The sequence below is a fragment of the Neoarius graeffei genome, chromosome 5, assembly GCF_027579695.1.
Source record: "Neoarius graeffei isolate fNeoGra1 chromosome 5, fNeoGra1.pri, whole genome shotgun sequence".
Classification (NCBI taxonomy): Eukaryota; Metazoa; Chordata; class Actinopteri; order Siluriformes; family Ariidae; genus Neoarius; species Neoarius graeffei.
In genome coordinates, this window is record NC_083573.1 from 29,400,649 (window position 1) to 29,674,224 (window position 273,576).

General features: G+C 42.5%; 3 protein-coding genes and 1 pseudogene across 6 annotated transcripts; 3 read left to right on the plus strand and 1 right to left on the minus strand.

Moving 5' to 3' along the window:
* The first annotated feature begins 390 nt into the window (after window positions 1-390).
* LOC132886230 (zinc finger BED domain-containing protein 5-like) lies at window positions 391-1,685 on the plus strand (annotated as a pseudogene).
* Window positions 1,686-26,859: 25,174 nt separating this feature from the next.
* she (Src homology 2 domain containing E) lies at window positions 26,860-58,807 on the minus strand. Its single transcript, XM_060921479.1, has 6 exons — window positions 57,563-58,807; window positions 54,232-54,358; window positions 51,387-51,605; window positions 50,230-50,419; window positions 36,468-36,587; window positions 26,860-28,168 (listed from the first exon to the last, which is right to left on the minus strand). The coding sequence occupies exons 1-6, from the start codon at window positions 58,052-58,054 to the stop codon at window positions 27,985-27,987; spliced, it is 1,332 nt and encodes a 443-aa protein (XP_060777462.1). The 5' UTR covers window positions 58,055-58,807; the 3' UTR covers window positions 26,860-27,984.
* A 37,983-nt stretch (window positions 58,808-96,790) lies between these two features.
* Window positions 96,791-210,455, plus strand: LOC132886613 (cingulin). Of its 2 annotated transcripts, none has more exons than XM_060921480.1 (21): window positions 96,791-96,934; window positions 134,056-134,307; window positions 140,268-140,871; window positions 148,565-148,668; window positions 148,922-148,991; window positions 154,633-154,748; window positions 154,861-154,993; window positions 165,586-165,798; window positions 166,118-166,266; window positions 182,174-182,294; window positions 182,560-182,772; window positions 182,860-183,081; window positions 183,187-183,435; window positions 193,657-193,827; window positions 195,939-196,100; window positions 198,676-198,765; window positions 198,860-198,943; window positions 199,850-199,968; window positions 200,433-200,541; window positions 200,781-200,944; window positions 208,339-210,455. In XM_060921480.1, the coding sequence occupies exons 2-21, from the start codon at window positions 134,057-134,059 to the stop codon at window positions 208,478-208,480; spliced, it is 3,486 nt and encodes a 1,161-aa protein (XP_060777463.1). In that variant the 5' UTR covers window positions 96,791-96,934; window position 134,056; the 3' UTR covers window positions 208,481-210,455. The 2 variants fall into 2 exon arrangements, with proteins under 2 accessions (XP_060777463.1, XP_060777464.1); XM_060921481.1 differs by having other exon boundaries at window positions 96,791-96,930.
* A 35,499-nt stretch (window positions 210,456-245,954) lies between these two features.
* Window positions 245,955-266,584, plus strand: tuft1a (tuftelin 1a). 3 transcript variants are annotated; one of them, XM_060921484.1, is made up of 13 exons: window positions 245,955-246,115; window positions 258,552-258,617; window positions 259,677-259,775; window positions 259,976-260,062; window positions 260,163-260,231; window positions 260,326-260,406; window positions 261,174-261,266; window positions 262,325-262,435; window positions 264,027-264,250; window positions 264,644-264,749; window positions 264,838-264,921; window positions 265,016-265,110; window positions 265,194-266,583. In XM_060921484.1, exons 1-13 carry the CDS (start codon window positions 246,059-246,061, stop codon window positions 265,264-265,266), a joined length of 1,245 nt encoding a protein of 414 aa, XP_060777467.1. In that variant the 5' UTR covers window positions 245,955-246,058; the 3' UTR covers window positions 265,267-266,583. The 3 variants fall into 3 exon arrangements, with proteins under 3 accessions (XP_060777467.1, XP_060777466.1, XP_060777468.1); XM_060921483.1 differs by lacking the exon at window positions 245,955-246,115 and adding an exon at window positions 255,977-256,106 and having other exon boundaries at window positions 265,194-266,584; XM_060921485.1 differs by lacking the exons at window positions 245,955-246,115; window positions 261,174-261,266 and adding an exon at window positions 255,983-256,106 and having other exon boundaries at window positions 265,194-266,582.
* Window positions 266,585-273,576: the final 6,992 nt, after the last annotated feature.

Sequence of the window (273,576 nt, forward strand, 5' to 3'; positions counted from 1 at the left end):
TTTAGTCTATAATTTGGAAAATGGAACAGTCTTGACAACCCAACTTCAATATGTCTTAAACATTCCAATCCAAAGAAAACAGTCTTATGAATTTGGACCAGCAATTCAAGCATCTCCCATAATCCCATTTCAGTTTTACCTTTCAGCATCAATCTAACATAACTTGGTTTAAAATTTGGTCTCCCAGTGAAGCTGGTTTGGCATTGACTAGGAGACCAAATCTGGCCACTGGGAGACCATTTGGTCTCCCAGTAACTATGTTAAAAAATGCTCTGACAGCAATCATCAGCAAAATGCTGGGCCCACAAGCAGCAAACGAAATAGCAAAGGTCCCGCTGTCAGACTGTACAATTGGAAGGCGAATCGAAGACATGTCTGCGAATATTGAAGATGTGTTTTTTGAAAAAAATCAAGGCAAGTGGACATTTTTCCTTGCAAACTGATGAATCAACAGACATAAGTGGGCATGTGCAGCTCTTGGCAAATGTTCGGTTTGTAGATGGGACCATATTAAAGAGAATTTTTTATTTTGCAAACCAATGCCTAACAAAACAACCGGAGAGGAGATTTATCGTGTGACAACCGAGTATCTTGAAAAGGGAGGATTAAGTTGGAAGAACTGTATCAGTATCTGCACGGATGGAGCGGCTGCCATGACAGGCAGTGCCAGGGGCTTCACCAGTAGGGTCAAAGCGCAAAACCCGGATGTGCAAACGACCCACTGCTTCCTTCACAGGGAGGCACTCGTTGCAAAGACGCTGCCCAGAGAACTTTCAGACGTACTGGACAGAGTGGTGGACACCATTAATTTCATCAAGGCACGGCCCTTAAAGAGCCGCCTGTTTTCCATTTTTTGTGAGGAAATGGGAGCAGAGCATCATAGCTTGCTGCTACACACGGCCTTCCGCTGGCTTTCACGTGGGAAGGATTTGGTCCGAGTGTACGAGTTAAGAGAAGAACTCAGAATTTTCCTGATAGGAGAGAAATTTGCACACGCGGAGCAGCTTGCAGATGAGCGATGGTGCGCAAAACTCGCGTACTTGGTTGACATCTTTAGGCATCTCAATGAACTGAACACTAAAATGCAAGGCAAAAAAGAAAACCTGCTCACCTCAACTGACAAACTGCGTGGCTTCAGATCAAAGCTCACACTCTGGCGTTCATTTGTGGAACAAGGCAGGCTTAAAATGTTTCCCTTGTGCAGTGAGCATTCAAACAGCAGCACACTTTCTGACCTCATTACTCAGCATCTTAAAACTCTTGATGAGAGATTTAGTCACTATTTTCCATCTGAGTCTTATGCACAGTTTGACTGGGTCCGTGACCCTTGGAGTTCAAGTGCACTGGAAAGCTCAAAAGACATGTCACTGCCAGTACAGGAGCAACTGGCAGAGATCAGAGAAGATCGCACATTAAAAATAAAATTTCAAGACATGGCTTTGGATGGGTTTTGGATATCATTGGAGAAAGAGTATCCAATAGCTTCAAGCAGCGCCATTGCTATTCTATTACCATTCTCCACAACATATTTGTGTGAAGTGAGCTTTTCGACCCTGACTTGCATCAAGAATAAGTACAGGGAGCGACTGAGGGCTGTGGACCAGGAGCTCCGTGTTTGCCTCTCATCCATTCCTGCCAGAATAGATCGTTTGTGTGCATCATCCCAGGCTCAAGTCTCCCATTGATTGTAAGTCACACCGCCTCCTCTCTCTCTCTCTCTCTCTCTCTCTCTCTCTCTCAATAACCACTTATGGTGTGTGTATGTATGTGTGTGGGGGGGGAGGGAGAGGGGGATGCAGTGTAGTTTTTGAGTATATTTTATATGGGGGTGCCTTGAGGATTTGCACACTTCTGAAGGGTGCCGTGACTGAAAAAAGGTTGAGAAACGCTGATGTGGCAGCGGGGGTGTGGTCTAGCATCGGTCTGTGACAGGAGGGCGGAGTCGGGGAAGTTAAGTGGCAGAATCACTACACCTGTTGTTAATTGATGTGTTTGTGTGTCTTTCCAGTGACCGCGCCCTTCTTAAGGAGAGAGAGTGAGAGCAGAGGGACTCTCTCCACAACCAGACGGCTGATGTGTGTACGTGTGTCTGAGTGTGTGTTTGCAACTGAAAAGTGCAAATAAAAGAGAGTTTTGTTAAAACAGTTCTGTCCTGCCGTCCTTCTGTGCTCCACCCACCTACATGGACTGCTACAGTGGTGCCAAAACCCGGGACTCGAGCACAGAAGACAACAGCCCCATGGAGTCCTCCACCTTCGCCGACCTGATCCACACCCTCGCCATGGCCCAACAGAGCCAGCACCAGGCGCTGCTCGCCCTCCAAAAGGAGCAAGAACAACGGTTCGAGGCCCTGGTGCTGGCGCAACAGGAAGATCGTCGGGCGTTCCGGCACCTCCTCGCGTCGGCGGGGTCCACCATCTCCACCGCCGCGGGCCCTTCCCCCCTCACCCTCACGAAGATGGGCCCACAGGACGACCCCAAGGCATTCTTCACGCTCTTTGAGCAGGTAGCAGAGACCTCGGGGTGGCCGGTGGAACAGCGCGCGGCGCGCCTCCTCCCCCTGCTAACGGGAGAGGCGCAGCTGGCCGCGCTACAGCTCCCCGCCGACCGCCGGCTGGCCTACGCAGACCTTTGCCGGGCCGTCCTCCAGCGGGTGGGACGCACCCCGGAGCAACAACATCAGCGTTTCTGCGCTCTGCGCTTGGAGGAAGTCGGCCGGCCGTTCGCGTTTGGCCAGCAACTCCGGGACGCCTACTGGCAGTGGTTGAGGGCCGACAGCTGCGACGCCGAGGGACTCATCGACCAGGTGGTACTGGAACAGTTCGTCGCGCGTCTACCAGCAGGAACCGCAGAGTGGGTCCAGTGCCACCGCCCGGCGTCGCTGGATCAGGCAATTGAGCTGGCGGAGGATCATCTGGCGGCTGTCCCGATGGCAGGACAGCAGACGACCTCTTCTCTTCTCTCCTCTCTCTCTCTCTCCCCCCCTCCTGTGTCTTCTCCTCACCCCATTCCCCCACCGCGGAGACTGGGGCCGGCGCCACCTCAGCCGGCCCGCCGCACCCACAGTGCCCTTCCGTGTCTCCCTTCTGTGTCTGTCTCTCCCCCCCCTCAGGTGAGTGAGCCCCAGAGCACTAGTGCAGAGAGGAAGCCCGGGCCGGTTTGCTGGTGCTGCGGGGAACCGGGCCACCTCCAACAGCAGTGCTCGATAATGGAGGTGGGCGCAGTGGTTCGGATCCCCAACACGCCAGGAGCCGCCCTCGATTGGGCCGGAGCGTATCGCATACTGGTGAGTATCCAAGGGGATACATATCAGGCATTGGTGGATTCTGGCTGTAATCAGACCTCAATCCACCAAAACCTGGTGCAAGACAAGGCATTGGGGGGAGCACAATTGGTGAAGGTGTTGTGTGTGCACGGGGATGTTCACAACTACCCTTTAGTGTCGGTCCACATTTTTTTCAGAGGGGAAAAATTTATAGTGAAGGCGGCGGTTAATCCTCGCCTTACCCACTCTTTAATTTTGGGGACTGATTGGCCGGGATTTCGGGATTTAATGACACACTTAGTCAAGAGTGGGTCCTGCCATTTGACAGGGGGAGGTCCCGGTGTCGCTTTGGCGGGAGCAGCTGTCACAGAGCCGTCTACGTCATCTCCGCGCCAGAGTGAGGAGCCGCCGGCTCCTCCTCTCTCTATTGGGGAATCCCTCGCGGATTTCCATTAGAGCAGTGGCGAGACGAGACTCTGCGGCATGCTTTTGACCAAGTGAGAGTAATCGATGGCCAAACACTCCAGCTGAAGCGAGTCACGCAGCTTTTAATTCCGAAGAGCCACCAGGAATTGGTATTCCAGGTGGCTCACTTTAGTCCCATGGCTGGACACTTAGGGCAGGATAAAACACTAGCCCGAATAATGGCCTGATTCTATTTGCCGGGAATTCGCGGCGATATCCGTAGGTGGTGTACGGCATGCCGCGAATGCCAGTTAGTAAATCCAGCGGCCATTCCAAAAGCGCCTTTGCGCCCTCTACCATTAATCGAGACCCCGTTCGAAAGAATTGGGCTGGATCTCGTCGGGCCATTAGATCGGTCAACACGAGGGTACCGCTTTATATTAGTTCTAGTGGACTATGCAACGCGATACCCGGAAGCAGTGCCTCTTCGCAATATCTCAGCATGCAGTATTGCAGAGGCACTCTTCCGCATCATCTCCCGAGTTGGAATCCCGAAAGAGATTCTGACTGATCAAGACACCTCGTTTATGTCACGAACACTGAATGAACTGTATGGGTTATTAGGTATTAAGCTGATCCGCACCAGCGTGTATCACCCACAAACGGACGGCTTAGTGGAACGGTTTAATCGCACCCTTAAAAACATAATTAAGAAATTTGTAAGTGAGGACGCGCGTAACTGGGATAAATGGCTCGAACCCTTGCTCTTTGCAGTGCGAGAGGTCCCCCAAGCCTCCATGGGGTTCTCCCCGTTTGAATTATTATATGGGCGTAAGCCGCGCGGCATTTTAGACGTGCTGCGAGAAAATTGGGAGGAGGGACCTTCACCAAGCAAAAATGAAATTCAATATGTTATTGACCTGCGCGCAAAACTCCACACACTCACACAACTAACCCAGGAGAATTTGCGGCAGGCCCAAGAACGGCAAACCTGCCTGTACGACAAGGGTACACGCCTTAGAGAGTTTGCACCGGGAGAGAAAGTACTCGTACTGTTGCCCACATCAAGCTAGATCCCGAAGCCGCCGCCAGGCGCCGCTAAAACCGCCATTTAGAATTTGAGCCGCCGCCAGCCAATAATTTTGTAAGCCAATTTGAGCCGCTATCTAATAAAATTTGGCTGAGCCACTAAGAATTGTGTACATCAAATAATGGGTTTATCCACATCATGAGCTACAAGAAAAGTGACACAAACATGATCAGCTGTACACACTAGTAGTAACACAATAGAGACGTATAGGCATACACTGTAGAAATTTAGAACTGATATCACAGCACAGAGAGCCACCACAAGCTTGCCGTTGTGACTACCTGTCTGGCTTCCTGCCCCTCACACCGTTACCACGATACACTGGGGAACCCGGGAACCCACCCAGAGCATCAATCGACTCCGATATCGACGAGATGGCTGCATTCTTTGCCGCTGCTGAGGGAAAGTGTAAAGGTATTTTTTTTTGTTTGTTTGTTTGTTTGTTTCACATACTTCGAGATTGATTAAAAAAAAAGTACTCCACCACTCTACTTTCATCATAGTAAGATAGCTGCCAGTCCTTCACTGGTCATTGCTAGTGAGAGTAGATAGCTAGATGCCTTCCTCGAACAATCCAGATTAGCTTATCATTAGCATTGAACTACAATCTTGCTAGATTTATATTTACAATGAAGTAAGAGACCAGGGGACCTGTGGTAATTTGCTATTTATTCCCCCATTTGTTTGATCCATTTGCCCGGATATATGCCACACAGTGACGTCCAGTATCAGCCATTTGTAGCCATAAACATTTTGGTGGCTGCAGCAGCCATTAAGGTTTTGGCTGAGTCAGCTAGCCAGCCAATAATTTCATCAGCCAGCCATTATCCTGAAAACAAACGGCTTCGGGGTCTACATCAAGCTCTAAATTAGTCGCCAAGTGGCAAGGACCCTTTGAGGTCACACGGCGAGTCGGGGACGTCGACTATGAGGTGAAGCGAACGGACAGGGGTGGGGCACTACAGATTTACCACCTCAACCTACTCAAACTCTGGAACGAGGAGGTCCCCGTGGCGTTGGTGTCGGTGGTTCCGGAGAAGGCGGAGCTGGGGCCGGAGGTTCAAAAAGGAACATTGGCATCACGTCCCTCTCCGGTCCCCTGTGGAGACCACCTCTTCCCGACCCAACTCGCGGAGGTTGCCCAGTTGCAGACCGAGTTTTCGGACGTGTTCTCACCCCTGCCCGGCCGCACTAACCTCACAGAGCACCACATTGAGACGCCCCCAGGGGTGGTAGTGCGTAGCCGCCCTTACAGGTTACCCGAACACAAGAAAAAGGTGGTTCGGGAAGAACTCGAGGCCATGCTCGAAATGGGCATCGTCGAGGAGTCCCATAGTGACTGGAGCAGCCCGGTGGTCTTGGTACCCAAGGCCGACGGGTCGGTCCGGTTCTGTGTGGACTATAGAAAAGTCAATGCGGTGTCTAAATTCGATGCGTACCCAATGCCTCGTATTGATGAGTTGCTCGATCGGCTAGGCACGGCTCATTTTTACTCGACACTGGATTTAACAAAGGGTTATTGGCAGATCCCCTTGACTCCATTATCCCGTGAAAAAACGGCCTTTTCCACACCGTTCAGCTTACACCAATTCATCACACTTCCTTTTGGGCTGTTTGGGGCGCCCGCTACGTTTCAGCGGCTGATGGACAGGGTCCTCCGCCCCCACGCCACCTATGCGGCCGCGTACTTAGACGATATCATTATTTATAGTAATGACTGGCCGTGGCACCTACAACACCTGAGGGCCGTCCTTAGGTCGCTGAGGCAGGCGGGTCTCACGGCCAACCCGAAGAAGTGTGCGATTGGGCGGGTGGAAGTACGGTATCTGGGCTTCCACTTGGGCAACGGGCAGGTGCGTCCCCAAATTAACAAGACTGCAGCGATTGCAGCCTGCCCGAGGCCCAAGACCAAAAAGGGGGTGAGACAGTTCCTGGGGCTGGCTGGCTATTATCGTAGGTTTATACCTAATTATTCGGACGTCACCAGCCCGCTGACTGATCTCACTAAAAAGGGGGCACCAGATCCGGTCCAGTGGACGGAGCAATGCCAGCGGGCTTTTTCTAAGGTTAAGGCTGCACTGTGTGGGGGGCCACTTTTACACTCCCCTGACTTTTCTCTCCCCTTTTTGTTGCAGACGGATGCGTCGGACAGAGGGCTGGGGGCCGTTTTGTCCCAGCAGGTGGAGGGGGAGGATCGCCCCGTCTTGTACATTAGTCGCAAGCTGTCGGTGCGTGAGGGGCACTACAGTACCATTGAGAAGGAGTGCCTGGCGATCAAGTGGGTGGTCCTCGCCCTCCGGTACTACCTGCTGGGACGCCCTTTCACCCTCTGTTCGGACCACGTGCCCCTCCAGTGGCTCCACCGCATGATGGATGCCAATGCGCAGATCACCCGTTGGTATCTGGCACTCCAACCCTTTAACTTCAAGGTGATCCACAGGCCGGGGGCGCAGATGGTCGTGGCGGACTTCCTCTCCCATCGGGGGGGGGGAGTCGGCTGCGGGCCGGACGGCTGCCCGGCCTGAGTCGGGCGGTGGGGGTATGTGGCATCGGGGGCGTGGTCTAGCATCGGTCTGTGACAGGAGGGCGGAGTCGGGGAAGTTAAGTGGCAGAATCACTACACCTGTTGTTAATTGATGTGTTTGTGTGTCTTCCCAGTGACCGCGCCCTTCTTAAGGAGAGAGAGTGAGAGCAGAGGGACTCTCTCCACAACCAGACGGCTGATGTGTGTGCGTGTGTCTGAGTGTGTGTTTGCAACTGAAAAGTGCAAATAAAAGAGAGTTTTGTTAAAACAGTTCTGTCCTGCCGTCCTTCTGTGCTCCACCCACCTACATGGACTGCTACAGCTGATTTATACACTCAATACTTGGTTGGTGTTTGATTTGCCTGGGATTGAACCCAGGTGGGAGTTCTACCCCTGTGCCACAAGGTGGTGTGATAGACTCTGATACAGAGACAAGGTTATACTGTTCAAGGGTTTTTTGTTTTGTTTTTTTAAATCCCCCCTGGCATATAATGTGGGGGGATATAGCTATCGCTCCGTCCATCCATCTGTAAACATTTTAGTTTCTGGAGCATGACTCAAACTATTAGGAATTTTTCCACGAAACCTGACAGTTAAGTGGCTGGAGGAGTTGTGCCTTTTGGCATTTTGGGATTTCTGTGCTTTTTACTTTTTCTGTATTTTCATGGCAACCAATTAAACTGAGGAGAATTGAGTGGGGTTTCATGTGGGGGCCATGTCATCTTCTGATGACTTGTTTTTTTTCACTTGAAAAGTAGGGCAGAAGTATCCAAACAGCAAGTAGGCAATCCAAGTAAATGGTCAATATCCAGTATCAGTCAGAATCAGCATTCAATCCAAAAGTAGCAGGCAAAAACAAAATCCAAGATAGGCAGGCAAGGATCAACAGGATTACATTCGAGAGAAAACTCAGACCATAACCTCACAAATAGGCTTCGTCACTGGGTTTGCACAAGCATGTCAACTCAAGATGGCGCGAATAACTCAGGAAAACAGGGGTCTTAAATAGGCACATTAACAACACTCAGTGTCTGTGTCTATGTGTCAGCCCTGTGATGACCTGGCGACTTGTCCAGGGTGTACCCCGCCTTTCGCCCATAGTCAGCTGGGATAGGCTCCAGCTTGCCTGCGATCCTGTAGAACAGGATAAAGCGGCGACAGATAATGAAATGAGAATGAGATGAGATGAGATAATGAGATGAGATGAGAACAACACTCAGGTGAAAAAATACATGAAACAAAAGACACTGAGGACCCCACATGGCCAAAAACGGAATAGCAGTCACAAAAGTCATGACAGTTGGGGCTCCTTTCCCACAAATTACTGCATCAATGCGGCATAGCATGGAGGTGATCAGTGTGTGGCACTGCTGAGGTGTTATTGAAGCTCAGGTTGCTTTGATAGCATCCTTCAGCTTGTCTGTATTTTTGGGTTGGGTGTTCCTCATCTTCCTCTTGACAATAGCCCATAGATTCTCTATGGGGTTCAGGTCAGGTGAGTTGGTTGGCCAAACACAGTAATATCATGGTCAGCAAAATACTTGGTAGTAGTTTTGGCACTGTGGGCAGGTGCTGAGTCTTGCTGAAAAAGGAAATCAGCATCTCCATAAAGCTCGTCTGTGAAGGTTCACAATCATCCAGGTCATCATAAACCGTAGGTGCTAAAGAAGGCAACTGGACTTGCTTGAAATTCTTGAAGATGTTTCACCTCTCATCCGAAAGGCTTCTTCAGTTCTGTCTGACTAGTGGGGAGTTCCAGATATTTATCCTCTAGTGCAGGGGTTCTCAACCTTTTTCAAGCTGCCCCCCCCCCAAAGCTGGTTCATTGCAGTTGGGGCCCCCCTCCTCCTGGCGCCACCCCCCCTTACCGGCCCCACCCCCACTACACCACCTTGCATAGATAGATAGATAGATAGATAGATAGATAGATAGATAGACTATTATTTTTAGGCCCACACTATTATTATTATTATTATTATTATTATTATTATTATTATTATTATTATCAGTAGCAGTAGGTAGGCCTATCATCATTACTAGGCTATTGTTATAACTGGAAGTAGCATCAGACTTCTAATGTGAGCTTGCAGGCATTATTATTATTACTATTATTATTATGAGTAGTGGTAGGCCTATTATCATTACTAGGCTATAGCTATATAATTATGAGGTTACATGTTTTGCTGTTATTATTATTATTATTATTATTATTATTATTATTATTATTATTATTATCAGTAGGCCTATTATCATTACTAGGCTATTGCTATAACTGGGAATTGGCACCAGACCTCTGATATGAATTTATGCTTTATTATTGTTATTATTACTAGGCCTAATAATAGGCATATCATCTGCATGTTTTACAGAAGCTTGCAGGTAGGTGATGTTAATGTGAGACCTGAGCCTGCTTTGCCTTGCAAAGATCCTCAATTCTTGGTGCAATGTCTGATAAACATAGCCTCAAATCATCCTCGATTTGTGCATGATTGCGGTATTTTGTTTTGAGTGCAGTCATTTTTGAGAATCCTGCCTCACACAAATATGTGGACGCGAAAGGGAGGAGAGTCTTCAAGGCGACGTCACAGAGTTGAGGGTATTCCTGCATCAATGCTGCCCAGAATGACGAAAGAGCACAGGAGGTAAAAAGTTCTTTCAGCCTACTGTCACTCTTCAGCTCAATAAGCTGTTCCTGTATATCAGTTGACAGCTCGTTTGCTGTGCACACAAATGGATCTCGAACCCACGCAAAAGAGTGATAATCCTCTTTAAAGTATGTCACAAATTCTTTTCTCATTGCAGACAGGTGCTCAGACGCTGATTGAAATAGAGAGGAGAAATCGTGTGATGTGCCTGCATCAGTGATAAAGTCTGCAAGGCTGAGGAACACGTCGCAGTTCCCTCGACTGATGCGGCCATGCCAGAGGTCAATTTTTTGTGTGAAGGCGTCCACTCTGTCTGCGAGGAGCAAAATATGAGTTTCGTGGCCTTGCAGAGACAGGTTGAGGCCATTCAAATGGTCAAATATATCGACCAAATAGGACAGAGACGCAAGCCACATAGTGTCATCCAGATGCTTCTCCAGATCTGATTTGATTTCTGTCAAAAAACACTTCACCTCCTCTCGCAGCTCATACAACTGCTGCAACACTCACCCCCTAGAGCCAGCGAACTTCAGTATGCAGAAGCAGCTGTTCGTGCCCTGACCCCATCTCCTGGCAGAGGACCCCAAACAAGCGAGAGTTTAGCAGCCGTGATTTGATTAGATTTGTCATTTTCACGGATTGGTTCAGCACGGAGTCATAGAGAACCGGCATTTTTTTAGCAGCTAATGCTTCGCGATGGACCATACAATGTGTCCATTTCACAAGTGGAGCTACTTGCTGAACACGAGCAACTAGGCCACACTCGCGGCCCGTCATTGACCGTGCACCATCCGTGCATAGGCCAACGCATCGGTCCCAAGCCAAACCATTTTCACGGATAAAAATATCAAGGACATTGAAGATGGCTTCTTCTGTAGTGTGTGACTGAAGAGGCCGGCAAAACAGGACATCCTCCTCAATCGTCTGGTCATGCAGATACCTGACAGGCGAGGAGCTGTGCCTGCCCAGCAATATCAGTGGATTCGTCCAGCTGCAGCGCATAGTAAGGACTCTGTTTTATGAACTCTATGAGTTGCTCTCTGATGTCATTAGACATGTCTGAAATCCTCCGAGTGACTGTGTCATTGGACAGTGATAATGCACCGAGTTTGGCTGCTGCACTATCTCCTATCATTATTCTGCACATGTCTTGTGCGGCCAGCAAAATGAGAGTCTCGGCAATTGTATGCGGTTTACCCAGTTTAGCTATTCTTTTGGCCACTACATATGATGCCTCGAAACACTGTTTAGACACAAGTGCTGTGCACTGAAATGGCTGCCTGTTGCTGATGGAGGCCATCAAGCTTTCTTAAGATTCTGCTGGTTTATCTTTAATAGCAGCATGTTTTGTTTCGAGGTGCCTTTTAAGTTTGCAGGGCTTCATGCTGTCATTTGCTAGCACCTCGGCACACACGACACACTGAAGTCTCAGATCAGTCATGACTGTAAATCCAAACTGCAGGTATGCTTCATCGTACCTTCGAAGCTTTTTTGCAGCTGGTGGTGCATCGGTTGACTTGTTGGTCCTCACTAGAAATCTCTCCATTTTTGTTAATTATAATTTTGATGTGCGGCTATGTTAAGAGACAAGTATCGGGGACTAATCAGACAGGACTTATGCACGTTCTTTAATGCAAGTGTTTAACAATTTTGCAGGCAATACCAATTTTATTTGAAGACTTAAGATTGTAGTCCTGAGTGAGTGAGTGAGTGAGTGAGTGAGTGAGTGAGTGAGTGAGTGAGTGAGTGAGTGATTGTCTTAGTCGCGTGTGTCATATGTGTTGCAACACGGTGAAAAAGGCAGAGGCTTACCCTATTAACTAAGTGCACGCTTAGCAGTTAAAAAATAGCTAGGGCTGAGATTGGGATAGTCTTTAAAAAGACTTTTTGTGGTATTAGTCTTTAAAAAGACTGTTTGGGTTTGAAGTAAAGGCCTAAAGTAGATTGATATCAACACTGATAACAGATAGACTAGCGAGAGCTGGCACAAGCAAATTTGGCAAGAGACTAGACTAGAGTGAATGAAGCTCAAAGCGTGTGCAGATGCTTATATAGTAGGCTAGCCTAGCAGTTACGTGACATTGCGTCACAGGCTCAAAATACTACCCCCTGTATTGGTAAATTTGAAATGAAACTGTGTGGTTGATTTGTTTCTGTGTTATAGTAGTCCAACCACTTGTATTTTCAACATGGGAATTTTTGTGATTTTTTTAAATTATTTTTTTTCCTGATTTATTTCCTCTCATCCTAGCCTACTCCCCCCCCCCCCCCCCCACCCCCGGGAGAGTGTCCATGCCCCCCCAGGGGGGCGGGCCCCACAGGTTGAGAACCACTGCTCTAGTGGACCAAAAGCAAACCTAAGGAGAGTGTTGAGGTCACATGGGTCATTGACACTCCCAGAAAACTGAATACAGTGGTGCTTGAAAGTTTGTGAACCCTTTAGAATTTTCTATATTTCTGCATAAATATGACCTAAAACATCATCAGATTTTCACACAAGTCCTAAAAGTAGATAAAGAGAACCCAGTTAAACAAATGAGACAAAAATATTATACTTGGTCATTTATTTATTGAGGAAAATGATCCAATATTACATATCTGTGAGTGGCAAAAGTATGTGAACCTCTAGAATTTGCAGTTAGTTTGAAGGTGAAATTAGAGTCAGGTGTTTTCAATCAATGGGATGACAATCAGGTGTGAGTGGGCACCCTGTCTTATTTAAAGAACAGGGATCTATCAAAGTCTGATATTCACAACACATGTTTGTGGAAGTATATCATGGCACAAACAAAGGAGATTACTGAGGACCTCAGACAAAGCGTTGTTGATGCTCATCAGGCTGGAAAAGGTTACAAAACCATCTCTAAAGAGTTTGGATTCCATCAATCCACAGTCAGACAGATTGTGTACAAATGGAGGAAGTTCAAGACCATTGTTACACTCCCCAGGACTAGTCAACCAACAAAGATCATTCCAAGAGCAAGGTGTGTAATAGTCAGCGAGGTCACAAAGGACCCCAGGGTAACTTCTAAGCAACTGAAGGCCCCTCTCACACTGGCTAATGTTAATGTTCATGAGTCCACCATCAGGAGAACACTGAACAACAATGGTGTGCATGGCAGGGTTGCAAGGAGAAAGCCACTGCTCTCCAAAAAGAACATTGCTTTTCGTCTGCAGTTTGCTAAAGATCACGTGGACAAGCCAGAAAGCTATTGGAAAAATGTTTTGTGGACGGATGAAACCAAAAGAGAACTTTTTGTTTTAAATGAGAAGCGTTATGTTTGGAGAAAGGAAAACACTGCATTCCAGCATAAGAACCTTATTCCATCTGTGAAACTTGGTGGTGGTAGTAACATGGTTTGGGCCTGTTTTGCTGCATCTGGGCCAGGACGGCTTGCCGTCATTGATGGAACAATGAATTCTGAATTATACCTGCGAATTCTAAAGGAAAATGTCAGGACATCTGTCCATGAACTGAATCTCAAAAGAAGGTGGGTCATGCAGTAAGACAACGACCCTAAGCACACAAGTCGTTCGACCAAAGAATGGTTAAAGAGGAATTAATGTTTTGGAAAGACCAAGTCAAAGTCCTGACCTTAATCCAATTTAAATGTTGTGGAAGGACCTGAAGCGAGCAGTTCATCAGACCCTCCAGGATTTCGAGATGTTGCGATTTGCAACATCAACGCAAATTCAACCAATCCCCGCAAATTCAGGGCGGTGTTGCAATTATATCCAATCACTGCAACTTTCCCGCAAATTTGACCAATCGTTGGTGTCGTCTTGAGGTGACGTCAACAAATTACCTTCCACCTTACTTCCGTGTATACGTTCAAGAGAAGCAGCATGTGCGAGTCAGTCTTTATATAGGCTTAAATTCTGTTACTGAAAGTGTTATGTTTACAGTGAAGGACTGCGTGCACTTTACATTATTTTTTTACTTAATACAAGAAATTAATGGATGCCAACATTTTTGCCAAAATGGTATTTTATTTTCCATTGTTTAGGCAGCTTCAACATCATACTGGGAGATTCTGTTCAAATTGTTTTTTTTCTTCTATGAAGCCTGAGCCATTTATTTTATTAGTTTATAATTATTGTTTAATTTATTCTTCAGGAGAGACTGCCTGCACACAGTACTAGTATTAATAGGTTTTTTTTCTTACATGAAAGCTGAGGCATTTATATTATATTTTAAGGTAACTTCATGTTGTGCTGTGAGGTTCTATGCACCTTTAACTTTTGAACCAACAGGTGCATTTGGCGGGCGGCACGGTGGTGGAGTGGTTAGCACTGTCGCCTCACAGCAAGAAGGTCCGGGTTCAAGCCCTGTAGCCGGCGAGGGCCTTTCTGTGTGGAGTTTGCATGTTCTCCCCGTGTCCACGTGTGTTTCCTCCGGGTGCTCCGGTTTCCTCCACAGTCCAAAGACATGCAGGTTAGGTTAACTGGTGACTCTAAATTGACCATAGGTGTGAATGTGAGTGTGAATGGTTGTCTGTGTCTATGTGTCAGCCCTGTGATGACCTGGCGACTTGTCCAGGGTGTACCCCGCCTTTCGTCCGTAGTCAGCTGGGATAGGCTCCAGCTTGCCTGCAAGCCTGTAGAACAGGATAAAGCGGCTAGAGATAATGAGATGAGATGAGATGAGATGAGATGAGATGAGATGAGATGAGATGAGATGAGATGAGATGAGGTGCATTTGGATAAGTAAAGCATTTTTGTAGTCCTGGTAATCTTTTATATTGGTAAAGTTGTTTATAGGACTATTTCTCAGTGTCTTTGTTTTTTTAAGCAATATTTTTTCAGTAATAACTTAATAATTAACATATCACTCAATTTTAATCACAAAAAGAGAAAATCGCGACAATTTCTTACAACTTTCACTTCCTCCCGCAATGTAATCGCAACAAAAACCTAAAAAACACCGCAGCTTTCATCGCAATTTTTTGGAAACCCCCCGGCAACATCAGACATTTTAGCCCGCAACAATCACAAAAAAGGCCAGCGAAATCCTGGGGGGACTGCTTCATGTGAGGAAACCCAGCAACATTCCAGAGTTGAAGCTGTTCTGTACGGGGGAATGGGCTAAAATTCCTCTAAGCTGGTGTGCAGAACTGATCAACAGTTACCGGAAATGTTTAGTTGCAGTTATTGCTGCACAAGGGGGTCACACCAGATACTGAAAGCAAAGGTTCACATACTTTTGCCACTCACAAACATGAATATTGGATCATTTTCCTCAATAAATAAATGACCAAGTATAATATTTTTGTTTAATTTGTTTAATTGGGTTCTCTTTATCTACTTTTAGGACTTGTGTGAAAATCTGATGATGTTTTAGGTCAGCGTTTCTCAACCTTTTTTCTCAACCACGGCACCCTTCAGAAGTATGCAAATTCTCAAGGCACCCCCATATAAAATATACTCAAAACTGCATCCCCCTCCCCCCCCACACACATACATACACACACCATAAGTGGTTATTGAGAGAGAGAGAGAGAGAGAGAGAGAGAGAGAGAGGAGGCGGTGTGACTTACAATCAATGGGAGACCTGAGCCTGGGATGATGCACACAAACGATCTATTCTGGCAGGAATGGATGAGAGGCAAACACGGAGCTCCTGGTCCACAGCCCTCAGTCGCTCCCTGTACTTATTCTTGATGCAAGTCAGGGTCGAAAAGCTCACTTCACACAAATATGTTGTGGAGAATGGTAATAGAATAGCAATGGCGCTGCTTGAAGCTATTGGATACTCTTTCTCCAATGATATCCAAAACCCATCCAAAGCCATGTCTTGAAATTTCATTTTTAATGTGCGATCTTCTCTGATCTCTGCCAGTTGCTCCTGTACTGGCAGTGACATGTCTTTTGAGCTTTCCAGTGCACTTGAACTCCAAGGGTCACGGACCCAGTCAAACTGTGCATAAGACTCGGATGGAAAATAGTGACTAAATCTCTCATCAAGAGTTTTAAGATGCTGAGTAATGAGGTCAGAAAGTGTGCTGCTGTTTGAATGCTCACTGCACAAGGGAAACATTTCAAGCCTGCCTTGTTCCACAAATAAACGCCAGAGTGTGAGCTTTGATCTGAAGCCATGCAGTCTGTCAGTTGAGGTGAGCAGGTTTTCTTTTTTGCCTTGCATTTTAGTGTTCAGTTCATTGAGATGCCTAAAGATGTCAACCAAGTACGCGAGTTTTGCGCACCATTGCTCATCTGCAAGCTGCTCCACGTGTGCAGATTTCTCTCCTATCAGGAAAATTCTGAGTTCTTCTCTTAACTCGTACACTCGGACCAAATCCTTCCCACGTGAAAGCCAGTGGACGGCCATGTGTAGCAGCAAGCTATGATGCTCTGCTCCCATTTCCTCACAAAAAATGGAAAACAGGTAGCTCTTTAAGGGCCGCGCCTTGATGAAATTAATGGTGTCCACCACTCTGTCCAGTACGTCTGAAAGTTCTCTGGGCAGCGTCTTTGCAACGAGTGCCTCCCTGTGAAGGAAGCAGTGGGTCGTTCGCACATCCGGGTTTTGCAGCCGCTCCATCCGTGCAGATACTGATACAGTTCTTCCAACTTAATCCTCCCTTTTCAAGATACTCGGTTGTCACACGATAAATCTCCTCTCCGGTCGTTTTGTTAGGCATTGGTTTGCAAAATAAAAAAATTCTCTTTAATATGGTCCCATCTACGAACCGAACATTTGCCAAGAGCTGCGCATGCCCACTTATGTCTGTTGATTCATCAATTTGCAAGGAAAAATGTCCACTTGCCTTGATTTTTTCAAAAACCATGTCTTCAATATCCACAGACATGTCGTCGATTCGCCTTCCAATTGTACAGTCTGACAGCGGGACCTTTGCTATTTCGTTTGCTGCTTGTGGGCCCAGCATTTTGCTGATGATTGCTGTCAGAGCATTTTTTAACATAGTTACTGGGAGCCAGATTTGGTTTCCTAGTCAATGCCAAACCAGCTTCACTGGGAGACCAAATTTTCAACCAAGTTATGTTAGATTGATGCTGAAAGGTAAAACTGAAATGGGATTATGGGAGATGCTTGAATTGCTGGTCCAAATTCACAAGACTGTTTTCTTTGGATTGGAATGTTTAAGACATATTGAAGTTGGGTTGTCAAGACTGTTCCATTTTCCAAATTATAGACTAAATATACAGTTATTTGATACTATGTTTCACACTGAGCAATAAAATTGAAGATTTTCTTATTTCTTATTTTTCACTGTTTCTTAAAATGCATAATATTATGAAAGTTGATAAAACAATAACTTAAACTCATAGTGTAATTTTAGTATTTTACCATACTTATGATGAAGTTATTGTAACTTGGCACTGCATTAACTATGTTGATATTATGCTGGGGCGGCACGGTGGTGTAGTGGTTAGCGCTGTCGCCTCACAGCAAGAAGGTCCGGGTTCGAGCCCGGTGGCCGATAAGGGCCTTTCTGTGCTGAGTTTGCCTGTTGTCCGCGTGGGTTTCCTCCGGGTGCTCCGGTTTCCCCCACAGTCCAAAGACATGCAGGTTAGGTTAACTGGTGACTCTAAATTGACCGTAGGTGTGAATGTGAGTGTGAATGGTTGTCTGTGTCTATGTGTCAGCCCTGTGATGACCTGGCGACTTGCCCAGGGTGTACCCCGCCTTTCGCCCGTAGTCAGCTGGGATAGGCTCCAGCTTGCCTGCGACCCTGTAGAACAGGATAAAGCAGCTAGAGATAATGAGATGAGATGAGATATTATGCTGGCTGAAATGAGGATTCGTAATGCGGCAATTTGCATCACAGAATATGTCGCAGCGGTGCAGCCGCATGGACTCTGGGGCCTGTGATTGTATTGCCCAGACCAGTTGGTCTCCTAGTGGAAAAAAATGCTTAAAAAATGCTCTGCTGTGCATGCTGGCAATATGACTGTCTTGGTAATCGTGTGTGACTTCTTAGCCTTAGCTACGATCTCGGCCACAAGATAGCTAGCCTCCAGTGCTTTTTCCGACACTTTTGCACACTTCATCATTATTTGCTCTTGTCGGCTGTGTTGACATTTCATACGGACAAAATACTCCACATCCTTGCAAGCTAGTGACGGATGATTTGTTGTCAGGTGTCTTTTAAGTTTGCTCGGAACCATCGCCTGGTTTGACAATTTCATACCACATACTAGGCACAAAGGGAGAGGGCATGATGGATCTCCGGTACAGATGAAACCGTATTTCAAGTAATTGCCATCGTACTGTCTTTTTTTTGTCTTACTGCTGGCATCCCCTACCTTCGCTAAAGAGCTGCCACTGGATGATGAAGTTAGCTCAGATTCAGAGTCAACGTTATCTGATTCTGGAGTCTTTCTTTTCAAAAACCGATCCATGCTTGTTCTTTACTCTTCATGACATGCAACACCCTCATAATGCTTTGCGCGGCAATGGAAAAAAAACACCTGCAGGCTAATTATTACGCAGTCATGCTGACCATACGCTGACCCCGGCAGTGACGTTGTGACATGGGGAAGGGGGCCATGAGACAAATTTTGATGATGCATGAGGCAGCAATGATCTGCATTAGTGTAACTATCGTTTTTTTGAATTTTAATTCATTTTATTTATTTCAATGTTAGAATATATCATTTTTTGGCAGCACCCCTAACGAAGCCAGACGGCACCCTCGTTGAGAAAGCCTGGTATAAATTAACATACTTTTCAGAAGTTGCATATTTCTGTATTGTAAATCCTTTTTTGATTGATCTTAGGAAATATTATAATTTAAGATAATGGATTTCTGATTTTCATGAGCTATAAGCCATAATCATCACAATTTAAAAAGGCTTGAAATATTTGCCTTTAATGACTATAGAATATATGAAAGTTTACCTTTTTTAAATTAAGTTATGAAAAAATGAACTTTTTCACAATATTTTAGTTGTTTGAGATGCGCCTGTAGTTCAGTGACATTTTCAGCCCTTACATGACACAGATTTCCTGTAGTTTACATTAGGCCTGTGATATCCTGTGGCCTAATTAATTTAATTCTTGTTTTTCTTATAAATGTGAAGATATTTATTGGAGATGCAGTGATGTGATATATTGTCCAAATTTTTGAGAGATTATTTCATGATTGCCAGATGGATATTATATAAACATTCTGTGAAAAAATAAATATCCACAAGGCAGGTAGATTAAAAACATGAAATCTGCTTTATTATTAATGCAATAATCCAGTATGTGTGTGGATAAGGCTGAAATATATTTTGGAGCCAGTGGCTTGCATCCAACCAAAGTAGTAACAAGTGTTAACCATCAAATATTTTACATACTTGCTATTCATATTTTTTCTTGTTGAGTTTGTTGTGTGTTTTCCTTTACAGACCATAAACAACTACACTAAAAGCCTTCTGGAAAACATTAATAACAAGAAGAAGAAAAAAGTAAAGTATGTTGTAATGCAGTGACTCTGCTGTCCATATTACTGGTGAATGAAGTGTTCTATTACTATATTTAAAATCTCTTGTGTTTTAGGGAGATGGAACCATTGAACGCATAGAACATAAGAGTTTGCTGGGGGGAAAGACCACATTGTGATTCTTCTTGAAAGATGTATGTTCTAAAATTTTGGACAGCTGTTTTTATTAGGTCACTGAAAAAGTGTGATATTGTATATTATACATACAGGACATGTTTTCAATGAAAAAAACATTCTATTAATTTCTAGCAGGTTTCATTCATTTGGTTCGATAGCATATCGCTTATCCTATGTGTATTATGTCACTCTACCCAATAGAGAACAAGTGTTGAATATGGTTTATGATATTGCATGTTGTCAAGACAACACAATGTCACACATTGGAGTGTGAATATCCAATGAGAGTTTTCTGCTGTGCTTGCACACAATCATTTCTCTGTTCACCGGAAAAGAGAAAGGCTATCAAAACTTCATTAGATAGTCTTCACGCATATTTACAAGAGAAAAAAACATACCAACGGACATCGAAAAACTGGAAAAAAAGACACCTCAGAGATGTAAAACTTCCATGCTAGAAAGCGACTGTGACAATTTGTAAACAAACATGGCTGCCAGTTTTGCTTCGTTAAATACTGAAGATTTTGAGAGAATTTTGTCTGCCAGGTGTGTGTCATTGTCAATGTTGATTTTAAAAGTAACTCAGTAAGTTACTGTGGAGGTCAGAGCGGGTGGGTGGAGCACAGAAGTACGGTAGGCCAGAACTGAGTTCCAAAAACTCTTTTATTTGCACTTTACAGTCGCAAACATACACTCTCCCAGCCACATGCATATACACACACATCAGTCATCTGGTTCGGGAGAGAGCTCACTTCCTCTGCTCTCTCTCTCCTTATATAGGGTATGGTTGCTGGGAAGACACACAAACACAGGTTAATTCACATCAGGTGTAGTGATTCTGCCACTTACTTTCCCTGACTCCGCCCTCCGGTCACAGACCGATGCTTGACCACGCCCCCACTGCCACATACCCCCACCGCCCAACTCAGGCCGGGCAGCCGTCCGGCCTGCAGCCGACTCCCCCCCCCCCTTGACGGGAGAGGAAGTCCGCCATGACCATCTGCGCCCCCGGCCTGTGGACCACCTTGAAGTTAAAGGGTTGGAGTGCCAGATACCAATGGGTGATCCGCACATTGGCATCCTTCATGCGGTGGAGCCACTGAAGGGGCGCGTGGTTTGAACAGAGGGTGAAAGGGTGTCTCAGCAAGTAGTAATGGAGGGCGAGGACCGCCCACTTGATGGCCAGGCACTCCTTCTCTATGGTGCTGTAGCACCCCTCATGCACCGACAGCTTCCGTCTTATGTACAGCACTGGGCGATCCTCCCCCTCCACCTCCTGGGACAAAACAGCCCCCTGTCTGACGCGTCCGTCTGCAATATAAAAGGGAGAGAAAAGTCAGGGGAGTGTAACAGTGGCCCCCCACACAGTGCAGCCTTTACCTCAGAAAAAGCCCGCTGGCATTGCCCCGTCCACTGGACCGGATCTGGTGCCCCCTTTTTAGTGAGATCAGTCAGTGGGCTGGTGACGTCCGAATAATTAGGTATAAACCTACGATAATAGCCAGCCAGCCCCAGGAACTGTCTCACCCCCTTTTTGGTCTTGGGCCCTGGGCAGGCCGCAATCGCTGCCGTCTTGTTAATTTGGGGACACACCTGCCCATTGCCCAAGTGGAAGCCCAGATATTGTACTTCCACCTGCCCAATCGCACACTTCTTCGGGTTGGCTGTGAGACCCGCCCGCCTCGGCGACCTAAGGACGGCCCTCAGGTGTTGTAGGTGCCGCGGCCAGTCATTACTATAAATATTGATGTCGTCAAGGTACGCGGCCACATAGATGGCGTGGGGGTGGAGGACCCTATCCATCAGCCGCTGAAACATAGCGGGCGCCCCAAACAGCCCAAAAGGAAGTGTGACAAACTGGTGTAAGCCGAACAGTGTAGAAAAGGCCGTTTTTTCTCGGGATAATGGAGTCAAGGGGATCTGCCAATAACCCTTCTTCAAATCCAGTGTCGAGTAAAAGCGAGCGGTGCCTAGTCGATAGAGCAACTCATCAATACGAGGTATTGGGTACGCGTCAAATTTAGACACCGTGTTGACTTTTCTGTAGTCTGCACAGAACCGGACCGACCCGTCGGCCTTGGGTACCAAGACCACCGGGCTGCTCCAGTCGCCGTGGGACTCCTCGACGATGCCCATTTCGAGCATGGCCTCGAGTTCTTCCCGAACCACTCATTCTTGTGTTCGGGTAGCCTGTAAGGGCGGCTACGCACTACCACCCCCGGGGGCGTCTCAATGTGGTGCTCTATGAGGTCGGTGCGGCTGGGCAGGGGCAATAACACATCCGAAAATTCGGTCTGCAACTGGGCAACCTCCGCGAGTTGGGTCGGGGAGAGGTGGTCTCCACAGGGGACCAGAGAGGTACGCAATGCCAATGCTCCCTTTTGAACCTCCGGCCCCAGCTCCACCTTCTCTGGAACCACTGACACCAACGTCACGGGGACCTCCTCGTTCCAGAGTTTGAGCAGATTGAGGTAGTAAATCTGTAGCGCCCCACCCCTGTCCATTCGCCTCACCTCGTAGTCGACGTCCCTGACTCGCCGTGTGACCTCAAAGGGTCCTTGCCACTTGGCGACCAATTTGGAGCTTGATGTGGGCAACAGTACGAGTACTTTACCTCCCAGTGCGAACTCCCTAAGGCGCGTACCCTTGTCGTACAGGCGGGTTTGCCGTTCTTGGGCCTGCCACAAATTCTCCTGGGTTAGGTGCGTGAGTGTGTGCAGTTTTGCGCACAGGTCAATAATGTATTGAATTTCATTTTTACTTGGTGAAGGTCCCTCCTCCCAATTTTCTCGCAGCACGTCTAAAATGCTGCACGGCTTACACCCATATAACAATTCGAACGGGGAGAACCCCATGGAGGCTTGTGGGACCTCTCGCACTGCAAACAACAAGGGTTCGAGCCATTTATCCCAATTATGTGTGTCCTCGCTTACGAATTTCCTAATTATATTTTTGAGGGTGCGATTGAATCGTTCGACTAAACCGTCCATTTGTGGGTGATAAACGCTGGTGCGGATCGGCTTAATACCTAATAACCCATAAAGTTCATTCAGTGTTCGTGACATAAACGAGGTGCCTTGATCAGTCAGAATCTCTTTGGGGATTCCAACTCGGGAGATAATGTGGAAGAGCGCTTCCTCAATACTGCGTGCTGAGATATTGCGAAGAGGCACTGCTTCCGGGTATCGCGTTGCATAGTCCACTAGAACTAATATAAAGCGGTACCCTCATGTTGACCGATCTAATAGCCCGACGAGATCCATCCCAATCCTTTCGAACGGGGTCTCGATTAATGGGAGAGGGCGCAAAGGCGCTTTTGGAATGGCCGCTGGATTTACTAACTGGCATTCGCGACACACCGTACACCACCTATGGACATTGCCGCGAATCCCTGGCCAATAGAACTGGGCCATTATTCGGGCTAGTGTTTTATCCTGCCCTAAGTGTCCAACCATGGGATTAAAGTGAGCCGCCTGGAATACCAATTCCCGGCGGCTTTTTGGAATCAAGAGCTGTGTGATTTGTTCTTTGGTCTGAGTGTCCTGCGTCACTCGGTATAATCTATCCTTCATAATAGAAAACTAGGGGAAGGATGGGGTGGCGTTTGGCTGGAGCGTTTGACCATCGATTACTCTCACTTGGTCAAACGCATGCCGCAGAGTCTCGTCTCATGATTGCTCTAATGGAAAATCCGTGAGGGATTCCCCGAGAGAGGGAGGAGGAGCCGGCAGCTCCTCACTCTGATGTGGAGATGACGTAGATGGCTCTGTGACAGCTGCTCCCGCCAATGCGACACCAGGACCTCCCCCTGCTGAACTACGGCAGGACCCACTCTTTACTAAATGACTCATTAACTCCCCGAATCCCGGCCAATCAGTCCCCAAAATTATCGAGTGGGTGAGGCGAGGATTAACCGCCGCCTTTACTCTAAATTTTTCCCCTCTGAAAAAAATGTGGACCGACACTAAAGGGTAGCTGTGAACATCCCCGTGTACACACAACACCTTCACCCCCTGTGCTCCCCCCAATGCCTCGTCTTGCACCAGGCTTTGGTGAATTGAGGTCCGATTACAGCCAGAGTCCACCAATGGCTGATATGTATTCCCTTGGATACTCACCGGTATGTGATACGCTCCGGCCTGATCGAGGGCGGCTCCTGGCACATCAGAGATCTGGACCACCGCACCCACCTCCTTTGCCGAGCATTGATGCTGGAGGTGCCCCGGCTCCCCGCAGCACCAGCAAACCGGCCCAGGCTTTCTCTCTGCACCGGTACTCTGGGGCTCACTCACCTGAGGGGGGGGGAGAGACAGACACGGAAGCGGGAAATGGGAGGACACCGCGGATGTGGCAGACCAGCTGTGAGGGAGCCGGCCCCCGCCTCCACGGTGGGGGAACGGGGTGAGGACGAGACACAGAAGGGGAGGGGGAGAGAGAGAGAGAGGAGAGAAGCGAAGAGGGGATCTGTGATCCTGCTGCGGGAAAAGCCGCCAAATGATCCTCCACCAACTCGATGGCCTGATCCAGCAACGCCGGGCGATGGCACTGGACCCACTCCGCCGTTTCTTTGGGAAGTTGCGCGATGAACTGCTCCAGTGCCACCAGGTCAACGACTCCCTCGGCGTCGCGGTTGTCAGCCCTCAGCCACCTTCTGCAGGCATTCCGGAGTTGCTGGCCAAAATGCGAACGGGAGGCCAACCTCCTCTAGGCACAGAGCGCAGAAGCGCTGACGATGTTGTTCGGGGGTGCGCCCCACACGCTGGAGGACGGCCCGGTGCAGGTCCGCATAGACCAGCCGGCTGTCGGCGGGGAGCTGTAGCGCGGCCAGCTGTGCCTCGTCGCGCGCTGTTCCACCGGCCACCCCAAGGCCTCTGCTGCTTGTTCAAATAGCGTGAAGAAGGCCTCGGGGTCGTCGTGCAGGCCCATCTTCGTTAGGGTGAGGTGGAGTCGGCCCGCAACAGTGGAGATGGTGGACCCCGCTGACGCGAGGAGGTGCCGGAACACCTGACGATCTTCCTGTTGCGCCAGCACCAGGGCCTCGAACCATTGTTCTTGCTCCTTTCGGAGGGCGAGCAGCGCCTGGTGCTGGCTCTGTTGGGCCATGGTGAGGGCGTGGATCAGGTCTGCGAAGGGGAAGGACTCCATGGGGCTGTTCTCCTTTGTGCTCGGCTCCTGGGTTTCAGCACCACTGTAGAGGTCAGAGCGGGTGGGTGGAGCACAGAAGTACGGCAGGCCAGAACTGAGTTCCAAAAACTCTTTTATTTGCACTTTACAGTTGCAAATGTACACTCTCCCAGCTACACGCGTATACACACACATCAGTCATCTGGTTCGGGAGAGAGCTCACTTCCTCTGCTCGCTCTCTCCTTATATAGGGCATGGTTGCTGGGAAGACACACAAACACAGGTTAATTCACATCAGGTGTAGTGATTCTGCCACTTACCTTCCCTGACTCCGCCCTCCGGTCACAGACCAACGCTTGACCACGCCCCCACTGCCACAGTTACATAGGGAAATGAATACTTAAGTATGAGTGAAAAATACTGTATCAAGTATGCGTGGAAGAAGAGTCTGGAGACAGAAATCGTAGTTTCTCAGTCGTTAATCTGTGCTACTTGCTCTCGATAGTAGTGATTTGACTGCTTTATTAGCATTTGCTAACAGTACTGATGAATGCTACATTGGCTGGAAGGTGACTTCACTGCCACACTGACAGCACTAACTTGTGGGTAAGCTAGTGTTGGCCTTCGAGAATGCTGATATGCAGAGAGTGTGTATGTATCACAATATTGCCTGGCTTTTTTTTCCATGGTGTAGCAGATATATTCCATTCAGCTAGCGTGATATAGAACTCGTATTAGACCCTTTCAGTATCATGCTAGCTGAATGGAATATATCTAATACCACTCAAAGCTAGACAATATTATTTACTTATTCTATCCATATTCACTGGATATGAGCAATTGCACACTCCAATTGGCTACTCTACTACTAGGCTATCAGCTCATATACTGTGAGTAGAGAAAAACAAAATGGCAGAGAATTTTGCTGAACCAACCAAGGACAAAATAAAAACTACTCAAAAACAAAACCCCAAAAAATACAAAAAAAGCAACAAAATATGGAATGAAAGTATTTAATTGTAAGAGCGGATCTTTTTTATTTTTCAAGAATTATTATTAGAGCATTTCCCACAAATTGCTACTGTAATTTCACCAGTTTGTTTACATTCTTCATCTTTCAGCATAATTTTTTTAGACTGGTTCAAAAGCTCAAAGAAATTTGAAAATTACATAACTGAAATGTCCAAAGAAGAATTAAATAAATATCTAAAACTATTCTATACCTCAGCACAACAGCAAAACAACACTTTCTACAAAAAACAAAACAAAACACTAAAATCACTTTGTGCAGCCATCGATAGGTTTTTAAGCAGTCTGCTTAAGCGGAAATGATTTCGTGGGACGTTTTGTATAAAGTTTTTATTTAGCGAATTTGCAATAAATAAAAATGCTGTGTTTCTCAAAATCCAGTGACTGTGGATAGAATAAAACAATTATTCCACTCAATCTAGTCGTACATGGCTCATAGCCAACTCAGCTATCAGCTCATGTATGATTTAATTTTGTAGAATAATTGTTAATTATAATTATTGGAATTAAATGGAACCTATCCTCTTTTGCATGACGCTGAATAGCATAATTATAAATCACTTCAGTATGCAGGTGTAGAAAAACAGATACATAGTATTACATGGGTGGACAGGATATTTAGCGTGATCTGTTCAGTGTATGAATAGGAGTTGTGGGAGGAGCACAGGACAGTTATTATGATTACAGCAGCAGCTCTTACACCCAAATCCACACAATGCAATTAAGAACCCTTCAGATCTACCTACGAGAAAAGCTATTAACAAAAGGATAGATTAAATAAATAGGTTGTCAGCCTGGAATTAACCATTACGACCATGTCTGATTCCTGAACACTAGTTGTAAGTAATTTGGTTCCATAACCGTGGGCTGTAAAAGGTTTTGCCCCTGCTGTAGTCTTTTCTTTCTTCCAGGCAGATGCAATGCCTCATAATAGACCAAAATCTTGCTTAGGTATTTTCTAGTCAGGTACCTGTGGTCCACAAACTGCTGTTCCTTCTTCCAGTGTTGAAATCCTGAATATAACCAGCATTTAGATGCATTAAGATTCAGCTACATTTTAAAACACTGTACTGTGACATTCTTTATTCTTAACACTTAACTTACAGATGAAGTAGAATTTCTAGGCTTGCCTGAAGTCTGTGTGTGAGGGAGTGATTCAGCCTTATATGACACAATATACAGGCTTATTAAATCAAGTTCATGTACACTTAAAATCACAATTTCTTTATTTGAGGCTTTGTATGATTTACATGGTACAAAGGTACAATTCTTTAAAACTTGGAATTGCATTTTCACTTTTTGGGCACTTTTCCATTTTCAAATTTCAAAATAAATGCTTAAAAATAAACTTGTATCTCAAATGCATATTTTGTGTGTGAAACTATTCAGAGCAATGCACTCACCAGTAGCAGCCACAGGTCCTTTACCACTTATCAAACAACTCCCAACCAACAGAAAACTTTATCAAGGGCATACAAGAATGTGGGCCAATCACTTAATTCATTGATCAGCTGAAGTCAGCCAATTTGATTGTCATGCAGCTGTCAATACTTTAAGAGAGCTTTTAATTATGAGACATAAAAGACAACAATAAAGATACAGCAAATGAGCAACACAAGATTTGGCTCTTATATACACAGTCATCAAGGTAAGTAGCCTAACAGACAAATGGTAGCCTGATGGATTGCTTGCTTGCTTGCTTGATTGATTGATTGATTTGGCAACACTGTTCTCTCCAGAACAGACTCCATCTTGTTGCAGTGTGTGATTTGAGTCATCGGGGAGATAATAAGCATCTCAGATGTGTCATTAGTGTTGCTTCTGCCTCCAGAGTGTCATTAGAACAGAGGCACATTTAGTAGAGTGATGATTAGAAGCCTAACACGTTCACAGACTCCAGAACACACCAGAGAAAGGAGACAAGTAGGGTGTGAAGGAAACAAAAGCTACAATGCGGTGTCTAAACTTTAGCACTTGTGAAGTATTATTTCCCTTTTGGGTCATTAGAGGTTAGTACATGACTAATGACTTTGGTTTAATTTGGGAAAATAAAATTGGGAACACAGTACAGAATACTGAAACACACCCATTCAAAAAAAAAAAAACCCAATCACACAAAAACACGTTTACAGGGAGGAAGGATGAGTGTGTATTAGGTTGGGATTACGGTAGTGGAATCCATGCAGTGGACGGCTGGTGCATACTTATGTGGAGTCATTTTTAGTTACGTGTCCAGTGTTGAAGTAAGCTGCTGTGTAGGATTTTCCAATGTGCGTCTGCAGGGAGATGATGTGCTCGGCTGTAGTGAGATGTGGGATTGTGTTGGTAGGTGATCAGTGTGTACGGGGTACAGGGTGCTGCAGGGTCATGTGCTCAGCTCCAGTGAAGGGCAGACGCTGGGTGCAGTAGTGGTGCACCACTTCTGGGATGCTGGGAAACACACAGCTACTCTGGTCCAGTGTGTAACCACACTCTTTGGTCTGTGCTACAATAATATGCACACAACCCTGGCTGGTTCTGTAGATAAAGAGAGAGAGAGAGATGAAGTAGGCAGATTTTATATCACCTATATCAGCTTTTTCAAGGATGCTGAGTCACTTCACTTTTTAATATCTAACACACACACACACACACACACACACACACACACACACACACACACACACACACACAAACACAAATTTGTGACAAATTAAAGGAAAATCACTGGAAATCAATAGAAAATTCTTCTGACTAGTCACTGAAACATTTCTATCCTAATGGGAGTCTCTTCATCCACATGGTTGGGTCTGAATAGTTTAATGGATCAAAATATGATAAATTATTAAACAGATAGGACACTCTGTCAGTGGAATAAAAACATTTATTCTATTCCCTTCTAGCGGGTTTCATTTATTTGGTTGGATAGCATGCAATATTGTTATCATATCACTTATCCTACGTGTGTAACACCACTGTACCCAATAGAGAATGAGCGTGCAATGTTGATACGATATTGCATGTTGTCAAGACAACACAACGTCACACGTTGAAGTGTGAATATCCAATGAAAAAATTTTCTGCTGCATAGGCACACAAACATTTCTGTGTTCTCCGGGAAAGAGAAAGATGCATTGAACACCCAAAAGGCAACCAAAGCTTCATTAGATATTCTTCATGCATATTTACAAGAGAAAAACATACCAACGGACATCGAAAAACTGAAAAAGAGACACATCGGAGGCATAAAACTTCCACGCTAGCGAGCGACTATGACAATTTGTAAACAAACATGGCCGCCAGGTTTGCTTCGTTAAATATGGAAGATTTTGAGAGAATTTTGTCTGCCAGGTTGCTCCGTTGTGTGCAGTTGTTGATTTTGATTTTAAAACTAAGTAAATTACACAGGGAAATGAATACTTAAGTATGCATCCATCCATTATCTGTAGCCGCTTATCCTGTGCAGGGTTGCGGGTAAGCTGGAGCCTATCCCAACTGACTATGGGCGAGAGGCAGGGTACACCCTGGACAAGTCACCAAATCATTGCAGGGCTGACAGAATACTTAAGTATTAGTGAAAAATACTGTGGTGAGTGTATGTGGAAGAAGAGTCTGGAGACAGAAATCTTAGTTTCTTGGTTGTTAGCCTGTGCTACTTGTTCTCGATAGCACTCACTCACACTACTGATGAATGCTACACTGGCTGGAAGGTGACTGCACTGCCGCGCCGACAGCACCGAGTGGCGGGTAAGCTAGTGTTGGCCTTCAAGAATGCTGATGTGTTGATATGCTAATATGAAGAGTGTGTCTGTATAATAATAATAATAATAATAATACATTTTATTTATAAGCACCTTTCAAGGTACCCAATGACACTGAACAGTAAAAAACAAACAATAAAAAGCAAAACAATAGAATAACAACAATAATAAAATAATAAGAACTCAATAATAATGTTATTAAAAATCAAAGAGAAAAGGCCAAGCTAAAGAGATGTGTTTTTAGCTTTTTTTTTGAAAGAGGACAGTGTTGAGCATTGGCGCAACGCTAGTGGCAGGGCATTCCACAGCTTAGGGCCATTTACACTGAAAGCCCTGTCACCCATAGAGCAGAGCCAAGAGTAAGGGACTGCTAATAGGTGGACATCTGTGGAGCGAAGATTTAGAGGTAGCTGATATGGAGTTAGGAGATTTGATAAATAGGGAGGGGCCAGGTTATGTAGGGATTTGTAGACAAGTAAGATAATTTTGTACTGGATGCGGTATTTAACTGGGAGCCAGTGCAGGTTGTATAGAATAGGAGTGATATGATCCCAGGGCCTGGTGTGAGTGAGTACCCTAGCAGCTGAGTTTTGGACATATTGCAGCCTATTTAGTCACTTGGCTGGGATGCCATCGAGCAGGGCATTGGAGTAGTCCAGTCTTGAGGTGACAAAAGCATGTATAAGCATTTCAGCTGCAGATGAAGTTAAAGAAGGACGGAGTTTAGAGAGACTTTTCAGGTGAAAAAAAGCTGTTTTAGTAATACTTTTAATGTGTGAGTCAAAAGAGAGAGTAGAGTCCAGAATAACACCCAGATTTCTTACTTCAACAGTAGTGAAGGTGAAATAACCAGGAATAGATAGCTGTGAGTGCTCCAGTTTTTTCAAGATAGAAGGGGTGGAAATGAGGATGGCTTCTGTTTTGTCTTGATTTAATTTAAGAAAGTTCTGCACCATCCAGTTGTTAACTGCATTTAGATAGTTGACAAGATTGGACGGAGGGAGTGGGTAAGAGGGTTTGGTTTGAATGTAAATTTGGGTGTCATCTGCATAACAGTGAAAGTTGAGCCCATAATGCTGTATTATGTGGCCAAGAAGGAGGATGTATATTACAAATAATAAGGGTCCCAGGACAGAGCCCTGAGGGACACCATGAAGGAGGGGTGATTTAGGGGATCTAAAGTCTCCAATTGACACAAACTGTTCTCTCATGGTAAGATAAGATTTGAACCAGGCTAAAGAAGAACCAGTGATGCCAAGCAGAGTTTCTAAGTGGCTCAATAAAAGATTGTGACATACAGTGTCAAAAGCTGCTGTAAGGTTGAGGAGAACAAGTATACTGACATGGCCAGTGTCAGCAGCTAACAGCAAATCATTGACAACCTTGACCAGGGCAGTCTCGGTGCTGTGCATGGCTCTAAACCCAGACTGAAACTTCTCCCAAAGATTATATTGGGTTAAATGCTCTTGGAGCTGATTGGCAACAATACGCTCTAGGACTTTTGCAATGAAGGGAAGATTGGAAATGGGGCGATAATTTTTAAAATCATCAATAGCTGCTCCAGGTTTTTTCAAGACAGGAGTGATAGCTGCTGTTTTGAGAGCCTGAGGGACTAATCCACTTGAAAGGGACGAGTTTATTATCTTAACCAGCAGGGGACAGATAACTGGCAGGCAAATCTTGACTATATTAATGTGGCAGCAGGGGCGTGGTCAAGCATCGGTCTGTGATCGGAGGGCGGAGTCAGAGAAGGTAAGTGGCATAATCACTGCACCTGACATTAATTAATGTGTTTGTGTGTCTTCCCCAGTGACCGTGCCCTATTTAAGGAGAGACAGCGAGAGCAGAGGGAGCTCTCTCCCCAACCAGACGACTTATGTGTGTGCATGTGTCTGAGTGTGTGAGAGAGTGAAATAGAAGCTGAAAAGCAAAATAAAAGAGTTTTTGTGAACCCAATTCTGGCCTGCCGTCCTTCTGTGCTCCACCCACCTACACAAACTGTCACAGTGGTGCTGAAACCCGGGACGAGCACAGAAGAGAACAGCCCCATGGAGTCCTCCCCCTTCGCAGACCTGATCCACGCCCTCACCATGGCCCAACAGAGCCAGCACCAGGCGCTGCTCGCCCTCCGAAAGGAGCAAGAACAACGGTTCGAGGCCCTGGTGCTGGCACAACAGGAAGATCGTCGGGCGTTCTGGCACCTCCTCGCATCGGCGGGGTCCACCATCTCCACCGCCGCGGGCCCTTTCCCCCTCACCCTCACGAAGATGGGCCTGCAGGACGACCCCGAGGCCTTCCTCATGCTCTTTGAGCAGGTAGCAGAGACCTCGGGGTGGCTGGTGGAACAGCACGCGGCGTGCCTCCTCGCCCTGCTAACGGGAGAGGCGCAGCTGGCCGCACTACAGCTCCCCGCTGACCACCGGCTGGCCTATGCAGACCTTCACCGGGCCGTCCTCCAGCGGGTGGGGCGCACCCCCGAGCAACAACGTCAGTGCTTCTGCGCTTTGCGCTTGGAGGAAGTCGGCCGGCCATTCGCGTTTGGCCAGCAACTCCGGGACGTCTGCTGGCAGTGGTTGAGGGCTGACAACCGCGACGCTGAGGGACTCATCGACCAGGTGGTATTGGAGCAGTTCATCGCCCGTTTACCAGCAGGAACCGCAGAGTGGGTCCAGTGCCACCGCCCGGCGTCGCTGGATCAGGCAATCGAGCTGGCGGAGCACCATTTGGCGGCTGTCCCGACGGCAGGACAGCAGACAACCTCTTCTCTTCTCTCCTCTCCCTCTCTCTCTCTCTCCCCTCCTCCTGTGTCTCCTCCTCTCCCCATTCCCCCACTGTGGAGGCGGGGGCCGGTGCCACCCCAGCTGGCCCGCCACACCCGTGGTGCCCTCCCGTTTCTCCCTTCTGTGTCTGTCTCTCCCCCCCCCCCCCCCCCTCAGGTGAGTGAGCCCCAGAGCACTAGTGCAGAGAGGAAGCCCAGGCCGGTTTGCTGGTGCTGCGGGGAGCTGGGCCACCTCCAACAGCAGTGCTCGGTAATGGAGGTGGGCGCGGTGGTTCGGATCCCCGACACGCCAGGAGCCGCCCTCGATCGGGCCGGAGCGTATCGCATACCGGTGAGTGTCCAAGAGGATACATACCGTATCAGGCGTTGGTGGATCCTGGCTGTAATCAGACCTCAATCCACCAAAGCCTGGTGCAAGACAAGGCATTGGGGGGAGCACAATTGGTGAAGGTGTTGTGTGTACATGGGGATGTTCACAGCTACCCTTTAGTGTCGGTCCACATTTTTTTCAGAGGGGAAAAATTTAGAGTAAAGGCGGCGGTTAATCCTTGCCTCACCCACTCGATAATTTTGGGGACTGATTGGCCGGGATATGGGGAGTTAATGAGTCATTTGGTAAAGAGTGGGTCCTGCCATAGTTCAGCAGGGGGAGGTCCTGGTGTCGCATTGGCGGGAGCAGCTGTCATAGAGCCATCTATGTCATCTCCGCATCAGAGTGAAGAGCCGCCGGCTCCTCCTCCCTCTCTCGGGGAATGCCTCGCGGATTTTCCATTACAGCAATCGCGAGACGAGACTCTGCGGCATGCGTTTGACCAAGTGAGAGTAATCGATGGTCAAACGCTCCAGCCAAACGCCACCCCGTCCTTCCCCTAGTTTTCTATTATGAAGGATAGATTATACCGAGTGATGCAGGACACTCAGACCAAAGAACAAATCACACAGTTGTTGATTCCAAAAAGCCGCCGGGAATTGGTATTCCAGGCGGCTCACTTTAACCCCATGGCTGGACACTTAGGGCAGGATAAAACACTAGCCCGAATAATGGCCCAGTTCTATTGGCCAGGGATTCGTGGCGATGTCCATAGGTGGTGTACGGCGTGCCGCGAATGCCAGTTAGTAAATCCAGCGGCCATTCCAAAAGTGCCTTTGCGCCTTCTCCCATTAATCGAGACCCCGTTCGAAAGGATTGGGATGGATCTCGTCGGGCCATTAGATCGGTCAACACGAGGGTACCGCTTTATATTAGTTCTGGTGGACTATGCAACGCGATACCTGGAAGCAGTGCCTCTTCGCAATATCTCAGCACGCAGTATTGCGGAAGCGCTCTTCCACATTATCTCCCGAGTTGGAATCCCCAAAGAGATTCTGACTGATCAAGGCACCTCGTTTATGTCATGAACACTGAATGAACTTTATGGGTTATTAGGTATTAAGCCGATCCGCACCAGCGTTTATCACCCACAAACGGACGGTTTAGTCGAACGATTCAATCGCACCCTCAAAAATATAATTAGGAAATTCGTAAGCGAGGACACACATAATTGGGATAAATGTCTCGAACCCTTGTTGTTTGCAGTGCGAGAGGTCCCACAAGCCTCCACGGGGTTCTCCCCGTTCGAATTGTTATATGGGCGTAAGCCATGCGGCATTTTAGATGTGCTGTGAGAAAATCGGGAGGAGGGACCTTCACCAAGTAAAAATGAAATTCAATACGTTATTGACCTGCGCGCAAAACTCCACACACTCACACACCTAACCCAGGAGAATTTGCAGCAGGCCCAAGAACGGCAAACCCGCCTGTACGACAAGGGTACGCGCCTTAGGGAGTTCGCACCGGGAGGTAAAGTACTCGTACTGTTGCCCACATCAAGCTCCAAATTGGTCGCCAAGTGGCAAGGACCCTTTGAGGTCACACGGCGAGTCGGGGACGTCGACTACGAGGTGAGGCGAACGGACAGGGGTGGGGCGCTACAGATTTACCACCTCAATCTGCTCAAACTCTGGAACGAGGAGGTCCCCGTGGCATTGGTGTCAGTGGTTCCGGAGAAGGTGGAGCTGGGGCCGGAGGTTCAAAAGGGAGCATTGGCATCACGTACCTCTCCGGTCCCCTGTGGCGACCACCTCTCCCCGACCCAACTCACGGAGGTTGCCCAGTTGCAGACCGAATTTTCGGATGTGTTCTTGCACCTGCCCGGCCGCACCGACCTCATAGAGCACCACATTGAGACGCCCCCGGGGGTGGTAGTGCGTAGCCGCCCTTACAGGCTACCCGAACACAAGAAAGAGTGGTTCGGGAAGAACTCGAGGCCATGCTCGAAATGGGCATCGTCGAGGAGTCCCACAGCGACTGGAGCAGCCCGGTGGTCTTGGTAACCAAGGCCGACGGGTCGGTCCGGTTCTGTGCAAACTATAGAAAAGTCAACGCGGTGTCTAAATTCGACACGTACCCAATACCTCGTATTGATGAGTTGCTCGATCGGCTAGGCACGGCTCGTTTTTACTCGACACTGGATTTAACAAAGGGTTATTGGCAGATCCCCTTGACTCCATTATCCAGAGAAAAAAACGGCCTTTTCCACACCGTTCGGCTTACACCAATTTGTCACATTTCCTTTTGGGCTGTTTGAGGCGCCCGCCACGTTTCAGCGGCTGATGGATAGGGTCCTCTGCCCCCAAGCCACCTATGCGGCCGCCTACCTCGACGACATTATTATCTATAGTAATGACTGGCCGAGGCACCTTGAACATCTGAGGGCCATCCTTAGGTCGCTGAGGCGAGCAGGTCTCACAGCCAACCTGAAGAAGTGTGTGATTGGGCGGGTGGAAGTACAATATCTGGGCTTTCACTTGGGCAACGGGCAGGTGCATCCCCAAATTAACAAGACAGCAGCAATTGCGGCCTGTCCAAGGCCCAAGACCAAAAAGGGGGTGAGACAGTTCCTGGGGCTGGCTGGCTATTATCGTAGGTTTATACCTAATTATTCGGATGTCACCAGCCCGCTGACTGATCTCACTAAAAAGGGGGCACCAGATCTGGTCCAGTGGACGGAGCAATGCCAGCGGGCTTTTTCTGAAGTAAAGGCTGCACTGTGTGGGGGGCCACTTTTTCACTCCCCTGACTTTTCTCTCCCCTTTATGTTACAGACGGATGCATCGGACAGAGGGCTGGGGGCTGTTTTGTCCCAGGAGGTGGAGGGGGAGGATCGCCCAGTGCTGTATATCAGTCGGAAGCTGTCGGTGCGTGAGGGACGCTACAGCACCATTGAGAAAGAGTGCCTGGCGATCAAGTGGGCGGTCCTCGCCCTCCGTTACTACCTGCTGGGACGCCCTTTCACCCTCTGTTTGGGCCACGCGCCCCTCCAGTGGCTCCACCGCATGAAGGATGCCAACGCGTGGATCACCCGTTGGTATCTGGCACTCCAACCCTTTAACTTCAAGGTGATCCACAGGCCGGGGGTGCAGATGGTCGTGGCGGACTTCCTCTCCCATCGGGGGGGAGTCGGCTGCAGGCCGGACAGCCGCCCGGCCTGAGTCGGGCGGTGGGGGTATGTGGCAGCGGGGGCGTGGTCAAGCATCGGTCTGTGACCGGAGGGCGGAGTCAGGGAAGGTAAGTGGCAGAATCACTGCACCTGACGTTAATTAATGTGTTTGTGTGTCTTCCCCAGTGACCGCGCCCTATTTAAGGAGAGAGAGCGAGAGCAGAGGGAGCTCTCTCCCCAACCAGACGACTGATGTGTGTGCGTGTGTCTGAGTGTGTGAGAGAGTGAAATAGAAGCTGAAAAGCAAAATAAAAGAGTTTTTGTGAACCCAGTTCTGGCCTGCCATCCTTCTGTGTGCCACCCACCTACACGAACTGTCACAATTAATAATAATATTGGCTGGCTTTTTTGTGGTATATCAGATATATCCTGTTCAGCTAGCATGATACTGAACTCGTCTTCAACTCGTTCAATATCATTTTAGCTGAATGGAATATATCTGATATACGACTCAAAGCCAGCCAATATTATTTAATCATACGCTGTGGCCAGAGTCACCAAATCACATCCTGATTGAACAACTATGGGAGACTTTAGGACATAGAATTAGACAGCGCACTCTATCATCATCATGAAAGCACCAACTGAGGGAATATGTTTTGAAAGAATGCTGTTCATCTCTCCAGTACAGTCCCACAGACTTGTAAAATCTATGCCAAAGTGCATTGTTTTGGCATTTTGTTTGGTATAACACCTTAGTAAGCCAAATTGTATGAGTTTTCCCTTAATTTGTCATGGTTCTGTATATAGAGCCTTACTTGAGGGCAATAGAGTATTTGCTGGTGGCTGATTCGCTGTCTCGCACCAGGAAGCTGGCTTCCTTACAGTTCTGCAGCTGAGCCTCAGCCTCTTGACGACTGATGCTGCCATGATACCAGCTAGAGAGAGAGAGAGAGAGATTATATAACAAAATCAAACCCATTAGGAATTTCTCTACCATGCAGAAATGAGATGAGAGAAGAAATAAAAATCAATCAAGTGAACATGATTTTAAATTTTCATCCTAAAATTCAACCCTACTATATGTCTATCATATTTTCAAGGTTTACCCCTGATACTGTGTTAGTTGCAAGTAGACCTTTTATCATGCAACCATCCAGACTAAATTATTCCTCCCAAACAACTGACGTACTAAATTGTACGATATCGACTGTGGTGTACCTGCCACAAATATGTCTAAATCTTCACTCATCATGAAAATGATTCATATACAAAATGATCGAGTGAGGAGCAGTCTACTAGCAGGATGAGATTTTTTTGTAATTGGTGCATTCGCACAATTTTTTTTATTGGATCTCTCTGAAACAAGTAATTCAGTCATGGTCTTAACCTCTTTGGACACAAGGAAAAATGCTATAGAACTTCATGTGTACAATTGTACACATTATGTCCGAAGGGGTTAATCTACCATAGATCAGTGGTTCTCAGTCACTGGGCTGCAGTCCATTAGTGGGCCACAAATTTTTTTTTTCAAGTTGAAGTTCATTTTCTACTCGTAGTAGGGTACAATTGCTGGGCCACATCTGACGTGGCATCCACCTCATTAAGCTATGGTCACACTCCAGTTCGCAATGCTTTGTTATGGGTTATCAATGAAAATGAGGCATTTTGGTGTCAATATACACGTGAGCTAAAAGTTGTGGTTACACAGTAGGTGAACACTTGACTATCACGTCTTTGCACCCTTGAGCCTGGCGCAGCTCAAGCGGCCGTGCACGCTCACGGAGCACGGTGTGTATGTCCTTGGGACCCAGTAGTTATGGGAAACGCCGATACTGAATTGAGCGCAAATCAGCAGATACAGAAGCTGTTTTCACAGAGGCTTTGCGAAGTATTATCGTTATCACGTTTGTTTCTAGTCATGTTTATAACACTGTTTAAATACTCTGCTTTATGATTCTGCTTTCTGTTTTGCTTTTGGAAATATCACACCTGCTAATAAACATTCCTCCTACACTCAGATCCATCTACCATCTTGTACTATCTTGTAGTGTTTTGATCCCCAGATCTTTAACTCAGCCACATCTAAAAAGTTGTACGATTCCATGCTTTTCCAGGTTTTCATCTGTGTCTGTGTAGAATGATGTCTGCAGAAGCAGGTAGTTTGAGATATCAGGGACAATAAGTTCTTGTGTTAATGGACCAGACTCCACTTTTGAATCATTAATCCCTTTTGACTGAGAATGACCCACATGCATGGGTTTATGTTGGCTTCTGGCACATCCATACAGTTTCAAATACAATACCTACAATTAAAAACAGTTTGTTTTTATTGCATTTATTTAATTCCTGGGCTCCCATCTGTAACAGGGAGTGATGTCGCATCCTATTAATACAGTGGTGCTTGAAAGTTTGTGAACCCTTTAGAATTTTCTATATTTCTGCATAAATATGACCTAAAACATCATCAGATTTTCACACAAGTCCTAAAAGTAGATAAAGAGAGCCCACTTAAACAAATGAGACAAAAATATTATACTTGGGCATTTATTTATTGAGGAAAATGATCCAATATTACATATCTGTGAATGGCAAAAGAATGTGAACCTCTAGGATTAGCAGTTAATTTGAAGGTAAAATTAGAGTCAGGTGTTTTCAATCAGTGGGATGACAATCAGGTGTGAGTGGGCACCCTGTTTTATTTAAAAAACAGGGATCTATCAAAGTCTGATCTTCACAACACATGTTTGTGGAAGTGCATCATGGCACGAACAAAGGAGATTTCTGAGGACCTCAGAAAAAGCGTTGTTGATGCTCATCAGCCTGGAAAAGGTTACAAAACCATCTCTAAAGAGTTTGGACTCCACCAATCCACAGTCAGACAGATTGTGTACAAATGGGGGAAGTTCAAGACCATTGTTACCAGTGGCGGCTGGTAGTCTTTCAAACAGGGGAGGCTGGTCGGTTACGATATTTCCAGATTTTAAAAGAAAAAAGAAAAAACACATCAATTTTGCCCATACTCTTGCCTCCGATCTGGCTGATTGTTGGCAGAGTCACAAACTGTGAAATAACAGGTTCTTTTGGCCCATTAGCCTACTGTCCAATATACAATACATGATGGTGGTGTTGGGGGGGTATATTTTAACATTGTATATTTTAAAATTGTGGCATGTGGCATGGTGTTTAAAAATTGATCATTATTGAAAGCAGCTCTTTGTCAGGAACCTCAGCAATAACAGCAGAGTGTTCTGGAATAGGCACAAGCACTGACCTTGGGGAGCCAAACATAGAGCTGGGTGCCACACATTTCATTCAATGACACTTTCCCTATATTTTACTTATTTTGACTGAGAAATGTTTTATTGACAATTTTGATAACCCTTCACTTTTAATCCAGGTCTGTAGTGTGAAATGTTCTCGGCTGTGTTTTTGTTTAAAAATGTTTTCCAAATTGTAGCTGTGTTTATTCATCTCATCTCATTATCTCTAGCCGCTTTATCCTTCTACAGGGTCGCAGGCAAGCTGGAGCCTATCCCAGCTGACTACGGGCGAAAGGCGGGGGTACACCCTGGACAAGTCACCAGGTCATCACAGGGCTGACACATAGACACAGACAACCATTCACACTCACACCTACGGTCAATTTAGAGTCACCAGTTAACCTAACCTGCATGTCTTTGGATTGTGGGGGAAACCGGAGCACCCGGAGGAAACCCACGCGGACACGGGGAGAACATGCAAACTCCACACAGAAAGGCCCTCGCCAGCCCCGGGGCTCGAACCCAGGACCTTCTTGCTGTGAGGCGACAGCGCTAACCACTACACCACCGTGCCGCCCGTGTTTATTCATATCCAGAGAAATATATATTCCAATATAATATACTCAGCATAAACATTTTAAATAGATTCTATATTTTTGGTCCATCCATGACATATTACTAAAGTAGCCTATTTACTGTTGTTGATGTGGGTCACTTGCTGTTAGCCAATTCACTTTCTCATACCAGGAGAGCTGAAAGGAACGAGTATTATTCCCTACCTTTTTCACCAAGTCAATTTGAGGCGTTGGTCTACCCTGCTCTTTAATTTTAATTTTTTCCTCGAAAGGAAGGCTGGCAAATGGCTTCGCCAAAATTAAATCAGCAATGCTTGGCATCCTTGCGCAGCTTTCTTGCTAGCTGACTAGCCCCCTCAAGTTCAAGTTCAGTCACTCAAATAAATGAAATTTCTGGAACTAAGATAGCAAACTTGACAACACTATATTTACACTTTATTTACAATGAAAATATATACAAACTAAAAAAGCTGATACAAACCGTATGTAATGAATGAAATCGAAATGTAAGCTGATCTCTTACAATACACCACAGCACTTGCGAATCTGCATGGGACTGAACTGAGATTCACCGCTGCCTGTCTATTTGAAACAAGCTGTCAATCAAAGAAAATATCCGGCCGCTTTCACCAATCACCAGTCTCGTCGCGGAAACTGCCATGTCCCTCCCACTGTGAGGCTGGGAGTCCAGTGGGTGGGCGTTTTCACAGTATTTGTCCAATAACCGTCTTGCATTTTGAGATTGAAAAGCGCATAGCTCCCAAATGCCATTGAAGTCCACTGAGGCTGGGAGTCTGTGGGGCGGGCGTTTTCGCAGTATTTGTCCAATAATCATCTTGCATTTTGAGATTGAAAAGCGCATAGCTCCCAAATGCCATTGAAGTCCACTGAGGCTGGGCTGCATTGCGCTGTCACGAGGGGGAAAAACTCACGCACACATTAGGTGAACTGGGGAAAGTTATAACGGAATGATTTCACACTGTAGTTGGGTTGAGCACATATATTTCTATGATTCTGGATCTGAAATAGCAATGTTATAAGGTTGGCTATAACATAAGCCTAGCGCAATTCATCCTACATGATGTTCGTCATTTTTAGAGGAGGCTGAGCCTCCCTCGCTGTCTTAGAGCAATCACCCGTGATTGTTACCCTTCCCAGGAGTGGTCGACCAACAAAGATCACTCCAAGAGCAAGGCGTGTAATAGTCAGTAAGGTCACAAAGGACCTCAGGGTAACTTCTAAGCAACTGAAGGCCTCTCTCACATTGGCTAATGTTAACATGTAAACATGATGGTGGTAGTATCATGGTTTGGGCCTGTTTTGCTGCATCTGAGCTAGGACGGTTTGCCATCATTGCTGGAACAATTAATTCTGAATTATACCAGCGAATTCGAAAGGAAAATGCCAGGATATCTGTCTATGAACTGAATCTCAAGAGAAGGTGGGTCATGCAGCAAGACAACGTGTCATGCTCCGCCCCGGACATCCACTCCAGAGATTATGGATCTCTCACGCCAGCGCCGATCCGGATCCGGGACAGGAATTCCTTCTCCCCTGAACTCACGTCCTGGTTTTCACTGCTGTGTATAAATAAGCAGTTCTCAGACTCTGTTTTTGCCAGAGCATCTCGTTTGTTTTCCCTAGCCGTTTCTGTGCCTTAATGCTTTTTCATGTTTTTTTCTCTCCAGTGTTTTTCCCTTGTTCATGGTTTTTTGCACTAGCTTTTTCTCATTTATGGCTTTTTGCACTAGCATTTTTTTTTCTTGTTCATGTTTTTTTGCACTAGTGTTTTTCTTGTCCTTGTCTGCCTCATTTGTTTTGTCAAGTTTTTGTCTCCTTTTTTACATGGACTATTTTTGCTACTTTTTCCCTGGATTAAAACCACCTCATTTATTGGATTACTGTCTGAGTCGTGTTCTGCTTTTGGATCCTATTTCACCACACCTCCACCACCCCTAACAGTACATTCTGGCCAACATGGATCCAGCAGAACTGACCCATCTGAAAACAGCTATACAGCAGCAAGGGACTCTCCTAGGGACCCACCAACAAGACCTACAACAAATTACCCAGAACCTCGCCACCCTGTCCAATGCACTCAACCTTCACACCACACAGATGCAGCGCTGTCAAGCCATGCCTACCCCTGCTCAGCCATCTCCTACTTCAGTTCCTGCCACCGCCTTTCTCCACAAACCGAGATTTCCAGCACCTCAGCCCTACAATGGAGAACCAGGTACTTGCAGATCATTTTTGTCTCAATGTTCATTGATCCTAGAACTGCAACCTCTGGCCTTCCCCACAGAATGCTCTCGGGTAGCATATACAATAACGCTCCTCACCGGCAAGGCCAGAGAGTGGGGAACAGCGGTCTGGGATGCCAGTGCACCCTTTTGTTCCAGTTTCAAGGATTTGTCCGAGGAGATGAGGCAAACTTTTGACTGCTCTCTGTCCGGCCAGGAGGCAGCCAGAGAGCTTATGGAGCTGTGGCAGGGGTCCCGGTCTACCTCGGATTACGCCATCGAGTTCCGGACGTTGGCGGCTTCGTGTGGTTGGAATGAGAATGCCCAGATTGACGTGTTCCTGCACGGCTTGTCCAACGCCATCAAGGATGAATTGGTATCGCAGGAACTGCTGTCAGACCGCTACAGCCTCATGAACCTTGCCAACCGCATCGATGCTTGGATCTAGCAATGGAGGACAGAGAAGAACCACCCCAGATTCACCTCCTCTCCACCTCCCGACGCGTCCGTTGAACCCATGCAGGTAGACCGGGTTTGGGTGTCAGCGGAGGAACAACATCGCCAGTGGAGCACGGGGGCCTGCTTCTACTGCGGTCAGCTGGGACACATCTGTCAAGCTTGCCCACTAAAATGATGAGCCCACCAGTGAATCAAGGGGCCCTGGTGGACAATGCTTGGAACCAGTCCCCCGCTAATCGTCTGTTACTTCCTGTCATCATTATCCATGACAACCAGCATCACCACCTCCAGGTCCTCGTCGACTCAGGGGCAGACAGGAACCTGATCTGCTCCGCCACTGCCAAGCATCTGGGAATCCCGCTACTTGCTCTTGACGTCCCTCTCACTGTCCTGACACTCAATGGTACTGGCTTGACCAACATCACCCATCTTACCACCCCACTCACCCTAAGGATTTCTGGTAAGCACTCAGAAACCATCCAGCTTCATGTCATGAACAACCCCCACGTACCCATCATCCTAGGATTACCATGGTTAATGCAGCACAACCCCTACCTTAAGTGGGCTGACAACACCATCCTAGGCTGGAGCCAATCCTGCCTAGCTTTCTGTCTGAACTCTGCTCTGCCTCCCGCCAAACCACCGCAGCCTTCAGCCAGCGAGTTCCCCGACCTCTCTCACGTGCCTTTGGAATATCTGGATCTCAAACTTTTTTTCAGCAAGACCCGAGCAGTGTCCCTCCCTCCTCACAGACCCTATGACTGTGGAATCAATCTCCTACCCGGGACAGCGCTACCCAAAAGACGACTCTACTCTCTCTCTTCCGTCAAAAGGCAAGCCATGGAGAAGTACATCTCTGAATCTTTGGCAGCTGGGATCATCTGTCCTTCCTCTTCCCCAGCAGGGGCGGGATTCTTTTTCGTGGAAAAGAAGGACAAGTCACTCCGCCCCTGCATTGACTATCGGGGTCTCAACGCCATCACAGTCAAGAACCGCTACCCACTACCACTCATAACCATGGCCTTTGAACTACTCCAGGGAGCCAAGGTATTCACCAAGCTAGATCTATGCAATGCATACCATCTCGTCAGGATCAGGGAGGGGGATGAGTGGAAGACGGCATTTTACACTACCAGTGGTCACTACGAGTACCTCATGGTTCCTTTCGGCCTGACCAACGTGCCCGCAGTCTTCCAGGCACTCATTAACGACATCTTAAGGGACTTCCTAAACATCTTCGTTTTCACATACCTGGATGACATCCTGATCTTTTCCCGCTCCCTGGAGGAACATCGGGGTCACGTCCGGCAGGTCCTCCAGCGCCTGCTAGAGAACAAGTTGTTCATCAAGGCAGAAAAGAGCGAATTTCACCAGAGCTCTGTCTTGTTTCTGGGATTCATCATCTCCCCAGCAAGGATCCAGATGGACCCCCTCAAGCTCGAGACAGTTGCCGATTGGCCCACCCCATCTTCGAGACGAGAGCTCCAGTGCTTCCTAGGATTCGCCAACTTTGACAGGTGCTTCATTCACAACTTCAGCACAGTGGCAAGTACTCTTTCAGCTCTGACCTCAACCAAGACCCAATTCAAGTGGGGGGAGGAAGCAGAGAAAGCCTTTTCTATGCTTAAGCACAGGTTTACCACAGCACCCATTCTCACCATACCCGATCCTACCAGGCAGTTTATTGTCAAGGTCGACGCTTCAGAGTCAGGGGTCGGAGCTACAGTATACTTTCCCAGAGGGCCAGTGATGACAAGGTCCACCCCATGCTCCTTCTCCCGCTGGCTATCCCCAGCCAAACGGAATTACAACATCGGCGACCAAGAACTACTGGCTGTTAAACTAGCCTTGGAGGAGTGGAGGCACTGGCTCGAGGGGTCGGAGCTCCCCTTCCTAGTCTGGACCAACCATAAGAATCTGGAGTACCTCAAGTCCACCAAACGCCTTAATTCCCATCAAGCCCATTGGTCTCTCTTCTTCTCCCGGTTCAACTTCACGCTTTCCTACCACCTAAGCTCCAAGAACAACAAACCCAATGCCCTGTCCAGGATGTTCTCTTCCCACCAAGAGGAGTCCAAGCTGCCCGATACCATCCTTCCTCCACGCTGCCTGGTGGGAGCCGCCATTCTAGAGGTTGAGACGCTCATGCAGAAAGCCCTGGAGCAGGACCCTGGTGAAGGTAACCCGAACAACATTCCTCCTAACCATCTGTTTGTTCCCTGTCATGTGCGAACCCAGGTGCTGCAGTGGGGTCACAGCTCCAAGCTGGCCTGTCATCCGGGAGCCACCCAAACCCTGGCACTCATCCAGCAGTGCTTTTGGTGGCCATCCATCAAGGAGGATGTCCAGGAGTTTGTGGCAGCCTGCGACACATGCTCCCGGAACAAGACAACCAGTCGACCCCCTGCCAGCTTGCTAAGACCCCTCCCGACTCCACATCGACCTTGGTCTCACATCGCCCTAGACTACGTCACAGGACTCCCCAACTCAAGTGGCAACACATGCATCCTCACTGTCATTGACCGTTTCTCCAAGGCCATCCATTTCATTCCTCTGCCTAAGCTCCCCTCAGCCAAAGAAACCACAGAATTACTCGTCCACCATGTTTTCCACCTACATGGACTACCCACTGACATAGTTTCTGACCGGGGTCCTCAGTTCACTGCACAGTTCTGGAGGGCTTTCTGCAAACTCATCAGGGCCACCTGTAGTCTCACCTTAGGCTTCCACCCACGGACCAACAGCCAGGCAGAACGGGTGAACCAGGCTTTGGAGGTTGCACTCAGGTGCATGATGTCCAGGGATGCCAGTTCTTGGAGTAAGTACCTACCCTGGATTGAGTATGCTCATAACACTCTTCCTTCATCTGCCACAGGTCTCTCACCCTTCCAGTGCTCCCTAGGTTACCAACCACCACTCTTCCCCAACCAAGAGGAGGAGGTCACTGTACCCTCAGCCCAGATCTTCATACGCTGCTGCAGGAGGACGTGGGCATTGGCCCAGAGAAGACTCATTCACTCCACCCTCACATCCAAGAGGCAGGCCGACAAACACCGCTCTAAGGCGCCCACTTACCAGGTGGGGCAATGAGTCATGCTCTCCACATGCCATCTGCCACTCAGAACCGTCTCCCGCAAGCTGGCTACCAGGTACCTAGGACCCTTCCTCATCAAAAAGGTAATCAACCCATGTTCCTTCAGACTGGCATTACCACTCACCATGCGACACATCCACCCCACGTTCCACATGTCACAGCTTAATCCTCTGGTCTCTAGTTCTTTGCTCTCACCCTCCAAACCCCCTCCTCCCCCCAGCATCATTGATGGCAGTGAGGCCTACACAGTCAAGAAACTGCTGAAGGTGCAGCGGCGAGGCAGAGGACTCCAGTATCTGGTGGACTGGGAAGGTTACAGTCCCGGGGAGAGAAGTTGGGTTCCCACCAGGTTCATCTTGGACCCAACCCTCATCTCTGACTTCCACCGGCAACACCTCGACGCTCTTCCTAAAGCGCCTGGAGGCGCTTATTGAAGGGGGAGTACTGTCATGCTCCGCCCCGGACATCCACTCCGGAGATTATGGATCTCTCACGCCAGCACCGATCCGGATCTGGGACAAGAGTTTCTTCTCCCCTGAACTCACTTCCTGGTTTTCACTGCTGGGTATAAATAGGCCATTCTCAGACTCTGTTTTTGCCAGAACATCTCGTTTGTTTTCCCTAGCCGTTTCTGTGCCTTAATGCTTTTTCATGGTTTTTTTCTCTCCAGTGTTGTTCCCTTGTTCATGTTTTTTTGCACCAGCTTTTTCTCATTTATGACTTTTTGCACTAGCGTTTTTTTTTCTTGTTCATGTTTTTTGCACTAGTGTTTTTCTTGTCCTTGTCTGCCTCATTTGTTTTGTCAAGTTTTTGTCTCCTTTTTTAAATGGACTATTTTTGTTACTTTTTCCCTGGATTAAAACCACCACATTTATTGGATTACTCTGAGTCGTGTTCTGCTTTTGGATCCTATTTCACCACACCTCCACCACCCTTAACACAACGACCCTAAGTACACAAGTTGTTCTACCAAAGAATGGTTAAAGAAGAATAAAGTTAATGTTTTGGAATGGCCAAGTCAAAGTCCTGACCTTAATCCAATCGAAATGTTGTGGAAGGACCTGAAGCAAGCAGTTCATGTGAGGAATCCCACCAACATCTCAGAGTTGAACCTGTTCTGTATGGAGGAATGGGCTAAAATTCCTCCAAGCCAGTGTGCAGGACTGATCAACAGTTACTGGAAATGTTTAGTTGCAGTTATTGCTGCACAAGGGGGTCACACCAGATACTGAAAGCAAAGGTTCACATACTTTTGCCACTCATAAACATGTAATATTGGATCATTTTCCTCAATAAATAAATGACCAAGTAGAATATTTTTGTCTCATTTGTTTAACTGGGTTCTCTTTATCTACTTTTAGGACTTGTGTGAAAATCTGATGAAGTTTTAGGTCATATTTATGCAGAAATATAGAAAATTCGAAAGGGTTCACAAACTTTTGAACACCACTGTAACTCCAGACTCAAGCAGAAGTTTCAGAAATCAGAAGTTTTGTGAGAGTTATGCATGTGGGGATGGAGTTTGTTGAAAACAGATTGGATTGTCTATTGTACCTGAGGTACAATTTTGCTTGTAAACAGTAGTAACACAACCTATACGTATCGTAAAATAAATAAAAGACATCCATCCATTATCTGTAGCCACTTATCCTGTTCTACAAGGTTGTAGGCAAGCTGGAGCCTATCCCAGCTGACTATGGGTGAGAGGCGGGGTACACCCTGGACAAGTCGCCAGGTCATCGCAGGGCTGACACAGAGACAAACAACCATTCACACTCACATTCACACCTATGGTCAATTTAGAGCCACCAATTAGCCTAACCTGCATATCTTTGGACTGTGGGGGAAACTGGAGCACCCGGAGGAAACCCACGCAGAGATGGGGAGAACATGCAAACTCCACACAGAAAGGCCCTCGCCGGCCGCGGGGCTCGAACACAGGACCTTCTTGCTGTGAGGCAGCAGTGCTAACCACTACACCACCATGCTGCCCCAAATAAAATACATAAATACGTATAATAAATATACAGTAGATGTCATGATAATAAAAGTTGCAGTGGGCTGATCAACAGTTACCGGAAATGTTTAGTTGCAGTTATTGCTGCACAAGGGGGTCACACCAGATACTGAAAGCAAAGTTTCACATACTTTTGCCACTCACAAACATGTAATATTGGATCATTTTCCTCAATAAATAAATGACCAATTAGAATATTTTTGTCTCATTTTTTAAACTGGGTTCTCTTTATCTACTTTTAGGATTTGTGTGAAAATCTGATGATGTTTTAGGTCATATTTATGCAAAAATATGGAAAATTCTAAAGGGTTCACAAACTTTCAAGCACTGCTGTACACTTTACAATAGATTATTAGATTCTAATAGAATAGATGAGTCAAAATAATTGGGGATCTTTTTTAATGGGCCCCGATTCGTTACAAGTATGAATAGGTGGGTCTCAAAGCAGAAAAGGTTGAGAACCCCTGATCTAGACAACCTGTCAAATAGAGCTAATTAATTTGCACTTTCAACAAAATAACAAAATTCTATTATTTTTAGGTGTGTAAAGCTGATGTTTCCGCAAAACTCAATACAATTTTGAATCTTAAGGCAATGATTTGAAATTTGAAGGTACCACCGAACCACCAACTGTTCGATATTTGACAATAGCACTGAGTCTGCTTCAATACAATTTGATTTATTAGCCTCTGATCAATAGATGACCAACTTTTCCTCAGAATCTAAGATAAGCCTACTGTTAATTTATGAATAGTAATGATAAAGAAGGACTTTTATCATAATTATCAGAGTTACTGGCAAATCATTTTGATTGACTGTTACATTATTATTACACATCACTTATATTATTAAAATATATGAATTATTTTGTATGCACCGGGGCGGCATGGTGGTGTAGTGGTTAGTGCTGTCGCCTCACAGCAAGAAGGTCCGGGTTCGAGCCCCGTGGCCGGCGAGGGCCTTTCTGTGCAGAGTTTGCATGTTCTCCCCGTGTCCGCATGGGTTTCCTCCGGGTGCTCCGGTTTCCCCCACAGTCCAAAGACATGCAGGTTAGGTTAACTGGCGACTCTAAATTGACCGTGAGTGTGAATGTGAGTGTGAATGGTTGTCTGTGTCTATGTTTCAACCCTGTGATGACCTGGCGACTTGTCCAGGGTGTACCCCGCCTTTCGCCCGTAGTCAGCTGGGATAGGCTCCAGCTTGCCTGTGACCCTGTAGAAGGATAAAGCGGCTAGAAATAATGAGATGAGATGAGATTTTGTATGCACCAGTTGTCTGTCCTTTTTAAAGAAAAATTTATCTCTGGTCTCAGTTCATTTCAGTTGCTGCCTTTAAAACTGACACATTGATCCAAATCGTCTGATCATCACACTCCGAATTCATTTACAGAGGTCACACTGTGCATATGCTGTTGTTAGGGAGAATGTTTTACAAATTTACTCATGAAAATGTTAAATGGTAAACTGCACTGGTACTGGGATCCTAAATCCATAAAACCATATCAAGGACAAAATTGAACATCACACATACAATAAACAGGTAAAGCGTAGCAGTCAAAAGTTTGGACACCCCTACTTATTCATAGGTTTTTCTGTATTTTGACTATTTTCTACATTGTAGAACAATACTGAAGACTTCAAAACTATTAAATAACACGTGAAACATATATGGAATTATATGGTAAACAAAAAAGTGGTAAACAAAACTAAATATCTCATCTCATCATCTCTAGCCGCTTTATCCTGTTCTACAGGGTCACAGGCAAGCTGGAGCCTATCCCAGCTGACTACGGGCGAGAGGCGGGGTACACTCTGGGCAAGTCACCAGGTCATCACAGGGCTGACACATAGACACAGACAACCATTCACACTCACATTCACACCTACGGTCAATTTAGAGTCACCAGTTAACCTAACCTGCGTGTCTTTGGACTGTGGGGGAAACCAGAGCACCCAGAGGAAACCCACGCGGACACGGAGAGAACATGCAAACTCCGCACAGAAAGGCCCTCGCCGGCCACGGGGCTCGAACCCGGACCTTCTTGCTGTGAGGTGACAGCGCTAACCACTACACCACCGTGCCGCCCAAAACTAAATATGTTTCATATTTTAGATTCTTCAAAGTAGCCACCATTTACCTTGATGACGCTTTGCACGCAATTGGTATTATCTTAACCAGCTTCATGTGGTAGTCACCCGGAATGCTTTTCAATTAGCAGGTGCCTCGTCAAAAGTTAATTAGTGCAATTTATTGCCTTCTTAATGTGTCTGAGATCCAGTAGTAAATAATACAAATACAGTAAATAGCCCTATTCTACAACTGTAGTGATCCATATTATATCAAAGACCGGTCAGCTTAAGCCTGGCGCACACAGGCGATTTTTCATCGCTTGGTTATGCGACTTTTTGATGCAAGTGAAAAATCGCTTCGTGTGCGATTATTTGCGACGGCGATTTTTTGTTGCTTGCGACAGATCGCAGGTATCAAACAATCTTGATATTCTGTGACAAAAAATCACCAGTCGCTGACTTGTTGCAGAGATATCGCCGCGTGCGCGTGTCTTTGCTATAACAAAGCGATCACCTCCAAAGGCTAAGCCAATCCCTGCCCGCAAAGTAGTTATGTGATTTCCACATGACTTGCATCCCCCTCCCCAAATCGCCCATTGGTCGCAGATAATGCGCACACGAGAGGAAACTTGCGTCCAAAAATCGCAATACGCTTGCGACGGAAAATCGCCCGTATGCGCCGGGCTTAAGACATGAAGTGACTTTTAATTAATAAAAATAAAGAAAAAACACTGAATTAGAAGGCATGTCCAAATTTTTGACTGGTACTGTACATGATGTGATAGTCAGTAGAAGTAAGCCATGTAAAAGCCTGTTTGTTTCACTTTGTGCTATTCCATACTTAAAGAGTAAACACACACCTCTGTAGCTCGAGGGGCACGGTGGGGTCCACTTTAGGGCTCTCAGAGTCCGGGCTAGCTTTCGGGGATGAGGGAGGGGACAGGCGCAGTGATTTGGGTGTCCAACTCTTCACAGAGCGCAGAGTCTGCTGTTTAACACCGCTGGGAGCAGTGTCCTCTTTACCCACCCTCTCCACTCCGTCAAACTGAGCTAGTGAGTGAAGATGCATTGGAACAATGAAGCTGTTCATTCTATGACACTTTCTCAGTGGGCAACCAGATTAGCACTTGATATAGATTTTATAATATCATAAACTATATAAGCAGGTTAAATCTTATATTGTGATCAAAACACATCACATACAAATCTTTCCATATTTAATAAGAATAACAATCCAAATCCATATTATCCACATTAAAGTGCCTTAATTCATCTTCATGTTCTGTTCACTGCTCAGCTGTAGGTTGGATAAGGCTTTTGATTCGCAACGTGAATATAATAGAGTTGTAAAAGATGAAAGTGTTATTCAGTTTTTTAAAGATTTAAAATGAGTTATTTTCATCTGAATTAAATAAAGCAACTGTAAAATGCATTGTAAATGCTGGTTATGAATTGATGTTCATCTCATTCATCTGATAAAGTGATTCAGTAATCGCTTTATCCTGGTCATTGTTGCTCTGGATCCAGAGCATATCCTGGGAACACTGGCCGGATATGCCATGAATGGGACACCAGTCCATCTCACGCACACACATACACACACACTTACTCACACTGAGAGGCATTTTAGACTTTCCTGTGCAACCTAAGAACCTGGAGGAAATCCATAGACCGGGAGAACATGCATAGAAAATCTGCACAAACAGTAACCTGAGCTCAGAATCGAACCAAGAACCCTGGAGCTGTAAGGTATCAGCATTATCTGCTACCCAGCTTCATTTCAGTGATTTTGAATATAATCAATGTTTAGTGAAACAGACACAACATCCTTCAGCTTGCTTGTCAATCTTCCTGATGGAGGTCCTGAGACAAGACTAAAATTATGTTTGTTTTATAATTTCATTCATGAAATTATGTTCCATTTTGTTTCATTTATTTTTTTTAATCATGTTCAGTATAATTTTAAAACGAGCACTTTGGACTAGAGCAGAACATGAGGGTGAAATGCTATACTTACCTGACAGTGCTCGAACGATCTGTTCCTTCTTCCACTCCCAGGGAAGCTCGTACTCTGCAGGTGGTCTGGGGTCAGACTCAGGCCGGGTCAAGGGGATGCCCTCCAGAACCTCCTCATATGGTACGTCATAGATCTGTGTGGATCCAGACCCTTCTCCTTCTCCTCCCTTCAACACCACACACACTTTCAGAAGGTCCTTGGACCCACGGCGGCGAATCTCTGTGAGAACAAACACTGATCTTTCACACACTTACACTGAACAGGGTTATAAGATGATTCAGTCTCCTATAATTAAACAAACTCCAGTCTGGGCCAGAGTGATTTTTGCACTGGATGAATTTTTAACCTGTTTACTATGTCAGAGGAGCAGTATAACACTGAATATTAGATGTTGCAATTTACAAATGAATTGATTTCATTTATGGGCCATATTTTTGCATAATATTTTCATCATGTAGCATCAAATGATACTGTAGAAGGATTGGGGATATACAAACATTCAGGCATTCAAATACTTAATTTTTAAGCTCAGGATAAAAGCAAAATTCTTCCCAAATGTCATTAAATCACCAAGCAAAGTCTAACACCCATTTCGCAAGAAGCAACTAAGTTGGTTCATTAATTTATCCTAGCAGATGATCTTGTTGTAATGTTCACGTTGGTGTTTCTCAAGCTAAACAATAATAAAAGTATTATGTAATATCTAAGATAAGTGACACTGAATATGTTAATCCAAAGAAGATGGAAAATGGAGTGTCAGTTTTACTGGAGGGTGATATTTGTCCTATTTACAATGCATTTCTTTGCATCACAACTTTGATCAAGCCCTGGTTACAAAAATCTTCACTTCGCTTATTAATAAATAAAATTCAAATCTTTCACTGTGTTCACTTCCAGCTTACAGAGAATATACACTGACATATAACTGGTGCATTAAAGCAGCTTTTTGTTGTTGTTCTTCATCTTCTTCTTGTTTGTTTTGTTTTATAGCCAGGCATCCCTTTTACCTCTAAAATAAAAAAGTTAAAAGTTAAAGTCCTTCCCGCACCATGTGGCACATCAGGTGGTGCCGATCTCCGTAGCCCTCAGCCTCTCGCCTATTACATAGCTAGGGTTACAGTGGGGGGCTAGTCCTCTGGTAACCACGAGAGTTTAACTCCCCACTCGCATCTGTATTGCAGCATGCCTTGCCAGATGGTAGTAGGTACCATTTTTATGCTGGTCTTTGGTATGACCCGACCGTGAATAGAACTCCCAATCGAGAAGCAGACACGCTACCACTAGGCCACTAGCCAGTACCGCTAAAATAAAGACAGATTTATTTTATAATCCTAACTCACATTCTAGGCTCATCACTTTCTTCAACTTGTTCTTGATTCTAAGATTCCTGTTCTTGGCTGCAGGAGTGGAACCCAATGTGGTCTTCTGCTGTTGCATGCTGAGATGCTTTTCTGCTCACTACGGTTGTAAAGAGTTGCTTTGAGTTACTAGATCCTTCCTGGCAGCTCGAACCAATCTGGCCTGAGTTTCCCAAAAGCATCGCAGCACAAAGATCATCATTAAATGTAGAGTGAGCAGCACAATGAACACTCTCCTAGTTAAGATGCTCTTAACATTAAGATGCTTTTGGGAAACCCATCCCTGACCATTTTCCTCTGACCTCTCTTATCAACAAGGCGTTTGTTTCCACCCAAAGAACTGTTGCTCATTCAGTGTTTTTTTTGTTTTGTTTTTTGCACCATTCTGTGTAAACTCTAGAGACTGTTGTGTGTGAAAACCCCAGGAGATCAGCAGTTTCTGAAATGCTCAAACCAGCCCATCTGGCTCAAACCAACACCCACAGTGGCCACAGTGAAAGTCACAGAGAGAGATCACAATTTTTCCCATTCTGATGGTTTGAAGTGAACATTAACTGAAGCGCTTGATTTGTATCTGCATGATTTTATCCATTGTGCTGCTGTCAAGGGATTGGCTGATTAGATAACTGCATAAAACAGCAGGTGTATGGGTGCTCCTAATAAAGTGGCCAGTGAGTGTACAGGATACAGTACTAATATCGCTCTAATTAGTTTTACATAATACTTTCAATAACTTTCAAGAAAGTGTCTTGCCACTCGGAGTCACTTTTAACTGTCTGCTAATAGTAAGTCTAGTTAACCGCACTTATCTGAGATGCTTTATCAATTAATCTCTTAGTTCTACATACTTTACTTGATAAAGCCTCCTGAATGAGTGAGGAAACATTTTCAAGTTTTAAAAAAAAAAAAAAGTCCACTTGCCTGCAGCACACAATGTATGTATTGTGGGTTTAATGGGGGAACAGTAACAAATGCACAGTGCTCCATCTTTCAAGCTGTGTTAGTCCGCTGTCACTTTGTGTCTGGCCTATTGTGTGAGAAAACAATGGCAGTACCAGGGGAAGGACGGCCCTGGCTTGCGATTGGCTCAGTTAGCAGACCCACTTCCTGAGTTCTAGGAAGTCACTGTTGGGAGTGCAGGGGGGGCTTTCTCACACAGTCAAGCACACTGGGGAGGACAACAGGGGTCAACTTCCTGCCCAGAGAATGGGGCAAAGGAAACACGGACAGGAAACAGGAAGCAGAAAGAGGAAACTGCACCCATTGTCCCTGCACAACACCATCACCGTAGCAACCACCCAAAAGGAGAGACCGACGTTTACAAGAGGGTGCTGTGATTTTTAAATCCCTGAAAATCTGCCTGCAGTCCTTCAGTCATCAAGAAGGGGAAAGTATGCGAAAGGGGATTAAAGTAAGAGGAAGAAAATGGAAAGATATAAGCAAAAAAAAGAGAAGCAATGTAGATAAAAAAGCGAAAGACAGAGGACCTGTGATAATGAGTTGGGCATCATAAGGCTCCATATATCCATCATTCTCTCCTTCTCTTTCAGCTTCTCTCTGCTCTCTTGTTTTCTCAGCATCAAAAGGATCAGCATAGTCCTCCAAGATAATCAGCTGTTTAGAGGGAAAGAAAGGTGCTGACATGAGTTTCTTCGGTTCACACAGTCAGTTAGCCCTCTTTTTCACATTAACTTAGGAGTTTTAGAAATATACACATGAAACATCTGGAATCTTTAGAAAAAACAATTCAGATCTATGTTTTCTAAAAAAAAATCTATGTACAATTTACATCATGTCCTCTATATTGCTCAAACTGTGCTACTGCTGTTTAAACTGTTTGTAACAAAAAAAAAACGTTTTTCAAGGTTAAATGAATGTGCTAAATTTAATAATTTTCTGAGTGACTTTTTTTTTCTTTTGTAAGATTCCTAATGCCTTTATTTCATAGGGAGTTTCCATATTCACTTAAAAATAATGCAACCTCAGACAGACAAATTGTTTGCAGTGACTGTTGTGTAATAATAAGAATATGCACCACAGCAAATCCAGTAAGTGGACACCCACTAAAAGCACTTTTAAAACCACCTTTGAACTTCAAGATATTGTGTCTCTTCTCTTGTCCAGTTCAGCACTCGACTCCCCCCCCCCGTCCAAAGATACACATACACCACCAACGCCCCTGGACCTTTTTATCCTGACTTCACGAGAGTCTCATTTCTGTGGTATTATGTTCAAAGGGTAGCTGGAGGGCCAATATATCTATGGGAGAGGTTACAGCCTGTGTGTCAAGTGACATAATTCTTCAAACACTACCTTCACTGGGGATGGAAAGAAAAGACACATTGTATTGTGTATGCATTATATTCTTTCTCTAGAATTGTGTGTGTGTGTGTGTGTGTGTGTGTGTGTGTGTGTGTGTGTATGTTTGAAAATGACATTGGAAAGAAAAAGAAAGAAAGGTGACAGGGTCTAAACTCTTTGTGTGTGTGTGTGTGTGTGTGTGTGTGTGTGTGTGTGTGTGTGTGTAGGATGACTGAATAGAGACAGGAAAGGTTTGTGCTCATTGTGCTTGCTCTCCTGCTACTCTACTTGGGCTGATTGTAATGCAAGCACAGAGTGAATAGGGGATAGGAAAGGAGAAGGGCCACACCAGAGAGAGAGAGAGAGAGAGAGAGAGAGAGTGTGTGGAGTAAAGGTGGGGGGAGAGGTGATATGCTTAGAAACAAAGGGAGATGGAAGAGAGATATCAATCTTGCTTTTCATAACAAAATCGTTTTCTTTAGTTCCCACAGACGTCAGAGTCAAGGCATACCATGGGCTCAAGTCTCAATCCATTTGACTCAAGGCAAACTTGATAATACACAGTTTCAGAGTTAGAAAGCTGTTGGGAGATAAAGCTAGCATAAATTCAGGGGGGAAAATTAAGGCATGTTTGGGGGTTTTTCCCCTCCTAAGACAAAAGCAACATCCAAAATGATGGTTTTCTATAGGAATCATGTTGCTTCTAGGCAACACAATGAACACAATCAGCACTGAACACTAAGAAATTTTTCATGGGAATAAATATCTACCTTTTCTGTCTGTAGTCAGATTCTTGAACTGATACACTAATGAATTAAGTGTTACTTTGTGGATTAATATACAAAACAGTGGCATTTATTTCAATTGGACATGAATAAGCTAACAGGCTAAAAGAGTTCATTCACTCCTGAGGTAATGAATCTACTGGTAGTGTGTAGCTCCTGGTTAACACCTGACCAGGTTAATAAGGGTCTAATACACAGGAAAAATGACTGAGCAGTTGTTGTTGTTGTTTTTCTTCCAGAGTTAAAAGTTTAGTATTTTCCTCAAAAATAGTTAATTTTGCTCTATTTTGAGTTTAGAGAGTAAACTTTGGAGTTGGAGTGGGAGCAAAATTACAGAGTAATTGTGTAACAGAGTTGATTGTGTACTCTGAACTGAGTAACATAGTACAAGAGTTTATTTCAAGCAAAATACCACCACAAAGAGTCAAATATTAACACTGAATTGAGGAGAATTGTCTGTGGAAAAACAGCTCTATTAAAAGAGTAACATTTACTCTTTTTACAGAGGGACCAAATGTTATCTGGTGTAGGGTAACATTTTCTTCAATTTCCGTAAATTCTACTCAGGCCAATTTCCAGTGTAGCGTGTAGCTACCTACTGGTTAACAGGTTAATAAGGGTCTAATATACAGGGAAAACGACTGAGCAGTTGTTGTTGTTTTTGTTGTTTTTCCAGAGTTAAAAGTTTCGTATTTTCCTCAAAAATAGTTAAATTTGCTCTATTTTGAGTTTAGAGAGTAAACTTTGGAGTTGGAGTGGGAGCAAAATTACAGAGTAATTGTGTAACAGAGTTGATTGTGTACTCTGAACTGAGTAACATAATACAAAAGTTCATTTCAAGCAAAATACCACCACAAAGAGTCAAATATTAACACTGAATTGAGGAGAATTGTCTGTGGAAAAACAGCTCTATCAAAAGAGTGCTCTTTAGAGAGGGACCAAATGTTATCTAGTGTAGAGTAACATTTTCTTCTTTCCTAAGGCAAATTTCCTGTGTAGTGTGTGTAGCGTGTATAGTGTGTAGTGTGTGTAGTGTGTATAGTACACTACCGTTCAAAAGTTTGGGGTCACCCAGACAATTTTGTGTTTTCCATGAAAAGTCACACTTTTATTTACCACCATAAGTTGTAAAATGAATAGAAAATATAGTCAAGACATTTTTCTGGCCATTTTGAGCATTTAATCGACCCCACAAATGTGATGCTCCAGAAACTCAATCTGTTCAAAGGAAGGTCAGTTTTATAGCTTCTCTAAAGAGCTCAACTGTTTTCAGCTGTGCTAACATGATTGTACAAGGGTTTTCTAATCCTCCATTAGCCTTCTGAGGCAATGAGCAAACACATTGTACCATTAGAACACTGGAGTGAGAGTTGCTGGAAATGGGCCTCTATACACCTATGGAGATATTGCACCAAAAACCAGACATTTGCAGCTAGAATAGTCATTTACCACATTAGCAATGTATAGAGTGGATTTCTGATTAGTTTAAAGTGATCTTCATTGAAAAGAACAGTGCTTTTCTTTCAAAAATAAGGACATTTCAGAGTGACCCCAAACTTTTGAACGGTAGTGTAGTGTGTATAGTGTGTAGTGTGTATAGTGTGTGTAGTGTGTATAGACTTACTGGTGAACACCTGACCAGGTTAATAAGGGTCTAAGAGTATCTGATTTCGCTTGTACAGTGGAATCTCTTTTTGATTTATTGATATAGTAAACAGGGATGTTTGCCCACCGTTTCGGTTTTAACAGGTGTTTTTCCGCGCTCCGGGTCGCTCCCGGTTCCTTCAGCCGCAGCACTGATGTACTTCTTCTCCTGCCATTTGTCCTGTTTGTCCACTTTGATCATGCGGCTCATGTAGGCGTCGGCGATGGCGCTGGTCCTCAGAGTGCGGTGATCTTCAAAGCCCTCCATCTTGACGTTCTTCTTGCTTTTCCCAGGTATCAGGATCTCCCAGATCTTCGCATCCTTGCCCGAGCCTGGACTCGAGTGGTTTCGGCCAAGCTCGACGGCCGAGTTTTTGCGATTCCTCCCGGAGAGGAGTGAACCCACCCCGCCTGCGCTCTCCGAGTTTTTCCGCGGACTCGCTTTGGCTCCGGTTCCGCCGCTCACCGCTGCTCTGGGTCGAGTCTGAGAGCCGGATTCAGACGCAGAGCGAAGTCGGTCCGAGCCTGTTTTCAGAGTTGGGAAATCTTTAAACCACCTAGCCATGATAAAAAGCTTCATAGGCTACACAGTGCCTCTCTCCATACAACACAAAGACAAGACGCGCAGCAACTTTCAGCAAACTTTCCTCGAACCTCCGTGCACTTTCTGTTCCACCGCTCGGACCCTCAGCGCGCTCTCAACCAATGATCACCGCTCGGACCCTCACCGCTCGGACCCTCACCGCTCGGACCCTCACCGCTCGGACCCTCAGCGCGCTCTCAACCAATGCTCACCGCTCGAACCCTCACCGCGCTCTCAACCAATGATCACCGCTCGGACCCTCACCGTTCGGACCTTCACCGCGCTCTCAACCAATGATCACCGCTCGGACCCTCACCGCTCGGACCTTCACCGCGCTCTCAACCAATGATCACCGCTCGGATTCTTTGCTTATTGTTTTCTATTGTGAGTGAGTGGGGGGAAAAAATTGAAAATCGCTTGAAATTTTTGTTTTGTCGGGGAATATTTCCAGATATTTAAAGTCTTTTAGGACATAATCCTAATTGTACGTATTATTATTATAATTATCCCATTCGTTGACTTTTCTAAAGCATCTTCTCTTCTTCTTCTTTTTTTTACATTTCACCGCATTTTTTTTTTATTTCTCCCCCTCACATTTGAGTACAACCCTGGAATTATTCCCGCAAAATAAAAAGGAGCCTCTGGAGGACATAAACGCGGAAAAATTGGAAGGTTTTCTTCGCCAGAGATCCCATTCCCGGTGTGTCCGACCTGAGCGCAGCCAGCGCAGAGTGAGCAGGGGGAGTGTGTGAGTGTGCGGGAGCGCGCGTGTGAGTGTGTCAAGGGGGTGGTGGCTCCTGAGCTACTCACCGGCCACTTTAATAGAAACTTGTTCTTGATTCTAAGCTCCCTGTTCTTGTCTGACAGGACTGGAACCCAATGTGGTCTTCTGCTGTTGCATGCTGAGATGCTTTTCTGCTCACCACGGTTGTAAAGAGTTGCTTTGAGTTACTAGATCCTTCCTGGCAGCTCGAACCAATCTGGCCTGAGTTTCCCAAAAGCATCGCAGCACAAAGATCATCGTTAAATGCAGCACAATGAACATTCTCTCCTAGTTAAGATGCTCTTAGCATTAAGATGTTTTTGGGAAACCCACCCCTGACCATTTTCCTCTGACCTCTCTTATCAACAAGGCATTTGTTTCCACGCACAGAACTGTTGCTCATTCAGTGTTTTTTTTTTTGTCTTTCGCACCATTCTGTGTAAACTCTAGAGACTGTTGTGTGTGAAAGCCCCAGGAGATCAGCAATTTCTGAAATGCTCAAACCAGCCCATCTGGCTCAAACCAACACCCACAGTGGCCACAGTGAAAGTCACAGAGAGAGATCACAATTTTTCCCATTCTGATGGTTTGAAGTGAACATTAACTGAAGCGCTTGATTTGTATCTGCATGATTTTATCCATTGTGCTGCTGTCAAGGGATTGGCTGATTAGATAACTGCATAAAACAGCAGGTGTATGGGTGCTCCTAATAAAGTGGCCAGTGAGTGTACAGGATACAGTATTAATATTGCTCTAATTAGTTTTACATAATACTTTCAATAACTGTCAAGAATGATGAGATGCTTTTCTGCTCACCACGGTTGTAAAGAGTTGCTATGAATTGCTATATCCTTCCTGGCAGTTCAAAGCAATCTGGCCATTTTCCTCTGACCTTTATTATCCATCCACTGAATAGGCAGCCAGCAGATGGAATGACCCAGCTCTAAAAGTGGTGTTTCGCCAAGGTCTTTATCCGGAAATTCTCAGTGAACTGGCATGGAGAGATGAGCGACTACAACCCCGATTCCAAAAAAGTTGGGACAAAGTACAAATTGTAAATAAAAACAGAATGCAATAATTTACAAATCTCAAAAACTGATATTGCATTCACAATAGAACATAGACAACATATCAAATGTTGAAAGTGAGACATTTTGAAATTTCATGCCGAATATTGGCTCATTTGAAATTTCATGACAGCAACACATCTCAAAAAAGTTGGGACAGGGGCAATAAGAGGCTGGAAAAGTTAAAGGTACAAAAAAGGAACAGCTGGAGGACCAAATTGCAACTCATTAGGTCAATTGGCAATAGGTCATTAACATGACTGGGTATAAAAAGAGCATCTTGGAGTGGCAGCGGCTCTCAGAAGTAAAGATGGGAAGAGGATCACCAATCCCCCTAATTCTGCGTCGACAAATAGTGGAGCAATATCAGAAAGGAGTTCAACAGTGTAAAATTGCAAAGAGTTTGAACATATCATCATCTACAGTGCACAATATCATCAAAAGATTCAGAGAATCTGGAAGAATCTCTGTGCGTAAGGGTCAAGGCCGGAAAACCATACTGGGTGCCCGTGATCTTCGGGCCCTTAGACGGCACTGCATCACATACAGGCATGCTTCTGTATTGGAAATCACAAAATGGGCTCAGGAAGATTTCCAGAGAACATTATCTGTGAACACAATTCACCATGCCATCCGCCGTTGCCAGCTAAAACTCGATAGTTCAAAGAAGAAGCCGTATCTAAACATGATCCAGAAGCGCAGACGTCTTCTCTGGGCCAAGGCTCATTTAAAATGGACTGTGGCAAAGTGGAAAACTGTTCTGTGGTCAGACGAATCAAAATTTGAAGTTCTTTATGGAAATCAGGGACGCCGTGTCATTCGGACTAAAGAGGAGAAGGAGACCCAAGTTGTTATCAGCGCTCAGTTCAGAAGCCTGCATCTCTGATGGTATGGGGTTGCATTAGTGCGTGTGGCATGGGCAGCTTACACATCTGGAAAGACACCATCAATGCTGAAAGGTATATCCAGATTCTAGAGCAACATATACTCCCATCCAGACGATGTCTCTTTCAGGGAACACCTTGCATTTTCCAACATGGCAATGCCAAACCACATACTGCATCAATTACAGCATCATGGCAGCATAGAAGAAGGGTCTGGGTACTGAACTGGCCAGCCTGCAGTCCAGATCTTTCACCCATAGAAAACATCATAAAATGGAAGATATGACAAAAAAGACCTAAGACAGTTGAGCAACTAGAATCCTACATTAGACAAGAATGGGTTAACATTCCTATCCCTAAACTTGAGCAACTTGTCTCCTCAGTCCCCAGACGTTTACAGACTGTTGTAAAGAGAAAAGGGGATGTCTCACAGTGGTAAACATGGCCTTGTCCCAACTTTTTTGAGATGTGTTGTTGTCTCATCTCATCATCTCTAGCTGCTTTATCCTTCTACAGGGTCACAGGCAAGCTGGAGCCTATCCCAGCTGACTACGGGCGAAAGGTGGGGTACACCCTGGACAAGTCGCCAGGTCATCACAGGGCTGACACATAGACACAGACAACCATTCACACTCACAGTCAATTTAGAGTCACCAGTTAACCTAACCTGCATGTCTTTGGACTGTGGGGGAAACCGGAGCACCCGGAGGAAACCCACACGGACACGGGGAGAACATGCAAACTCCACACAGAAAGGCCCTCGCCGGCCCCGGGGCTCGAACCCAGGACCTTCTTGCTGTGAGGCGACAGCGCTAACCACTACACCACCATGCCGCCCCTGTGTTGTTGTCATGAAATTTAAAATCACCTAATTTTTCTCTTTAAATGATACATTTTCTCAGTTTAAACATTTGATATGTCATCTATGTTCTATTCTAAATAAAATACGGAATTTTGAAACTTCCACCTCATTGCATTCTGTTTTTATTTACAATTTGTACTTTGTCCCAACTTTTTTGGAATCGGGGTTATAACTTTGGACTCCCTCATTGACCTAGCAATACGGTTGGATCATTTACTTACCAACTGGCCCTCTCTCAAGGAGAACTCCAAACCAGTCCAGCCCTCTGAGGATGCCATGCACACCTATGGAGGTTTCTCACACCTGTCTGAAACATTCCGAACATGAAAGAAGGAGGAGAGAGTGTCTCTGCTTCTACTGCGGGAGTTCGGAGCATCATATCAACCAGTGTTCCATCGGTCTGTCTCGCACCAGCCCAGTTGAAGCCCCAGCTCACGTAGTGAGTCCAGTAAGAAGATTTAATGCGCAGTCATTTAAAGTACCTGGTATCCTCCACACATTCTGTCTGCCTTTGTCAACTCAGGGGTGGAGGGAAATTTAATCAACAAACAAGCAGAAGTTTGAACTGCCTACAACCCCTCTGCAGAGCCCACTCAGCATCAGGACCATCGATGGAGGACCAGTAGGTGATGGTTTCATCACCACTCAGTGTTTTTTGTTTTTCGCACCAACTCTAGAGACTGTTGTGTGTGAAAACCCCAGGAGATCAGCAGTTTCTGAAATACTCAAACCAGTCCATCTGGCTCAAACCAACACCCATGCCACAGTGAAAGTCACATCCATCCATCCATTATCTGTAGCAGCTTATCATGTTCTACAGGGTCACGGGCAAGCTGGAGCCTATCCCAGCTGACTATGGGAGAGAGGTGGGGTACACCCTGGGAAAGTCGCCAGGTTATCGCAGGGCTGACACAGAGACAAACAACCATCCACACTCACATTCACACCTATGGTCAATTTAGAGCCACCAATTAACCTAACCTGTATGTCTTTGGACTGTGGGGGAAACCGGAGCACCCGGAGGAAACCCACGCAGACACGGGGAGAACATGCAAACTCTACACAGAAAGGCTCTCATCATATACCACTGTACCATGTGAAAGTCAAAGAGATCACAATTTTTCCCACTCTGATGTTTGAAGTGAACATTAAGTGAAGCTCTTGATTTGTATCTGCATGATTCTATGCATTGTGTGGCTGATTAGATAACTGCATAAAACAGCAAGTGTATGCGTGTTTCTAATAAAGTGGCCGGTGAGTGTACATGACTCGTTGAACATTCCATTCCAAACTGAATCCCCATTTGCTGTTATAATAACCCCCATTCTTCTGGGAACAGTTTCCACTAGATTTTGGAACATGGATGTGGAGATTTGTCCATTCAGTTACAAGAGTGAGGTCAGGCACACATATTCATCACAAAGGTGTTCAATAGGGTTGAGGTCAGGGCTCTGTTCAAACCAATAGAGTTCCCCTGGGCAAACCATGAACATGGAACATGGAGCTTGTAACACAGTGGTGTTGTCATGCTGGACTAGGTTTGGGCCCATTAGTTCCAGTGAAGCGGAATTGTAATGTTACGGCATGCAAAAACATGCTATACAATTAAGTGCAACTTTGTGGCAACAGTTCAGAGAAGACCCACATATGGCAGCACAATGGCACATAGGGCAGCACGGTGGTGTAGTGGTTAGCACTGTCATCTCACAGCAAGAAGGTTCTGGGTTTGAGCTCAGCAGCTGATGGGGGCCTTTCTGTGCGGAGTTTGCATGTTCTCCCCGTGTCTGCATGGGTTTCCTCCGGGTGCTCCGGTTTCCCCCACAGTCCAAAGACATGCAGTTAGGTTAACATGGGCTAGCCTTGGGCTGAAGTGCCCAAGAGTGGCGGCGCGCATGTACGCAATGGCTTTGCTCTCCTATAATGAACTAAATTTCACTGTACATTTGTGCAGTGACAATAAAGGCATTCTAATTCTAATCATATGGGTGTAATGGGGAGGTGTCCACATACTTTTGGCCATATTGTGTATGATACCTCATAAGTTAACTACACCTCAGTACAAAATTTGTCATAGCAACTTCATTTATCAAACTCTTTATATAAGCAGAAATAGAATCATTTATTATGTAGGCTATCGCAACTCCTTGGGAATACAAGGGCTTTGCAAGTGGAACTCTGAGACTGGAATTCTGCTGGTGTTAAAAAGTGCGGGAAAGCATTTTTATGCACACATACAGGGGATGATTTATCCTCTATAGCTACTGTTTACAATATGAGGATTTGTTTGATCTACTTGGAGATTTTAAAGGGCCTAGAACACAAAAGCCTGTTAAATAAGTTTAATTAAACTTATACTTGCACTGAATAATCAATTAAATGTTAACGAGTTTATAAACTTGATCATTCATTTGCTCACTTACTATCTCATCATCTCTAGCCGCTTTATCCTGTTCTTCAGGGTCGCAGGCAAGCTGGAGCCTATCCCAGCTGACTACGGGCGAAAGGCGGGGTACACCCTGGACAAGTCACCAGGTCATCACAGGGCTGACACATAGACACAGACAACCATTCACACCTACGGTCAATTTAGAGTCACCAGTCAACCTAACCTGCATGTCTTTGGACTGTGGGGGAAACCGGAGCACCCGGAGGAAACCCACGCGGACAGAACATGCAAACTTCACACAGAAAGGCCCTCGCCGGCCACGGGGTTCAAACCCGGACCTTCTTGCTGTGAGGCAACAGCGCTAACCACTGCACCACCGTGCCGCTGCTCACTTACTATGCGAATTAAAATTGAAAATTTTATTAAAATTGAAATGCAGGAATTTTAGAAAAGTCTAAAAATATGTCATTTACAGGAGTTGCACAAAATAACAGATTTTTGTAGCTCAGGAGGAGTGGATTCATAAAGTCCCCTTTACTTGTTGCACACTATCGTGTTGTGGATTTAATTTTGAACGGATATACTTGTCATTTTTACCCATTAAGCAATATTTAATCACCTATAATGATGAAGTGAAAACATGGTTTTAAATTTTTTCAAAAATGAATTAAAAAATAAAAATAAACCTTAAAATCTCTTATTCATAAAAGTTCAGACTCTTTATTCAATACTTTGTAGAAGCCCCTTTTGGCAACAATTACAGCTACAAGTCTTCATGGATATGTCTCTACTCGCTTTGCACACCTGAACTTGAGCAGTTTAATTCCATTCTTAATGGCAGATCCTCTCAAGCTCCATCAGATTGGATAGTGAGCGTCTGTGAACTTCAGGTCTCTCCATAGATGTTCGATGGGGTTTAAAGCTGAAGTCAGTAGGATTAAGAGGATATCTTGAAAATTTGAATGAGTACAACCAGGTCCAAGTCCAAGTCCAGGTCCCTCCCCCTCCTTCTCCACTGTGCTCCAGCCCCACCTCCAAAGCCCCTCCCCATAGAGCAGGCTGCCTTGCGGGCAGGCTAGCAACCATGGCAACTGAAGATGTTTGACGACAGAAACTTTTTTTGTATTTTTTTTTTTGTATTTAGAGGTTTATTCCGAACAGTAAAGAAGATATAAATAAAAAATAAAAAAAATAAAAGTAAAAAATGCAATCATCAAAACATCTTCATAAACAAACAGAATAGCGTAGCCACAAGGCAATAACATAATAATATTCAGAAAGGATTAGGAAGAAGTAAATAACTTATCAAATCCTAACCCTCTGTACCACCGTTAATCAAACGTCACTTTCCACCATAATAAACTATATATACAAAAGAAAACAAAATCAACAAAGAAAAGAAAACATACCAACATACCAAGAATACCAACATGGTATAATATCGACCAAATCAAATCATATATACAGATACTTATGTTATGCATATATACACACATACAATACATATATACAGTACATACATATACACAAACCTACAGTATAACTATAAACATCCATACGTGCAGACACCCATATCATAATTATGCATATTATGCTTATATATTATATACAATTATGCATATATATATATATATATATATATATATATATATATATATATATATATATATATATATATATATATATAAACTTTCATGAATAGAATTAAAAGTGAACCACTTATGAGAACATTTAGCTGTGAGAGCATAGATACACATAAATATAGTTGTGCTTGAAAGTTTGTGAACCCTTTAGAATATCTATCTATATATCTATCTATAGATAGATAGATAGATAGATAGATAGATAGATCGGCATGGTGGTGTAGTAGTTAGCGCTGTCGCGTCACAGCAAGAAGGTCCTGGGTTCAAGCCCAGTGGCAGATGAGGGCCTTTCTGTGTGGTGTTTGCATGTTCTCCCTATGTCTGCATGGGTTTCCTCTGGGTGCTCCGGTTTCCCCCACAGTCCAAAGACATGCAGGTTAGGCTAATTGGTGGCTCTAAGTTGACCGTAGGTGTGAATGGCTATTTGTCTCTATGTGGACGACCTGGCGACTTGTCCAGGGTGTACCCCACATCTCGCCCATAGTCAGCTGGGATAGGCTCCAGCTTGCCTGTGACCCTGTAGAACAGGATAAGCGGCTACAGATAATGTGTGTGTGTGTGTGTGTGTGTGTGTGTGTGTGTGTGTGTATAGATAGATAGAGAGAGAGAGAGAGAGAGAGAATATTACAGGGTTGTGCAAAGATATGAAGTTTATCTTGGTGAATATATTCATGAGTGAGCAAAGCGAACAAGTGATATATTTTTCAACTCAAGAAGATAAACTTCATATCCTTGCACCACCGTGTAATGTTCTTTATATTATATGGACATATTCTCACACACACAAAAAATATGCAAGTTAATCAAAAGAATATGAATTTTTAACTGGTTCCATTTTGACAACGCACATCCAGTCAGCGGGAAAACACTGGGAGTGACATCATCGGAGTGAAATATTGGGAATGATTATACATACAGTACAGGACACTTTTTCCATGGAATAATAACATGTATTCTATTCCCTTCTATCAGGTTTCATTCATTTGGTTTGATAGCATGCAATATTGTTAGCATATTGCTTACCCTACATGTATTATGTCACTCTGCCCAATAGAGAATGAGCGTTCAATATGGTTTATGATATTGCATCTTGTCAAGACAACATGACATCACACGTCAGAGCTGATGCGAATATCCAGTGAGAGAGTTTTTTGCTGCATATGTGCAGAAGCATTTCTTTGTTTGCTGGAAAAGAGAAAGCTGCGTTGAACACCCAAAAGGCTACTTAATTAGATATTCTTTATGAATATTTACAAGCAGTGGCAAACCATTACTATTCGAGCTGGGACTTCAGCTCAGCCAAAACTTAGCCAGACACACCAAATAAACAATAGGGTAAAGGATTTTGCAAGGGATTAGCGGTAGACTGCCAGGCAGCTCCATTGTGTGTAGTTGTTTTGTCTTCAACTCGTTCAATATCATGCTAGCTGAATGGTATATATCTCATATACAACTCAAAGCTAGCCAATATTATGTAAATATGTCACTCAGATCCAAGATGTATTTCATATGAAAAATGTGAGTTTTTTAGCATAAGATAAACTTCATATCTTCAAGCCAACGTGTGGTTTTCTTTTTATTATATAGACACAATCACAAAAGTACACAAAGTTATCAAAACAATTCATCAAATTCCTCACGAGTGACATAGAGATTTATGTCACGGTTTTTGTTCTCCATGTCCTGGATGTAGTTTGTCTGAAAAATATGAGTGGCATATTTTCCCGTAAAACACTCATGCGCACACACATGTATATATCTACAGTTAGGCCCAGAAATATTTGGACAGATCTTCATGATTTGGGCTCTGCATGCCACCACATTGGATTTGAAATGAAACAACTACAACAGAATTGAAGTGCAGACTTTAAGGTTTAATTCAAGGGGTTGAACAAAAATATATGATTAAACATGTAGGAACTGTAGCTATTTTTATACAAACGCTCCTCATTTCAGGGGCTCAAAAGTAATTGGACAAATAAACATAACCCTAAGTAAAATGTTACTTTTCAATATTTTGTTGAGAATCCTTTGCAGGCAATGACTCCCTAAAGTCTGGAACCCATGGACATCACCAAAAGCTGGGTTTCCTCCTTTGTGATGCTTTGCCAGGCCTTTACTGCATCTGTCTTCAGTTGTTGCTTGTTTGTGGGTCTTTCTGCCTTAAATTTTGCCTTGAGCAAGTGAAATGCATGCTCGATTGGGTTGAGATCTGGTGATTGACTCGGCCATTGCAGAATATTCCACTTCATTGCTTTAAAAAACTCCTGGGTTGCTTTTGCAGTATGTTTTGGATCATTGTCCATCTGTACTGTGAAGCTAGCCTGGGCCCGCCCATCCTAAGCGTGACGCAACACGAGGGCCTGTTCAGAGCTTAGTCTGGCCAGGCAGGCTATCTACAGCATTTCCAAGCTCCCGAAAAATCGGGAACCAATCAACTTTGAGCATCTCCAACGGCCCTGGGTAGAGGCGTGTTCAAGGCAGTGATGTAGTAGAACTGCGACCGGAAGCCATAGATTGTTTACAGAATCTATGCCGGAAGCGCTTTATTCACATCACGAACATGGAGCAGCGGCAAGCCTTTAACACAGTGGTAGATGCTGTATTGAAAGCATTCAACAGGAAGTTCTCATTGAAAACGGAGCAAAGAGCAGCCCTGGAGGTATTTATCTTCTTCCACATCACATCATCTTCACCACAACACTTGTGGTGAGAGTTGCTTCAACGGCAGTGATTGCCCAACTTAAAAGTCATCCCCACCACACACACGCACTCAAGCAGTTTCCGTCGCATCACATACGTCAGAGGAAAGAGTGATATGATTGGTTTAAGCTTCGTCACAGCCTTTTCTGGCTTCGACCAGTAGCAAACTGAGGCATTTCAGGGAGGCGGGTCAACCACGGGCTCTGGGAAATGGTTTGGCTTAATAGCTTGGCCAGACCAAATGCTCGGAGAGCTTTGAAGTCGCGTTAGCCAGGCTACTGTGAAGCGCCTTCCAATCAACTTTGCTGCATTTGACTGAATCTGAACAGAAAGCATATCCCTATACACTTCAGAATTCATCCGGCTGCTTCTGTCTTTTGTCACATCATCAATAAACACAAGTGACCCAGTGCTATTGGAAGCCATGCATGCTCATGCCATCACACTGCCTCCACCATGTTTTACAGAAGATGTGGTGTGCTTTGGATCATGAGCTGTTCCAATTCTTCTCCAAACTTTCTTCTTCCCATCATTCTGGTACAGGTTGATCTTAGTCTCATCTGTCCAAAGAATGCTGTTCCAGAACTGGGCTGGCTTCTTCAGGTGGTTTTTGGCAAAGTCAATTCTGGCCTTTCTATTTTTGAGGCTGATTAATGGTTTGCACCTTGTGGTGAATCCTTTGTATTTACTCTCATGAAGTCTTCTCTTTATGGTAGACTTAGATACTGATACACCTACTTCCTGGAGAGTGTTCTTCATTTGAGTGGATGTTGTGAAGGGGTTTTTCTTCACCATGGAAAGGATTCTGCAATCATCCACCACTGTTGTCTTCCGTGGACGTCCAGGCCTTTTTGAGTTCCCAAGCTCACCAGTGCACTCTTTTTTTTCTCAGAATGTACCAAAATGTTGATTTGGCCACTCCTAACATTTCTGCTATCTCTCTGATGGATTTCTTCTTTTTTTTTCAGCCTCAGGATGGTCTGTTTCACCTCCACGGAGAGCTCCTTTGACTGCATGTTTTGTGTTCACAGCAACAGCTTCCAAATGCAAACGTCACACCTGGAATCAACTCCAGACCTTTTAACTGCTTAATTGATGACATGTTAATGAGGGAAGAGCCCATGCAGCCTTGTTTTTTTTTTTTTTGCAGCCTTCTGAGTCAATTGTCCAATTACTTTTGGTCCCTTGAAAAAGAGGCAGCTACATATTAAAGAGCTGTAATTCCTAAACCCTTGCTCCAAATTGGATGTGAATACTCTCAAATTACAGCTGAGAGTCTGCACTTTAAGCCCATATTGATTATATAATTGTATCCTGAATTGAGGTATTTCACCCACTTGACCAAGTCACGTGATGCCGCCATTTTGGACGGCGCGCTTAAGTCCTTCAGTGCAAGGCGGTATGAGAGGGTGGAGACCTTTGCGCATTTTAACAAGAAAGTAAGCTGTGATTCGTGTTAAATTGGATCTGTCTTTTATCACAAACACTACCCAGCCTTGGTATAGAGCCAAGGTTGTCGACAGAAGTCAACAATTTGATGAAGGATGACCCCAGCAGTTTGAAACGGTACAAGGTAGGCTATGTTCACAACACTTTCTTGTTACTCGGGGGATCCGAGATCCCCTGAAACAGACATGAGATCCCTTGAAAACATGATTTGGGAAATGTTGGGGGGTCTCTAAAATATTGGCAAAATGATGTTTATTGACATAGCAGTCGTGCGTAATGGGAAGCATTTGCATATCCGAAGTGTTGTGTTTACTTGACAACGACTGCTGCTGCCAGGTTGGTTGTTGAGTAGCCTGACTGTTTTTTTTTTCTTTGCGTGTGGTATCATTGTTGACGCGAGGTTGTTTTTTGAACATGCCAATGCGGACACGATTTCCCCTGATGAGTTATGACTTCAGACGCGATGCGTGTGTGGAGGTGTGGAGTCCGCGTGATATGTGCGTAAGAGAGGCTTCTCATGTGTTTGGAGATCCGCGCTCTTTTTATTTTCTTTTTTTCTTTCTTTCTTTCTTTTTATGTAATTTCCCTGTTTATTTCTGTCCCGTTTCTTTCTAGCCTCTGTTATTGCGTTTTATGTCTGATGTCACTTTATCTCCTTGTTTTGTAATGACTTGATACTTTCAATATAAAAAAAAAAGATCCGCGCTCTGAGACAAGCGCAAGCACCCCCCCCCCCCCCCCCCCCCCAAGGGAAAAAAAAGGGACCCCCCGAAAATATCAGCATAGTTCGAACAGGGTAAACAGAGAAAACAGGAAAAATTAAATGATTTATTTTAGGGGGCTCATTCGTCTCTTCACAGCTGCAATCCATTTGGCCCTCTTGTCTGGGTCAGTAGGAAACTGGTAAAAGGAGCGTCCTGCACGCTGTCCCTGTCTGTTGTGTCAGCCCACAGCACAACAAGCAAACACCATAGTTATTTATAGAGTGCTTACTGACAAATTAATCGATTCTAGGTGTCTGTAACACGTTTTTTTTCAAGCTGGTTCTCCCTCTCTGTCTGCAGCATTAGTATGTAGCTTGCCGTTCAAGATGGCGGACACCGGGGCATCACGTGACCCTGTGACGTCAGGTGAAATACCTCAATATATTTTCGTAAACAGCTAAAATAACAAAACTTGTGTCACTGTCCAAATATTTTTGGGCCTAACTCTGTATATATATATATATATATATATATATATATATATATAAAGTAGAGTAAAAAGTCTCTGTCAGCCAACAACCAGTCTGTCCAAAAGGATCCAAAGGATACCACGGGTCCCAGCAGTGTAGATATAGATCATGTAGAATAGAAACATTTCACTCTGACACCCAACTTTTGAACATTATTAAAAATGTATTCTCAACAAACGTTTTGGCCTTCGGCCTTCTTCAGTGTCGTAAAAAACTACATAGTGCTATGGCTTGGTCTTATATATACAAAATTGTGAATTCTATACACTTAAAAATAAAAGACAAACTATGTAGTTTTTTACGACACTGAAGAAGGCCGAAGGCTGAAACGTTTGTCGAGAATTAATTTTTAATAATGTTCAAAAGTTGGGTGTCAGAGTGAAATGTTTCTATTCTACATTATCTATCTATCTATCTATCTATCTATCTATCTATCTATCTATCTATCTATCTATCTATCTATCTATCTATCTATCTGAGACCTAAACATCATCAGATTTTCACAAAAGTCCTAAAAGTAGATACAAGAACCAAATTAAACATATGAGACAAAAAAAATATTATACTTGGTCATTTATGTATGGAGGAAAATGATCCAATATTATATATCTGTGAGTGGCAAAAGTATGTGAACCTCTAGTATTATCAATTAATTTGAAAGATCACTCCAAGCACAAGGTGTGTAATAGTCCTCGGAGTTACAAAAGAACCCAGGGTAAAGCCCTCTCTCACAATGGCTAATGTAAATGTTCATGAGTCCATAATCAGGAGAACACTGAACAACAATGGTGTGCATGGCAAGTTTACAAGGGGAAAGCTACTGCTCTCCAAAATAAACATTGCAGCCCGACTATAGTTTGCTAAAGATCACATGGACAACCCAGAATGCTATTGGAAAAGTTTTGTGGATGGATGAGATAAAATATAACTTTTTGGTTTAAATGAGAAGCAGGCGGCACGGCACGGCACGGCACGGCATGGCTTTGCCTCGAAATGGCGTTTAACACTGGATGTTCGACACACAACACTTTCAAAACACAATGTGCACACAGCAGGGTCCCTCTGAAAAACAAATCCATATTCTTTGGTCCACGAGGAGAGGAAAGCCCGAACTGTCGGCTTCTTTGCCATCTTAGCGCAACTGCTGCATCAAGTGGGCCCATCTAGTGAGAAATATGGGGAGGGGGCAGTGTTGCCAGATTGGGTGGTTTTAAGTGCATTTTGGCGGGTTTTAAACACGTCAGCAGTATCTGGCAACACTGGAGGGGGGCTATATTGTTGTGTAGTCATGCTAAAAGAGCAGGCTCGCCATGCAACAGCCAATGACAGTTCAAGATGACGTTTGAACATTTTTAATGTGTTGAATAATTAGGTTTGTGTATCATCAGCCACTGGAAATTCCTCGGCATGCCAGTTGTGGCACGCGTGCCTAGGGTTGCCGACCCCTGTTCTAGATTATCCTTCAGAGTTGTTGAACATATTGAATTGCATTTGCACATTGCTACAAACCTCTTGCAAATGGAATCTCTCTCTGTCTCTAAGTCTCAGCTGTTACAGAAGACTTCACCTTCAATTTTGGATCCAGCAGATGTGCAGGAGCTGCATACAGAGGTAGCATTCATACAAAGGTCAGTTATTGGGAGCTCCTGCACAGCAACTTCCTCAGATCACTACAGCTATAGAGGGAGCTTTCTGCCAGGAGACAGAGAGAGGATTTAGCTGCTTTATGCAGAGCGGACCTGAATACTTCAAGTCTATTTTGTTACTGGTAAGTCACTAGGCTAGAGTGTTGTAGAACATTTTTTTAAATGTTTACTGAATAAAAACATCCTTAATTTTATCAAATATTCTCTACTCTATATTTCATTTCTTTCTTTTGTTTTAATTTTCCTCCCATCCCTCTTTGGATTTTAAATATAGTTTTTCCCCATGTCCAAATAATGAGGTAGGGTGGCATTTAGAAACCCATAGCCTACTGCTGACTTTCTTTATCAATGCTGCATCAAATTAATTTTGGTTATGTTTTTCTGTTTCTATGTACAGGTCTGCGCCGCAGGAGGAATAGGCCACAATTATAAATAAATCATAAAATGTTTCTAAGAACTTGTTCAAGTGTGTTCTGTTCCTTATAAATGTTAAAAGTTATGCCTCATTAGATAGCTTGACAAACATTAGGAGAGGTGCATTGTTGCATGCATTTTTATATCCTGTTGTACATTAAACAGGACGTAGCCTACGCACATTGATATAAATTAAGTTTCACTTTCATGGTTGAAGTATGCATGTGTGTGTTCATCCGAGGCAAGAGCCCCGATGCTTTATTGTTAGCTAGTTTAATTTAGCCTGTTTTGCTTAATTTGTAGCCTTCCTGTTGTACATAAAACAGGAAGTAAAGTTGGATGAATTATCGCCGAAAATTCAACTATAAATCGACCGAAATACGTAGTTGAATAAAGGGTGAAAGGGGGTCTATTCTCTGTCGACCACCAGCCACTTTTCAACGTCGTTTCAACGGAAACTCGTATGAGCAAAGCGGTGTTGAATCAACGTCGGTGATCGACGGTGATTCGACGGCGTATAGGTCGAAGAACATGCCGATGATTCCACGTCGAATCAACGACCCTCTGCTATCTGGGACTAATCTGAATTGCCAGCACAATGTTCCATCTGAAAGTCAGTGCCACTAACTGAGTTTCTAATGACAAACCAGAAGTCAACTCTCAAAAACCCTTGTAGTCTCATCTCATCTCATTATCTCTAGCTGCTTTATCCTGTTCTACAGGGTCGCAGGCAAGCTGGAGCCTATCCCAGCTGACTACGGGTGAAAGGCGGGGTACACCCTGGACAAGTCGCCAGGTCATCACAGGGCTGACACATAGACACAGACAACCATTCACACTCACATTCACACCTACGGTCAATTTAGAGTCACCAGTTAACCTAACCTGCATGTCTTTGGACTGTGGGGGAAACCGGAGCACCCAGAGGAAACCCACGCGGACACGGGGAGAACATGCAAACTCCGCACAGAAAGGCCCTCGCCGGCTGCGGGGCTCGAACCTGGACCTTCTTGCTGTGAGGCGACAGCGCTAACCACTACACCACCGTGCCGCCCACAACCCTTGTAGTGAAACTGAAAAATTTGATGGATCCCCAGGTAAATGCAAATAACTTTTACTGCAATGCACCATCCTGTTCTCAAGCTTGCCTACTCTCTGTTCAATGAGCATTGAAAGGACATCATTAGTGCTATCACTGCACTATCACCATTTACCACATATGACCTTTCCTCACTGAATGTCCCGGAGAGTACCTTTTGTTAACGGCACAAGTGAGACACTTAGTTTTCACACTTTTGCTACAGAAAGCAGATGGAATAAAGTGACCTTGTGAACTGCTTTTTGTGAGGGGCACACAGAATCACTCCAGTCAGAGCTGACATGCAAAGGCAACCAACTCTCCCTCAACCAATTAATTCAGCTCACCATTCACACTGACAAGTTCCATCAAGCCAGGTGGCCCAGAACTAGCTCCAATATACCACCCACAGTGTATCACCACTGACTGAAGAGTAGAAGGCGAGGCATGGAAGTAGATCAAGCAAAGATATTTGAGATGCAAAAATCCAACCAAAGAAGAGAAGGCTACTGTCTCTGTACTGCATTGTGGAAAGAAGGGACATTTTTGAGCTATAATTCAAGACCTCTTACCACCATTTCAATCCAGGTGAGCACTTCTGTTCCCTATCAATCACCAGGTTACAAGCAATGGAGGAATGGGCGTAAGGTTACATTCACCCATCCACCTTTCCAGAGGGATCAGCATTTTTCTTTGTGGAGAAAAATAACAGTAGACAAGACCACACACTAATTATAAAGGCCTCAAAGCTGTCAGAGTGAAGTAATGGTCTTATTTGGTATTCTAGAACAGGCAAATGAGACATGCATTTTCACAAAACCCTAACTAGGTAGTGCTTATCTTGTCAGGATCTAAAAGAAGTTGAATGAAATCTAATGAAAATGAATGAAAGTTCATTACCATGGCTGGTAACTATGAATATGAACTATGAATACCTAGTGATGCCATATGGACTAGTCAGTAACCCCTAAGTATTCCGACTGTTTGCAAACGAAGACCTTTGAGAGAGGGTGGCATGGTGGTGTAGTGGTTAGCACTGTCGCCTCACAACAAGAAGGTTCTAGGTTTGAGCCCAGCGGCCGACGGGGCCCTTTCTGTGTGGAATTTGTATGTTCTCCCCATGTGCTCTGGTCCCCCCCACCCAGAGTCCAAAGACATGCAGGTTAGGTTAATTGGAGGTTCTAAATTGACTGTAGATGTGATTGTGAATGGTTTTGTGTCTCTATATGTCAGCCCTGTGATGATCTGGTGACTTGTCCAGGGTGTACCCCACCTCTCGCCCATAGTCAGCTGGGATAGGCTCCAGCTTGCCCACGACCCTGCACAGGATAAGCGGTTACGGATAACAGATAATGGATGGATGGACCTTTGAGAGATGCTGAATCACTTTTTTCTTGTGTATATTGCTGATGTATTTATCAATTTTGTGGCTACTGTCTCACATAGAGGCTGTAGCCACTATGTCATCGTGTTGTAAGAATGTAAGAATGAGTGTAACAATCACACACTGTGCATGCGCATACGCATACACACGTTCCGATTAAAATGGCCAATGAGTGTACACTGAGTGCAGAATTATTAGGCAAGTGAGTATTTTGACCACAACATCCTTTTAATGCATGTTGTCCCACTCCAAGCTGTTTAGGCTTGAAAGCCTACTACCAATTAAGTATATCAGGTGCTGTGCATCTGTGTAATGAGAGGGGGTGTGGTCTAATGACATCAACACCCTATATCAGGTGTGCATAATTATTAGGCAACCTCTTTTCCTCTGGCAAAATGGGTCAGAAGAGAGATCTGACAGACTTTGAAAAGTCTAAAATTGTGAGATGTCTTGCAGACGGATGCAGCACTCTTGAAATTGTGAAGATGTTGAAACGTGATCACCAAACAATCAAGCGTTTCATTGCAAATAGTCAACAGGGTCGAAAGAAGCGTGTGGAAAAATAACTGCACATGATCTGCGGAAAATCAAGCGTGAAGCTAACAAACAGCCATTAGCATCCAGTTCTGCCATATTCCAGAGTTGCAACATTCCTGGAGTGTCAAAGAGTACAAGGTGTGCAATACTGAGGGACATGGCCAAGGTAAGGAAGGCTGAAAAACGACCACCACTGAGTAAGGCACACAAGATAAAACGTCAAGACTGGGCCAAGAAATATCTTAAGACTGATTTTTCTAAGGTGCTGTGGTCTGATGAGATGAGAGTGACTCTTGATGGGCCAGATGGATGGGCCTGTGGCTGGATCAGTAATGGGCACAGAGCTCCACTCCGACGCCAGCAAGGTGGAGGTGGAGTACTGTTATGGGCTGGTATCATCAAAGACGAGCTTGTTGGACCTTTTCGAGTTGAGGATGGACTCAAACTCAACTCCCAGACCTACTGCCAGTTCCTGGAAGAAACCTTCTTCAAGCAGTGGTATAGGAAAAAGTCAGCATCTTTCAAGAAGAACATGATTTTCATGCAGGATAATGCTCCATCTCATGCGTCCAAATACTCCACTGCGTGGCTAGCCAGTAAAGGTCTGAAAGGTGAAAAAATAATGACATGGCCCCCTTGTTCACCTGACCTAAACCCCATAGAGAACCTGTGGTCCATTATAAAACGTGAGGTCTACAAAGAGGGAAAACAGTACACCTCTCTGAACAGTGTCTGGGAGGCCGTGGTTGCTGCTGCACACAATGTTGGTCGTGAACAGATAAAGAAATTGACAGAATCTATGGATGGAAAGCTTTTGAGTGTCCTCATGAAGAAGGGTGGCTATATTGGTCACTGATTTGTTTTTGTTTTGTGTTTGAATGTCAGATATGTTTATTTGCAAATCTGGAGTTGTCATATCAGTGTACCTGGTGAAAATAAATAAGTGAAATGGCTACATATTTGGTTTTTATTAAGTTGCCTAATAATTCTGCACAGTGAAAGTTACCTGAACACACACATATTCTCCTAAAATGGCCAAAACTAAAAACGCCCCACTCTAACTTCCATACATATTCAGCTTTGATATTTATGAGTCTTTTTGGTTGATTGAGAACATAGTTGTTGTTCAATAATAAAACTAATCCTCAAAAATACAATTTCCCTAATAATTCTGCACTCAGTGTATACAATTTGGTTCACCATTCGAAATAAATGGACTAGACTAAAGAAATCACTTTCAGACATGTTTATGCTTATTACTAAGGGAAAGTGCATTCCTATTTTAAAATACTCCAGGTTGTCCCCCTTTCCTCGCCTTCTTTGGCCAATGGTCCCATGTGTGACGTAGATGTAATGCATTTCCGAGTTGTTATGGGAAGTTGTCGAAAAGAGACCACTGAGCTCTAGCACCGGGCCTTTTCTGGGAAATAAGAGTTTTGGTCATGGTGGCAGCGTGTGTATGTCAGCTTCAATTCGGAGGTTTCGGTTTCAAAAACTTTAAGAGGTAAGAGTAGAATAATATAAAGTACAGACACCTGGTATATTTTACTTCTGTGATTTTTAAATTGTTCATTTTTGGATTACGCTTCATTTTTGTGTCTATTGCCTCATCGAGTAAATATATATGCTATATTTACTGTATGGACATGGTATCAGAAAACAATTTTATTTATAAGCAGTAGCCACATGTACGAAAGCATGATCATGTGCAAGATGTTTGTCACATTTCTCAGATGTTTCTAGACAACCATGTATATATCAAGCTTGAGAAATGTGAATTTCTTCTATTCTAGGAAGTTCAGTTCAACAGAATGAGACTATGATGTGGGGAACTGTGAAGTGCTGATTATAAAAGCAGCACTAGAAGACTGGAGACACTGGCTTGAGGGTGCAAGAGCATCCTTTCCTAACCCTTATTGAACACACACCTGTATGTGGTATGTAAAGTCAGAGAAAAGACTGAACCCCCCCCCCCCCCCCCCCCAGCACTGTATCATTTCTGCTAGAGTTATGCTAGAAGGAATTTCTACAGAGGATTCATAAGTAGTTTCGGCTCTGTCACTACTCTCCAAAACCACAGGACATAGAGGTACTGGGGGTGCTGCAGCACCCCCTGTTGGCACTGCAGCACTCAAAAATAAACAAATTAAATTAAATTGAAGAAAATCCATCCAGAATCATTGGAAACACTTATACACTTATGACTGTAACATACATGTCAACCTTTGGTCAATCAAACCTGTATAACCAACCTCCAAAATCCGTATTTCCCTTATAAAATCCTTATAAGATGCAAATTAAAATAATTTGCCTAAAATTTGAATGATAATTAATGATATATCCAAGTTACTTTTTATTCAATATTAATAACAATAAACCTTCAGAATGAATACAAAGCTCCAATGTTTGACAAAAACACAAAGTGTCACTCTAATGTTCTGAATTGTACTCCATGACAGCTTTTTTAGCGCTCTGCACCAATACCTCACTAGGCTGCATGTCACAGCAAGTGTCTGTGTTGATCTTGCCGGAGTGCCCATTCAGAATCTTTTCAGTTGCTAGTGAAAGTCGCTCAGGTGGAAATACATGTTTCAAACAAAATGTTACTTCCCGGTTGGCGGGATTCTCGCAATGCGGTGTGCGCATGATCAAAAGTGGAACGAAGTCTCGCTACCACAAGATAACGCGCGATTTCATAAGGCTCTTTACTGGCTGTTTTTGCTTTCTGTGGTGTACAGTACGTTTGTAAATGTTATGTGCTCTTTTATCATCGTGGGAATTGATTATAGCTCTAAATAAATATTGAAGGTTTTTTTAAAGAATCCGTATAACTTTATTTGTACGCCCGTATACTACGTTTATTGAATCAAATCCGTATAAAATACGGACATTCCATATAGGTTGACATGTATGCTGTAACAGTAAGCCATTAATGAGAGCAACAATTTGTGTCATGCTAATCACATGACCTGATAGCCGACCACCTGTCAAAATGATACAAAAACTCATTTTTAAAAAGATTTTTTTTAAGCCTCAACAAAACAAAAAGATTCAGGTGCAGATGCAGGCAGGAAGACAGTGTTCTTTTTTTGAATACTGTCACCATGCAGCATGCATTTGTCTTTGGAAATTGGGCTTTGGATATGTGTTATGTTCTTGTTCTTGTTTTTCAAGTCTGGTCCATATACCTTAAAACCTTTTTATTCGTTTTCGTATCTAAGTTGACAATGAGCAAACCGCTAACCTAGAAAGTTGCATGTTTAATCTTTTCTGTCTCGCTCTGTAAAGAACTGTGCCTGGGAAAGTGCGTATTCATTTATATTACATAGACAAGAATGTTTTACTGGGAGATATGCCACTCATATTTTTCATACGAACTACGTCCGGGACATCGAGAACTACAACCGTGACATATTTAAATAATATTGGCTGGCTTTCAGTGGTATATCAGATTTAGCTAGCATGATATTGAAATAGTTCAAGACAAGTTCAATATCATGCTAGCTGAATGGAATATATCTGATATACCACAAAAAAGCCAGCCAATATTATTATTATTATGAGACATACTCTCTTTCCCAGTTTTTCGATGTCCATTGGTCTGTTTTTCTCTTGTAAACAGAGGGGAACCGTCAGGGCCTTCTAGGTCTTCAGAGAAGGCCCAAATATATCAGTATTTTATATGTTACATTTAATTTCTTTCATTCTTTAATTGCTTTCATTCTTTCATCTTTTCATTATAATTATTCTCTTCTAATTCTAATTTGGCCTCATTTTCTATCAAATTTGCTTCAGAAATGAAAGGGTTACTGTCCTGAAAGCATTAAAATAGAGCTATCCAATGAGATTTTTTTGTTTGTTGTCTCTAGGCACAGAAGAGTTTAGAGCTAGCTCACTCATTGGTTAGGACTTCATTGCCAGGACAGAAGGCCATGGCAGTGTATATTTCTGTAGGAAGTGACAGATCAATCAGATTTTGATTTATAGTGGGAGGGACCAAAAATGTATCACTCTCGGCCTTCTCAAAGGTCAACGCTAGTTTAACTGCGAATTGGCACCATCAGTACAGCAGTGAAGTCACCTTCCAGCTGGTGTAGCATTCATCGGTAGTGTTAGCAAATGCTAATAAAGCGGTCAAGCCAGTGCTATCAAGAGCAAGTAGTACAGGCTAATGACCGAGAAATTAAGATTTCTGTCTCCAGACTCTTCTTCCACACACACTCTCTACAGTATTTTTCACTCGTACTTAAAGGAACAGTCCACCGTACTTCCATAATGAAATATGCTCTTATCTGAATTGAGACGAGCTGCTCCGTACCTCTCTGAGCTTTGCGCGACCTCCCAGTCAGTCAGACGCAGTCAGACGCGCTGTCACTCCTGTTAGCAATGTAGCTAGGCTCAGTATGGCCAATGGTATTTTTTGGGGCTGTAGTTAGATGCGACCAAACTCTTCCACGTTTTTCCTGTTTACATAGGTTTATATGACCAGTGATATGAAACAAGTTCAGTTACACAAATTGAAACGTGGCAATTTTCTATGCTATGGAAAGTCCACACTATAATGACAGGCGTACTAACACCTTCTGTGCGCTTCGGCAGCGCATTGATATCTGAGCTCTGTATCAATGCGCTGCCGAAGCGCGCAGAAGGTGTTAGTACGCCTGTCATTATAGTGCGGACTTTCCATAGCATAGAAAATCGCTACGTTTCAATTTGTGTAACTGAACTTTTTTCATATCACTGGTCATATAAACCTATGTAAACAGGAAAAACGCGGAAGAGTTTGGTCGCATCTAACTACAGCCCCAAAAAATACAATTGGCCATGCTGAGCCTAGCTACATTGCTAACAGGAGTGACAGCGCGTCTGACTGCGTCTGACTGACTGGGAGGTCACGCAAAGCTCGGAGAGGTACGGAGCAGCTCGTCTCAATTCAGATAAGAGCATATTTCATTATGGAAGTACGGTGGACTGTTCCTTTAAGTATTCATTTCTCTATGCAATTTACTTAGTTACTTTTAAAATCAAGTCAAGTTTATTTGTATAGCGCTTTTAACAATAAACATTGTCGCAAAGCAGCTTTACAGAATTTGAACGACTTAAAACATGAGCTAATTTTGTCCCTAATCTACAGTGGGGCAAAAAAGTATTTAGTCAGTCATCAATTGTGCAAGTTCTCCCACTTAAAAAGATGAGAGAGGCCTGTAATTTTCATCATAGGTATACCTCAACTATGAGAGACAGAATGGGGGGAAAGAATCCAGGAAATCACATTGTCTGATTTTTAAAGAATTTATTTGCAATTTATGGTGGAAAATAAGTATTTGGTCAATAACAAAAGTTCATCTAAATACTTTGTTATATACCCTTTGTTGGCAGTGACAGAGGTCAAATGTTTTCTGTAAGTCTTCACAAGGTTTTCACACACTGTTGCTGGTATTTTGGCCCATTCCTCCATGCAGATCTCCTCTAGAGCAGTGATGTTTTGGGCCTGTCGCTAGGCAACATGGACTTTCAACTCCTTCCAAAGATTTTCTATGGGGTTGAGATCTGGAGACTGGCTAGGCCACTCCAGGACCTTGAAATGCTTCTTACAAAGTCACTCCTTCGTTGCCCGGGCGGTGTGTTTGGGATCATTGTCATGCTGAAAGACCCAGCCATGTTTCATCTTCAATGCCCTTGCTGATGGAAGGAAGTTTTCACTCAAAATCTCACGATACATGGCCCCATTCATTCTTTCCTTTACATGGATCAGTCGTCATGGTCCCTTTGCAGAAAAACAGCCCCAAAGCATGATGTTTCCACCCCCATGCTTCACAGTAGGTATGGTCTTCTTTGGATGCAACTCAGCATTCTTTCTCCTCCAAACACGACAAGTTGAGTTTTTACCAAAAAGTTCTATTTTGGTTTCATCTGACCATATGACATTCTCCCAATCCTCTTCTGGATTATCCAAATGCTCTCTAGCAAACTTCAGATGGGCCTGGACATGTACTGGCTTAAGCAGTGGGACACGTCTGGCACTGCAGGATTTGAGTCCCTGGCGGCATAGTGTGTTACTGATGGTAGCCTTTGTAACTTTGGTCCCAGCTCTCTGCAGGTCATTCACTAGGTCCCCCCATGTGGTTCTGGGATTTTTGCTCACCGTTCTTGTGATCATTTTGACCCCACGGAGTGAGAGCTTGCGTGGAGCCCCAGATCGAGGGAGATTATCAGTGGTCTTGTATGTCTTCCATTTTCTAATAATTGCTCCCATAGTTGATTTCTTCACACCAAGCTGCTTACCTATTGCAGATTCAGTCTTCCCAGCCTGGTGCAGGTCTACAATTTTGTTTCTGGTGTCCTTTGACAGCTCTTTGGTCTTGGCCATAGTGGAGTTTGGAGTGTGACTTTTTGAGGTTGTGGACAAGTGTCTTTTATACTGATAACGAGTTCAAACACGTGCTATTAATACAGGTAACGAGTGGAGGACAGAGGAGCCTCTTAAAGAAGAAGTTACAGGTCTATGAGAGCCAGAAATCTTGCTTGTTTGTAGGTGACCAAATACTTATTTTACCGAGGAATTTACCAATTAATTCATAAAAAATCCTACAATGTGATTTCCTGGATTCTTTCCCCCCATTCTGTCTCTCATACTTGAAGTGTACCTATGATGAAAATTACAGGCCTCTCTCATCTTTTTAAGTGGGAGAACTTGCACAATTGGTGGCTGACTAAATACTTTTTTGCCCCACTGTATCCCTGATGAGCAAGCCTGTGGCGACGGTGGCAAGGAAAAACTCCCTCAGACGACATGAGGAAGAAACCTCGAGAGGAACCAGACTCAAAAGGGAACCCATCCTCATTTGGGCAACAACAGACAGCATGATTATAACATTAACAGTTTTAACATGAAGACAGTTTCGTTGATGTTATAAACTCTTCATTGATGGAAACTTGAGTGCAAAACTGTTCATGACAACTGCAGTCCTAAAGTTAGCAAGTCAACTGTAGTCCTCAGCCATAAAAGCATTACTGTAAGAGTCCAGAGCATCCTCCAGGTATAACCCTCAACTGTCCTCATGGGGCCGTCCTTCACAGGAGCGATGCGATAAAACTCCGACCAGACACAGGGCACCAGGATGGATCAAGCAGGTCCGAGGGGCAGAAGAGGCCAGCATCTCAATCCCAGGACCAACATGTAACTCAGAGAGACAGATGGGGGGGGGGGGAGAAAACACAGGTTGTTAGGTATGCCCTAAAAATGACACAAGTATTAAATCAACATCGACAGCTACACACAACGGAGCTACCTGGCAGCCTGCTGCTAATCCTTTGTAAAATCCTTTGCCCAGTTGCTTTTTTGGTGTGTCTGGCTAAGCTTTGGCTGAGCTCAAGTCCCAGGTCTCATAGTAACGGTTCGGCACTGCTTGTAAATATGCGTGAAGAGTATCTAATGAAGTTTTGGTAGCCTTTCTGGTGTTCAATGCATCTTTAGTTTCAGTTTATTTATTTAGTGCTTAATTATAGCATAGCTAATCCTAGCACTGGATTAGCCTAGTCCTTCTCTTTCCTGGCAAACAAATAAATGGTTCTGCACTTGCACAGCAGAAAACTTTGTCATTGGATATTCGCATCGGCTCTGACGTGTGACATCATGTTATCTTGACATCATGCAATATCGTAAACCATATTGCATGCTCATTCTCCATTGGGTAGAGTGGCATAATGCACGTAAGATAAGCGATATGCTAACAATATTATATGCTATCGAACTAAATGAATGAAACATGCTAGAAGGGAATAGAATACATGTTTTTATTCCATGGAAAAAGTGTCCAGTATATATAATAATTTTCAGTATGTCACTCGTGAGGAAATCGATGAATTGCTTTGAAAAACTTGGGTACTTTTTGTTTGTGAATGTGTCTATGTAATAAAAAGAAAATCACACGCTGACTTGAAGATATGAAGTTTATCTTCATGTGTTGAAAAACTCACGTTTTTCGTATGAAATACATTGTGGATCTGAGTGACATATTTCACAATATTTCACTCCCATGATGTCAGTGCCAATGTTTTCCTGCTGACTAGACACACATTGTCAAAATGTACAGTAGAACCAGTTCAAAATTAAAATTCCTTTGAATAACCTGCATATTTTTGTGGATGTGTCCAACACAATATAAAGAACATTGCATGGTGGCACGAAGATATGATGTTTATCTTCTCATGTTGAAAAATATATCACTCGTTCACTTTACTCACTCGTGAAATATACATTCACCACTCAAAAATAAACTTCATATCTTTGCGTGACCGTGTAATATTGTTTATATATAATTTATGAAAAAGTATTTCTAGTCTTGATATGTTGATGTCCTAACCCCCAAAAACTTTCTATTCTCTTATTCTAGTAAGCTTAGCAGAATGATACTATTATGTACTATGATGTATGTATGTATGTATGTATGTATGTATGTATGTATGTATGTATGTATGTATGTATGTACCACGGGCGATTGCTCTAAGACAACGAGGGAGGCTCAGCCTCCTCTAAAAATGACGAACATCGTGTAGGATGAATTGCGCTAGGCTTATGTTATAGCCGACCTTATAACATTGCTATTTCAGATCCAGAATCATAGAAATATATGTGCTCAACCCAACTACAGTGCGAAATCATTCCGTTATAACTTTCCCCAGTTCGCCTAATGTGTGCGTGAGTTTTTCCCCCTCGTGACAACGCGATGCAGCCCAGCCTCAGTGGACTTCAATGGCATTTGGGAGCTCTGCGCTTTTCAATATCAAAATGCAAGACGGTTATTGGACAAATATTGCGAAAACGCCCGCCCACGAACTCCCAGCCTCAGTGGACTTCAATGGCATTTGGGAGCTATGCGCTTTTCAATATCAAAATGCAAGACGGTTATTGGACAAATACTGCGAAAACGCCCGCCCACCGGACTCCCAGCCTCACAGTGGGAGGGACATGGCAAAGCCTTCCGCGAGGAGACTGGTGATTGGTGAAAGCGGCCGGATATTTTCTTTGATTGACAGCTTGTTTCAAATATAGACAGGCAGCGGTGAATTTCAGTTCAGTCCCATGCGGATTCGCAAGTGCTGTGGTGTATTGTAAGAGATCAGCTTACATTTCGATTTCATTCATTACATATGGTTTCTACCAGCTTTTTTAGTTTGTATATATTTTCATTGTAAATAAAGTGTAAATATAGTGTTGTCAAGTTTGCTATCTTAGTTCCAGAAATTTAGTTTATTTGAGTGACTGAACTTGAACTTGAGGAGGCTAGTCAGCTAGCAAGAAAGCTGCACACGGATGCCAAGCATTGCTGATTTAATTTTGGCGAAGCCATTTGCCAGTCTTCCTTTCGAGGAAAAAATTAAAATTAAAGAGCAGCGTAGACCAACGCCTCAAATTGACTTGGTGAAAAAGGTAGGGAATAATACTCGTTCCTTTCAGCTCTCCTGGTACGAGAAAGTGAATTGGCTAACAGCAAGTGACCCACATCAACAACAGTAAATAGGCTACTTTAGTAATATGTCATGGATGGACCAAAAATATAGAATCTATTTAAAATGCTTATGCCGAGTATATTGTATTGGAATATATATTTTTCTGGATATGAATTAAACACAGCTACAGTTTGGAAAACATTTTTAAACAAAAACACAGCCGAGAACATTTCACACTACAGACCTGGATTAAAAGTGAAGGGTTATCAAAATTGTCAATAAAACATTTCTCAGTCAAAATAAGTAAAATATAGGGAAAGTGTCATTGAATGAAATGTGTGGCACCCAGCTCTATGTTTGGCTCCCCAAGGTCAGTGCTTGTGCCTATTCCAGAACACTCTGCTGTTACTGCTGAGGTTCCTGACAAAGAGCTGCTTTCAATAATGATCAATTTTTAAACAACATGCCACATGCCACAATTTTAAAATATAAAATGTTAAAATATACCCCCCCCCCCCCCAACACCACCATCATATATATTGGACAGTAGGTTAATGGGCCAAAAGAACCTGTTATTTCACAGTTTGTGACCCTGCCAACAATCAGCCAGATCAGAGGCAAGAGTATGGGCAAAACTGATGTGTTTTTTCTTTTTTCTTTTAAAATCTGGAAATATCGTAACCGACCAGCCTCCCCTGTTTGAAAGACTACCAGCCGCCACTGGTATGTACAGTATGTATGTATGTATGTATGTATGTATGAACTATGAAGCGCTGGCTATCAAAGTAACTCCAGAAAAGTGGAGACACTGCAGGTGCAGAGCAACCTTTCTTTATCCTTACTGGTCACACAAATTTAGAGTACGAGCCAGTCACACAAGTCAGAGAAAAGACTGAATTCCCACCAAGCTCCATTCTTTTTGATTCAAATTCAGGTTCACATACCCTGATCAAAGAGCACAAACACTCATCCCTACTCCAGAATTCACAAAGGAAGTATGAAACCCCAACCTGATAAGTCAATCCTGCCTTAGACATGTGCTATCGCGCTCATCCTTTGGGAAATCATGGATGACAGTGCTTGAGCACAGAATGACAAATTTACATGTTCTGAATATCCCCATGAAAAATTTTTGTTCCATAAACCATTGAAGGCCCACTTAGACACTGGGTCCACACATTGCTCAATTCCACACACCCATCATGTAACATATTTTATCTAACCCTGTCAAGTCTCTGCACAATCTAGAACCCCTAGACACCTTCCTACTGGCCTATTAGAACTGCTGCCCATGTTGCATTGTCCCTGGTCTCATTTTGCCATAGATTTCTTCACTGATCTACCTGATCATACCCCTGACAAAACTCTCCACTGTTATGGAAACTGCTGAGACTTGTAATATTCTGTTATTATGGACTTCCTGAGGACATTGGGGTCCAATTCATGTCACATGTCTGGAAAGCATTCTGCTAACAGTTAAAAATCAGTGTCAGTTTACACATAGGTTATCACCTACAATCAAATGGTAACACTAAATGATGAAATAAGGAAATTGGAAGATTTGTAAGCTTGTACTGTGCCAACAGTCAACATGACTGGATCTACAGCAACAGTCAACATTACTGTTATCTTCACTAGGTAGAATATACCCCAAACTCCCTCACACACTCCTCCACTGGACTCACACCATTCCAGTGTATTCTCTGGGGTTGGGTGGCACAGTTCTGAACAGGAGTTCATCCCGTTGTTTTTTTTTTTTTCTTCTTTTGTCGCCAGCTCAGGAATCTGCTTTGGAAAGTTTTGTTTTAAATTTCTTCAGTATCAAGAAGTCAGTGTAGTCCACGATTATAATGTGTGCCATCTGCCTCACCTCCTCTTCCTTGTTGGCTTAGTTAGCATGACCTTTACATCAGTGATGTAGTCTAATCACGTCATACTGGTGCTTCTTGTAATACCTGATTTAGGTTTGTTGGCTCGCCAACCTGACATGGTGCATAGAGTAAGAGTGCACAGGAAGAAGGAAAGTCCTACTGTACTGCTGTGCCAAAGTATGAAGTTCTGCAATGCAACTTCTCTCATCACAGGTGGAAGGTCAGATCTACTCTTCTCTAAACATCCATCTTTCCAGAGACTTTCATTCCAGGGTAAGCCCCTGGATGGGCCTCATATAATTTAGCCACCTATTGTACTATGCCACTAGCAGCAGCTTCATTTCATACATTTCCTAAATGCCTTTGCCATTGTTTTTTAAAAGACAGATGGTTTCTATCTCCAGTTTTGTTTTCAATGTTACAGATAAGTACTGTGATATGTACAGCTGCTGTTTTCATTTTTTCCCCCCTGACTTATTCAATTGTCCTTCAATATATACAGGACTTCACAAGCTATTATGCAGCTTGTATAAAATAATTTTTCATATGTACACGATATTTAAAAAAGAACAGTATGTGACCAATCACACCTGTATGTGCTTGTTGAACATCCCAGTATAGATTTAGTCTCCTGCTGTTGTTATGATAACCTCCACTCTTCTGGGAAGGCTTTCCACTATAGTTTGGAGCGTGGCTGTGGGATTTGTGTCCATCCAGTCACGAGCATTAGTGAGGTCAGGCAGTGATGTTGGGTGAGGAGGCCTGGCATGCAGTCAGCATTTCAGTTGAATCCAAGTGTTCAGTGGGGTTGAGGTCAGGGCTCTGTGCAGGTCACTTGACTTCTTTTACATCAACCTTGGCATATCATATATTAATGGACCTCGCTTTGTACACAGTGCATACTGGAACATGTTTGTGCACCTTAGTTCCAATGAAGGGAAATTGTAATGCTACAGCATACAAAAAACGTTTTAGACAATTGTGGACTTCCAACTTTGTGGCAACAGTTTGGGGAAGAATCTCACATGGGTGCAATGGTCAGGTGTCCACTTACTTTTAGTCTTGTAGTGTATGTCTAAAAAAAAGTCTAAAGTCCTTCCCGCACCATATGGCGCATTAGACGGCGTCAATCTCCGTTTCTGTAGCCCTCGGCCTCTTGCCTATTATATAGCTACGGTTACAGTGAGGGGCTGGTCCTCTGGTAACCATGAGAGTTTGACTCCCTACTCACATCTGTATTGCAGCATGCCTTGCCAGACAGCAGTAGGTACCATTTTTATGATGGTCTTTGATATGACCTGACCGCAAGTAGAACTCGTGATCGAGAGGCGGACATGCTAACCACTAGGCCAACTCGCGGTATGTAATATCATTCAACTGTAAACATATTGTGGCTTATATAGGGATATATCATGGAAATGTGTAACTCATTAATAAAAGCAAGACTTAACGTATTTAAGTTTGGTAAACTTATCATTTTCAAGGTTATTTATTTAAATCATTTGCCAGTGACCCTGATGTATGTATGTATTTATTTATTTTTTATTAGAGGCTCATTTACAAGCAGAGAGTTAGTGTCTACTGACTGATATGGAGATATTATTTCTGCCAGCACAGGGGTCTTCATTTTGCTAAAGCTGAGAAATGGTATGCTTTCATACATGTCAACCTATACGGAATGTCCGTATTTTATACGGATTTGATTCAATAAACGTAGTATACGGGCGTATAAATAAAGTTATACGGATTCTTTAAAAAAACTTCAATATTTATTTAGAGCTATAATCAATTCCCACGATGATAAAAGAGCGCATAACATTTACAAATGTACTGTACACCACAGACAGCCAGTAAAGTGTCTTATGAAATCGCGTGTTATCTTGTGGTAGCGAGACTTCGTTCCACTTTTGATCATGCGCACACCGCATTGCGAGAATCCCGCCAACCGTGAAGTCATAGACATATAAACATAGACACCACCTTCTGCGTAGAATCATACGTCATCCTCGCTGCCATATTGGATGTGGCAAAATGGAGATTCTTCAACCGTCTCTGGTATAGCGTCTAGACAGTAGCCGAGAATAAAGATGCCTCATTCATGTGCTGCGTTTAACTGTACCAACAGGTTTACCGTCCAAACGAGATCACATGGGATTACCTTTCACAGGTGAGACTGGAAAAATACTTTTCATTGTATTTGGTCATTATAACGTAATTTTACGAACAGATTTTCCTGACTTTGTGGCTAATATGAAGTCTCGCGCATAATAGCCGCTCGGTGAAACCTGTCTCCAAACAACGAAGTATTTCCTTCATAACTACGTTGATAACACTTTGTGTTTTTGTCGAACATTGGAGCTTTGTATTCATTCTGAAGGTTTATTGTTATTAGTATTGAATAAAAAGTAACTGGGATATATTATTGTTAATTATCATTCAAATTTTAGGTAAATTTATTTTAATTTGCATCTTATACGGATTTTATAAGGGAAATACGGATTTTGGAGGTTGGTTATACAGGTTTGATTGACCAAAGGTTGACATGTATGTGCTTTGACATTTCTTTGAACTACAGCAGAAGAAAACCAAAAACCCAGAGTTTACACTTTTAAGTTTTAATTGGTAAATAATCTCTAATCTTACAACCCTGAGAGGATTGATTAATGGGGCCGGCTCACCTTTTACAGAATCTAATTTGTTGCTTTTATTTTGAAAGCACATGACTGCTACCTGCTAGCTCTCTATGCAGCAAAACCTCTGCAAATTCACTGTGAGTGATCCCTTTGAAACCCATCTTGAAATTTTTTTAACAGAATACGCCTGATATTTTCTTTCCATCATGGCTGCCCATGGGCCAGGGTCAGTACCGGTCCGGTACAACGAAACAACCATACAAAAACTTAAATGGATCGGTTGAAAGAATTTAAAATATACACTGCAACCCCAATATAATGAACTCTTTTACTATGAACTTTCACATAACAAACTATGTTCGTGTCCCCTGCCTTTAGTGACAATGAGTTGGAGTCTTCAAAAAACATCACTGTGTCACATCCAAGTGCACTGTTCACTCTGAGCCCTAACGTGCATGGACGGGACACAGTGATTTTTTTTTTTTTTTTAAGACTCCAACTCATTGGTACTAAATGCACTGGAACACATTGTTACAACGTGCACAGTGCCATTAAGACACTATGCACCTGTTCCGGATTAGAGCACAATCACAGCGCACACTTATAAGGACTTTCTAAATACACAGACTTGGCAAAGTATACATGCTGTACCTAGTGTCTCATATTACCAAGCCTTGCACCTATGCATTGCCTTTCTGGTTTTGACTTTGTTTTCTGTATTTGGAATCTGCCTTTCGTCTTTGCCTCTACCATTCTGTTTGCGCCTCGTGTGACCATTACCTGTTTCATGACCCTACCTTTGGCTTATGTTTTTGAACTGTTTGCCTGCCTGTTTGTAAATAAACACTCTTCCTGCAATTACATCTGTCATTCGCCTGCTTCCATGACACACTGAGTCAAACGCTCCTCTTCCCACCAGAGACAAACAATAAAGTCTGCAGCCAAGTTAACAATATGTGTTAATGCCATAAAACAAGGCTTTAACGAACCTCACTAAGGTGTCGATCAATAACAGTTATCGAGAATGGTGATCAAAGGATCGATAAAAGGACAAAATACTTTGCTGATACTTAACAACTAGTTAAAGTGTACTGGCAATGTTTTTATACCCCGTGCCAGCCGTGCAGCATGACAAATGACATCTTTGGTGATTGTTTAGCACAAATGACATCTTCGATGTAGTGGTTAGCACTGTCGCCTCACAGCAAGAAGGTTCCAAGCTCAAAGCTGACGGTGGCCTTTCTGTGTGAAAACCTCCAGGTGCTCTGTGTTCCCTCACAGTTCAGAGACATGCAGATTAGGTAGAATACCCAGCCACTGGGGTTGCACAAGCCAGTGCATACTTAGTACTGGTCCCAAGCCTGGACAGACTGGGGAGGGTTGCATCAGGAAAGGCATCCAGTGTAAAACCAAAGCCAATTCAACTATGCGGAACAGATCCACTGTGGCGACTCCTAATGGGAGCAGCTGAAAGAAGAAGTGGAGGCTTAGGATGTGGCTGCATTGTTGTGAATTTTTTTTTTTTAAACAGTGGAATATCCTGTCAGGCCTGTGATAACCTGGCGACTTGTCCAGGGTGTACCCCGCCTCTTGTCCATAGTCAGCTGGGATAGGCTCCAGCTTGCCTGCGACCCTGTAGAACAGGATAAGCAGCTACAGATAATGGATGGATGGATGATTGGAATATCCATGGATATGAAAATGGTGACTCACCTAACTGGTGCAGAGGCTTCTGGGAAGGATAAGATTGCCTCTTTATAACATAACAGACACGATGGCATGGTGGTGTAGTGGTTAGCATGTCACCTCACAGCAAGAAGGTTCCAGGTTCAAGCCCAGTGGCTGACGGGGGCCTTTCTGTGTGGAGTTTGCATGTTCTCCCCGTGTCCACGTGGGTTTCCTCCGGGTGCTCCGGTTTCCCCCACAGTCCAAAGACATGCAGGTTAGGCTAACTGGTGGCTCTAAATTGACCGTAGGTGTGAATGTGAGTGTGAATGGTTGTTTGTCAGCCCTGTGATGATCTGGTGACTTGTCCAGGATGTACCCCGCCTCTTGCCCATAATCAGCTGGGATAGGCTCCAGCTTGCCTGCGACCCTGCACAGGATAAGTGGTTATGGATAATGGCTTGATGGACATAACAGAGACGTTATCCAATCATTGACAGACAATGTCTCCCTCTATTGGTTGAAAAGTGTAACACGGACCAAAAAAAAATCTTGATGTTTTTCAGTCAAGTCTAAAATACAGAAGCTTTATGTAATACACCCACGGGCGCAGATAGAGGGGGGGACGGGGGGGATTCGTCCCACCCAGATTTAAATTCACCTCGTTCGGTCCCCCCCACTTATAGGGAGGAAAAAACGTCTATGCTGTCTTTCTTTGCATAAGGCAAACCTCACGGAAAAATCAAAAGACTAATTACCATTCGGTTTATTGAGGTGCACACTGGTTTACACTTTACACATACACACGTAGCCCAGCCTCTCGCTATGTTTAACAGTTGGAACTTAGCGGTTTTAAAACTAGTTTTGCAATTTCTGTGCGTGATGATAATGTGTAAACTTTGGATTTCCATAGGCTATGTTAAAATGTTATCATTGTCCTGGCCTGCAGGTAGTTCCTGGTGATGGCAGTGAGGGAGGTGAAATAACATGTATACACACTACCGTTCAAAAGTTTGGGGTCACCCAGACAATTTTGTGTTTTCCATGAAAAGTCACACTTTTATTTACCACCATAAGTTGTAAAACGAATAGAAAATATAGTCAAGACATTTTTCTGGCCATTTTGAGCATTTAATCGACCCCACAAATGTGATGCTCCAGAAACTCAATCTGCTCAAAGGAAGGTCAGTTTTATAGCTTCTCTAAAGAGCTCAACTGTTTTCAGCTGTGCTAACATGATTGTACAAGGGTTTTCTAATCATCCATTAGCCTTCTGAGGCAATGAGCAAACACATTGTACCATTAGAACACTGGAGTGATAGTTGCTGGAAATGGGCCTCTATACACCTATGGAGATATTGCACCAAAAACCAGACATTTGCAGCTAGAATAGTCATTTACCACATTAGCAATGTCACACACACACACACACACATTATCTCTAGCCGCTTTATCCTTCTACAGGGTCGCAGGCAAGCTGGAGCCTATCCCAGCTGACTACGGGCGAAAGGCGGGGTACACCCTGGACAAGTCGCCAGGTCATCACAGGGCTGACACATAGACACAGACAACCATTCACACTCACATTCACACCTACGGTCAATTTAGAGTCACCAGTTAACCTAACCTGCATGTCTTTGGACTGTGGGGGAAACCGGAGCACCCGGAGGAAACCCACGCGGACACGGGGAGAACATGCAAACTCCGCACAGAAAGGCCCTCGCCGGCCCCGGGGCTCGAACCCAGGACCTTCTTGCTGTGAGGCGACAGCGCTAACCACTACACCACCGTGCCGCCCACATTAGCAATGTATAGAGTGGATTTCTGATTAGTTTAAAGTGATCTTCATTGAAAAGAACAGTGCTTTTCTTTCAAAAATAAGGAAATTTCAAAGTGACCCCAAACTTTTGAACGGTAGAGTTGTATATATATATATATATATATATATATATATATATATATATATATACGGAGTGCAGAATTATTAGGCAAGTTGTATTTTTGAGGATTAGTTTTATTATTGAACAACAACTATGTTCTCAATCAAACAAAAAGACTCATAAATATCAAAGCTGAATATGTATGGAAGTTAGAGTGGGGTGTTTTTAGTTTTGGCCATTTTAGGAGAATATGTATGTGTTCAGGTAACTTTCACTGTGCAGAATTATTAGGCAACTTAATAAAAACCAAATATGTAGCCATTTCACTTATTTATTTTCACCAGGTACACTGATATGACAACTCCAGATTTGCAAATAAACATATCTGACATTCAAACACAAAACAAAAACAAATCAGTGACCAATATAGCCACCCTTCTTCATGAGGACGCTCAAAAGCCTTCCATCCATAGATTCTGTCAATTTCTTTATCTGTTCACGACCAACATTGTGTGCAGCAGCAACCACGGCCTCCCAGACGCTGTTCAGAGAGGTGTACTGTTTTCCCTCTTTGTAGACCTCACGTTTTATAATGGACCACAGGTTCTCTATGGGGTTTAGGTCAGGTGAACAAGGGGGCCATGTCATTATTTTTTTCACCTTTCAGACCTTTACTGGCTAGCCACGCAGTGGAGTATTTGGACGCATGAGATGGAGCATTATCCTGCATGAAAATCATGTTCTTCTTGAAAGATGCTGACTTTTTCCTATACCACTGCTTGAAGAAGGTTTCTTCCAGGAACTGGCAGTAGGTCTGGGAGTTGAGTTTGAGTCCATCCTCAACTCGAAAAGGTCCAACAAGCTCGTCTTTGATGATACCAGCCCATAGCAGTACTCCACCTCCACCTTGCTGGCGTCTGAGTCGGAGTGGAGCTCTGTGCCCATTACTGATCCAGCCACAGGCCCATCAAGAGTCACTCTCATCTCATCAGACCACAGCACCTTAGAAAAATCAGTCTTAAGATATTTCTTGGCCCAGTCTTGACGTTTTATCTTGTGTGCCTTACTCAGTGGTGGTTGTTTTTCAGCCTTCCTTACCTTGGCCATGTCCCTCAGTATTGCACACCTTGTACTCTTTGACACTCCAGGAATGTTGCAACTCTGGAATATGGCAGAACTGGATGCTAATGGCTGCTTGTTAGCTTCACGCTTGATTTTCCACAGATCATGTGCAGTTATTTTGCGCCTTTTTTTCCCCACACGCTTCTTTCGACCCTGTTGACTATTTGCAATGAAACGCTTGATTGTTCGGTGATCACGTTTCAACATCTTCGCAATTTCAAGAGTGCTGCATCCGTCTGCAAGACATCTCACAATTTTAGACTTTTCAAAGTCTGTCAGATCTCTCTTCTGACCCATTTTGCCAGAGGAAAAGAGGTTGCCTAATAATTATGCACACCTGATATAGGGTGTTGATGTCATTAGACCACACCCCCTCTCATTACACAGATGCACAGCACCTGATATACTTAATTGGTAGTAGGCTTTCAAGCCTAAACAGCTTGGAGTGGGACAGCATGCATTAAAAGGATGTTGTGGTCAAAATACTCACTTGCCTAATAATTCTGCACTCAGTGTATATATATATATATATATATATATATATATATATATATATATATATATAAAATTTGCTGACAGCTCAGTCCCCCCCCCAGTTCAAAAATCCTATCTGCGCCCCTGAATACACCTCACATAATACTTTACCTTGTTGACAAGTCATTGATAAATATCCCAGGACTTCACAAACTGTACTTTAGGCCTACTATTTTCATTGTCAAACATGTTCTTTTTTTTTTTTTAAAAGAGGACATATTTTATTTTATACATTATTGTCCTTGTTTGAGTTTGATTTTTAGATAGGCATTTTTAAAGTATTTTATTTGTAATTTTTAGAAACTCATATAGCGAGACAGATGTCAGTTATAATCAATCGAATGGAGAAAATGGCTGAATCTTAAATGGATTAGGAAACTGAATGAATGAATGAATGAATTTATTTTTTATTTCGAACATGTATAAAAATGTATGTAACTATTTGTACATACAAAAGAAAGAAAACGAGAAATTAAAAAAAAATAAACAAAATAACATAAAGAGCTAAGACATTACAAAACACCGCACATTGTTCGAAAAAGGAGTGGGAAGAAGTACAATACTTTTTTAATTTCCCACCCCTTTTTAACTACCCCGAAATCCAAACTACATTAATACACCTATAAAAAAAATATATACCATATATACACTTCATGAATATCTATATAAATATATAATTACAAAAATAAATATATACTACATACCATATATACACTTCATAAATATCTATATAAATATTTAATTACAAAAATAAATATATACTACATACCATATATACACTTCATAAATATCTATATAAATATTTAATTACAAAAATAAATATATACTACATACCATATATACACTTCATAAATATCTATATAAATATTTAATTACAAAAATAAATATATACTACATACCATATATACACTTCATAAATATCTATATAAATATTTAATTACAAAAATAAATATCTACTACATACCATACATACACTTCATAAATATCTATATAAATATTTAATTACAAAAATAAATATCTACTACATACCATACATACACTTCATAAATATCTATATAAATATTTAATTACAAAAATAAATATATACTACATACCATATATACACTTCATAAATATCTATATAAATATTTAATTACAAAAATAAATATATACTACATACCATATATACACTTCATGAATATCTATATAAATATTTAATTACAAAAATAAATATATACTACATACCATATATACACTTCATGAATATCTATATAAATATATAATTACAAAAATAAATATATACTACATACCATATATACACTTCATAAATATCTATATAAATATTTAATTACAAAAATAAATATATACTACATACCTATCCCTGTAAATATGAATATATAAACTATCCTCATAAATAAATATATACCATATTACTAACTGAAAACGTGCTCTCTTGCGGCTCCACCCACCACGCATGTTCTAGCCAATCATATTACCCTCTCTGGAGTCCGTGGGCGTGGCTAAGGCGTGGGTCGGTAAAAGGTAACAGGTTGTATTTGGTGAGAGGTGTAACTCACTCACTCACGGTTATTGATTCCTGTCATGGACGCTGTGACTGAAATACATTTCTTGAAGGAGAACGATAGGAAACCCAATAACTAACAACTTGCAGACTTCACACCGACTGTAGGTAGGTTAACGTGTTTATTTATTGGCTAACCTGCTAGCTTGTTAGCTTTGGGGCTACTTTATTTTGAAGTAAAGACTTTTTGCTAACTTAGTGGAAGGTTATTTAGTGCTGAATAAGTTAGCTTAGCCACTTTGTTGCCTGGGTGACGCAGAGAAAGAGAGAGCGCACGCGCACCAAAGTTACTTTCAACAGCGTCCAGTGTGTTTTGAATTAGTAAAGTAGTTTAGTGGTGTTTGTGTGGAAATTAGGATTAACGTCTATCAAAAGGGTTAATGTTGGGGTTTTTTTTCCCCTCATAAACAGCTCTCTGTCTGGAGAGTTGATGTAGTTAGCCAGTCACAGGTGCACAAATCAGTCACACAGCTCCAGGTCCACCTGCGCCTCTCGCCTGGACTCTCGCGGGAAGTCTGACGTGGCTGACCGGTTCTGTACACTGGTTCAGTCCCAAATGACCTTGTGTGGAATATGTAGTGCACTATGTACAGTATTATTTCATAACATGTGTAGTGTCCCTAAATCCATAGTCCTTCAGGATTTGGGTAGAGGTCACGCCAGTGAAACAATCACCAATAAATAAGTGGTTTCTAATGTTAAACATGTATGTATGTATTTTTTTTTAAATAATTAAAGTATAACTTGTATGCAAATGCTGCCATTCAGTTATTGTCTTAGCCTAATTTCAACCACAGTTGAGTATAAAAGTTTGTGCCCCCTTTTGGTTTGTTTTTGGATAGGAGGTGGTGTTTAAATGTCCTAGAAGTTATCTTCATTATCAGGCGCAAATATCCATAGTAATGTATTTTTAATACCATTCATTAGTGTGAAATGACTCGAAACACATTTAGGCAACACATTATGGCATGACAAAGTTCAGATTCGCGCTGTTAAGTTTGTCACGAACACTCAGGAGCATAAAAACAGACACATTCACCACAATTAGTGTACTGAGATGAGAAAAAGACATCAGTGTTTTAGGGATGATGTTATCAGTGGCAAATCTCATCTCATTATCTCTAGCCGCTTTATCCTGTTCTACAGGGTCGCAGGCAAGCTGGAGCCTATCCCAGCTGACTACGGGTGAAAGGCGGGGTGCACCCTGGACAAGTCGCCAGGTCATCACAGGGCTGACACATAGACACAGACAACCATTCACACTCACATTCACACCTACGGTCAATTTAGAGTCACCAGTTAACCTAACCTGCATGTCTTTGGACTGTGGTGGAAACCCACGCGGACACGGGGAGAACATGCAGACTCCACACAGAAAGGCCCTCGCCGGCCACGGGGCTCGAACCTTCTTGCTGTGAGGCGACAGCGCTAACCACTACACCACCGTGCCGCCCCAGTGGCAAATCAAAACTCAGAATTTTTTTTTTTTTTAAATAAATGTAGTATTATTGAAATACTACTAAAGAGTGGAGGAAAAACACATGTGGGGAGGAAGAGAGAACACTAGAGAGATTCACACCATTATGTTACATTACAGGCAATTAGCAGATGCTTTTTTTTCCAAAGCAATATACAGCATAGCCTGGGGAGCAGTTGGGGGTTGGGTGCCTTGCTGAAGGGCATTTCAGCCACTCCTGCTGGTCTAGAGACTTGAACTGGTGACCTTTGGGTCCCAAAGCTGCTTTTCTAACCTTTAGGCCATGGCTTCTCCTACCAGAAAACTTCAAAACAAAAAGAGCGTTTGTTTTTGAGAGGTAAATGGAATACGATCACATTACATTCAGAAACATCCCTCATCTCTTCCTGTTTTTACTGCTTTGTTACTTGTGACGCGTACAAAGGAACATATTTAATGTCCGTGCTAAAGTTTCCTAATTTCAGGTAAAGAGTAACAAACTTCTGCACTCGGCTGTAAACATGCTAAACAATTTAATACGTCACCAGACTGACTGACTGAGGGAGCCATGTGAGGCTCCATGCCCATTGATTTTCTATAAAGGTTTCACTTGAACAGTGAAACCAGTGACTCATTTCACAAGCATTTGGGAGTTTGTGTTATGGCTGAGCTCCATGTCTGATAACTCGAGCTATAATCCTCAGGATGGCGTGTCTTAAATGTAGCTAGTAGTGGATTGGTGACTAACTGTAGATTCACCGTGAAGGACATACTCCTTAACTCTGATCTGATTTTTGGGGAGGGGAAAAAAAAGCTCACTAGTGTCGCAATCTTGCCACTCCATCATGTCATCTTGGTTATTGACCTGTAAATGTACAATGACATTGATAAGTACGTACATGTTTCAAGATCTGCTGAATAGTCATATGTTTTGAGGAAGGCACACCTTTCCTTACCTGAGAATGAATTGTTTTCAGAGAACACTGAGCTGCCAGCTTTTCCTGATATATCTTGCTGTGTGAGCAGCACAAGAATGCAGGTTACAGAAAGAATGGTTATTGTTGTTGGGACGAGATTGTACGTTATGCTATTTGGCAACACTAAAGCCATTTTTGTTTTGACAGTGAGAGGGAAATGCTGGTTTCAAGGCTGAAAGGAGGGCAGAAGCTCAGGTGACTGAGAGGGAGTTTGGAAAGAAACAAAGTATGCCGAGGGAGTTAAGTCCAAGCCTAAGGGATGTGTGATGAAGCAATAAACACACCTGCTAATCCTTAACTGTCAAAACTGCAACCAAAAATGAAACTGTATAAATAGCTTGTCTTAGTGGAATCACCCTGATTAGTTGTGCGTGCAACTAATTATATCAGATGAACCGGTTTCTTTATGCTGTGCCTTGAAGGGGAACTGAAGTCATTTTTAAACTTGCTTTATTTCTTAATTAACATGTTGTTATTCACTTATGTTTTCGGTTTTAGTAACCTTATATCGTGACTCGTATTGGCAACTAATTGCAATTAAATATTATACTTATCGGCCTATTCGGTTTTTAGCCATGTTGAATTTAGTTCGTTTGGTCCACGGCAGGCGTCGCTTATCCGCGCGATCTTCACAAGACTTCGAAACGTGACGTGTCAGCCAGGTGTCCGTGCCGCCATTTTGAAAACTGTTTTCCAAACGAAATATTGCACAAAAACAGGTTTAAATGACGATTACTGCCTACTTTTTTCAAACTTTCCTGATTGCTATCAAAACAAGCAAAACTTCTGGCTTGATTACGTCAGCATTCGAAAGGGGGCGTGCGGTGTCTTTTGACAACGTTGGCAGATGTTGATCATTTTGATTTCCGCTGTACATTTTACTTCCGTCCTACGATATCTCGCACAGGTCTCAACGAATCTCGTTTACGGCCGTTGCTTTGACATATGGACTGATATATTACGTAGCATATTTCAAACACTCATAACTTGCTATAGCAGTGACAAAATAGCGATCAAAAATGCATTCCTATATTTAATAAAATGAGAGTGAATTTTGATGATAAATTTGCCTTCAGTTCTCCTTTAATTAGTGTTTGTGGTGCTTGTGGTTTAATAGCATTTCCTACAAACTCCATGTTATGTGATGTAGCAGTCCTTTTCGTTATTCCTGCACTCCTTGTAGTCTGGCTAAGCTGAGCGTCACTTTGGGTAAAGGCATCTGCCAACAAAGATGAAGGCATCAATGTAAAAATGTTCATCCATTGATTATCCATAACCGCTTATCCTGTGCAGGGTCACAGGCAAGCTGGAGCCTATCCCAGCTGACTATGGGCGAGAGGCGGGGTACATCCTGGACAAGTCGCCAGGTCATCACAGGGCTGACACAGAGACACAAACAACCATTCACATGTATGGTCAATTTAGAGCCACCAATTAGCCTAACCTGCATGTCTTTGGACTGTGGGGGAAACCGGAGCACCCAGAAGAAACCCATGCAAACTCCGCACGGAAAGGACCTCGCCGGCCACGGGGCTTGAACTCCGAACCTTCTTGCTGTGAGGCGACAGTGCTAACCACTACACCACCGGCTTGCCCAAAATGTAAAATGTCTGCCTGCTAATTGTTGCTGTTCTGCTGGTAATGAATCTGCTCTTACCACAGTGAGAGAGATCCTGATAATGAGTCCTTGGTCACCTGCATCATGTTGCATTTTAAAGATAAGCTTGAGAGATAAAAGTTAAGGGAGTGTCTTTTTATGCTCTTATAAATACATACGAATGTGAAATAAAGCAAAGTTCCCATAGTCGACACGGTTTCTGTGGATATAGCTAGTCTTTGAGCTGTTGATCAATCCATGAACAACTTGTTTAAAACGCAAACATGGCTGCAATATTTGATTGAGGACGGAATTTGTTTAAATCACATGTGAGAGATGCATTCCAAGCAGATTTTTATTAGGTTACGTTAAGATAGTAACAGCTATGTAGAGTGTAGTGGTTCTCTTCATTTAACATGATTTAACACCAAGTAATTACTAAGATCTTCATGGGCTGAATTCAGTGTGTTAGAAGAGGAAACACATAAATCTATAGGGCTGCAGAACTTCAGGACCAGAGTTGGGCAGTCTTGATTACAGATGGGTCAAGAATCAAAGAGAAGATTAAAGTGCTGACTGCAAAGTCATCTGAAATTTTCAAATTTTTTTTTTTTTTAATTGTGCGTGGAATTTTCCTACGGCTTGCAAGAACAATATCATGCGGACGAGATGTGATCGTTTTGAAGATTGCTTTTCTCCATTTTGAAACCGTTTTCCTACCTTTTGAGGTGAAGGGTATGGCCTTACGGAAATAGCCGAATGCAAGGAGCTTTAGCTAATTAGCATAATTACGGAACTGCGCCACACCAAGATGGCGATGCGGAAAACATCGTAACTCTGCGTCAACTTCAGAGAGTTTTGAGTTGCAGGTATGTCATTTGTGGTTGACGTTTGTGAATAGATCCATAAAACAAAAGACGTATCTTTTCTCAGTTACTGCTTTTATGTTATCGTTTCTTTCTCTGTAAGATCAAAACATTAGGTGTATAACTCCATATTCGCTACCGTGAAGTCGAGCCCATGCATTTTAAGGCTAAGACAGCTAAGCACTAGCTAGAATGATTTACCCGGTGTCTGAAATCACTCACTTGTTCACTACTCCCTACTCACTATATAGGGAATTATTATATAGAGCAGGGCTTTTCAAAGTGTGGGGGGCACCAGAGTTCTTCGGGGGGGCGCAACGTGAGAGACAAAATGGATCGGTTTTAGTACCTAAAGCTACAGTGAGTGAGGAGACAAAGTCTGGGCCAAGCAAAAAAACAGAGCCTCCAGGATGTTGCGATTTGCAACTTCAGCGCAAATTCAACCAATCCCCGCAAATTCAGGGCGGTGTTGCAATTATATCCAATCACCGCAACTTTCCCGCAAATTTGACCAATCGTTGGCGTCGTCTTGAGGTGACGTCGACAAACTACCTTCCGCCTTACTTCCGTGTGTTCAAGAGAAGCAGCATGCGCGTCGTGTTGCCAGATTGGGCGATTTCAAGTGCATTTTGGCGGGTTTTGAACATATTTTGGACTGGAAAACGTCAGCAGTATCTGGCAACACTGAAAGTGTGTTATGTTTACACTGAAGGACTGTGCACTTTATTTTTTTTTACTTAATACAAGAAATTAATGGATGCCAACATTTTTGCCAAAATGGTATTTTATTTTCCATTGTTTAGGCAGCTTCAGCATCATACTGTGAGATTCTGTTCAAATTGTTTTTTTCTTCTATGAAGCCTGAGCCATTTATTTTATTAGTTTATAATTATTGTTTAATTTAGTCTTCAGGAGAGACTGCCTGCACACAGTACTAGTATTGATAGTTTTTTTTTCTTACATGAAAGCTGAGGCATTTATATTATATTTTAAGGTAACTTCATGTTGTGCTGTGAGGTTCTCTGCACTTTAACTTTTGAACCAACAGGTGCATTTGGATAAGTAAAGCCTATTTTTCTGCATTTTTGTAGTCCTGGTAATCTTTTATATTGGTAAAGTTGTTTATAGGACCATTTCTCTTTTGTTTTTTTAATCAATAGTTTTTCAGTAATAACTTTAATATTTAACATATCACTCAATTTTAATCACAAAAAGAGAAAATCGCAACAATTTCTTGCAACTTTCGCTTCCTCCCGCAATGTAATCGCAACAAAAACCTAAAAAACACCGCAACTTTCATCGCAATTTTTTTGGAAAACCCCCCGCAACATCTGACATTTTAGCCCACAACAATCACAAAAAAGGCCCGCGGAATCCTGGGGGACTGAAAAAAGAAGGAAGTATGACCACGATTATTTAAAGTTTGGATTTTCATGGACTGGATCTGAAGATGCTCCACTGCCACAGTGTGTTGTCTGCCAAGAGATGCTAGCTAACGATGCTATGGGATGTTTAAAATGTGTAAAACAAGATGTTTTAAAAAGCACAGATGTTTAAAATGTGAAAAAGAAAAAAAGAATGTGTACAACAACCATTTTTTAAAAATACGAATTAGAGCTGTGCAATATATCGTATTTTTATCACGATATCGATATTGGTGTCAAACGATATCAAAATTCATAATATCGATATGAAACGATTTTTTGTCATTTGTCGAAAGGGACGTGCACAATATTTCTACAATGGCAATAAAACAACAATAACATTGACGTGACAATAAGGTAAAACGAACCCTTCTGTCCCCTAAGGCACACCGTAGCCTTGCATACGTCATCCATTCTACTCCCGCGATATCTCCGCAACAGTAAAAAATCAATTCTTCTGTTTTCATACGTGTCGGGTGATTTGATATATTGATTTCTTAATATGTTGTTTGATTTGCTTGCTAATAGTTATAATAATACAATTAACACATATTTACGTCATATTTTTGGATGTGGGACTGGGTAATGTAAAAATGGCATCTATGGAAGAAAACAAGCACAACAATATTAGCAGATATCCAGCTTGCTAGCTGTGTTAGATGTGTTAAACCGTGTGGATTTAAGTGGAATAATTGCGAGTCGTCCTGTGGTCAAGGCAGCGTTTTAAGGTAAGGCAATTTGGTTATTAATGTTGCCCGCTGCGGCATGTTTACTTGGGTTCATTTGATTTTGACTTGTGCATCTGCAGCTAGCATCATGCTTTGAAGTAGGTTCTGCTAAGGACGGGTTTATTGCGCGATGTAGACGGACTCAGATGTAATTACATTGTTTTTAAAATTCCGTGCGCTTAAAACGGTGTCCCCCTGCTAATCATGTAGCCCTAATCATGTGTTGCTTTTACTTTTCTTAATGGCGAGTGAAATATCTCTGCAAATGGTATTTCAATGCTGACATGCCTAAAAGATAGCGGAGTCCACATTTGGAAGATGAAGGAAGAGAAGCCTGATGCTTGAAAATAGATCGCTTAATCCACAACGCATATCTGTATTTGAGACATAACCTGCAACTAGTGGGGATGTTTTGGAATGACTGTGCATAGGGTGTTTTTGGCCACAGAACACTAACCCACAGTAGTAGGAGGACTACTGGGTTCGTGGATTTTGTCTGTTGACTGAGCGAAGCATGGTGTTTGCCTTGTACCATTTCACGTAGCATCTAGCCGCAGTGCCACCTACACTTTCAGGGAATGTTTACATGCCGCTGAGCTATTTTCATGTATGTTAATTCTTAAGGACTTGTCTCTATATTGTGCGTGTTCACACACGGACTGGCCATCGGGAGTAGCGGGAGTTTTCCCGGTGGTTCAGCGTGGGCTGGCGGAGAAAAAAACAAAACAGTTGCGCGCTGGCCTTTAATATGATAAGCAATGTTAACAGTTTCTTAAAGAAACTGTTAACATTGCTTATCATATTAAAGGCCAGCGCGCAACTTTTTTTTTTTTTTTCCTCCGCCGGCCCACAAACTCCCGCTACTCCCAATGGCCAGTCCGTGTGTGTGTGCGTGTTTAATGTTGGTGTCTTAACAACACACAAGCTTACGTTGTAGTGTGTGTGTGTGAGAGAGAGATTTTATCCTTGGCTGGCTACGAGCCAGTGTGGACGTTACGCAGTAATCACTGGTAATAGCAGCGCTGGCTCCATCCTCTGTGATCGGAAATGTTGAGTGAGGAGAACGTGCGCCTTTGCAGGCGATAGGACCTATGCAAAGTACGCGCTTGCACAGTAAAAGTAAAAGGCGTTTCAGGGTACAACGGGAAGGGTTGACAGGTAGCCTATGAGGCCTGTACTATAAAAATGTGGCCCGGTGCCTCAGGTGTTGATGATCAGGGCTTTAAAAAAAGGTGTATAAATATCGTTTTAAAAATCGCGATATCGATATTTACTGAAAAAATCGTGATATTGATTTTTTCCAATATCGAGCAGCCCTAATACGAATGGAACATTAAGTATAGCAACAACAAAAATTGTAAGGGGGGGCGCTGTTGTTTATTTGCTCTCCGAGGGGGGGCTGACTCTCCCACACTTTGAAAACCCCTGATATAGAGGACTATATAGTGAGCTTGTTGATAAAATGAAAAAACGCTTTCGGACACTAGTCCATCGCGCCGTTATTTATGTCATTACTGTCACACAGTTAAAACGTGTTAGATCAGTTGGCTGGTGGGTTTTCAAAATAAATACATGCATGTATTTTTGTGCTAAATCCATATTATACTGAGCACATTTCCCACATTAATCAATACAAAGTACCTGCATCTTTCAGTTCTTTTAAATCAAGACTGAATACTTTCTTCTTTGCCGCTGCCTGTTATTAAATCCAATTTGAGGCTTTTGATTTGAGTTCTTTCAGCACGATTGCAATGCATGATGGGATATATTGCTTGGTTAGTGACCATCGGCTGTACACTACTTTTTGTGATGCATTGTGGGATACTTTGAATGCGCTATATAGGGTGTAAATAATCGTCACTAAGGTTTCGGACAGCACTACAAAATGACGACCTCACTATATAGTGAGTAGGGAGCGATTTCAGATACAGGATTAGTTATCGGTCCAGAAAAATGACGTCATCTAACTTTGCTCTATCTTGCAGTTGCACTCACTAGGCAAGCTTTCCTTTTTAGCTGGCGGGAGAGCGGAGTCCACCATGTTTGCCCATGCCGACTTGTGTTGGTTAAAAGTAGGTCAGTCACACCCCACGGTGGTCACATGATATTGTTGCTCACTTGCTTCGGCAACTTTCGGAATTGTAAAACATGGGACGCTTATTATCTCGGGAAAATATTTACACACAGAATGCACGGTGTGTGCGCAGCAGCGAAACATCTAGAAATGGAACGTTTTGCCCAGAATTCAACTTTGCAGTCAGCACTTTTTAGCTTTCTTATAAAGGCTCTCTGACAGTCCTGAGATTTGAACCCGGTTGAGAATCAGTGCTGTTACATAGTCCTAAAGACCTGGCATGACAACACATCCTTTAAATAAATGTAACTAATGATTTATAATAATCCTTTGTTGAGAAAATCTAGCCTGTGTATAATATCAGTGCTGCAATTCTTCACACACAATTTCAGTTGTTCAGTCTAATTTTCCTTTTGCTATTGTATAAAAGACAGGAAGCTGAAGTGGAGGGAGCTGAGTTGAAGATGTCGAGATTTTCATTGGGAGTGACAAAGTTGGACAGGATGTGAAACGAGTATATCAGAGGGACAGGGCATGTAGACAAAGTGAGAAAGGTGAGCTTGAGATGGTTTGGACACATACAGAGGAGAGATCCAGGGTATATTGGGAAAAGAATGCTGGGGATGGAGTTGCCAGGTAGAAGGAAAAGAGGAAGACCAAATATGAGATTTATGGATGTGGTGAAGGAGGACACGAAGACGGTTGGTGCAACAGAAAAAGATGCGGCGGACAGGAGGAGATGAAGGGGACGTTATCCGCTGTGGCGATCCCTAACAGGAACAGTCGAAAAATGATTGTAATTGTATGTGATCTCCAAGTTTTTGAGGTCTATATGAATGGATGAAAGATTATAATAATCTTATGTTATAGTATTAAGATCATTACAAGCCCTTCTTATTCCTACAGGAAAAGAATCAGAAATGATGCAGTTGCTTAATAGCCGTAGCATTCTTTATTCCAAACAGGCGTCCTGAATTACTCCAGAAGCAGTTCATTAACTTGTATAATGTGCAGCATATTCATTATTAGGTAATAGAAAGACTATGGGGGCGGCACGGTGGTGTAGTGGTTAGCGCTGTCGCCTCACAGCAAGAAGGTCCGGGTTCGAGTCCCGTGGCCGGCGAGGGCCTTTCTGTGTGGAGTTTGCATGTTCTCCCCGTGTCCGCATGGGTTTCCTCCGGGTGCTCCGGTTTCCCCCACAGTCCAAAGACATGCAGGTTAGGTTAACTGGTGACTCTAAATTGACCGTAGGCGTGAATGTGAGTGTGAATGGTTGTCTGTGTCTGTGTTCAGCCCTGTGATGACCTGGCGACTTGTCCAGGGTGTACCCCGCCTTTCGCCCGTAGTCAGCTGGGATAGGCTCCAGCTTGCCTGCGACCCTGTAGAACAGGATAAAGCGGCTACAGATAATGAGATGAGAAAGACTATGGCGAGACCAGGACTCTACCTAGAGGAGGCTGTCCACTAAAAATCAGTGAGTGGGTAAGGAGGGCAATCGGTCAGAGAAGCTCTGAAGCACCTGGAGAGATGCACAGCTCAGATGGTGAGAAGAAAGCCATAACTGAAACAAAAAAAAAAAGCCCAAATGAAATTCTGTTTGGAGTTTGGCAATTAGGAAAACTTGGCAGAAATGAGCATTCTCTGGTGTGACGAGACCAAAACTGACCTTTTTAGCTTTGGCACGTGTTTGGTGGAAACCCTGCTAATTACCCTGAGAACACTATCAGCGAAGCATGGTTGTGGTAGCATTATGTTATGGCGATGCAGTGTTCGTCACATTGCAATAACGATTTAAAATCTGATTAAACATGCAGCCCATCATATTCACAACTTTGATTTCAATAGTAAGATTGGCATTTGCATGCACTTGCCCTTACACATTTGCATTGTAGCACGCTTGTGCAAATCACAGTCGAGCTTCTTATGGGAGCAAACTAATACAGGTGCCTTTGGTGCTTATGCTTAGTCGGATATGATACGTATAAAGCATGTTTCCAAGTGAGCCATCATTCCTGGAGGGGAGGAAGTCCATATGTAGATAACTTGGTGATGGAAAAAGGGTGTCATAAGAATCTGCGTAAAAGAGATCACTGTATGTATAGAAGACTGAAGCTGAAAGAACTTGATATGCCTGATGGAAGATAGCGGACTGAGCACTTACCATATCAATAAGACGTGACACTACAACGATGTTATATTGTAGTACCCTTATATACTTGTATAAGCGATTTTATTTAATTACGTAAGGAGTAGTTCCCCACCCACGCTCCACTCCAGGAAGCACTTCTGTTATGTATGTAGATAGATTAAATTCATGCAGACAAATGCTAGCAAAGAGACTGGGCTCAGTAGCAGAGCAGACAGGGCCGTCAGTGTTCTAAGGCACCAGCTTTTCTGCCCCACTTCACTGTAATAAAGATATGAGATGGTGCCCTTGCCCGTCCCCATTACCCCACACTCTTCCCCATTGGGATTGTCTATTCACTGTGAACGCTGAATACAGTCACTGTGTGCTCATGCACTTGCACAGCGAGGAAGTGAACAGACTGTGAATGAGTTTTGGCAACAGTCTCTGGTTCGTCATCAATGAATTGTTGAACTGAGAACTTTCCTGTTCTGTTTGTTATTTAGCAGTGACGGCTCGAAACAGACGTTATACATATTCATAGCAAACAGTGGCAATGTTCTGTATCCGTGCATAGTCACGTTCAGACTTTTACATACAGTGTTGTGAAAGTCTTAGGCCCCCCCATACAAACCTTGTTATGGATTTCTATTATACGTTATCGAGTCAGTACAAAAACATTTTTAGATTTCCAAACATTTGTTTTCCAGCACAAAATTAAATGTTACAGAAAAATAAAATTGTATCTGAGCAGCATGTTACCTAAGAGACCACTTTTCAGATTAAAAAAGAAAACATACTGAAGGTTACTGGGTTTTGGTGCAAAGTTAAAGGGGTACCAAATATAATATACTGTATACAGTTGCTGATGTGACAAAGTAATGTATTCTATCAAATTTATATACTAGAAAACAACGAAATATCTTGGTAATTGTAAATAAAATACTTTATACGCTAAACCGCACAAGAGTCGCCATTTTTAAAAGACCGTGACGTCAGCGCTACCCACTGCACTAGCGGAACTCTCCGAAATAGAGGAGATAAGCGTGTAATCATGGCGTCGGGCGCATCAAGTGAAAGCGACAGCTCTGTCGAATCATACGAAGAGATCCCGCAAGACACACTGCAAGCAGGCTATGGCTTAGAAGGGTACCAGTTTGAACCTAGGAGAGGTACTCTCGACTCCGGTGATGAAATAAGAGAAGAAAGCTCGGATGACGGCGAGGATGAGACTGATGCTGACCATGGGCATGGCGAGCGTGGGGCAGAGCGTCTGTGTGCAGGTGACACGGCGTGGTGCTCGTGCGGAAAATGTAACGTGGAGTTGCTCACAAGTCCAGCAGAATTTATTTGCTGCAATGAGAGAGGCGCCACCCGTGGACTTGCGAAATCGTCGCAAGAGACAGAAACAGGTATTTCACACGTGCTATTCCCAACCTCAATGAGCCAACACAACTGGGCACATACATACGTCATGAGTGTTACGCAGAGAAAATGAACGTGCATTCTGATTGGATAAAATTAATATCATGGCGGGCTGTTCAAACTGCGGAAATAGTTTGCTCGAGCTACTTTCAAAACACTATAACTTTCCAACCTTAGAACAAAAAACTTTTGTAAGTCTTGAATAAGGTTCGTTAATGTGTGTTTTATTGTTATATTTACTCTATATATTGCTCTCTGTTCCCCTTTAAGAAGCGAGTGTGACGACAAAGTGTAAAGCACTATGGCTGGTTCTGCAAGATGCTCAGTAAAACCTACAGCTCATTTCCTTATAAAACTGCACTCATTGTAACTGAGACTTTTTTTTTCTTAAAGTAAAGGGTCGTCTCGCACCAAATACTGACTGTTTCATTTACTGAAGCTTACTGCTGTTTATGGTGGGGCTTTTTTTTTTTTTTTAATCCATTGTAGTCTACAGTATTTATTTACATGTGCCTAAGACTTTTGCACAGTACAGTGGTTTTTTTATGCCTCTGCCACCGTAAAGTGCAGGAGGCATTATGTTTTCGGGTTGTCCGTGAGTCTGTGCGTCCGTGCGTGCGTCCGTCCCGAAACCTTGTGAACGCGATATCTCAAAGGCTAATGAAAGGAATTTTGCCAAACTTTCACCATTTGTGTGCTTTGGGATAAACATATTAACTGATGACCTTTTGATCTCAAAATCTAAAGGTCACTGTGAGGTCAAATGTCTGTCCGAAAACCTTGTGAACACAATATCTCCAAGGCAAATCAAAGGAATTTCACTAAACTTTCACCATTTGTGCATTTGGGGACAAAGATAAACTGATGAGATTTTGAGATCAAAAGGTCAAGGTCACCATGAGGTTAAATGTCTGTCCGAAAACCTTGTGAACACAATATCTCCAAGGCTAATACAAGTAATTTCACCAGGTCAAGATTACTGAGAGGTCAAATGTCCGTCCCCAAATCACAACTTAATAAGGTGTGTAGTCTACTGGACGGAGGCATCCCAATCGATGCCGTTGGCATCAAGTTCTATCTAGTTGTTTGTTTGTTTTTAAATGCTATGGGTGCATCAATAGCATTTTTCAGACTGAGAACAAATGCATACTTTTCGGCACTTGTTGATGCTAATATAATACCAAAACTAGGTAGAGTCCATATCGCCACCAAGCCTCACATTAGAACGTTGAGATGTTTACATACTGTACATATCTGGATTTGCATCAAAATCAAAACAATTGTTCCTTGGCCCATGGCCGACCTTTCTTCAAACTTTCATCAAAACCCGTTCTCTGCTTTCTGAGTTGTGTTCGGAACAGGCAAATCAAAGAAGGTGAACACACAACCTCCTGCAACAAAGTAGGCGGAGATAACAAGTAACATACTTTTGTATTAAGCACTCGGGCATCATGGAGCATGTTAATTAGCTCCGTTTTAGTTGCAGTTAGTTACAACTGCAGTCCTAAAATTAGCAAGTTAACTGTAGTCCTCAGCCACAAAAGCATTACTGTAAGTGTCCAGAGCATCTTCAAAGTGTGACTTTTGACTGTCCGTATGGGGCCGTCAAGGCCGGGTTAACTATATGGGCCTGTGGCACAGTGCCCAGGGGCACTAACCACTCACAGCCAGTGGGGGGGCACCACATGACAGAAACTATAAAAATATTTTTCGTGAATGTTTGTACACTTAACAGGACTTTCCACAAGCGCCGGCTGCCGGCCGTACAGCCGACTACACAATTAAGTCCAGCCGGCTACTTTAATGACTATTATTTTTGTAGCCCACAGGCTCTAAATATTAATTTTCGATTTTAATAAAATTAAATGTTTATCTAACGGACTGACAATAATGTCAAACTGAACCGCACTCATTTAAGTTGTGATTCGTGCTGTTTGTACCGATAATAACCACAAATTCCCCGCCGACTTCGTTGATCAAGGGAGAGTAACTCATCCACGGCCCCGACATGCGGTGTGTGCGTGCACACTCGGCGGAGGCAGTAGTGTGTCCGGGCCGTCGGAGGGAACAGAAGCAGAGATGACATTTATTTTGTCTCCGGTAAACCAGTCTTCTCTCGTTCAATTACGTGCTGGCATCAAAAGACACCGTTGGTTGTAAATGAAACCAGACTGATTCGTTGGAGTGTATTTTCATACACAAATGGAGAAATGTTCGCTGAGTGTGTAATTGTGTCGCCCCACTGCAGACCGTTGTCGTTGTTAATTCATAGCATGCTCAGCTGCGTGAATGTGTCATGCACCGAAAATAAGAGATTTACAAGCCAGGAACGCCTCATGATGCAATACGCAAGAAAAGAAAGATGATTTACTGCCATTTTACTTTGTATTTGAGTAAAGTGAATAAATAAATGGTCTGTGGAAAATACATTTAATCCTGGGAACAGGAGTTTGTGTTTACTCCCCCCGGCTGGCTACTTATTTGTCATGGCTGGCTAGTATGAGCCTTAGTGGAAAGCCCTGCTTAAAATGGTTATACACTTGACATTGTTAAATAGTCATATATAATTCATTATGAACACTAATTTCATAAGAACAACAACAATAATCATAATTCTGAGCAAGAGTGGCCTATGTGACCATTAACCCCCCTTTCCTCAACCTGTCAGTTGAGCCAGTCCACCAACGGTGAAATGTATCAATTTTTTAAAAACCGCGGTAGAAATGAAAAATGGACAGACATCAATTGAGTGGTTGTGCGAAGAGAAAATTAAAAAAAAAAAGAGACTCCAGGCGTGTAGCTGCAATTAAAAATGTTCCAGTGTTAGATCGTTTTTTTATAAAAACATCGACAACTGCTGTCACTACCAGCGCTGAAGCTAGTGAAATCAGCGATGCTAGTGAGGGAGATGGCCCTGCTTGAGACATTTTCGCTACGTTCACACTGCAAGGCTTAATGCTCAATTCCGATTTTTTTGTGAAATCCAATTTTTTTGTGAGGTCGTTCACATTAACAAATATATGCGACTTGTATGTGATCCTCAGTATGAACGAAAAGCGACCTAAAAGTGTTCCGCATGCGCATTGCAGGATACGACGACGTCACACGCAGTGAGCATGGCCAGTGTTTACGGAAGTAAAACCGCCCGGTTGCGGTATGACCCATCCAATCTAGCTTGAATAGCTGCATCCCCCCAAATGGAAATCAGCTCCCTAACCTCTGCGTCCTTCCATTGAGAAGATTCAGAACCTTCACAGCCCGAAGCATCCCTCGCATTGATGTCATGCGCAGGGGCGCAGATACGTTTTTTGAACTGTAAGGGACAAAAAACTGGGGGGACAAAGCTGCCAGCAAACCAACCCCAACCCCGATATGCCTGTCAAACTTGTTAGTAACCATAGCAACCAAGCTCGAGCTCGCAACCTGTGCAGTCTGCGCAGCTCAACCAACCGAATATCAGTCTTTGTTTTATGTGAGTTGTTGCAACTATGTATACACTGCTTTGCACCTCAATAAACCGAATGGTAATTAGTCTTTTGATTTTTCCGTGAGGTTTGCCTTATACAAAGAAAGACAGCATAGACGTTTTTTCCTCCCTATAAGTGGGGGGGACCGAACGAGGTGAATTTAAATCTGGGTGGGACGAGTCCCCCCCTCTATCTGCGCCCGTGATTATGCGCCATGTTGTTGTAACTTTTTTTGAGAGACCCGTCGCCTACTTCAGCGCAGAATAGTGACGTTTGTGGCTTGTTGATGACGTGTAAGTCGGATGAATGCGACCTGGCGGTTCAGACTGAAGTCGCATATGAAAAGAGCGGATAGGGATCGGAATTAGGACCACATATCCAAATGGCCTGGGTCGGATTTGAAAAAAATCGGATCTGTGTCGTTCATATTGTCAATAAAAGATCGGATACAGGTCACATATGGGCGAAAAGATCGAATTTGAGTCACTTCAGCCTGCAGTGTGAACGTAGCCTTAAATGTGGATAGAATAGAGTATGGATGCTTTGAAGGTTTTTATTGAGACATACAAATATATGCTGCTCATTTTTGAATAAGACATTTGAATATGCCTACATGCATACATTGTCCCACAAAAATATTAATATAGTGTACAACCCCGATTCCAAAAAAGTTGGGACAAAATCCAAATTGTAAATAAAAATGGAATGCAATAATTTACAAATCTCAAAAACTGATATTGTATTCACAATAGAACATAGACAACATATCAAATGTCGAAAGTGAGACATTTTGACATTTCATGCCAAATATTGGCTCATTTGAAATTTCATGACAGCAACACATCTCAAAAAAGTTGGGACAGGGGCAATAAGAGGTTGGAAAAGTTAAAGGTACAAAAAAGGAACAGCTGGAGGACCAAATTGCAACTCATTAGGTCAATTGGCAATAGGTCATTAACATGACTGGGTATAAAAAGAGCATCTTGGAGTGGCAGCGGCTCTCAGAAGTAAAGATGGGAAGAGGATCACCAATCCCCCTAATTCTGCGCCAACAAATAGTGGAGCAATATCAGAAAGGAGTTCGACAGTGTAAAATTGCAAAGAGTTTGAACATATCATCTACAGTGCATAATATCATCAAAAGATTCAGAGAATCTGGAAGAATCTCTGTGCGTAAGGGTCAAGGCCGGAAAACCATACTGGGTGCCCGTGATCTTCGGGCCCTTAGATGGCACTGCATCACATACAGGCATGCTTCTGTATTGGAAATCACAAAATGGGCTCAGGAATATTTCCAGAGAACATTATCTGTGAACACAATTCACCGTGCCATCCGCTGTTGCCAGCTAAAACGCTATAGTTCAAAGAAGAAGCCGTATCTAAACGTGATCCAGAAGCGCAGACGTCTTCTCTGGGCCAAGGCTCATTTAAAATGGACTGTGGCAAAGTGGAAAACTGTTCTGTGGTCAGACGAATCAAAATTTGAAGTTCTTTATGGAAATCAGGGATGCCGTGTCATTCGGACTAAAGAGGAGAAGGACGACCCAAGTTGTTATCAGCGCTCAGTTCAGAAGCCTGCATCTCTGATGGTATGGGGTTGCATTAGTGTGTGTGGCATGGGCAGCTTACACATCTGGAAAGACACCATCAATGCTGAAAGGTATATCCAGGTTCTAGAGCAACATATGCTCCCATCCAGACGACATCTCTTTCAGGGAAGACCTTGCATTTTCCAACATGACAATGCCAAACCACATACTGCATCAATTACAGCATCATGGCTGTGTAGAAGAAGGGTCCGGGTACTGAACTGGCCAGCCTGCAGTCCAGATCTTTCACCCATAGAAAACATTTGGCGCATCATAAAACGGAAGATACGACAAAAAAGACCTAAGACAGTTGAGCAACTAGAATCCTACATTAGACAAGAATGGGTTAACATTCCTATCCCTAAACTTGAGCAACTTGTCTCCTCAGTCCCCAGACGTTTACAGACTGTTGTAAAGAGAAAAGGGGATGTCTCACAGTGGTAAACATGGCCTTGTCCCAACTTTTTTGAGATGTGTTGTCATGAAATTTAAAATCACCTAATTGTTCTCTTTAAATGATACATTTTCTCAGTTTAAACATTTGATATGTCATCTATGTTCTATTCTGAATAAAATATGGCATTTTGAAACCTCCACATCATTGCATTCCGTTTTTATTTACAATCTGTATTTTGTCCCAACTTTTTTGGAATCGGGGTTGTAGATAACGTTACTAATTGGTTCTGTTAAGTGTCCATTTCAGTCATTAAACACCATTTAACATTCACTTTTATTATGATTACACTAATTGAATTCTATTTTTTTTGGGGGGGGTAACAAAATGTAATGGAATAATTACTTTCCCTGGTAATTAGTTACTTTTATGACAAAGTAACTCAGTAACTTTTAGGGAAAAGTAACTATAACTAATTACTTTTTGAAAGTAACGTTCCCAACACTGGCTATAACATAGTTTTGTTGTTTAAGGGTTGTTGTTTAATTTAAATGTTTTCTGTTTTCACGAAAAATATCATTATATTTGTTTTGTTCGTTTCACCACTGAGATATCAGTTATAAATGTTATTTTTTTGCACCATTTAAGTTTTATTGAGCAGATACCATATTGGCGTGTTAGATTTATCTCAGAATTTCAGTAAATGCAGCTGTCTGTTAGAACAGAAACTCATTTATGTCTCACATAGTCTAGTCAGTAATTGTATGATTGATTTGTTTTATGGTTAAGCATAATAAGCAGTATTATACTTCAGGTAGAAGTTTATTTTGAGATGTTTTTATTGTTAACTATTGTTTAAGACTTTATTTTAAATAAAAATATTTAAGTTTACATTCAACTTTTTGTGCCATGTCACTTTGCATAATATCGTCTCGTAAATGATTGTATCGTGTTGAGAAAGTACGATACGTATCGTGAGAGAGGCGTATCGTTACAGTGCTAACATTTATCCCTTATCTTTAAGTTTAAGGTCTGTTTAAGGGATGTATTTTGGGGGATTTTCAGTTACCTTGTGCCAAATGTCTTGGTGAAAGCATTGGATAAAAGGACCTAACAACGTTGTGGTGAAGGAAAATATCATACCTTTTTGAGATTTTCAGTTATTTCATGTTATTATTTCAGTTATTTAATATGTTGTTTTGATATCTGTCCAAGGGACATAGCAGTTTTCAGTTATTTATAAAGTTTAAAGTCTGCTTTAAAAGACATGGGCTATAGCCCTTTGGTTTTTCTGTTTATCTATACAATATAATGCTAAATGTCAGAAGGGACATAGCATGCTATTTGGGATTCTTTGTTGTTTATAATTCCCAGTGTATTTAAGACACAATATGCCAAAGGCAGTACATTTATCCCTTATCTTTAAGTTTAAGGTCTGTATAAGGGACATATTTTTCGGGCACAGTTGCCTTGTGCCAAATGTCTTGGTGAAAGCATTGGAAATATATTCATGCCTTTTCATTAAGAGTTCTTGTTTTCTTCATAGTCTACTTGTATGTTGAATAACTAGATATGGTGGTGAGTGGGAACTCTGTGCTTAGTAATACATTGTAATGAGTGAGCATGTGAACAATCAATACTGATCAGCAAATGTGCCTGACCTCGCGCCGTGCCACGCTGCACCGCCGCGATAAGTTGCTACTCGATTTTTTTCCAAGGTTGGCAGGTATGGAATATCTCATCTCATTATCTCTAGCCGCTTTATCCTGTTCTACAGGGTCGCAGGCAAGCTGGAGCCTATCCCAGCTGACTACGGGCGAAAGGCGGGGTACACCCTGGACAAGTCGCCAGGTCATCACAGGGCCGACACATAGACACAGACAACCATTCACACTCACATTCACACCTACGGTCAATTTAGAGTCACCAGTTAACCTAACCTGCATGTCTTTGGACTGTGGGGGAAACCGGAGCACCCGGAGGAAACCCACGCGGACACGGGGAGAACATGCAAACTCCGCACAGAAAGGCCCTCACCAGCCACGGGGCTCGAACCCGGACCTTCTTGCTGTGAGGCGACAGCGCTAACCACTACACCACCGTGCCGCCCGGTATGAAATATCTTGTACCAAATTATTATACGTTACAAAAAAGTAAAGAAAAAAATCTGAGTCCTTGTCTCCAGTTTATGAGTCCGAATGTGGTTAATGCACGAGTCCATGTCAAGTCATGAGTCCTTAAAATTAGGGCATGGGTCGGACTCAAGTCCGAGTCCTGGGCTCGAGTACTACAAGCCTGAAACCAATAATCTTCATTTAGATGTAAACACACTTTTGCTGTGAGTTGGGTGTGTCTTATTTTTTTCTTTTCTTTTTCTCCCCTCCAGCTTTACAACTTCCCTCAGAAAACATTTCCAGGAACATAATAGTATTTACATTTTGTATTAATGCTTGAGCCTAAGTAGAAACATCTTTTATCAAATTTGCCAAGAGTCAAGGTCCTAGAGGACACACTGTGGCCATGTTTCAAACTACGAGTCCGACTTTTGTGTAATTGTGTCACAGAGCAAACTTGCCACTTGATGAATCTGCTGTGATTAGTATGGATGGCAGTTCGACTATGTCTGTTTATCAGTTGTTTTATGATCCTTTGTGTGGTAAAGTAGTGTTTAAAGTTCAGCATGTTCAGGCAAATATGAAACTAGGCCATGGCCACTTACCACCCTGTACTGTAGCAGGATTTCTCAGAGCGATACCGTACAGCTGTTTCATGAATGAAACTTTTTTTTTTTAATTAAACATTAATTCTATTTGAACTAACTGCACATAAGCCCGTAGGCTATGTGAGCAGTCGTCTGAAGATACCACTGTTTCACCCATCTCGCTGTAATTTATGATGATATAAGAGAAATGTGGTCATATTGTGCAAGGCAGGGATTTCAGGCGTTTTGATGTTGGATATAAATTTGGTGAATGGAATAATCGCTGTGGTGTGTGTGTGTGTGTGTGTGTGTGTGTGTGTGTGTGTGGTGAATGCAATGTGGTGATCCTGGACTATTTTCTTATTTTACACTTTTTCAAGGGTGGTACAGATGGGTGCATACATTGCGTATGAAGTTACGTTTAAACGTAATGCTCTTCTCGGTGGTGAAGGCACCATGATGCTGTAGCTGCAGTGCACGCTACTGGTTCTGACTCTCACCACCTGCTGTGAAGGGCAACATTGTTGATGGCAAAAAGGCTTTTGCTAAATGGCACAGGTGTATCTTACTCTGGGGCGCTGGGGATATTTTGTTCTGCCCAGTACCTGATCTATCCTCTTGACACCTTTCAAAGCGAAGTTACACACACACTATGCATTACGAATGAAAGGCGGCCTTTTCAGGATGAGGAACACGCGGTTCTGTGGAAACACTCATTAACTAAAGCAAGCAAAATAAAGTTCAGTGCAAATTGTCATGTAACCTTATACCATTCCAGTCAAGCATTAACGTATCTGCACATAGGGATCATATATCCCTGTATGTGTCCCTTGTTCTGTCACCTGCTTCATTCTTTTTCCACATGCATCCAAGGTACCATGCCTTTCATAATTATTGGCACCCCTTGTAAAGATAGTGTGTTTCAGGTAACACGAAATACTAAAATAAGGTCAGTAGGTATGAATTTTTTTTTTCTTAATTTTTTTTTATTTTGTTCGAAAAAATTAACACAAGTAAACATCTTACAAAATAGTGTTTTGGCACAGAATCCTTTATACCACACATCATAAAATAAAAGTGTTTTAAATCTTTAAACGAATAAAAAAAAATATTGCGAGAGTTCGAGTTATGATCTACGGAAGCATATTGCTGCCACACTCAAAAAAAAAAATTGGCTTAGAATCAAGTAATTACGTGAAAAGATATTGTTAACAAAGTTATCACGTTTTTACAATATATTTATCATGTAATAACATCACGTAATTTCATGATACGAACTTATCACGTTATTTCATGATATTTTCATGTAATAACGTGAAAACACCTTATCAAGAAATAACGTGAAAATAACGTCCTAGGCTACTTCCATTAAAAGCAGACGGCCTAGCCTCGCCTACTGTAGAGCTTGGGTCGAGCAAAAACACCGAGCAAAAACATGGCTGAATCCTGAACGACTCCTGTTTGTATAAATAGGGGACTACATAGGCGGCAAAATGTAGTGTTTTTCCCTGCCATGGAAGTGCACTTGTATACTGAAGAGGAAGCAATTTGCATTACAGCCTTGAATGAGGATTCAAAATGGCGGCTCGGCTCAGTTTTCCCTTCCTCCTTCAGTATACAAGTGCGCTTCCATGTTTATGCAGGAGGGCTGATAGAAGTGGCGAAACATTTTACTTTTTATCGTTTCTTTCACAACTTGAATGCGTTGAAACAAAAAATTATGACAAACTAACGCCGCTTACACTAAAATATCGAGGGAAATTTGTAATAAAAACTTTACGGTCGGCAATTTCGACGCGGAAATTCTCAATCGGTCGGGTTACCAGAAACACATTTTTTTTTTTTTTTTTTTTTTTTTTTTTGGCCTTAGTAAAAAGGGTTTGAAAAAATTCCACCTTTTTGGTGAAGTTGCTTCATCTCGCACTGAGAAAATTAGAAAAATCCAACCTTTTTAATTGATGTTTATTCAGAGAAAAAACAAATCCCTCATCAAGAAGTGATTTTCAACAAAAACACATGACGCTATTATTGGCTCCCTGGAAATTATAGTGGAGGGCAATTCCATGTAAATGTCAACCTCACCATGCAAAAATAAAGCAACATGTAATACATCAAAACCACTCCCAGAGATATCACCTAGGCCTGTATTTTACAGATGTGAATAAGTTGAACCAATTTGTCACAAGAATTGTTCCCTTCGCCTTATTATGTCAGTTTTTCTTTCTTATAATGTAAAACCCAAGCTAAAATCAACTTTGATCATGTACAATTCTTTATTATTGCCACAAGCCACAGAAATGTATGCTAAAATCCACAAAACAGCAAAACAATAGCCATCCTAAATATTATTTAAGAACTTTGATAGTTTTAGCTGATATTTAGAGTTTTTCAAAGGGTTATGGTGGTTAAATTGCTGATTTTCTAAACATATGCCATGTCTATTTCAGACGCGTCACATCCATAGCGGAATTTCGTCACATCCATAACGCTGACTTTTCCTTCCGAAACTCTGCATGAAATACAAAATATTTTAAACGAAGATTTTTTTTAATATTCACCTTGGACCCCTCTATCAAATGGATATCTCCATTTCGACATTAGGTTTACAATTTCAGAGTTTGATAAAAATGTACAGTCTCCCAAGAAAAGTGATACTTTTTCTGTCACATCCATAACGCATCTTTTATTGGCATTTTCTGGCATGCCCTAGATGTACTATGGGAATTGTTCTTGTTCTATCACTTCTCCAGTATGGTACAGCCTTAAAATATGCAACACCTGTTTAAATACTGGGGGACAATAAAACATGCACTGGATCATTTGTTGCCATTTTGAGTTCAAGTGTCACGTCCATAACGCTGGAATTGCTCTGGACACAATGTATTTGAAGCTTGTTTCCCATTTAAGTTGTACATTTTTGAGTTGATTTGAGTGTGTAGGAACATTCAAGTTGTAACCCATGACTTCCTGATTAACTGGGGTAGAAATATGAGGTGACACAGAGGCCAAATTCTCTTCGTCATCCATCAACATGGGAAAGATAAGAGAACACACAAACCAAATGAAGTGTGTTGACCTTAAGTCAGGGAATGGTTATAAAAAATAACTACTCATCTGAAAATGTCCATTTCTACTGTTCGGGCCATGATTTAAAAAAAAAAAAGTGGACACCAACTGGCACTGTTACAAACTCATCTGGAAGAGGACCCGAGTTTATTTTGCCCCCATGTACAGTCAGGAGGGTAAGAGAGGCAGAAAAATCCCCCAAGAGTCACTGTTGATGAATTACAGGAAAAAGTAAAATCTTGGGGTTTCCAAGTCTCCAAAATCACCACCTCCATGCCAACAGATTATTTGGAAGGTATGCCCAGAAGAAAAGGCTTTTCTGTCAGTTAACCACAAACATAAGTACCTGGAGTTTACAAAATAGTTATTTCTTGATAAATTTATTCAGAGATAACTCTATCAATTGAAGGTTGGATTTTTCTCATTTTTTCAGTGTGAGATGAAGCTACTTCACCAAAAGGTGGATTTTTTTTTTTTTTTGAACCCTTTTTACTAGTCTTTACAAGGCATGCCAATAATCATGGTGGGAACTGTATATGAAGTTAAGCTGGAGTTTGCATGAACCACATTTTCATGTATATGTAATGGTCACTTCAGTCACGTATAAGGAGGCAGCCAGACTCGAATAATATTTACATGTGATGAGAGGACGGGACACCACAGCTCATCACTGTAGTCCTTGAAATTGTTTCCCTTATTCTGTATTAATGGACTCTTTTTTTTTGACGATATTTTATGCTGGCACCGCCCCGTTCCTGTTGGCTGAAGTTGAAGTGGTTATGTGCGCGCTTCCCCAGGCATTTATTTCTCTGTGACTAAATACTTCACTTGTAGCCAGTGCGCTTTGAGTTTCTGTACAATAACAGCGAGATGTGGCTAACTCACAAAATATATTTTTATATTATATGGACACGAGTGTTTTACTGGGAAATACAGTACACCACTCGTACTTTTTCAGATGAGCTACATCCGGGACATGGAGAACTAAAACCATGACTTAAAGATTTGTCACTCGTGAGGAAATTGATGAATTGTTTTGCTAAATTTGAGTACTTTGTGTCTATATAATAATAATAACTTAAAGGGGTACCAAATATAATATATACAGTTGCTGATGTGACAAAGTAACGTATTCTTAAGTATTCTATCAAATTTATATACTAGAAAACAACGAAATATCTTGGTAATTGTAAATATAATAGTCGGTACGCTAAACGGCACAAGAGTCGCCATTTTTAAAAGACCGTGACGTCAGCCCTACCCACTGCACTAGGAGAGAAGCGTGTAATCATGGCGTCGGGCGCATCAAGTGAAAGCGACAGCTCTGTCGAATCATACGAAGAGATCCCGCAAGACACACTGCAAGCAGGCTATGGCTTAGAAGGGTACCAGTTTGAACCTAGGAGAGGTACTCTCGACTCCGGTGATGACGAAAGAAGAGAAGAAAGCTCGAACTCGCTTGGTGTTTTTCAGCGGAAACGAGTGAAAAGACACGTCTGGAGGATCGTTATGCTTTCCATCGGTCCTGTTATTACACCCGAAAGCAACACACTGTGGCATTGTGTAGCCGATCACTTACAATTCATCCTACTTTCCGATTCACACGTGCTATTCCCAACCTCAATGAGCCAACACAACCGGGCACATACATGCGTCATGAGTGTTACGCAGAGAAAATGAACGTGCATTCTGATTGGATAAAATTAATATCATGGCGGGCTGTTCAAACTGCGGAAATAGTTTGCTCGAGCACTATAACTTTCCAACCTTAGAACAAAAAACTTTTGTAAGTCTTGAATAAGGTTTGTTAATGTGTGTTTTATTGTTATATTTATTCTATATATTGCCCTCTGTTCCCCTTTAAAAAAAAAACCACACGTTGGCTTGAAGATATGAAGTTTATCTTTTCTCATTGGGGGGGAATAAAATTTTATACATACGTATACATTCACCACTTGAAGATAAACTTCATCCTGGGTTTGTTAGAGAAGGATTCAAATACCTCTGTTTATAAACAAGAGGTACATCGGTTCGTGCAGTGGTGTGAGGACCACCACCTCACTGTAAATGCCAAAAAGACTGAAGAAATGGTCTTTGACCCGGGCCATGTGGGGGACCATACTCCACTACTCATCAGTGATACCACTATTGTTCAGGTTGATTGTTACAAATATTTGGGTGTTTATATTGACAATAATTTGTCCTGGAGTGTTCATGTTAAAAATGTGTGTGCTAGGATTGAACAGAGACTACACTTTCTACGTAGGCTAAGGGTGTTTGGTGTACAACAGAGAATATTGTTACTTTTTTATCGTGCAGTTGTTGAGAGTGTACTACGCTATGGAATTACTGTTTGGTTTGGGAATTTAACTGTAAAACTAAAGTCCCAAATTAATAGACTGACTCGCTCAGCACTCAAGGTGGTGGGGGTGAGGGAGCACCCCACCACTCAAGAAATATATGAGGAGTCTGTACTCAAATTGGCAGGAAAAATAATTGAAGATCCCCCTCACATATTACACTCAGAGTTTGAGCTGTTGCCCTCTGGCAGACGATATAGAGTCCCAGTTAAAAGTAGAAAAAGGTTTTTGAATAGGTACAAATTTTCTTTCATTCCAATATCGGTGAATCTTCTGAACTCAGGCCGTTAACTGGTGTTGCTGTCCTGTAATGGTGTGTGTGTGCGCGCATGTGTGCGCGCATGTGTGCGCGCATGTGTGCGCGCATGTGTGCGCGCATGTGTGCGCGCATGTGTGCGCGCATGTGTGTGTGTGTGTGTGTGTGTGCATGTGTGTATGTAAGTTTGGAGAGGCACGTTGGATGCACCTTGGGTTTGCACTTTAGGTAGCGCACTTTATGTATTTTATGTATCTTTATGTGTGTTGTCATCATTCGTATGAAATTGTCAATGTCGTGTTGGATGTTCTGTGGCAGCTATGTGTTTGTCCAAGACAAATTTCCTTCGGGACAAATAAATATATCTTGATATCTTGATCTTGATATCTTCAAGCCACCGTGTAATATCCTAGTTATTTTTCTTATAGTAAGAAGGAATATAATCCAAGGTTGTTGCTTTCACTATTTTGGTGATCCAGAATAAAGACTGAGACTGTTCACTAGACTGTGAATTACTTGGCTGTAATTCTGCTGAATGGTCACATGAGAATGAGACCTTTTAACTGCACTCGCTGCCAACTCCACTGCTCCACTTTCTTTTACTTGATTCGGCTTGCACGCATGCGCACTCTGGCTGTCTCTAAAACCATTATGAAATAGATGTAGGAAAAGCATTATCTCGTTTGTATGAGTATACAGGATATTGCAGAATGCTGTGATTTGTTACTGTATACATATTAAAGAGGAAGTCATTTGAACGTGCATGTCTATGGGAAAAAAGAGAGAGAGGAACAAGGGGAGGTGTGTCTCTGAACTAAACGGGTAGTTGCTCTTTTTATCACCGCAGTGAACTTTTGATAAGACCATAGAGCTAGTTCCTTTAATTCTTTTGTCCTTTCCTTTGGGTCATTTCACTTGAATTGTCTTTTAAAGATTGTTTATAATGATTCAGATGATGCTCTGTTTGTTTTTTAAACGTCCTCTCCATTTCTACGGCATAACCTAGACACACCGTGAAATGGTTTTGCTTTCTGAAATGTCACTCCTGTTCTGCTGGAATGTGACTCGTCACATTTATTATAAAGCAATCTCGAGCGGTCAGATGCCATGGCATGTCAAAACTGCTGAATCCAGTCAGAATAGACACACACCCATCTTGCGGTCTTCACAAAGTCAACGTGCTGATGGATTGTAATGTCACACACCCTTTGCACTTTAACCGCACCACCCTCACAGCAAGGAGGAGTACGTGATGTTAAATATAGCACTTCCTTATACATGCCGAAAGATCTCGTTTAATACTCAGTTATTTTTAGAAGAAATCATGTAAAAATAAAGCACTATTGACGATGAGAAATTTTTAAAAAATTAGTGTTTCTTTGAGATGTGCTGTTTTGTGTATGTTTTAATGAGTAATGAAGCACAGTTAACAGACGCATCTTATTGATTTTCTGTCATTTTTAGTTTGATATGCATTATAGATCTGCATTTAAGAACTTTTTTTTTTATTTATTTATTAAATATAAACTGTTTTGAGATTATAAAGAAACTGGCTATGAAAATGGGATTTGCAGTATAACTAACCCTCAAAAGCCATTTTGACGTGTTGGGGTTGGTTGTGGTGATCAGTAAGAAGTGCCCACAGAATCAAGTTGCTATTGCTGGGTTTCAGTCACATGACTTTTTTTTAATGGTTTTACCGGAAGTGAAATAGCTGGTGGTCTAAAGGCTGCCGTAGTGCAGACAACTGGCGATAACTTATCAGAGTACGCTCGTAATCAAGAAGCCGCTGCTCGCTTTAGATCTATTCAGAAGATTGCTATGTGCAATGGAATCGACCCCTACAGTCTGGGAAAGAAGGATTTTGTCATACGATCTCAAAAACTACCCTTCAGTCGAGTTCTCCGACATCTCGAACTATCTGGTGTTGCAGACGTCCTTTTACACCACAAAACAGATGAAAGCGTGGAAGAGTATGGAAGCTTAAAACTTTTTTTTTTTTTTTTTGGTACGTGGCTGGGTAAAGGACCTCGGTATCAAGTCGCTGCCGAATGAATCCTGTATTGTTTTTGCCCGTGTAAGAGGAGTTTTTTTTTTTTTTTAAAGCTTTTCATTCGTGTCTTTATAACAAAGCACTGCAAGTTGAAGTGTAAACAAACAGTTTGCCTTGATTCTCACTTGTGTTGGCTCTTATCTCTCAGGGAAATCATTCACAAAGATCATCAGAAACCCCTTTAAAGACCTGGATCTTAGTTAAACAAGACGGAGAAGTGATCACGGTGCATTGTAACTGTCCGGCTGGGGAAGAATTTTGTGGCGACCTTCATGCATATGGACTTTTGTGAGGAGGAAACAAAGAAACAGCTGGGGATTTTAGTGCTTCATGATTTAAAAAAAAAAAAAGTAACGTAAAGTGACACATAGCAAGAAAAGTACTTGGGAAACACTAAGGACGCAGCTGAGAGGGAGATGCAAACCTTTCACCAAGTGATCACTGCAAACTCCAGCATGCTTTGACTCAGCTCGCTTCGATTTCAGCGAGCGGTTCAAAAGCCACCTTTCTCGACGTCTTTTTGTGAAATCCTGTGTTCGTTCACCCTTTATTAGTTCACGGCGAACCCTGAAGAAACTTTTCAGTTTCAAGGTTTGATCAATTCGAACAACCTAAAACGACGCAAGCGTAAGGCATTTTTCATGCGAGCAATGCACCTTCTCCGTACAAACGCTTTGTCAACTGAGCTTTGGTAGAGTAGACCACCAGCTAAAGTTTTAAATAGCTAATGAGGCAGATGTGACGTCTCGTGAAACCCAGCAATAGCTGATTTAAAAAAAAAAAAGACATTTCAGTTTGGTTACAAATGCAGCAGATTTAATTTATTCTGCAGATGGTTCCCAGGTGATGAGTGTGTCTGAAGGGAAAACCTTTTACTTGTCTACTCTGTTGCCTTTCAGATGATTTAGTAATACAGTCCAGTTACTCTAGGAATCCATCAGTCATGCCTGATTTAAGTCATATGGGTAACACCCCCCGATTTTCAACATCATTTAGTTATGGCCAGTTCCTTCCCACTAGACAGCTCTGCTATCACACGACAGCTACCAGCCAAGGAGGGCACATACTTCCTCTGAGGCACGCGACTCCAGTCAGCCACATCTTTTCAAACATCAGGGGGCGATGTAACACACTTGAGGAAAGTGCTGTCTGCCCACTGCTTCTACATGCATGAGATCATGGACACCCATGATTAGCTAGCGTCACTGTAGTTGACTAGGGAGCGAGAGCTTTTCTGTTGTGCCACCCGGGAGCCAGCATGGTGTTTTCCTTGTTCCCTTTTTTTTATCTCCCGCTGGCCGAAAGGCTCGAAGGGGGATTATGTTGTGGCAATGTCCGTCCGTCCCAGGAAGGGTACTCACCTTCTGAAATCAACTCCTCTCAATTTTTGGAGGAATTTCATAAAACTTGACAGAATTCTTTGTCAGTAATACGCATATTGCAATTTCATTCAACTCGGTTGCATTTTATCAGAGTTATGGCACATTTGCCAGCAGGGGATATTGTGCTCTCCGAGCACTCTTGTTTCTTGGGTTTTTTTTGTTTGTTTGTTTGTTTTTAAATATTGTTTTCTGACAATGTTACAAAAAGGCATTCTACAATGCAACCTACAAAAAACTAGTCCATACTCCTATTGTGAGTTAAATGTAATAAGATGTAAAAATTCTTATACTTGTATTGATTAACAATATATTTCACCATTTTAGTTCTATAAACTATAGTTCTATAAACTTTAGTTCTATAACTACAGCCGTGTAGCAGTATTAGTTGTTGTGGCCTGACTTCTGTTTCCCTCTTTAGGTCTTAATCCTTGGCTCCTCCTACCTCATTTGGGGGCTTGGCTTCACATGTTTTTAGGACTTAACAGCAATACTTGACTATTACCACTTTTTCTCCATCTCATCTCATCTCATTATCTCTAGCCGCTTTATCCTTCTACAGGGTCGCAGGCAAGCTGGAGCCTATCCCAGCTGACTACGGGCGAAAGGCGGGGTACACCCTGGACAAGTCGCCAGGTCATCACAGGGCTGACACATAGACACAGACAACCATTCACACTCACATTCACACCTACGGTCAATTTAGAGTCACCAGTTAACCTAACCTGCATGTCTTTGGACTGTGGGGGAAACCGGAGCACCCGGAGGAAACCCACGCGGACACGGGGAGAACATGCAAACTCCACACAGAAAGGCCCTCGCTGGCCCCGGGGCTTGAACCCAGGACCTTCTTGCTGTGAGGCGACAGCGCTAACCACTACACCACCGTGCCGCCACTTTTTCTCCATATAGTTTCAAAAATATTTTCCCTTATTAAATGCCATTCTAACTGTGCTAGAAATGTTCCCCCGCCGTGATGCGAGTGTGGCAGGTGACCCCAACTTCTAACAGGAATAATAAAAATACAGCACCAGAAACAAATCACCACCTCACAAATACTGCAGTGTAATATGTTTCAGGGTGGAGTCTGGCTTTAAGGAACGCCATCCTTGTCCCTGTAGCCTAATGTCTACTTTGAGGAGTGCGTTTAAACGCCTGTATCCATTCGCTGCACACACAATGATTATATGGTCGGTTGCAGTGAAAAACTCGCTCCCTTAAGTCTAAATATGGGCTGTATACTACAGGTACTCATTTGGAGCAGTTTTAATGTTTAGGTTGTATTTTCAGCTGTGCTTATGGTGAACTCGGGTTATACTCGTCTCTGGTGCAAAACTGTATTTCTCCTAGAAGCCACTGTAACTTGTACATGCGTTCATTTGTTTGGTTCATCTTGCAGCCCGTATGCACTCCAGGTCTGAATCCAGCTTGCTGTACACAATATTGACTCTTGTGTGGCTACCTTTCATGTGTGTGTACTCGAGTAACACCGAGTCAACATGCCAAACCACGATAATCCACTGAAGACTTCAAAGCTGCAGCTATATTTATATGTTTACAACAGGGCATAAGCTACTACGGTATATGAAACACACAGTATTTAGTTATTTAGAATACTTAGCAATTTTTCCACAGCTGAACCTTTTTGTAAAATTTCAACTGTGGACAGAAATTCGGCAAATAACGGTCCTTCTTTCAGTTGACTTTCAGCACAACACAGACAGGCGCTTTTAGATATTTTGCCACGGGTTCATTTCGGAGTCTTTTTGACTCTATACCAAGTGCACAAATCTGTGTGTGTGTGTGTGTGTGTGTGTGTGTAGAGTGATTTGGTCTGTGGTGCTGTCATTATGTAAACACACCTCCTCCTGTTTTTCCTCACAGCCAGAGCAACAAAACATAACCCGTCAAAAGTTCTTCCAAACCGCCGCCACCGCCTTCCCCGTCATGCCTGGATGCCACTCGTCTAAGAATCAAAACTCCCACGGATCACGAGTAGTTAGTTTTAACGTTAACACAATGTTTAACGTAGTTTTCATGTTCCTGTTTGCAACTCCGGTTGGCTCGAAAATGCTGTATTACCTTGTATGGTAACAAAATGTCTGTTTGCATTATATGGTACTGTTGGTTGGCTTGAAACGATAGAAACATCTTTAAACTCGAAAATAATTTAAGTGTCGCTTTGATTCAGGACGCAACTTGAGTACAGTGGATATGAAGTGTACATACCCTGTTAAAATGAGAGTTTTTTCTGATGTAAAAAAAATGAGACCAAGATAAATAACTTCAAAACTTTTTCCACCCTTTTAATGTGACCTATAACCTGTAGACTTCAACTGAAAAACAAACAAAATTAGCGGTAAAAAAAAAAAAAAACTTACAATAAGCTGGTTGCATAAGTGTGCACACCCTTAAACTAATACTTTGTTGAAGTAGGGTATTAGGCAGAAAAAGAAATTTACCAGTCAAAAATAATATTTTATATAATCCTGATAAGCGCCGCAGGTGCGAAGACGAGCGCCGCAGGCGCGAAGTCCCTCTAGGGGGGTCTGGGGGCATGCCCCCCCAGAAAATTTTTGAAATTTAGACTTCATTTCCTGCATTCTAGGACATTTTCAGGGTGAAATGGCGTGTAATTTTTGATCAAAAATATTGCATATTTTTACTTTGTATTTTTTTCAGTTTCACTCCTGAATGTATCAGATGTATGTATGGTGTTTGATTTGGTAACAAAAGTGAAAAGAAAATAAACAACAATGAATTGTATATAATCTTTTGATCTAGTTACAGTATTTAATAAAAAAAAAAACCCAACAGTATTCTATTTTACCATACCCCAATGAACCCCCCTTGTTAATCAATGTATCACACATACCTTTTCTGTCTTTTTGTGGAAAAACGAATCAGTTTTTGTCACATTCAATTTGGGGCGTTTGTTGGGATTCATCTTGATCCAGAAGAGTGAGTCAGCAAAAAAAAATGCGGTTCTCCCGCCAAGAAAGAGGAAACTACAACGCAGGGTGTTTGGCAATTTTCGACCAATCAGAATTCGCGATTTATTCAGTCCGCATGTTACAAGATTCAGTGCGGGCCAAAATGGCGGAAACGATGAAATATTCTGATTTTTCATTTCAAGTTTTCAGTATTTTTCGTATTAAACTGTGTTTCTTACGATTTGTAAATGATGGTGGAACCACACACGGACTGGCCATCGGGAGTAGCGGGAGTTTTCCCAGTGGGCCGGTGGTTCAGTGTGGGCCAGCGGAGAAAAAAAAAAAAACAGTTGCGCGCTGGCCTTTAATATGATAAGCAATGTTAACAGTTTCTTTAACAAACTGTTAACATTGCTTATCATATTAAAGGCCAGCGCGCAACTGTAATAAGCAATGTTAACAGTTTGTTAAAGAAACTGTTAACATTGCTTATCATATTAAAGGCCAGCGCGCAACTGTTTTTTTTTTTTTTTTTTTTTTTTTTTTTTTTCTCCGCCGGCCCACGCTGAACCACCAGCCCACCGGGAAAACTCCCGCTACTCCCGATGGCCAGTCCGTGTGTGGGCGGAACATAACTGGATTTATCGGATGACATGTGGGAGTATTCATGTGCGAAAATTTTCGGCATTATCGTCCGTTTCAGTATCCGTCTGTGTGTATACTTGCCCGTTGAAATCGGCAATTGCCCGTCAAATTTACGGGTGGACGGGTCTCTGCCTAATACCTTATGTTGAAGCACCTTTTGATTTAATTACAGCATTCAGTCTTTTTGGGTTCACACCCGCCATCAATTAAAATGACTCTGATTAACCCCAAATAAAGTTCAGACATTTACTCAGTTGCATCCTCCAGCAAAAGCCAGCGTTCACAGAGAGCTTACAAAGCGTCAAAGGGGTCTCATTGTTGAAAGGTATCAGTCAGGAGAAGGGTGCAAAAACATTTCCATAGCATTAGATATACCATGGAGCACAGTGAAGACCGTCATCAAGAAGTGGAGAAAATATGGGACAATAGTGACATTACCCAGAACTGGACGTCCCTCCAAAATCAATTAAAAAACAAGATGAAAACTGGTCAGGGAGGCTGCCAAGAGGCTGACAGCAACACTGAAGGAGCTGCAGGAATTTCTGGCAAGTACTGGCTGTGTACTACATGTGACAACAATCTCCCGTATTTTCCATATGTCTGGACTATGAGGTAGGGTCAAAGAAAAACATCCAGGCCTGGCTAAGTTTTGCAAAAAAAAAAAAATGCATCAACTCTCCCAAAAGCATGTGGGAAAATGTGTTATGATCTGATGAAGCCAAGGTTGAACTTTTTGGCCACGATTCCAAAAGGTATGTTTCGTGCAAAAACACCACTGCGCATCACCAAAAGAACCCCATACCCACGGTGAAGCATGGTGGTGGCAGCATCATGTTTTGGGGTTGTTTTTCTTCAGCTGGAACAGGGGCTTTAGTCAAGGTGGAGGGAATTATGAACAGTTCTAAATACCAGTCAATTCTGGCCCAAAACCTTCAGATGTCTTCTAGAAAGCTGGAGATGAAGAGGAATTTCATTTTTCAGCACGACAAAGACCCCAAAAAAGTTTTGGAACGGCCCAGCCAGAGCCCAGACCTAAATCCAGTTGAAAATCTGTGGGGTGACCTGAAGAGAGCTGTGCACAAGAGCTGCCCTCGCAATCTGACAGATTTGGCGCGCTTTTGCGAGGAAGAGTGGGCAAATATTGCCAAGTCTAGATGCGGCAGGCTGATAGACTCCGACCCAAGAAGACTGAATGCTGTAATTAAATCAAAAGGTGCTGCAACCAAGTATTAGTTTAAGGGTGTGTACACTTATGCAACCAGCTTATTCTATGTTTTCTCCCCCTAACAGATTTGTTTGCTTTTCAATTGAATTGTACAGGTTATAGGTCACATTAAAGGTGGGAAAAGTCTCATCTCATCTCATTATCTCTAGCCGCTTTATCCTGTTCTACAGGGTTGCAGGCAAGCTGGAGCCTATCCCAGCTGACTACGGGCAAAAGGCGGGGTACACCCTGGACAAGTCGCCAGGTCATCACAGGGCTGACACATAGACACAGACAACCATTCACACTCACATTCACACCTACGGTCAATTTAGAGTCACCAGTTAACCTAACCTGCATGTCTTTGGACTGTGGGGGAAACCGGAGCACCCGGAGGAAACCCATGGGGAGAACATGCAAACTCCACACAGAAAGGCCCTCGCCAGCCACGGGGCTCGAACCCGGACCTTCTTGCTGTGAGGCGACAGCGCTAACCACTACACCACCGTGCTGCCCTGGTGGGAAAAGTTTTGAAATTATTTATCATGATCTCATTTTCTTTACATCAGACAAACTGATCATTTTAACAGGGTGTGTGAATTTATTTATTTATTTATTTATTTATCCATCCATCCACTGTAGTTGTTAGTTATTAGGGTGCAACCAAAATTCAATACAGTGCCAGTTTGAAACCAGCTGCTCTGAAAATAAGGTTAAGATAGATGTTACACTTGAAATTACAGTCGAACTTGAGCTCTGCTGGTGCGACCATCAGCTATTCTTTTTCCTTTATGGCATGCTGGATCTAGGCCTGCGCAATGAAACTATATGGATCTGTACTGGCAATAGACACTTCATCAATAGCAATAAGAAAATTGTTTGATCGAATCATACAAATGCGTTAAATGCAAACCACCAGACAAGTGTATGAGGAATACGCAAAGGCAGGTGTGTATACCCCAGGCATGCTCATAATATATCTCTTGATAATGGAATGTGCTACAGGGATGATTAATGGGTGTATTGATCAGTTGCACTGTTGACACGTGACAACAGAAAGGGCATGGAGTGAGAAAATGAGCAGTTTTTCGCACAGGTTTTAAATATACTTATGGTGATAGCCGGGTGGAAAGAGCTGTTATTACATTTGAGCACAAAAGTGATTTCTGAGCACATTGGAACATGCTTCACTTGCACGGATTAAAATTTGCTTAGCTCGCGCTGCTCAGTAAATCATGCATGCTGTCAGCGACAACCACGGGCTTCTGAAAAAAGACTATCATTTTTTGGCTTGAAAAGAAGCACACAAAAGCAAAAATGGCCTGTTAATTTCTATTAATGGCACAAAAACAAATCGAATGAGCAAATGTACATGTCCTTTTAATAATCGCAAGTTAAATAAGCAAGAAATAAAGTAGTATTAAAAAGCCGAATGTGTCAACTGGACTTGAGTGCTCCATGTTGTAATGGTAATGATGATAACATGGAACGTGCACATTAATTAAGAAAGTCTACAGCGTAAAAGCGCTGTTCATGTGGTCAGCTGTTGGGCCGCTCATTCCAGCACAGCACGGCTCTGTGTAGCGATTACAGTACGTCATGTTCATTATTATTTGTCTATCACTCTCTCCTCGTTCTTCATAATTGTTTGTAAATGTGATTCATCAGATATGCTTTGGAGGCCGTTAATATTCCTTTCATGTGAAGTCTGTGTGGGGAAGCACTGTGCAGATGATGAGGAAATTGTTGATAAAAGTAAGGTGTTTTAAATTCAGAATGAAGTGGTTAAATGCAACCTTATCACCTGGTAATTATTTTAAAAAAATAGGTTATTAAAAATGGTCAATAATATTTAATCATGATAGATTTTTCCAGCGGCGGCACGGTGGTGTAGTGGTTAGCGCTGTCGCCTCACAGCAAGAAGGTCCTGGGTTCGAGCCCCGGGGCCGGCGAGGGCCTTTCTGTGTGGAGTTTGCATGTTCTCCCCGTGTCCGCGTGGGTTTCCTCCGGGTGCTCCGGTTTCCCCCACAGTCCAAAGACATGCAGGTTAGGTTAACTGGTGACTCTAAATTGACCGTAGGTGTGAATGTGAGTGTGAATGGTTGTCTGTGTCTATGTGTCAGCCCTGTGATGACCTGGCGACTTGTCCAGGGTGTACCCCGCCTTTCGCCCGTAGTCAGCTGGGATAGGCTCCAGCTTGCCTGCAACCCTGTAGAAGGATAAAACGGCTAGAGATAATGAGATGAGATGAGATTTTTCCAGCTGTATCGCCCAGCACTAGTTGAATCTGTTTTGATTATCAAAATATATAATTAATGGGTCACATTGCAGGGTCACAGCTCCGAAGTCCACAGTTTAATCCTGAGCTTGACTTGTTCTGTGACAAGTTTCACCTGTTTGTGTTCTTTTGAGTTTCCTCCGATCATTTCTGAATAATATGCTAGTTGATGAATGAATTGATTGATGACCTTTTTTTTTTTTTTTTTCCCCCCCTCCCCTGTCTGTTCCAGCATGTCTGCATCATCAGCCTCGGGTAAAAAAAACCCAGTGGATTATGGGGTACAGATCCGCTTCATAAATGACCTGCATGATGGTGGAGGTGGAGGGCATCGAGATGGCTCGGGGAAATCCTCGTCCCGCTATGGCGTGGCTGTCAGGGTGCAGGGCATCGCGGGACAGCCGTATGTAGTGCTCAAGGATGGAAAGAAGGGCGACTCTTATGGAGTGCAACTCCGAACCCCAAATTACAGCAGCTTGCCCAGGTAACACATTTATACTTACAGTGTATCAACCTTTTCTGCCCATTTCCACCCTTTTGGTTATACAGTGCTGAGCGTAAATGAGTGCACCCCCTTTGAAAAGTAACATTTTAAACAATATCTCAATGAACACAAACAATTTCCAAAATGTTGACAAGACAAAGTTTAATATAACATCTGTTTAACTTATAACGTGAAAAATAATATAAACTTAGATTACACATTTTTCAGTTTTACTCAAATTAGGGTGGTGCAAAAATGAGTACACCCCACAACAAAAACTACTACGGTACATCTAGTGCTTTGTATGGCCTCCATGAGTTTTAATGACAGCACCAAGTCTTCTAGGCATGGAATGAACAAGTTGGTGACATTTTGCAACATCAATCTTTTTCCATTCTTCAACAATGACCTCTTTTAGTGACTGGATGCTGGATGGAGAGTGATGCTCAACTTGTCTCTTCAGAATTCCCCATAGGTGTTCGATTGGGTTCAGATCAGGAGACATACTTGGCCACTGAATCACTTTCACACTGTTCTTCTTCAGAAATCCAACAGTGGCCTTAGATGTGTGTTTAGGATCATTGTCATGTTGGAAAAGTGCACGAGGACCAAGGGCACGGAGTGATGGCAGCATTTTCTCTTTCAGTATAGAGCAATACATCTGTGAATTCATGATGCCATCAATGAAATGCAGCTCCCCGACACCAGCAGCACTCATGCAGCCCCACATAAGGACATTGCCACCACCATGTTTCACTGTAGGCACCAGGCATTTTTCTTTGTATTCCTGACCTTTGCGACGCCATACAGTTTTGAAGCCATCAGTTCCAAAAACATTTATCTTTGTCTCATCACTCCAGAGTATAGAGTCCCAGTAGTCTTCACCTTTGTCAGCATGGGCCCTGGCAAACTCTAGGCGGGCTTTTTTGTGCCTGGGCTTTAGGAGAGGCTTCTTTCGTGGACGGCATCCATGCATGCCATTCCTCTGCAGTGTACGCCGTATTGTGTCACAGGAAATAGTCACCCCAGTTTGGCTTTCTACTTCTTCCGATAACTGCAGTGAACTTGCATGCCGATTTTCTTCAACCCTTCTTATCAGAAGACGCTCCTGTCGAGGTGTTAACTTCCGTGGACGACCTGGACGTCTCTGAGATGGTTGCAGTTCCATCTTTCTTAAATTTTTGCACCACTTTTGCTACAATATTCTGACTGATAAGTAAAGCTTTGCTGATCTTCTTGTAGCCTTCACCTTTGTGGTGTAAAGAAATGATATTTTCTTTGGGGAATTCTGAAGAGACAAGTTGAGCATCACTCTCCATCCAGCATCCAGTCACTAAAAGAGGTCATTGTTGAAGAATGGAAAAAGATTGATGTTGCAAAATGTCACCAACTTGTTCATTCCATGCCTAGAAGACTTGGTGCTGTCATTAAAACTCATGGAGGCCATACAAAGCACTAGATGTACCGTAGTAGTTTTTGTTGTGGGGTGTACTCATTTTTGCACCACCCTAATTTGAGTAAAACTGAAAAATGTGTAATCTAAGTTTATATTATTTTTCACGTTATAAGTTAAACAGATGTTATATTAAACTTTGTCTTGTCAACATTTTGGAAATTGTTTGTGTTCATTGAGATATTGTTGAAAATGTTACTTTTCAAAGGGGGTGCACTCATTTACGCTCAGCACTGTATACTCCAGATGTTTTGGTCACATCACTACATCATTACAGGATGCATTTAAGACTTTATCCATCACAATGTACATGCAGTAGCCTGAAAGTCTCTCCATGTGCTTTTTTTAATATGTAACCTGGCACTAAATGAGCAAGTTGTGTTCAGATGAGTAAACAGGCTAATGACGAACACAGTGTGAACCCAAGAAGCTGAACATTGTGTTTACTTTAAGCCACTTGTGCTTTTTTTTGTAGGCAATGTTTTTTAAAGATTGCCAATAAAACATTATACCATAGCACTGTTGAAATCTGATTGGTCAGATGTTGTTGATTTAGCAACTGCTGTTTGTAGAAAATTATAGAACTGACTGCGTGCAGCTGAAAAACAGATATTTATATCGACGCACTTGTTTTTAAAAATATTGTTTCTATAACAGGGATGGCAATTTTCCGCCGAACGGCGGAAATCTGCCGTTTTGAATTTCAATTTTATCATTTTTGTGGAACGTCTAAATCCGTAGAGAAAAGTTTTTTGGGGGGGGGGGTTAGGTACCTAACTTTTATTGCTGCTACCGAGATTAGTGTCAAATCGTATCGAAACCACATGTCTCGCGAACAACGGAAGCTTCTATATCGAGTGTAACAATGAAAATAAGCAAACGAGTCTGTGATTGGTTGCGAAGTGAAGGATTCAACCAATGCGAAAGCATGTTTCATTTCACTGGCCGCCATTTTGCCTTTAGCTAAATGTCTTGCATGAGGTTTTGAGAGCATTGTTTTCCTCGGAAATATGAAGTTTTTATCACGAGATCAAGAAGCATCGGTGGCTGAATGACAATGTCAAGAACAAATTTCGTTGGGATTGGCTACAGCGGACAGTTACTACGAAAGTGAAACTTGGAAAAAAGATCGAGGAGATCAGCGAGACGCTTGAACAGTTTATCAAGAAGTGCGATTTGCCTGGCAAAGCATTTTGCATTTATTGTAACGATGTGATCAACTACGGATCCCGTGGCTGTGTGGCATTAATTGACCGTGCTTCTAAGGTCAAGAAACACTCGGATGTTATTGCACTTCGTAAATATGCCTGGGGCAGTCAGAGTAAGTTGTCTTTTTTTCAATTAAACTTTAGATACTTACTTATTTTCATCATGTATTTTTCACACAATATACATGTAAAATGGCTAGAAAATAGGTAGAAGAGGCTAAAAAGGCTAAAGCTTCAGGGGGGCTCCGCCCCCCTGAACCCCCCGTTCGGAGTTTCAGCTGAAATAAAATTTTCCTGTTGCCATCCCTGCTATAATAACGGCTCATTCACGGACTTGTAATGCAGAGGCTTCACATATTTAAGACTAATAATAAATGGATTAAAATAAACTAATAATTATTCGATGAAATCGAGCCCTACAGGAGCTGATGGCCAACGAGGTGCATAGCACCAAGTTGGCTATAAACCATGTATGACAAGTTTGAGTGGAATAACTGGTTTATTGTATCCACGTTCACTGGATTTTGAGAAATGGAGGGTTTTTTTTTTGCAAATTTGATAAATGAAAACTTTTAGACAAAACGTTCAACAAAATCAGTTCCACTGAAACAAATTTGGCAAAATGACCATAGCAGTTTGTGAAAAATGCTATGATGATTCTTGAAAAAAAATGCGTTACTACCATCAAATACTTCTTATTCCTTTTTTTTTTCTCCTTCCCCCTCTTCCCTTCTTTTGTATTTTTCGGGGGGGTTGTTTCCGAGTAGAGTTTTTATTTCATCTTTCTGTTGGTTCAGTAACACGCTCCGACATTGGTTTTCTCTACTCATGGTATATGAGCTGTTAGCCTAGTAGTAGAGTAGCCAATTAGAGTGCGCAATTGCGCATATCCAGTGAATGTAGATAGAATAATTAATAATTTGCCAAAGACAAAACAAATATCAGTTAATGGTAACGGAGATGAAGTTGAGGTTATTATTCACTAAGCCTGAGGCAGATAATTGTTTTAGTATAAATACACAGGCGATTTTATTTATTTATTTATTTTTATTTTTTTTTTAAATCTTATTAAAAAAATATATTTCAAACTTCAACAGCATTATGCAAATGTGATGTGTGCAGACTTGTGACTTATCTATGGTGACTCGCATAAAATACTTTGTTTTGAAATGGATAAAATAAATCCCAATTCCCACCTTGCCTTTGAATAGTTTTAGACCAAACTTGGGAGCATCTTTTGTGCTTTTAGGAACAGCATTTTCTTTCATCATTTGTAATTCTTCCTCACTTACGGTGACGAAGCGATTGGACGCCATTTTGCCGACTCACTCAAGGTGATTATCGAGAAATAGTCTGAATCTCTCAACCAATCAGCATGCACAATTTCCTATGATCACCTCCATATTTACAGTGGTGCTTGAAAGTTTGTGAACCCTTTAGAATTTTCTATATTTCTGCATAAATATGACCTAAAACATCAGATTTTCACACAAGTCCTAAATGTAGTTAAAGAGAACCCAGTTAAACAAATGAGACAAATATTATACTTGGTCATTTATTTATTGAGGAAAATGATCCAATATTACATATCTGTGAGTGGCAAAAGTATGTGAACCTCGAGGATTAGCAGTTAATTTGAAGGTGAAATTAGAGTCAGGTGTTTTCAATCAATGGGATGACAATCAGGTGTGAGTGGGCACCCTGTTTTATTTAAAGAACAGGGATCTATCAAAGTCTGATCTTCACAACACGTTTGTGGAAGTGTATCATGGCACGAACAAAGGAGATTTCTGAGGACCTCAGAAAAAGCATTGTTGATGCTCATCAGGCTGGAAAAGGTTACAAAACCATCTCTAAAGAGTTTGGACTCCACCAATCCACAGTCAGACAGATTGTGTACAAATGGAGGAAATTCAAGACCATTGTTACCCTCCCCAGGAGTGGTCGACCAACAAAGATAACTCCAAGAGCAAGGTGTGTAATAGTCGACGAGGTCACAAAGGACCCCAGGGTAACTTCTAAGCAACTGAAGGCCTCTCTCACATTGGCTAATGTTAATGTTCATGAGTCCACCATCAGGAGAACACTGAACAACAATGGTGTGCATGGCAGGGTTACAAGGAGAAAGCCACTGCTCTCCAAAAAGAACATTGCTGCTCATCTGCAGTTTGCTAAAGATCACATGGATAAGCCAGAAGGCTATTGGAAAAATGTTTTGTGGATGGATGAGACCAAAATAGAACTTTTTGGTTTAAATGAGAAGCGTTATGCTTGGAGAAAGGAAAACACTGCATTCCAGCATAAGAACCTTATCCCATCTGTGAAACATGATGGTGGTAGTATCATGGTTTGGGCCTGTTTTGCTGCATCTGGGCCAGGACGGCTTGCCATTTGCCATCATTGATGGAACAATGAATTCTGAATTATACCAGTGAATTCTAAAGGAAAATGTCAGGACATCTGTCCATGAACTGAATCTCAAGAGAAGGTGGGTCATGCAGCAAGACAACGACCCTAAGCACACAAGTCGTTCAACCAAAGAATGGTTAAAGAAGAATAAAGTTAATGTTTTGGAATGGCCAAGTCAAAGTCCTGACCTTAATCCAATCGAAATGTTGTGGAAGGACCTGAAGCGAGCAGTTCATGTGAGGAAACCCACCAACATCCCAGAGTTTAAGCTGTTCTGTACAGAGGAATAGGCTAAAATTCCTCCAAGCCGGTGTGCAGGACTGATCAACAGTTACCAGAAAAGTTTAATTGCAGTTATTGCTGCACAAGGGGGTCACACCAGATACTGAAAGCAAAGGTTCGCATACTTTTGCCACTCACAGATATGTAATATTGGGTCATTTTCCTCAATAAATGACCAAGTATAATATTTTTGTCTCATTTGTTTAACTGGGTTCTCTTTATCTACTTTTAGGACTTGTGTGAAAATCTGATGTTTTTGGTCATATTTATGCAGAAATATAGAAAATAATAAAGGGTTCACAAACTTTCAAGCACCACTGTATACTAAAAAAGAATAATTGTTGATATGGTGAAGCTTCCTGTAAGGAGCTGTTTAACATAATTGAAGGATCACAGGAGAGTCTTCAGCACTCTGACCAGCTGCGTTTACTTCTACAGAGAGGAGAAAAAGACACTGATGAACAAATGTTTATAGCTACTATAATGGCAGAAATAACAGGAACTAACTTTCCCAACATTTATAAGCAGAATAAAACATTATGCTGTTATTATTGGCAATATGTACATTGTTTCACATATAGTACTGTAATGTTTATCTGACCCTTTAGGAAGCGGGAGGATGGAATCGAGGATGGTTCTTATCTTCCCACCTCAGATGGCAGTGTGTTGCGACGGGCTCAATCTCACGGCTCTCTTCTGGACCGAGAGAGTGACTACAACTCCCCTCCAAACGAGTTTAGGCGCCCTAATGGAGACGGGCGCTCTGGCAGCTACGGCAACTTGGACGGCACGATTGGCGTAGGGATGGAAAGGAACCGGTGGGGAGGCTCCCACCAAGCAGAGCTGAACGGCTCTTTAGAGACGGAAAATCTGAAAGGAATAAGCAACTACTACAAATCATCTTCCGGTACTGTAAGACCTCCACATGACAGACGCACCAAAAATGGAGGAAGTAGTTCTGCTGGACAAGCTGGCAGCATCGGAGGCTCCTCCAGGGGGCGTACTCCTGGTGTTCATGCAGGAAACGAACCAGATACTGCAACCACTGTCCTTTCTTGTGCTCAGTTGGTGCCTCAAAATGAATACGCACCTCCTCCATCATCATCTGCTTCAGGTTACAAGAGACCAAGCCGAACCTCTGGTTCTGTGGCCAAGGTTGCAGCCGTGCCTTCCTCTGGTTTAAATAAGGATTGGTCAACAGTAGATGCGCATGTGAGTGGTGTATCTATCTAACATGATTGTACCGAGCATTGATTTTGAGCTCGAGGGCATTTTTTCTAACTGTGAAACCATTCAATAATGATGACTAGTACAAAGTCTGCAAAATGGTGCTTCATGTTTTACAACTTTTTGTATACACTGTAAACCTTTTTATCTACAACACCTTATACATGGTACTTGTGTATGACGATCTGTCCAGCGCTAGCTATGGATTTTTTTACGCACACATTCCGCAGTATTGGCGCAAAGAAGACACCTCAGTATTTCAGCTTTGGTTGTTTACAACCCCGATTCCAAAAAAGTTGGGACAAAGTACAAATTGTAAATAAAAACGGAATGCAATGATGTGGAAGTTTCAAAATTCCATATTTTATTCAGAATAGAACATAGATAACACATCAGATGTTTAAACTGAGAAAATGTATCATTTAAAGAGAGAAATTAGGTGATTTTAAATTTCATGACAACAACACATCTCAAAGTTGGGACAAGGCCATGTTTCCCACTGTGAGACATCCCCTTTTCTCTTTACAACAGTCTGTAAACGTCTGGGGACTGAGGAGACAAGTTGCTCAAGTTTAGGGATAGGAATGTTAACCCATTCTTGTCTAATGTAGGATTCTAGTTGCTCAACTGTCTTAGGTCTTTTTTGTCGTATCTTCCGTTTTATGATGCGCCAAATGTTTTCTATGGGTGAAAGATCTGGACTGTAGGCTGGCCAGTTCAGTACCCGGACCCTTCTTCTACGCAGCCATGATGCTGTAATTGATGCAGTATGTGGTTTGGCATTGTCATGTTGGAAAATGCAAGGTCTTCCCTGAAAGAGACGTCGTCTGGATGGGAGCATATGTTGCTCTAGAACCTGGATATACCTTTCAGCATTGATGGTGTCTTTCCAGATGTGTAAGCTGCCCATGCCACACACACTAATGCAACCCCGTACCATCAGAGATGCAGGCTTCTGAACTGAGCGCTGATGACAACTTTGGTCGTCCTTCTCCTCTTTAGTCCGAATGACACGGCATCCCTGATTTCCATAAAGAACTTCAAAATTTGATTCGTCTGACCACAGAACAGTTTTCCACTTTGCCACAGTCCATTTTAAATGAGCCTTGGCCCAGAGAAGACGTCTGCGCTTCTGGATCATGTTTAGATACGGCTTCTTCTTTGAACTATAGAGTTTTAGCTGGCAACGGTGGCTGGCACAGTGAATTGTGTTCACAGATAATGTTCTCTGGAAATATTCCTGAGCCCATTTTGTGTTTTCCAATACAGAAGCATGCCTGTATGTGATGCAGTGGCGTCTAAGGGCCCGAAGATCACGGGCACCCAGTATGGTTTTCCGGCCTTGACCCTTACCCACAGAGATTCTTCCAGATTCTCTGAATCTTTTGATGATATTATGCACTGTAGATGATGTTATGTTCAAAGTCTTTGCAATTTTACACTGTCGAACTCCTTTCTGATATTGCTCCACTATTTGTCGGCGCAGAATTAGGGGGATTGGTGATCCTCTTCCCATCTTTACTTCTGAGAGCCGCTGCCACTCCAAGATGCTCTTTTTATACCCAGTCATGTTAATGACCTATTGCCAATTGACCTAATGAGTTGCAATTTGGTCCTCCAGCTGTTCCTTTTTTGTACCTTTAACTTTTCCAGCCTCTTATTGCCCCTGTCCCAACTTTTTTTGAGATGTGTTGCTGTCATGAAATTTCAAATGAGCCAATATTTGGCATGAAATGTCAAAATGTCTCACTTTCGACATTTGATATGTTGTCTATGTTCTATTGTGAATACAATATCAGTTTTTGAGATTTGTAAATTATTGCATTCTGTTTTTATTTACAATTTGTACTTTTGTCCCAACTTTTTTGGAATCGGGGTTGTACACTGAACCAAATAAAGCTGGGATGAAGCTGTATCAGTGTGTCTTTTTACATTGCGAGCCGTCATTCTGCAACCAGAGGCGTGATGTCACAAAGGAGCATCAGCATCTAGGGTGACACATGTACGCGTTGGAAATATGAATACTCCAAGCATCCCGGCGCTGCTTTCAAAACATCTGTGGGTGAACGGCGTGTCGAGGAGGTGCTTTTGTTTGTCGTCACAGTTTATACCGTACCAATATTTTAAACGCAAGCAAATTACTGAGCATTGTATGCAACATGTAATCACTTTTTCATTACTTAATTCATGTTTGTTTGAGTCCTTTAGTTCATCCGGCTTTTTGGGAGAAAAAGTGTCTTGGAAAACTGCGCTTAGAAACACGTACATACACCGAGAGGTAGGGAGAGGTAATGAGGAAGAGGGGAGTGGAGAGACTTGTGCAAGCAAAATGTTTTGATCAGAAATATCTTGAGGAGAAGGTGAAGTAGGAAGTGATTTGAGGCAGAAAAGCGTGTGGGTCTTGGGCGCTGTAGACGAAGACATTTAAATTCATGCTGGTCTCGGAAAGAAGAATGTCAGTGTCAAAAATGTTGCACCCCTTTTCTGCTGTGCCACCTGTTTCTTTTACACAGATGTCAATACCAGCTCTGTTACTACCAGTCATTCGGACTCCGAGGCAGAACACAGACCCCATGTTCTGTCCGTATTCAGATGTTTAATGCAGAATGCGAGGCGGAATAAAGGAACGATTTCCACCTTGAACAGGCTGCGTAAAAGAGGCGACTTGTATTTGATGCTAAATTACAAGTATGCTAACATTTTAATGAATGTAACAATGTTGCAGGCTTGTAGTACTTGAGTCCAACTCGTGCCCTAATTTTAAGGACCTGTGACTTGACTCGGACTTGAGCACTGATTACTTGGACTCGTGCATTAACTGTATTCGGACTCGTAAACTGGAGACAAGGACTCCGATTTTTTTTTTCTTTATTTTTTGTAACATGCCATAATAATTTGGCATAAGATATTTATATCTACATTCATTTTTATACTAATTTTGTGCAAGAGTGTCACACCTGCGCGCCTTGGCACGTGAATCAGACTCTCGGGCGTGCGCCAAGCGGACCCTCGCGCCTGCGCTGTAAACAACTCTCACCTGCACAGGATTTAGTCCTAATCAGCGCGCCTATGTGAAAATGCACTTACTTTGCGAAGTATTGAATTGCATTGCTGACACGTTACCGAGCCTTATTTCCTTGTTTGGTTTCCTGATCTCTGATTTCCTGTTTCTCATCTTTGATTCTGCCGAGTCTACGATAGCTTGTTTGTGCCTCGCTCGACCTATTGCCTGGTTCACTGTGTTACGATTTTACCTGCCATTCTGGATTGTTTACCTGTCATCACTTATATTAATAATCACACCTTCTGCACTTACAGCCGTCTCCCAACCATCTCTGACAGAATACTTTGCACTCCCTGATAAAGAGAATGCACATTCACCTGTTCAGGAACAAGCTAATGTTAATGGCGCTAAAACAGCCACTGTCAAATGGTGCGGTTGGAGTCTTGTTCACAGACTCGACTCATCTCATTATCTCTAGCCGCTTTATCCTTCTACAGGGTCGCAGGCAAGCTGGAGCCTATCCCAGCTGACTATGGGCGAAAGGCGGGGTACACCCTGGACAAGTCGCCAGGTCATCACAGGGCTGACACATAGACACAGACAACCATTCACACTCACATTCACACCTACGCTCAATTTAGAGTCACCAGTTAACCTAACCTGCATGTCTTTGGACTGTGGGGGAAACCGGAGCACCCGGAGGAAACCCACGCGGACACGGGGAGAACATGCAAACTCCACACAGAAAGGCCCTCGCCGGCCCCGGGGCTCGAACCCAGGACCTTCTTGCTGTGAGGCGACAGAGCTAACCACTACACCACCGTGCCGCCCCAGACTCAACTCTAATTTTTTTGTAATGACTCGGACTTGAACACCGGGGACTCGAGACTGGACTTGGACTCAAAGTTTAGTGACTCGACTGCAACACCGCACTGTAGCTTTTTAAAAGGTACATTAGGCGCTAGCGTGAATCATGTCAGATATTCGGCATTTCTACAAACTTGCACAGGTAAAAAATAAAACTGCAATTTTTCACAAAGACAGTTGAAGTGGGCGGTGCAAATACTAAGGATCGCTGTCCTGAGCTCTGGAGGCCAGAGAAGGGAGCTGAAGTTGCTCTCAGTGCCAGGTAGCAGTGTTGACGGCAAACAACTGTTTATCAGACTGTTAACAGGAAAGGAAAGCCAAAGTAGATAACTTGGATTCAGAAGTTAGCCATTGAGCAATACTAAAATATGAGTTTTTGCAGTGTTTTATTTTTAATTCAGGGTTCTCCACGGATTGAAAATATAGGGGGGTGGGGGTCAATCGGATGACCTTGAAACACATTTGCATAAATTTACATATGTCATTTGCATACAATTTGCATAAAGTACTCTCAAATAGTAATCATTTAGAATAGAGGAATCAATTGGACTGGTACAAAACACATCATACATCAAACATTACACACTTGCACATCATATTCAGATACATTGAAATGGAACTGGAAAAAAATATTTTTTTTATTTAGCAAACTACAAAAAAAGAACAGAAAAGTAGAGAAAAGTTTTTGTATTAACTATATTCACATTGTTCCACAAAAGCTGACATTGTTTGAAATGGAAATGTAATTGCAGGCACCACTGGAAAAAATAATTTTTTTTTTTTTAGAGAGTAAAGTACATTGAAAAGATGTTTTAACTATATTTACACTGCTCTATGGCTATATTTACACTGCTCCATCCATGTTCACCAGTTAACAGTCTAAGAAGATAAAGAAAAATGACATTGTAATTTAAACTCATTCATACAGACTCAAGCAAAATGCATTGTAATATTACACCGCCTAATATGATCTCTAAAATATGGTTGCACAAAATGCTTTGATATTTGAAAGAAACTAACTCAAAATTACCTGCTTTCCTCTTTTCCTAAACATCCACTTCAACGCTTACGCGTAAAACCGAATCGCTCGAGAGACATTTCAACAGAGTGTACGCACTTCAAGAGCTACAGTAACACTGACGGCCAGGTTATATCCTCACGGTTTTATAGGCAATATCACGCTTGCCGCACCAACTTTTTGAACTTTTTTGTTTTTATCCTTTATTTCTCTGCCGACAATAACAGTTATCTCGAACTTGGTGTCGATTCACACGTTATTATAAAGGCGTGTTATCTCCCGGCGCAAGAACAATGTGTCAAAAACGCCGAAGTGTGAAACGCTTTTCTTAGACTATAATCGTCAGACTGACTAAACTAATTGCTGGTAAATGAGTTTCACACTCGGGTGTTGTCACGTTGTTGGTACTCCAACAGAGAAAGGCTATCTGTCACAGAGAAAACAAAGGGACGTCTCTTCCTTTTGTAAAGGGGTGGCAGAAATTAAACGGGGGCGGGAATCACAGAAAGGGGGGCGGCCCGCACCTCTAAAACCCCTCGTGGAGAACCCTGTAATTATTATGCAATTTTGAGTTAAGCACCAAGCTTCTTGTTTATACGTACATAGCCCAGTTATTTATTTTTAAGGCTTGCATTTTAGACATCTCCATATTCTTATTCCAGTTTTTCATGTAGGCCCATATGTGAGATTTATTTATTTATTTATGTATTTTTAAAGGTCCCATGGTATGGTGGTTTGTTGATGCTTTAAACGGGCTCGTGGAGGTTTCCGGATGTTATATCCGCAGCCTTTCTCGAAATGAACCCTCGGCACGTAGATATAGCCTCCTGGGAGAAAGCCCCATTTCAGCGCTTTTCCCCAGTGCATCGTTTTGCTAATGAGAAGCAGGAGGCGGCGAAGGGTAGAGGGTGGGGGCGGGTCTTATCATTAATATTCATGACATGTAAACGTATTACCTCTGATTGGCTAACAGCACTGTGACGCTACCTCCAGTGGGTCAGAACAAGCGGATGTGGGTGTCTTACTATGGCGAGAGAGAAGGAACAAACCGCGAAGGGAAAAATACCGCGCGCTGACGTCATTAAGGTGCGACGCAAGGAAATAAAATAAATTCAACAAATGTTTGGGTTTTTACTGAACAAACAAATAAAATGAACGAGTGACTTAAAAAAAAGAATGTGGGTGTCTTTGTAAAAACTGTTTTGATTGGCTATTATAACAGAGCATGCTGCATGCTTTTTGGTTTTGTAGCGCAGAGTACCTGGCTAACTGCAGGAAGTGGTTAGCTGCACAGCTAATGTAGCCATTGCAAGGCTAACGTGGCACTGATTTTAAAACACGGCAAAACATAAGCTCATAAGTTACAGTCAATTTCCAGACTAAACTCAGTTTAACAGAGCATGCTGCATGCTTTTTGGTTTTGTAGCGCAGAGTACCTGGCTAACTGCAGGAAGCGGTTAGCTGCACAGCTAATGTAGCCATTGCAAGGCTAACGTGGCACCGATTTTAAAACACGGCAAAACGACTGAACAGTTATACACTTACTTGTTCGGTGTTTGTTGCTGATGTGGCAGGGATGCTTGGTACGGACCCAGGCTTCAGTGATAGTTGATGTGCAAAACCTGCCCTGTACTGTCCCAAGTTGTGGAAACATTCCTCAGGAAAATGCTTCCGACAAACATACACCGTCTTAGGTAGACTCGACGGCGTATTATTGGAGTAAATAAAATTAAGCCACTGCGTCTTCAGGGGATCTCCCGTCGGCAGTAAAAACAGACTCCTTTCTGTGTTGTCACATCCATGTACAGCGCAACTTCCATGTTTGGTGGCAACTTTTGAGCTGGGCGGGCAATCCATACAGTGGGTGGGAATCCAGAGGGGGGGTGTGGGGATCATCTCCCTTGCTGACGTAGGCAAGGGAAGAGTTTATCAATGGGCCGTTTTGACGCGCCATTCTCAAATGTTGGGCATAGTTTGGTTTACACATTATGCAATTTCTAGCCACTGGGGTGACTTAAGAAGGTCAGAGGAACTCATTTTAACGTTAAAAAACCTCAAAGTGAAAATTTCATGCCATGGGACCTTTTTAAGCAAAATATTCAACTGTGCAAACGTTATGATTATTTACAAGGTTGGTTTGTTCCCCAAAGAAGTACTTGTATCTCTACCGTATAACATAAAATACTTAAAATCCTAACAAGTATTTTGATTTAAAACTGGTATCGGTCCCACTCTGACCACAAAGCCTGGCTTAATTGAGCAGAGTTCTTGTTGAAATCGCTCATGTTCAATAGTTGTAATGTAACTGTAGCATGTTACAGAAAGCTGATCCAGCAGACTGGCCTCGCGCTCTCGAGTAAACGTGACTTGAGTCACTGTGGTGTTGTCTGCTGATGGACCCTGTATTCAAATTGTAGGATGAGATAGATGGGTTGTAGATGAGTTCGAGGATTCACGCAGCTCGTTTTGGGATGAATGCATGTCTGTGTGATGGTGTTTTAAAATATGGATGTTCCAGTGATGCTGTATATGAAGGGTGGAGGGAAAAAATACAAATGTAATGTGGGTTGTATTTATTTATTTAACATTAGTTTCATTGTATTATTAAAGATTAAGCAATACTTAAAATGGATGTAAGGATAGAAATGAATTTAGTGTGAGGTTATGTCCGATGCTTCAGCAGGGGTGTGTGTGTGTGTGTGTGTGTGTGTGTGTGTGTGTGTGTGTGTGTGTGTGTGTTGGCTGTTGAATCTCATGTAAAATGTATGGTCTCTGATTTCTGTTTTCAGGTGACTCCTGATCTTTTGAGGGATCAGAGTCAGAGCTCAGGGCCCGAAGTCAGCATTGAGGAGGATCAGATCCAGCAGATCATCTATGGTGTTCTGCGACAGGGGTAAACCTATATCACTTATAAAACTGCATAATGGAAATGCATGAGAAGTCATGCATGTTTAAAGACCCCCATGTCCGTCTAGAAAACAAATGCATGCCAAAATTAAACTAACTTTTTATTTTTGTTTGATCTTCAACCACAAACCAGTCTTGAATGTTTTTGCAGTTTATTCATTATTGAAGAACAGTTAGACATTTTCTCTTTAGAATTTGAGCGAAACTTAAACCTGAGCTCTCCATCCTGTTGCCTTCAGGAGCAGTGATAGCGACGCTGCAATTAAACACAGAGTCCGAGTCATCTGTGATAAGATCCGGGGGCTCAAGGTATGGCACAGGCTTCACTTTACACTCTGTAACGTTACCTTCAGTTCCTTGTTGTGAGGATTTGGTTAGAGTACGTTTGGCTTCTGTACTTAATCTCCATGTGTGGAAACACAAAATGGCGACTTCTGCTTTTCTTCTTTCCTCATTGTGTAACTAGATCTTTAAAATGTTATCAATGCACTTCGACCATGATGACACAAAGCCTGATGTGGTTTTTTTGTTTCTTTTTACACACACACACACACACACACACACACACACACACACACACCTCCTTTTTCATTACCCTCAATGAAAACGGACTCCTTTATAATATGGCACACATTACAGATCTGTATTAATGTTTATGATTTGGGTTGTGAATACACATCCAAACCCCCGCTCACATTTTCTATTGCAACACAATTTCACGCTGAAAATAATCGTGTGGGTCACAAATGAAAAGGGCAACAATAAACTTTTTATGAACTGTAAATGAATATAAAAATATATAAAGGGTACTTTGACGCTAGAGGTATTTTGAGTGGGTTTTCATTCTGAATAAAGTTTTGCATTTTTTTTAAGTAAACAACTTTTTTATGAAATGTGTGATTCCACCAAATATATGGGGGTGTAAAAACTTATTCAAATCACTTACATAAGGTATAATCTTGCCTTACGTAAACCCACCCCACCCCCCAACTTGTCAAAAACAAGTGCTCTTTTTGACCATTTTCAGCCAAAATATTTTGGCAACTGCCCTAATAAATCTAGTTAACGGATGTTAACCATGGACTTGGCTACCGTTCAAGCAAGTCGAGCATACAATTTTACTCAACATTCTCCATTTAACACAACGGAAAGCTTTTTTTTTTTTTAAGTGGGGAAAATCTAGAGGAAATGAGATGATGTGAAATGAGGGGAATGGAGGTGAGGCCTACAGGGTGTCGAGTTTAAAATTCCTCTGCAACTGTCAGTCGTTCTGTAGATTCACATGTTCATTGGCTCATTTGGCAATATTTATTGAGGGGGTGGAAATATCTTTTTATTTATTTATTTATTTTAATAATTCCTAGCAGCAAACTTCCTTGCTAAAACACTGTTCCTACTAGGCATATAACAGTATCGTGATACAAATTTGTGACAATTTGAATCAATGATTCAATGAAAAAAAATTGGGATTTATCAGGCTATGTAATCTTAGTTTTTGTTTTTTTTCTAGCTGTAATTGCATCATTTAGATGTCAGATGTATTCTTGCTATTGTACTTCACCCAAGGCAGAAGTAACGCAGCTCTAATGCTGTGAAAACGCCTAAAACGATCTAAAATGGGAAAGAGATGTTGTATGATTGACTGTGCAAATAGATTTAACAAGAAATCAGAGCTGTATTTTTACAGACTGCTGAAAGCTGAGGAAAAGCGAAGCAAATGGAGGCAGTACAAATGTTCATAAAAGTTTATGAAAAGGCCTATTTGTTAACCTTTTTTTTCCCATTTTTAATAAAAGGAATATTTTAGTTAATAGGCTATTTTTTTTTCCAGCCTTTACAAATGTGGGGAAATATTTTTGGTTATTAAGAAAATAAAACAAGTTTATTTAAATTTAACAAAAGGAATATTTAAGTTGAAGAACAGGAAAATAAATGTTGCATTTCTTTGGTTCTATAATTTTCCTCATTTAATTTTTTCCACCAAAATATCACGGGGAAAATCAAATCATGAACCAAATATGGTGAATTGAGTCATGAATAGGTGAATCGTTGCGTGCCTAGTTCCTACACAAAATACATAAAGGTTGGCAGATGTGTTATAAATATTAAAGGCACAGGAGCTCAATACTGTATCCACTTGGGCATTGATTACAATTCAATTTTCAAGAACGCGATCACTTCCACAGCGTAGAAATGAGAATCTCATCGGATTAATGAACTCGATATGATCACAGCATCTAGTACAAGTTTCTGTTCATATGCCAGGACAGATTTTTGCATGGTAACTTTTTTTTTACTAAACAAGTGAATGAAATGCAAATGAGTTCTCCAGGCAAGAGCAGGACTCGATGCAAAAGGATTAATGTAAAACTGTCACTCTTGAGGACAATTTGAATGTTGGCGCCTCAAACAGTTGAAACTGGATATGTGAATACCAGCACACATCCTGAGTGACACGAAGGGTCCGAGCTGATTTATGACTTGGCCCATGTTCTCTCAAGCTTCTGTGGCCAAGTTGGCACAAAACACGAGTCAGAAACTAGCAGTGTTGAAATGGGCATTACAGTAATGGCTGCCTGAGACTTGGCATCTCTCCCTGGGTTAGAATGAATTGGCTGCAGATCAGACAGCTGAGCCCTGGTTAGAGGGAGTGCAGCTTGGAACAGAACCACTTCAAAACACACACTTCCCTGGATAACGCATATCTGTGTCCCTGGAGTTAGACTATCACTGGAATTTTTATTTTTTCTCTCTCTTCCTTAACACTATCCTCTTAACGTAGACAGTTTATCCTCACCGACACAGTGTGTCTACTCTGGGATTTTAATAGTTAAGTCTAAAGTAAATTGTTTGTGCAGCAAAGTAATTGGCTATGCCCCAATAAATCAGTGGCCTCCTTAGATTGAGACCCCGTCCACACGTAGCCGGGTATTTGCTAAATCGAAGATATTTTTCTACGTTTTGGCCTGTCATCCACATGAAAACACATCAAAAACGAATATTTAAAAAAACTCCGGGCAAAGTGAAGATTTTTGAAAACTCCGTGTATGCCTTTTCGTGTAGACAGAGATAACCGGAGTTTTGCGTTTTAGAACGTCACAATCTGCGCCAAAAAAATTACAACAAATCTGCCCTGACGTCAAACGTGCGACCTTTGTTTACTGCAGAAGCCAGATTAAGCATGGACAAAGAGTAATGGATCGGAGTAGTGCCTTGAAAGCGTTAATTATTGTGCAGGTGCTATTTACATGTTTAATTTTAGAAGCCCAACTACTGCTCCAAAAACAGGGTCAATATGTCCACATATTTGCTTTGACAAGATTCCCAATCAACGTTTTCTTGCGGCTTTTGAAGTTTATACTCCAAAATTGTGTTTAGAAGCAATTCTGTCTCCGAGTCTGTCCAGACGAACGAGCTTGGCGCCATGTTTTATGTTTAGGCGGAAGTGACGCCAACAGAGGGCTATTCTGATGTGATTAGGGGGTAGGATTTGGGGAAATAATGCCATCTACAGGTTTGGAATGCTTATGAATGCGATTGAAAACGCAGATGTTTGGTTATGTGTGGAAGGGATTTTTTTCGAAGACGAGGTGGTGTGGATAAAACGTTTTTATAAACGGAGGGGGGGAAAATGTTCGGTTTTAAAAATACCCGGCTACGTGTGTACATGGCCTGAGAGAGGTGCTACATACTTGATGAATCAACTTGGATACTGCACCCAGCAACAGTTGGATAAATTTACTAATAACAAGCATAGACTGTTTGCATATACAAAGTGTGCAGGACCCATACACATCCTCAGCCTTATGGATAAATTTAGAAACATTCCTGCGTGCTGGCTTTTTTTGGGGGGGTTCGTTCTATTCATTTTAAGCAATACTGTGGGGTGGGTTTTTTTTTTTTTTGGTCCCCCCCAAGGTTCTCATTTGTAAGTAGAGTGAAAGAAGGCCGATTAGGTTTCCTGAGGCGATTAGGCCATGACTGAATTCCCTCACTGTGCTGATGGTGTACTGATTATAGAGCACTTGGGAGTTGAGTGTATTCAGTTACTAGACTCGCTAATTCACTCAGTGCGTTTACATGCACATAGAGAAAATCGAATTTCTGCCGTAGCTCGACTGAAATCGAAGTTCTAAATGCCATGGATACACCTTAGCTCGGCTGAAATCGAAACGAACTGGATTTCTCGTAATCGAGCTACGCGACCTAGATTATGCGATTGTAGCCGAGCTACTTAGTGCATGTAACCCTATCGAGCTACGTAGTCGAGCTACTTACTTCCCTTCCGGAAGTGACGAGTGACGAGACCACAAGCAGGAAACACAACAGCCTCGGTCGGCATGACAACAGTAGTAGTAGCGAGCAGCAGAAGAGGTCAGGAGGAACAAGGAGACAAAAAACAAAAACAATTGAACTTTTTGTGTGTTTATTAAGACACAAGTTAAATTGTAAGCAAAAAATGGACTTTAGAACAATATACAATTGTGCAAAATAAGTTGTCTTACAAAACAGTGGTCTGCGCAGGACAGTTTGTAGCCAACAGGTGACAATGACATGTGGTGTGAATGTAAAGTGGAAATCACTCCTTCATGACGACAACCGGAAGTGTACCAACACGATGGGGCGTGTAGCGCCACCTGTGGCTCGGGTGCACAATGTACCTCACACAATGGCTCGTTTTCCTTGTGTGCATGTAGGATTGGATTTCTCTGGCACCCCTGCTGGGACCCTTAGCTCGATTACCGACAGTAGCTCGATTTGGATGTGCATGTAAACACACTGACTGTTTCTCTGTTCTACAGTTCCAGCATGTGAAAAGAATTCATGTCCTTCAAGTAGATTAGGTACTTACGTTCTCAAATTGATTAAATATATTAATCAAATATACCGTGCACCGAGAGGCTCCAGTTGAAATTATGGATTCTCTGAGGTGACCTAGCATAGTGCTGTTTTGTGACGGGCGCAGCCTTGAAGAAAGCGGTACTATGCCGGTCACCGAAGGGAATCCATAATTACTGGAGCCTCTCAATGCATGGTGTATTAGATTTGTATCCCTCATCAAAAAATTCCAAACTTAAAGCGTTAACTTTCGTCTGAGATTGAATCTCGGCATAAACTCACTAAAGGCAGCCATGTTTTGTTGTTTGTCAGAGCGACCGTCAACCTGCGCATGGGTGATGTACCATGCCATCACGTAAATTAATTGATTTTTAATCAGTTATACCATGCTATTGCCTGCCTCGCCAGGCATGATCTCACATGCTCGCGGAGCCACAGCTGTGACTCGAGTCAGTTACGAAACCATTATTTTTGGTATTTGAAAGAGACCAAGCAGTAAATAAAAACAATTACTGACTCTCAAAATGAGAGCTCGTAAAACTATTGATCTGTCTGGTTATTTTAATGTGTTCAGTTGAAAATCCCCCTGGCTGAAATCTTCATGTTTTTGTTTCGATTGTATTAATGACTTTTTTTTTTTTTTTTTTAAACAATAAAGATTCGAGTTGGGTGTATAGCTTGAAATTGTGATGTCACTTCATGGTATATCCAGGATACACCATGACTGACTTGCACCATACCCCCCCCCCCCCCCTTTTTATAAATAAATATTACATTTTTGAAGTCATGAGAGAGTTCCACCATTTGATTTAAGGAATGTTTTATATCATGTGAGCCATCCTTGGCCAATCCCTTCACTGGAATTATTTGATGAGGGATATAAAAATAAATATAAGATTTGAGGGTATTTGCATCCAGGTCGGGTGGATAGTGTAGGAATTACAGCACTTTTACCCCCTGATGTCCCCATTCCCAGTTGCAACTACTGCTGCGTTAAACTGGCTCCTTACCTGACACAATCGTTGCAAGGTTTGCCTAGATCAATGGTCATGATAGACTATGGTGTGTTGGGGGGGGTTTAAACTCTGATGTGAACTGTGACTGTTTGTAGATGAACAGATCAGACCTTGTACTTAAGGCAGAGCTGGAACAGAGCCTGGATGAAAATATTAACCTACAGGAACAGCTGAGCAGGAAGAAGACGGAGTTAGATCAGACACATTCTGAGTAAGACCCACCACATGGATTCTTTCACAGCATTCTGGGTTTTGTGCCATGATTATAGTGTCTGTGTCACACATCAGTAACCGTGTGTTTGTTGCGTTTGTGTGTGTCTCAGGATGATTCAGTTGCGTATGGACAGAGAGAATGCAGAGTCTCGTGTCCGACAGCTAGAGGACCAACTGATAGGACTGCAAGACGAGCTGAGGAGAGAGACAGGCAATAGAGCAGAGACTGACGAGATGCACGAGGTATGCTTTTTATTGTCTGGAATAATTCCACAGAGAAAATACTCACTCAAGGCATGATGGGATACCTGGGAGGTGGGGGGGAATCAATCGGCTACAATAGAATGAAGACAACTAAACAACAGACTACAATTGCAGTGACGTCTTAAACATCTTATTCTTTTTTTTTTTTTATTTATGAACATTTCACGTTTTAAGAACTAGTAAGAAGCAGTTAAACAAAAAGCAGAAAGGGAAAAAGACGGACAAACATGAGGTCATGGGATGCTCAGTAAATACAGATTTGCGTAATTCAAAACAAAATATCCATACATGGAATAATTATCGAAGCTAGAGACACGGGGTGGGTTTTATTTATTTATTTGGGGGGGGCACCATTTCTCTCCCAGCTCTTTATGGAGCAAGTCGTCTGTTCTAGATGGTGTAGTCCTTTAACAATATTAACAAAGAAGCCAGCAGTAGGGCCATTTTTCTGAAGCCACTATTCTGTAATGACACTTTTATTTGCAGCCAACAAGATCTTTTAAGAGGTAAAAATAATCTTTACTTGGTCCATCAGGAATATGTCTAAGAGAGAGGGATGTGAATGCTGTACTGATATTAAAACCCAGGGTTTTTGCAAAGATTGTTGCTATTTCCGTTCAGGAAGTCTGAATATGGGGCGAGATCAACCATCATTTCCCCCTGTTCCCTCCAGCAGCAGAACTGAGTGCCTGTTTGTTGAGATTTCTGTTTAGGAGAAATAAAAAAGCAAATCTGTTTTTTCCAACGGAAATCTCTCCAGGCCAGGGAGTTGGTGGTGGATGACTGTTTTTCACAGGCATTCAGCCACATGTCCTCAGTTATTTCGATGTCCATCCCCCCCAATCATTGTTTCATATAGACCGTGAAGTCCTTATTCAGTGATGAGGCCATGGTATAACTTGTGTATAAGGTCTTTATTACTTCAGGCATTATAAGCATCAGTAAATATATGAATGACAATTGGTAGCTCTCTTGGATTAGAACCTTCTACCTCTTTACAAAAATAACTAAAAGGGTACTCGGTAGAGTGCATACCTCTGCTAAGCCACATATCAACACCAAATCACTTGAACCTAGGATAATACTAAAGTTGTATACCACATTTCATCAAAACCCATTCAGTACTTTTTGAGTTACCTTGGAAACGGACAAAAAAAAAATCCTGGAGCCATATACATATCTGGATTTTTCATCAAAAACTAATCAATTGTTCCTTAGCCCATGGCCCACTTTTCCTCAAAATTTCATCAAAATCTGTTCACTGCTTTGAGTTATACTGATAACCGACAAACAAACAGGTGAAAACATGACCTCCTCCAACAAAGTTGGCAGTTGAGGTTAAGAACCTGTTTCTGAAACTGGTTCTTGTCTCCACTGCGCCTAGGTCTCTATCAGTGGCGGCTGGTAGTCTTTCAAACAAGGGAGGCTGGTCGGTTACAATATTTCCAGATTTTAAAAGAAAAAACACATCAATTTTGCCCATACTCTTGCCTCTGATCTGGCTGATTGTTGGCAGGGTCACAAACTGTGAAATAACAGGTTCTTTTGGCCCATTAGCCTACTGTCCAATATACATGATGGTGGTGTTGGGGGGGGTTATATTTTAACATTTTATATTTTAAAATTGTGGCATGTTGTTTAAAAATTGATCATTATTGAAAGCAGCTCTTTGTCAGGAACCTCAGCAGTAACAGCAGAGTGTTCTGGAATAGGCACAAGCACTGACCTTGGGGAGCCAAACATAGAGCTGGGTGCCACACATTTCATTCAGTGACACTTTCCCTATATTTTACTTATTTTGACTGAGAAATGTTTTATTGACAATTTTGATAACCCTTCACTTTTAATCCAGGTCTGTAGTGTGAAATGTTCTCGGCTGTGTTTTTGTTTAAAAATGTTTTCCAAATTGTAGCTGTGTTTAATTCATATCCAGAAAAATATATATTCCAATATAATATACTCAGCATAAACATTTTAAATAGATTCTATATTTTTGGTCCATCCATGACATATTACTAAAGTAGCCTATTTACTGTTGTTGATGTGGGTCACTTGCTGCTAGCCAATTCACTTTCGCTACGTTCACACTGCAAGGCTTAATGCTCAATTCCGATTTTTTTGTGAAATCCGATTTTTTTGTGAGGTCGTTCACATTAACAAATATATGCGACTTGTATGTGATCCTCAGTATGAACGAAAAGCGACCTAAAAGTGTTCCGCATGCGCACTGCAGGATACGACGACGTCACACGCAGTGAGCATGGCCAGTGTTTACGGAAGTAAAACCGCCCGGTTGCGGTATGACCCATCCAATCTAGCTTGAATAGCTGCATCCCCCCAAATGGAAATCAGCTCCCTAACCTCTGCGTCCTTCCATTGAGAAGATTCAGAACCTTCACAGCCCGAAGCGTCCCTCGCATTGTCATGCGCAGGGGCGCAGATACGTTTTTTGAACTGGGGGGGGGGAACAAAGCTGCCAGCAAACCAACCCCAACATGCCTGTCAAACTTGTTGTTAGTAACCATAGCAACCAAGCTCGAGCTCGCAACCTGCGCAGTCTGCGCAGCTCAACCAACCGAATATCAGTCTTTGTTTTGTTTTATGTGAGTTGTTGCAACTATGTATACACTGCTGTGCACCTCAATAAACCGAATGGTAATTAGTCTTTTGATTTTTCCGTGAGGTTTGCCTTATGCAAAGAAAGACAGCATAGACGTTTTTTCCTCCCTATAAGTAGGGGGGACCAAACGAGGTGAATTTAAATATGACTCGTCCCACCCTCTATCTGCGCCCGTGATTATGCGCCATGTTGTTGTAACTTTTTTTGAGAGACCCACCGCCTACTTCAGCGCAGAATAGTGACGTTTGTGGCTTGTTGATGACGTGTAAGTCGGATGAATGCGACCTGGCGGTTCAGACTGAAGTCGCATATGAAAAGAGCGGATAGGAATCGGAATTAGCACCACATATCCAAACGGCCTGGGTCGGATTTGAAAAAATCGGATCTGTGTCGTTCATATTGTCAATAAAAGATCGGATACAGGTCACATAGGGGCGAAAAGATCGGATTTGAGTCACTTCAGCCTGCAGTGTGAACGTAGCCTTTCTCGTACCAGGAGAGCTGAAAGGAACGAGTATTATTCCCTACCTTTTTCACCAAGTCAATTTGAGGCGTTGGTCTACGCTGCTGTTTAATTTTAATTTTTTCCTCGAAAGGAAGACTGGCAAATGGCTTCGCCAAAATTAAATCAGCAATGCTTGGCATCCGTGCGCAGCTTTCTTGCTAGCTGACTAGCCCCCTCAAGTTCAAGTTCAGTCACTCAAATAAACAAAATTTCTGGAACTAAGATAGCAAACTTGACAACACTATATTTACACTTTATTTACAATGAAAATATATACAAACTAAAAAAGCTGGTAGAAACCGTATGTAATGAATGAAATCGAAATGTAAGCTGATCTCTTAGAATACACCACAGCACTTGTGAATCCACATGGGATTGAACTGAGATTCACCGCTGCCTGTCTGTAGTTGAAACAAGCTGTCAATCAAAGAAAATATCCGGCCGCATTCACCAATCACCAGTCTCCTCGCGGAAACTGCCATGTCCTTCCCACTGTGAGGCTGGGAGTCCGTAGGCGGGCATTTTCGCAGTATTTGTCCAATAACCGTCTTGCATTTTGAGATTGACAAGTGCATAGCTCCCAAATGCCATTGAAGTCCACTGAGGCTGGGCTGCATCGCTCTGTCACGAAGGGGAAAAACTCACGCACACATTAGGCGAACTGGGGAAAGTTATAACGGAAAGATTTCGCACTGTAGTGGGTTGAGCACATATATTTCTATGATTCTGGATCTGAAATAGCAATGTTATAAGGTCGGCTATAACATAAGCCTAGCGCAATTCATCCTACACGATGTTCGTCATTTTTAGAGGAGGCTGAGCCTCCCTCGTTGTCTTAGAGCAATCGCCCGTGGTCTCTATCACCTCCTACAGCAGAAGTTGGACCAGCGTTTCCTCCAATGCCCTCACTGTTGGTCCCATGAGTGACTTTGTCTACATTGAATCCCTGTTCTGTGGCTCCTCCGCTGCTTGTGTCGCACTGTTCCAAAAAAAAAAAAAGCACACATTTACTAGTTAAGTCTAGAAGTGTGTTCCATTCTGCTTCAGTGCCTGCTTAACGGCGCTATATATATAAAATGTATTCCTTCCTCTTGTTCTGCATGTTCACTACTACCTAATCATAGTCCAAAGTCAAAGTATCTTTATTGTCCCAAAACAGGGAAATGGGTTTGCAGCCAGAAAGATGCACACAAAGATATTCACACACAATACACAACAACAGATAACACGTCATGGGCAGGGTCTGTACAAATTAAACATGAGCACTAGACAATTACAAACATGGAGCTAACTGCCATTCAGCGCCTGGATGGCAGTAGGGACAAAGGAAACCTTAAATCTCTTAGTCCGAAGAGCAGGCACCTTCCACCGACGGCCTGAAGGCAACAGTACAAATTCAGACTGAAGGGGATGATCTACACACTCTAAGATCAAAAGAAGCCTTCCTGAACACTTGTCTGTTATACAGATCAGTTAACTGAACTTGACTCCTTCCTGTAACCTTACTGGCCACTTTAACAAGGTTACCAAGCCTGTTTTTATTGGCCAAGGTCAGATTTCCATACCAAGCAACAATGCAGAACATAAAAACTGATTCAATAAAACTTCTATAAAAGAGGGTAATCTCTGAGCGAACATTAAAAGAGTACATTTTCCTCAAAAAATAGAGCCGTTGCTGAACTTTTTTTGCTGTGAAGGCAACGTGAGCATCAAAGCTTAATTTGTTGTCCACAACCACTCCCAGGTATTTATAGCTGTTTACCAGCTCAATATCTACACCTTTAATGCTGGTTACTACAGGACAAGGACTGGACGTTCTAAAGCTGATCATCATATCCTTTGTTTTAGACACATTTAGGCCCTGTCCACACGGCAACGGATTCAGGTGAATCTGATAAAATTGTTTATCGTTTCGGCCTGGCGTCCACACGGCACCGGCGTTTTGGGTGCCCCAAAACGAAATCTTTTGAGAACAGGTTCCAGAGTGGAAAGATCTGGCAACGGCGCCCTAGCGAAGTCGTCTAGATGAGTAGAACGGATTTGTTTACGATGACGTCACAACCACGTGCTTCACGCCGGGTAGAAGTGTAACGAACTCGATGCGAGTTGTCAACAAATCCTGTAACTTGGTTCATGAAACGCGCTTACAAAATATTTTCACTGTGAATGAATATTTATTGTGTAATGGTGCAAAGTGAGAGAGAGAGAGAATAGCCCTTAGGGCAGAGTCAATCCTGCCAGCAAAAATAGGGGGAAAAAAAGGAGCAATCTCACCTCTTCAGATGTTGGTTTAAGTCCTTCAATACGTTCCTCAAAAAGGGCGTAGAAGAACAAATTGATCCATCAACGTGTAGCATTCAGTTTATTCCGGACCATTAAAGACGCCGCCTTCCGCGTAGAATCATGCGTCATCCTCGCCACCATACTGGATGGGTCAAAGCGGAGAATAAAGATGCCTCATTCATGTGCTGCATTTAACTGTACCAACAGGTTTGCCGTCCAAACGAAATCACATGGGATTACCTTTCACAGATGAGACTGGAAAAATACTTTTCATTGTATTTGGTCATTATAATGTAATTTTACGAACAGATTTTTCTGACTGTGGCTAATATGAAGTCTCGCGCATAATAGTTTATGCGCATGCGTCCTTACTTCTATTATTCTGGTGTCTCCGATGGGACCGTCTTACAGCACACCTAGAGGTGTGGCATGTGTATTGCATCGTTTTCAGCAAGCGTAGCGTTGCCATATGTACCTGATATTTTACTGATCCGTTGCCCATGTGGACGCGATTTTTTTTTTTTTTTTTTATATCTCGTTGCCGTTGTCGTGTGGATGTAGCCTTAGTTGGAGAAGGATTCATCGCACGAAGATACAAAATCATTTACCGGTACAACAGGCCCATGAATTAGCTCCTCCCCTTCAAGAAGACTCACAATGACTGAATCGTCAGCAAATTTAATAATGTGTCTATTTGCATAGTTGCTGCGACAGTCATTAGTGTACAGAATGTATAGTAATGGGGAGAGACAACAACCTTGAGGAGATCCAGAGGAGGACTGCAGCTGATTTGAAAAGCAGCCATTAACCCTCACACACTGGGACCGATTGGTAAAAAAAATCCAGAATCCAACCAACAAGATTAAAATCCAGTTTAAAAAGACTGATTAGCTCCTCTGCTAATAGATGTGGCTGGATAGTGTTAAAAGCAGATGAGAAATCTACAAACAACAGTCTTGCCTGAGCTTTGGATCCCTCAAGGTGGCGATACAGAAAATGTAGCAGTGTGACAGTGGCATCCTCCACACCTATACCTGGCCTATAAGCAAATTGTAGGGGGTCCAAAAATTCTTCTACCTGTAATAAAACTTCCTTTTTAATAAGCTTCTCCAATGTCTTCATAACTAAAGATGTCAGCGCCACAGGCCTGAAATCATTTAATGTAGAAGGCTTCTTAATCTTTGCAACAGGGACAATAGTGGAATGTTTCCATAACTTAGGGACCTTTTGTTGCTGGAGAGACAGCGTAAAAATAAAATGGAAAATATTGCACAGCTGTTCAGCACAAGTCGCCAGAACATGGCCACAAATATTGTGAGGTCCTGGACTCTTACTCTTTTTAATTTGTTTTAAGTGTTTTCTCACACTTTGGACATCCAGAGCAAAAGCAGGAGGAGCTCTGGTGGTGTCCTTTAATGTATTCACCGTGTCAGTGAAGTCTCATCTCATTATCTCTAGCCGCTTTATCCTGTTCTACAGGGTCGCAGGCAAGCTGGAGCCTATCCCAGCTGACTACGGGCGAAAGGCGGGGTACACCCTGGACAAGTCGCCAGGTCATCACAGGGCTGACACACAGACAACCATTCACACTCACATTCACACCTACGGTCAATTTAGAGTCACCAGTTAACCTAACCTGCATGTCTTTGGACTGTGGGGGAAACCGGAGCACCCGGAGGAAACCCACGCGGACACGGGGAGAACATGCAAACTCCACACAGAAAGGCCCTCGCCGGCCACGGGGCTCGAACCCGGACCTTCTTGCTGTGAGGCGACAGCGCTAACCACTACACCACCGTGCCGCCCGTCAGTGAAGTCACAATTATCAAATCTTAAATAGAAAGAGTTTAACTCATCAGCCAACTGCTTGTCAGAATTAAAACCAGTCAAAGTAATGTTGCTATGACCACTATTTGTACACCCAGTCATAAATTTCATACCGTTCCAGGCTTCTTTTAAGTTATTACTGCCCAGCTCAGCTTCAATTTTGTCTTTATATACAAGTCTGGCCCTTTTTAATTTCAGATCTAATCTCCTTCTTAGTTTCTTTAACCTCAATAACATTTCCCTCCTTGAAAGCGTTTTTCCTTTTCTGAATCAGGCCCTTAAGTACTGACGAGGCCCAAGGTTTATTATTGGGGAAAAACTTCACCACCTTAGTTGGAATAACATTGTCTCTACAAAAGGAGATGTAACTGCATGCAACGTCCGTCAGTTCATCTATATTGTCCGTGGAAAAACACCCAGTTGTTGTGGATGCGGTCTCCTTCTTCCAGGCGATTATAAAGAATCTTCTCTTAACAGAGAACTGGGGGAAGTGGACCATCATAGAACATGGTGGGGCGCCTGCAGGTGGTTTTGTTGCGAGAGCATGGTGTCCCCAAGGTCACAGGCCTCGTCCAGGCAGGCCACAATCATCTCCCAAATCTGACTATCATATTCTCAGCAAACACAACTGCAGAAGTGCTCTCGGCATCCTCTGGGACGCCATGGATCCTGATTTATTGTTGCGTCTAGCGCACAAATCAGACACTTTATCTTGTAATGCCTGTTGATTTACTAAGCAACTGGGTAAGCGTGTCCTTGACACTGTCCCTCTGTTCCATATCTGCTTTAGGCAGATTCTACCGTAACTGGATCCATTAACCACTTGCCCACAAAATAAGAAATTTTTCTTGTTCTTTTTTCAGTGAGGTAATATTTTCAAGATTGAAAATATGGTATTTGGTCTTCTAAAACAGCACGTCATTTAAAAATACACCGAGTATATCAATAAAAGATTTTTAAAGAATAAAGTTCTATTTCTTTGACATATCTGACAGACATAACTCCCATTTTAAAAATCCCTTTCATTATCCCTGTTGCTATCGTCAGTGAATTTCTGTCAGATGACCTGACGATAGACTCGGCCATTATGGATCTTTGGTAGTTATCGTGTGGAAGCAGGCTTTATCATTTTTGGGTGTCAACAGATAGAGTTGAAATAGATTAACAGCGAAAAAACTATTTCGTTCACGAGAGAAGCCCACAGTTATTTTTTAAAAATGCTATCGTCAGTCTGTCAGTCAAATGCACCTGACGATAGCAAAACTCAAGCCCTCGCCACGCACATGTTGACTGACGCAAAGAGGAAATTCTACTGCGCATGATTTTTGTGACGGCAGACATTTACTTCCGGGCAAGACTTGGAGTTCTGACAGCTAGATTTCATCAAATAAATCAAGGTAAGATTTTCAGTCAGCTATCCTGACGATAGAAATTTTTGACGATAGAAACATTGAGAATATATTTGTGCATTCATATTAAAATTTTTCTGGAGGAAAACTATCGCAAGTTGAGATAAATCAGAGCCACTTACGACCCTTTCAGCCGACAGGCCATTTCAATGTGTTATTTCCCCGCGAAAGTGACACAGTCGTGTCTATCGTCACTGTTCTGACAATTATTGTTGATATTTCAATTTTGAAAATAAATTTTATCTTTTTTATTTCAATATTTTATTTTATTATTTGGTTCTAGTGATGAGGTATTTAATATTATTACTAAATTTGTCAGATTTAATAATGTAAGAAACAGTTTTGTTGCTATTGTCATCTAGAGCGTCTGTCGGAATATGATGGTAGACGTTAGTTTGTCTGTCAGATTTTGATGATAGAAACCGATGTGTTTCTGTTGTCATTTAGCATGTCTGTCATGTCAGGCTTTTATTAATTAGTTACCAGGACTACTGTCCAAAAATTTACTGTGAATGTCCAAGACCCCAAATGCTACTAGAAAAACTTAATAGAATGATCAAAACAATCAATTCAGCAATTTAAGGAGATGGGACTTAACTGGCCTCTGTTATGGTAGAATCTGCCTTTAGCTTCCTCCATCTCTCCCACGCGCTTCACTATTCCTTCTGTCTGACCAGTCACATCTTGTAGTTTTATTGCCGTAGTAATTTCATCCATTTGTTTTTAATTTAAACCTATTCTGATGAAGAAAACTGTTTTGAGCTTAATTCAGCAGCAAAAATGTATGCAAATCTAATGCACAGTTGGGAAAACTGTAAGCAGTGGTTAATTTATACAGGTTAAAACTTTATTAGAATTTACCAAAGCTATTTTACACACCTGTTTTATTATTATTATTATTATTATTATTGGGAAATGCAATAAATGTAATGATGAAATGAAATGTGTTCTAGTAGCCTAATGGATATTAACTTGGTGTTAGCTGATGGGGAAAAAATGAGACAAGGAAACACTTTTTTTTTTTTTTTTTTTAAATAAGCTCTAACCAAAGGAAAAAAAAACTGCTTTTGTCTTTTTCTTAGTTTTGTTATTAATAATAAGTGTTCTAAGCTGCAGTTGTGGTTTATTGCGAATTTTAAAACACATGCACAACCCAAATGGTTGTATTGGCACAATGGTGGCAATGCACATTTGGGTAGATGTATAGAGGATATTACACGGTTGCACGAAGATATGAAGTTTATCTTCGAGTAGTGAATGTGTACGTTACAAGTAAGCCAAGCAACCAAGTGAGAATATTTTTCAAGCAGAGAAGATAAACTTCATACCTTCATACCACAGTGTAATTACCTCCGCCAAGGAGGTTATGTTTTCGGTAGCGTTGGTTTGTCTGTTAGCAACATTACGGAAAAAGTTATGAACGGATTGCTCTGAAATTTTTTCCAGAGGTGTGACTGGGCACAAGTAACAATCCATTAAATTTTGGCGGTGATCCGGATCACCTTCTGGATCCTGTTTTTTTTTTTTTTTTTTATAAAGGATTCTTCATCATTGCGAGATGAGCTGCTTGGCGGAGGTCTGCACTCTGAGTGCTTTTCTAGTGTTCTTTATATTATATGGACACAGCCACGAAAAAGTTACGCAAGTTAATCAAACAAATTTTAACTTTTGAATCGGTTTGCCATTTTGACAACGCGCGTCTAGTCAGCGGGAAAACTCAGAGTGAAATATCGGGAAATATGCCATTTAGAGCTGTGATGTATTTTGTATGAAAAATTCGAGTGGCGTATTTCCCAGTAAAACACTCATGTCCATATTTCTTTTATTATAAAATCACATGCTTGAGCTCTCTCTCTCTCTCTCTCTCTCTCTCATATATACACACAAAACAGTGTAATGTACTAACGTTTTTAAATATGGTGTGTAGGAGTTGCTGGTTCTACGCAATGAGCTGACTGCAATGTCAGTGCAGCATCAGAGACAGGAGGACGCACTGAGACAGAGAGAGCGGGAACTGACTGCACTGAAAGGTGCCCTGAAGGACGAAGTGTCCACTCATGACCGGGAGATGGAAAGTCTTCGACAACAATACAGCCAAGACATGGAGAGACTAAGAACCAGCATGGCACAGGTTTCACAGGTACACACACACACACACACACACACACACACACACACACACACACGTGCGCACAACCAAATGCACTTAGTTGTGGAGACCTGAGAACCTGAAGTGTGAATCTTCTGTAACTCAGGCAGTAAACCTGAAACCTGTTCTATGTTGTAAATATTCTATAATGAGTAATTAAGGCAGCTAGCAGCCCCACGTGGCCATTTAAAATAGAAAGTGGCCTGTCCGCTGAATCCTGTCACTTGGTTGAATGACATTCGAGCTGCTGTAAAGGCCTATAGAATTGTTTACTAAATGAATTTTTATATTCACAATCACTTTTTGCCAGTCTCAGGCAAGCATAGAAGCCGAGCGCCAGCGTGTGAACTCTACGGTGCGCTCCCTACAGCAACAGCTAGAGGAGAGCAAAGAGGAAGGTGGCCACTGGAGAGAGCAGTTCCAGAATACCAGAGATGAGCTCCGCAACACCAAACAACAGTGAGAGCTGCCTTTTTTTTTAAAATATATAATAAAGTATACAATATGGACATGCTTCCCCAAACGTAGCTAGTTTGGTTTTGCACTCGTAAAAGGTTGCAAGGTTGGGAGATGATGAACCCCAAAATCGCCACATAGCCCCTGTAACATTCAGTTAAGACATGGTTGCTTTAAAGTTGCTGACCCTGTGCTCTGACTCCAACTTCTTTACAAGTTTGGATATGTTAAATGTAGTACAAGATTTTCTGGGGGGAATGCTCTCAGAATTAATTATTAGTAAAAATTTCTCTCCTTGAGAGAATTGTATCCACAAACATTGCGTCTTTATTAACATACTTTTTATTGTTTTTTCACAAAATATACAGACAACATACAGAACAACCCCTACCCACCCACCCCGCCCATAAGACAGCTATCAGGGTGCAAACATAAAATACAAGTACCATAACTGAATAACCAATACTAATACAAAATGACATGTCATTCAATACATAATTTAAAATAAATTCAAATAATAATAAGACAATAACAGAGTTACAAAAAAAAAAAAAAACAAAAAAAAAAACCCACAATATGTTCACAGCAAGAAAATAACAGCTCTAAGTTATCACTAAAATAAAAATAAACATTTCGCGTCATTTGGGATTATGAGGGAGATCTAGGCCTGGTCTGTGACCAAAACTCACTCAGCTCCCCTCTCAGGAGAAGAGAACTCAAATCTTCTGGAAGATAATTTATGAAGGGGGACCAAATTTTGTGAAACATATCTTCTTTCCCCTTGGCCAGAGCCATCAATCTTTCATGTGGCAGTGTACAGAAAATCTCCTTATACCACTGTGTAATGGTTGGCGGGCGCTCTTTAATCCAGTTCAGTAATATGCATTTTCGCGCAGAGAGGAGCAGCTTCTCAAGTAAAATGTATCTTAGTGCTGGGAGTTGTAGCACTTTAGACGGTAACCCAACCAGAAAGACACTTGGGTCTTTTTTCACTTCAACCTCAATGACTTCACTAATTATTTTGGCCACCAGAGTCCAGAATCTTGCTATGAATTTACAATCCCAAAAATAATGGAAATAGGTCCCTCTTTCAGAGTTGCACTTAGTGCAAAGAGGAGAAATTGAGCGATCCATTTTATGTAATATGACCGGAGTGATGTGTAATCTATGCAATATTTTATACTGAGTTTCCCTTAGCCTATTACAAATGGATGTTGACCTGATGACACTAATGGCCTCCAACCAATCATCCTCAATAAATTCAGATCCTAGGTCTCCCTCCCATTTTCTGGAAATATTGTGTAGTTCATATGTGCCACATGAAAAGAGTAGCGAATAAAAGCCTGAAATAAACTGTTTGATTTTTTTTCGGTTAAGAAAGTTAGTTTCTGGAGTATGAGAGAGAGGGGTCGGAGGTGGAGAGTATGACAAAGAAAAAATAAAATGTCTTATTTGTAAGTAGCCAAAGAAATTGGACCTGGGAATATCAAATGTCTCCTGCAATTCCTGAAAGGACATAAGTGTATTGTCCTTGAACAACTGGCCAAGGAGAATGATTCGCTTATCACGCCAAGTAGTGAAGACAGATGAGATGTTACCTGGAGGGAAATCAGGGTTCTGAGTGATAGGTGCCAATAAGGAATTCCCATGTATCCCACAATATTTCGCAATATCACGCCAAACTCTGATACTGTTATAAATTAAAGGATTGTTCTTGACATAAAGATTAATATTACTTGCCTTGCACATGACAAGACTCCAAGGAGTAAATGGTTCGCAGGCCCAGGAATCAATACAAGACTCACCATCTATAAAGGCATGTAACCATGACCAGAGGTGTCGGGCATGGCAAGCCCAGTTATAAAAGATCAAGTTAGGCAAGGCACGCCCACCCATGTCTGTAGGTTGTTGAAGTACTGTAAGCCGTAACCTGGGTTTTTTCCCTTGCCAGATAAACTTAGACACCGCCTTCTCTAAATCTCTATTGCTTCTCTTTGTTAAGTATAGAGGGAGCATCTGCAAGGGATAGAGTAGGCGGGGAAGTACATTCATTTTTATGAGACTAATTCGACCAAACAATGATATGGGAAGATTATGCCAACGTTCAAGGTCTTTCTTAACTGCCGCAAGTATCGGTGAAAAATTAAGCTTCCAGAGATCTAACAGAGTCGGTGAGACTCTAACTCCTAGATATGTAAACCCAGAGCTTGACCATGTAAAGGGAAAATTGTTTGGGACATCAAATTTACCTAAGCAGCCAAGTGGCATTGCTATGGACTTATTGAAGTTAATTTTATAACCTGAAACCAAACTAAACTCATTAAAAGTATCCATTGCATCTTTAAATAATGTTTTCTATATTCAAGAAAGCATCTTGACTATAGTCACATTTATCTAGTATTTCCTATTTTAAGATTATGATAAACCAAATATGATTAAATCAATCCCTAGACTCACTAATTTCAAGCTTGAAATTATGACAGTGTATTAGGGTCATTGTAGGTAGGGGTGTGCTTAAAAAAAATAATAAAAAATTGATACGGCAGAATATTGTGAGGTACACTTTGTTACTGAATCGATACAGCAGCAACAGTGGTGGGGCGGCACAGTGGTGTAGTGGTTAGCACTGTCGCCTCACAGCAAGAAAGTTCTGGGTTCGAGGCCAGCGGGGACCTTTCTGTTACCCCTTTTCCACCAAATCAGTTCCAGGGCTGGTTCGGGGCTGGTGCTGGTTCGCAACTCGTTCAACTTGCGAGCCAGCTGAGAACCAGTTTGCTTTTCCATAGCTCGCGGTGCTAAGGGAAGACACGTCATTACGTCGCTATATACGTCAGTTACGTCGCTGTATACGTCAGTTACGTCGCTACGTTTACATAAACCTTGGCGCGAATATCAAAGCAAAAACAACACGGAAGAAGCAGCAGCAACAACAATAATAATGGATGACTTCGCGTTTGTACAGCTGCTGCTTCTCGGCACTTAAAAATGGCGATCTTTCGCGGTCTTGTTATTGTTGTTGGTCTTAACTCCGCCCCCGCGCTGACATAAGCGGTTCTTTCCTCTGGCCCAGCAGAGAGTTGGTGCTAGCCTGGAACCGGTTTTTCTGGCCCCAGAGCCAGTTCTTTGTCAGTGGAAACAGAAAACCCGGTTCCAAACTAAGCACTGGCCCCGAACCAGCCCTAGAACTGCTTTGGTGGAAAAGGGGCATGTGTGGAGTTTGCATGTTCTCCTTGTGTATGTATGGGTTTCCCCCCCACAGTCCAAAGACATGCAGGTTAGGCTAACTGGTGGCTCTAAATTGACCGTAGGTGTGAATGAGTGTGTGAATGGTTGTTTGTCTCTCTGTGTCAGTCCTGTGACGATCTGGCGACTTGTCCAGGATGTGCCCCGCCTCTCGCCCATAGTCAGCTGGGATAGGCTCCAGCTCACCCACAACGTCAAGTTACCTTTACCAAAAATAGCTGTAAAAGTGCTACGCAAATGCAGAACAAGTTAGTACCCAGCATGAGCACTTTCTGGACGCAGTTTTATACCTACTGTGGATATTTATAAAGGAGCAACACATATAGAATCTGATAAAAGCTCCCTGTTACATTTGTAGAGGCATGCATACATGTAAATTAGTATTTTGTAGGCCTATAGGCTACATTTAGAAAAGTAAATGTTGGAGGTCAATACTTTGGGCATAGCACTAAGATGGTGCTTTTATAAATCGCTAGGAGTGCTTTATTTTCTTGTAAATTTTACACTGAAAATCTATAATTGTATATTTGAGGTCAAAAGTAATTTGTAGGATAAGTATCAAAAGAATTAATGCATGATTAGGTCTTTAAATTGCACATGTAATAAAATAGTAAAAAAAAATCAGATATAGTGCTATATCAGAAGCAGTTTCATAGCGCATTTAAATACAGTGATTATAAGCGCTTTCATAATTCAGAAATATAACAGTTAAATAGGATTCTAATATGTATAAATAATTGCAAAAAATAGGAATAATCAAAAAAATAACAAGCTGACGGCTTGCAACTCATGCAAAGAATGCTAAATAATCAAGAAATGTGTTTACTACATTATTAATGAGATGTGTGGTTGAGCGTCAGTCCAGTGCTACTCGCATAACACTTGTATAGCACTCAGTGACTGCTGTGCGACTGCCGGAGAAGCGCTCAGGCATGCTGTTCACGCTTCTGTGATGGTCAGGAGCAGTTATATCGCGGTTGGCCGTGTAACCTGTGCGCATGGGGCACAGGATAAGCGGTTACGGATAATGGATGGATGCTGTGATGGTAGGCTTGAGACATAAACATCACCTAAGGTGCAGTGTAGAATAAAGCCAGTGGGTGGCAGCAGGTCAATTAACAGATGTAGCACATCTCTCAAACAAACGAGCATGGCTGGCATGGACGAGAAGCTGTATCCGCTGCCATGATGCCAGGTTTTTGAAAACACCTGGGGGGGGGTAGTTGAAAGTGATACAGGTCTCCTTGGTGTTATTTTATAGATTTTAACCCACACTTTCGATTTTTGATGTAATCACAAAGTGTGGAGATGAAAACTGAACAAAATAAATTCCCTTCCCTCCCACCGAGAATGGCCCAAACCGGAAATGATGTAGGTCGGTGAGCACCTGCTTGGAAGGTGCACCGACAGAACATGAGCTATGAGCTGTGTCCGAAATCTCACTCCTTCACTACTCCCTACTCACTATCTAGGGAATACTAGTAGTTCGTCCTTCAATGTCGAAAATGACCATAGTTTCATCTCTGCAATTATCAGTGTTCATTGTTGTGGGTTCAAAGATGGCTGATAAGTCCAATCCTCGGATGGAGCTGTTTCCGATGCTTCTCTCTCCTTTCGCTTTGCCCTCTTTTGTTTTGCCAGGCAGATACAATTTTCCTCATGTTTCTTTGCTCCCAAGTTTACTCTAGATCACCAGGCACTTCGGTCAAGTGCTAGATCTTCCCATGTGTTAGGTTCGATGTGGAACAGCTTGGTGGATACTTTCAGGGAGTCTTTGTACTGCTTTTTCTGACCACCTCTGAAGCCTGAGCCATTTTTTAGCTCTCCGTACAAGAGCTGTTTCGGGATTCGGGTGTCATCCATTTAGGGCTGCAACTAACGATTATTTTGATAATCGATTAGTCTGTCGATTATTTTTTCGATTAATCGATTATTAATCGGATAAAAAGGAAAAAAAAGCAAAATTTGATTTCCAGCATTTTATTTAATTAACCAAACTGTCTTTGTTCAAAAGTTGTTTCCAACTCATGAAAAAATTAAATGTATGCTACATTGAGTACAAAAAAATAAATAAAAATTTTGTAGCAGCTGAATTAATGTAAAGAAAATAAAATCACATAAAACAATCTTTTTTTATATAGTGCAACCACCATTTCTTTATATTGTTTTGTCAAACAAAATCCTATTGAAGTCTTGAATTTTAAGATGGTGAACAGTTTAAATAACTGTAATGAAAAACAAATGAACACTGGGTAATGCTGCCATGTGCTGACAATCGGGAAGCTGCGCACATTTGTGCAGCCTGAGCAGCAGGACTGCGCAAATGTGCGCAGCTTCCCGATTTAAACTGTTTTTTCCTCATCCTTATACTTCCTGTTTCATGGACTGTAACGGATTTGCTTATTTAGTAATTTTAATACAGAATTTACTTTGAAATTATAATCAGACACTCCAACGACCCCCCCCCCCCAAAAAAAAATTCGGATCTGCGCGATTCAGCCGTGAAAAAGGCGCCATCCACCAAAAGGCGCGCTGTTTGCATCCCTGTATATTTGACCAGATATTGCTCAAGTTTCTGTTATGAAGAAATGAAGGATTCGCGTTAAACTGTCCCTGAATAATTGCATAAAATAATCCAAAAACTTCACAAAGTCATGTTATCCACCTGTGTCTCTGACTTAATTTCAGCTAATTATCGTCAAATATATCTACAGTTTCCAGCAGATTTCTGTCCGTTTTGACGGACAAACGCACGATTTCAGGCCAATTTAAAAATAAACTTAATGGACAGAAATGCTCTCTGTCTGTTTTCTCCAGTTTTGTTGATGGATAAGTGATACGTTAACTTACCGTGAATCTCCTTCACCCATGGCTCCAACGTGCTTCCTCTTCAGGTGCTCATTCAGCGATGTTGTGCTTCCGTGCCATGCGAGATCAGCTCTGCACATTTTGCACCTAACGCTGTTCTTTGAAGGCGTTAATGTAAAGTGCTCCCATACTTTTGATGACTTGGGTCGGACATTTTTCTCTCTACTAACGTTAGCCTCCTCCGCCATTTTTCAAACGCTTCTTCCAGGTGAGCTACACAAAGCACGGCATTGGTTCGCTTCTCCTGCTTCTTCTTTTACGGCGGTCGGTATCCAGCTTAATGGTGCTTTACTGCCCCCACATTAGGGAGTAGCAACTGCACTTATGTGTATGATAACGTAGACCCAACTAATCGACTATTAAATTAGTTGCCAACTATTTTAATAATCGATTTTAATCGATTTAATCGATTAGTTGTTGCAGCCCTACATCCATTCTTCTAACATGACCAGCCCAGCGGAATTGGCCTGAACGCAGCATGGTGTCGATGCTGTACATATTGGCACGGCTCAGGACCTCGGTATCTGGAATCTTGTCCTGCCATCTGATACACAGAATTTTCCGGAGGCATACTGTGTGGAAGTGGTTTAGTTTCTTGGTGTGTCTTTGGTGTACTGTCCAGGTCTCGCTTGCATAGAGTAAGATTGTCAGTACAACTGCTCTGTACACCCTGAGCTTTGTCGCTGTGGTAATGCCTCAGTGGCCCCATACAGTTTTACTCAGGCGTCCAAAAGCTGAGCTTGCTTTAGCTATGCGAGAGTTGACTTCATCAATGTAGACGTTTCTGGATAGGGTGCTTCCAAGGTAAGTAAACTTCTCCACAGGTTTGAGGCGCTCAGACTTGATGTAGATGTTCGGAGCAATGTAAGGGCTGTTTGGTGCTGGTTGGAACATGACCTCAGTTTTCTTAGTGCTTATCGTCAAACCAAAGTTGTCACATGCATCCGAGAACCTGTTCATGCTTTGTTGCATGTCGGACTCTGTTGAGGCATTTAGAGCACAATCGTCTGCAAAGAGAAGGTCTCTAATTCTTTTGAAGCGAACCTTGGTCTTGGCCTTCAGGCGCTGCAGGTTGAAGACTCCCCCATCTGTCCGGTACCTGATGTCAATACCTGGGTCACTCTCAGAGAAAGCATCTGCCAGCATAGCAGTGAACAGCGTTGGGGCTAAGACGCAGCCCTGCTTGACCCCGTTTGTGACCTCAAAGGGTGAAGATTGGTTGCCATCATCGAGGACGCGGGCCTGCATGCCATCGTGGAATTGACGTACCATCTTGATAAACCTTGGAGGGCAGCCAAATTTCTCCATGATTAACCATAAACCAGTCCTGCTGACAGTATCAAACGCTTTCGTGAGGTCTACAAATGTTGTATAGAGGCTGGCGTTCTGTTCTTGGCATTTCTCCTGCAGTTGTTTGACAGCAAATATTATGTCCGCTGTTCCACGACCTGAGCGGAAACCACAGTGACTTTCAGGTAGGAGGCCATTCTCTAGGTGGCTAAGAAGTCTGTTCAGCAGTATGCATGCGAGGATTTTTCCAGCGATGGATAGGAGTGAAATTCCTCAATGGTTGTTGCAGGACTGTATGTTACCTTTGCGCTTGTATAGGTGAACTATTGAAGCATCCTTTAGGTCCTGTGGTAAAGTTTCCTTTGCCCACATTGACTGGAAAAGTGTGGTCAATTTCTGCAACATCAATGGACCTGCACATTTGTAGATCTCGGCTGGAATGGCATCCACCCCAGGAGCTTTGCCATTTGCTTTATAGCCTTGTCGGTCTCTGTTGCGGAAGGAGGGTCATCAAGTGTTGTCAGTTTGCGTCTGAGGTCGGCGATTTATTGCCTCATTGCTGATTGATGATGGCCTGTTTAGAACTGACTCGAAGTGCTCTGCCCACCTATCGAGAATGCCAGGCTTGTCTGTAATAAGTTTGGTTCCATCAGCAGAGAGCAGTGGTGATGTACCAGCAGGCTGAGGTCCATACAGTGTTCTAACAGCTTGGTAGAAACATTTAGAATTGTGGGTGTCAGCGTAGGCCTGGATTTCATCGGCCTTTTGACTGAGCCATCTGTCCTTCATATGCCTTAATTCAGTCTGGACTGTCTGCTTTACTTGGTGTAGAGCAGCTGTGTTGGCTGGAGTCTTGTTTGAGAGGTTTAGCCTTATGAGCTTGTTCTTCTCTTCAAGCAGCTTATCTATGACCTCATTGTTTTCATCAAACCAGTCCTGATGAGAGTGCGTTTTAGGACCCAGTATGTCACTGCAAATCGAGTGTACAGTGTTCCTGAATTCTGCCCAGTCCAGCTCAATGTTGCCAGAGTTTAAGGGCAATGAATCAAGTTTCCTATCCAGCTCACTGGCTACTTGCTGCTTGATGTTGACATTTTTCAGCTTGTCGACATTCAGATGCTTGGGTGGTTTCTTCCCCTGTGGGTGCCTAGGTGGTTGAATGCAGAAGTTGAGTTTGCATATGATGAGGCGATGGTCCGTCCAGCAGTCTGCTCCACACATTGACTTTGTCACTCGCACGTCATTTCTGTCTCTGGTTTTAACAATGGTATAGTCTGTGAGATGCCAGTGTTTTGAACGTGGGTGCATCCAGGTGGTTTTGTTTCTGGTTGCCAGCTGAAAGAGTGTGTTTGTGATACTAAGACGGTGCTGGGCACAGAGTCTAAGGAGGAGTGGACCATTGCTGTTGCATGATCCAACGCCGTGCTTCCCAATGACTTCTCCCCACGTTTCTACATCTGACCCGACCCGGGCATTGAAGTCCCCAAGAACCACTAGTTTGTCTTGTTTAGGTGTGGAAGCAATGATGGTGTCTAGCTCCTCATAAAACTTGTCCTTGATGTCATCGGGGTTTGTCATGGTAGGGGCATAGCAGCTGACAGTGGTAGCGTTTCTCTTTCCATATAGTTGAAGAGTAAGCATCATGAACCGATCGTTGACTCCTTTGGGTAGGCTAATTAGCTTGCCTATTAGGTCATTTTTGATGGCAAAGCCAACTCCTGACTCACGGCGTTCGTCCTTCCCACTCCAAAAGAAAGTGTATCCAGCTTTTTGCTCTCTCAGTTGTCCTTCAGCAAGACGAGTTTCACTCAGGGCGGCAATGTCCACTTTGTATCTTGACAACTCCTTTGCTACGAGTGCTGTTCTTCTAACCGGTCTATTTGAATCATCTTTGTCTAAGAGTGTTCGAACATTCCATGTGCCAACTATGATCGGTATCTGTTTGTTGTTTTTTGTGTTGTGTGTTTCGACCGCATGATGGGGATCCCTGCCAGTTGCGGTAAACTGGCCCGGGTTAGTTGAGACAGGCAATGTTTAGGGCACCTTTTCTAGCCCCCTCCCCAGGCTACGGGGGTGAACAGTGCGTTCCTGAAGAGGGCTGCTCAGTCACTCAAGATGTTGCCGGGAGCCTTTGCTGTCTCGGTCAAGAACTGATGACCAGTGTCTTGAGCCGCCTGCGTGTAGGGTCACAACTGCAGCTTCCAGTGTATCCACACCTGCTGTTTTCGTCGTTTGCCAATCGCCACAGGACTTTGAGAGTGTGATGGTGAATGTGCGAGATCAAATATGACTTGCGCTGATGACTTTGATTTAAGTGAAGAAGGGTTGTGCGCCTCCAACCTCACTCTCTCATCTGAGTTCATCTTGACCTAGTGGCAGGACATAGTCGAGACGGCTAGAGATGAATCCAGATGCAGAAGCTGCCGGAGCCTTGCCATGTTTGCACAAGGAACCGCCTACGGGACTTCACTCCGAGTTGCCTGACCACAGCCGAGTTCCACGTCATTACTGGTGGCTCGCCTTGGTCACAAACGTGAGCCCTTCCGCTCAGGCTGGTCACTTCCTCAACTGAAGTTCATACGCCCAGTGATGCCGTGTTTACATCACCCCCTCACGTGGTTTAGCCCGCAGACTGAAGCGGTTGCCCAGGGTGTGGCGCTAGGAGCCAGCACGTGAGAGTTTACGAGATGGATGAAGACCAGAGACACCTGTCCACCCTAATTGCAAGGTGCGGTCAGCAGGCACCAAAGGTACTAGTTCTATCCAGAGCCCCCTACACCCCGCAGCAAGTGTTTTAGAGGGACCATATTCACCTGTGCACCCACTGGGAAGGCATGGTAGGAAATGTTTGGACAAAGCCCAGTTAGCCTTTCACCTGCTCCTGGAAATATGGAATGACCACAACTCCAGATCAACCTCAAAACGCAACTGGTTATCAACCTATTTAATACTATCCAATTTCATCATTTATGTCCACTGAAACCAAAACCCTAGGGAATACTAATATAGAGGACAATATAGTGAACTCATTGGTAAAATGAAAAAACACTTTCGGACACTACTCCGCCGTGCCGTTATTTACATCATTACTGTTGCACAATTAAAACGTGCAAGATCAGTTGGTTGGTGGGTTTTCAAAATAAATCCATATTATACTGGGCATATTTCCCACATTTAATTAATACAAAGTACTTTGTGTCTGCTGCATCTTTCAGTTCTTTAAAATCAAGGCTGAAAACTTACTACTTTGCCGCTGCCTTTTATTCAATCAAATTTGAGGCTTTTGATTAATTCCTCGCTCTGCACTCTAACTTTTATTCTTGTATTTTATCGTTTTTATCCTATTTTTAGCTTATTTTCTCTTCTCTTACTATTTTTAATTAAATATTCTCTCGTTGCTGCACCGGGTGCTCCTCTCTGTTGTAATAATTCTCACTATGCATTTGGACGGCACTACAAAATGGCAAACTCGCTATATAGTCCACTATGTAGTGAGTGATTTCGGACACAGCGCATGTCTTGTATGATGGGGATAAAGAGGAGTTAGTTGGGGAAGAGGAGGTTGGACAGGGAGAAGGGCTCAGGATCAAGCCCTACCAGTTTGAGCCGTACCAGGACCGTCACATTGACGACCACAATGAGGCAAGTGACTGCCACTCAGATCTCGGCAAGCTGACAAGTGGGCATGGTGGAGGGATGGGTGTAACAGACCACCTGTTTTTGTTTAAATTAATAATTGCCAAAACCAGCTGTTAGAATCTTTTACTGAAGTAATTGTTAGTATAATAGTAATTCCGGTCAAGAAGTTATAACTCGGGCCAAGATAAAATAATTGTTGTTTTTGTTCCAATTCAGCAATTGCCTACTGAATGCCGACCTCCCAAATGCAGTGTGGCGCAGAGATGTGTCGCTTGGTGTAGATAATTGTAGTGGAAAGCAGTCACTTGAATGCAGCCAGTGTACCAGAACGGTGCTAGTGTAGATCTACTCTACTTATTTTATTACCTGAAAGCTAAAATAAAATGTTTTCCCAGCTACCTAAGAGTACCTACCCACTGTTCAAGCCTGTGTTTGTCAGTGTTTTCAAGCATTTTCAACACACTGGCATAATGGAGTATGTGTACAATAGCAGTGTTTCTCAACCAGTGGGCCGCAAATTTTTTTCCAAGTTTGAAGCCAAATATTAAATAGGATGTCGTTGTGTCCCAAATCCGGTAGCTGGTTTGTCAAACACTTTGAGTGGAATAAATACATTTGTGGGTAAATTAAGATGAACAAGCCTTTATTTTGTCACAGTCCTCCTCTACATTTAACCTGTGTGTGTGTGTGTGTGTGTGTGTGTGTGTGTGTGTATATATACACACACACACACACACACACACAGAGCGCATGTGCGCACATGTGTATATACACATACGGCTATAAATACATTTGTGGGTAAATTCTATGGATCTGTGATTCCTGCTAGAAGAGAAGAGCAGGGAGGGTTGGGAATCGAGTGGCTGTCGTTCGTTTACACCCAATACCAAAACTTGTAGCGTCCTACCAACCATCGCAAAGATGTGGACAAAAAGCCCAGAAACTCCTATTTACCCAGGCAAAAATGATACAGGATTTATCTTGTGGTGTCCTGATCCCCAGATCTTTAACCCAGCCACATATAAAAAGTTGTTTGCCTCCGTGCTCTTCCAGGTTTTCATCTGTGTGTCCGTGTAGAACAATGTCTGCAGCACCAGGTAGTTTGAGATGTCGGGGAACTCAACGAATAGATAATTTTCCAACTCGTAATGAACAAATAACTTTTTATTTAAACAGGATAAATTGATCAGCAGAGCTGGTGCAGTTCCGCATGTACAGATACAAATTAAAGAAAAAAAGTGAAAATATAAACAATCTTTAAAATTTTTTTCTCTCATTTAATTATATTCACATGAAGTTAATACTATGCATAACGATCATCTTTGTATTTAGTTACGGCTACAATATGATCAAATTTTATTCTATAATGTCAAATTTAGCTAGTAAGTTTCTTTCCTAGGAAAAATCCTTCTTTGTTAGCGTGTAAGGCTCTATCCCATTGAGTGGTTTCTATACCCACTTCTTTGGAGTGTAGTTGCTTGTTTGCTGAACACAAACATGTATAAAATAAGTTCTTGTGTTAATGGACCAGACTCCACTTTTGGATCATTTAATCCCTTTTGCCTGAGAATGACCCGCATGCATGGTTTGGCTTTTGGCACATCCATACAGTTTTAAATACAATACCTACAATCTAAAAATCTCATTGCATTTTATTTAATTCCCATCTGTAATGGGGAGTGATGTTGCGTCCCATTAATACGCTTTACAATAGTTTATTAGATTCTAATAGAATAGATGAGCCAAAATAATTGGAGATCTTTTTTTTTTTTTTTTTTTTTTTTAATGGGCCTCGACTCGGTACAAGTATGAATAGGTGGGCCTCAAAACAGAAAAGGTTGAGAACCCCTGCAATAGAGTGCACCATCTGTCTGCCAGATTGCTTTATTTTCATGGAGTCATAGAGAAGAGTGAAATTATTTAGGTGTCTGTATTATTTTTAAAACCTTTTCAGTATTCTAAAGTACCATAAAGGAATACTGCATTAATACCATAATATTTCTAAATAAACTCCTATGTTAAGTGACTGGGCTTGTCTGTATTCCTTTCGTACTGATGGAAAATGATGTTTAAAAGTCCTGGTTTCAGATGCTGTGCACGCACTTCCGGTTTCTGGCGATTCCCTGATCTACGCCACAACGAGGCGCCGCAGTTCCCATCTGCTCGATCGTGCTGCTTTGGTGGGGTGCCCCAACCCCACACACTTTATCATGAAAGGCTTATCATTCACAATCGCATTGTGGGTGAAAATTATCATCGCTATCTTTTATTTTCATTGAGTCCTAGGGAAAAGTGAATTTATTTAGGTGGCTGTATTACTTTAAAATGACTTGTCATGTGGACATTCTTACTGCAAATCTGTAAATACTAAAAAGTGCACTTAGTCAAGTGACACCAGAATTTTATTTCCATTTTATTGATAATTGTATTATTTACATTTATTAATTCTTCAATTTGAAACAGAATATTTGAGTTAATTTAAGATCTCTTAGGGCCTGTGTTTAAATGTTCACGGCATTGCCCTTGCTGTTAACGATTAATAAAGCAGCTGTTGTAGTAAAGTCTGTGTAGGATATATGGTCCTTACTAAAAAGAAAAAAACTGTTTTGCAATGTGCATCATATCGTGGCCTCTGTATCGTGATGCATATTGTATCATGAGGTTGTAGGAAATACCCAACTCTAGGTATTTAAAAAATACTGAGCTGAAGGAGAAATTGTGAGAAAAAGTCTTATATTCTCTTTAACAATCACATGCTTCCTGGCTGCAGTGCATTCTGGGAAATGTAGTTGAAAATCTCTTATTGATTTATCCTTTTATAATGCATGATTGAGAAGGAAAATCTGCATTTTCTGTCGCTCTTGGCTCAGCGGTTTCAAATGAACAGATTTGGGCAAATGAGAAGAATCCAGGGGCAACACAGTGGTGTAGTGGTTAGCGCTGTCGCCTCACAGCAAGAAGGTCCAGGTTCGAGCCCCGTGGCCAGCGAGGGCCTTTCTGTGCGGAGTTTGCATGTTCTCCCCGTGTCCGCCTGGGTTTCCTCCGGGTGCTCCGGTTTCCCCCACAGTCCAAAGACATGCAGGTTGGGTTAACTGGTGACTCTAAATTGACCGTAGGTGTGAATGTGAGTGTGAATGGTTGTCTGTGTCTATGTGTCAGCCCTGTGATGACCTGGCGACTTGTCCAGGGTGTGCCCCGCCTTTCACCCGTAGTCAGCTGGGATAGGCTCCAGCTTGCCTGTGACCCTGTAGAACAGGATAAAGCGGCTAGAGATGATGAGATGAGATGAGATGAATCCATGCACTGAAACCACTCTCTTTCACAATAATTATACATTTATAAACAGCTAATATAAAAAAGGACATGGGTAAACAAACCTTTGTGATTTTTATATATTCATCCCCTGTTGGATCCAGAAGTATAACATTTGCATGCTTGCTGGCTGCGGACATGTAGTTAAATCTCTTAGTGCTTTATTCTTTAATATTGCACGACTGAGGAGGAAAGCCTACGTTTCCAACAGCTCAGCTCAGCCATGGTGTTCTGGTGTGATTAGATTAGATTTGATTCACTTTATTCATCCCACATCGGGGAAATGTTGATCCAGCCTTGCAAACCATGACCTGAAGGTTAGAGAAGCAGCCTTGGGTCCATAGGGTTGCCAGTTCAGTTCCCAGGACCGGCAGGAAAAATGTGAGGGTTGAATTGAATGAACAGCTGATTGAATGAACAGCACTTTCCCCTCCCTCTGTATCATAGCTGAAGTGCCTTTTAGTAAGGCACCTAACCCCCAACTGCTCCCCAGGTGCTGTAGCATAGCTGCCCACTGCTCTGGGTGTGTGTGTGTGTGTGTTCACTGCTTCAGATGGATTAAATGCAGAGGAGGAATTTCACTGTGCTTGAGTGACAAAGAAAAGTGACATAAAGCAAAACAAGTTTGTTCCTTAGCAAACAGTATTTCTCCAAAAAAAAAAAAATTTCTCGTAAATTTGGGACCAATTTTATCTCAGAATTTGGGGGTGGGTGGCTGGGTTTCTAGTAAATTTTTGACTTTTTAATCTTGGAATTTTTTTCCCCTCAGAATACTACCCCCTCCCTCAGCTCCATATAAAAACCCCACCATTTTTTTTCCAAGATTTTTCACGTAAATTTGTGACTTCTTAATCTCAAATTTATGATTTTATAATTTGGAGAATAATCCTCTCCCCCAATAAATTTTCAATTTTAATCTCAAATTGAGGTTTTTTTTCTCCTTCAGAATATTACCTCCTCTTCCCCCCCCCCCCCCTTTTTTTTTAATAAACCTGCAATGGCCCTAATATACTGTTTTATCAAATAGTCTTGTTCTATTGGCAGATCATTTTTGCTAATTTTAAGAATTTATTTCAAAACCAAAACAAGTTTTTGAAACAAAAAAGTTAATTTAAATTCCACCAAATGAATATTTAAGTTGTTGTAGAATAGGAAAATAAATGTTGTGTGGGGTGTATTTTTTTTTTTTTTTTCTCAAAAATATCATGCAAAAATTTAATCATGAATCGAATTGTAAATTGTTACCTGCCTACTCAGAATAGGTTAATAGTCTTGGTTTATTGCCGTCTTAAAATAGGAAATACTTTTATAACTCTGACTGTGTAGATATTTTCACATGGAACACATCACTTTTTTTTTTCAGTGAAAAGTTTATTCACCCTGATTATGTAAATTACTTCATAAAATATGTACTCAGTAAAGAAAAACCAATGTTAAGAAGCATAGACTTTTGCTGGACCGGTTATCAAACTTTTGAGACCTAATCAGGAATTAAAACGGGACGGCTCTGGGTATTTTCTGCTGCATGTTAATATTTATTGCGTATATGATACTCCAGGCTTCTCCAGGCTCGTTTAGATAAAGAAGAGTTTGAAGAGGAGGTAAAGGATCTGCAGGAGACACTGGACGCCATGAAACAGCAGATCCCCGATGTCAAAGAAAGTGAAACCCTCAACCAGGTACTGGTTTAATACTTTAATTGGATTTAAAGACAAAGCCGTGGCATTTTATAGAAGTTGGGAGCATGGCATGTATAAGGCATGTACACACAGTATAGAGAAACGGTGATTACAATTAAGACAAACGTACAAGGATTTTACGCAATCTAACCTTCAGTGCACTGCAACTCACTCCCCCCCCCCCCCCCCCCAAAAAAAAAAAAAAAACACACACAATGAAATAATCTATAAAATTGTGAAATTAAAACTGTTGAACATATTACAGGAGCTGGAGCGTAGCCGTGCATCCCTGAAACACGCAGAAGCTGAGGTAGAGAAACTAAAGCAGGACCTCGACAAGAAGACTATGGAGATTATTTCCTTGAAGAGAACCAATCAGGAATTGGATGCCGAGCAAAAATATGAGATTGGCAGGCTAAAGGACCAATCACGGAAAGATAAGGAAGAGCTAGCTAAAGTTCATGAGAAAACCAAGCAGGTATGCAATTTTAAATCCTAAATCATCCCGATGCTATGTTCATTATGCCTCTATAATGCTCTCACCATTGCCCCACCCCTCTGGTAGCTTGCCGATCCTGCACTGGTGGAGTCTCTGCATGAGGAAATGCGTGCAGTGCGCGGAGAGGCGGCGCGTCTGCGCAGTCAGCTGCTTTTGGCAGAGGAGGATCTACAGAAAGAGAGAGAGAAATTCTCCTCAGTCCAAGCAGAAATGAACGGAGTCTCAAATGAGCGAGAGGTGCTGGAGGAGGCCAACACACGCCTCAAAGACAAACTTGAGCGTCTGGAGGTGAGTGAAATAATCATAAGATGACTTCCAGGACATCTAAGAAACATTTGAGATGAAAGACCATGCTAAATTCTGTGCTAAAAATTTTCATCTCTCCATGTCCAGTCCTCACTTCAGGATCAAGTTTCACAGAACATGGAGGCCGAGCAGGAGCTGCAGTTGGAGAACAGGAAGCTGAGGCAGCAGCTGGAAGAGGCCAAACGCAGCAGCACCAAACTGAACCAGGAAAGAAACGAACTGTCCCGAGCACTGGAGGAGCTTGGCAGAGACAGGGATGCTCTCCGCAAGGACAACACACAGCTGGATGAACAAAAGCGACAGCATGAGAAGATCGTGGACAAACTCCATAAAGAGGTACGGACCTCTTTATTATAGTTGAGCCGGATACTCTGCTGAAATGAGTATCCGGTACGGATAAAGCACTTTTGCCGAGTACGAGTATTATACGAGTAATACGAGTCAATATCTGTGCTCGGACTGAATGAAAATCCTCACACAGCGTCACAGCGCCCCTCCCCTACACACACCACTCTGCTCATTCACACAGAGAACAGCGCGCTCTCTCTCTCTCTCTCTCTCTCTCTCTCTCTCTCTCTCTCTCTCTGCCGGTCGTTGGAGTTTTTTGTTTGTTTTTTTTTTTAAACCGTCAGTTGGCTCTAACCAGTTTTATTTTACTTCACGCACTGAGTGTCTGACACTTTCTAGATAGTAGTGGAATAATATTACAAATTAAGCTACACACACACACACACACACACACACACACACACACACACACACCTGGTATGGAAATAAAAAAAAAATAAAAAAGAACCAAAAAAAAAAAATCACACTGATCATAAAAATAATTAAAAGTTAAAAAAAGAGTTACGTTGAGTATGAAAACTCTTGTTCATTACATTTCATTTCATAATTGCAACCGCATGTGTTGTATTCATTGTTGCAAAACTTGTTCTGTAAATAGTTCGTTTGCTATCGTGATCAAAACCATTGATCTGAAGCTCAATGCTGATGCTGTCCTGTAAATAGTTTTCTAATCATCAATAAATATAACAATTTCTGATCAACCCATATCAATTGCATGCTTAAAATAACATACTGGTTAAAGCCCCGCCCGTTTCAAGACAACCAGACCCACTTCCAGGTTAGGCCCCGCCCACTCCGGATACGGATACAGATAATTCATATGGTTAACAGATACAGATAATGCTGTACTCGCTCATCCCTACTCTTTATTGATGTAGAATATCAGTCAAGAGTTTGGACACCTTCAAATTCACTGGTTTTTCTTTATTTTTATTAAGACACCGCATATCTTAAAGTAATGATGGATGTCGTTTTGCACCAGTTAGCTTTTGTCGAGGCACACCTGTTAATTGAAAAGCATTCCAGGTGACTACCTCATGAAGCTGGTTAAAATAACGCCAATAGTGTGCAGTGTTAAGGTAAACGGTGGCTACTTTGAAGAATCTAAAGCATGAAACCTTTTTGATTACTGGGTTGTACTAATTGCCATCCGGATACCATCCAGAAACTTTTCATCACCGTCCGGACAGTGTTAACACTGTCCTGATGTAGTAGGCGCACCGTCTGGACTCTTGCCATATCAATATCAAAGACCAAAACTAAAGAATTCGGGAATAAAATTTTATTAATGTTAACATATTATACAAGCATAATATATGGAATGGATAACTTACAAATACGTTGTAATTACATTGTGCTGTTTACTTGGTCCTTGCTGCCCTGGAGCGGGCCCGCTGGCATGGCTTTTTGGCTAGATGCGGTGTGGATGTAATGGTCAGTTTGCTGTCAGTGGAGGTCATCTTAGCTGGTCCTTTTTTTGTTTTTTTTGCTCCTGTAGGCCATGAAGTCTTTGAAGAGTTTGTTCTTCTCTTCCTCAGTCTTAGCAGTCCAGCTGACATGTGCAACTTGCAGTTGTTGCACATGTGGGGCAAGTTGGAAATTACTGTAGTAGCATGATGCGGTGGGTCTTCTCAATGAGATCTGGAACTTTCTCAGGCTCCCAGTTGGTCTCCAGCTTCAGTAAATGGTTGATTTGCCTCGCAGTTGTTGTTAGTCCAGTTGAAGGGTATGTTGTCATGAGTCCTCCGTGGTGCAACCACATGTTCTCTGATGGCAGGCAGGAGCTTCTGGTGTAGGTAAGGAGTGAAGAGGGGAACACTTTCTTCATACTTCAGCTGAAGAGTGTGAGCCACTTCATCAAACTGGAATGTGTCGTTGGCACTTGTGAGGCCATCTGGCCCAAAGAGGTCCTGCAGGATCAGCTTCTGGGTCTTATCGTCCACACCAACTTTGTTCTGCAGTCGACGTCTGGTTTTCTCTTCTAGATGACATGTACAAAGGAGCAGAGAAGAATCTGGGAAGCACCATCTTATGGCTTTAGTCAGGGCTGTGTCCTCATCTGAGCCAACCAGCAGATCTCCAATGTCGAGTTCCATACCTGCCAGAGTGATGCTGTCGAACTTGCACTGCAGGTGAGAGAAGAACCCATGGTAGCTCTCATAACTGCCATCCCAGTGTAGGTAGATGAGGCCTAACATGATGGGTGGCGTCTGTGATGATTTCCGGAGGACTCTGTTGTTCTTGTGGACTGTACATGTTGCATAGCATTCCCCCAAGTTGAAGGTCCTGTCGATGCCCATGATGGAGGGATAACTGGCATCAGCTGAGCAGAACTGTGCAATGTCACACAGCTGGTCATCAACATACAGGATAAATCCAGGTGGCTTCCCTTTAAGAGGCACCACATGCTGAACAAAGGGGTGGTCGTCTAGCTGAGAGATGACTGCCTGAATGTAGCCTGCAGAGTTTTGCCGGTACGGTGTCCCTCCATACTTCTCTCTTGCTTGGCGGTTGACAGCATACTTCATATTTTGCACCTGTTTCGAGTAACTGGTCAGTCGTTGTGTTTGTTGAGTGTGTGTGTGGGTGCATGTGTACACTGCTGCTCCCTCTGCTTAGCATAGTAATGGCTGTGGTTAGTGTGCAAGCGGAACTCTCTCTCTCTCTTCCATATCTCTGTGTTGTCACGCCACACACACAGGCCCCTGCTTCTGAGTTTATGCCCCTGTGCAATTTAAATTATAGTAGGTAAAATCCCTATTTGGTATACATCGTTAATTCTCAATATGTACCCTTTATATACTGCTAGAAAAAATGTCAATATCTGGGCGGTATCCAGAAGGGGCCAGGTGGTATCTGGATGGTAATTAGTAGGACCGAGCACACCACATAATTCCATGTATGTTCCGTTTTATTGTTATTTCATAGTTTTGATGTCTTCAGGATTGTTCTACAATGTAGAAAATAGTCAAAATACAGCAACACCTATGAATGAGTAGGGGTTTACAAACTTTTGTCAAGTACTGTGTATGTTGTGGGTGCCCCCCCCCCCCCCAGTGTGTTTTTCATCTCGTCTCGTCTTCTTCCGCTTATCCAGGACTGGGTCGCGGAGGCAGCAGTCTAAGCATGGAAGCCCAAACTTCCCTTTCCCCAGACACCTCGGCCAGCTCCTCGGGAAGAACACCGAGGCGTTCCCAGGCCAGCCGAGAGACATAGTCCCTCCAGCGTGTCCTGGGTCTTCCCCGGGGCTTCCTCCCGGGGGGACATGCCTGGAACACCTCCCCAGGGAGGCGTCCAGGAGGCATCCGAAAAAGATGCCCGAGCCACCTCAGCTGATTCCTCTCGATGTGGAGGAGCAGCGGCTCTACTCCGAGCTCCTCCCGAGTGACTGTGCTTCTCACCCTATCTCTAAGGGAGCGCCCAGCCACCCTGCGAAGGAAACTCATTTCAGCCGCTTGTATCCGCGATCTTGTTCTTTCTGTCATTACCCAAAGCTCATGACCATAGGTGAGAGTCGGAACGTAGATCGACCGGTAAATTGAGAGCTTCGCCTTTTGGCTCAGCTCCTTCTTCACCATGACGGACCGGTAAAGCGACCGCATCACTGCGGAGGCTGCACCGATCCGCCTGTCGATCTCACGCTCCATCCTTCCCTCACTCGTGAACAAGATCCCGAGATACTTAAACTCCTCCACTTGAGGCAGGACTTCTCCACCAACCTGGAGAGGGCAAGCCACCCTTTTCCGGTCGAGAACCATGGCCTCGGACTTGGAGGTGCTGATTCTCATCCCAGCCGCTTCACACTCGACTGCAAACCGCCCCAGTGCATGCTGAAGGTCCTGGTTTGAAGAAGCCAACAGGACAACATCATCCGCAAAAAGCAGAGATGAAATCCTGTGGTTCCCAAACAGGATTCCTTCCGGCCCCTGGCTGCGCCTAGAAATTCTGTCCATAAAAATTATGAACAGAACCGGTGACAAAGGGCAGCCCTGCCGGAGTCCAACATGCACTGGGAACAGGTCTGACTTACTGCCGGCAATGCGAACCAGACTCCTGCTCCGTTCGTACAGGGACCGGACAGCCCTTAGCAAAGAGCCCCGAACCCCATACTCCCGAAGCACCCCCCACAGAATACCATGGGGGGCACGGTCGAATGCCTTCTCCAGATTCACAAAGCACATGTGGACTGGTTGGGCAAACTCCCATGAACCCTCGAGCACCCTATGAAGGGTATAGAGCTGGTCCAGTGTTCCGCGACCAGGACGAAAACCGCATTGTTCTTCCTGGATCCGAGGTTCGACTATTGGTCGAATTCTCCTCTCCAGTACCCTGGAGTAAACTTTCCCTGGGAGGCTGAGAAGTGTGATTCCCCTATAATTGGAGCACACTCTCCGGTCCCCTTTCTTAAAAAGAGGGACCACCACCCCAGTCTGCCACTCCAGAGGCACTGTCCCCGACCGCCACGCGATGTTGCAGAGGCGTGTCAACCAAGACAGCCCCACAACATCCAGAGACTTGAGATACTCAGGGCGGATCTCATCCACCCCCGGTGCCTTGCCACCGAGGAGCTTGCAAACCACCTCAGTGACTTCGGCTTGGGTAATGGACGAGTCCACCTCTGAGTCATCAGCCTCAGTCTCCTCAGTGGAAGACATGACGGTGGGATTGAGGAGATCCTCAAAGTATTCCTTCCACCGCCCGACAATGTCCCCAGTCGAGGTCAACAGCTCCCCACCCGCACTGTAAACAGTGTTGGCAGAGTACTGCTTCCCCCTCCTGAGGCGCCGGACGGTTTGCCAGAATTTCTTCGAGGCCGACCGATAGTCCTTCTCCATGGCCTCCCCGAACTCCTCCCAGTTCCGAGTCTTTGCCTCCGCAACTGCCCGAGCTGCAGCACGCCTGGCCTGCCGATACCCGTCGGCTGCCTCAGGAGTCCCGGAGGTCAACATGGCCCGATAGGACTCCTTCTTCAGCTTGACGGCGTCCCTTACTTCCGGTGTCCACCACCGGGTTCGGGGATTGCCGCCACGACAGGCACCGGAGACCTTGCGGCCACAGCTCCGAACAGCTGCGTCCACAATGGAGGTAGAGAACATGGTCCACTCAGACTCAATGTCCCCCGCTTCCCTCGGAAGCTGGGAAAAGCTCTCCCGGAGGTGGGAGTTAAAGACCTCCCCAACAGAGTGCTCGGCCAGACGTTCCCAGCAGACCCTCACCATACGTTTGGGCCTGCCAGGTCTGTCCAGCTTCCTCCTCCGCCAGCGGATCCAACTCACCACCAGGTGGTGATCAGTTGACAGCTCAGCCCCTCTCTTCACCCGAGTGTCCAAGACATAGGGCTGGAGATCAGATGAAACGACTACAAAGTCGATCATCGACCTCCGACCTAAGGTGTCCTGGTGCCACGTGCACTTATGGACACCCCTATGCTCGAACATGGTGTTCGTTATGGACAAACCGTGACTAGCACAGAAGTCCAATAACAAAACACCACTCGGGTTCAGATCGGGGAGGCCGTTCCTCCCAACCACGCCCCTCCAGGTGTCACTGTCGTCGCCCACGTGAGCATTGAAGTCCCCCAGTAGCACAATGGAGTCCCCAGTCTGAGCACCCCTCAGTACCTCTCCCAGGGACTCCAAGAAGGCCGGATACTCTATACTGCTATTTGGCCCATAGGCACAAACAACAGCAAGAGCCCTCTCCCCAATCCGAAGGTGCAGAGAGGCGACCCTCTCGTTCACTGGGGTAAACTCCAACACATGGCGGCTGAGCTGGGGAGCTATAAGCAAGCCCACACCAGCCCGCCGCCGCTCACCACGGGCGACTCCAGAGAAGTGGAAAGTCCAGCCCCTCTCGAGGAGCTGGGTTCCAGAGCCCAAGCTATGCGTGGAGGTGAGCCCGACTATCTCTAGCCGGTACCTCTCAACCTCCCGCACAAGCTCAGGCTCCTTCCCCCCCAGCAAAGTGACATTCCATGTCCCAACAGCCAGCCGCTGTGTCCGGGGATCAGGTCGTCGAGGCCCCTGCCTTCGACTGCCACCCAATCCACATTGCACCAAACCCCTACTGCTACCTCTGTGGGTGGTGAACCCACAGGAGGTCGGGCCCACGTCACCTCTTCGGGCTGAGCCCGGCCGGGCCCCATGGGCAAAGGCCCGGCCACCAAGCGCTCGCATACGAGCCCCAACCCCGGGCCTGGCTCCAGGGTGGGGCCCCGGCTGCGTCCTACCGGGCGACGTCACGGTCCTGGATTTTTTTCTCCATAGGGGGTTTTTGGTGAACTGCTCTTGGTCTGGCCTGTCACCTAGGACCTGTCTGCCTTGGGAAACCCTACCAGGGGCATAATGCCCCCGACAACATAGCTCCTAGGATCATTCAAGCACACAAACCCCTCCACCACAATAAGGTGGCAGTTCTAGGAGGGGCAGTGTGTTTTTATTATATATAAATTCTCTTCTCATTATCTCTAGCCGCTTTATCCTGTTCTACAGGGTTGCAGGCAAGCTGGAGCCTATCCCAGCTGACTACGGGCGAAAGGCGGGGTACACCCTGGACAAGTCGCCAGGTCATCACAGGGCTGACAGACACAGACAACCATTCACACTCACATTCACACCTATGGTCAATTTAGAGTCACCAGTTAACCTAACCTGCATGTCTTTGGACTGTGGGGGAAACCGGAGCACCCGGAGGAAACCCACGCGGACACTGGGAGAACATGCAAACTCCATACAGAAAGGCCCTCGCCGGCCACGGGGCTCGAACCTGGACCTTCTTGCTGTGAGGCGACAGCACTAACCACTACACCACCGTGCCGCCTATATATATAAATTGTGTGTGTAATAAAGGCGTGCACGGACTTATCGCTTATCTATGCCGACTCGCATAAAATACTTTTTCTTTTGAAATGGATAAAATAAATCCCAATTCCACCTTACCTTTGAATAGTTTTAGACTAATCCTCGTAGCATCTTTTAGTGCTTTTAGGAACAGCATTTTCTTTCATCATTTGTAATTCTTCCTCACTTATGGTGACGAAGCGATGGGCCGCCATTTTGCGGAGTCGCTCAAGGTGATTATCGAGAATTATTATATGACATGAGCTGCTTCCAGTAAAATCATGCGCACTGATTGGTTCCTTGGCAGACAGAATTTTCCTGTAAGGTTCACGGGTGATTACAGGCTTTCTTTCCAAGGCACCGGCTTTTAATGTTGCGCAAAAATAAAAAAAAATTAATTGGCAATCAAAAACAGCTGAGACTAAACAAGTCAGAGTTATTCAAGAAATGAGCAACAAAGAGCTTTCAGAAACCGCTAACAGAAATTCAGTTTTGAAACTGCTAGCTGTTTATTCTGCACACGTGACTCAACTACGTTACAAATATGACGTGACCGAAAGCAGCATCACGCTTCATTATAATGACCGTCTATTTTAATCTTAGAAACAAAAAACCCATATAATAAACTCCTTCTTAGCCTCACTTGCTCGGTCTTTACGGGAAAATATCAGACCTCAGTCTTTTTGTCTGGACAGAGCTTCCCATACTGTCAAGACCTTGGTCTGATATTTTCCCATAAAGACCTCACACTGGGTTAATAAGTAGTTAATAGTCTGAATTTCTTGACCAATCAGCACACATGATTTTCTCTAATCACCTCCATATTTGTATCGCACACGGACACACAATATTGTAACCCGTATACCAGATCAACATCTGCAGTACTGTTGATATTGTGGCCCAAGGAAGGCTGTGTGTGGGGACACTCACCAGGATCTTTTGCAGTGTCTCGAGCTATAAGCCTAGGAACTGGAAAGCAAAAAAAAAAAAAAATTATGAAAACTTCACAATGTGAAATATAGTTTTCTCTGATTTTCAGCTGTTTATTCCTGAAAAAGTCAAGTGTGCTTTAGTTTTTATCCCCTGCTGGCCAAAAGGCCTGAAAAGGGATTATGTCGTGGTGATGTCCGTCCCGGAAAGGGTGCTCACTTTTCTGAAATCAACTCCTCTCACAAGTTTTGGAGGAATTTCACAAAACTTGGCAAGTTTCTTTGTTATATGTCAGTAATGCGCATAGTAACTTCGTTCAATTCGGTCGCATTTTACCAGAGTTACAGCCCTTGATTAACAACCTTGTACTTTTATGATTTCATGAAGGTGTGCTCGCTTTCTGACATCAACTCCTCTCACAATATTTGGACGAATTTCTCGAAGCTTGGCAAAAGGCCTTGTTACAGTATATGATGGTAATTCGCATATTGCGATTTAATTTCGTTTGTGAAAATTTTCCCAGAGTTTTGACACTTGATTAAAGGTCCCATGGCATGAAATTTTCACTTTCTGAGGTTTTTTAACGTTAAAATGAGTTCCTCTGACCACCTTAAGTCACCCCAGTGGCTAGAAATTTGATAATGTGTAAACCAAACTATGCCCAACATTTAAGAATGGCGCGTCAAAACGGCGCGTTGATAAACTCTTCCCTTGCCTACGTCAGCAAAGGAGATGATCCCCACACCCCCCTCTGGATTCCCACCCACTGAATGGATTGCCCGCCCAGCTCAAAAGTTGCCACCAAACATGGAAGTTGCGCTGTACATGGATGTGACAACACAGAAAGGAGTCTGTTTTTACTACCGACGGGAGAGCCCCTGAAGATGCAGTGGCTTAATTTTATTTACTCCAATAATACGCCGTCGAGTCTACCTAAGACGGTGTATGTTTGTTGGAAGCATTTTCCTGAGGAATGTTTCCACAACTTGGGACAGTACAGGGCAGGTTTTGCACATCAACTGTCACTGAAGCCTGGGTCCGTACCAAGCATCCCTGCTGCATCAGCAACAAACACCGAACAAGTAAGTGTATAACTGTTAAGTCGTTTTGCCGTGTTTTAAAATCGGTGCCACATTAGCCTTGCAATGGCTACATTAGCTGTGCAGCTACCCGCTTCCTGCAGTTAGCCAGGTACTCTGCGCTACAAAACCAAAAAGCATGCAGCATGCTCTGTTATAATAGCCAATCAAAACAGTTTTTACAAAGACACCCACATTCTTTTTTTTTTTAAGTCACTCGTTCATTTTATTTGTTTGTTTGTTTGTTTGTTCAGTAAAAACCCAAACATTTGTTGAATTTATTTTATTTCCTCGCGTCGCACCTTAATGACGTCAGCGTGCGGTATTTTTCCCTTTGCGGTTTGTTCCTTCTCTCTCGCCATAGTAAGACACCCACATCCGCTTGTTCTGACCCACTGGAGGTAGCGTCACAGTGCTGTTAGCCAATCAGAGGTAACACGTTTACATGTCATGAATATTAATGATAAGACCCGCCCCCACCCTCTACCCTTCGCCGCCTCCTGCTTCTCATTAGCAAAACGACGCACTGGGAAAAGCGCTGAAATGGGGCTTTCTCCCAGGAGGCTATATCTACGTGCCGAGGGTTCATTTCGAGAAAGGCTGCGGATATAACATCCGGAAACCTCCACAAGCCCGTTTAAAGCATCAACAAATCACCATGCCATGGGACCTTTAAATAACTTGTACTTTGACAATTTGATGAGGGTGTACGTTCTTCTGAAATCAACTCCTCTTACAATTTTTGGAGGAATTTCACCAAACTTGGCAACAGGCTTTGTTATATGACAGTTATAGGCATATTGAAATTTCGTTTAATTTTGGCAAATGTTACCAGAGTTATGCCCTTGATCATTAACAAACTTTGGCAATTTCATCGAGGTGTGCTTGCTTTCTGAAATCAACTTCCCTCACAATTTTTATCCCCCGCTGACTAAAAGGCCCAAAGGGGGATTATGCCGTCATGGCAATGTCTGTCCGTCTGTCCCGAGAAGGGTACTCACCTTCTGAAATCAACTCCTCTCACAATTTTTGGAGGAATTTCACAACACTTGACAGGATTCTTTGTTATATGTTGCTAATACACACATTGCAATTTCGTTCAATTCAGTTGCATTTTACCAAGAGTTATGGCGTAGTTGCCAGCGGGGGATATTGTGCTCTCAGAGCACTCTTGTTAAAATTGTCCTTTTCATAGGACCATGTTGTACCCAAAGAAATAAGCATCTGTACTGATGGAACACAGTGTTAAGGATACAAGGACATTATAGTCCTTTCACATGTATTGTAACCCCCCTTGGACTGTGTGTTTTTTGTGGCTTATTAGAGATGGTAAGACACAAGTCTGTTTCTCCTTCTGTCAGATTGAGCGGTTGGCTGCCGATTCGAGTGTGTCTGTGCGGCTGGTACAGTCTCAGTTTGATGAGCAGAAAGAAAAGTGGAAGAAGGAGCAGCAAGACCTACAGAAGGTTAACCGAGAGAAAATCACTGAGCTGGAAAAAGCCCAGATCACTATGCGTTCTCTCCAGGAGGAGGTGAGCAAGTGCAAGCAATGAATTTATTTATTTATTTATTTATTTATTTATTTAGGTTTTGTGTTTTCTTTATAAACTGTTAGTTTTTCATGGAATCAGTATGTCTTTATTCACTCCAGGTGCCCACATGTACTGTGTGTGTTGTGTACATATTGCTCCCAGAGTTACCCATTGTTATTAGCTCACCATTTTGTGCTCCATGTCAACATTGGGTGTACTGTATAGTCAGGGTTTTTTTTTTTTTTTAAGATTATAACTAATGTGGAAAACCTTTATTATTATTACAGAAATTGTATTCAGGTCACTTTACGACAGAGAAACAAAGTGAAACAAAAGCATGAAAGAAACATTTAATTTTTTTTTTTTTATTATGACTTTAGGTGAAGCCACATTCTTTCCAACATATCTGTGTACACACCTCATTTTCAAAAAGAGTTTCAATCAGTGAATGTGTCTCATTCTCATCTCATTATCTCTAGCCGCTTTATCCTGTTCTACAGGGTCGCAGGCAAGCTGGAGCCTATCCCAGCTGACTACGGGCGAAAGGCGGGGTACACCCTGGACTAGAGGTCTGCGCAGGACAGAATTTTCAGTCCCACTCCCGCATTGTGCAGTCCCGCTCCTGCGAAGAATTATGATTTTCAGTCCCGCTCCCGCCCGCACCTGCCATATTTTGTCCCGCTCCCGCCCGCAAATCCCGCATGATGCAGACGTTCGCGTTATTTCTCATGAAAGTTCTTGTCATTGGCTTGGGGAATTAAACATGCTGAGCTTAGCTGAGCTCTCCACTGACTGATCCTTCATTTATTGTAAGTTTATTGTTTAGACTCTGACATTCTGCTGACACATTCCAAGTTGAGCGCTGCATGCGCTCATGATTGACAGCTCTCGCTTTGCGCACTCCCACTTCCGAGTCTGTGGCGTTATGATTCCAACCACGATTTCATTCTCCTCTCATATGAAGTGCTGCGCAACCACAACCAGCTCCTCAGATTATACACTGTCTATTTCTAGCTTTAAATTGAACAATCTGTGCGATACACAGTCCTTTTTAATACTAGTTAATACTTTTTAATCCTTTTTTTTAATACTTAGGACTAATACTCTTGACTTTTTAACGGTAAATGTACCTCTTTTTAAAGCAGCACTTGCTTCTGAAGCACTGTGAGCTTCACTAGAGGAGCTCTGCTCTTCTGCCATGATCAGAGATCTCAAACACGGAAGAGCGGAAAGGAATCGGAAACGTACGCGAGATTAGACCACGTCCGCAAATTTAGGCATCTTAAAATGTTTTTATTAATGCCAAATAAAATATCCAGCACAAATTATATATGATAGACATAAATTAATAATTTATAAATTTTATTTTAAACACGTTTTTAGTTAGCGGGACTGCAGCTTATCACCTCTCCCGCCCGCGCCCGCATTGTGTACTCCCCCTCCCGCCCGCGCCTGCAATGAGCTTTCAAAATTTATCCCGCGCCGCACTGCTTTGCGTCGGGTCCCGCGGGAGTGCAGGGCTCTACCCTGGACAAGTCGCCAGGTCATCACAGGACTGACACATAGACACAGACAACCATTCACATTCACACCTACGGTCAATTTAGAGTCACCAGTTAACCTAACCTGCATGTCTTTGGACTGTGGGGGAAACCGGAGCACCCGGAGGAAACCCACGCGGACAACATGCAAACTCCACACAGAAAGGCCCTCGCTGGCCATGGGGCTCGAACCCGGACCTTCTTGCTGTGAGGCGACAGCGCTAACCACTACACCACCGTGCCGCCCCGTGAATGTGTCTGTTACCAATAATGGCACTAAGGAAATATTGGGTGCTTATTTTAAATAGATTTCCCAGTGATCTTGTACAGAGCGTAAACTCAAAACAGATCTCTATTGCTAACTGTTGAACAAACCATGAGGGTTAAGATGTGTACAACTGATCAAATGGCATCAATTTCTAATATTTTGACAGCACCGGTCTCTCTCTTGTTGGTATAAACGTCCTATTGGGTCATCCTGTCTTTCTGCTATTTTGGAACAAGAATGACCGACTTGTTAGCTCCAAAGATGTGCAGCTTCATTGTAATCTTTGTGACCTGCGTTTCCAGTTGTCCCGTCAGAAGAAAGAGCTGCAGTCATACTGCGAGGAAAAGGATGCTGCTGCTCTGGACAGAGAGATGCTCATCAACCGCATCAAACACCTGGAGGGAGAGCTGGAGACTCAACGCAACACGTTTAACGATCGCGCCCGTGATCTCCGCGGCATGGAGGCAAGTGTTCAAATCTCAGTTTTGTTGAGTGTTAATAGGATTCAACAACAGCCTTTGCACTCAGATAACCACTGAATAAAACAGTGTGGTGTTGTTACTCCTTATTTGCTGTGACCAGTGATTTGTAGATATTTGTAAACATGTTATAACAAAATGCTTGAAGTTATTAACTGGGACACGTTCAGAATTCAAGATGCTTATTTGTCATATACACAATAACAGACACAGCGGTTTATTATCGGGTAATGAAATTCTTATTTTGCAGCTACCCGACCAAACTATGCTTACTAATATAAAAAGAAATGTATATGAAATATAAAATATGAAGTGCATATGCAAAATATAAAAGTAGAATTAAAATAAACAAAAATAAACACAATTTAAAAAAATAAAAAAGCACCACTGAGATGTGTATAGATCATGTTTATTAGGATTTTCTGTCAAAGTTGATTGAGATGCTTTTGTTAGCCTAACAGAAACAATGACTATTTAACTGCCTCTTAAAGGAGAACTGAAGGCAAATTTTATTAAAATTCTATTTCTCATTTTATTAAATATAGGAATGCATTTTTGATCGCCATTTTGTCACTGATATAGCACGTTATGAGTGTTGTTGAAATATGTTATGTAATATATCAGTCCATATGCCAAAGTGATGGCCGTAAACGAGATTCGTTGAGACCTGTGCGAGACATCGTAGGATGGAAGTAAAACATACAGCAGAAATCAAAGTCACCAACATTTGCCAACGTTGTCAAAAGATGCGCGCGCCCTCTTTCGAATGCTGATGTAATCAAGCCGGAAGTTTTTTGTCTTGATGGCAATCAGGAAAGTTTGAAAAAAGTAGGCAGTAATCGTCATTTAAACTCATTTTTGTGCAATACTCAGAGACTAATCTAGGGCGTGTAATACGCGATAATATGCATTTTTTATCTGTCTGTCGCACATCCACTTTTTGGGCACGAGAGTGATAATCGCATATCTATTCATTTTGTCGCGCATTTATAAGTAGAGAGCGTGTAGTCGCGTTTTACTGAATCTTGTGCGTATCAATTTGTCAGCACCAGCTAGCAAGCACTGCGGTAAATATAGCGTTGTTTACACACCAATCGGAAAGGACCGAAGTATTCCGAATGGTTTATTTAGCGGGTAAAACAGTTTTGTGAACCATTATATCATTGGTCACTGAACCGGAAGACAGTGTATCTCAACCAGTCGTGTGAAGTGTTTTAAAAATACCCAAAAGCACATGGCATATCGTTCTGTCTCATCCAAACATAACAATGTCAAAACGTGTAGTCACGTTGAAAGACCTTTGGACGAAAAAAGGAAACAAAACGAAGACACAGAAGTGACAGATACTGATCCAGCCGACATTACGCAACCCGATACAAGTACTACCGATGAACCAACTAAGAAGAAAACGAAATATGAAACCGAAGTCGACGATGTTACCACCGAAGGGACAGTCCAGGCAGATACGAGTTCAGCTGTCGTTATCGTCGATGAGCCTGAGGCAACGGTGACGAAATCGAAACGCAATGAAACTAAAGACAATGCAACGAAGAAAAAAACGAAGTATGAACACACATTTCAAAAGAAATGGCTAACCACATGGCCGTGGCTTGAATTTGAAACGAGTGATGGGGCGATGAAATGCACGCTATGCTTGAAGCACCGTAAAGACAATGTTTTCACACAGGGGTGTACAAATTACAGAACGACAACATTAGAACGACATGTCCAGTCGGTAGACCACGTGAATTCTGTTCGGGCCGAGTCTCTCAGCAAAGGTTACCAAAAGGCATGTGCCTTTACTAATATTTAATATATTTCGTGTATATTTATCTTCAGTAATTACAATTTAAATAATAAATGACACATAATGAGGGATATTTTTACCCATGTTAATATTTTCTGTCCCCTGTTTCTACAACTAGTGAGGGATCTGTCTCCTATTTTCAAATTCCTAGATTAGGCTCTGAATACTTCGTTTGGAAAACAGTTTTCAAAATGGTGGCGCTGACACTTCACGTTTCCAAGTCTCGTGAAGATCGCACGGATAAGCGACGCCTGCCGTCGACCAAATGAACTAAATTCAGCATGGCTAAAAACCGAATAGGCCGATAAGTATAATATTTAACTGCAGTTATTTGCCAATACGAGTCACGATATAAGGTTACTAAAACCAAAAACGTTATTGAATAACACGTTAATTAAGAAATAAAGCAAGTTTAACAGTGACTTCAGTTCCCCTTTAATATTGCTGGCTCCATATACGGTAGGATGCACTAATATGATCAAAGTTTTACACCAGATATCAGTTGTTTGCTCAGGATTTAGACCACAGTTCAATAATGTAAACAAATCATCATTTACAGACATCTGCTTGGAAAAGAGTTACCACAATCTGCTATAGTAATGTAAAAATTTAATAAATCTACAACTTGTTCCTTACAAAAAAATTGAGCGAGCAACAAAAGCATCATTAATTTTTTTCAAGCCCCAACAAAAAGCATTTAAGTAAATTACGCTTTGATTTGTTCATGCTTCATTTCTTTATTTATATCCGCAGGATAAAGTGAAGCGCTTGGAGCTGGAGCTGGATGAGGAGAAGAACAGCGTGGAGCTTCTGACAGACAGAGTAACCAGGAGCCGAGACCAAGTGAGCACTCCACTGATACGTACCCACCCAGAGAGCAAGTGCTTTGATGTTTCCCTCGATAATACAACTGTGTGTGTGTGTTTTGTGTGTGTAGATTGAGCAAATGCGTTCAGAGCTAATGCACGAAAGATCATCCAAGCAAGATCTAGAGCTGGACAAAAATGCCCTGGAGAGACAGGTAATTAGGGATTTTTTTCCATTCCTGGTCTCAAATTGAACAATTAAGTTGTTCTATGAAATCGAGTCGTACAGGAGCTGGTAGCTGACGAGGCGCGTAGCACTAAGTCGGCTATAAGCCATGTATGACGAGATTGAGTGGAATAACTCTTTTATTCTATCCACATTCACTGGATTTTGAGCAACAGTATTTTTATTTTTTGCAAATTTGATAAATAACTTTATACAAAACATCCGACAAAATAATTTCTGCTTAGAATGTAAACAAACTCGCGAAATGACAGGAGCAATTTGTGAAAAATGTTATAATAATAATTCTTAAACTTTTTTTTTAAAAAGCGTTCTTACCATCAAATAATTTTATTCCATATTGTTGCCCTTTTGTATTTTTTGGCGTTTTGTTTTCGAGTATTTATTTTGTCCTCGGTTGGTTCAGCAACATGCTCTGCTATTTTGTTGTTCTTTAGGGGTTTTTGGCTGTTAATAAACCAACTTAAAGGTGTGTTACCGCAGCCGACTGTGCTGGAGTGTGGAACAGGAGATATGGGGGGGGGGCTGGGCTATATATATATATATATATATATATATATATATATATATATATATATATATATATATTTTAGCCATTTCTGTTTCTTTTAAATACTTGATAACACAGCCGCCATTTTGTTTTTCTCTACTCATGGTATACGAGTTGATATCCTAGTAGTAGAGTAGCCAATTAGAGCAAGCGTTGCTCATATCCAGTGAATGTGGATGGAATAATCAAGTTTATCCCCATTTCCTGTAATTAAATTATAATGCTTCTGGATTTTCGTTGGTTTGATTATTAATTGTTAGATCAAGCCTGTTGCCAAAAGATTCTCTTACCTTGTTTTTTTTTCCTTTCTTTTCTGTTTACCCACAGCTAAAGGATTATAAATCCCGTGTAAAAGAAATGGAGGGCCAGTCCCGTAGTTCCACTAATGTTTCTCAGCTAGAGGGTAAACTCCAGGATTTGGAGGAGCAGCTACGTAATGAAGAAAGGTACAGAAAAACCTGCAATATAGCCGATCCACAGCCAGATCTGTAAGTGTGTAGAGAAGACGGTTAGCCTATGCCCTGCTGTTCCAGGAAGCATCGTCCTGTCTTGTAATTATAAATGTTCTTTTTGGCCTTGTGAATGGTGCAGCAGAAATTTTTGCCTTATGAGCATAGCCATGTGGGAGCAAAACTGGCCATGGTCTCTCAGTGGGAGAGACACTGCTGCTGCCCCCCCCCCCGGTCAATCACACACAACACTCATCTAGTGTTGCGGAGTTAATGTATGTGGAAGAGGGCAGATGGTGCTTTTTTCAGTGTTACATTGCCTTAAAGGAAGCGCGCATTAACCTTCAGTTTCCACAGTTGGTAGCTGTTGTGTGATGGGGAGAGCTGACTGCTCCAATGACCAGATTGGAGGAAAAAAAAATTCTTCTCTCAAGAATTATGTCCTTTGGTGTATTTTGCAGAGATAAAAATGCAGCACTGTCCTCACAACGGCGCCTGGAGAGGAAGCTGAAAGAGCTGACCATGACTCTGGATGAGGACAGGCAGCAGATCACTGAGCAGAAAGACCAGGTCTCTCTCTCTTTTTTTATATATATATATATAAACACACACACACACACACACACATATATATATATATATATATGTGTGTGTGTGTGTGTATATATATATATATATATATATATATATATATATATATAAAAATATAAAATATGCTTCTTTTAATAGAACACATTTTCCGTAGTCATTCCTATAGCCATACTTATGAGAAGTGTGGGGTTGGGTTTTTTTTTTTTGTTTTTGTGTAGTTGCTTCTGCGTGTGAAGGCATTGAAGAGGCAGGTGGATGAGGGAGAGGAAGAAGTAGAGCGGTTGGAGGGATTGCGGAGGAAAGCAGTAAGAGATATGGAGGAGCAAATGGAACAGAAAGAGGCACTACAGACTCGAGTCACAGCACTGGAGAATGAACTCAAGTAAGTTTCATCGCTAACTTGAATAAAAGAGATCAGAGAGTAAAAAAAAAATCTCACGTTTGGTATCAAACTGTACAAAGGACCTGGTAGAATCCAGATGTTTGTGGTATTTAAACCAATTTAATATCCACTGAGAAGGAATTTCAGTCTTTTTTTTTTTCTTTTCCCCTTCTCTCCCAATACCACTGAGGCTTTCTACCAAGGCAGCCTGCTCCTGAAAAGGAACACTAGAGTAGAGCCCTGCATTCCCGCGGGAGTCCTGCGGGACCCGACGCAAAGCAGTGCGGTGCGGGACAAATTTTGAAAGCTCATTGCGGGCATGGGTGGGAGGGGGAGGTGATAAGCACCCAAATGCTTGACACTCGGGCATCTTTAGGGTTGTTTACAACAATTTAGAAGCGAAGTGTCCACGAGATCCACTAGCCTCCATAAGTTATGTGAGGAGTAGGTGATGTCACAATTTGTACTCCAAGTGCGATGTGTGAACCTCGGAGAGAGTAAGATATCAGCGCCCAGGACATTTTGTTTTTCTTTTAAATATAAAATTTGTACACAGGTACAAATATGAACAAGTGAACACTCAGACATGTCTTGTATGGATATTATCTGTCAGTATGAAGGAGTTTACTTTTTGGGTTTTGTTTGGCTTTAAGAAAAAAAAAGTCTGTCACTAGAGGGCAGAATAGAGCAATAATTTCAAGTCTTATCAAAAGGCTAGCCATATTTAATATCAAGGCTTGGGTGAACTTGTGTGTTTGATGCAAATTCACATTAATTCTGAAATATTAAACAATTGTTTTAGTCCTATAACAATTTTAAAATCACTTGGGAACTTGAGCCATTCAGGATTATTTAGGATCAGTTAGTTTGTTGGTTAAAAGAGAAAATCTAGTAAACTGTTTGCGTAAGTGGACAAAAACAACGCAGCACATTTGGAACCCTGTCAGGTAGAGCAGAGTGAGAAAGCGCAAAGGTGAAGGCTATCGATGTCCCAGTACACACAGTACCAGATATAAACTACTGGTTGCTGTGGTTGATATGGCTACTGTAATTATAATTGTGTGCAAGAAGAAGAAACCTTTATTCGTCACATGCACACTTCAAGCACAGTGAAATTCATCCTCTGCATTTTAACCCATCTGAAGCAGTGAACACACACTCAGAGCAGTGGGCAGCCACACCAGAGCGCCCAGGGAGCAGTCAGGGGTTCGCTGCCTTGCTCAAGGGCACCTCAGCTCAAGGCCGCCCCATGTTAACCTAACTGCATGTCTTTGGACTGTGGGGGAAACCGGAGCACCCGGAGGAAACCCACACAGACACGGGGAGAACATGCAAACTCCACACAGAAAGGCCCCCACCAGCCTCGAACCCAGAACCTCCTTGCTGTGAGGCGACCGTGCTAACCACTACACCACTGTGCTGCCCGTGCAAGTAGTTAAGGTAAAAATTTACGTTTATAGCTCTTTCTGGAAACATGTCTGTGTAGATTCTCAGTCATCCAGGTCATAGTAACTGTGGGTGGTAAAAGAGAGCAACTGGACTTGCTTGAAGATTCTTGAAGACGTTTCACCTCTCATCCGAAAGGCTTCTTCAGTTCTGTCTGACTAGTAGGGAGTATCAGGTATTTATCCTCTCATGGATGAAAAGCTCATCTAAGGTGTCGTTAAGTCATCCTGTTGGTGTGGGTCACTGGGGGCTGGATGTGAACGGCCTCGAGAGTCGTTAGGGTGATCAATGGATTGCCCGTTAAGGTGATCAATGGAATGCTGATTCTCTCTGTCCTCTTGTGAGTCACTGAAAACAGCTGGGTTTTGGTGTGCATTTAGGCCCTGTCCACACGGCAACGGATTCAGGTGACTCCGATACAATTGCTTATCGTTTAGGCCTGTCGTCCACACGGCACCAGCGTTTTGGGTGCCCAAAACGCAATCTTTTTGAGAACGGGTTCCAGAGTGGAAAGATCTGGCAACGTTGCCGTTGTGAAGTCGTCTGGACGAGTAGAATGGATTTGTTTACGATGACGTCACAACCACATGACTGTGAGTGCTTCACGCCGGGTAGAAGTGTAACGAATATCACCAGGAAAAAGCCTTACAGAGCACTAGTGAGAGTGAAACACGAGCTTGGATATTATTATTATTATTATTATGTTCAGTGTTAGTTCACAGTAGTAATGCAAGAAGCAGAATAGTGACGGTAATAGTGAAGCAAAAACATGCAATTGTACAAACACTGCAGCTCTACAGCAAAATATTCATTTATGAAATGGTCTGATTCTTAACACCAGTAGTGCCAATGATCTTCTCATTGCGATGCGATGCGAGTTGTCAACAAATCCTATAACTTGGTTCATGAAACGCGCTTACAAAATATTTTCACTGTGAATATTGTGTAATGCTGCAAAGTGAGAGAGAGAGAGAGAGAGAGAGAGAGACTCTGCCCTTAGGGCAGAGTCAATCCCGCCAGCAAAAATAGGGAAAAAAAGGAGCGATCTCACCTCTTCAGATGTTGATTTAAGTCCGACAATACATTCCTCAAAAAGGGCGTAGAGGAGCAAATTAATCCATCAACGTGTAACATTCAATTTATTCCGGACCATTAAAGACGCCGCCTTCCGCGTAGAATCATACGTCATCCTCGCCGCCATATTGGATAGGTCAAAGCGGAGAATAAAGATTAGCTGCGTTTAACTGTACCAACAGGTTTGCCGTCCAAACGAGATCACATGGGATTACCTTTCACAGGTGAGACTGGAAAAATACTTTTCATTGTATTTGGTCATTATAATGTAATTTTACGAACAGATTTTCCTGACTTTGTGGCTAATATGAAGTCTCGCGCATAATAGTTTATGCGCATGCGTCCTTACTACTTCTATTGTTCTGGTGTCTCCGAAGGGACCGTCTTACAGCGCCCCTAGAGGTGTGGCATGTGTATTGCATGCGTTGCCATATGGACCTGATATTTTACTGATCGTTGCCCATTTGGACGCGATATATTTTTAAATAACATCTTGTTGCCGTTGTCGTGTGGATGTAGCCTTAGTTGTCTGGGATGTGTGCCAAGGACTGCATTGTAGGTGGCTGATAAATGATGTCTTGGACCCCCACCTCTCCAGAACAAGACTGAACTGTTGTTTGAAGAGTTGACAGTACTTCTTCCCAGTGAAGTTTTGGAACGAGTCTCTGATTTCGTGGAGAAGGCACAGATTTCACAACATTCCAAAGGCAAGGAACGACAGATGCACAAATTTCAAACATTGCTGTCTAAAACCACTTCCTCCAGTAAGACAGAAGTGCTGACTTGGAGGAAGAAATCTGACCAGGCTACACAACCGGACATAGAAGAGAAATGGGTGAAGAACTTATCCGACAGGGTACTCACCCAACCAGAGAAAGATGTTTTATCCAAGGGACTTAACTTTGCAGTTTCACCAGAGCGGATACCAGTGGTAGATCTCATCACAGCCACAGAGTCAGCCATCACAAACAACAATCTGACCAACACAGAGGCAGAACAACTTAGACTGAAGATGTCAGCTGCTCTGTCCAGTGCAAAAGCACCCCCCTCCAACCTCACCAGCCAAGAAAGGAGGGCTCTTACATTGCTTCAAAGAGACCAGGACATCACCATCCTTCCTGCTGACAAAGGGAGATGCACAGTGGTGCTAAACACAGTGGACTACCACTCAAAGATGACCAGTCTCCTCAGCGACACAACCACCTATGAAACCTTAAGGCGGGACCCCACCAGTTGTTACAAAAAGAAAGTTGTTAGCTGCCTGCAACGACTAGAAAAGGACCAAGCCATCAACCGATCTCTGTACTACAGATTGTACCCTGGGGAAGCCGTTCCTCTCATATACGGACTCCCCAAGATTCACAAGGAAGGAGCTCCACTCAGACCTATCGTCAGCAGTATAAACTCGGTCACCTATAACATTGCCAAACACCTAGCCACTATCCTGGCTCCTCTTGTTGGGAATACGCTACATCACGTCAAAAAACCCCAAGATTTTGCTACCAAAGTTGCAGACCTCAAACTAGACTTAGATGAAACCATGGTTTCTTACGATGTCACTTCTCTTTTCACCTGCATTCCCACCACAGAAGCAGCTGAATCTGTTAGACAACGACTCCTTCAAGACAACACCTTACTGGATAGAACGAACCTCACCACGGACCAGATTTGCACCCTGCTTGACCTCTGCCTGACTACCACTTATTTCGTTTAATGAAAGTTTCTACAGACAGAAGCATGGATGCGCCATGGGCTCACCGGTGTCCCCTATTGTGGCCAATCTTTACATGGAGGAAGTGGAACATAAAGCTTTGACCACTTTTTCAGGAGTTGCTCCCAGCCACTGGTTCAGATATGTGGATGACACCTGGGTTAAAATCAAAACCCATGAAGTGGAAGCCTTCTCTAAGCACATCAATGCAGTGGATATCAACATCAATTTCACTCGGGAGGACGTCAGTGGGAATAATCTAGCCTTCTTGGATTGTGATGTACACATTAGACAAGACAGAAGCCTTAGCATCGAGGTCTACCGGAAACCCACACACACAGACCAGTACCTACTCTTCGACTCTCACCACCCACTGGAACACAAATTGGGGGTCATTAGAACCTTGCAACACAGGGCTCAGAACATCCCTACAACGGTAGAGGGAAAAGAGAAGGAGCAGAATCACATCAAGAAAGCACTTCAGAACTGCAGGTATCCCAACTGGTCTTTCTTCAAGAGCAGAAAAAGGAACATAACGGACAAGGAGGATAACAGGAACAAACGCAAGAACATTGTCATTCCCTACATTTCTGGTCTATCTGAGAAGCTCAGGAGGATCTTCTACAAACACAGCATTCCGGTACATTTCAGACCCAGTAACACCCTGAAGCAGAAACTGGTCCACCCTAAGGACAGAATACCCAGACACAAACAGGACAACGTAGTGTATGCAATTCAGTGCAGTGAGGAATGCACGGACTCGTATATTGGAGAAACTAAACAACCGCTCCACAGGCGTATGGCTCAACACAGGAGAGCCAGTTCCTCAGGCCAGGACTCTGCTGTCTATCTTCATCTTAACAACAAAGGACACTCATTTCAGGATTGCAACGTACGCATTGTAGCCAAAGAGGATCATTGGTATGAGTGAGGACTTAAAGAAGCCATTTTTGTCAACCTGGAACGGCCATCACTGAACAGAGGTGGGGGTCTAAGGCTACATCCACACGACAACGGCAACGAGATGTTCTTTAAAAATATATCGCGTCCAAATGGGCAACGATCAGTAAAATATCAGGTCCATATGGCAACGCAACGCTTGCTGAAAACGATGCAATACACGTGCCACACCTCTAGGAGCGCTGTAAGACGGTCCCTTCGGAGACACCAGAACAATAGAAGAAGTAAGGACGCATGCGCATAAACTATTATGCGCGAGACTTCATATTAGCCACAAAGTCAGAAAAATCTGTTCGTAAAATTGACCAAATACAATGAAAAGTATTTTTCCAGTCTCACCTGTGAAAGGTAATCCCATGTGATCTCGTTTGGACGGCAAACCTGTTGGTATAGTTAAACGCAGCTGATCTTTATTCTCCGCTTTGACCTATCCAATATGGCGGCGAGGATGACGTATGATTCTACGCGGAAGGCGGCGTCTTTAATGGTCCGGAATAAATTGAATGCTACACGTTGATGGATTAATTTGTTGTTTCTCACCTGTGAAAGGTAATCCCATGTGATCTCGTTTGGACGGTAAACCTGTTGGTACAGTTAAACGCAGCACATGAATCTTTATTCTCCGCTTTGACCTATCCAATATGGCGGCGAGGATGACGTATGATTCTACGCGGAAGGCGGCGTCTTTAATGGTCCGGAATAAATTGAATGCTACACGTTGATGGATTAATTTGCTCTTCTACGCCCTTTTTGAGGAATGTATTGTAGGACTTAAACCATCATCTGAAGAGGTGAGATCGCTCCTTTTTTTTCCCTATTTTTGCTGGCGGGATCGACTCTGCCCTAAGGGCAGAGAGTCTCTCTCTCTCTCTCTCTCTCTCTCTCTCTCTCACTTTGCACCATTACACAATAAATATTCACAGTGAATATTTTGTAAGCGCGTTTCATGAACCAAGTTATAGGATTTGTTGACAACTTGCATCGAGTTCGTTACACTTCTACCCGGCGTGAAGCACTCACAGTCATGTGGTTGTGACGTCATCGTAAACAAATCCGTTCTACTCATCCAGACGACTTCGCAACGGCAACATTGCCAGATCTTTCCACTCTGGAACCCGTTCTCAAAAAGATTGCGTTTTGGGCACCCAAAACGCCGGTGCCGTGTGGACGCCAGGCCTAAACGATAAGCAATTGTATCGGAGTCACCTGAATCCGTTGCCGTGTGGACAGGGCCTGAATGCACACCAAAACCCAGCTGTTTTCAGTGACTCACAAGAGGACAGAGAGAATCAGCATTCCATTGATCACCTTAACAGGCAATCCATTGATCACCCTAACGACTCTCGAGGCCGTTCACATCCAGCCCCCAGTGACCCACACCAACAGGATGACTTAACGACACCTTAGATGAGCTTTTCATCCATGAGAGGATAAATACCTGATACTCCCTACTAGTCAGACAGAACTGAAGAAGCCTTTCGGATGAGAGGTGAAATGTCTTCAAGAATCTTCAAGCAAGTCCAGTTGCTCTCTTTTACCACCCACAGCTCTTTCTGGAGTGTTCAACTTGAGGACTATCACGTTTGATGCTCCAACAATCGTCAGCCATCATATGTACATCCCATCTACCCTGATAACGTTCTTCCATAACCTTCAAATAGTCTTACTACAGCTAATCAGTGGAATTTTGCTTATCTGGAGGGTAAGCTGTGGAGAAAAAACTTGACTTGCTAGAAGAAAACTGACCTGCAATTTTGGAATCAGCATGCCAATTTTAGTTTTAATCAGCATAAAAATCTAACTCAACAGAAAATTTTTTTCAAATTGTTCCCCAGTGTTATTTTTAGACGAAGGTTATATTCTTAATTTGCAAGCTTGCTTTTTTTTTTTTTAAACCATGTCTCTCTTTCAAAAATAATTAATTTAGGGGTTTTGTACTAATGGGGGTGAATACTTTATACAGTAGCTACTGTATATTGATTTCCCACCACCCTCCCTTCAATATTATGGGCAATAATAATACTGCTCTAGTGTGAAGTACACATTTGGCCCTGGAGAGGGCAGTGTTTGTCCTGAGGTTGAGTGTCGCACGCTGTAGAGATGCTTGTAGACAACAAGCATTAATGAATACCTGTTCTTCCCCCACCCCATATTAATGCAAAAATGTAGTTACTGAGCTGAAGTGTTCTTGCTAAATCCTCAGGAGGAAGATCCAGCAAGCCCGACTCACATCCGCAGGCTCTCCAGGTCTCAGCTCAGACGATGACGATGATGAAGGCCTGTTTGACTCGTCCTCCATCACCTCCATCCTCACAGAGAGCAATCTACAGACCAGCTCCTGCTAGATTTGAGGAGAAATGAGGTGCACTATGAGATGTGTGCGCACGAGAGTGAAATGAGCTTTTGAGTAAATGAGACACTTTAGATTTGATTTTTTTTTTTAAATCGCATTCCTTTTGGTCTGTAGATTTGCAAAGGCTCTGTTGTAAATAATGGAAGTTGAAGTAAAATTTATACGAATCGAACAAACCTTGTGAAAATGTGGGCATGCACTCTATAACCGTACATACTGTGCAAAGAACTGACATTTTATTTAGTTCAAAGTGTTGTGTAGTTTGCACGTCACTGTATTCCACATATAGTACTATTAATGTGAATCGCTGTATTGAGCTTAATTATTATAGCTGCCACTCTGTAAACGAATCACTGAGTTTTAGTTTGTGTTGAGGAAATTCACAAGAAAAGCCACTGTCTTTCAAGTTGCCATATACTTTAATATCAAGGCTTGGGTGAACTTGTGTGTTTTGATGCAAATTCAAATGAATTCTGAAATATTAAACAATTGTTTTAGTCCCATAACAATTTTAAAATCACTTGGGAACTTGAGCCATTCAGGATTATTTAGGATCAGTTGGGATAAGCTCTCTTTTAACCAACAAACCATCTCATCTCATCTCATTATCTCTAGCCGCTTTATCCTTCTACAGGGTCGCAGGCAAGCTGGAGCCTATCCCAGCTGACTACGGGCGAAAGGCGGGGTACACCCTGGACAAGTCGCCAGGTCATCACAGGGCTGACACATAGACACAGACAACCATTCACACTCACATTCACGGTCAATTTAGAGTCACCAGTTAACCTAACCTGCATGTCTTTGGACTGTGGGGGAAACCGGAGCACCCGGAGGAAACCCACGCGGACACGGGGAGAACATGCAAACTCCACACAGAAAGGCCCTCACCGGCCACGGGGCTCGAACCCAGGACCTTCTTGCTGTGAGGCGACAGCGCTAACCACTACACCACCGTGCCGCCACCAACAAACCAACTGATCCTAAATATAATATAAACTACTGGTTGCTGTGATTGATCTGAGCTCTGTAAAACCCAATAGGCTTCACAAAAACATAATGCAAGAATAATACATAGATGACCCGAGTGTGCTGGAATTTTCCATAGCTAATGCACTGATTATTTTTAGACGAAGGTTATGTTTTCAAACAGCACCACAGTCAATTCCGAGCCTAAAGGACGGACAAGAGAAGCAGCATAGTATGAGCTATAGTAGTGAAAGGAAAAAAAAAATCTAAATATGATTGTATGAAAGCATGTATATTAATGCTCAGTTCACACATTTACTAAAAGAAAAGAATAGCATCTACTGTATATTAAGGGTATGAAAGTACATGGTACTGGAATGATGTTTAAAAGGAAAAAACAAATAATACATGACGTTTGTTACTTGATGGAGCGCTATACACACCAACACGGTTCCTCAGGAGCAAAGGGTCACATTTTATCTGACTTGCTTATGAAACTAAGCATGAGTAGCAAAGCTGTTTTTGATGCACGTCATCAGTGTCTTGTCACAAGTGGCTTAATGGTGGTGTTTGTGAAAGTCTCTAATATGTGCAATGATACGAGTGTATTACACATACTGTTAATTAAAACATGACGAAAGCATTCCAGATGTTCTTTTTTTTTTTTTAATTTAAACTGAATCACTTGCATACGGTTTCATTATATTGTTTTGTTAGCTCTATTTGCATCATACCATTGCATCAAAGAACAAATAAAAAATGATCTGTGTAATTATGTACTTTTGTAGAAATTATCAAGGGCACTAATCAGTGATTTTTTTTAAATCAAGTAAAAGCGTTTTATGATGAATGAAATGCTTGATCTCTACATGTATAGTCTTGTTCTTGAAACACATGATGGTACAATGTGACTGTCTTAAATGTTCATTAAATCCATGACTTTGTATTTTTACATATTTTTATGAAAAAATAAAGTGTGCTTTGACTTCGTTATCTTACAAGTGCTTATGTAGAAAGTTATTGCAAATTCAAATATCCAGTCTTCTTACGATATACAGAAGTTATTACATTTTGGCTACTTTTGGCAATTAAAAAAAGAAACGATTAAAAAGCACTTCATCAACATCCATCTATCCATTATCTGTAGCTGCTTATCCTGTTCTACTGGGTCACAGGCAAGCTGGAGCCTATCCCAGCTGACTATGGGCGAGAGGCAGGGTACAAGTTGCCAGGTTAGTGCAGGGCTGACACAGAGACAAACAACCATTCACACCTAGTCAATTTAGAGCCACCAATTAGCCTAACCTGTATGTCTTTGGACTGTGGGGAAACTGGAGCAAACCCACGCAGGGAGAACATGCAAACTCCACACAGAAAGGCCCTCGTCGGCCACTGGGCTCGAACCCAGGACCTTCTTGCTGTGAGGCAACAGTGCTAACCACTACACCACCATGCTGCCCCTTCAACAACATATAAATAGTTATAATTAAGGACTTTGTTTCTTGTCTACGCTTCATTTGTAAACGTGCTAGCACTTGGAGTGAACACCCAGATAATTGAGTAATAAAGTGGTTACATCATGGGTATGAGCTTCTGAATGAAATCAGCCGTTGTGGGCGATATGAAACTTGGCCCTGATTATTGTTGTAGTGACTAATATAGAATCCAGGGATGACTTGATCAAAAGGAGAGTTTGTGAAAGGTTTATCTCCGGAATAACATCATCGGCCAGACTGAGTGACGATGATTTTATTAAAAGTTGTCCTGACTGTGACTTAATGTGACATCTTTGCCTGATTTGTCAGACAAGAAAAGGGGAATTGATGTGCGTTAACCTCAGTGATTTATTGACAATGGAGTTCTATAAACCTGAAACAGAACCCACAGCTACAGAAAGAGGAATTTAACATCCATGTCAATAATTAATAGAGAGAAGACAACAGTGTGGACTGGAATGAGTGGTTTTGTTTTACACTCTGGCCCATGGAACAAGCTTCAAATCTAATATTCAGTATCTTGTATACAAGTCAATTTTATTTGTATAGCACTTTTAACAATAGACATTATCGTGAAGCAGCTTTACAAAAGAATATGAATTTTATAAATTTATTCCCAGTGAGAAAGCCTGAAGTGAAGATGGCAAGGAAAAACTCTGACAACATGAGGAACCAGACTCAAAAGGGAACCTCTCCTCATCTGGGTGATAACCGATAGCATGATAATTATAGAAGTGAATTATTTACAATGTCCTGTATGGTCCAAAAGTGCAATTGTCTCATATCATTATCTCTAGCCGCTTTATCCTGTTCTACAGGGTCGCAGGCAAGCTGGAGCCTATCCCAGCTGACTACGGGCGAAAGGCGGGGTACACCCTGGACAAGTCGCCAGGTCATCGCAGGGCTGACACATAGACACAGACAACCATTCACATTCACACCTACGGTCAATTTAGAGTCACCAGTTAACCTAACCTGCATGTCTTTGGACTGTGGGGGAAACCGGAGCAAACCCACGCGAACACGGGGAGAACATGCAAACTCCGCACAGAAAGGCCCTCACTGGCCACGGGGCTCGAACCCAGGACCTTCTTGCTGTGAGGCGACAGCGCTAACCACGACACCACCGTGCCACCCGTAACCAGGCAATTCATTATAATTTTAGCATGAAGTCTATTTTGTTGAAGTTATCAACTGTTCATTGATGGACACGAGTGCAAAACTGTTCATGACAACTGCAGTCCTAAAGTCTCATCTCATCTCATCTCATTATCTCTAGCCGCTTTATCCTGTTCTACAGGGTCGCAGGCAAGCTGGAGCCTATCCCAGCTGACTACGGGCGAAAGGCGGGGTACACCCTGGACAAGTCGCCAGGTCATCACAGGGCTGACACATAGACACAGACAACCATTCACACTCACATTCACACCTACGGTCAATTTAGAGTCACCAGTTAACCTAACCTGCATGTCTTTGGACTGTGGGGGAAACCGGAGCACCCGGAGGAAACCCACGCGGACACGGGGAGAACATGCAAACTCCGCACAGAAAGGCCCTCGCCGGCCCCGGGGCTCGAACCCAGGACCTTTTTGCTGTGAGGCGACAGCGCTAACCACTACACCACCGTGCCACCCAGTCCTAAAGTTATCATGGTAATTGTAGTCCTAAGCCTTCGTAGCGAAACTTAAAAATTAATTATCCAGAGCTGCTATCTAAGGCCAAGTTTACATTAGACCATATCTGTCTCGTTTTCTTCACGGATGCACTGTCCGTTCACATTAAAACGCCGGGAAACGGGAATCCGCCAGAGCCCACGTATTCAATCCAGTTCGTGTCTGGTCTGGTGCTGTATAAACATTGAGGATACGCGGATACGCTGTGCTGAGCTCTAGCTGACGTCGTCATTGGACAACGTCACTGTGACATCCACCTTCCTGATTCACTGGCGTTGGGATCACACACACACAGCGGCTCAGTCCCGAATCACTGCTCGCGCGCTTCACTCGCACGCTCTGTGAGCTGTGCAGGGCCGGAGTGCGCACCCTCCAGAGGGCACTCGCTGTTCAGGGCAGAGTGATTTGGAGCGCAGGAGGAAGTGCTGAGCTGCACTGAGGTTTATTTACACATTTCAACCTCCTTCAGGCGCTTAAACTCAGTGAGAACATGAACATCACAGCCAGGTGTGTTTATCTGCTGGAGAAGGTGTTCGCTTGCCATCCTTCCACTTGCAAGTGGTGAGTGACTTGCGCATGCCCGATATGCACTGGGATCATGTGACGTGCCGTCTAATTAGTCATGTGATTAGCGTATCCGTGTATTGGCGTTGCTGTGTGTACGCGAATCGTTTTAAAAACGTTAATCTGATGATCCGCTGATTCGAAATAATGTAAACAGGGCCTAAGTGTGTCTTCAGGCCATTCATATTGGGCCATCCTCCACACGAGCAAAGCGATGAGGGTGTCAGGATGGATCCGGGTACACTTCAATGTGGACCATCACACCCATATGTGGTTCTTCCCTAAACTGTTTTCACAAAGTTGGAATCACAGAACTGTCTAGAATGTCTTTGTATGCTGTTGCTTTACAATTTCCCTTTGCTAGAACTAACAGGCTCAAATCTGTTCCAGCATGACAATGCTCCTGTGCACAAAGCAAGCTCCATGAAGACCTGGTTTTCCAAGGTTGGCATGGAAGAACTCAACCTGCACAGAGCCCTGATTTCAGCCCCACTGAACACTCAACCCCACTGCTTCAACCTTTGGGATGAATGCTGACATCAGTGCCTGAATTCACTCATACTCTTGTGGCTGAATATGAACATAAATCTATACGGCCACGCTCAGAAATCTAGCGGAAATCCTTCCCAGAAAAGTGGGGATTACATCTGGACTGCAATGGTCAGGTGTCCACATACTTTTGACCATACATATAAAATGTGTGTACACCCTTGGGGGGGGGGGATCTTTTGGTTTCTTAAAAGCTTCCTAAAGTGGTTCTATATTCTCCCAAAGGGAGAAAGTGAAGAACAGCTCAGCACTTCCACGGAAAGGAAAATAGATAGATAGAGATAAAATCATATCTGTTCATTTTTATCTGCAATTCAGTGTGAATTGTAAAGCTTTATTATGGCTTGGAACTCATAAAGCTTGTGTTCAAAGTTCTTCAAACCTCCTTGCCAAAATTCTTGGTTCATAAACTTGCACCATGTCAAGTTTATTTGTATAGCGCTTTTAACAATAAACATTGTCGCAAAGCAGCTTTACAGAATTTGAACAACTTAAAACATGAGCTAATTTTATCCCTAATCTATCCCCAATGAGCACGCCTGTGGCAACGGTGGCAAGGAAAAACTCCCTCAGACGACATGAGGAAGAAACCTCGAGAGGAACCAGACTCAAAAGGGAACCCATCCTCATTTGGGCAACAACAGACAACATGACTATAACATTAACAGTTTTAACATAAAGTCAGTTTCGTTGATGTTATAAACTCTTCATTGATGGAAACTTTAGTGCAAAACTGTTCATGATAACTGCAGTCCTAAAGTTAGCAAGTCAACTGTAGTCCTCAGCCATAAAAGTATTACTGTAAGAGTCCAGAGCATCTTCCAAGTGTGACTTTCGACTGTCCACATGGGGTCGTCCTCCACAGGAGCGATGCGATGAGACTCCAGCCAGACACAGGGCACCAGGATGGATCAGGCAGGTCTGAGGAACAGAAGAGGTCAGCATCTCAATCCCAGGACCAACATGTAACTCAGAGAGACAGATTTTGGGGGGAGAAAACACAGGTTGTTAGGTATGCCCAATGTCACCTGAATAAGTAGGAACAGTATACATATTGCACTGAGTACAAGCAGGGACTCCGGCAACTAACTATGACAGCATAACTAAAAGGGGAGAGCCAGAAGGTAACACAGGCATGAGGGAGCCCCAGGACATAAAGCAGCCAGCCACTACACTGTCAACAAACTCGAGTGAGCAAGCGAGTGGGGGACTGATAGCATCCATACATCCCAGTTTACCAAAACACTCGATGTCTGAGGACCCTCCAGATCTACACCTTTACCTCATAAACACCATTAACAAAAGGCTTGACTCAACAGGTATGCTTTCAGCCTAGACTTAAACGCTGAGACTGTGTCTGATTCCCGAACACTACTTGGAAAGCTGTTCCATAACTGTGGGGCTTTGTAAGAAAAGGCTCCGCCCCCTGATGTAACCTTCACTATACGAGGTACCACCAGATAGCTTGCACCTTTTGATCTAAGTAGGCGTGGCGGGTCATAAAGGACCAGAAGTTCACTCAGGTACTGTGGCGCGAGACCATTCAGTGCTTTAAAGGTCAATAGTAGTATTTTATAATCAATACGAAATTTGATTGGGAGCCAATGCAGTGTGGATAAGACAGGCATGATGTGGTCATATTTTCTAGTTCTAGTAAGGACTCTTGCTGCTGCATTTTGAACTAACTGGAGCTTGTATATGCACTTATTGGAACATCCAGACATTAAGGCATTACAATAATCCAACCTGGAGGTAACGAAAGCATGAACTAGTTTTTCTGCGTCATGTAGTGACATTAAATTTCTTATCTTAGCAATATTTCTGAGATGAAAGAAAGCTATCCGGGTGATGTTATCAATGTGAGTTTCGAATGAAAGACTGGGGTCAATAATCACTCCGAGGTCTTTTACTGCTGCACGTGAAGAAACAGAAAGGCCATCCAGAGTTACTGTGTAATCAGAAAACTTCTAGCTGCATGTGGTCCTAGTACAAGTACTTCAGTCTTGTCAGAGTTAAGCAGAAGGAAGTTAATAAGCATCCGGTGTCTAATGTACTTTACACATTCCTCAATTCTATTAAGCTGGTGTCTCTCATCAGGTTTTGCAGAAACATACAACTGTGTGTCATCAGCATAACAGTGGAAACTAATACAATGTTTACGAATAATATCACCCAGAGGCAACATATATAAAGAAAAAAGCAGTGGACCCAAGACAGAACCTTGTGGAACACCAAACTTTACCTCAGTTTGTCTAGAAAAATCACCATTTACATCAACATACTGATAGCGATCAGTTAAATAAGACCTGAGCCAGGAGAGGGCCGTTCCCTTAACTCCCACAACATTTTCTAGTCTATCCAGAAGAATGGAATGATCAATGGAATCAAATGCTGCACTAAGGTCAAGCCTTGTTCACTGGGAGAACATTTTAGCTGCTCATTTCATACAGTCGTGTGCATTTTTATCCCATAAAGTCATGCGTGTGCAAACCTGGATTACTTCATGCTTGTTCCCCGTGATGTTTTATTAATGTGTTTAATTTTGTGTTGCATCATTTTCAACTGTTGTTTCAACAGCGTCTAAATGAGCTGATGCACTCGCTGCTCTTTAAAGCTTGTCCTGGATTTTATGACGAATATCTCCTCAGCCTGACACAGAGACAGGGATTAAGGGTTTGAGAATCATGACCACACATCTGGCAGATGCTACTGTATGTGCGTGTTTACACCTGTCTGGCATGCTATCAGTTGCATGTGTCTACAGATTGAGTTGTGTTGTTGGCAAAATTGGGAACTGAAGCCATAACAGCTCTGGGGATCTGAAAAAATAATAATAATAAAAAACCTGATAAGATCAGTGGAAATGCCTGCTGTCTGTGTACAGAGCGATAAAACTAGCTTCCAGGGAAAATAAAAGGAAAACACCGAGGTGGTATATTCCAGTGCAGTCAAAGATGTACAGTGTCTTGCAAAAGTATTCATCCCCCCTTGGTGTTTGTCCTGTTTTGTCGCATTACAAGCTGGAATTAAAGTGGATTTTTGGAGGGTTAGCATCATTTGATCTATACAACATGCCTACCACTTTAAAGGTGCAATTTTTTTTTATTGTGACACAAACAATAATAAAGGTGAAGCAAAAAAGCAGAAATCTGGAGTATGCATAGGTCTTCACCCCCCAAAGTCAATACTTTGTAGAGCCACCTTTTGCTGCAATTACAGCTGCAAGTCTCTTGGGGTATGTCTCTATTAGCTTAGCACATCTAGCCACTGGGATTTTTGCCTTTGATTTTTGGCTTTGACTAGGCCATTCCAAGACATTTAAATGTTTCTCTTTAAACTACTCCAGTGTAGCTTTAGCAGTATGTTTAGAGTCATTGTCCTGCTGGAACATGAACCTTTGTCCCAGTCTCAAACCTCTGGCTGACTCAAACAGGTTTTCCTCCAGAATTGCCCTGTATTTAGTGCCATCCATCTGTCCTTCAGTCCTGACCAGTTTTCCTGTCCCTGCAGATGAAAAATATCCCCACAGCATGATGCTGCCACCACCATGCTTCACTGTACGAATGTTTTTTTCAGGATGCTGGGTTTGCGCCACACATGGCATTTCCCATGATGCCCAAAAAGATCAATTTTAGTCTCATTAGACCAGAGAATCTTCTTCCATGTGTTTGGGGAGTCTGCCACATGCTGTTGGGCAAACTCCAAACGTGTTTTCTTTTTTTTTTTTCTTTAAGCAATGACTTTTTTTCTGGCCACTCTTCCATAAAGCCCCGCTCTGCGGAGTGTACAGCTTAAAGTGGTCCTATGGACAGATATTCCCATCTCTGCTGTGGATCTTTGCAGCTCCTTCAGTGTTATCTTTGGTGTCTTTGTTGCATCTCTGATTAATGCCCTCCTTGCCTGGTCTGTGAGTTTTGGTGGGCGGCCTTCTCTTGTCAGGTTTGTAGTGGTGCCATATTCTTTCCATTTTGCTATAATGGATTTAATGGTGCTCCCTGGGATATTCAAAGTTTGGGATATTTTTTATCACCCAACCCTGATCTATACGTCTCCACAACTTTGTCTCTGACCTGTTTGGCGGTTCCTTGGTTTTCATGTTACTTGCTTAGTAGAGTTGCAGAGTCAGGGTCCTTCCAGAACAGGTTGATTTATACAGACATCATGTGACAGATCATGTGACACTTTAATTGCACACACGTGGATCTTAATCAACTAATTCTGTGACTTACGGTATGAAGTGAATTGTTTGGACCAGCTCTTATTTAGGGGTTTCATACAAAAGGGGGTGAATACCTATGCACACTCCAGATTTCTGTTTTTTCATCTTAGTTATTGTTTGTGTCATAAAAAAAACAATTTGTACCTTTAAAGTGGTAGGCATGTTGTGTAAATCAAATGGTGATAACCCCCTCCCCCCAAAATTATGTTTTAATTCCAGCTTGTAATGCAATAAAACAGAACAAACACTAAGGGGAATGAATACTTTTGCAAGACACTGTAGGTATTAATTGATTTAAAAGTAAATATTCTGTATAAATGATAATGGTTTTATCTGAGTTTTCATGAAATCTAATAAATCTTTTCTTCACCGACTTTTATTCGCGCACACACTTGTGGCTGGTACCCATGAGGATTTTTTTTTTAACCCTTTGATGCAAAACATGGGTCAAAAGTGACCCGACTGAGTTTTTATCTTCTATATCTTTGCAATAAGTTAATTACATCATTCAAGGTATTCCTCAATTAACTTGTTTTTGATCATCATACTTTCTTATTTTAGTTTTTCCTTTCTTACTTTTTGAATAAAACCCCTTTTTGTATCACTACCCTTCTAATGCACAACATGGGTCAAAAACGACCTGCATTCATTTTCCAGGTTATTTCATGTATGGCTGAGTGTTTCTATGATATACTTTTGAAATAAATTCATTTTGTCATTTACTTTTCCAAATATGCAGTAAATATCTTGTTTTTGTTTAGCACAAATCATCATTTTTATTTTTCCTTTCTTAAGTTATGAACAAGCACAGCTTTTGTAATTCTACATCAAGTTTACACACATGGGTCAGAAACGGCCCGCATGCATTTACTACAGCGTTTGGTGGGAACTGTGAATTGTGCTTGTGTCAGACATTTCACAGCTCAGCACAGCGCCCTTTGCCCATCTCATACATGTAAGTAATGTTTTTCAATTGTTCTAACATTACCTTAGAAAAAAATTGATTATGTTTAGGTTACCTTGAGAGTGAGTCGATTACTTGTCAGAAAGTTACAAGTAATTACTATTAGCTACCGAGCTGTTGACATATTCTACTTTAGTTAGCTAATTTTATTGTAGTTGGCTTAGCTAACTACATTGTTAATAAATAAATAACTGGCCCCATTCACTGCTAAAGTAATTACTTGAAACAAATGATTATTATAGTATTAAGACATTTAATTTTAAATCACACTTGGATGACCTATGTGTAGTAATATAAAAAGTATTTTTGTTCATAAAGTAGGAAAAAAAATTAAATTAATGATTTGTGGTAATTAAAAACAAGATATTTAAAGAATACTTGGAATATTCAATCATAAAATAAATTGATTTCAAAAGATAGAGCAAAGAAAAACTCAGTCAGCATGAAATAACCTGGAAAATGAATGCGGGTCATTTTTGACCCATGTTGTGCATTAGAAGGGGTGTGCATATGTTTTGCATCAAAGGGTTAAATAACAAAAGCTGCCCATGAATGCAGAACTTTTCAAAAACAATATAAACCAAGAACATAGATTAAAGCAACCAATACAGGAAAAATGCTTGTATTTCAAGTCATACACTCAAGGGAGGCTGCATTCTTGTCCTTCTTTGTGAAACATATTTCCGATTTCTGAGTGTGTACCTGCTTAGAAAAGGTTCTTCAATAGTTCTTCGGATAGTTTAGGATTCTTTACTTCCTCAAGAGCTTCTGCATATGACAGTGAAACACTAACTTGAATCATCATGACATGATGGGTGTCATGAGACGGTTGTTCATCATGTGATTTTTTAGAGAAGGGAAATGATTTTCTGACCTCTCGAGTAGAGCAGTGATTGAATCCTGAGAAGCAGATGTGACTTTTGCTTTGAAAGGAATGCCGCATATAGGCGTAATGATTGCTAAATACGAATATGGTCTTTATTTCGTCTGATGTGGGAAAGAACATACCGTAAAGGTGGAAAGAAAATTTCAAAATAACCAGATGCTAAAATATTTTTAAACATAACACACTTACAGGAATCACATTAACTTCACGTGTGGATAATCATGTGAGTCACATGAGAATTTTTTTCTTTTTACAAACCCCATTTCCAGAAAAGTTGGTATATTTTCCAAAATGCAATTAAAAACAAAAACATTCACATTCAGTGTTTGTGAGATGTAAGGTTATGAGATAGCGTCAGGAAGAATCACATTTTTCCCACAAGACATTAGGATGGGCAAAATGAAGCAACTTGAACACCCCCCACCCCACCCCCAAAAAAAGGTTCTAACCCCATGTAACGCTCTCTACGTGTGGGTGGAGCACAGAGGACGGCAGGACAGAGATCAGGTTTTATAATTAGGCTTTATTGCCACACTTTTCAGTTTAACAATGATTATTCGTGCAGACACACACACAACCGGCGTCTGGTTCAGGGATCCGCTCCTTCTGCTCTCGCTCTCCCTCCTGATATTGAGGTATTTCACCTGACGTCACAGGGTCACGTGACGCCCCGGTGTCCACCATTTTGGACGGCAAGCTAGCTAATGTCAACAACAGTAGCTAGTATGTTACTGTAGCAATATTTACGTTCAGTCATTTGGATGACTGTTAAAACCTTTCAGTCTCAAGTTTTTCCTTTACTGGATTTACTAGTTTACTGAGCGAGCGCGCGATGGCTCCCGGCTCGGCCGGAGAGCGCGCGATGGCTCCCGGCCCGGCCGGAGAGCGCGCGATGGCTCCCGGCCCGGCCGGAGAGCGCGCGATGGTTCCCGGTTTGGCCGAGCGCGCTAGCTCAGTAAACTAGTAAATCCAGTAAAGGAAAAACTTGAGACTGAAAGGTTTTAACAGTCATCCAAATGACTGAACGTAAATATTGCTACAGTAACATACCAGCTACGATGTTGTTGACATTAGCTAGTGCTAACAGCTAGCTGCTAGTGCACTGCTACAACACAGACACCGACCCTAATAATACAGTTCTTAGTCATTGCCTGGTAACAGCAAATTTATAACGGGCCATGTCTCAACAGACTAAGAAGTTATTTCAATGACATTTAATAACATTTTGTTTATCCTGAGGACCGAAAGTAAATGAAAATGTGAACAAACCTTAGCTGTAATCAGATGGCGACCACCAGCTCCAGGGACGACCCGCTGATGTAGGCATGTTACCCAGCCTGACAAAATATTTGTAGGCATCCAAACTCTTATACGCTTTCAGATCAATACCTGTGTATGGCGATGGGTTTTTAACGACATAGGTATACAGATCATGTGGGCCGAAGTCAGGTAAAGACGAGGGCTTCGTGTACTTCCGTACGTCAGTGAACAATCCTGGTGGAAGCAGGTAAACGTCGTTCTCTAAGCCTGCTAACCTCAATTTTTGCAAATACCTCTCCCTCTGCTCGCCCTGTAAATGCCCTACATCACTGGATAGTGAAGGTGTTTTCTGCATCTCGCTCCTTTTTCTTTTATGTTTTTCGTTTGTCGCCTTCCTCGCATTCAAACTGATTCGAGCCGTGCCATCCAAAATGGCAGCATCACATGACTTGGTCACGTGAGTGAAATACCTCAATAGGGCGCAGTCACTGGGAAGACACACAAACACAGGTTAATTGCTCTCAGGTGACGTGATTCTGCCACTTACCTTCCCTGACTCCGCCCTCCTGTCACAGACCGGTGTTTGACCACGCCCCTGCTGCCACACCCCATTTCCAGAAAAGTTGCAATATTTTCTAAAATGCAATAAAAACAAAATTCTGTGATTTGTTAATTCATGTGACCCTTTATTTAACTGACAAAAGTCCAAAGAAGAGATTTTCAATAGTTTTACTGACCAACTTAATTGTATTTTGTAAATATAAACAAAGTTAGAATTTGATACCTGAAACACACTCAAAAAAGTTGGGACAGAGGCAAAATAAGACTGAAAAGTTGATAGGATATTAATGGAACACCATTTTAGAAGATTCCACAATAAGCAGGTTAACTGGTAACATGACTGGGAATAAAAGGAGCATGCACCAAAGGCCCAGTCTTTGCAAGCAAGGATGCGTCAGTCAGTCTGAGGTTACTAAGAGTAACTTTGTAGAGGTGTTTAAATTAGCGAAGGCGATGTCCGATGCTGTAGTATGCTCTGGCCCCATCCCAATGCGGCGTGGCGATGTAGCTTACAGCAGGTTATGGTCGCTGAACTGCTGGCTGTCCAGGTGGTGCTCTGAAAACAGTGTGGGCTTTATAGATAACTGGGCTAATTTTGAGGGCACTGCTGGCCTGTTAGGGCGGGACGGTATCCATCCCACTCGGGAAGGTGCTGCTCTCATTTCCTGCAGCATAGGTCATAGTCTCAGAACAGGCCTAGTTAATTTCTGACAATCCAGAGCCAAGGCCAGGGAGCAGACGAACAGGCTAAACCGACTGTCTGCTAGCTGCACAGAGTCGTCACTCAGGGCCCACTACATCGAGACTGTGTCTGTTCCCCGAGCTCAACAAAAAGGTAGAAATTTTCAGAGAGTTTGTTCCAGTAACCTAATCAATATAAAATTAGATCAGACTGACTGTACAGCTGCTGCCAGCACCTTTGATCTAAAGGTGGGGCTATTAAATATTAGATCTCTTACATCTAAAGCGCTAATGGTTAATGAACTCATTACTGATCAGGAGTTTAATGTACTGTGTTTAACAGAAACATGGATTAAGCCAAATGAATATATAGCATTAAATGAAGCGAGTCCTCCTGGATACAGTTATATACACCAGCCTCGTCTAACTGGCAGAGGAGGAGGCATCGCGGTTATTTATAACGATTATCTAGGTGTAACACACAAACCTGGTTATAAATTTAATACATTTGAAGTTCTTCATACTCATATAATGTATGTAGCCTCAAAAAATAAGTCTACCCAGTTAATTCCATTGCTTATTATTTACAGGCCCCCGGGGCCATATTCTGAGTTTCTTTCTGAATTTGCAGATTTTATCTCAGATTTGGTTATTTCCTTAGACAAAGCTTTAGTTGTCGGAGATTTTAATATTCACTTTGATAACCCAGAAGACCCTTTAAAAACAGCGTTTGTGTCCATCTTAGATTCAGTCGGGATTAAGCAGAATGTCATAGGACCGACCCATAATGGTGGTCACACCCTTGATCTAATACTAACATTCAGATTAAACGTAGACAATATAGTCATACTTCCACAGTCTGAAGTTATCTCAGATCATTGTCTCATCTCATTCAAAATATGTCTGAGTAATAATATATGTACCTCACCACGCTACTGTATTAAACGTACTTTCACGTCAACTACTGCACAGAGCTTTATAAATGATCTCCCAGAGCTGTCAACTTTGACTGGGTCACTGTCAGCCCCTGCAGAACTCGATCAGGCAACTGAATGCTTAGAGTCAACATTCCGCCATACTTTAGATAATGTAGCTCCTCTAAAAAGGAAAATGGTCAGAGACAAAAAATTAGCACCCTGGTATAATGATGACACTCGCACATTAAAACAGACCACTCGAAAATTGGAACGTAAATGGCGTCAAACAAAATTGGTAGTGTTCAAATTGGCGTGGAAGGAGAGCTTCCTGAAGTATAAAAAAGCTCTTAGTGCTGCGAGATCAACATATCTCTCCTCCCTAATAGAAGATAACAAAAATAATCCTAGATTCCTATTTAATACTGTAGCAAAATTAACCAGGAATAAGTCCACTATCAACACATGCACACCTGCAGTATGTAGTAGCAACGACTTCATGAATTTTTTTAATGACAAAATTGAGAATATCCGACAAAAAATTCAAACTACTAATTTAAGGTTAGACAATGAAAGCGACCTTGTAGTTAACAATATAACTGTATCAGATCATCAGTTAGAATGTTTTACTCCCCTAAAAGAAACTGAATTACTCTCATTAATCTCTACATCAAAAGCCTCAACTTGCGTACTAGATCCCTTACCGACACATCTATTCAAACAGATAATGCCTGGAGTAATTGAACCGCTTCTAAAAATAATAAATTCTTCTCTTATGATTGGCTATGTACCCAAATCCTTTAAACTAGCAGTTATCAAACCCCTGATTAAAAAACCTGACCTTGATCCCTGTCAGCTGTCCAATTATCGGCCAATATCAAACCTCCCCTTTATCTCCAAGATCCTTGAAAAAGCTGTGGCACAGCAGTTATGCTCATATTTACATAGGAATAACATCCATGAAATGTATCAGTCAGGATTTAGACCTCATCATAGCACAGAGACAGCACTGGTTAAAGTAGTAAACGACCTACTGTTGGCGTCTGATCAGGGCTGTGTCTCGCTACTTGTGTTGCTTGACCTTAGTGCAGCATTTGATACCATTGATCATTCCATTCTTCTGGATAGACTAGAAAATGTTGTGGGAGTTAAGGGAATGGCCCTCTCCTGGCTCAGGTCTTATCTAACTGATCGTTATCAGTATGTCGATATAAATGGTGATATTTCTAGACGTACCGAGGTAAAGTTTGGTGTTCCACAAGGTTCTGTCTTGGGTCCACTGCTTTTTTCTCTATATATGTTACCTTTGGGCGATATTATTCGTAAACATTGTATTAGTTTCCACTGTTATGCTGATGACACACAGTTGTATGTCTCTGCAAAACCTGATGAGAGACACCAGCTTAATAAAATTGAGGAATGTGTTAAGGACATTAGACACTGGATGCTTATAAATTTCCTTCTGCTTAACTCTGACAAGACTGAAGTACTTGTGCTAGGACCACATAAAGCTAGAAGTAAGTTTTCTGATTACACAGTAACTCTGGATGGCCTTTCTGTTTCTTCACGTGCAGCAGTAAAAGACCTCGGAGTGATTATTGACCCCAGTCTTTCATTCGAAACTCACATTGATAACATCACCCGGATAGCTTTCTTTCATCTCAGAAATATTGCAAAGATAAGAAATTTAATGTCATTGCATGATGCAGAAAAACTAGTCCATGCTTTCGTTACCTCCAGGTTGGATTATTGTAATGCCTTACTGTCTGGATGTTCCAATAAGTGCATAAACAAGCTCCAGTTAGTTCAAAATGCCGCAGCAAGAGTCCTTACTAGAACTAGAAAATATGACCACATCACGCCTGTCTTATCCACACTGCATTGGCTCCCAATCAAATTTCGTATTGATTATAAAATACTACTATTGACCTTTAAAGCACTAAATGGTCTCGCACCACAGTACCTGAGTGAACTTCTGCTCCTCTATGACCCGCCACGCCTACTTAGATCAAAAGGTGCAGGCTATCTGCTGGTACCTCGTATAGTGAAGGCTACATCAGGGGGCAGAGCCTTTTCTTACAAAGCCCCACTGTTATGGAACAGCCTTCCAAGTAATGTTCGGGAATCAGACACAGTCTCAGCATTTAAGTCTAGGCTGAAAACATATCTGTTTAGTCAAGCCTTTTGTTAATGGTGTTTATGAGGTAAAGGAGTAGATCTGGAGGGTCCTCAGACATAGAGTGTTTTGGTAAACTGGGATGTATGGATGCTGTCAGTCCCCACTCGCTTGCTCACTCGAGTTTGTTGACGGTGCAGTGGCTGGCTGCTTTATGTCCCGGGGCTCCCTCATGCCTGTGTTACCTTCTGGCTCTCTCCTTTTAGTTATGCTGTCATAGTTAGTTGCCGGAGTCCCTGCTTGTACTCGGTGCAATATGTATACTGTTCCTACTTATTCAGGTGACATTGGGCATACCTAACCACCTGTGTTTTCTTTCTCTTCCCCCCCCCCCAAATCTGTCCCTCTGAGTTACATGGAGTCAACAGGAAATCTTTTGGTGGAGACGGTGGGGACCTCGACTGGCTATCGTAGCCTGCAGGGAATCGGCCGTCAGACGTTCTGTCGCATGTCCCAGACCCGGTGAAATGTAACTGAATTGTCTTGGCCAGGCCTAAGGGTCCCATCTGCATCTCATCATTGCTGAGGAGTGTGCTCCCATCACCCAATCAAGCATCCAGCCAGAGCAGGTCATGATATATTTTTTACCATATTAACATGCCATTGTGCGTCATGCCTGATGTAAAGACTCTCGTCTCTGCGAGCCTACCACACAGATTTAATACTTGTCATTTTTAGGGCATACCTAACAACGTGTTTTCTTTCTCTCCCCCCCCATCTGTCCCTCTGAGTTACATGTTGATCCTGGGATTGAGATGCTGGCCTCTTCTGCCCCTCGGACCTGCTTGATCCATCCTGGTGCCCTGTGTCTGGTCGGAGTTTTATCGCCCCACTCCTGTGAAGGACGGCCCCATGAGGACAGTTGAGGGTTATACCTGTTAAAACTGTTAATATTATAGTCAGGCTGTCTTGTTGCCCAAATGAGGATGGGTTCCCTTTTGAGTCTGGTTCCTCTCGAGGTTTCTTCCTCATGTCGTCTGAGGGAGTTTTTCCTTGCCACCGTCGCCACAGGCTTGCTCATTGGGGATAGATTAGGGATAAAATTAGCTCATGTTTTAAGTCATTCAAATTCTGTAAAGCTGCTTTGCGACAATGTTTATTGTTAAAAGCGCTGTACAAATAAACTTGATTTGAAACTTGATTTGATGCGTCGTGGCTCACTCCTTTATGCCAAAATTTGTGAGAGAATTGTTCGTCAATTCAAAAAGAACATTTCTCAAAGCAAGGCTGCAGAGAATTTAGGTCCATCAAAATCTACAGAATATAATATTGTGAAAAGATTCAAGGAATTCAGAGACATCTCAGTGAGTAAAAGTTAAGGTTGGAAACCACTGTTGTATGCGCGTGACCTTCGAGCCCTCAGGCAGCACTGCCTGAGAAACCGTCATTCTAATGTGATAAATATAGCCATATGGGCTCGAGAGTACTTCGGAAAACCGTTGTCACTTAACAAAGTCTGCCACTGCATCCAGAAATGTAACATGAATCTGTAGTACACGAGGAGGAAGCCATTCATCAATCCTATGCAGAAATGCCGCCAATTTCCCTGGGCCCGAACTCATCTCAGATGGACTGAAAGACAGTGGAAATGCGTGCTGTGGTCAGATGAGTCACATTTCAGCTTGTTTTCAGGAAAACCAGGTGTCAAGTTCTTAGTGCCAAAGATGAACACAACCATACACTTTATGATCAGAGAAAGGTGTAAAAACCAACATCTGTGATAGTACAGGGGCATCAGTGCCCACAGCATGGGTGAGTTGCATGTGTATGATGGTACCATTTGATATATTGGGGCATATATTGGGATTTTAGAGAGGCATATTCATCAAGGCAATGTCTCTTCTCAGGAAGTCCATGTTTATTTGAGCAGGACAATGTCAGACCTCATTCTGCACGGGCTACAACAGCATAGCTTTGGAGACAGAGTGCTTGTGCTTGACTGGCCTACTGCCAGTCCAGATCTGTCTCTTATTGAGAATGTATGGTGCATCATGAAGAGGAGAATCAGACAACGGCGACTGCAGACTGTTGAGCAGCTGAAGTTTTATATCAACCAAGAATGGACAAAAATTCCAATTGCAAAACTGGAGCAATTAGTATCCTCAGTTCTCATATGATTAAAAAGTGTTATTAACACTTCCTCCTCCAAGTAACCTGTTCACTCAAAAGATTGTTTGTTAGATTTTTGTGGAATGACAGACGTCCCTGGACACGATTGTCTCTATTGTACTTACCATATGACAGAGGGGGACTCAAATGTCCCAGCCCACTCTGGTACTATTGGGCAGCACAATTAAGAACACTGTTGTTTTACTACACAGAGAGAGATGCTCCTCTCTGGAAAGAAATGGAGGAACTCCAGCTAAGTCTACCCCTCCCAATATATCTGTACTCAGCAAGCACTAAAATCCTTAAAAAGAATACAAAAAATCCTATCGTGAAAAATATGATTGTAGTGTGGCATCAAGTGAAAAAATATCTGAGAGAAACGCCCTCTCTCTCTGTCTTCAGCCCAATATAGGGAAATGACTCCAGGTAAAACAGACGGGGGATTTAAATCTTGGGCCACTAAGGCCAAGTTTACATTAGACCGTATCTGTCTCGTTTTCTTCGCGGATGCACTGTCCGTTTACATTAAAACGCCTGGAAACGCCGGGAAACGGGAATCCGCCAGGGTCCACGTATTCAATCCAAATCGTGTCTGGTCCGGTGCTGTGTAAACATTGAGAATACGCGGATATGCGGATACGCTGTGCTGAGCTCTAGCTGGCGTTGTCATTGGACAACGTCACTGTGACATCCACCTTCCTGATTCGCTGGCGTTGGTCATGTGACGTGACTGCTGAAAAACGGCGCGGACTTCCGCCTTGTATCACCTTTCATTAAAGAGTATAAAAGTATGAAAATACTGCAAATACTGATGCAAATACTGCCCATTGTGTACTTATGATTGTCTTTAGGCTTGCCATCCTTCCACTTGCAAGTGGTAAGTGACGCGCATGCCCGACATGCACTGAGATCACACACACAGCGGCTCAGTCCCAAATCACTGCTCATGCGCTCCACTCGCGCGCTCTGTGAGCTGCACAGGGCCGGAGTGCGCACCCTCCAGAGGGCACTCGCTGTTCAGGGCGGAGTGATTTGGAGCGCAGGATGCCTGCGGAGCCGAGCGTATCCGTGTATTGGCGTTGCTATGTGCACGCTAATCGTTTTAAAAACGTTAATCTGATGATCCGCTGATACGGTCTAATGTAAACCCCACCTAAGGGGCTGGGAAAAATAGATCTTTACAACTCGCAAAATGTGCTGATGACATTTGAAGAAATAGTCGATAAATTTAACATACCCCGCAATCATTTTTTTAAATACCTACATTTGAGAAATTTCATCAGAACACATCAATATCAAACATTATGCATCCCCGAAATGTCTACCATAGAAAAATTAATGAATACAAATTGCTTAGGGAGAGGTTTAATTTCCAAAATTTATAAATGCCTGATAGACAGAAGTACAGAAACATCTGCACGATGGCTGGGGGCATGGAGAGAGGATCTACAGGAGGACATCCCAATAGGAAAATGGGAGGAGGCATGTTCTAAAGCACAATCGAGAACTACTAACACCCGCCTGAAATTACTGCAATACAGTTGGTTGATGCGAACGTATATCACCCCAAAAAAACTTAACAGATATAATAGCGCTATACCTGATATTTGTATTAAATGTGAGAAGGAAAAAGATACATTTTTCCATTGTATTTGGCAATGTATAGAAATACAAAAATTCTGGAAAGAAATAAAACAATGTATTCAAAATATTTTACATATTCAAATACCCTTAATCCCACATTTGTTTATATTAGGTTTATCTCCAGATAATTTGAAGATTAAAAAATATCAACGAATGTTTGTAGACTTAAGTGTGTTAATGGAAAAGAGAGTAATAGCCCTCTCATGGAAAAACACTAGAAAGCCAAGTGTAAGCAAGTGGTTGTTTGATCTATCTACAACTCTCCCCTTAGAGAAAATTACATATACAACCCCGATTCCAAAAAAGTTGGGACAAAGTACAAATTGTAAATAAAAACGAAATGCAATGATGTGGAAGTTTCAAAATTCCATATTTTATTCAGAATAGAACATAGATGACATATCAAATGTTTAAACTGAGAAAATGTATCATTTAAAGAGAAAAATCAGGTGATTTTAAATTTCATGACAACAACACATCTCAAAAAAGTTGGGACAAGGCCATGTTTACCACTGTGAGACATCCCCTTTTCTCTTTACAACAGTCTGTAAACGTCTGGGGACTGAGAAGACAAGTTGCTCAAGTTTAGGGATAGGAATGTTAACCCATTCTTGTCTAATGTAGGATTCTAGTTGCTCAACTGTCTTAGGTCTTTTTTGTCATATCTTCCATTTTATGATGCGGCAAATGTTTTCTATGGGTGAAAGATCTGGACTGCAGGCTGGCCAGTTCAGTACCCGGACCCTTCTTCTACGCAGCCATGATGCTGTAATTGATGCAGTATGTGGTTTGGCATTGTCATGTTGGAAAATGCAAGGTCTTCCCTGAAAGAGACGTCGTCTGGACGGGAGCATATGTTGCCCTAGAACCTGGATATACCTTTCAGCATTGATGGGGTCTTTCCAGATGTGTAAGCTGCCCATGCCACACACACTAATGCAACCCCATACCATCAGAGATGCAGGCTTCTGAACTGAGCGCTGATAACAACTTGGGTCGTCCTTCTCCTCTTTAGTCCGAATGACATGGCGTCCCTGATTTCCATAAAGAACTTCAAATTTTGATTCGTCTGACCACAGAACAGTTTTCCACTTTGCCACAGTCCATTTTAAATGAGCCTTGGCCCAGAGAAGACGTCTGCGCTTCTGGATCATGTTTAGATACGGCTTCTTCTTTGAACTATAGAGTTTTAGCTGGCAACGGCGGATGGCACGGTGAATTGTGTTCACAGATTATGTTCTCTGGAAATATTCCTGAGCCCATTTTGTGATTTCCAATACAGAAGCATGCCTGTATGTGATGCAGTGCCATCTAAGGGCCCGAAGATCACGGGCACCCAGTATGGTTTTCGGGCCTTGACCCTTATGCACAGAGATTCTTCCAGATTCTCTGAATCTTTTGATGATATTATGCACTGTAGATGATGATATGTTCAAACTCTTTGCAATTTTACACTGTCGAACTCCTTTCTGATATTGCTCCACTATTTGTCGGCGCAGAATTAGGGGGATTGGTGATCCTCTTCCCATCTTTACTTCTGAGAGCCGCTGCCACTCCAAGATGCTCTTTTTATACCCAGTCATGTTAATGACCTATTGCCAATTGACCTAATGAGTTGCAATTTGGTCCTCCAGCTGTTCCTTTTTTGTACCTTTAACTTTTCCAGCCTCTTATTGCCCCTGTCCCAACTTGTTTGAGATGTGTTGCTGTCATGAAATTTCAAATGAGCCAATATTTGGCATGAAATTTCAAAATGTCTCACTTTCGCCATTTGATATGTTGTCTATGTTCTATTGTGAATACAATATCAGTTTTTGAGATTTGTAAATTATTGCATTCCGTTTTTATTTACAATTTGTACTTTGTCTCAACTTTTTTGGAATCGGGGTTGTATAATAAAACATCAACAACATAATTTTCACCAGATCTGGGACCCCTTCATTTGCTATGTATCGAGAACAGATTTGTCACGTGTAATGGAAGAGCCTGGAGACGTGTAAACAGTGGCACTCTGCAGTACCTGATATGGCAGAAATACGTTTTTCTTTTTCCCTATTCAATGAACTGAAATGGACAAACTTACTAACCTGATTCCCAGCCAAGAACTGGAATAATTTGGAGAGCGGGGGATGGGGGGGTGTTATGTTCGTTCAAGACATGTAACTGTATTTCTTTGTATTTTCCTCTTCCTGTTGTCTTGTTATAAAAGCAATAAAAAATTATGTTGGTAAAAAAAAAGGGTTATTAAAGGAAAGGTGATGTAATACAATGGTAATAATGCCTCTGTCCCAACTTTTTCGAGTGTGTCGAAGGCATCAAATTCTAACTTAATTTATATTTACAAAATACAATTAAGTTGGTCTGTAAAACTATTGAAAATCTTTTCTTTGGACTTTTGTCAGTTAAAAAAAGGTTCACGTGAGTTAACAAATCACAGAATTTTGTTTTTATTGCATTTTGGAAAAAATTCTAACTTTTCTGGAAATGGGGTTTGTAGATACTTACTAGCTAAAAATTTCACACCTTTTTCACGTTTGGATGTTATTTGTTCATTTCTATGTGTATGTTTTTACATTTTAGATGGTTTCATAATTTAGATCTGATTTTCTCACATGAATAATTCTTGTGTTATTCATGTATAGGCATATGAAATTGTTATTTCCTGTTGTATAAAGAGTGTGTTGAGTTGTGCTTTAAAAATTGGTCAGTGTTGCGTGAGTGACAAATATTGTAGTGAGTAGATCACAGATTTTTGAATTTGAGCTTAAAGGGGACATATTATGAAAACTCACTTTTTCAGTGCTTGCGCACATACATTAAATGAAATCAAATCAAGTTTATTTGTATAGCGCTTTTAACAATAAACATTGTCGCAAAGCAGCTTTACAGAATTTGAACGACTTAAAACATGAGCTAATTTTATCCCTAATCTATCCCCAATGAGCAAGCCTGTGGCAACGGTGGCAAGGAAAAACTCCCTCAGATGACATGAGGAAAAAACCTCGAGAGGAACCAGACTCAAAAGGGAACCCATCCTCATTTGGGCAACAACAGACAGCCTGACTATAATATTAACAGTTTTAACAGGTATAACCCTCAACTGTCCTCATGGGGCCGTCCTTCACAGGAGCGGTGCGATAAAACTCCGACCAGACACAGGGCACCAGGATGGATCAAGCAGGTCCGAGGGGCAGAAGAGGCCAGCATCTCAATCCCAGGATCAACATGTAACTCAGAGGGACAGATTGGGGGGGGGGGGGGGGGGGGGGGGAGAGAGAGAGAGAGAAAGAAAACACGTTGTTAGGTATGCCCTAAAAATGACAAGTATTAAATCTGTGTGGTAGGCTTGCAGAGACGAGAGTCTTGACATCAGGCATAACACACAACAATGGCATGTTAATATAGTAAAAAATATATCATGACCTGCTCTGGCTGGATGCTCGATTGGGTGATGGGAGCACACTCCTCAGCAATGATGAGATGCAGATGGGACCCTTAGGGCTGGCCAAGACAATTCAGTTACATTTCACCGGGTCTGGGACATGCGACCGAATGTCTGACAGCCGATTCCCTGCACACTACGATAGCCAGTCGAGGTCTCCACCCTCTCCACCAAAAGATTTCCTGTTGACTCCATGTAACTCAGAGGGACAGATTTGGGGTGGGGGGGGAGGGAAAGAAAACACAGGTGGTTAGGTATGCCCAATGTCACCTGAATAAGTAGGAACAGTATACATATTGCACCGAGTACAAGCAGGGACTCCGGCAACTAACTATGACAGCATAACTAAAAGGAGAGAGCCAGAAGGTAACACAGGCATGAGGGAGCCCCGGGACATAAAGCAGCCAGCCACTACACCGTCAACAAACTCGAGTGAGCAAGCGAGTGGGGACTGACAGCATCCATACATCCCAGTTTACCAAAACACTATGTCTGAGGACCCTCCAGATCTACACCTTTACCTCATAAACACCATTAACAAAAGACTTGACTAAACAGATGTTTTCAGCCTAGACCTAAATGCTGAAACTGTGTCTGATTCCCGAACACTACTTGGAAGGCTGTTCCATAACTGTGGGGCTTTGTAAGAAAAGGCTCTGCCCCCTGATGTAGCCTTCACTATACGAGGTACCAGCAGATAGCCTGCACCTTTTGATCTAAGTAGGCGTGGCGGGTCATAGAGGTTCAGAAGTTCACTCAGGTACTGTGGTGCGAGACCATTCAGTGCTTTAAAGGTCAACAGTAGTATTTTATAATCAATACGAAATTTGATTGGGAGCCAATGCAGTGTGGATAAGACAGGGGTGATGTGGTCATATTTTCTAGTTCTAGTAAGGACTCTTGCTGCTGCATTTTGAACTAACTGGAGCTTGTTTATGCACTTATTGGAACATCCAGACAGTAAGGCACATTAGAGCCTATCAATCCACAAACTCTGAAATAAGACACCCAGTCAGCTGATTTTGAGCTACCCATTTCAGAAAATGTGTGCTTCAACAAGCCGTTCAGATTTAGCTCCCCTTTCGATGTCACAAGGAGCTCATGAGGATTATGCCACCCCGATCTGAGTGTCTCCACTCATGGCTTGAGAACTGCCTTTGTGAATGAATATTCATGATGAATGTGCTATCTGATTGGGCGGTGGGATGAGCAGCGGCTCATTATCATTTAGAGTGTACTCACACAAAGAACGATTGCCTTGTACCACTCCCAAGAACGACTGCTCCCTCGCCAATCCCCTGCTGGCCTGAGCTCACACTGAGCTATTATGTTCCAGTCCTGAGTGTACTTATGCAGAGGGGAACCTTCAGGGCCTTCTAGGCCTTCAGAGAGGCCCAAACATATCATCATTTCAAATGTTATATTTCATTTCTTTCATTCTTTAATTTATTTTATATTTTCATTATAATGATTCTCTTCTAATTCTAATTTGACCTCATTTTCTATCAAATTTGCTTCAGAAATGAAAGGGTTACTGTCCTGAAAACATTAAAATAGAGTTATCTAGTGAGATTTTATTTTTTGTTGTCTCCAGGCTGAGAAGCAGTGCTTAATTTGCGAAGTGGGAGGTCCCAGAATGCCAAATATTTTCAAATACATTTTCGTGAGAGCCATATATAAAAAGTGATGCTGAATACAACTAAAATGCATTTTTACGTATGACCAACAATTTGAGTGTAATATATTCTTTTTCATAATGAAGAGGCTCTTGACATGCCGTCTTCCTCCTGTCCCCCGCTGAATATTTTGACGCAAACGTAGCTTGGCGTGTTTCGGAGTGCCGCTTTATTTCATTGTTTCATCGATGCAATCTTGTCATTGTATAGGCCTATTGGACACAAAGCAGGACCCTCTCACCCCACAAAGGCAAATTCCTCTGTCCATTCCTGTTGAAATGTACGGTAGCCTACCAGTCACCTTTTTTCCCTTTTCGCCATGTTCTTTGTCAAAAGGCTTTGCTTTGCGGACAGCTAACTGACTTTTTCATTAAATGGAGGTGTACTTCTTGATCTCAATGTGAGCTGATTAATCTGCGAGCCAGATGCAGTCACCAAAAGAGCCACATCTAGCTCCCGAGCCATTGCAGACCCCTGCATTAAGGCAACAACTGGATCAACAATTAACAAATCAAACACAGGTTACAATATATTGATGGCCATAATAAAACACAGCAGAGTAAATACTTAATCTTGCTTGTGTATCTGACTGAGATTATAAAGAAAGTAAATAAATAAAACGGTCCTGGCACTTGCACCCACAACGCAGCCCCATAGACCGTAGAACGCATTTGAACAATAGACCTACCACGTGTCGACCGACCCGGCAGTGGCCCCGCTTGGCAAAAAAAAAAATAAATAAATAACATAATATCAGACATTATGATCTTAGAAAACGCTTTAGTGACGAACAGTTACAGACAGTAATATGTCGTGATATTATGTTATAAAATATTTTTTATTAGGCTATATATTAAATTATATATTAAATTTATCTTCTAAAATAACAGACTGTACTCATATCACAACCGGTTTATTTCACCATTGGAGATCAGATCACACAAGACATGAGTTAAATGACTCATTTTAAGGATTTAAGTAGGGTCTTTAAAAGCATAGCCTAGGATTTCAAGCATATTTCAAGTTTAAAAGCAGTGCCAGCAAACATAAGTGCCAGCAAACATAAGTGCAATCGATTCAAGTAATAGTTAAGAAATAAAGGGTTTACAAAACAAGTTGGAGAATTCATTTTAAGGATTCAAGTTTATCACCCTCGGCCTTCTTGAAGGCCAATGCTAGCTTAACCACGAGTCAGCGCAGCAGTGACATCACCTTCCAGCCGGTGTAGCGTTCATCAGTAGTGTGAGCGAATGCTAAGTCAAGCCAGTGCTATCGAGAGCAAGTAGCACAGGCTAACGACCGAGAAACTAAGATTTCTGGCTCCAGACTCTTCTTCCACACACTCAAAAAAATAAAACATTGGATTTACTTAACCGAGTTATGGCAACCGGTCCAACGAAACTGTGTTAATTTAGATGCATTGAATACAGTTATGTGTTGAAAAACTCAACAAAACTGTATTCAATACATCTAAATTAACACAGTTTCGTGGGACCGGTTGCCATAACTCGGTTAAGTAAATCCAATGGTTTTTTTTTTTTGAGTGCAGATCTGTTATTAATCCAAATATTCTCCAATGTATTGAAAAGTGTGTGCTATAGTGTTTGAGTTCCATGCAGTTAGCAATCACACTGTGCACAAGCCCGAGTGAACTGCACCCAAGCGCGGTCCACAGAGATCACATTAGTTACACAAACTAGAGTTGGGGGGTCAAATGCACTCGGGTGCAGTATGGATCGCCTAGTGTGAGTGTACCCTTAAAGGAACAAATCAGCCATTTTGAACAGGGCTGTTTAGACAGGGTGAGGAGGGAGCTGTGGTGCTTTATCCTTCTGGTATTTCGACTAATGCATGTCACAGACATTTCATTAAGACCTCAGGGAACTGAGTCAGATTGTGTGAAAGGGTTATGTCACCTTTAAAATTTCTATTTGAGACAGCCTTTCAGACATTTAAAATCTTCTCACATTTCTAAGGTTTAACGTTTTAAGGATTAAGTTATTACAGTCAATCCTAAAGAAAACAGACAGCAGTTTTAACAGGTCATATCCTGTCTATTACATTTTAGGCACTTAAGTAAATAAAACATGACCACAATTACAACGACAAAATAAAATATGAGTCATCTTGTGAGTGTCTAGCTCATGTGCTCTGTATGTGCAAAAGGCAGTGTGATAATTTCAACGTGTAACAAATAAAACTAGGTGAAATGCATTTTTTCCCCTTTCAAAAACATGTTTTATACTCTGAACCATTTCCTTGTAAGAGAATTGTTATGCACAGTCACGCAAAATCACAAGACAATTGGATTTTCTAGAGAATGGGCAAGTGTTTGTCCTGACTTCATGTGAAAAACAGTATTGAAAAGCATGAGTGACTTTAAAGATAAATTTGAACATATGCCAAAATACAAATTTCAGTCCCTTTGATTAAAAGGAGGGAGTGTAATTACAAGTGTAATAATGTGAGGAGGTATGTGAAGGAGTGGCAGTGCATGCCAAAAGCAAAGTTGTTGTGTTGTCCTTTGTTTTGGTAACATTTATCAGTGCTATGTTCATGCTAATTTTGATTCCATTAGTCACCGGGGTGGCACGGTGTTGTGGTGGTTAGCCTTGTCGCCTTACAGCAAGAAAATCCTGGATTCGAGCCCAGCGGCCGACAGGGGCCTTTCTGTGTGGAGTTTGCATGTTCTCCCTGTGTCTGTATGGGTTTCCTCCGGGTGCTTCGGTTTCCCCCACAGTCCAAAGACATGCAGGGTTAGGCTAACTGGTGACTCTAAATTGACCGTAGGTGTGAATGTGAATATGAATGGTTGTGTGTCTCGATGTGTCAGCCCTGCAATAAGCTGGTGACTTGTCCAGGGTGTACCCCGCCTCTTGCCCATAGTCAGCTGGGATAAGCTCCAGCTTGCCCTCGACCCTGCACAGGATAAGCGGCTACAGATAATGGATGGATGGATGGATGGATGGATGGATGGATGGATGGATGGATGGATGGATGGATGGATATTCTGAATTATGTGAGTTAAAACCTGGGAGATACTGAGAGAGTATCAGTATCACATTGGGGCATCAGTAATTAAAGCAAGACCACATTCCCAAATGATAGCTGTGCAACTTGGAGTTTCGAAAGGAGCATACGTATTTGAGGTGAATATTTCCACACCTATATTTCCAGGGAGTCTGTAGGCTCCTGAGGCTTTCATAGTTTACATCAGGTGTGGCTTTCTGCTGAAACAGGACTCACATGGTTCTCCTACACATGCAATAACAAAAATATAATTATCTCCACCAGTGGTGTTGGTTATGTTTTCACCTCCTTTTGTTTGTTTGACTTTTCCCAATATAATTCAAAAAGTAGTGAACAGATTTTGATGAAATTTGGAGGAAAGGTGGGACATTGGCCAAGGAACAATTGATTAGCTTTTGATGCAAATCCAAATATGTGGCTTGGCGGAGCTATGCACTCTACCAAGTGCCCTTCAAGTTAAGAGTGTTTTCATACTGGGTCCATTTTAGTGTTTCAGGTACACATTGTATCACTAGTAATCTTATATCTTATTGGGTATTTACTTATGTAGCAGTAAGATAAGTAGTGGTAATTATTCAGCATATTACTACTATAATAAACATATGCAGTGTATGCATGTATTCTGACTATATTTACATGAGCTTCACAAGTATCATAGGTCTACGGCTTTAAGCCTAAGTTAGTTTTGAATCTCTCTCCTTGTTTCTTTCTTTTTTCCAAACACTTCTGTTCGAGTTCTTAAAAAGTGGTGTGAGAGCTCATCAATGGTTAAAGAGTCCAGAAAGAAAACCAAGACCTATGAGTCCACTTGTATTGTCTCATCTCATCTCATTATCTCTAGCCGCTTTATCCTGTTCTACAGGGTCGCAGGCAAGCTGGAGCCTATCCCAGCTGACTACGGGCGAAAGGCGGGGTACACCCTGGACAAGTTGCCAGGTCATCACAGGGCTGACACACAGACACAGACAACCATTCACACTCACACTCACACCTACGGTCAATTTAGAGTCACCAGTTAACCTAACCTGCATGTCTTTGGACTGTGGGGGAAACCGGAGCACCCGGAGGAAACCCACGCAGACACGGGGAGAACATGCAAACTCCACACAGAAAGGCCCTCGCCGGCCACGGGGCTCGAACCCGGACCTTCTTGCTGTGATGCGACAGCGCTAACCACTACACCACCGTGCCGCCCCACTTGTGAAAAGCAAAAGTGCTAGTTCCCTTTCAGGTCCATTTTAGCAGGATGGAGGATGGGTTATTTTAAAAGAGCCATCTGTGAAAACACCTTGAGATCATTGTAAAATTAAATGAATATGTAAACAAAAATAAATTGAGAGAAAAATCCATCCATCCATTATCCATAACCACTTATCCTGTGCAGGGTTGCGGGCAAGCTGGAGCCTATATTAGCTGACTATGGGCGAGAGGCGGGGTACATCCTGGACAAGTCGCCAGATCATCGCAGGGCTGACACATAGAGACAAACAACCATTCACACTCATGGTCAATTTAGAGCCACCAATTAGCCTAACCTGCATGTCTTTGAACTGTCGGGGAAACTGGAGCACCCGGAAGAAACCCATGCGGACACGGGGAGAACATGCAAACTCCACACAGAAAGGCCCCCATCAGCCACTGGGCTCAAACCCAGGACCTTCTTGCTGTAAGGCAACAGTGCTAACCACTACACCACCGTGCCGCCCATGAGGGAAAAATGTACATTACCTGTATATGGCAGCCCTGGTTCTCTAAAATAAAAAATAATATTACAGTTTCTCTCAGTTGTGTACACACATTTGCTCTAAGACATTTATTAACAACCACACAAAAGATTTCCTTTTGGTGACTGAGGTTAAGGTTACAGTCAGGTATATCATCAACTCGCTGTATTAATATTTAATGTCAACTGAAGATCCTTGCAAGGATAGGAAAGACAAACGTGTGTGTGTGTGTGTGTGTGTGTGTGTGTGTGTGTGTGTGTGTGTCCAAGCACTCCTATTGTTGCCATTGTGTGTATAGCAGAAGAGAAGGTTGAGTGAATATGTCCTATAAAGTGTTATTATACTATGTAGAAGTCTGAAGCTCTAGTTAGTTTATGTTAAAACAGTAGCCCAATGGTATTGTACTAAATAATATGTCAAAATAACATGCTGTTGAAAACCTGTGATCTGAACTAAACAGGATATTTCACATGCACATTTGTATAGATACAACAGTTAGTTCCAGTCTACTGATTTTATGGTCTAATGGCATTCGGAAAATGCTTAACTTTCACATAACAGCACTGAGACGTTTGACTGTGTGGATCACTCCGCTCATCTGTGTCCTGCACGTAAAATTCCACTTCCTAGTTTGAAACCGTGACTATGTTAGTGTTGGTGACATCATCAGTGGACATGGCAAAGGAGACTTTTCAGGAATATAACTTTTGACTTAAAATATGAAAGTTCATCAGATGAAGATGAAAAAGGACAGATTTTGCCAGAAGCACCTTTAACAGGAATGTACAAATCAATGTGAGAGAGCTCGCCAGCTAGCTGACGGGCTATAAAGCGAGTGCGGCTTCTTAGGGATCTATTTCCAATCACGGAGCTAAAATAAACAGAATGTTTGGCCATATTGTGTACAAAATTTACAATACCATATTGTGTGTTGTAAAAGCAATATCACACTCGAGGTCATGGTGTTGTACTGAATATTAGCATGGCTGTGATTAGCTACGGTGTTTGGCCTACAGCATCATCACAAGGGCCGGTGCGGCTGCAGGTTTTCAGTACTGCCAAATCGAAAGCACACTTGATGGTTGGAGATTATCATGAACTAATTTAACAGTTTAAATCACGTATGGCTGCTGTTTGGCTGGAATGAAAACCTGCAGCCACACCGGCCTTTTGTAGACAAAACCAAAGACCCCTGATCAAAAGTGTAGACATTATAGTCAGGGGTGCAGATCCGATGTCAGGATTGGGGGGGGACACAAAAGTGATTTTTTTTTTTTGCCCGTATGCAACTCATACCATGCAACCATAAATCACAACTTCGTAGAGGCTCGCCACATCATTCAAAAAGTACTACACAGGGAATCATCTCATCTCATCATCTGTAGCTGCTTTATCCTGTTCTACAGGGTCGCAGGCAAGCTGGAGCCTATCCCAGCTGACTACGGGCGAAAGGCGGGGTACACCCTGGACAAGTCGCCAGGTCATCACAGGGCTGACACATAGACACAGACAACCATTCACACTCACATTCACACCTACGGTCAATTTAGAGTCACCAGTTAACCTAACCTGCATGTCTTTGGACTGTGGGGGAAACCGGAGCACCCGGAGGAAACCCACGCGGACACAGGGAGAACATGCAAACCCCACACAGAAAGGCCCTCGCCGGCCGCTGGGCTCAAACCCGGACCTTCTTGCTGTGAGGCGACAGCGCTAACCACTACACCACCATGCCACCCATGGGGGTTCTTTTTCTGAAAAATTTGAAAGGCAGCCTAACTTTAAAAGGACAACGTTTAGTATTTCGGTTAAAACTTTAAAATTATACTACATGAAGGTATAAAAGGTGTATGCTCAAGGGTATTAGCAACAAGGTAAAAAAAAAAGAGTTCAGTATCACTCAGTCCCTCTCAACATAGTGATCATTTACTTATTTGCATCAAGGGTGCCAATACTTTTGGTGGACTGTGAACTTGGCGGTTTTTGAATTGAGGTCACGCTGTTGGAATGGGGGCGGAGCCTCTGCACAGGTGTGGACAATCAGCAGTGGATCCCACGTGCGTTTCGACGCTCTCGAAACGTGTTAGTGAAGAAGAAGAACAGGCAGAGAAGAAGAACAGGTTTATCTCCAAGTATGCAGACATACAGAGCTTTTGTACCTTTTGTGGGAATGTAAATGAAACCTTGATTCATCTGTTCTTTGAATGTCAAATTAGATTAGGGGTTGTTTTACAATCAGGGTACAAAGTTTGTGTCGCAGGGGTCCAAAATTCAAATTGATTCAAACTGGTTCTTGTAGCAGTTTTTAAGTGAAGGACAAGTTAAAGAACAGATTTCAGGTAATTTTTTGACGTGTGTGTATGGTAGTTTTGTGTAATCTGCTATAAGATAAAGAAGATTAAGTGGAGCTTTAAGCAGGGCTGGGAGAAACAAATGAAGTGATTCTCGGAGAGGACTTTTTTTTTTGACAATTCAGAATCCACTACTTCCATAGTGCTTTTAAATATAAGGCTGTAAGCTTTGTGTTAGTTGTCTCTAATATTTATGTCCTAATATCTTGACCACATTTTAGGATGAAAATAATCATTTTAGATATGTTATTTTATATTGAAAAATTAGCTGTCTCGGAGAGGACATTTTTTGACACAATTACATACTAATTTGATCAAAATAGTCTGAAAACTTACTGGCATTCAACATTAAAACTTAACTACGTTTCCAGTGATATGGAACCAAATATGTGTTTTATGGTATAAAGAATGATGTAAGTGCATCCCTTTTGGAGCTACCTGTGGTCAAAAAAGCACTTTTTCTAAATGACACGAGTAATTTTGCTAAATATGACATATATTGCCATACATTCACCAAAAATAACGTTATCGCCAATTTTTTTTTTTTGCATGGTAAATAGAGCTATCACAGGGCTACAATAAACAACCAAGTTTATAGTCAAGCCTTTTGATATTGAAGATAATAAGCGTTAAATGGGATTTTTAGCTCGCGTACCCTGATTGTAAAACAACCCTTAGCTAAAACTTTATTGATCCCTTTGGGAGGGTTCCCTCAGGGAAATTAAGATTCCAGCAGCATCATTACAGATAAACAGAAAAAAAAGAAATAGAGAAAAACTTCTAGATAAATGAAAATAAATTATTTACATATACAAATATAAAAAGAGTAAGATATGGGGAAGAGAGGAAGGGGGGATTCAGTCAGTTCAGTCAATTCAAATGACTGAACTTTTTCTTCTTGACCTTAATAAGTACCTCTTTGATCACTTGGATGTGGTTTACTCTCTTAATATCAATTTTTTTTCTACTATGAAAATCCTGAAAAGAAATATGTTGTGAATTTTTTTTTATTTTATTTTGCAAGCTAATTTTTTTTGTTCATGAACAAAAATGGCAAAAATTACAACCCTCTTTCTCTCTGTTCTCCTTAGAAATGCAAACACTCTTTAAGTCTTTAAATATAGTTAAGAAAAACTCAAAAAATGACAGACTGTTGTGTCTTATTAGCACAGTAGTGGATAGGTGATCTGCTGACTCTACTGGGGAACACAATTTTTGTTGAGTTAGGTCTGACAGCTATTTTTAACTAATTTTTGGGTCCAAAACTGATGAAAAATACTGTACTTAACAGATATGTGCTTGTTTTATAAAAATTTACAAATATTGACATACAATGAAATATGAAAGAAACAGGCATGACTGCAATGCTTATTTAACACTATTATGTTTTTTACAAAGGATATGGATACTGTAATTATAATTGTGTGCAAGAAGAAGAAACCTTTATTCATCACACGCACACTTCAAGCACAGTGAAATTCATCCTCTGCATTTAACCCATCTGAAGCAGTGAACACACGCACACACTCAGAGCAGTGGGCAGCCACACCAGAGCGCCCAGGGAGCAGTCAGGTATCTTGCTCAAGGGCACCTCAGCCCAAGGCCACCCCATGTTAACCTAACTGCATGTCTTTAGACTGTGGGGGAAACTGGAGCACCCGGAGGAAACTCACGCAGACAACATGCAAACTCCACACAGAAAGTCCCTCGCCAGCCGCTGGGTTCAAACCCGGAACCTTCTTGCTGTGAGACGACCGTGCTAACCACTACACCACTTTGCCGCCTGTGCAAGTAGTTAAGGTAAAAATTTACGTTTATAGCTCTTTCTGGAGTGTTCAACTTGAGGACTATCGCGTTTGATGCTCCAACAATAGTCAGCCATCATATGTACGCTACCGTTCAAAAGTTTGGGGTCACTTTGAAATGTCCTTATTTTTGAAAGAAAAGCACTGTTCTTTTCAATGAAGATCACTTTAAACTAATCAGAAATCCACTCTATACATTGCTAATGTGCTAAATGACTATTCTAGCTGCAAATGTCTGGTTTTTGGTGCAATATCTCCATAGGTGTATAGAGGCCCATTTCCAGCAACTCTCACTCCAGTGTTCTAATGGTACAATGTGTTTGCTCATTGCCTCAGAAGGCTAATGGAGGATTAGAAAACCCTTGTACAATCATGTTAGCACAGCTGAAAACAGTTGAGCTCTTTAGAGAAGCTATAAAACTGACCTTCCTTTGAGCAGATTGAGTTTCTGGAGCATCACATTTGTGGGGTCGATTAAATGCTCAAAATGGCCAGAAAAATGTCTTGACTATATTTTCGATTCATTTTACAACTTATGGTGGTAAATGAAAGTGTGACTTTTCATGGAAAACACAAAATTGTCTGGGTGACCCCAAACTTTTGAACGGTAGTGTGCATCCCATCTACCCTGATAACGTTCTTCCATAACCTTCAAATAGTCTTACTACAGTGGAATTTTGCTTATCTGGAGGGTAAGCTCTGGAGAAAAAAACTTGACGTGCTAGAAAAAATAAAACTGACTGCAATTTTGGAATCAGCATGCCAATTTTAAGGGTGTATCTCACCAACGGAGACGTCGCCGCGACGTCTCCAACATACCAGTCGCAGCAGTCACGGAGACGTTTCCAACACAAAAATGGCTTGCGCTCTCACCAAGGAGACGTCTCAATATATGGTACAAGAAGAGAGTACTTACTGAATGAGTCTCATGCCCAAGATGCCTGTGTCCCTCAATATGCTTCCGCAGAAAGGTATACCTGTTTACAATGAAGGTTTCCTTTGCAGTGTAGGTGTGTGCTGTCTGTCCCGACTTTTTTTTCATGCATCTGTTGAACCTTGTACGCATGTTGCGAAGATGTCCTATGAACTGTGTATCTGGAAATAGTAATATTACAATAATTCTATCGAACTACTCACTTCATAAGGTTCATAAGATGCGTTTATTGTCCTCATTACATAACATGGAAATTTGTTGAATATACACGGTATTGAAATATATGCAATAATTCATAGAATGAATGCGTAAAAATATATTTTTCTATATAAAAACCCTTATATGTCAAATATTTATTCTAATGCAGTAGAATATATGGAATTTAAAGTGTACACTCACAAGTGGGTAGCGGCTTCTGTTCTTCAAAGATAGTTTTCTGATCGCAAAGGAAGGATTCAACAGCTGCTTTCTTGTACATATTATCTTTAAATTTTTCGTGGGATTTATCGTAAAATTCAGGATGATCCTCCCAAAACTCCGCCATTATCTGCTGATGTTCCTGTTTCCAGTCAAATTGTTTGGTGTCTTTGGCCATGTTGGCATCGGTTGCCTCAGCAGCCACAGCTGCTTCAACAGCTAAAGCATCCTTCTTCTTGCGGCCCCCACTGCCCTTGGGTGGCATGTTGGTAGTAGTGGCTGCAACAAGTTTCTAAATCCGATGGAGACTTTTGCAGGCTTCTGCACCTCACTTGGACCAGGAGGGATGTCAATACGCGTTCAGCCACATGGTTTCTGTAGTGGGTCAAACAGCGTAAAGTAGTCTCCACGACGTCTCCGCGACGTTTCCGCGACATCTCCACAACGTGTCATCAGTCTTTCTGGTCTCCAGCAGGTCTCCGCGACGTCGCGGAGACGTCTCAGCAGTCACTGAAATAATAAATCTCCGCGACGTCACCGCAACTGATGGAAACGTCTCGGGGACGTCGCGGAGACGTCGCGGAGACTGGAAAAAGTCTCCCAAAAAATCGAACATGTTCAAATTTCTTGCGACTCCTCGGAAACTCCGTAATTTTCAGGAGGCGTCTCTGAGACGTCGCGGAGACGTCTCTGCAACTAGCAAAATCTGTAGTCGCGAACTAGTCGCGAACTAGTTTCATGTCCGGTGAGATACACCCTTTAGTTTTAATCAGCATAAAATTCTAACTCATCTCATCTCATTCTCATTATCTCTAGCCGCTTTATCCTGTTCTACAGGGTCGCAGGCAAGCTGGAGCCTATCCCAGCTGACTACGGGCGAAAGGCGGGGTACACCCTGGACAAGTTGCCAGGTCATCACAGGGCTGACACATAGACACAGACAACCATTCACACTCACATTCACACCTACGGTCAATTTAGAGTCACCAGTTAACCTAACCTGCATGTCTTTGGACTGTGGGGGAAACCGGAGCACCCGGAGGAAACCCACACGGACACGGGGAGAACATGCAAACTCCACACAGAAAGGCCCTCGCCGGCCCCGGGGCTCGAACCCAGGACCTTCTTGCTGTGAGGCGACAGCGCTAACCACTACACCACCGTGCCCACCCAAAATTCTAACTCAACAGAATTTTTTTTTTCAAATTGTTCCCCAGTATTATTGATTACTTGCATTCATTATATGTTTTTTTTACTTCTTTCTGTTAATATCTGATGTCTATGTATTTCCTTTAAATGATTGGCTTTGTTGTATTGTATTTAAAAAAAGAAGAAGAATAAGAGGAGGGAAAAGGGGCGGGGCTTAAAAAAAAAAAAGTAGTAGAAGAAGGTCCGAGCAGCGCGAGCTCATTATCGGTGAGAGCTTGAGCTGGACGGCGGAGGCTTCCGACAAATTCACATCTATCTATCTATCTATCTATCTATCTGCTTATTTATTTATTTATTTATTTATTTATTTCCCAGTGAGAATGAGCAGCACTCGGAGTATGTGTTTGCTGTCGGAGGTGCGAGCCGGAGACAGAGCGGTGAGTGGGTTTGAATGAAGTGAGCGGAAATGGGATCAAAGCGCCGCTCGGAGTTCTGACTCCTGATAGACTGAACACTTAATGCAGAATGCGGCTTAACCGTGTCGGGTGGGCTCTACACTCAGGTTATAACTGTCTGTTATATCATTATAGATGCACAAATACTGTAAATCTGCTGTAGGCGAGTAATTTGGAGGAAGGGACCAGAGTCGCACCGCTCCCAGTGCTGGGCATGGAGGGGAGAGCGGGGACGCTTGGGACAACTTTCCGTCTTTTGTACATTGTGTGAAATTCTTTGCAGGAAGCGTCACATTCATATTGCATTAGAGAGCATTTACTATAGGGTTGTTTTACAATCAGGGTACGCAAGCTAAAAATCACATTTAACGCTTATTATCTTCAATATCAAAAGGCTTGACTATAAACTTGGTTGTTTATTGTAGCCCTGTGATCGCTCTATTTACCATGCAAAAAAATTGGTGATAATGTTATTTTTGGTGAATGTATGGAAATATATGTCATATTTAGCAAAATTACTCGTGTCATTTAGAAAAAGTGCTTTTTTTGACCACAGGTAGCTCCAAAAGGGATGCACTTAAATCATTCTTTATACCATAAAACACATATTTGGTTCCATATCATTGGAAACATAGTTAAGTTTTAATGTTGAATGCCAGTAAGTTTTCAGACTATTTTGATCAAATTAGTATGTAATCGTGTAAAAAAAAAAGTCCTCTCCGAGACAGCTAATTTTCCAATATAAAATAACATATCTAAAATGATTATTTTCATCCTAAAATGTGGTCAAGATATTGGGACATAAATATTAGAGACAACTAACACAAAGCTTACAGCCTTATATTTAAAAGCACTATGGAAGTAGTGGATTCTGAATTGTCAAAAAAAAAAAGTCCTCTCCGAGAATCACTTCTCGGAGAGGACATTTTTTGGCCATAACATTGACTAGGAGACCAAATCTGGTCTCCCAGTGGCCAGATTTGGTCTCCTAGTCAATGCCAAACCAGCTTCACTGGGAGACCAAATTTTAAACCAAGTTATGTCTTATCATTTGGTTCAATCAGTTGCAGTTAATTAACCAAGTACCATGTAAGTATACATTTAACATGGAAAACGAAGCTCTATGTTATAAGATATACACACGATCATGTTGGTTAAGAAAAACAAAACTAAAATTCGGTTACTGAGATGGCTGATGTCAGAATCTGATGTCATTACTGTGTAACTTTGAGTGTCTTTGACATAACATTTGTGCTTGGTAATTGCTCTTGATAGCTGTGTAGTCACTGGAGTGTGTTTGTCTGTGTGGTGATTGGTGAAGCATTTTGCATCACAGAATATTCCGCAGCGGTGCAGCCGCATGGACTCTGGGGCCTGTGATTGTATTGCCCAGACCAGTTGGTCTCCTAGTGGAAAATCCTTAAAAAATGCTCTGGTCACATTCATATTGCATTAGAGAGCATTTACTATAGGGTTGTTTTACAATCAGGGTACGCAAGCTAAAAATCCCATTTAACGCTTATTATCTTCAATATCAAAAGGCTTGACTAAATAAACTTGGTTGTTTATTGTAGCCCTGTGATAGCTCTATTTACCATGCAAAAAAAAATTTGGTGATAGTGTTATTTTTGGTGAATGTATGGCAATATATGTCATATTTAGCAAAATTACTCGTGTCATTTAGAAAAAGTGCTTTTTTGACCACAAGTAGCTCCAAAAGGGATGCACTTAAATCATTCTTTATACCATAAAACACATATTTGGTTCCATATCATTGGAAACATCGTTAAGTTTAAATGTTGAATGCCAGTAAGTTTTCAGACCATTTTGATCAAATCAGTATGTAATTGTGTCAAAAAAATGTCCTCTCTGAGACAGCTAATTTTTCAATATAAAATAACATATCTAAAATGATTATTTTCATCCTAAAATGTGGTCAAGATATTGGGACATAAATATTAGAGACAACTAACACAAAGCTTACAGCCTTATATTTAAAAGCACTATGGAAGTAGTGGATTCTGAATTGTCAAAAAAAAAAGTCCTCTCCGAGAATCACTTCATTTGTTTCTCCCAGCCCTGCTTAAAGCAACACTTAATCTTCTTTATCTTATAGCAGATTACACAAAACTACCATACACACATGTCAAAAAATTACCTGAAATCTGTTCTTTAACTTGTCCTTCACTTAAAAACTGCTACAAGAACCAGTTTGAATCAATTTGAATTTTGGACCCCTGCGATACAAACTTTGTACCCTGATTGTAAAACAACCCTATACTCTCTTACCACAAGATTAGTCTCTCAGCTTGTCATGGGTGCAAGTTTTCCGGCATGTGCTGGAAGCTCCGTTTTTTTCGGTTCTGAAAAAGTCATTTTTCCAAATCATGTAAATCTGTTGAGATTTTCGGGGGGGGGGGGCTCTCACTCTCTCACTCTCAGCGTATTACCGGGTTACTGCGGTACAGTGTCTGCACGAGACAAATCTTTTCATCTCGTCTTCGCCACAAACCTCATTCAATTTATACGCCGCTCACCGACGAGCAGTCCTGACTAGCCTGTTGTTTCATGGTGTTATACATGTGTGATATCATGTTTCACGCACGTAGCACGTTGTTCGACCAAATCAACACAGCTATTCCAGTGTATATATTGTAAAAAAGGTATCACAGCAAAAGCATATTAAAAATGGTGGTTTCAGCATTTAAATTAGTAGTTGCTAGATGTTTTGAAATATCAAGCCTTGTACTTGAAATATTGTGATTTCAGATGAATTGATGAAATGTATTAAACATTTGATGTGAATATGCAAATCATATAACTATTAATATTATAAATGTTTGCATGAGATTGCATGAGAGACAACCATTTAACTTGCAATTTAAATTTTTTCGAGCCCTAAGGGGGGGCTCACCTCCCTTTGTAAACCCCCCCCACATGGCTGCGCCATGCACGTCTGACCTTGTCAGACTTTTCAGGTTTTTGAAAATTTTATACTTGCACCCATGTATATATATGGGGCGGCATATAAGGTCTGGGTCCGAGCCCCATGGCCGGCAAGGGCCTTTCTGTGCAGAGTTTGCATGTTCTCCGCGTGGGTTTCCTCCGGGTGCTCCGGTTTCCCCCACAGTCCAAAGACATGCAGGTTAGGTTAACTGGTGACTCTAAATTGACCGTAGGTGTGAATGTGAGTGTGAATGGTTGTCTGTGTCTATTTGTCAGCCCTGTGATGACCTGGCAACTTGCCCAGGGTGTACCCCGCCTTTCACCCGTAGTCAGCTGTGATAGGCTCCAGCTTGCCTGCGACCCTGTAAAACAGGATAAAGTGGCTAGAGATAATGAGATGAATGAATGAGATATACTAGCCTTCAGGCTTCACTTTTTCTGTCTTTTTTTTTTGTGTGGGGAGACATGAAACAAAAAAATAAAATACCTCAGTCTACAGGTTTCATTTTTATTTATTATCAAAACTTGTACTGTATGAACACAGTGCTGGTACAGCGATAGAAAAATCCCAGTTTACCTAAAACCCGACGAGACAAAACCGTTCCTTTCTCACGAAGGAATGAAATAAGCTTCATCCTTATGCGGGTTCACTCCCACATTTTTAACAAAAAACTTTTTTAGAAATAATTTTATATTTGTAAACCACAAGAAAAAAATAACTGTAACATGAACTGTTCCAACTCTCTCCATCTGGCATTTTTTGGGGAAAAAAAACATCCTTAAATGTTTTTCCCCAGAATTTAAGTTTAATAAATACTATATATGGTCAGTCTAGGCAACATACTTTAATTCCAAACAAATCCCCAATTACACCATAGAATGGAGGCAAAGCAAAGTAGAAAATACAAGCTTTAGTTGATAAAATATTTAACTGCACAAACCTTACTTCAAAGCCATGAAGTAGGTAAGGGGCAACATCTAATTTTTAAAACATTTTTTTTAATCGTCAGAAATTCAGGATTTTTCTTTCCCAGTGTACATGGTAAGCTGAAGAGTAATCCTGGACCATGGTCAGATTTACTGACACTCCAGATCAGTCACTAAACACTGTATTTTGGCCAGTTAGCTCATTCTTTTATGCTCACCAGTACGTTAGACAGTTGTGTTTAAATCATCGATGGTCATAAAAATGCATTTCACTGTGTGCCACTCGGAGAAAGATCATATCTGCACACCGTGATTAACCCTTGTGTGGTGTTCATATTTTTGTTACTCAGCCAGTGTTGGTGGGTCTGGTGGACCCACTGCATTTTGGTGTTTTAAACACAAACAATTTTACATTAAATACTTAACAGATGTTTACTTCACCCCAATTACAAGCAATATAAACAGCATATATGGTTAATATTTGCCCTTTACCTTTGTTAGGTTACATTAATTTAAAAAAAAAGTGCTACTTTTTTTTTTAATAAAATGTAATTTTACAAAAAGAAACTCAATTATAGTCAAGATATGAGTGGAAATTTGAGTTTGAAAAAATAATTAATCGTATCCTTGTTCCTTTGATTAAAAAATGAAAACAGGTCCCACAGACCTGAACACCATACGGGTTAAAAAAAAAAGTGCAAACTTTCAATTACAAGTCAAACATTTGCACCCATAAACATTAACCATGACCCAGGCCATTTTCAACTTGTCCCACGGATCAGGAGAGTGTGTCTCGTTGCTAATAAGTAACCTTTTGTTTATTCCCACATTCCTGTCTCACTGAGCAGCATTGTGCCTTAACCAGATTTATCATGCTTTAAAAAGAGATTAATGTGAGACTTTACAAACAGTTGGCGTAAAGGGAGTGTTTGAACTGTGTACATGGCTTGCACGCAAACCAGGCTGAAGGTGCTGTGTGAGACATTTATTGCATGTTTATTGCTTGGTAATGGTACAACTGTGTTTTTTATTTGGTGCTCAGATTCCCCCAGTTTATATTTATGTGGCACGATTTTACAGTAGGATGTACAGTTAAATAATAATAAATTAAATGTAAGGAAGGATATTTAGGTCTTAACACTTAAGGTCTCATCTCATTATCTCTAGCTGCTTTATCCTTCTACAGGGTCGCAGGCAAGCTGGAGCCTATCCCAGCTGACTACGGGCAAAAGGCGGGGTACACCCTGGACAAGTCGCCAGGTCATCACAGGGCTGACACATAGACACAGACAACCATTCACACTCACATTCACACCTACGGTCAATTTAGAGTCACCAGTTAACCTAACCTGCATGTCTTTGGACTGTGGGGGAAACCGGAGCACCCGGAGGAAACCCACGGGGAGAACATGCAAACTCCACACAGAAAGGCCCTCGCCGGCCACGGACCTTCTTGCTGTGAGGCAACAGCGCTAACCACTACACCACCGTGCCGCCATCACTTAAGGTGTTTAACAGTAATAACGGGGCTTGTGTGTTGTGTGAGGGATTGGTGCCCTAAGAGATTCTGTTCATATCTCATGGAAGAGCTTTACATGCCTATATATGTCCAGCTGAAGCTGCCTGGAATGAAGTAACAACACTGGCTTAGTCATGACTTATCCCAGATAAGCCTATAATTGCTGATATTACAGAGCAAGGTAAAATCCACGTTTTCCAAGGCATCATTATGGTTCACCTTCTAATGGGCGGTGTGAGATACACACAGGATAATATGTGCACTATAGGGTGAGCCAAAAGAAGATATCCAGTATTTATTCATTATGTCTCTCTCTGTTTTTTGTATTGAATAGGTATACAGTACTGATCGGGTCATGTTTCGTCCCTTAGGCGCTCAAAATGTCTTCTGTCAACAATCAAGAGATTCCGGTTAGCATCAGTGTCCATAAATGCTTGCAAGATAAATTTCAGTTCATCCAGTGTGTAGGGCCTTCTCTCATAAATTTACTATGCCCCCCTAAAAAAAGGAACCCCATAGGCGTTAGGTCGCAGCCAATCAATGCAGCCATGTCGCCTGATTCAAAGGTGTTGGCAAGGTAGCTCCATACTGTCAAAGCACAATAAGCAAGGATAATACAGAGAAATACTAAAATTCTGTATACTTACTTTTGGCCCAGCCTGTATGCTATTCTGAGTGACCATCCAAATGATCTACACTTAACTTCACATCTAAAGTGAAAGGTTTATCAGTCCCAGTGCGTCAACTAAGCAGACTTGGTCTAGGATCATGACCGTTAATTATCAGCAGAATGGCACTAGTCAGCATCTGGAAGCAGAGTAATGGGGTTTGGAAGAAGATGAGATTGTGAGTTAAAGAATGACCTCGTCCTGAGATCATGCTTCAGGAATTCTTCAGGCCACATACACAGACTGTTCTCACTCCAGGTTTGCACTTTCGTTTCAAGGCCGACAAGGAGGAGCAAAGCATTTCTCTGGATAACTGCAGTGTCTGTTTGTGAAATAAAATCTAAGAACGCTGCATGCATGTCGTTTGATCCATTCAGTTGTGTACAGTATAGCAGGCTTCTCACGGACTCGTGTGGTTATGTAAACTGGATGGCGACCGAAAACGCGTTTGTTCAGGTGTGTTCAACTGCAGCGTCTGTACTGTACTGTAACTCTTTCATCTGTCTATTCATCCGATATCCCGCTCACTCCATCTGATTTGTTTAGCTGTCGGGCAGCTTCCTCTTTGTTTAGGTCAAGAAATGTTTGACAGACTTATACAACACGGCTTTATACGAAGCACATGATTGTTGCTTATACTCTATTGGTAGGGAAGGTGTTTTTTTTTTTTATTTAGTTTTAATTCTGTCTTTGTCATGTGGTATGTACATATGGTGCATATCAATATGCTTGTAAAACATGGACTGTCAGGAATGTGAAGCAGTTTGTCTTGCCCCAGGGGGTGAAGATCAGATCAGTTATGAACTTCAGATTCAGTGGAATGCTTCAGTGATCAAGAAATACATGCGTTCGGTTATTCTGCCCTCAACTTCAAACTCTCATTTTTATGTCTTCCTGCTTTTTTTTTTCTTGAATTTTGCTTTGGTATTACAGGCTTTTTATGTGCAGTGTTTGTATCTGTACACGGTCCCTAGGCTGCCCTGAAAGGTACAAATAAATAATTGGGTACAAAATGGTACAAATTTCTTGCAGGAAGTTACACATTTTGGCAGGTAGTTAGTTCTGTTTAAGGTTAATGCTATTAGGACAAGTATGTGTGTGTGAGAGAGAGAGAGAGGGAGAGATCTGGAACACACTGAATGCTTTATGCACAAACAAATCTCCGGTTACGTCTCAGCTTCTGTTCTGACCTTTTAACTGAAGACTCAATGACTCTCAGGTGTGTGTGTGTGTATGTGTCGATCCCCACACGTCCTGAGGCTTTAGTGTGAGGTTACACATTCCATTCTCAGGACTCATTCAGTCTTGCCCTCAGCTCTCCTTTGTCCCCCATTTTGTTTCTTGTCTCTCCTTCCTGCCCACTGTCCCCCTTCATTCCTTTTCTGCTCTCCTCTCCACTGATCTTTTCCTGTAAATCAGCCCCCCTGTTTACAGCTACTGTTTTGTAATGTAAGCAGATGGAAGAAAGGGGGCGCATGAGAAAAGGAGCTGGAGGTACAGAGAGAGAGAGGAAAAAAAACATGAGGATGGAAGAGAAGGTTTTTGTTTGTACCTGATTTGATTATGAAAAGTAGACATGACATGTGGCTTCCTTGTTCAGTCCTATGCATCTCTTCCTGCTTTCATGGCTTCCCTTTCCCGTCTTCACCCTCACTATTTGCCAACTGGCTTTATCTGAAGTGGAAACTTGAAAAATTTTGTCCTTTTTACAACCCCGATTCCAAAAAAGTACAAATTGTAAATAAAAACGGAATGCAATGATGTGGAAGTTTCAAAATTCCATATTTTATTCAGAATAGAACATAGATGACATATCAAATGTTTAAACTGAGAAAATGTATCATTTAAAGAGAAAAATTAGGTGATTTTAAATTTCATGACAACAACACATCTCAAAAAAGTTGGGACAAGGCCATGTTTCCCACTGTGAGACATCCCCTTTTCTCTTTACAACAGTCTGTAAACGTCTGGGGACTGAGGAGACAAGTTGCTCAAGTTTAGGGATAGGAATGTTAACCCATTCTTGTCTAATGTAGGATTCTAGTTGCTCAACTGTCTTGGGTCTTTTTTATCGTATCTTCCGTTTCATGACGCGCCAAATGTTTTCTATAGGTGAAAGATCTGGACTGCAGGCTGGCCAGTTCAGTACCCGGACCCTTCTTCTACGCAGCCATGATGCTGTAATTGATGCAGTATGTGGTTTGGCATTGCCATGTTGGAAAATGCAAGGTCTTCCCTGAAAGAGACGTCGTCTGGATGGGAGCATATGTTGCTCTAGAACCTGGATATACCTTTCAGCATTGATGGTGTCTTTCCAGATGTGTAAGCTGCCCATGCCACACGCACTAATGCAACCCCATACCATCAGAGATGCAGGCTTCTGAACTGAGCGCTGATAACAACTTGGGTCGTCCTTCTCCTCTTTAGTCCGAATGACACGGCATCCCTGATTTCCATAAAGAACTTCAAATTTTGATTCGTCTGACCACAGAACAGTTTTCCACTTTGCCACAGTCCATTTTAAATGAGCCTTGGCCCAGAGAAGACGTCTGCGCTTCTGGATCATGTTTAGATACGGCTTCTTCTTTGAACTATAGAGTTTTAGCTGGCAACGGCGGATTGCACGGTGAATTGTGTTCACAGATAATGTTCTCTGGAAATATTCCTGAGCCCATTTTGTGATTTCCAATACAGAAGCATGCCTGTATGTGATGCAGTGCCGTCTAAGGGCCCGAAGATCACGGGCACCCAGTATGGTTTTCCGGCCTTGACCCTTACGCACAGAGATTCTTCCAGATTCTCTGAATCTTTTGATGATATTATGCACTGTAGATGATGATATGTTCAAACTCTTTGCAATTTTACACTGTCGAACTCCTTCCTGATATTGCTCCACTATTTGTCGGTGCAGAATTAGGGGGATTGGTGATCCTCTTCCCGTCTTTACTTCTGAGAGCCGCTGCCACTCCAAGATGCTCTTTTTATACCCAGTCATGTTAATGACCTATTGCCAATTGACCTAATGAGTTGCAATTTGGTCCTCCAGCTGTTCCTTTTTTGTACCTTTAACTTTTCCAGCCTCTTATTGCCCCTGTCCCAACTTGTTTGAGATGTGTTGCTGTCATGAAATTTCAAATGAGCCAATATTTGGCATGAAATTTCAAAATGTCTCACTTTCGACATTTGATATGTTGTCTATGTTCTATTGTGAATACAGTATCAGTTTGAGATTTGTAAATTATTGCATTCCATTTTTATTTACAATTTGTACTTTGTCCCAACTTTTTTGGAATCGGGGTTGTAAATATTTTTAGACACATGGATATACGATTATTGTTTGCATTTTGTTCTTGTAGCGCATGTACTTTTCTTCATTTTACTTGTTGCAGCTTGAATGAAGAGTACCACCAATTTATTTATTTCTTCATTGTATGCATGTAATTCCTTTAGCTCCGTTTTAAAAAAAAATCCTAATTGAGCTAAGTAATAGGCGAAGCAATTTTTCCATTGCTACAAAATTAATACATTATCAACTGAAAACCATTTCAAGAACGGCATATGGCTTAACCAACATGGGAATTAAAACCTCAGCAGTGTTCATACACTGTCCTAAATAAAGGTCAGTGTGTGAATAAGGCTCTTAGGTGGTTATCACATGGAATGCACAGCCGTCCTGGAAACAGTTGTTGTGATAACAACAGAATTGTCACCCATACCCTCTGAATGGTCATGCGCACACACGTGTGGGTTTGATTATCATCCCTGGGTTAAGGTGTGGTATTGAACTTGGCAGAGCCCTCATTTAAATGCTGCTTTGCCTTGTATGGAAGGCACACGTACGCAGGCTATCAGCAGTCCAGCATCACACTTTAAACAGGACTCAGAGCTGTGTGGACGCACGAAAGTTGCTCAGGTAAATATAAGAGTTTCAGCCATAGAATATCTGGAGTACTGTTACCTGACTAATGGTCTCTTCAGCTACTGTGTTTTTAAGTACATACTTCTAAAGACGTTGCCCAGGATTGCACGGCTGTGCTCTGTCTCAGTCCTTGTTTTGACTCCGTCATGGACGGGATTATTTGCATTGTTTTGACCGAGTGGGTGGAGGAGGTGTGGTGTCATGTTGTCTCGCACAGATTTTGTTATTAAGGGTATTAGTAAGAGGATATGCTAAAGCTATGTTTATTGCAACCTTGTATTCTAGCCAGTTTAGTCCCATTTAACACAATGAGATATACACTTGCATGGAAAGTGTGATTTAATGTTTCCATAGCACCTGCTCCTGCTTCGAGTTTGTCTCGGGAAATAGGTGTTAATGGTGTGTGTCCATATTTTGTACCTTTTTACAGAGAATTTCTCTTTCTCAAATCTGTTTACCAAGCCTTTATGCCATAGAGTCCAGTTACACATCAATCACTGATAAGCCCTCGGTAGGGTGTGACATGGGCACACTTATTGACTGACTTGTTATGTATTGAAAGGAATGTAGAGAGAGTGAAAGATTTGCGCATTTACGAGCCCAATAAAGAGAGCGAGAAGAGCATTTAAGAACCCTGATATAGTGATGGAGCCTTGCCACACACACTGCGCTGTGTCCATCAGAGAATGCATATGGTATTTCTCAAATTGTACATGCAGAAAATACACTACCGTTCAAAAGTTTGGGGTCACCCAGACAATTTTGTGTTTTCCATGAAAAGTCACACTTTTATTTACCACCATAAGTTGTAAAATGAATAGAAAATATAGTCAAGACATTTTTCTGGGGGTGGCATGGTGGTGTAGTGGTTAGCGCTGTCGCTTCACAGCAAGAAGGTCCGGGTTCGAGCCCCGTGGCCGGCGAAGGCCTTTCTGTGCGGAGTTTGCATGTTCTCCCCGTGTCTGCGTGGGTTTCCCCCACAGTCCAAAGACATGCAGGTTAGGTTAACTGGTGACTCTAAATTGACCGTAGGTGTGAATGTGAGTGTGAATGGTTGTCTGTGTCTATGTGTCAGCCCTGTGATGACCTGGCGACTTGTCCAGGGTGTACCCCGCCTTTCGCCCGTAGTCAGCTGGGATAGGCTCCAGCTTGCCTGCGACCCTGTAGAACAGGATAAAGCGGCTAGAGATAATGAGATGAGATGAGACATTTTTCTGGCCATTTTGAGCATTTAATCGACCCCACAAATGTGATGCTCCAGAAACTCAATCTGCTCAAAGGAAGGTCAGTTTTATAGCTTCTCTAAAGAGCTCAACTGTTTTCAGCTGTGCTAACATGATTGTACAAGGGTTTTCTAATCATCCATTAGCCTTCTGAGGCAATGAGCAAACACATTGTACCATTAGAACACTGGAGTGAGAGTTGCTGGAAATGGGCCTCTATACACCTATGGAGATATTGCACCAAAAACCAGACATTTGCAGCTAGAATAGTCATTTAGCACATTAGCAATGTATAGAGTGGATTTCTGATTAGTTTAAAGTGATCTTCATTGAAAAGAACAGTGCTTTTCTTTCAAAAATAAGGACATTTCAAAGTGACCCCAAACTTTTGAACGGTAGTGTATGTATCCTGTTGTATATTTTGCTAGCACTGCATAGGGAAATGGGCGGTGGTGGTGGTGGGGGGTGTAATTACTTTTTTCCTGCCTTCTCTAGTGGAATCCCCTATTCGTCAGCACGCTATTTTTGTTGCTGTAGGCCATTCATCCCTGAATAACCTGCTCAGTCATTTAAAATAGCGTGTATGTTTCTATATAGACCCGTGATTCCATACCCATGGTATTTGCAGCTGTGTTTAGGTCACAGACGTGAATGTTGTATTGTGTTGTAATATTTTAGTGTTTGGAAATCACCACATGATCACTGAGTTGTGTTAATGTTATAATCCAGTGTGTTTGGTTCGATTACACACAATTTATGGTAGTTTAAAGCTGGAGATTGTACAGCGTGTATTCATGTGGCCTCTGTGTTCCGTCTTCCTGTATTTGTTATTTCACGGTCACCCTGTTGTCATGGGGATATTCCACATGCCTCTAGAGCGCATTGCCCTGTTTGGAGTCGGTGTCGCAATTCAAATGCACATTCAAAACGAGAGCGAAGGCATGCTGGGGGGGGAGTTCTGGTATTTTCCAGTAGCTGAGTCCAGAAGTCAAAACAGACTGTTCTGTAATTGGCAGGAAGATCTATTTCGCTTTCTTTCTTTCCCTTCCCAGTAAGTAAGCACTGGCATTCTTGTGAGACTTTTATAGACCATTGCTCTCTCTCTCTCTCACGGGACTATTACTCAGTTTCTCCTCCCCACATTTTCCTCCACTTCATTTCTAACGGTCCTTTTCTTCGGGCTTCCCCTCACATTTTGTTTCTTCTTGTCCTTCAGGATGGGTGCCGGAGACTCCGACTGACCCTGCACGACCAAGTCCAGCAGCAGCCCACCGTAGGAAAGGTAAGATGATAAGACTGATAACTCCAGAATACACACCTACAAACTCACTCACTTTATATGTAATGTAGCAGGAGGCAAGGTGATGAGCTTTAAACCATATTTAAGAAAAATAATTCTTTCTTTCAAATGTCGTGGAAATTTAAGCAAGGAGTGAACAACTGGGTGTACATGTGCTTTTTTTTTTTTTTTCTACCATGAGTTCAGAACGCTGTATTTGTAATGATCGCCCGCCCGGGCTCCAAACTTGTTCCAAAAGTTTATACTGCCTTGTTGTACTCTGTCATAACTACTTTGTGTGGAAGTGAATACTTCTGTGTAACTTCTTGGAAAAGTTGGCCTGTCCTCCTCCTGCGATTCTCCTAACCTGTTAAGTTTCATGCCTTTTCTCTCTATAAATCAGTTCTCAATTCACTGTCTTTCCTGGAAAAAGCTCCGACTGCAGCGAAAATGAAAACACTGTCATGTCTGTGTGGCTGTCGTCCAGGACAGAGGGTCTTTTATGCAAGACTCCCCAAGGACCAGATTCTCATTGTTTCGAATTACCAAAATTACATAACATCCCTTCTCTGGCATTCTTTCTCCATCTGTCTGGCTTTTCTCATCCTCCTCTTATTGTGTATGTGTTTATAGACTGCCCAGAGAGTTTTATGTTCATGGTTCAGCGACAGATTGTTGTTTCTTTTTTTTTTTTTTACATGTGTTTTGATCAATAACTGTCTGGGTTTATACCTTAAAACTGATCTTCCTCTTCCGAGAACAGTACATAGTTTTCACAAGCTTTCACAAGTCAATATTTGATGATGCATAAAGAAATCACCGTATTAACAGCAGGGAGAAGCATGCCTCCTGAGGGCTGTGAACATGACTGATCCATCTGATGTGGATTAAATGTTATAAAATTGCCTTGGGGGAATGTACAAATCATTTCCAAGGCAAGCTGAAACAGATTTTTAGTTTCGTGGTGGTGGTGGGGTTTTATTATTATTTAAAATTTTTTTTTTTTTTAAATGGATTACGTGCACAGCCTAATCTACCAACTTGTCCTTTCTACCATTCTAGCCGATCGGGAGAGCATTTGCTCTGGTGCAGCCAACTAGCGAGAGGCAGCCGCTAAAGAACGAGCCCAGCAAAGTCGAAGAGAACGTTGAAGTCATAAAGGTGAGCCATGTGGACCAGGATGTTGCATGTAGTAACAGTAGTTGTGATGTAAAAGAGGGTGCGCCGGCTTAAATTCCAGTGAGCTCTCCAGTCCTGTACTGTTTTCACAACAAACTGGTCTGCGTAAATGCATTGCTCGAGCATGTGACCCAAGGCGTGGTGGGAGTAAGTTTGTGCGTGTGTGTGTGTTTGTGTTTCAGGTGTACCTGCAAGCGCAGAAAAAGGAACAGGACAGGAATCAGCGGAGTTTGAAGATGCTCTCGGATGAGGTTTCACAAATACAAGAGGTCCGTCAGACTGCCTTGTCCAATCACGAACACTCTAGTGCACTTTCATGCTGTGTGTGTGTGTAGACATCTGTAAGTCATGGTACTGTGTCTTTTCCAGGTGCGATACTGTTTGAAGAGTCTGAGGGAACAGATGGCAGCCAAAAACAACCACAGAACAGAGCACAAGGTAAGAGAAGTGTGTGTGAATGCACACAAATAATAATGAGATGAGTCTGGACAACAGGACAAGACATGAACCAGTTTCTCTCTCTGGCTTTCAGGTGCAGTTAGTGCAAATTGGCATGAACAGAGAGAACTGTGCTCTGGCATCACGATCAACACAGGACAGTGAAGAGAAACAGGTAAGAGGTTTTCACTTGGCCTTTCTCTCTCTCTCTCACTAACACACATGCACGTCCACAGAGTAAAACAGCGAGCTCCATGCTAAAAAAAAAAAAAAAAATTTACTTCCAATTTTTCCATTTTTGTAAGAACAGTCGTAGGTGTGTCGGGTCAATAGTTTCTTCCTGGGTTTGTTGTGGTGTGCTTTGAGTCACCTAAAAAAAAAAAAAAAAAGCACTGAAGCAACTGTAACACTTCAGACTAAACACCTTTTATTCCCTAGCCACTGTTTTGTCTGATGTTCTACACTTAAGTGAACTTGGAACACAGAGGAACTACATATAATAACAGATTTCTCATCTCATCTCATCTCATTATCTCTAGCCGCTTCATCCTGTTCTACAGGGTCGCAGGCAAGCTGGAGCCTATCCCAGCTGACTACGGGCGAAAGGCGGGGTACACCCTGGACAAGTCGCCAGGTCATCACAGGGCTGACACATAGACACAGACAACCATTCACACTCACATTCACACCTACGCTCAATTTAGAGTCACCAGTTAACCTAACCTGCATGTCTTTGGACTGTGGGGGAAACCGGAGCACCCGGAGGAAACCCACGCGGACATGGGGAGAACATGCAAACCCCGCACAGAAAGGCCCTCGCCGGCCACGGGGCTCGAACCCGGACCTTCTTGCTGTGAGGCGACAGCGCTAACCACCGTGCCGCTCCAATAACAGATTTGCTAAATAAAAATAATTTATCTCATCTCATCTCATTATCTCTAGCCGCTTTATCCTTCTACAGGGTCGCAGGCAAGCCGGAGCCTATCCCAGCTGACTACGGGCGAAAGGCGGGGTACACCCTGGACAAGTCACCAGGTCATCACAGGGCTGACACATAGACACGGACAACCATTCACACTCACATTCACACCTACGGTCAATTTAGAGTCACCAGTTAACCTAACCTGCATGTCTTTGGACTGTGGGGGAAACCGGAGCACCCGGAGGAAACCCACGCGGACATGGGGAGAACATGCAAACCCCGCACAGAAAGGCCCTCGCCGGCCACGGGGCTCGAACCCGGACCTTCTTGCTGTGAGGCGACAGCGCTAACCACCGTGCCGCCCCAATAACAGATTTGCTAAATAAAAATATTATATATTTACATTATTTTCAACATTATTTTTTTTTATTTGTTCAACACTGCTCTCTTTAATACAATGAAAACAGTTGTTCCAAACTCCAAACCAGGAAGAAATTTTACTGTAATCCTTGTATACACACTGACCTACACAGCCTGGCACCTGAATAAACACACAGTTTGCTTCTACTGATCACTACACACATCCATGTTAGAAAAACCCCACATTCATCACATCCTGCAGCTCTTTGTTTAACAATGGCGCCTTCTAGAACAGTTCTTTCTCAGTGTCCAAAACCATTTGCAGTCAGAACACACAAATCTTGTGCTTTACAAAGCCTCTTTTAATTCCAGAGAAGTTTTTGAGTAGCTCGGATTAAGCTCCCTTAGAGAGGTGTGTGTGTGTGCGCACATGCTCTGACTGGAAAATAAATGGAAAAAGTTAAGTGCTGCCTTCACTAGTGAGAGCCCACACCCTGATGACGTGTACACACACACACACACGCATGCATGCATATGCGTACACACAGTTCCTTCCTCTTCTGGTTTCTCTTGCTTCCCCCACTTTCCATTTTAATTCTATACTCCCAAGGAAAGATTGTTGGTCTCTGGGAGAAATAAGAATATGATTTTTTTTAAATAGTTTGCTGTATAGACAAGTCTAGCAGTGCAAACTTTATAAACAGAAATGTTGCGTAACTGATAAGAAGCATATGTTAAAAAGAGAGTGCAACATAAGCACCTTCATAAAGTCTGGTGCACTCCAGTTGTGAACTCTGTCTGTCTCTTTTAGGAGTTTGCAGATGAGCAGGAGCGAGAGAGGATGAGGGAAGTCAGCAAGCGACTCTACCCGCAGCTTCAAGAGGCGGAGAAGAGACACCAAGAGGAGAAGGAGAAATTACAGGTGACTTCACGTTCACACCTTTATTCTTTGCTCGACACGCTGTGGTATTTTGTTATTCATGCATAGTTATTAGAGCTATAAACATGCACTGCATCGTAATGGATGCATTCCTGAGGAACCGGTATGATCTGAAAAGGGGTTTACTTCATTCCTTTTACCCATGGCATACAAGGTGGGGTTAGTTGAGGCGTGTTGCTGGGACCAGTCCAGCTGTGGGAAAGAGCACCATGTGTCACAATTGAATGATTGCTCGTTTTTCAATCAGTGAAGTAATGTTTTCTTATGCGCTAATGTTAACTTCCCAAACAGATACTCCGTGTTATACAGAGTACGTCATAGTAATCCTACAGAAACCCAACAGAAATATTTAGGATGAAATACAGCTTTTAGGTCTGGTTTCATCAATTGTGCAACTCCCTTTGCTTACTCAAGTAGTTCCATGTAAAAGTATATTTACAAAAATTGAGTTGTTTATGGATAAACAACTGTTCGGCAAGTATTCCCAAGAGGGTGTGGTGATATTGCAGAATCAAGAACACCACCAAACACAAACCAACTTTTTAAACGTGTAATGTCTCCTAAGGAGAGGGAAAAAAACATATATAATATAAATAATTAAAAAAAAAATCTCTCTCTCAAGTCAAGTCAGTCCGTTCCACGCCAGGATCTGGTCTTCCCAGGCAGTCTCCTGTCCCAGTACCACCTAGCTCTTTGAGGTGTATGGGTGCGGCCCTGATCTCCGTTTTCATAGCCCTTGGCCTCTCGCCTATACAGCTAGGGTTACAGTGGGTGGGTGGGGGGGGGGGTGGGGGGGGGGGGGGGGGGGGGGCTGGTCCTCTGGCAACCATGAGAGTTTGACTCCCTGTTCGCATCTGTATTGCAGCGTGCCTTGCCAGATGGCAGTAGGTACCATTTTCATGATGGTCTTTGGTATGACCTGTCCGCAAGTAGAACTCACAATCTCCTGGTTGAGAGGTGGACACGCTAACCACTAGGCCAGCTAGTACGCCGTCTGTCACATATTTTATATTTTAAATAAATTAAAAAACACACACCTACCACTTGGGGTGGCATGGTGGTGTAGTGGTTAGCGCTGTCGCCTCACAGCAAGAAGGTCCGGGTTCGAGCCCCGTAGCCGGCGAGGGCCTTTCTGTGCGGAGTTTGCATGTTCTCCCCGTGTCCGCGTGGGTTTCCTCCGGGTGCTCCGGTTTCCCCCACAGTCCAAAGACATGCAGGTTAGGTTAAGTGGCGACTCTAAATTGACCGTAGGTGTGAATGTGAATGGTTGTCTGTGTCTATGTGTCAGCCCTGTGATGACCTGGCGACTTGTCCAGGGTGTACCCCGCCTTTCGCCCGTAGTCAGCTGGGATAGGCTCCAGCTTGCCTGCGACCCTGTAGAACAGGATAAAGCGGCTAGAGATAATGAGATGAGACACCTACCACTTGTACCAGATATGTAAAATTAACACGTAGGCAAACTTATCTAAGTGCTAATTTTTAGTTTAGGTTCTCTTTCCTGCTTAATGGAAACCCCACTTTCTCTCTACTCTGGTCAGTCCTACAAGTGTATCATTTCTCCGTCCTCCCTCAGGCTGAGGCAGGTCAGTATAAAAGGCAGCTGTCTGAGCAGAGCGATGAGCTGAAGGAAGCTCAGCGTAACGCACAGCAGCAGGACCAGCGGATCCGAGAGCTGCAGCGGCTGATGGGCGGCATGGAACAGGAAAGCTCGTCCCTCAGAGATGAGTTAATGACCAGGGAGGCTGAGCTGCTGCGGCTGCGGGAGCTGAAGGAGGAGGGGCAAGCTGACAGGGAGAGGTGAGTAAACCGCAAATACTTATAAAGGTTAGCAGGTGGTGTGAGGAAACAAATGTCCAATCGGTTCTAACCAGTGGCACAATTTAAAGTGCAGCATTTGTGCTGGCTGGCAATTAAAGGTCTTGTGTTGTGATTATTAGGTTGCAAGTTCAAATAACAAGAATCGGCTTGGCCCATGAACCTCAGTTCTTTGATTGGATTTAACTGGACTGCCACTAAATGTAAAAAAAGACAGCTAATGACAGTCCCTAATTATTATGGAACCAAAAGCTACTGTACACGTCAAGAAAACCTTTGAGAACATGTTCTTAATGAACAATTTATAAGACCTCCAGCTACAGTTTGATGCTTTATTAGTTCAAGATGAATTAAAGGCCACTGTGCCTTGTGTAGATTGGAGGCGCTGGAGAGGGAGAATGCTGTCCTGAAGGAGAAGATATACCACCTGGATGATATGCTCAAGAGCCAGCAGAGGAAACTCAGGCAGATGATTGAACAGGTACTAATTCACACCTGGATCAATGGCATTTTATTGTACACCCTTTTTTTTAATAAACGCAGTCACTCATGTTTTTCCTCTCGTACAGCTGCAGAACTCGCGAATGGTGATTCAGGAGCGGGACCGTGTCATCAAGGAACTGGAGGAGAAAGTTGCTTTCCTTGAAGCAGAGGTCAGCACATACATGCGCACTTCCCACCCCACAAGTATTTTTGTGACTAATTTCTCGTGTATTCATCACATGGCTCAATCACTTGTTTATACAGAACAGAGAGCTGCGTGATCAGGTGGACTATTTCCTGAATGGTCAAAGGTCAAATTCCGGCCTTTTGTCAGATTCCAGTCCTCAGATTGTCTACAGGTAACACACATACACGCACCGGCACAAATGAGCCCCATACAAATAAAACGCATACCATCATTTTGTCTTCCTCTCTTCCACAGTAAGCCTCTAAAGCCGTCCACGCAAAGCAACAAGAATCTGCCGTTCATTAAAGTCATAGAGATCAAGTCATGAGCACTGCTGTGACAACGCTGCAAAAACATCATCATAACCCGAACGTGGCAGGTCGACAGGTGGCTCCATACACCCTCAAGCACAACAGCCTGTCAAGCTACACGCGCTCATGCTAAGAACCACAGCGGCGTGATACCGTTGCTATCTATCTTACTGACTAACATGCACGACTGCAGCTCAACACAAAACGCATCGTCAACTGTATCATACGTCACAAATCAATTATACTGTGTATTGATGTAAATGGTTTAGGTTTCAACATGCCCCAGTGTGTCTGAGAGCATGCATGTACATTGACTTGAACGCAGCTGAAGTACGAGTTTAGAGGTGTTAAATATCTGGAGAGTTGCTTTTAACCAGCATGAAGAATAGAACAAAGCAGAACTGAGTAAAGAGAAGGAGTGAATGGTGTGGTGTTCCTTTGAGGCTGGCCATCTGAACACAATCCTGCCCCTTTGTGAATAAACGGACAGAGGCAAACATTACGACCCTTTCACTTTCACTCTCTCTATTTGGCTTTGGAGTTGAATTACTAAACGGACAGGTCTTTTGATCGTCAATGAAGCACTTACGGGTAACGTTTGCCTAAAGATATGGAGAGGGAGCAGGAAGCTTTACCAGTCACTTTGTCTTTATGAAGGAATTGTAAAGCATCTGTGGTTTTGATTCACGTATGCAACCGAGTGCCCAGATAAGGTGCTAAAGATATTCCACAATCTTTTTGAGACTCTACTCAAAAGAGAAATCGAAGACGAGCCAGGAGGCAGAAACCTGTTTAATTTGCTGTGGAAAGCCACACCAGTTGTTTTGTTCTGTTGTGCGTGTGTGTGAGAGGAGCACTCGTATTGAGTTTCTGCCTTTAGTTTGAGATCTTTTCTGGGCACTAAACCTGAACCTACTTGAAGCTTATCCTGATCTCTGCCATCCTGAAATATTTGACTGACTCAATTAAACTTTTTTTTTTTTAAAGATCAAAATGCCTTGCAGAAATATTTTAGACTCTGTCTGCTGCCAGGACAGTAAAATAAGTCTATGAAGTAACAATTCTCATTACATGGATGAGTTAAAGAAGAATCATGATAATTTCATGTACATAAATTGAAATTGTTGAAAAATACTCCATGTTTTCATAACCAACTTTTGTACATATTTTCTTACTCAAACTTCAGTTCATGCTTTTTGTGTATTTAGTTTCTGTAACTGTCCATAAATGGCCTTTGGACTTACAATCTGCTCTTTATTTAATATAAAATATTTTTGTAGTGAACCATGAATGATTTCAGTTGCTGTATTAAATACCATATATATTTATGCAAGATTAGGTTTTAATAAAGGTGATCTAAAACATTGTTTTGATATTTCATGTTTTACAGTAGTTGCTATGGGCCTTTGGGTTGTGTAGTTTAGATTAGTGGTGCCATTGTTACTGTAAATGGTTATGAATTGCAGCACGTCCATGCAGTTAACCTCACAGGCAAACTATATTTATATTAAAAAGCTATTTTGGTGGTGTAGTGATGGGGGAGGGGGATTACTAACTTATCTAGAATACACATATGGATATCCTGTGCAATTCCTCATTTAAATCACTCTTTGCTTAACCTCACTCAATTTTGTAATGTCTGAGAAGTGTTTGAACAAGCATCGACGATGGAGAAGCACTTTGAGATCACCTGAACAGCTCAAACGCCATAATCATTCTCCTTTTTAGCTCCTGTGGCCGGATGAGCTTATGCGATCACACGTTGTTTGTCCACAATTTACAAAAACCGCTACTACTCCTACAAGATTGTATGCGAGTTTAATTGAAAGCTGATCAATATTCCCCAGGTGGGTGTGCATAAAAGTCAAGATGGTGGTGCCACCTGTTCTTTATGAGCGTCTGAAATTTTTGGGTGACTCGTCACACATACATGTCAACCTTTGGTCAATCAAACCTGTATAACCAACCTCCAAAATCCATATTTCCCTTATAAAATCCGTATAAGATGCAAATTAAAATAATTTACCTAAAATTTGAATGATATATCCCAGTTACTTTTTATTCAATCTTAATAACAATAAACCTTCAGAATGAATACAAAGCTCCAATGTTCGACAAAAACACAAAGTGTCACTCTAATGTTCTGAATTGTACTCCATGACAGCTTTTTTAGCGCTCTGCACCAATACCTCACTAGGCTGCATGTCACAGCAAGTGTCTGTGTTGATCTTGCCAGAGTGCCCGTTCGGAATCTTTTCAGTCGCTAGTGAAAGTCGCTCAGGTGGAAATACGCGTTTCAAACAAAATGTTACTTCCCGGTTGGCGGGATTCTCGCAATGCGGTGTGCGCATGATCAAAAGTGGAGCGAAGTCTCGCTACCACAAGATAACGCGCGATTTCATAATACTCTTTACTGGCTGTGTGTGCGCTTTCTGTGGTGTACAGTACGTTTGTAAATGTTATGCGCTCTTTTATCATCGTGGGAATTGATTATAGCTCTAAATAAATATTGAAGTTTTTTTAAAGAATCCGTATAACTATTTGTACGCCCGTATACTACGTTTATTGAATCACATCCGTATAAAATACGGACATTCCGTATAGGTTGACATGTATGCGTCGTATTAAACGCTACTCTTCGTAAACTGCTGGGATGTTTTCACAGAAACTCACCCAGAAGACTCTAAAGACATACCAACAAATTGTTCACCAGGTGGTGCTGCCTTCTATAGGCGGCTACACAGGGGTCAAATGAAATTTAACAAAAACTGCTGTTCCTCCCACAGGATCGATCAGATTTCAAACTCTCACAACAGTGGCCGGTATGAGCTACAGCCTCACTGGGCTATTTTTGGTGTGTTCTTTCTGTGCTTTTACAAATACGCAAGCATGGAGGAGCCTTACACAGAGTGAAACTCTGCACGGCACTCAGACACACAACAAAAAGATGAGAAACTTGTACCTAAAAAGGGTTATACTACTGTCATTTGAAGTCCTGAATAGACTTTATTCACTTTTTTATATTTTGTATTCATATCATCCCCATTTTGCTAGTGTTCTCATTTGTGATCGTCCTGTTCATCACTTCCACAAACAGCGGATATAAAAAGTGTACACACCCTGTTAAAATGATTTTTTTTACATGAGAAAAACCTAAGACCACGATAAATAATTTGAAAACTTTTCCCATCTTTAAATGTGACCTATAACCTGTACAATTCAATTGAAAAACAAACAAATCTGTGAGGGGGGAAAAACGAAAAATGTACAATAAGCTGGTTGCATAAGTGTGCACACCCTTAAACTAATACTTTGTTGAAGCACCTTTTGATTTAATTACAGCATTCAGTCTTTTTGGGTTCACACCTGCCATCAAGTAAAATGACTCTGATTAACCCCAAATAAAGTTCAGACATTTACTCAGTTGCATCCTCCAGCAAAAGCCAGGGTTCACAGAGAGCTTACAAAGCGTCAAAGGAAGCTCATTGTTGAAAAGGTATCAGTCAGAAGGGTCCAAAAAAAAAAAATTTCCACGGCATTAGATATACCATGGAGCACAGTGAAGACAGTCATCAAGAAGTGGAGAAAATATGGGACAACAGTGACGTTACATAGAACTGGACGTCCCTCCTAAATTGATGAAAAGACAAGACGAAAACTGGTCAGGGAGGCTGCCAAGAGGTCGACAGCGGCACTGAAGGAGCTGCAGGAATTTCTGGCAAGTACTGGCTGTGTACTACATGTGACAACAATCTCCCGTATTCTCCATATGAGGTAGGGTCAAAGAAAAAACATCCAATAAATTTTGAAAAGGAAAAAAAAAACCCTCTCCCAAAAGCATGTGCGAAAATGTGTGTTATGGTCTGATGAAGCCAAGGTTGAACTTTTTGGCCACGATTCCAAAAGGTATGTTGGCGCAAAAACAACACTGCGCATCACCAAAAGAACACCATACCCACGGTGAAGCACTGTGGTGGCAGCATCATGTTTTGCGGTTGTTTTTCTTCAGCTGGAACAGGGGCTTTAGTCAAGGTGGAGGGAATTATGAACAGATCTAAATACCAGTCAATTTTGGCCCAAAACCTTCAGGTGTCTGCTAGAAAGCTGAAGAGGAATTTCACCTTTCAGCAGGACAATAACCCCAAAAAAGTTTTGGAACGGCCCAGCCAGAGCCCAGACCTAAATCCAGTTGAAAATCTGTGGGGTGACCTGAAGAGGGCTGTGCACAAGAGACGCCCTCGCAATCTGACAGATTTGGAGCACTTTTGCAAGGAAGAGTGGGCAAATATTGCCAAGTCTAGATGCAGCAGGCTGATAGACTCCGACCCAAAGAGACTGAATGCTGTAATTAAATCAAAAGGTGCTTCAACAAAGTATTAGTTCAAGGGTGTGTACACTTATGCAACCAGCTTATTGTATGTTTTTAATTTATGTTTTTCTCCCTAACAGATTTGTTTTTCAACTGAACTGTACAGGTTATAGGTCACATCAAAAGCGGGAAAAGTTTTGAAATTATTTATTGTTCTCATTTTTTTACATTAAAAAAAACTATAATTTTAATGGGGTGTACACACTTATATTCACTGTAAAAGGAGACAAGAAAAGTGCATTTCACTGGTGTTCAGTTCACAGAATTATTGAACTGCAGTCATAAATACATATATGTTATTTCCCAGCTGGGAGGTCTGTATCGTGAAATACCGTGACCGAGGTCTTGAAAGTACTGAGCGAGGCCCTCTGGGCCGAGGTCAGTATCCAAGGCCGAGGTCACGGTATTTCACCATACAGACCGACCTTAAGCTGGTAAATAATATATATACATTTTTTCTTTACCAAATTCTAACAGAAAACAAGAGCACCCAAAAGGGAAAACCGAGCTAAGCCGCCATTTTGAATCCTCATTCACGGCTGTAATGCAAATGGCTTCCTCCTCGGTATACAAGTGCACTTCCATGGCAGGAAAAAAAAAAAAAAAAACTACATTTTGCCGCCTATGTAGTCCCCTATTTATACAAATAGGAGTCATTCAGGATTCAGCCATGTTTTTGCTCGGTGTTAGCAAATTACAGGTTTTTAGCTTTCTCCTGAAATGTTTTATTTTATTTCTTCTTCCTCAGGGTAGTAAAACTCGCTTTCGCTGTGAACACTGTCGTTATCGCTATCCATGCTGTAAAATTAATGCTATTCTCCTGAGAAATGCTGGCAAAAATTTACAAGATTTTTGATAATCTTATAAATAAATCTTATAAAAAAAAAAAAAAAAAAAAAAGATAAACGTTGACAAAAAATTCTACTATGTTTGTTGTTGTGAACGAGCGAGTCGCCAGAGGTCCGTAACCGGGGTCCATAACTGGGGTCTGTACCGTAGGATATGGACCTGCTCGCCAGCCAATCAGAGCGCAGGATTTGGACCGCGAAAAAAATAAATGCAATTATTTTGTACTGATCACTATCAATTTTAAAGAAAACTGTATGTCACTATATATAACTCCACAGTATTAAAGTCCTCCATATTGTGATGAGATTTCATTCATAATCACCCAGCCCTGTTCCACGCCATTACACCACCAACAGCAGCCTGAACCACTGACACTAGGCAGGTTGGCTCATGCTGTTAACGAAGACATCTTTCCAATCATCAAGTATCCGGTTTGGGTGGGCCGGAGCTCACTGTACTCTCAGGTGGGGTTTACATTAGACCGTATCAGCGGATCATCAGATTAACGTTTTTAAAACGATTAACATGCACATGGCAACACCAATACACGATTCGCGTGCACATAGCAACGCCAATACACGGATACGCTCGGCTCCGCAGGCATCCTGCGCTCCAAATCACTCCGCCCTGAACAGCGAGTGCCCTCTGGAGGGTGCGCACTCCGGCCCTGCGCAGCTCACAGAGCGCGCGAGTGAAGTGCACGAGCAGTAATTCGGGACTGAGCCGCTGTGTGTGTGATCCCAGTGCACATCGGGTATGCGCGTCACTTACCACTTGCAAGTGGAAGGATGGCAAGCCTAAAGACAATCATAACTACACAATGGGCAGTATTTGCATCAGTATTTGCAGTATTTTCATACTTTTATACTCTTTAATGAAAGGTGATACAAGGCGGAAGTCCGCGCCGCTTTTCAGCAGTCACGTCACATGACCAACGCCAGCGAATCAGGAAGGTGGATGTCACAGTGACGTTGTCCAATGACGACGCCAGCTAGAGCTCAGCACAGCGTATCCACGTATTCTCAATGTTTACACAGCACCGGACCAGACACGATCTGGATTGAATACGTGGACGCTGGCAGATTCCCGTTTCCCGGCGTTTTAATGTAAACGGACAGTGCATCCGCGAAGAAAACGAGACAGATACGGTCTAATGTAAACTTGGCCTCAGACTCCTGTATTTGGCTGACAGGAGTAGAACCTGATGGGGTCGTCTTCTGTTGTGACCCATTCACCTCAACGTTCGATTGAACCATTCGGGCCATTCTCCTCTGACCAACAAGATGTTTATTCCCACAGCACTGTTGCTTAATGGATTTTTTTTTGGCACCATTCTATAGAAACTCTAGAAGCTGTTATTTGTGAAATTCCCAGGAAATCAACAGTTCCTGAAATACTCAAACTAGCTCATTGAGCACCAACAATCATGCTACAGTTTCTCCTCACTTGTACATTTGATGTGAGCATTAACTGAAGCTCCTGACATGTATCTGCATGATTTTATATACTGAACTGATGCCACATGACTGGCTGATTGGATAATTGCATGAATTTGCAGGTGTATGTGCTCCCAATCAAGTGGATGACAATTAATAGAGATAAATAACTGCTGCCTAAACGCGGCGCTCCTGATGAGTGTATGAGCAAAATATTTGCAAGGGCACAAAATCAACCTGAATAGAAATTATCATATAGCATACGAACCAGCGAATTGTGTAGTGTCGTGTATTTCTCGTCAATAAATTGCTGCATTGTCTTGTGACAGCGAGACCAGTAATGAGATACACATCGCAGTTACGAATACATATTTATTCCTTTCTGACACTGCGTGCCCTGCACCAAAAACACCATCATGACATTTATTATGGTCACTCTGCTGGGTGCCTGGTGGACAGCAGTGAACCAGCGCTTTCACTTTACATCATTACTATATAGTTACAATCCAATATCAAACTTATCAAACAGTTGTGTGGTTAAATCTTTCATGTCCATGCACGTAGCACCATTAGGACTAATTACCATGCACCTGTTCCTGATTAGAGTGCAATCACAGAGCATATGTATGTAAAGACTCTCAGTAACACACAGACTTTGCGAAGTAAACGCTCTGTACTCTGCATCTGATGTTACCAAGCCTTGCATTTTGTATCACTTTTCTGGTTTTGACCCCGTTTGTGTTTTTGGACTTTGAGTACTGTATTCCCTCCGATATCCTGTCTGTGTCTCGCTCGACCACTGCCTGCTTTTTGACTCTGCCTGTGTCTCCATTTTGGATGTGTTTGCTAGCGTTTTCAATAAAACTCTTCCTGCACTTACATCCATCCCCCCCCCCCTTGTTTTTTTTTTTTTTACATGACAAACTGTCCACTGTGCAACAAGCTAGTGGACTAATAAAACTTAACTAGTTTTATATGAAATTGTCATGGATATTTTATGGAAAACACATTAATAAATAATCCCATGTTATTTTTTTAAAAGCAAATTTAAAATAAGCACTTGATAAAAACCATCTGTCTTGTGTCAATAAAGATACAAAATTAGCTGTCTGATGGTCAAGTGATTAGGAGATACGCTGCCTTGCACTTACAACCGGGTTCCCTGTCATGGTGCATGTATGTCGTTTGTATGTATGGACGTACGGTCGCAAAAGCCATCAAAAATCAGGTTGATGCATTACCATATTCTCTCAAATATGGAGCTCCATGATTAGTTGATTTGGTTAAAAAGCACTAAATTCAAATGAACAGTCTGAATTCTCACCTGAGTCCAGGTTGCTTAAGGTCTAATCTTGAATAAATGTTTGATTGTTTTTGTCTTAAACAACAAAGAAAAAAAAAGGTCAAAAATTAGGTGTATGCAGTATCTTAAAGATCAGCCAAGACGTGTTTGTTGTCTCACGTTTGCTGCTTTAGTTTTACAATGGAGCTTTACATAGCTAACCAGTAAACAAAGCTAATTCATTATACAGGTGCTGGTCATATAATTAGAATATGAAAAAGTTGATTTATTTCAGTAATTCCATTCAAAAAGTGAAACTTGTATATTATAATCATTCATTCCACACAGACTGATATATTTCAAGTGTTTATTTCTTTTAATTTTGATGATT

Bases quoted from the DNA above. Each gene is read 5' to 3' on its own strand.
- she (XM_060921479.1), bottom strand. From the start codon at position 58,054: ATGAAGCTTTTTATCATGGCTAGGTGGTTTAAAGATTTCCCAACTCTG. The intron at 36,588-50,229 runs GTGTGTGTTTAC...CTCTCTCTCTAG, and splicing joins GTGCCCCTCGAGCTACAGAG to CTGGTATCATGGCAGCATCA. The intron at 28,169-36,467 runs GTAAGGCTCTAT...CTTTATCTACAG, and splicing joins AAATACTCTATTGCCCTCAA to AACCAGCCAGGGTTGTGTGC.
- tuft1a (XM_060921483.1), top strand. From the start codon at position 256,017: ATGGAAGGCACACGTACGCAGGCTATCAGCAGTCCAGCATCACACTTT. The intron at 258,618-259,676 runs GTAAGATGATAA...CTACCATTCTAG, and splicing joins AGCAGCCCACCGTAGGAAAG to CCGATCGGGAGAGCATTTGC. The intron at 265,111-265,193 runs GTAACACACATA...TCTCTTCCACAG, and splicing joins AGTCCTCAGATTGTCTACAG to TAAGCCTCTAAAGCCGTCCA.
- LOC132886613 (XM_060921480.1), top strand. From the start codon at position 134,057: ATGTCTGCATCATCAGCCTCGGGTAAAAAAAACCCAGTGGATTATGGG. The intron at 154,994-165,585 runs GTATGCTTTTTA...TATGGTGTGTAG, and splicing joins AGACTGACGAGATGCACGAG to GAGTTGCTGGTTCTACGCAA. The intron at 196,101-198,675 runs GCAAGTGTTCAA...TTATATCCGCAG, and splicing joins GTGATCTCCGCGGCATGGAG to GATAAAGTGAAGCGCTTGGA.